The sequence below is a fragment of the Apis mellifera genome, linkage group LG11 (assembly GCF_003254395.2).
Source record: "Apis mellifera strain DH4 linkage group LG11, Amel_HAv3.1, whole genome shotgun sequence".
NCBI lineage: Eukaryota > Metazoa > Arthropoda > Insecta > Hymenoptera > Apidae > Apis > Apis mellifera.
In genome coordinates this window covers 4,900,502-5,143,604 of record NC_037648.1, presented here as the reverse complement: position 1 = coordinate 5,143,604, position 243,103 = coordinate 4,900,502, and the positions used below count along the sequence as shown (strand labels likewise).

General features: G+C 19.3%; 6 protein-coding genes and 1 long non-coding RNA gene across 15 annotated transcripts; 4 read left to right on the top strand and 3 right to left on the bottom strand.

Moving 5' to 3' along the window:
* Positions 1-9,352: 9,352 nt before the first annotated feature.
* Positions 9,353-107,251, bottom strand: LOC726770 (caskin-1-like). Of its 6 annotated transcripts, XM_026443563.1 has the most exons (9): positions 107,136-107,251; positions 106,765-107,007; positions 98,735-98,849; positions 24,983-25,261; positions 23,094-23,417; positions 22,038-22,375; positions 19,531-19,914; positions 18,199-18,648; positions 9,353-9,946 (listed from the first exon to the last, which is right to left on the bottom strand). In XM_026443563.1, the coding sequence occupies exons 4-9, from the start codon at positions 25,251-25,253 to the stop codon at positions 9,689-9,691; spliced, it is 2,025 nt and encodes a 674-aa protein (XP_026299348.1). In that variant the 5' UTR covers positions 25,254-25,261; positions 98,735-98,849; positions 106,765-107,007; positions 107,136-107,251; the 3' UTR covers positions 9,353-9,688. The 6 variants fall into 6 exon arrangements, with proteins under 6 accessions (XP_026299348.1, XP_026299347.1, XP_026299345.1 ...); XM_026443562.1 differs by lacking the exon at positions 98,735-98,849; XM_026443560.1 differs by lacking the exons at positions 98,735-98,849; positions 106,765-107,007; positions 107,136-107,251 and adding an exon at positions 74,316-74,704 and having other exon boundaries at positions 9,353-9,571; positions 9,674-9,946.
* Positions 107,252-111,435: 4,184 nt separating this feature from the next.
* LOC413728 (NAD-dependent protein deacetylase sirtuin-7) lies at positions 111,436-113,685 on the bottom strand. Its single transcript, XM_397168.6, has 4 exons — positions 113,547-113,685; positions 113,307-113,404; positions 112,864-113,079; positions 111,436-112,801 (listed from the first exon to the last, which is right to left on the bottom strand). The coding sequence occupies exons 1-4, from the start codon at positions 113,643-113,645 to the stop codon at positions 111,643-111,645; spliced, it is 1,572 nt and encodes a 523-aa protein (XP_397168.3). The 5' UTR covers positions 113,646-113,685; the 3' UTR covers positions 111,436-111,642.
* A 1,109-nt stretch (positions 113,686-114,794) lies between these two features.
* LOC552348 (methyltransferase-like protein 23) lies at positions 114,795-116,251 on the top strand. The gene is made up of 3 exons (XM_006572209.3): positions 114,795-114,864; positions 114,930-115,157; positions 115,485-116,251. The coding sequence occupies exons 2-3, from the start codon at positions 114,993-114,995 to the stop codon at positions 116,067-116,069; spliced, it is 750 nt and encodes a 249-aa protein (XP_006572272.1). The 5' UTR covers positions 114,795-114,864; positions 114,930-114,992; the 3' UTR covers positions 116,070-116,251.
* Positions 116,252-116,325: 74 nt separating this feature from the next.
* Positions 116,326-117,254, top strand: LOC102656914 (acyl-CoA-binding domain-containing protein 6). Its single transcript, XM_006572208.2, has one exon. It carries the CDS (start codon positions 116,442-116,444, stop codon positions 117,123-117,125), a length of 684 nt encoding a protein of 227 aa, XP_006572271.1. The 5' UTR covers positions 116,326-116,441; the 3' UTR covers positions 117,126-117,254.
* A 2,525-nt stretch (positions 117,255-119,779) lies between these two features.
* Positions 119,780-129,482, bottom strand: LOC411535 (rho GTPase-activating protein 44). 4 transcript variants are annotated; one of them, XM_006572207.3, is made up of 11 exons: positions 128,858-129,482; positions 128,309-128,462; positions 127,831-128,116; positions 127,526-127,750; positions 123,414-123,711; positions 123,037-123,276; positions 120,778-121,568; positions 120,532-120,704; positions 120,397-120,457; positions 120,229-120,276; positions 120,073-120,144 (listed from the first exon to the last, which is right to left on the bottom strand). In XM_006572207.3, the coding sequence occupies exons 1-9, from the start codon at positions 128,908-128,910 to the stop codon at positions 120,398-120,400; spliced, it is 2,280 nt and encodes a 759-aa protein (XP_006572270.1). In that variant the 5' UTR covers positions 128,911-129,482; the 3' UTR covers positions 120,073-120,144; positions 120,229-120,276; position 120,397. The 4 variants fall into 4 exon arrangements, with proteins under 4 accessions (XP_395006.4, XP_006572269.1, XP_006572270.1 ...); XM_395006.7 differs by lacking the exon at positions 120,397-120,457 and having other exon boundaries at positions 119,780-120,144; XM_006572206.3 differs by lacking the exon at positions 120,397-120,457 and having other exon boundaries at positions 119,780-120,276; positions 128,858-129,131; positions 129,217-129,482.
* Positions 129,483-134,083: 4,601 nt separating this feature from the next.
* LOC552407 (UNC93-like protein MFSD11) lies at positions 134,084-159,940 on the top strand. The gene is made up of 2 exons (XM_026443750.1): positions 134,084-134,435; positions 158,654-159,940. Exons 1-2 carry the CDS (start codon positions 134,343-134,345, stop codon positions 159,923-159,925), a joined length of 1,365 nt encoding a protein of 454 aa, XP_026299535.1. The 5' UTR covers positions 134,084-134,342; the 3' UTR covers positions 159,926-159,940.
* A 3,296-nt stretch (positions 159,941-163,236) lies between these two features.
* Positions 163,237-168,451, top strand: LOC100578194. The gene is made up of 5 exons (XR_001706233.2): positions 163,237-163,790; positions 166,053-166,283; positions 166,384-166,495; positions 166,561-166,870; positions 166,994-168,451. It is a non-coding gene; the product is annotated as an uncharacterized LOC100578194 (long non-coding RNA).
* Positions 168,452-243,103: the final 74,652 nt, after the last annotated feature.

Here is a 243,103-nt window from a genome sequence, read left to right as displayed (position 1 = left end):
AAACTTCAATATTATAATTGAACAATATTACAATTGAATTGAAATTATTTTATACAAAAAATGAGATATATAAATATTATATAAAAATTATATAATATTATATATTTTATAAATATAATATAAATATTAAATACTTCATGATACAAAAATTATTTCATTATTTCATTAATTTATATAAATTTTTTTCAGTCTCATTGATTTTTATTTATGGTTTATATAAAAAATTTATTATAAATTTTACTAAAATATATGTAATAAAATAAAAAATTTTTTTTTTATTTTACAATTTATTATAACATTTACATAAATATATATATATATATATTTATATATAAATATATATATATATATTTATATATTTATATATTTATATATAAATCAATTTTAAATAGATATTACATTTAAGTATTAATTATTTTAAATATTAATACAATGTATAAGAATACTTACGAATTTCATATTTAAATCATCAACTGTTGTAAATAATATAATTATCATAATAATTATTATAAATATAAGTAGATATTTTAATTTAAAATTTTTTTTAATATTTATAGGAAATTTTTTTTACTTTTATTTTGATAATAATTTAAAAAAAATTTTTAATAAAAATTATATATAATTAAATTATGATACACTTATTTTATTTACTTATACTATTAGATAGAATTATTGTAGTTTATTATATATTAAATATAATTAAGAAAAAAAGTATAATCACTCTGTTATATAAAATTGATAAAATTAAAATTAAAAATATTACTTTTAATACGATATGTTTAATAAAATAATATATATATATATATATATATATATATATATATATATATATAAGTAATTACTTTAAAAAATAATTTATGAAGTTATGAAATTAATTAATTAAAAAAATATTAATTTAATAAAATATATTATATTATTATTAAAATATTAAAATATTCAAATTATGATATTTAAATATTACAATATTTTAATCATATAAAATTTACACATAATATTTATATTTTTTCTGAATGTTTTAAATTTTACTGACAATTTATTTATATTATTTATATAATTATTATATATATAATTATTATATGATTATTTATTTTTCAAAAAATAAATTACAATGCATAAACTTTCATTAAAATTCAAATTTTCGAAATAAATTAAATAAATTTCTTTATAAAATAATATATGTAAACTTTTGAAGATTATATGCTACATATAAAATGTTTTTGTTGTATAGATATTCATGAATTTTGTTATATATATAATTAATATATTCTTATTAATAAATAATATATCAATATATTAATATATTACCATTCAATCTTTTTATAGAATTTTTTAAATTTTTATTTAAAAAATAAAATATTATTTTACTTATGTTTATTTTTAAAACAATACTATAATAACAATACTATAATAGTAATGAAATCTTTTACAAATTGAAAAATAAATATAATAATATAAATTGATAATTAGTATTATTTAACGATTTTATATTAATGATGCTATAATTTATATAAATATGATTGCTATAATATATAATTGCATTTATATATAATTTACATCTAAATTTTTAATGAAATCTAATATAAATAATATAAAAGTGAAGAAGTTTAATATATTTCATGTACAAATGTTTTATGAATTTCTTTATTCTTTCTTTCTTATAAGTATAATACTTTATATAAATTATTATAATATTACTAAAATCGAATTTTCTATAATAGAAAATATTTAATTTTTCAAAATAATATATTTTTTATCCACTAAAAAATAAGTTAATTTATTTTTTATTCAATAATATAAATATTTTATTTTATTTTCTACATATTCTATTCTTTTTTTTTTTTTTTCCTTATTTTAATGTTTGGAATATATAAGTAACATTTTATTTTATTTATCTTATATTATTTATATATATAAAAATATGAAAATCTGTTTATATAAAGTATTTATAATTAAATAATTAACAACTTATTTTAAATGTTCACTAAAAGACAATAAAATTGAAGACTGTCAATATTTTTATTTAAGTTTTTATCATATTTAATAAACGAAATAATATTTTTAATATGCATATAAACAAATACAGAAATAATATGTAATATAACATAGAAAGTAAAATAGAATCTTAAGAATACATAAAATGCAATTAGGCGGGTATTAAATTCGCTGAACAAAATTGCAACAACGTTTGTACAAAAATTATGACTAATTTAATACAAATATAAATGTAAATATATTTATATATTTATTATCTATATTTATATTTATATTTTTTATTTATATTTATATATTTATAATTATATAATATTTTGTGTATGTGCGCGCGCGCGCGTGTGTGTGTATATGTATACATCAGAAGCAATGTGTTCAGGAATTCTGAATCAGCTGCTTAAAAATCAAGAAAAAGCTTTTTCAATATTATTGTTTCAATAATTTATACAAATAAAACAATAGCATGAATTTAATTTATATTAAAAATACTACAACTGCATTTCGTTTAATATAGCTTTTTTATTCAATTTTATTATTCGAATGTATTATTTTAAGTAAATATCTCACAACATATTTTATGTATTTATGTATTTATATATTTATCTAATTATATTTAATTAAAAGATAAAATAATACTTTAAGTTTTATTTAATATTTGTACATTTGTTTTATTCAAATATTTTTATCGACTTTTTTATTTTATTTCTGTATTCAATTATATAATAACATTATTATAAAAATCTTACTATATATATATGTCATTGTAAAATATTTTTACATTATAGTTTGTTCCATTTTCTTAAGGAACCATAGATTATTATATCTATATTCTATAACGTTTTACTTAAAATAATACAAAATGTTAATAAAATTATTAATACTATCTTTTAAAAATTCATTAATTAAACATTTAAAAATAAATAAATATTAAATAAATCGATAAATTATTCATCGATTAATTATTCATTTTGTATTTTTTATGCACAAATTACTTTATAAAATAGATACAATTATTATTCATTTCTTGATATATTAGTAGTATTATGAAAATTCAAAAAGTCGGCTATATATGTTACTATATTTCTGTTATATTTATTTATTATATTATATATTAATTTTTATTAAAAAAACAATTAATTGATCACATAATAGTATAATTAATATAAATTTTTATAATTAATTTCATTCTCCATTATATTTCCTTATTTTATTTTTTGTCAAATTGTAATATTCGTAAATATCTATCATGATACTATATAAATTTTAATATAATTTTAGATTTTTAATGTTAATTATTATTATATAAATAATAATTTAAAATGATATATTTCAAAGTAATAATTCTTCCAAAATATTTATTACAAATAATATATTTATTACAAATAATAAAACCAACCATTTATGAATTCTTTATGGAAAAGTTTGAAAATTCTTTAAGTACAAGTAACATTGGCTAACTTCCAATTAGATATAAATAAACTAGAAGAATGTAAATAAACAAGATGTTATTCTATATACAATCAAAAGTATTCGTTCACTATATAATAATTTATGTATATATAAAAATATAATTGAAAAAAATATAATTTTTAAATTAAAAATAAATTTTTATTAATATAAAATAATATTCTAATATTCTATATTTATTATAATACTAATAATATTAAAATTAATAATTATTGCAAAAAGGAAAAATTATAATATACAATTTCTATAAAAAATAATACTTTAAAATATAATAATTAAAATATAATTTATAATATAATAATATAATAATTTTTTCAAGAAATATAGTATCAAATTTAAGAAGAATCAAATAATAGGATGAAACAATATTAATCTTTTTAGAAAGTTAAAAGCATCAGTTTTCCAAATATATAAAGAAAATTTTGAAAGAATTGTAATTATAAAAATTATAATAATCGGAATAGCGAAGGAAATAATAAAAGTTCTTTTTATTTGACATTGTAATGAAAAATTAAACAATGTTGCAAATTTATATCAATCAATTTTATATACTGAAAATTCAAAATCGATGTATATAAAAATATCGAACATCGAAAATTGTAAAAATCTATATTTTAAAGATAGTCAAATACTTTCTTCTAGAAATTATATTATAAATTTAATATAATTTAATATCATATCAGAAAATGAAATCTTAAAATATCTATTTTTATAAAATCTATGAATTTTTCATTAAAGAATGCTTCTAATATAAACATAAAATAAGTGAGTTCGAAACATAAAATAAGTGAGTTTTTTAAAAGATTTATTTTCAAATAATTTATCATAAATCATATTAATCAGTTGCAAAAAAAAATTATAGAATATTCATCATAAAAAACTAAAACATTTTATTTGAAAAAAAAAATTATTTAAACAATATAGCATCAATAATAAAAAGATTTTAAAGTACTAGTATATTCTAAAGAAAAAAAAGAACATTATTTTTACAAATGACATAAAAATTTACATTTTTGATGCTCCTAATAAAAAAGTATCGAAAAAACCAAATACTGCATATACAAAAAATAATACAAAAACTCATCATTAATGATATGAGATATTATTATTATCATTGATTAAATTTAATAATTTTCATATTATAAAGATTATCGTAGATTTCTAGATATATTTAAATATTCTAAAACAAGATTTATTACCAAATGTTAAAAAAATTGAATATAGAGAAAAATTTTATGTTTCAATTACAAAAACAATCCGAAACATACCGTGTTCAATTCATCAAAGAATCTTATACAATATTTGGCATTATTTACAAAGACTACATAATTGTCACGTAAACTTTTCAAATATTTATAAATAATATAAAAAGAAATTAAAAGAAAAAATCAAGATATATCTTCTAAGAATCAATAAAAATTAAAAAAAAGAATTTTAAAAAAAGAATAAAAATTAAAAAAAAATAAAAACTATAGAATTAATAAAAAATATCCTTAGACGATAAATCAATGACTAGTTAAATCAATATCTAACAGACTTAATATTAGATCCAAAGAATATTTTATTAAATATTAAATTTATAATTTTAAATAATTAATTTTAACAATATAATTATAAATTATAATATCATATTATTATATTTTAATAATATAATTATAATTAAAGAAATTATATATAAATGAATATTTTTGCGGTCTCATTTATTTGATATATAACATTAAATTTCTGCTTTTGTTAATTATTTTTATTAATAATTTTTTATTAACTTATTTTTTATTAATTTTAATGAGTGTTACATTGTTTTATATTAATAAAGATTTTTTTCTAACTTAAAAATTATATATATTTTTTTTGTAATTCCTTTCACATACATAAAATAGATAGAATTGAATTATCAATATTTTGGAAAACTGTAACTGAAAAGTATAGAATAAAATTTTATTGTTTAAATATTTGTTTTCGAGAAAATTAAATTTGAAAATTTTTTTTTTGTTTTTCCCGAATATATTTAATGTCTTGAAAACGAATATTATTTTATAATAATAAAATTATTATTTAAATAATAAAATTTTATTCTGTACTTTTTAAGTTTACTTTTAGTTTTATATATTATCTATGGAATCCCATCATATATATTTCATATATATTTCATTTCATTCAATCGAAAATTTTACTTGTACTTAAAAAATTTTCAAATTTAATTTTTCAAAAAGGAAGCAATAAATAAAAAAATTATTCTCTATTTTCAATTATTTTTTCATGAAGAATTTATTTATGATTTTATTATTCTGACCGAAACATCTTATATATTTTCATCATTAATTTGTAATTTAACTGTGAAAATCTGTATCAAAAATTTAAATAATTATTTATAATAAATATAAAAATTTAATTGAATTAATTGGGTTTTGATTAATTTTCACAAAACTAAAGATTTTTTTTTGTTCAAATATAGTAAACAAATGTACACAATAATTTAGATTATTATACTTAAAAATAATCATGCAAAAAATCTCTAATAATTAATAATGTTTTAAAATTTAAAAATGTTTTAAATATTTAAAACATTTGAATTAATAATAAACTAAATATTTGCATATAATGCAACACATGTAAATATTAAATTTATATGTATATGAATGATTAGAAGTTTTATTTTTTATTACTCATATATGATTCAAAATCAATTTCTTTACTTATAACAATGTATAATGATAATAATACAATAAAAAATAGAGAATACATAATAATAAATTTAAATTTAAATGTGCAGCACCGCAAAATAGTTTTCCTAAGTACACTGCTTAAACTGATATATGTATATCTACTATATACGTACAGTAGTTAACAAGTTTGCAGACTACAATAATGCAGTCTCAATATTTAGTTGATTAATATAAATTTTAAGTGTATTTCAAAATTTCGTATATATTTTACTATATTTTTTCTTGCAATGACAGAGCATTGGATTTAAATACAATATAATTTTTATATAAATGTATAAAAAATTATATATTAAGATTAAAAATAAAAATTAAAATGACAGCATAATTAAATGTATTGCAATTAATATATGTTTTTTTATGAAACTGATTTGTACAGAGACAGCAATTGTACTTCTTAAAAAAATGTAAAATAAAAATTATATTTAAAAATAATATAAATTTAAAATTTTATATACATTTACATATAATTACATATAATTTTGTTTTACACTTACATATTAGAAAAATTTTATATTTAATTTTTGCAAGAATATTTATTCTTAAGTATATAATGTTATTGATATGTTAACAATGATAAAATACATATTACTTTAAAAAAAATCATACATAAAAAATAAATCATATATAAATTTGATTCATAATTAATCATAATCATAATTAATCTGAAATTATCATATGTAAATGTATATATATTTATACATACAAAATATTAATATATTCGTTAAATATCTTTAAAGATTTTAAACTAAAACAACACAAAATTAATATACAAAAATGTCAATTGAAGTTGTTTTATTAATTTATAAACAATTGAAGTTTATATTAGATAAGCCGAGATGAAAAAAATTTTCTATCTCTTACATTATTTATGTATCTATTTTCGAATTGTTTATAACTTAATAATTAACTCAATCAATACTTTTATGTACCAACTTTTCACTTTATAATGAATTCTTAATATAAATATTATTAATTATTAAAGTATCTTAATAAATATATTATAACGAATGTATTAACATTCTGTATATGCATATATGCGCGCACATGTATATAGGATAAGTTATGCAATTATTCAAATGGTCGAGTTCGATTAAACATAGCAAAAAAGTATTTTTGTATTGAAAAAAATAAATAATATATAAAAAAAATTTGATTATTTTATGATTATTCTTTTTATTTTTCTTTTTCTCTTCTTCTTATGATTATTTTTTTTTTAATTTATTCGATCAGAAATAACAATACATTTTTTAAGAATGTAAAACAAATTGCATTTTTTTCTTTTTGCATATTAATATTTCAAAATATTATTCTGCATAATGAATTTAATATTTAGAAAATCAATATTTTATGAGATATTTCCAATTTATTATAATACTACATAAACACTTATAAGAAATATAAATGTATCAATGTATATCAAATATATCATCTGTGAATTGCTTAAAAATATATTAATCCATAATATTGAAGATAGATACTAATCATTTATGATTATTATTGTTTAAGTTTAAGAAATAATTCCGAAATTTATTAATATACAAGAATGAAAAGTTGACTTTATGCATAATTATATCAGATGCTATTTATCTTAATTAAATATAAAAATAAAAGAATTGTATTTAATCAATTGTAGTCAATAAATCTGTTTTAATTAATAATTAAAATAATCTGCAAATAAATTATATTTTGAAATAATTGAAAAAATACGATTAAAATACGATGAAAGAAATAATATTAAGACAAATTGCAAATATCAAATAACATTTAATATTTGAAGAATTTTATAATTAGTTATTCCTAAAATATATAACAGCTATTCTACAATTATAGCTATATTACATCTTTAACATTTGAATATTTTTTAAGAGCAATAAAATAATTACATTTTTATTATTTTTTATTGTATATTTTATTTTTTATTATTGTATATAATTGAATTTATTTTTTATTAAAAATTAAAAGTTTTTTCTATATCTAATCAAACATAAAATATAATTTGATCTAATTGCGCAACTCACACCATATATGAAAATTCTTGAATGAAATTTTATACATAAGTCTCAGTACATATCAGTATACTTATCAATATATTTAAATTTTGAAAAATCTTGAACACTTTTTATCGACAAAATTTTAATATGAAAATTTTAATATGAGTTTGATTTGATACATGTGGATATTTTGTATTCCACATGTTTTGTGCACCATATAACAATAGTGAATTACACCACTATATTAGTACGGATAATAAATATAAAATATTAATTGGCATATAGTGCATATGATCTGTACTAAATTGTATAATCTTGAATTTTAATTGGCAGTCAAATGTTCATGTTGATTTGTTCTCAGTCTTATGAGAACTTCTTTTCAAGTTCAAATAATGGAAGATGTAAATTTTCTCATACAAACTATCATAAACTCTTATAGAAATTGTACCATAATATAGTCAAAGATATAATTATGTTTTATCATCAAAACAATTCGACTCAATAATATTTTTTTTTTATATTAATGGAAGAATTATTTTACTGTGGAGACAGAAGTTCTTTCTGTGTATCATACTAATCTCAAAATGTCTAACAGTTCCAACAGTTATGAAGGTCCCAATCTAATATGCTATCGTTTTAGCAAAGGACGGAAGTGGAAAAGGAAATATACTAATTGGAATGTACATATATTGACAGTGAAGTTTCCAGAGAAAAAGAATCAGTCTTTATGCTATGTGAATCTAAAATATACAAAGTGAAATGAGAATTATTGTGAATTGGATTACATTGATATCTTTTACAGTCTTCTTATTATAAGGCATAAGTATTTATTATATTTATTTATAATGATTTTTTTTATTAACATACATTTCCTTTTAAAAACTTTTAAATTTATAACTTTTTTTAAAAATATAAGATTAAAAATATATATAATGTAAAATGAATAATAATCTGTGATATTATAGTATATGAATTAAAAGAACACATGAAATAAATATTGAAGAAATTTAAGAATTAAAAATTGCATAATATTCAAATATCTCTGAAAACTTCAAAGAATGCTCATGATATTTTGACAAAAAAATAAGAAATTTTGTTCTATATGAAAAGAATAAAGGAATGAATAAAGAATTAAAATTATAAAGTGGAAAAATACAATCCACTACATTAACCTATACATACAATTATAACAGGAATTATTATTTGTGTAATATATAACTTATATTGTAAACTAATACATTAAAATGTAGTTTAACATTCATTCAATGTCAAACATTTTATCATCTTAAAATGCAAAATTTCAAGCTAATCTGAGTTCATATATGACATTTATTTATTTAATCTTGCGAATTGTATGCACTCATGATCTACAATATTATATGTCATAGCGTGAAAAATCTGTATTTTCATATCGGTTTTTGTTACTAGAAATTGTATTCTTTGTGGTAGCACTCATTAATCAAAACAAAAAACAAAGAAAGAAAAAGAAAGAAAGGATACAAATGAAGATAGTAATTATGAATTCAAGCCTTGACGTTTTTCTTCTTCAAGCATAGCATCAAGTTCATCAGTAAGATTTGCAAGCATATTCCCAATGTCATTCAAAACATCAGCTGGTTCACTGCCATCAGTATGATGACTTATTCCATGATTTTGTAAATTACTGCCAGTATTACCACTTGTATATTCTTGTGCGCGTGCTGCTCTTTGTTTTATCGTTCCAGCATTCTCATTTGCAAATGGTAATGAATCTGATTCTGTACTGGAACTCGACTGAAAAAATATAGATTTGATATTAATATAATTGTATAATATGATGATTGTACAAAAAAATCATAGAAAATTTTTATCATAATTCTAATTTTTATATTACTTATATTAAAATAAAAATATTTCAAAAGATTAAAACAAAAATAAAAAAATATATATATATAAATATATTTAAATTAAAAACTGAATAAAATAAATTTATATAATAATTTTAATAATATAGAAATAATGAACAATATAATGTTAAAAAAAATAATAAAATTGATTTTAAAAATTCCTAAAATTTAACACAATAAATTTAAATTGTTTTTATTTAATAATTAAATAAATTTTAACTAACATTTTCTTTTTGTATATCTTTTGTGTACTTTTTTGTATATCATATATTTTTTTATTTTGGTCTTTAAAATCGATCCAATCAAAATTGTTCTACTAATATATTTATCTTATATCTATAAAAATGTTTTCATTGAATTGATATTACTTTAGATATACTTAGATAATTTTAATTGATATTAGCATTAATTTTAAATATTAATTGTATTTATTAGTGATAATAAAATTTTCATTAAATAAAATTTCATTAAAATTTTCAATAGTTATGAAATAATAATTTTTTGATCATTATATTTTTTATTTCAAGATAACAATTATAAAATAAAATATATTCTCTAAAGCTATTATTTTATACTTTTTATATTTTGTATAAATAAGAATTAATTTTTTATTTTTTCGAAAATAAAAAAAAATTAAACAAAACATTTTATAAAAAAAATTTTATACGAAGATTTTCACTATTTAAAAAATTAACTATTTAAACGCATCGATAAAATCGTTTCATAAAATAGTATATAAAAATATTATATTAGGGTATCCTATAAGTTTCTTTCTTTTTTTCGATACGAAATGAATATTTGTTATTTAAAATTGATTGCGTTATATATGAAGCGTTCTGTTCTATCACCTTCTTCTATCTCTTAGGAAATCTTATTATTCCTTTTCCAAAATTGTTGGGGTTTATTTAATAAAATATTCCTCGAAGTGCATTTTTATGCATTTTTATATTTTATTTTTCAGTTACGAATTGGAACCGTTTATCATGGAAAGAATTTTTTTAATGACAAAAATAAGTAATAGTTGAATAGAGCAAGATCTGGAGAGTATGCAGTAAAATGTCTCGATCAAAATTGTAACAATTTTTTTCTTATAGCCAATGCAATATGTGATTTTGCATTATCTCGTGTGATGACCTCGTCGGTTCGTCAATTTTGGTTTTTCTGCAATAATTAGAAAAGAAATTATATATTTTATATCTGTAACAAATATTTTGAGCTATGGCATCTTTCAATTTATCAAGCTGATTATATTTTGCAAAAATAATGATTTCACATAATTAAAAAAGGAGCTCATAGTAGAATATACCATTCCAATCCCAAATAAACATTTTCTTTAGGTGAAGTCCAGGCTTCGCGATAATTGAAGATCTATTGTTCTTAAATCAAGTATATTTTCAATGCACACTTTGATATAAAATCCAAGTCTCATTTCTAGTAACAAGCCTCTTTAAAAAAAAATCTCTTTCATATCGTTGGAGAAGGAAATCATATCTAGAGATGCGGTTTATAAGACCGGTCTCCGTAAATAGCTGTGGAATCAAACTTTACATTGATTGACATGTCCTATCTTGATCAGGTAATTATGTACTGTTGTCTTAGGAATATTAATTTGATATTTAGTATATCGCGCACACTATATTGCGGATTTTCAGCGAAGCTGGATAAAGTTGCTGCTAGACGGCCGCTACGGTCTTTATTTTTCAAAATTGGCGGCTCTAAATCTCTTAAATCAATTGCGGATGATCATAATAGTTGTAGCATCACTTTCGCAAATGATACAACTATTGATGAAATGAAATCTCGTTTACAATATCATTTACTCTATCATCTTTTTCAAAGCAATGAAGCATAACATGCCGCAAATGCTTCCTTTGGCTATCTATATTGAACAATGTAAAAAAAAGTTTAAAAAAAAAGACTGTCATCAACGAAATATATTTTAAAAGAGCTTTGCGACTCCGTTATGAATAGTTACATGTTCATATAAAAATAGCCAGTTAAAGTTATTTCTAGCGTAGTGTGAAAGAAACTTATGAGACACCCTAATATTATATATAACTTCTAAGCTAAGCTTTGAATAAAAAATATATATGCACTAAACATATATATATATATATATGCACTAAACATATATATATATATATATATATATATATATATATATATATTTAATGTCTTTCTATTTTATTCAGTTTTTCTTATTATAAATAAAATAAAACAACTATATAACAATTATGAATTGTTTATTTATTTATTTTTAATTCTTTAAATGAAACTAATTAAAGGAATATATATTTTTATATTTGATCTCAAAATATTTGTTACAGATATAAAATATATAATTTCTTTTCCAGAACTTTTATAAATTAAAATTTTTTGAATTTTTTACAATAAATTAATTAATCTGCATGAAATATATCATAAAAAAATTTTGTATATTTTTTTTTTTGCATTTTTCTTTGCATCGATTTTAGTTTTCAAATTATTTGCAAAAAATTTTCGATATTATTGAATTCTATTTATAAATATGTGATCATCACTTATTACTACTTATATAAATATCATTGGCAGTCAATAATTAATATGAAGTTTCAATTTTTTGCACTTGCAAAGAACTAAAAACAATGATATTATTAATAAATCTCTTAGTGACAAAATTTTGGATTTACATCATATATATATACACACACGAATATTCATAAAAATGTGGAATACTTTTGAAGAGTGAATTTTAAATATTAAAACGATAAAAGAAGTTCATATATATATGTCTGTTAAGGCTTATTTATATTTGTAATAAGTTATAAGTATTTTAAGTTTATATTAGATAATGTGAGACAGTAAAAGAATCGAAAAACGCTCAAGTGCGTGATAATACTATATTGCAATATCATTTACGTAGCGGAGTTTTTCGATGAAAATAAATACATTGATATTTTTTTATATATAATTGATTATTTCAAACGAATTTCAGTGTAAGACAATATATAATGTACATAAATGTAATATAACATAATGTAATTATGCAATAACATAAATGTAACTATGCAATATTTTTATTGTTTAAAAAAAATTTAATTATACAAATTAAAATTTATGTAACTTATTATTTAAGAAAATTACTTCGAACAAGTATATATATAACAAATTCCACAATATTTAAAACGATAATTATACAATATTTCATTTAAAATCATTATATTTCATTCAACCTGCTGTACTTACCAAAATCCATAGAAATAAATGAAAATACATTTCTAAAAAGATTTCGAATTAGAAAAGTTGAATATGTTTTCTATGCACAATTGCTTTTTTAATTATTTTTATATGTATAAGAAAGTAGTAATGATATTTGAATCAATTTTAGATTCAATCAAATTATTGACAAATCTTTATCTTTATTTCTTTATTTCACTTGCACTCAATATTTCTTATTCTCATGCAAAAAGAAATAATAGTCAATTTGGATATCATTTATCATTTATGAATCAATATTACAATATTAATATCACATATCTATAAAAAAAATGCATATATATTGCTTTTTTATGCTCGATAAAATATCACAATTTATTAATTTTTTTTTTTACATATTTATTTCTGATAGACGAATGTTACGAATGAATTAAGGCCAGAACAAAAGAATTATCTTAGCAACAGGAAAGATTATTGACCTAAACTTTCCTATTATATTTAATATATACGAATATAATATTCGATTTCAAATATTACTATTTCATTTTTTGTTTTTATCAAATCTCTCTTTCTAACACTATTAGCATTCAATTGTTTGCAACGCTATTTTAATAATACATAGTAATACCGCGGAATCACGTTCACAGTTTAGTGAAATAATACATATTTGAATATTTGTTTAAAATGTAGTTTTAATTAAATAATTTCCATATAAAATTAAATTAAATTATATAAAATTAAATTGTATAATAATAATTAATAATCGAAATAATTTTATTCAGAATTTAAGAAATTAAAATGAATAGTGAATAAAACAAAATATCTAATATAGAATAGTAACATAACAAAAAGAAATGCAATGCTTTTATGATTTTTTTAGGATATAAATTTTATAGTGACATTAACATAATATAATTAAAATATAGATATTGAATTTCGATTATTATTATTTTTTGTTTAATCTCATATTTGAATAACATTGAATTCAAGTGAAAGAAATAAAGATTTTTCAACTAATACTTCAATTGATTTATGAATTTCAAATTATGATTTATTATTTATAATTTAAATATTATCAGTGACTTTCTTATACATGGAGAATAAATAAGTTATATATAAAAAAATACATTCAACCTTTCTAATCTGAAATCTTAGAGTAATATGTTTTGATTTGTTATGAATTTCGGTAAGTAAGCAAATTAAATATTATATAACAATTCAGTTATGGATTTATGGATTAAATAATATGTTTGTATCATAAAATAATTTATTTATAGATTTAAATAAAATGATGTATATGTTAATATTTTGGAATTTATTAAAAATTATTCAAGATAAGTTTTTGTTAAATAAAGAGTTATAATACGTACATTATATATTACTATATACTGAAATTAACTCGAAATAATTAATCATGTATAAAAAAATATCAGTGTATTTACTTTCATTGAGGACTTCGTTACACAAGCGATATTGGAATACGGTATTTCTTTTTCATTCGATCTCACTTTATCTAATGTAAACTTGAAATGCTTATTATATATCGTTAATTAAGCCTTGTCAGACATATGTGCATGTGAATTTTTTTCATCATTTTGATGTCTGGAATCCACTCTCCAAAGATATCCCACATTTTTATGAATATCCGTATATATTAATATATTGATATTTTATATATTGAAACAAAAAATATGTTTACAAAAATATATTATTTGAAAATTGTCATTTTTTCAATCATATATAAAAATAACTTTCTAGACAAAAGTAGATAATTCTATATATTTACTAGATTTCTAAACGATAATGAAATAATTTTGAAGATATATTAAAGCAATATTCACTTAAAAATAAAAAATGAGAACACATATCATTCTAAATTATTGATAATTTTATCATTGAACAAAATTCATTAAAAATTCATTAAATTCTTCTTACATTATCATTTTATATATAAAAAGATATAATATGTCATTTAAAAAAATTAATTTGATTTTAAAATTTTTCACATCTTTTCACTAAAATAAAATAATAAAACAATATTTATATCATATTCATAGTATCCCTTTAGGTATCCCTTCATATCAAATAATTTTGCTAAACATTATTTTTTATATTTTTATCTGAAAATATTTATCTATTTTTAAATAAAACAGACACATTGTATATATATATATATATATATATATATATATATATATATATATATAATATATATTTATATGTAAATTAATTATTAATATATTAATATAATAAGAATAAGAAAAAATATAATATTACAGATTATAGATTAGAAAATATAATATTATAGAGATATATACAATTTTTTATTTAATAAACATAATTTTTAAATAAATTCATTTAATTATAATTCATATATAATTTCTAAATAAATGAAACAGAATATTAATACAATGAATATAAAAAGTATTCATAATTGTTAGACAATCCTTAATTTACATTAAAACTTTAAAGAACTTTACTTATTAGAGACTATAATAAAAAAAACTATAATAGACTATTATATATATATTATTAAAAATCTTTAGATCATTAGAAAAATTATTTATTTGTATTTTTTATGAAAATATTAACAAATTTTCAAAAATTGGAGAAAAATATATGCATAATAAATATTTATATATTTTGTAATTTAGAACCAAGAATTATATATTTTAATTTATATATACATTTTAATTTTATTTCATTTTTTAAAATATATTTTTTAAATCTTATTTCGAATAGGATGAATATAAATCTTTTCTTCGATATAACTTCACAAATATATTTATAAAATTATTATTTTATAAATTTATTTATTATTTTATAAATCTGGTGAGATTTTTAATTATGCGACAAGCATTATATTCATTAAGCCATTATCTTACAAAAATATGTAACTGTTTCATAATTTCATTTTTGCAATAATTTGTAAATGATTTTTTAGAATATCATTACAATACTTATGATCTACAATACTATATTCATACAATCCCAAAATATGATTGATCAAACTATGATATTCTCCATGCTGATATTCTCCCTTACAATTGACAAATTTTTTTTTTCTGTACTTAATATTCTTTTCCACTATACTTTGTTCATCCAAATAAATATATTATATTTACTCACATTAGTATAAATATGACATGATTTCAATATTTCATTAATGCAATTATTTTTTCGCAAATTGCAATTATTTTTTTCTATTATCATAAGTTCGTTTATAAAATATTTTTTATAAATTATTTTAATTATTATTTTGCATTTTAATTAGAATATCCCATATTTTGTAAAAAATTATATATTAATTTAAAGTTTTAATCTTTAAGTTCAGTTGTAATATTTACTATATTTATCTATGGTACTTAATTTTTCATAATTATTCATTTATTATAAGTTCATCTTCATTTCTTGAATTATTTTTTAAAGTTTTTTAATCTCAATATTTATGAATGATTCTTTGGATTATAGATATATATTTATTAGTTTATTTCAAAAATTTACATAATAAATATAAAATCTTGAGTTTTATATTGATCTTCTAAATTTATTAACAAATTTTCTTTCTTCTTTTTACAATTTCTTCCTTATTTTTTCGATTATATGGATATAATTATTGAATAATATTCAAATTTAGAAGACTCATTTTAGAAACAATGTCTCTAAATGTACTGATGCTAATTATTAATATGTTACTGATTATCGTATATATAATATTATGATTCAAAGATTATACTTATTAAATTGTGAATTTTTAATTTTAATTTTAATTTCAATGCAAATAGTATATTTTGATATTTTTGATTATTATTTTATATATTGCATATGTTTTGCATATTTTGGTCAAAAAGCATATATGTTTGTATATATGTTAAATATTATTTTCATATCTATTTCATTGTATTCATAATTATAATTATAAATCATAATTATAAATAAAATTTCATATCACATTTAATTAAAATATTATATTTTAATAATAATATTATGAAATTTGAATAGATATAATATTCAAATTTATTATATTTATATTATTAATGATGATTCGCCATTACTGTTATTAATTAGAATTAGATTATTAATATTAAAAAATATTATGAAATTTGAATAGATATAATAGTTGTATTGTATTTATATCATTAATCATGATTCGCCGCTACTATTATTAATTAGATTAAATTATTATTAATTAAATTATTAATTAAAAATTTTGAAACATAAGCAATAATATCCATAGTAATGATAATATTATAAGACTGAAATTATTATATTTTACTTTTTATTTTAAAAATAAATAATTGAATCTTTTAATGAAAATGGAATAGTTACAATTAATATTGCTAAACAACAATTTAACAGTTTCAAGTTTTTCAAAATTTAATATATATTATAATATATTTATAAATATTATCAGCCAATAAAAAAATTAAAATTATTAATTTATTTATATAGTATATATTATTTATTATATAACAGATTATATTTAAACAGTTTTATTTAAATCGACGAATATTTTTTATATTCACTATATATTTATGGAACATCTTTAAAAAATTTATTTTTCAAATTATAAGCAAATAAAATTTGCATTAGAAAAAGCAAGATGAAAATAATATGAGAACATTTTTTTTATCTCTGTCATAATATTGCTCTATTTCATGAAATGCAAATTTAAAATGTTTGTAATTTAATAAACAAGTCATAACGGGTATTTTTGTAAATTTTATCTTTGTTTTGATCTTTACTTAATCTTCCAAAAAATATCCTATAATATATTAATACATGAATTTTTTATAATAACAAAATTTAATTTCTTTGATCTTTAAATTTTTAAATTCATATATCATATAAAATTTAAAAGTAATTCTATTAATAAAGTTCACTATAAAAGTTTAAGTTATTAAAATTATAGAAAAAATTATAGAATAAATTAAATTAAATTACCTTAAAACTGGCATCAGAACCATTACGATGCTGCAATGCAAGAGAAGCTATTAATTCATGTTCTTCATTAACATTGACGCTGACACTACCCCAAGAACGAGACATAGACGAAGATGGTCTATTTATCTGTGGCGGAGTTGATGGCACTGGTGCGGGTGCGGGTGGTGGAGGAGAAGGATGATGAATCAAATGATGATGTTGATGATGATGTATATGATGTTCCTCGCAAGAAGCAGTTGGAACTGGTCCGCTGCAATCTATCACAACATCGCCAACTCCTGATCCTCCAACACCTACACCAGAAGCATTATCTCTGGAACTTTGACGTCTTGGAGGAGATGGAGGACAACGTTTTGGAAGATGTGGACTACTTTCAAGACCATAAGTCAATTGATATTTATTATCAAAATCTCTTGGTAATGATTTAAATTGACCTGGAGTTGCAGTGACCTATAATTAAAGAACAATTGTATAAATAACAGATATTATTTTTAATTAAATTTGATTTAATTAAATAAAATGAATTTTTAAATGAATAAAATGTATAATTTTTCATTATTTTTAAGAATTAGAAATAATTATGAAAAATTTTGAAAATTATAATTATTTAGAATATTTTTGAATAAACATTTTTAATAAATACAATAAAAATATATAAATAAATATATAAGTATATGAATTATTATGTTTAGTATATGAATTATGTACAATTACGATTATGATACTTCATCAAATAAATATTTATATATATTTATAAATGATATCTATATAATATTAATTTATAGGATCTAAAAAAAGATATTTTATTTATTTTATTAAAAAATACAAAATTGCTAAAACTTTTTGTAATATAACATAGCTATGCTTTTTTTTGTATCTAATTATAGATGTAAATTTTTAATAACATGTTTTGAGTTTCTAATTTTTTGAATATATATAATATATATAATATTATATATATAATTATATATAATATTTTTTTAATATATATTATTTGCAAAAATATTTATGTTAATAAAGAAAAGAAACAATATTTATTATGTCATTCAATATCAAAGATTACATATTAAAATTTTTATAAATTTGTAAATTTAAAATTATTTTATAATTTTTTACAAACATTTATTATGAATGATTTTTTTAAATCTTATCTTAAAAATTCAAATAAATTTTTTAGAAATAAATAAATAAAATCTAAAGTTTCATTTCATTTAATAATCTTTAATTGATTCAAAGAGTCATTTTCTTTTCAATTGTATTATGAATTATATTTGTACATATAAAATTAAAATACATATAACATACATATAACATTAAAATGATATTTTATACCTTTGCTACTGGTCGTGGACGAACAAGACAATGTCTTGGTCGTGGAAGAGTTCCTCCACCTGCATCCACTACGGAAGTATCATTTGTAGGAGTTAGATCGCCATCTTCAAAACTACGTGGACGCCATTCAATTGGTTGTGGATGTGCAGAAGGTGCTGGTGATGGAGGATATCCAAGAGGTGCATCCTCTAAACTTTCTAAAGATTTTCCTCGTGAACCAGTTCGACCAACAATATTATAATCTGCTGGTAAAGCTGCATACATACTTCTCCATGTAGTTCCAGATGTATCACTTCCTCCTCTCTGGAAAGACCTCAAAACAGGTGAAGAACAATCTTCATCAGGAGATGGCAAGTCAGGACCTCCTCGTTGAATAACTACATCCTGAAAATAAAATTAAAATGGAGTACTAAGATACTAAGATTAAAAAAATTAATAAAAAAAAAAAAACGATTTGAAAAACATTGAGAAGTATTTTACTAAAATGTTTCTATCTCAAAAGTAATCTATCTTTTTAATCGATTTGAGTATTAAGATTAATATTTTTAGAAATTATGGACCATAATTGTCATTTTATGTGAACATATATTGAATTATAAAATTTATTTAGAAAACATATATAAGTTGTTAGTATATAATATGGAACATAAAAAAAAATTTAATTTTAGAGATTAAAACAAACACAAAAGTTAATATATAAAAATATCGGTTGAAGCTTATTATTAAGTTACAAGCAATTTAATTTACGTTGGATTAGATAAGATAGAGCAAGACATTGATGTGACGAAATGTTTTTTTTTATTATCTTGTAAATTTCAGCTGTTTATAATTCAATAAATAAGCTTTAAATAAAAATTTTGTACATTAACTTTTTGATTTGTAAAATTAAAATCTTTTTTAAAATATTTTTAAAATATATTCAATAATTTTAAAAAATAAAGGATTTCATGTGTAAAAAATTATATATATATTGTATGTGTGTGTGTATGTGTGTGTGTGCATTATAATAGTTATAAATGCAATTTTATTCTATTGGGTTGGCAACTAAGTAATTTCACTCATAGACATTCAGTTTTTAGGTTTGCTGGCGTAGTTCAAATGTAAAACATATTTTGTTATTTGATAGTTGGCAATTCAGCTGTCAATCAGTAAAAAAAGTTTTTTGATCAGTTGCGTAGTTTTCGTTTGGCGTTCGTTGAAAAATGAAAAAATCAAAAGGAACATTATCGTCATATTTTGCTTTTTTATTTTCGCAAAGGGAAAAACGCATCGCAAGCTCACAAAAAGTTATGTGCTATTTATGGCGACGAAGCCTTAAAAGAACGGCAGTGTCAAAATTGGTTTGACAAATTTCGTTCTGATTTTTCACTCAAAGACGAAAAACGCTCTGGTCGTCCAATTGAAGTTGATGACGACCTAATCAAAGCAATAATCGATTCGGATCGTCATAGTACAACTCGTGAGTTTGCAGAGAAGCTTCATGTATCATATACATGCATTGAAAACCACTTAAAACAACTTGGCTATTCAAAAACTCGATATGGGTTCCTCACGAACTGAAAGAAAAGCATTTAACGCAACGCATTAACAGCTGCGATTTGCTAAAGAAACGTAATGAAAATGATCCATTTTTAAAACGACTGATAACTGACGATGAAAAATGGGTTGCTTACAACAATATCAAGCGGAAAAGATCGTGGAGCAGGCCACGTGAACGAGCTCAAACAACATCAAAAGCTGGTATTCATCAAAAGAAGATTTTGTTATCAGTTTGGTGGGATTACAAAGGAATTGTCTATTTTGAACTCTTACCACCCAACCGAACGATCAATTCTGTTGTCTATATTGAACAACTAACGAAATTAAACAATGCAGTTGAAGAAAAGCGGCCCAAATTGACAAATCGAAAAGGTGTTGTATTCCATCATGACAATGCAAGGCTACACACATTTTTGGTCACTCGGCAAAAATTATTGGAGCTTGGTTGGGATGTTTTGCCATATCCACTATATAGTTCTGACCTTGCACTATCTGATTACTTTTTGTTTCGATCTTTATAAAACTCCTTGAATGGTAAAAATTTCAATAATGATGATGATATCAAATCGTACCTGATTCAGTTTTTTGCTAATAAAAATCAGAAGTTTTATGAACGTGGGATTATAATGCTGCCTGAAAGATGGCAAAAGGTCATTGATCAAAATGGGCAACACATTACAGAATAAAGTTATTTAGTTCCATGAAAAAATTCTTTGATTTTCTAAAAAAAAAATCCGCAATTACTTAGTTGCCAACCCAATAATAATTTGAATAAAATTTATATCACAACATATATGATTTATAATATTTAATTTTATTTTTAAGCTATATGCTGACTAAAAAAAAATTTTTATTTAATTTGACGAATACTATGAGTTCTCTCTTTTATTTATTTTCTCAAAGTTCATAATTTTTTTCATATTAATTAAATATTTTAATTATTTTTTTTAATCGTTTTGTTAATTTACCTGTGTTTGTCCAGGATGTGGTGGTAATCGTGCAAGATCAAGGGGTTGTATACGTTTACCAGCGCGAATATCTTTAACTCTTTTAATTGCCAATAATAATTTTTTCTGATGGCCGAGACGCACAATACCAATATCTTCAAGATCTTCCCAAGTGAGAGTTGTTACATCTTCAACTGAACGCATACCCTGTTGATGAAGAGCTCCAAGATATTCTTCGAGTCGTAAAAGTCTAAGCCATTCTTCTAATGAACCAGGAATATGCTCTGGTAAACCATCTCCTATATTTAAATTATCTATTTCCGCTTTCAAGCGTTTTCGATGATTAGGTTTCTTAATTCCTGTAAATATACAAAGTTTTAAATATAAATTTATAATTATATATTTAATTTTTAATTAATAATTTAGTTAGTATTTATGTTACATATGTATAAATTTATGATATATATTTATGATATGATATATATTATTATTATATTATTATATATTATATTATATATATAATATATATTATATTTTAATATTTAATTTAAAAATATAAAATATAAAATTTTTATATAAAAGATATCCATAATTAAAATCAAAAACTTATATTTATCTATCTATATAACAATTCCTAGCAAACAAACAATGAAAATTAGACCAACAGATTAGATTAGATTTATAATAACATATATAACTAAATGAATGAGAAATGAAAATTTGAAAATTTTTTATATAATACAAGATTTCATTCTCTTTATTATTCTTTATAAATGACATATTGCAAATAACTATATAAATTACAATAATATAAATCAAACATAATATATTGTTTTTATTAATGTTTTATTCATTCAATTTTATTATTTTAAAAAACTTTAAAAATAATAATCTTAAAAGAAATAGAAAATTTATGTCCCTTATATTTTTTAATTCATATTTATTATTTAAATACATTTCAACATACATAAAATTCGTTTTACACATACATATCTGTAATTTAAATTATATTATTTGAAAAATATATTTTTTTTAATTCGTTTTATAAATTTAAAAATTGATTAAAAATATACTTGCCTATTGCTGTCAAATCTTCTGGCGTCATACGTGTAATAGTAGCTAAATCATAACCAGCGGAAGCAAATAAAGGAAAGTATTCTTCGAATTGAAGTTCAGTCAACCAAGCATGTACAACATCAAGATCCGCTGGTCTATCGGGATGACTGCCAAGTGAACTTACAGAACATCTGGGAGATGAAGCAAGAGCACCAGGTCCTCTAGGACCTAAATGATATCCAGAAGCTCTTCCAGAATCTAATGAAGCGGTAGAATGCCTAGAACCTGAACCTGATCCTGAACTACCTGGGCTATCTCTTCCAGGACTTTGAGTCATATCGATTCCTAAAAAGAATATATATATATATATATATATATATATATATATATATATATATATATATATATATATATATATAATTACAAATAAAGAATATAAATAATTAATTAATAGAAAAAAATATATACAATTGAACATTAAATTAAAAAAAATTATATTTTGCTAAATATTTTAAATAATATCGGAAGTTCAAAGTCCAATATTATAATTTCATATTAATTTTTTATAATAATAATAATTTATAAATATTAATAATTTAATAATTCTAATATTAATAATTCTTGTTTTAATAAATTTTAATATTAAAAAATTAATAAGTTTAAGTTAAATAAAAGTTTATAAATTAAATAAAAAATGAAATGAAATTATCACTTTATATAATGAACAGAGCATTTATTTCTGATCTTAAAAAAACAAAATAGAAATTATTTTTATATTTCTTAATAATATTTTAATTAAATTATTTCAATTAAATAAAACTATGTAATAATTATTTTTAAATTCAAACAAAGCAATAATTCATGTTTTATATCAGTACTAAATCCTCTGATTGTTAATATTAATAGATATAAAAAAAATTAAAATTTAAAATTATAAAAAATATAAAAATATTAATAATTGTTTGCTTTTTTATTTTAAATTTTATTCAAATTCTATTAAATTCATCTTTATACATTTTAAATTAAAATATATTCATATTAAAATATATTTAATATTTTAATAGTTTTGTTATAATAAAATATTAAACTAAATATTAATATAAAAAAATTAAATAATAAAATAATAAAATAAAATATATAAAATAACTTTATTATAATTTATATATATCATTAAAAATGATTCATATTTTATTTCTTAAAAAAAAAACAAATTTTAATAACAAATATATATATAATAAATATATTTTATATAAAAATATTTGCAAATAATTGCAAATCTTGCAAATAAAATATCGAACAAAAAAATATTTATTTATTAACATATTATTATATATACATATATATAATTGGCAAAGTAATCATTAATAATTAATATATTATATAATAATATATAATATAATAATATAATATATTAATATAATATAATAAAATATATTCTTATTGACAAAAAATTAAGAAATAAACTAATCTTTTTCAAATTTGTTTATATATATTATTTTTTTTACTTTTTATATATAATCGAAAAACGATTTATTATTTATTGATATATGAATTATTATCTTCTTATATACTCTTATTTTTAGTTTCAAACTATTCATTTTAGAAAATGAAAAATATAAATATATTCGCAAATAATTAATTTCTTAACTTTTATTAATAAATATATTTTTTAGAAATAATGATGACTTATATTATAAATAATTGACTTATATTATTATATTATAAATAAAAAAAAATCGAAAAAAAAAATATATGTACTTGAGATAAGACATGAATAAGAATATAGTCTGAGGATGGATAAATGATAATAAATAAATAACAAATTATCACAAACATATACACATTACACATAATTAATGTGTAAGCATATTATCAGTTTTAATAGAACAATAATTCGATAAGCATCACACCTTGATCCTCGGCATGGGCATATTTGCCAACAACTGGTGGAAAGGCAAACCCAGGATGGGTAAAAATAGGCCCCGGACTTTTCCCAGATGGCACACCGTAAGAACTTTCGTCGGTTGTTCCGCCTGGTCCACTTCCGGGCAGGAAACAACTATCTTCACTGCTTGCGTATCCAGCAGAACCGAAGGAAGAGCCAGAATGTCGAAATACATCGGGTACAGCTGGTGGTGCCACTTTCTTCGCTTGGGTCACAGCTTTGGACGGCCGATTCATGCCGCCAACTGCGCACAAATTCATTTCGTTAGTTCATTATTCAATATGATACACCTTGCTGTCATCAACATTATATACAATACTTTTTATAAATTTAATTGCATTTATGAAAATTATATGGTACTTCAAGAAGCAGTTAAAATTTTAACTGTTAAGAGGAACTATAAAATACAATATGAGATATCTTATTCATAGAAGACACATGTAAAAAAGATATGTAAAAAAGAAAACAATAAAGATAAGTTCAAATATAGTATGGATCATGTAACATGAGTATCTTAATTATTGATATTAATTAATCGATTAAAATTTTGTTTATTATAAATGATACAATATTAAAAAACAATATTAACAATATTAACAAAATTAAAATAATTCCAAATTATTTATAGTTCCAAATTCTGAAAATTTATATAAAGACCAAAACAGGATCACTAATTATCTCAGATTTTTTAAAATTTAGCATTCTAAATATAGATACTTAATTTAATAAATATTTTTTTATATTAAATACAAAATATAAATAATGTAACATAAAACAAAAATAAATTATTACTAAATATTCAATTCGAAAAATAAAACTGAAACTAATCCATGTTCTAAAGTTAAGTTTTGAATAATTAAAATCTAATTTAAAAAAAAAAATAAAGTGAATTATTTTCAAATTTCTTAAAATTTGAATAAAATTTTATATAAAGGAATTATATAAAGGAATTCAATATTATCGAATATAATTGAATATAATATAATAAATATAATATAATAAATATAATATAATTGAATATAATATTATTGCTTATGAATTATATATTATTTTTCTATTAATATGTATTTAGTATACAATATGTGCGAGTATACAAAAGCTATATTTTTATTTATCTTGTATTAATTGAACAATATTTTTTTCTTTTCTTTTTAATGTCATTTACTACTAAATAAATTAACATAAAAATTATATTATTATATTATTATTTATTTTATAATTATTATAATTCATACTTAAAAGAAATAAGAAGAAATTCTGAGAAATGTTGAGAAATCCTAAGATGATAATATTTAATTTTTTATATTTTTCATTAACTAATATTAATTTCTTCTTTTTATACAAGAATATTTTTAATTTATTTATATATAACTTTATAATTTTTTACATCTATCAAAAATTCAACAAGATCGAAAATAAAAAAATACTTGTTTTAATTTATAAAAAAGAATTATAAGGTTATATACATAATAAAATAGAATATAATTTCAAAATAAAATTGTGTTTGAAAAAAAATAAAAAAGTCGAATATAAATGTTTTTAAAGTCCTTCGAAATTATATAATTTATGGTATTAATTTAAATTTAAAAAAAATAATGATTAATTCAATAATTCATTAATGGAAAAAAAATAAAAATAATTATGTTAAGTTTTTAAGTTTACTTTATATGTTGCAAATAAATATTTATAAAATTTTGAACATCTTACAAATACTTTAAAAATTAAAAATTAACTTACTAAAAAACTTATTTTAGAGTAAAATTAGAAGAAATAATGTGTATATTATTTAATAATATATTTAATATAATAAAGCATTTTACATAAAAGATATTTTTTAAAATAATTAATTAAAGATTTAATAATTTACATTAATACAATGGATATTAAAAAAATATTACTATTAAATCTTATTAATGTTTTCTGTCCGCAAGTTAAACTCTCAATATGATCGCATTGGATCAAAAATGCATTCGAAAAATCTTGGTTCATTTTTATTAATAATTTATTTGAAATATATTATAATGATAATAAGATTTAAAAAAGCATTTCAGATTGGAATCTATTATATATATATATATATATATATATATATATATATATATGTATATATTATATATAATGTAATATATAAATTATATATATATATATATAATATATTATATAAATATATAATATATTTATATATATATAAATATATTATATATATATATATATATATAGATTATATACAATATATATATATATATATATATATTACATTATATATATATAAAATAGATATAAAAAAATTTCAAATTGAAATATATATATATATATATTTTAATCAAAATTCTTAAAATATAACTTAAAGATCAGATTTTATAATTAATAATTAGATATTTACAATTAATTATTAATTTCCATGTTAATTTTCTTTAAATAATCTAGTTAAAATATATGTAAGAAAAAATTTATATAAAATTAATTATTTTAATTGATGGAATCTTGAAAGAATGTTATAAATTGAATTTCAAATATTTCATTATTTCAATATAATAGAAATTAAAAAATTTTCACATTATAATAGAAGTTAACAAAAAAAAAATTTCAAATTGAAATTTATATGTATTATTTAATTTTGTACACTATATTTGTTAACCAAATAATTTTTTTTTAATATAAGGCAAATATTTTATTAATCAATTTGTAAAAAATAAAACTTATAAATATCTAAGAACAATAATAAAAAAAATAATAATAATACGAATAAAATAAGAATAAGCCAATTTTCGTAATTAAAAAGTTTTAATTTAATAAAATATGAGAAGTTACAAATAATTTTATTATAATAAATATTTTAAATTATTATTTTTTGCATGAGAACAGTATGAGAAAAAAATAATGAGATATAATAAAAATATAAAATAACAGTATATAAAATTAAAATTAAAAAATAAAAATTTTTTTTATATATTTTATTTTATTTTGTTCTTTTAAAATAATTTTTTTAAGAATTTAATATTTCACAATATTAATTTAATACGTTTACAATCTAATTATTCAAAAAAATAGTTTTAAAAAAATAGTTTTAAAAATAATTTTTGAATTATTGTTTTGTTTTCATTTTATAAAATAAACTTAGATTGGAATCATTTACTTTTAAATTTCAATTTTAATTATATTACAAAAATGATTAAAAAAACAAAATCTGTTTAAAAATTAAAACAAAAAAAATAAAAAAAAATTAAATTAAAAAATTAATTTTTTTTACTAAAAATTATTCTTACTTTTTCTTTATTATTCTTTGATAAATTATAAATGCGGCTATTTCATCACAGAAATTTATAGATATTATTTAAATTATTTAAATTATTTATTAAAAAAAAATTTCAATGCAAACAAGATATAATACAAATATAATAATATAATACTAATCTAAATAGAAAAAGTAGAAAAAGAATCAGAATTTATTGAATTATAAAGAATTAGCATCGAATTTATTAAATAACAATCTAATAATTAGAAAACTTAAAAGATTTAACCATTTAAAAAACAATTTGACTAGAATAATTCTGAACAAATATTGAAAATAATTCATTTGAATATTAATTTTATTATCATTTTTCTGTACAAACATTTATTTAAAAACTTGTTATTTTATCTTGTTATTTTTATAAATAACAGATTATAATTTAACAGTGAAATGTTAAAAAAAATTTTTTATTAATTTTTTCATTGAAAATAGTCTTTTAATCTTTTTTTTGCTAATAGTAAGCTGAAAATAAAATTCAAAATAAATATTTGTAAAAAATTACTATCTTCTAATCTGGATAATTTTTTAATATGTTGAGATCATCATAATTAATATCGTAAAGATTTTATTTGATAATCATTTTTATTAAAAAATTATTAATAAAAATGTTCCTTCAAAACAATTTAGATGAAATTAAATTTTAATCTTAATCAGATTTATTGCTACAGAAAATTAATAGCACTTTATACCAATCAGATTAAAAAAGATTTAACAAAATCTCAATTAAAACAAATTAATTTAATTTAATCAAAACAAATGTAAATCAGAAATCAAATAAATTTTTATTTAATATGAATTAATTTATATTTATTAATTTAATTTTGAATTTAATCTCGTCATATCAAAATTAGATAAAAATTTAACTAATTTGATATGATAATAGTTTGTATTTTAGCTAGTTTTCTTAATTTTGTTTTCTTCATCATTGTAAGATAGCCAACTATCAATTGTCTAGCAATAACAATTTAACTGATCTAAATAACTTAACTTAATCTATTCTAATCTGAACTTTTCTAATTCAAAAAAGAATTTTCTTTTTTTATTAATAACTTATTTTATGAATAAAAAATAATTATTAAACGAAAACTTAATAACATTAATTAGAATGATAACTTGAAAAAACTTGAATATGTTAAAAAAAATATCGAAATTAAAGAATAGTACTTTTCTATAAATAATTATCAAATTTGAAAATATCGAAATTAAAAATTTCATAAATTCATTTCAAAATTTAATATCATAAATTGAATATCATTTATAGATTAATGTATATGAAATATTTAAAAAGATGAATATAAAATATAAAAAATATATAATGTTCATAAAAAAAATATAGTATAATATAGTATACGTATATTTATATGCAAAACAGGGGATGGAACAATTTATAATTATTGCAAAAGAAACATATGTAAGATAGTATTTATTAATGAAATATTGATTTTTATAAATATAAATATCAATAAAATTCTATTTTATATATTTATCTATGTTCCGAAGAATAATAACAATTATATAAATACAAATTTTTTTATAGTTGAATATTTTTTTAAAATATAATGTATTTTAATTTTTAGCATATAATTAATATTAGTGAAATTTTCGTCATTTATGATATCCATATTAAAATTGCAAAAGTAATACGATAGTTTTAGATAGTTTTCTTTTGTAGCCTTTGAATCTTGCAGAATTATTAGTCTTAAATTCCATAGATTATCTTTAATAAATATTCGAATTTTTGTTCATTCATTGAGGCGTGAAAATTATATTATATAATATGTAATATTTAAATCAAGTAATATATCTACCAGACGCTAAACCGGAATATAATACTTGAAATATTTAAAAGCATAATAATTTGCAGAATTTGTACAAAAATTTTACGTTTTAAAATTTAATATTTAATATGTTTCTGGAAACACTGATTTATTTTTATATTACATAAATTAAAATAATAAAAAAATAATAAAGAATAATAAAAATAATAAAATAATAAAAAAATTTTCATAATGCACGTGTATTTTATTTTGAAATAATATGTAGAAATAAAAATTCACATTTAATTATATTAATATTTTGAAAAGCAATAATATTCACAATGAATTTATATAAAATTAGATAAATATAATTCTGTTGAAAAATAATGATTTTTCGTCTGCATATCAAGAACGCATTTATTGACATAAAGAGAAAATAAAAATACATATATACAAATATTTTACATATTTTATTATTATATAAACGATATAAATGTTAAATAATTATTTTCTTCTCATATCATTTTTACCTATGTGATATAATTAAATATAAATTAAATATAATTTAAATATATTAAATATAATTAAATATGATTAAACATATTTAATCATATTTTATTTAAAAATTCTGAATAAAATATAATATTAAAAATAATAAATATTTTTAATACTGTATATTGAAAAAGTCTCAATACAATATGAAAATAAACTTAAATGTATTTTATACTTTGATGAATTAATCTTGTGATAAAAACGATCTTTTTCTATTCTGAATATAATGGATTGCAAATTCAGTTATGTGAATTTTAACTGTCATATTTATTCCATAAGTCTAGATCGGCTTAATAATTGTTTTATATAAAAGAAGTTTGTTTTAGTTTTAATAGAAATTTTATTCTAATAAATCAAATGTACTTTTTTTCTTTCGATGCGGATTTGTTTTATTTTGTCATATTTATATGTGAAATTTCCATGTAAGATCTAATTTAGAATTTTATTGTATAAAATATATAAAAAGTAAATATAAAAAATATTACAGCATGATTCTACATCTCTGAATTCATAAAAATCTGTAAATAAAAAACTATGTAAAAATTGACGTTGAAATTCAAAGTTATCACAAAGATAAAAAATTTTAAAAGAATTATAGATTTTTATTATTATAATTTTTTATTATTATAATTTTTTATTATTATAATTCAATATCTTGAAAAAAAAATATTAAATTTTCATTAATTTTCGAATTCATAATTTATTCAATTATTCAATAATTTGCTTAAAACTTTTTTGATCAGAATGCAACAAAAATAGCACTTTTTGTGACATATAGATATTCTAGATTTATTATTATATATTTATTTATAATTATATTATTATATATTCCATTGTAACGCACCAAACGATATGTCAGGCAATATCGGAAAAAGCTTAAAGATTTTATATGACTTATATATGAAAATATCAACAACTTGATAATAATAATTCTTTTCTTTGCTCAAAAATAATGTATGAAAATGTATCGAAAAAAAGAAAAATTAAATATATTCGAAAAGAGATACTTATCACGATTGAAATATCTTATAAATTCATTTCATAGATGTTTTTATTATTTTATTTCTACACTCGATAATACTTTTTAATTATTTTTTAATTATTTTCGATAAAATTTTTTAAAATATTTTTCTTTTTCTTGCTTGCTAAACAACATTGAAATCGAATTTCTAAAAATCTTTATGCATATATTGAAACATATGTATACATTAACTCAAAAGATGAGTTTAAATTAATGGTTCACATAAGATTGAACCACTTCCATATTAATTTTAAATTGTTATATATATATATAACAATTTAAAATTAATGGATTTAACAAGACTGGAAATGGTAAAATAATATACTGATATATATAATAACAAGACTGATATATATACATATACACACAAACATATTTCAATGTGTATAAAAACTTTTAGAAATGTGAATTTAGTGTTTTAAGATAATATAAGATATATACATATATTATAGACATCTATGTATCACAATAAATTTTTGTTATTCTGATCAAAAAATGTAAGCAAATTATGAATAAATTATGAATTCGAAAATTAATGAAAAATTTTTTTTTCTTTTTAAGAAATTGAATTATGATAAAAAATTTTAATCTTTAAAAATTTTTATCTTTTTGATTAGTAAAATTCATTTTTGCACGTATTTTTATTTATAGATAACACTGATTCAAAGATATAAAATCATGCTATAATTCTTTTTAAATATCTTGTTTATACTTATTTATAATACATAAACATTTTATATATTATACATTTTATATATACATTTTGACTTGAAAGGAAATTTGCAATCATCAAAGAGAAAATATTTGTCATTATATCATATATATTTATATCTTCAAAAACATAAAGAATAAAATATATTATAATATTATCTTACGTTCATATTTAGAATTTTATTTCTATATCATATAAAATATGTATAAAATATATATACATACAAACATGTATGTAATCTTTCAATTGAATTGATAAAAATGGATCGTTTTATTTGTTATACACTTTATTATATTTTATGAAGTGAAATTATATAAGAATATTAAATATATATATTGTACTTTTGTAAACTATTAAAATTATAAAAATTATAATGGAGAAATATATATAAATATATATATATTTATTACATAGACTATTAATTAGAAAATTTTTATTTTACAACATTAATAATAATTATAAATTTATAATAAATATAAAAAATAATATGAAAAATAGATATAATCTATATTATTATTATTTGAAAAATTTTATAAATAATATTTAAAGCCTGAAAAAATTCTTATTTCTAATTTGTACATTATATTTATACATTTTGTATATTGTATTTTCTATTTTTCGTTGCTATTTTTAAATTACAATTTTATTTCCATTATTTATTTTAATATTATTATATTGTTGTTTTATAGAATGATCCATTATGGCAATCATTCTGTTGCGATAAAATCTGTGATTTTTTTAAATTTTTCTTATTTTGTGAAATGAACATTATTTAAATATTATAAAAAATTATAACTCAAAAAGAATAGAAAAATATTCTATAACAAAAATTCAAACATGATAAAAAATTAATTATCATTATCGGAAATAAATAATTCTAATATCAATTCTTATTCAATTTTTATTTGAATAAATAAGTTATTTTATAGATTATTTATTATTAATTATTATTTAATTTATAATTCATAAATATAAATAATTATTAATTATTACTTACAAAAAGAATAATTATTAATTAGTAATTATAGAATATAAAAGAATTAATTATTAAATTATTTTATTAAATTATAGATTTTTATTTTATTTAATTTTATTACTTATATATCATTACTTTGTTACTTTATTTGAATATATTTATTTGAATAATCTTTAATATAAATATTTAAATTATTTTAGCATTTATTATTTTATATAATATTTAAATATAATTATTTATTTATTAAATAAATTCAATATAATATGATTTTTTTACGAATATATATGAAATTATATTTTTCTATAGTTTTCCTATGTGAAATTATCATTCTCTAATTATTAATAAAAACTTGTTTTTTTAATTTTTAAATCCAGAAATTTTTTTTCATAATTTTTTTTCGCATTTTTTAATTTTGATTTGATTTTTTTTATAGAACATTTAATTATTTATTTGTTTTTTTATAATAATAAAATATTTGTCAAATAAATCATTTAGAAATAATTTATTTTTAAAATAAAATTTTAGAAACATTTCTGTAATTTATTCGAAGAAATTATTTAATCTTTTTATTTGTTATTTTTAATTTTCATTTCTAGTTCATTTCTCTTCATCCAATTCTGGTTTCCAATAATTTAGTATCCATAAAATGGAAAAAATATAGAAATATAAACATATCGAAATTTGAATAAATTGAACCGAAACATTTTGAATAGAAACGATCGATAATGCGATATTAAACTATCAAATGTATATTATAAGAAACTCAAAGATGTAATAGAATCGACAATAATATAATCATCAAACCAATTATAAAATGAACCTCTCCAGTTTTGTTTGCTAGAAGTGATGATCATCGAAATTAGAAAATTGAACCTATATAACACATATAACACGAATAAAATGAATAAAATAAATATTAATCTTAAAACTTGTAATTATGTAACTTATGTAAAACTTGTACTTATTTAAAATTTCTACTGTATTGAGAATATTCAAAAAATAAATTAAAAATATAATATAAATTATAATATTTTATTTAAATATGAAATATTCATATGTTGAAAACTATATAAATGAAAAAATAAATAAAAAATCAACTATTAAATTATTTATTTTTAAACGGTTATTTATAATGAATTATTTTTAATATAATAAATAATGAAGAAAAATATTCACAGATTAAATAATATATAATTATGAAATTTATATGCTATATTTAATATGTTATATTTTTATTGTATAATTTATTATTCTATTAAATTAATCTGTATGAAATGATTATGTAATTTTTTTATACAAAATGTTAATATATCATGCAAGATATTTTTGGAGAATTGAATTTAAAAATCAAAATGAAATTAAGGTATACAAAAATATTAATTAAGATTTATTTATTAAATTACAAACAATTGTATTAGATAAAATAAAGATAGAATAAAATAGCTCTATTTTCAATTTTTTTATTTTCATTCAATTTTTATATTTTGGTTTCTGGAATTGATAAAAAATTATTTCATTCAAAAATATATCTCAATATATTAATGCTCTGATAAATTTCAACTATATTTAGTTATTAAATTGTCATATAGATATATAAATTATATATAAACTTTTTTTTTACAATATAATATTTTTATTATATCTAACTATATCAAAACTATAAAAAAATAATACAATTAATAAAAAAAATAATACAATTTATAATAAATTAAAGTCAATAAATTAATAAAATAAAATATATTTAAAAGTTTAATAAATTTAACATTTTTTTATAAATCGAAGTAAATAAATTAATAAAATAAATATTTCATAAATTGGTAAAATTAATAAAATAGTAGATTATTAAAATTAGTAAGATAGTTTTGTGATATTAGATCATAAAATCGTTATTATGTTTTTAAACATAATTATAATTATAAATAATTAGAGAAAATATACAAAAACATGTTACTGAAATTCAATTTTGTATTAAATTAGTTTTGAATAAAATTTATAAGAACTTTGAATTATTGATTTCTGATTTTTTATTTTTGTTATTTTAATGCCAAAATGTAATAATTATGAGGAATTGAACATTTATGAAATTTTTTATATAAACTAAAATTTCAAAAATTTATTTACTCTTTATGTACTCTAACTTTATGTACTCGAAATTGTCTTTTTTGATTAATTTAAAGTCATATCAATTATGAATATTAGTGAATTTAAAAAAATTGTCAGGATTAAATGAATTATTTTGTTAAGTAATTTTTTAAGTGGTTTCTTTTTCTATTTAGAAAAAAAAATCATAATTTTTTACTTTTTCTAAATTGTTTTTGATGCAGAATGGTATTTTAGGAGGTATAAATTATTCTTATATATTTGCATTTTTTAATGATAATAATTAACATTTAAAATTTCATAATTAATAAAAATGTTAAAATAACATTGTCTGATATTATTATAAATCATAATTATAATATGATCATATTATCATAAATATTTAACTATTTTCATTTTACTGAAAGATTAATATTATAAAATTTAAAAATACTTATATTGATATAAAGAACATAAATCTTTTAATCAATAATATACTTATTTATAAATATTAGTTTAATATTTCTATATCTAATTTATTATCTATATCTAATTTCTTATATTATATTTCTTATATTCTTCCAAAAATGAAAAAATTAATGTATTAAATATTTGTGAACAATGTTAATAAAAATATATTTCTTACAAAAAATTTTCTTATGGATTGTTATATGTATTATAGTGTATATATTGTATGATAATATCATTATGTAAAATAAATCATAGATTAGAAAAACTAATACTTATTTTATGTAATTCTTGCATTAACAATTTCAGAAACTTACATGAAAATTAATCTAAAATTTAGATTTAAATGTAAATACTCAAAATATTTAAATCTCTATTAAAATTATTTTTTAATATTAAAACGATTTAACATAAAAATAAAATTATTAAAAAATATTTTATTTGTGAGGAATTTAACTTATTTTCTTTAGAATTTTAAAAATTAAGAACAAAATTTTTAATAACAATTAAAAATCTTTTAAACTAGCTTTAGTGAATCAATGTTTTAAATGTTTAAATTATTATTGATAAAAAAAAGAATCGTTATGTTATTTGACTATGTTACTTATTATTGAGAATTATTACTTATGATTATCACATATGATTATAGATTATTCTCTATTATTATTTTGATTAAATTTTATATTTTCTTTTATTATCTTAAATTGATCGAACAATATTTTTCTTTCCTTTTTCTTCTAACATTATATTCTAATAATATAGATAATAAATTAAGAAAAAAAAATAATATTATTCATATAATTTATTACAAAAAATTTTATTACAAGAAATAAGATATTGTTAATAAAAATAAATATATATTAAAGATATTCTAAAACAATTATAAATGTTGAAGTACCATAAATTGCAGCAAGAACTACGTCGAACTACGAATTGCAATATAGATTTTTCTTTGTATATTTATTATCTCAAAAAAACTGGAGATTAATTCTGAAATCAGTTAATTAATATATAGATAATATATAGATACAATACTATAGTTTTATAAAACTTAGTTTATAAAAGAAGAGAAAAATTAAAAAATGAAATACAAAATATATTCGTATAAAAGTAAATAATAAAATTCGTTTCTTAATTAATTAACTATTTTCTTTTAATAATTCAAAATAAAAACTAATAAAAAACAAATATATTATTATCGATTAAAAGAATGAAATAAATTTATTATTAAATATTTTGTATTTATAGTTATATTATCTTACAGAAAAATTTACTTGATCCTAAAATTTTATTTTTAAATGGAAATTTGTATATTTGTAATATGTAGAGCATAATAAATTAGATAATATGGAAATTATATAAAAGATTAATATGTGAGATATATATATATATATATATATAATTGTATAAAAGATAAATGAAATAATTATGTTAGATATATTTTTATAAATTAAATTCAATAAGTAATACTTAAATGTATAAATAAATTAATAATTTATATTATTTATATATATATATTATAAGTATATATTTATATATACTCTATATATATAATATATATATATATATATATATATATATATATATATATATAGAGTAGCTTATAAAATTGTAGTAGCTTATAAATTGTAGTAACTATAATTTGAATATTTTTTTATTTTTTAATGAAATATTAATGAATAATTTTTTATTTTTAATAAAACATTGTAAGTAATGTGTTATATATGTGTTATATATGTGTTATAAGTAGAATAATTTTTTCAGCAAAATATTATTCAAAGTTTTAGTGAATTTTTTGTTTAAACACAACTTTGCAATGATATAATGTAATGATATATAATAAAATAGAATAAAATTGGCAAAAAATTTAAAAATTAATGTTTTATTATCTCACTATAAAAAATATGAAATGAATTATATAAAACATGAAAACATATTGAAATTTTGAGATTTAATTTCATTCCCTTAAAAAGATTTTTCAGAACTAAAAAATTATTCCATTTATCTTTTATTATATATATATATATATATATATATATATATATATATATATATATAACTATTACAGAAATATAAAAATATAACTGTTAATTAATCATTTCTGTACTATTATATTATTTTTAATTTATATAACGATATAACAAAAACAAAATATAATAATTATAATCCAATTATTTTATTAAAAAAAAAATCAAGTTTAAAAGATTATTTATTTGAAAAAAAAAATTATTACCATCAGCATAACAAAAATATCTTCACATAAAAATCTTGAATGAGTATTATTATTGATATAAGATAAAATCAATGATTGTACGTATCATATAAATAATAATAAAAATTATTGTCAATTATCAATGCTAATTTTTTTATATTAAAATTTTAATTTTGTATTTTTATTTTATATTAAAATTTTTTTAATTATATTACTCTTTTCAATGATACAGAAAAAAATATTGAATTCTACTAAATAAATTTTGAAATCAAGAAAAGAATTATTAATAATTATTAATGTATAATAAAATATAATATATAAATTGTTGCAGTGCAATAATATAGAATAAAACAATATTATTTTTCTCTTAATCTTTCAAATTTTTTATAATATACAGCAATTGTTTTCTGCAGATGCGTGCGATGCATGTTTTTTTAAAACTCATGATTTTATTATTATGCAAACTCTTCATTGATCATACGGTTATTGTATTAATCCCAAATCAATTATTACTTGAAAATAATCAGAAAATAGGGATAATCTTCATAATAATCAGTTTTTCTTACTTATATTTTCATTAGCATATTCAATTTCTTTCATCAGCTCTTTAAATCGAAATTTAATATAATTTTATTTTCCATTCTCAGTAGAATTGCTTAACTTTCGATAATTTTTAGTAGAAATTCTGCTATAAATTAGAAGTCAATGACAGCCACTGACAATAAAACAAAAATAAAAACATTAAACCTTATTATAATTAGTACACATGCACGCGCGCGCATATAATTTTTTTGATTTTAGAGATATTTACAAAAAAGCCTTTTCATTTATTAGACAAATGACTTACTGTATAGGAATCAGTAATGAAAATATATCTCGTATTTATTTATCTAATATTTATGGTAATTTTAGTTATTATTTCAATAATTGTTTTATATATTTTTATTCCGTAGATCTGCAAATTTTTTTAATTAAAATAGTTTTTTAATTAAGATAATTAAGATTTGTTAAAATATGTATAATGAATATATATAATGAAAAAAATAATAAAAAGCGGTTGAAATTCTAAAATAATAAGAAATAGTTGAACCAATAACTTTCAAAAAAATAAAATACTGTCTACTATCATTTTATTGATACGTGATGTCCTTATAGATTTTTATCGAGCTCCTATTTAACAAGACTTTCTAAAATTATTTTATGATATGCATATAAAAGAAAAAGTAATAAAAATTAGCCGTCCCCATTATCCTTCGAAAAAATAAAATTTTTTATGATATGTCAAATGCATAAATTAGTTATGCAATATTCTTTTCGGTGGAATATTCAATTTAAAGCTTGTAGATAATGAAATCATTCACAGTATTTATTTGGAAAATGAATATCAAAATATATGAATAATTTTTCTTTTAGAAAATATATATATATATATATATATATATATATATATATATATATATATATATATATATATATATTTGGTATAGAAATATATTAAATAACAAGTATTCATGATTTAATATTATTTTTTAAATTATTGGAAACATTTTATAGTATTTTTAAATATTCTGTTTTTTATAATTTATGTATATATATAATTTTGTTATTTTATTTTTCATATTTATTTCAGATTATATTCATATATAATATATTAATCATGAAAATTTATCGTTTAGTTCATTTTTCATAATGAAAGACAAAAAGAAGATAAGAACAATTTAATATTCTTTTCTTTAAAGGAAAACAAATATACTACATGATTTTTAATATTATTGTTATTAATAATAGCTTGTAACATTTATTATAGAATGGCTTTTACAATTTCGATTTATGGCAATATTATTGACCAAAATTATAATATTATTGATTTTTTGCAAAGAAATATTGATACATTTAATATATTGTAAGCAAGATGGATCGTAAGATTATATCGATTTGAGTACATTTTATTTTCTAACCGGCTACACTGGTGATATGTCATTTTTGACGAAGAGATTGATATAATATATCATTGATATAACTTTATATCGGTCATAGCATTTTTCATACAATTTTTAATAATATAACAATAAATAATAATTAATTAATAGTTATTTATATATTAAATATTAAATATATATATATATTTTATAACTTTTATAAATGGATAATAAATTTATATAAAATGATCAGAAACAAATACAATACAAACAAAAATATTTCTCATTATAAAAAATTTTATTTTATATATTCAAAAGTTCTAATTTTATTAAAAATTTGTATATGTGTAGTTATATATATATATATATATATATATATATATATATATATATAATTGGATACATGTATATTGGATACATGTATATATGTAGTAATTTTTTTTAGCGAAGTATCATAAAACGTTTTAAAATTATTAATGAAAATTGTGAATTATTACGAAATTAAAAATTCAATAAATATGAAAAGTTTTACGAAGAAATTTCATCGTGTATTTTCATCAAATATTACTTATTTCGTTACGATTATATACGATTATATGTCTATGTATATCTACATATATATTTCTTCAAATTATGCATATTACTGTTTTTATATTATAATGTGAAAATCAAATAATATAAATAATATTGTACATATAATACATATATAAACATTATATTATATATATGTTTATATATATAAAATACATCACAATATGCGTATTGTATTATATATAATAATATTATTTCATTTATTTATATGATTTGTTTATCACATTAAATAGTGCTTTTTAAAAATATAATAATAAAAACTATAAAAACATAACTATTAAATATAAATAATACACTAAAGAATGAATAATAAACAATAAATATTTTCTACCAACATGAAATATTTAAAAATAATTTAAAAATAAGTTATTATTCTATCAAAACTGCACATATTATATTTAAGCTTTCCAATATTTATCTCATTCTCAGATATTAGCAAATTAATTTTCTCCTTTTTCTCATTTGAATTATCAGATAAATAATATATTGCATAATTTTATAATATTTATTAAACAAAATTTTATTCATATAATAAATATTTAAATAATAATGAGTATAATATTTTATTCATTAACAAATATACATACAATCAAATAAAAATGTATCCTAATAAGAATATATTATTATTTTGATAATTTAAATTTTTAGTATATTGAATATTTTTACATATTTAAATTTTAATGTATCTTTTTTCTTTCATATAATTTCTCTTATATAATATTTCATGTAATATTCAAATAGCAAAATATAATACATTAAAAAATTTTTTATTTTTACAATAAGTTAATAAATTTTTTCATTTTTGATATTTATATAAAATATTATAATATTGAATATTACATATATATTTTACAATAGATATAAGTTAAACCAAAGAAATATCTATTTTATGTTTATGAAAATATTTAGATAAATAAAATTAAATTATAAAACTAAAATAAACAGTTTTTATAAAAAGATCATTTTTTTAGAATGAATAATTAGAATAAATAGAATTGCTTAAAAAACAAAAAAATAATATTAATACAAACAATTGCACAATATAGATTATTAAAAAAAATAATAATAATTGTTAATATATTAAATATTAAAATGCTATTAGACAAAAGAGATATCAAACCAAACAGTAATTTTTTAACAAAAATTAGTTTTTTTTTCTTTGAAATTGATAAATGTTTAAACAATTTTGTGAAATGAAATTTTTTTTTCTATAAATATGTATGATATCAACAGTTTATTATTATATCTATAATACTTAATATTTTGTTGTTTCATTTATATTTATTTTAAATATTAAACATAGAAATTCAAGTTATAATAATTAAAATTGTATTTTTGCAATCAATTATAGATATTTTTTATATTTTAGAAGAAATATAAATTTCTTCGTTATATAATATAAATATATATAATATAAACTTAACCAATTATAAAAAAATATAAAAAAAATTAATTAAAAAATATAAAAATAAATATAATATATAAAAAAATATAAGAATAAAATAAATGTTATATATATAAAATCATTATATAAATATCAAAAATTTATAAATGTTATGAATGTTAATATCATAAAATTTTATGATTTCTTACAACTTTCTTTTTATATATTAATAACATTGTTAAAAAAAATATTGAAGTTATAAATATATTTATCCATCAAAAATAAATTTTAAATTAATAAAATTTATGTATCAATAAATAACATTTCTATAATTAAAAAATTTTACCATAAAAATTATTTTAATTATTTTATATTCTTTCTCTTTTTTTATTTAATAAATTTTTTATTGAATTATTTATATTATTATATTTATATTATTCAAATTATTTTGCAATCAAATATTATTAAAATATAATTTATTAAATAGATAATGCCTATTATTAATATAAATACGGGTAATTTGAATAAAATATTAGATTAAAAAAAAATATTTTTAATGACTATTATTTATCATCATAATCATTAATCAATATCAATTTTTAATTTCACTTTACAATTAAAAATGTCAAATCTTTGGAAATCATGTTGAAAGTATTTTATTATAATTGAAAATAATTAGATATATTAATCATTTAAAAAGTCTTTAATATATTTATTATATTTATATTTACAAAAATTTAATAATGTTTTATTATGGGGAAAAATTAAATTTTTTTTTATAATTCGTATCAATAATTTATTGTCAAATATATATGTATTTTATGAATATTTAAATAAATTTATTATACAAGTTTTTATAAAAAAAATATTATTTTATATTTTTGATTTTTCATTTAGATTTAATATTTTTAATTAATCTTATTATATAACTCAGCATTGTATATACATTGTTTTAACTAATTAACTAACTAATTAATTATTAGCATTGTTTTAAATAATTAAGTGATAAATATTTGTTTTTGATGAAATTATTATAAAACTATGGTCATTTTAATTTCAACCAAAGATAAAATAAATAGAACGTTTTTCTATTTTAATAATATTTTTAAGAATTCAATTTTAAAAGGAATAAATTTTTTATTAAGTAAAAATTTTATTTCCAATACCAAAAAATTATTATTATTTCAAAAACTAATGAAGATTCGAAGCTAAAATTTTATAAAATTTTAAAATTTTATCAGAATTCTCTTCTTTGTCTTTTTTCAATATTCCAGCTTATTCGGCTATGGAGTATATATTATATTATATTTAATTATATAAAATAAAATAATTTAAATAAATAGTTTAAAAAATAAATAAAAAAATAGTTTAATTAAAAATTTTATATTTTATTTTTTTTTAAATATACCCAATTTAAAGTTAATAAGCTTTTATGCATTTGAATTTATTTAGAAGTAAAGATATAATAAATCAAATATAATAAATCAAATGTATAATAAATCAAATGTTTTGTAAATGAATTGACATGATAATGAATCAAAAATTATTGTCAAATATTAAGAAAAATACTGCAATCTTTCAACATATGCTTCTATAAAAAAATATACTGAAATTATATTAAAACAAACGGAGAAAATAACTAAACATAGATATTATATAATATTTTATAATTAATTAATGTCTTATAAAAGATATCCAAAACTACTCGACAATAAAACAATAAAATAATAAATTAGCACTAATTTTTATTTACTTTTTCTTTTAAACAAAAAAAATTAAATCCGAAATTCGAAATTATTTGATGACTGAATTATTCACAAAATTAAACGTCTAATAATAAAAATAATAAAAATGAATACAAATATATCTAAAAATAAAAACGCAATATGACTAAAATATTTTATCATATTTCAATAAATAATTCATAAAAACATTACTTAAAAAAATTTTTAAGTAAAATATTTATTTATAACTAAAAAAAAATATTTTTAATTAAATAATAATTAATAGTTAATTAAATAAGTTTTTTTATATTTTTAAGTATGTTTAAATAAATAGTTTATTTTATTTAAAATTATTTTATAATTTATTAAAATATAGAAATAAAATTTATATTATGCTTTTATTTTTGAATATGTATATTTGTATTCATTTTCATATTTATTTTCATTATCAAAATTTTGATAACCATTTATTTATATATGTGTGTATTTCTATTTAATTGATTTCTATCTGGAATTCATTCGTAATTTAAACACAAAAACAATTATTACAAAACATCATCAAATTTATTAAAAAAAAAAAGAGTAAAAAATTTGACTATTCAAGATCAGTATTTGATTGCGAATTATTATATCTATAATTTCTACTTTTTACGGTCTTACCACGTGTCTGTCCTTATGTCACGTATACATCATAGATATAATGACACGTCAGACTTTTAACACTGTCATTCACTATAATGCAGTCTACATTCTTTTTCCTATGCATGTTCTCTCTGCCTATTCTTCTGCATTCCTATATTTAGTATCTGATTTTGTACGTGTTTCCGTCTACTTATCACGTATCTCAGCTTCTGCATTTTCTTCTTCTATTATAGTATCGGTTATCTGATATTATTATTAAATGAATTTGATTGATTGATTTCTTCCTCTTAATTTTAATATTTAAGATACTTAATTTTCATATTAATCTTGAAATTATTAAATATTAATTTATGTTATAAAATATAAAAAATATATTATTTTAAACAACTTTCTCCTTCATATATAACACAACTATTTTAATTTTTGAATTATTTGGAAAAAATTTTCGATATTGTATATTGAATTCTGCTTATATGTACATGTTCATAGCAACTTATCTAATAATATGCGATTATTCTGCAATTTCTCAATTGTTTATATATATATAAATAAAAAATATCGGATATAACTTATTCATATTATTTCATATTATTTATTTAATGAACTTGAGCATCATGGATTTAAATAATAAAAATGTAAAAAAATTCTTTGATGATCAAATAATTAAAATTAATTTTCTCATTGAATGTATAAGATGTCAATTCTTAGAAAGCAAAATAAACATAATAAGTATAAAAAATATTGGTTGAAGCTTTGTTAAATGATAAGCAATTAAAATTTGCATCAAAGTGAGATCGAAACAAACTAACAATTCTATTACCATTATACTTTTATTTCATTCTATCTTTCATTTAATGCAAAATAAATTATTTATAATTTGATAAATAAATCTGAATCGACATTTTTGTGTAGCAAAACTATATAACATTATATTTTATATAACTTATATATTTGTTTTAGCTATTAGAATCAAAAGTATTAATATAATATTTATACATATTACAAAAAAAATCTTAAAAAGATTTGATTTTCATTCAAATTTATAAGAAAATAATTATTATATTTCTATTTTTTAATTTCAACTTTTAAATATGTTTTAAATGAAATTTTAAATAATATATATATATAAGAACTGCTTAGCCATAGTTTTCGAAATATTTACAAAAAAAGAAAATGCTTTTATATATATATATCATATTATATATATATCATAAAATTTCGTCTATATATATATATATATATATATATATATGTGTGTGTGTGTGTGTGTGCAGAATGTCTGCGATATTTGATATAGCAATAAATCCTTTGGATTCGTGGAATATGAAAATAAAATATAAAAAAACGATTACATGATTGAAATTACAATAAAAATATCGAAATAATAATTAAAAATACATTCAAAGTAAACCTAAAAATGTTATATAGAATTAACAAATCCAATTCACTATTTTCTATTTCAAATTTCTAAATAGAATTCTCATTAATGTTGTGTTAAATAACTTCCGAAAAGATATCGTTAGTAACGCTCAAGAATTGTTTAATCAGATATCAATAGTTTAATTCACACATAGTGTACACAAATGTACACAAAACAATCGCTAGAATTGTCATTGTGAATCCATGCTATATATTTACAACAAAATGTTTCCCACACAATTAAAAATTTCAAAATTGAAAAATAATTACATATAATAAAATATTACAAACAACGACGATATAAAAATTTCAAGTAAATTTAACTCCATTATTAATAAAAGATACTATAATATTCTACATATATTCGCAAATAGATACATGATTACAAGAAATATTTACAAACAATCTAATAATATGTTCACAGAAATAAAATATGTTAAATATTACTAATATAACTAAATATCTATAAAGTTCTTTTCATATACAAATACAAATTATTATCAGAATTATTAAAACAATAGACAGGCAACAAACTTCAAGTAATTAAAAAATAAATAAAAATATAATAATTAAAATTAAAGTTAGAACTTTATAAAAAAAAAATAGTGAATATTAAAAACAAAAAATGCAAATTTTCATACTTACTAAACTAAACAAACTAAATTATTAAACTAACAAACCATAATTATAAAATAAAATTCATCTAAAAATAAATATAAATAAAATCATTAAAAAATTAAAACAATCACACTTTTATTATTTTTGTTTATCATATAACTCAAATCAAATAAGAATAATAAAATATATACAATATAGAAAAACTACTAAAATTCAGATTGCTCGCAATGATCAAATTTTTAATTATCAAGACCGAATATATATCGTGAAATATCGCAATGTTATCGCTGTTAAACGTATGGCCAATTCGAAAAATTATTACAATAAGCTCTTGTCAGAGCTTGTCAAATATAATAAATAATCATTTAAACCATGATAAAATTGAAAATATAAAATATTTTTCAAAGAAAACTATTCAAAGAAAACATTTAGCAAACTACAAAGATGTATAATTCGTAAACACTTTTAATTTTCCCTACTCTAAAGAAAAATATTGAACAATAGAAATTAATTAATTATTAATTAATTAATTATTCAATATCATTGCAAATAAATTTACTTTAATTCCTCACTAGGTTTATAACAACATATTGTACATAAGTAATAGATTAGATAAGTAATAGATTAACGCACAAGTACAGAGCATAATCAAAATAAACACAAAACGTCAGTCATTTAAATTATTTCAATGAAAATACAAAATTAAAGAAGTCATTAATTCAATCAATCAAAAATATAAAACTTATAACTAATATGCTAACAATATAAACTATATTATTACAGCAAATTATAAACTACACTACTACAAATACAATAATTAATTTTCATGATAAAAGTATTAATAAAAAACTTATTAATAGTAACAAATAATGAATTGTTCAATATAAAAATAATAACATAAAAATAAAACAAAAATAATAAAGACTACAAGAACTTGAAATATTTATCCATATATATAATATCGATAATATGGCAATTTTAGAAACTTATGAAGAGAAAATGCAATAAACTCACTTCAAAATAAAAAATTATATAAAAAATTATATGAAAATTCCATTCTATACCAAATATGACATCAAGCTTCTTCCTTAAGAAGAGCACATAGTGGAATTACTTTCTTTATTATTAAATGAAATACAAATACAATCTAGCAACTACTATAGCAAATATGATTATCTTCAAATAATTCATTGTGTGAATCCATATTATATATTCACAAAAATGTTTCCAATAGGAATAATACGAATAATAGAACAATACAAGAGAAGAAATCTTTTTTAAAAGGAGCAAATAACAATGTCAAATATAAACACTAAAGATCAAAAAGATCATTTAAAAGTAAAACATTATTACATATCATACAATTGTCTTTAATATCAGTATCAAATCTATCTTATTAGGTAACATCAATTGAAAAAACATTTCTAATATTTATATACTTATAATCCTATAAATTTTTCTATCATCAAAAAAATTAAATACATTTGAAACTAATATCAATTTTGGAATTAAGTTCTGATCATTTCTTTATTAAACTAGATATATTTTTTTGTATTAGATAGAATATATTAGATAGAAAATCGATTCCAATCAAAAATATATTCATATTTTATAATAATAATACAGACTGAGACAGATTTATAAATATTATATTAGAAAAGAATATTAATCAACGAAAAACTAACTATAACATCCTAATTATTTAAAGTACATTGAAAATGCAATAAACATAAAAAGCAATTTAGTCATTTTTTGTTATGGAATAAACAATAAATTTGGTTTACTATATCTGAATTATATATTATAAAAATAAAAGAAAAAAGAAAAGCAAAATCGTAATGTAAAATAAAAAAAAAAAACAAAAATGACTGAATGCATTAAGCAAAAAAATTAAGAAAATTTTATATTACAGCAAAGAATTCAATCAATTTTTCAACTTCTTAAATTTAATATCAAACGAAGATATAAATTTTTCATTATGTGGAAGACTACAAAAAGAGTAAAAAAATTAATAATATCGACATCAGCATTAAAAAAAACGAAAAATTCAAACAGACTAGATAATATAAATACAAATCTCAATATTTATTTAGAATATCTACATCAAATTTTTCAATCAAACATCATAACAAATACGAATCCAACAACAAATGATTCTGAAGAATGGTTGAGAACAAAACAGCACAATATGTAATACTACAAAAAAAGAAATAAAACGATTTAACAATAAAGATATAAGAATAATTACTGTAATATTCAACATTTTCAAAAAATTCAATATTTTAGTATGAATTTTCCTAGTATGAAAATTAACCGAAATAATAATGTTACCTAATCAAATAAAAACATACGAGAATCTTATTTAAAATTTCTCTTTTATCAGTATTATCTAAATTATTAGAAAAATTCTTAATTAGAATCAAATAATTAATAGCAATTAATAATGAATCATTAGCTTAGAAAAAAGTACACGATAATCGAATAAATCTAATAACAAAGATAGATTAATCACGATTATTTTAGAAAATATATATATTTATATTTATATATATTTATTTTTAAATATAAAAAAATTTCGATACGATTTAACATGATTTATTATCGAAAATATTTCTCAAATTTATATTTTAAGTTATTAAAATTTTATTCGAACAATAGAACATTTTACATAAAAATAAAAAGTTCATAGTCAGACTTATAAATATACATCATAAGTGCTACAGTATTATAAGATAGTAGAGTATTTTATACTTTATATACGCATGTTCTCCAATAAGCTCAAACAATATAATATTTGCTGATATTTGTATATTGCAGATGACACTGCAATAATTACAATTCATAAAAATCTATATGAAACATTCAAGATTCTGCAAAACTATATATAAATTTACTTAAAAAAATTAATGGAAAATTAGTAAAACATAAAAAAAATGATAATATTTCAAAAATTATTCTATGCAATAATAAAATATTAAACAAAAATAATAAAATACTTATACTTTAATTATAAGACATAATATTTAGACGTAAAATTAACTGCTCTATTATGGAAACAATATAAATAAAAAATTTTAAATTTTAAGAAAAACTTGGTTAATTAGTCATCATTCAAAATTAAATGTAGAAACTAAATTATTAATTTATAAAATTATAATAAAATCTTTTTGATTGTATAATATTCAATTATGGTAGAGCAGTTAGAAATCATCGATTAAACGAAAGCCATGCAATTTATCATAATAACAATTTTAATACAGCACTGTATATAAAAAATGAAGAATTACATAAATTCCAATGTAAAAGAGGAAATATAGAAATATAGCTATAAAGAAAACAATAAATTACCCAAACTAACTAATATTTTATATATTGATACTAATACTATAAAAATATTATAAAAAAAATCTAATGATGTAAAATCAGATATGAATATTCTAAAATAATATTATTCTATTGGAAATAATATTCATATATTTCTTTTGACTATTAAAGCAACTTATCAAGTCCTACAATTGAATTTGGAATAATAAAATAAAATTTCTAAATAATAAAAAATAAAATAAAATTTGCAAAAATGCTTATTTAATTATTTTAATTATATTAATTATATTAATTATATTATATTTTATTATATTTTAAATTATATACACATAATTTTTAAATTTAACATTATTAAAATATCAAGTAACAAAACTTTCATTAAAACTAAATTAAAACAAAAATTTATTAGGAAATTAAAAAATATAATATAATATAATATAATATAATATAAATTAGAGAAAAAAACGAATTTTTATTTCTTTAAAAATGTGGAACGAAAGAAAAAATAAAAAATGATTATATGAATTCTTAAAAAAAAAATATAATGTTTGATAACGAAATTAATGTCATTCCTTAAATCATTTTTAAGAATTTAGTTATATAAAAAAGATATGTATAGATAAATGAAAACTATCTTAATATAGGAAATATAAAGAGCAAAAAAAAAAGAAAATAAAAAAAAGAAAACAAAGTCAAAACCAACTAATTGTGTAAATTTCATTATCCGTATTTAATATAAGGTTGAAATAAAGTGAATGAAAGCATAAGAAAACAAAATCTTTTTCTGATACTTCTTTTTCTTTTTCTTTTTTTGCGAGATAAAAAATACTAACGAATTTTTTTTATAAAAAATTTCAAAAATTTTTGATAATTTTTGATTTAATAATATAAATACACGTTAAATAAAAAAATTGAATTCTATTTATAAAATTAAAAGAAGATTATTTATAAACAAAACTACCATTTTATTGTATAATTTAAAAATATTATAAAAAGATATATTGAAAATAAATAAAAAATATTATAATTAGAGATAAAGATTGAGAGAGAAAGATAATAAAAATTTAGAAAAAAACAAAAATCATATTTTTCAAATAAATAAAAATCAAATGAAGATTTGTTTTTAGTAGAAAAAATAGAATCTTATAGAAAAAACAAATGTGCAATTTTTTTTAATGATTTCAAGATTATAATTTGTCTCTAAAGATATATTTCAATTATATTTAAATGTTTCATTGTTATTACAATTATAATTTGAAAAATTAAATATATAATATCTAAATTTACAATTTTTTGGAATAATATAATGGCAAATCATCTACATTTAAAAAATTATTTTACATAAACATTTATAAAAATATATGCACTTTCAATGTTTGTCGAAAATAAAAATATAAAATAAATATGTGAATTTCAAGATAAGTTTCTTCAAGATCTTTTTGTATGTAACTCAATAACAAATGCTAATTGTGCAAATTCTTCCTGTTACGATTCGTACTTATAATTTATAACCGTAATTTGAATTTAAATGATACTAATGTCAATTCATTCAGTAAATTGATGAACTCAATAATGCAGATTCTATATGGATAGAATCTAGTACAATTATAAAATAAAATATAACTTTTTGTATTGCAACAAATTAATCTTGAAAAAAAGATTTCATAATTATTATAATCTATAATAAATATTATACAACTTTATATTTTATTATTCTATTATATTTATAATAAATTTTAACACTATTTATATAAAATGATTAATATTTTATCAAATATTTAATTGTATGTAAATGTAAAGATAATTAATTAATAATTAATAATAAAATGAAACAAAAATTATTTAATTATCAACAGATAATGTAAATAAAATAATCTTTTGATTATTTTTACTTCTAACGGAGTATATACATTTGAATAAATTTTTCATTTAATTAAAAAATATATAAGCCACGAAAAAAATATTATCAAGATAAATTATTCGACTTTTGAAAAGTCGAATTATTATATTAAATACATACACTTGATATTATATTTTTGAAATTTTTAAAAATTGGAGTTAATTTTTTTAAGTAATATTTGAATAATTCATATATATATATATATATATATATACTAATTCTCATTAGTATTTATTCTGTTATTATATAGATAATATTTAAGAAGTTTTATTATAGATAATATAAAATTGTCTCAAACATATAAACATCTAAATATCTTTTTATTTTTAATGATATGATACAATTGAATATGTGATCATTGTATTATATGTGATTCATGATTTGATATCATTTTATAAAATTATCTTTAATATTTTATAGTGAATATAAAAAAAATATTGGAATATATATATTTAAATCATTCTGATATTTTTTTTAAAAAACTATATATATATAGTTTGTTCAAAATTGTTAATATTTTTATTCAGAATATATATTGCTTTGAATTTCATTATATAGCAATTTAAAAAATTTAGAATATTAATCACGATATTGATTTTTTAATTTTATAAAACATTGAATTATCATTCCAATATTTTTGTGTATATATATATATATGTGTGTGTATAAAGTATAATTTTAAAAATATATAGTAAACTAAAAAAATATCTATTTATTTTTAAAGAATATTTCTATTCTGAGAAATCGAATTATAGCTGACAAAAAAATTATTTGATAATCTCTCGAAATTTCCTGCAAACCAACAAAGTTTAAAGAAAAAAATAAAAATTTTTAGCTTATGGAAATATCTTAATATTTTATATACTATTATTTTATATACTACTATTTTTTTCTTTATTTTTTAAATTAATTATAAATATAATTGTTATAATAAAATATTAACAATTCAGTTAAAATCATATTCAATGTTATTATTTTTAAAAAAATATATTTATTTTGAAAATATTTGCGATTATAATATTTGATTTTTTATAGATTTTATTTAATTAATTATTTAATTATTATAAAATGATATAGTAACAAAAAATTTATCAAACTATTAGAATATGATCTACAATAATTTTTGTATTATTACACATATTACACAATGATATATATAAAAACTTCAATTATTGCTAATTTTGTTTAATAATAATAATATTTAATACGCGATACTTGCATAAAAAAGAAGATACATACATAAAAAAGAAATGTACGATAATTATTTATAAAAACATCTTATTATCTGGATAATTTTCATAATATTATTCGATACAAATGTATTATTATCAACTTCAATATTATGCATTTTTACTTATATTACTATTATTCTTAATTTTAGAAAAATATCCTAAAGGATTGTAAATTCTACAAATATGTATTTAATAATATATGTCTTTTAATGGTTGAATTTTATTTCTATATTTTCCAACAAGAGTATATTCTCGCTATCATATATTTCTATTATATTTATTTGTTGTAGTATTTTGATTTTTGAAGTTATATCGTAAAATAAAACAATAAATCGAAATTTATTGTATAATTTTAGTAAACGTTAATAAATATAATTTTAATAAGCTTATCTTTAACGATAAAATTAATTGGATCAAAAATATTTAGTCATTAGATTAGGATTCATAATAAAGAGCATATGCTATGATATTTTTTCTATTATATTTTATATCTTATATATTTTTGACCATTAAACTAAATGAGTAAAAAATATCTAACTATCAAACTAGAATTAATGAAAAAATATACATTACATTTTTTCATTATGGCATTTCATTTGTCTTCATTATCATTATATGCAGAATATTATGAAAATCTCATAGTGAATATCATTAAAATTCATATTTACTATAATATAATATATACTATTAACTTCATACTTACTAAATAGTAAATATTTATATATTATATTTAATGTTCTAAAAACAACTAAATTATGAATAAACTAATGAAATATAAATAAATAAAATTGAATAAAATTCCGAAAGGCTCTGATATAAAATTTATAAAAATAATGGGTAAAAAGAATTGACTCATAAAATTTTGACTTTGAGTTTTCAAAATTAATTATTGAAATTAATGGAATTTTCATGTATGTTAATTCTGACATGATTAATATAATCTAATTATCTTCACTACAGAAATCATTCAATATCATTGTATATTTATACGGAATTCCATGTGAAATTTCAATTGCTTTTATTAAAAATCATAAATATTGCTAAATGACCTGAAAAATTTTTTTCTATTTTTAAATATAATATCTCATATTTAATATTTTATAAATTAATGATAAACTTAATTTCTTAAGCGATAAAATTTTTAATAAATGGTACATTCTCAAGATCAATATAGTTAAATATCATCGGCTATTTTATATTTAATAAGAATGATCATTATTAAAATTACTATATTAGTAACATCTGCATAGGCATTTAATATATTAATAGCACAATATCTTTCAATGTATGATATTGTAAGTTATTCTTAATATCTCAAAAATTAATAAATATTCGAAGCTAAAAATTTTAATTTATTTCCTCTTTCTTACAATCACAATTTCGGATCGATAGAACAATTTCTTAAAGTGTCATTTGATATATAGTATTTAAACTATGATTTAATTTATTAAATGCTAATATTAATAAAATTGCTGGTGTTATAATTAGAAATAAATTCTGCAAGTTAATAAAGTTAATAAAGCATACAGATAAATTGTAAGACATCTCTGAGGAATTAAATCTATTAAACAGTCACAATGTGGGCGTTTCTATGACTCACATTCCTTTGATGCGTAACATGTTATTCTATTTCATAAAACTCATAATCAAATCGCTGATATTATTTAATTTTTTAATTAATTTCGCTCATCATCATTTTCAATCATTCTCAATAATCAACGATCAAACGAAAACAAATATAGTTGAATGAAAATAGAAATATAGAAAATTTAACTTATGTTAAATTGATTTTTACTGATATTGCGATATTTCATTAAGTGATTCTAAAAAAATTTATCCATTTGAAGCCTTTCATTTGAATAAAAGTTCAATATAGTTACTGTTATTCAATATTATTTGCATAATAAATCATATATAAGAATTTTAAAAAAAATATAAAAACTATTAAAAAAAAATTTGAACAGATAAAAAAATAATTAGTTAACAATATAAAGAATAAATAAAATAATTTTGAAAAGCTATTGTAATGACAAATAAATATTCTAATCTAAATTATATATAATTATTAATATAAATAAAATGTGTACAAAAAAAATATTTCAATAAAAAATTACATTATATTACTTTTATGGCAATTCTAAATTTTTGGCATTGTTACAGATATTTTATTAATATAAAAAATTTCAAAATCATTAATGTTTTTATTTTTATTAGCAAAATTATGTAAATGAATTTTCAAACTAAGATTTCACTTTTGATATATTCAATTTGAACTATTAAAATATATTTTCTAATTTATTTTTATAAATTTTGAAATCAATATTAAGAATATTACATCCAGTTTTTCCAATATTATGAAATAAAATCATAAATGCAAAATGTATTTATATGTATATTTTTAGTTTTAAAAATTCATTAAAAATTCATAAATATAAACTCAAATATTAATAAAAAGATCTTTTTAATAATATTTTAATCCTAATATTTTTTTTTCATTTTATTAATATCAAATTTATAAAAATTTATTCAATTTTCTAATTTTAATGTAATAACACATTAATGTAAAAAACAATTATATTTTTCATTAAAGTAAATATATATTGCTTTTTATATATATATTTGTTTAATATAAAAAATATATATTAAAAAATTATAAATGTTATATCAATGTTTTCCAATTTTCTTTGATTCATAAATCATATATGGTATCTCAAAGAATTTTATTGTAATGTTTTTAACGTAATAATCAAATTATAAAAAATAATTTAAATTATAATATATTCTACTTTGCATAATTAAAATGTCTTATTTATCACTACTTTATAATTTAAGATGTATTATAATATTTGAAATACATCTTTTCAAATTCAGAATTAAATCTTTATTTTTCTTAACAAAAATGACAAAAAAATTATATTTTCAATTTTTTTCAAAATCAGATATTATATCTAATGAAAATATATAACTTTAAGTATTTTAATTACTCCTTAAAATTTACATTGTTCATATATGGTATATGCTGTACAGAAAATACTATACATCATAGATATTTCGATATTTCTGAATTAAATATGAGAAATATGGAATAAAATAAATGGATCATGGTTAAAAGTATACTATTTCTAAAGAAGATGTTTTTACTATAAAGAGAAGTTGCATTCATATGCACATGAAAAGAGATGTCAAAAGCGATTATATGAGCACGTACTAGATAAAAATTAACTGTATTAGCAAGAATATTGCGTCTTTTAAAAGAAGATATTATATCTTATAAAAATAAAACTGTTACAAGGATCATAAAATTTAAAAATAAAAAAACAGAATATATAATATGAAGAAATGTAAAATCTGAGAAAGAGCTAATGATTAGACAACTGAATGATTAAATGAATGATTAATTAAGAAAAATAAAGAAAATATTTTTAAAAATTTGTATAAAATTTGTATAAAAAAAGACAACTTATATACTAATAAAAATATTTAAATATCAATATTCATAAAAATCTTAAATAAACATTTAATTATTTTATTTAAGATTTATTTTATTAATTTATTAATATTTTTTAAATATTGTAAAATCAAAATATATTAAATAATATCATAATTTTAATAGAGTTTATAAGAAAAAGAAACTAAGTGAAAAATTTCAATTCAAAATTCATATGTCTCGCTAAAATTCATTTATAATTAAAAATCAATATATTTACATATTTAAATTCGAAATATATTTCATATGTTCAATTAATTAAATATTCAAAATATATGATAGTGATAATGGAATTATAATAAAAATATTAATTAATATATCTCTTATAAAAAAAATCTTAAAATAAAATCTATATACATCTACCATTAATATTGTTCGCATATTTTGTATTTTTAACTATTTAAATATCATTTTAATAAGAATAATGTCAATTGCATTATAAAGATTATAAAGATTCATAAAGAATGAGTATGATTCATAAGTATAATTTAAATACTATATTTGTTATTTCTGCACAAATAATATCATGAAATAATACTTATTAAAAATAAATTTCAATATTCTACTTATAATGTATATTAATAAGTTAAAATTTAAAGTTATAATATATAAAAAATTAAAATATTATTTTTTAATTCTATTTTAAATTATTAGATATAAAAAAAAGACAGGTTAAATTAGTATTTAAATTAATTAATTAATTATTTATAAAAATCACTTAAAAAAGAAATTTCATATTTTTATTATTTTTCTTTCTAACTCATATTAGTAAATTTTATGATATCATGTAATATTTTGTAATTTCTATATCTTATTTTTTAGAATTGTAGATATCTTGTAAAAATAATTTTAAATAAAAAAAAATATGCGTGTAATCATATAAAAGCAATAGAATTATAATTTAATAATTGAATCAAGATTCACACTTTTTAAATACTTTATAACTGTATAACATTTATATTAATTAAAATATTTCTTACAAGACTGAAATATTATTTATATAATTTTGATATAAAATTTTGAATGAAAAACATGAAAATAAGTGTTAGTAGTTTTAATAATATTTGAAAAGTAAAGTTGATACTATCAATATGTTGTATATAAAAGAATAAAAATAATTATATGTATTTATATTCTTTCCAAATTATAATAATTATAGAAAAGCTGATATATTTTTTAAAAAATGTTAAGGGGAAAAAAGAATAGAATAAAATCGAAATCAATATAAAATATCGTAATAATATTTATGATAATTCTTTATTTATCGGATAACCGATTCTAGATTCATTTATAACTATATATATATATATATATATATATATATATATATATATATATATATATATATATATGCATACACACACACACACATACTTCAAAAAAAAAAGTTAAGAAAGAAAATTTAAAACAATAATTAATTAATTTCTTAATCAACTGTCATATAGTAGTACAACATATAGTACATCAATTTATTACATAATAAAAAAGAACAAAAGAAACATAAAAGGTAAGACGTAAAACGTAAAGAGGTTACATAGCAAGTAAATGAGGACAATGAAGTATAAAAGGGTAAAGAAAATATGAAAGATAGAGGTAGTAAAGCGTAAAAATCTATTTCCAATAATCAGCAAAACGATACGACGTAGAGTATACATACATAACATTTACAACAAGAATTAAGACACGTGACAATATGAGAATTTCAACAGAATAAATTAAATCTGGAGCCACCAATAAGAAACGAGATTATAAGATAAATAAAAATGATTAAATGTGCAAAAAATCTTACAAAATGTGATGAAAATGTTGAATATAATTAAATAATTCTTGATAAGAAAGAAAACGATATATTAAATATGAAATTATATTTAATTCATATTGAATTATATTGAATTCTATTTAATCATAAGTATAATAATTATTTAATATTTTTTAATTTTTTTGAAACATATAAAATAAATATTAAAATTGTTTATTTAATGAATCTTTAAAATGATATAATATTCATATATATTAATATTTTTGATATTTTATAATATTTATGATAATTATATTATATATTATAATTATTTATCATAAAATATAAAATTATATTTTATATTTGTTTTTATATTTATTACATTATTGCATTATTGTATATATTATATTTATTATATTATAAATACTTTTTTCAGAATATTATTTTTATAAATATAATAAATAATTTCAAATAATGTAATATATCATTGAATAGTATTTGAATATTTTAATAAAAATAATATTTTGATAAAATAACTATTAGCTAATTTATAATAATATAAAAAAAAAGTACTTAAAAGTACTTTAGATATAACATAGAGGAATGCAAAAATTCTTTCCTAACCGCATTATATGTGTAAATTAACCGTTAGCATAACATGCCGCATAAGAATAAAATCTCTATTGTATTTACTTATATCATGTGATTAACATGTACGAATTTATATAACGCTACTTCTTTCTATGAATTTTTGTTATTATTTATTGATTCATAGCTAGATATACAAATCTAAATTTGTTTATGATAACATTTTTTATAATATAACAATCTTGATTAACGAAAAAAAATTTCGCAAATTTGAAAAAATTATGAACTTTATTATGTGAAGCATGTGTATATATGTATAGATATTAATAGTCTACAGATATTAAAATATGGAGTATAACTATCGATTTAAACGATGATCTTATTAATGATTATGTATGTTGAATGAACAATTAATTTACATTCATCACATAAATCAATGCTTGCAATACATGTTTCAATGTTTATAAGCTACTTAATATACAGTTTTTTTTTGCTGCTCAAATTTATTTATTAAAATTAATATAATATCTAAAAACAGTTATTTTTTAATTTTATTTTATAACTTATAAATTATAAGAGATAAAAATTTTTCTTAATTAGATCTATCAAATAATGTTTATGTAAATTTATATAAAAATTGAAAAATCACTAAATTATACATAATTATTAAATTGTGGATATTTATATAAATTTAAATTTTTACGAATATAACTATAAAAATAGAACTGAAATATAAATTTATTTCATCTTTTAAATATTATAATATATTACTTTGCTTTGGATATTTTATATTTTTTTTAAATATTTTAATTTATAGAATTTTGTATATTTAATTTTTTTATAAATATATGAACTTCCAAAGAATATAATAATTATCAAATTTTAGATATATAATAAATATCATAATTTTCAATTGTTTTAAATATTTGAAATCAATCATTTCTTGTGCAATTTTATATTATTACTCTTGTAATAATATAATAATAAATTATTTGTAAATAACTTATCAAAAATAACGAATTAGAAAATTAAAATACATTGTGTAAAAACTTTGTGACTCCATATGCATATGCATATATCATTGGAAAAATGATAATATTTTATTACATGTTTGTCAGGTTTCATAATATTTTGTAATAACATAGTATAATATTCTAAGTTTTTATCATTAATTAAAACAATAAATTATGATGAGAATATTTATTTATTCTAGTTTATTAAATTTATTTCCAAAATCATGGCCAAAGAAATATTACTTAAAAATAAACTTAAGGTATAAGATTAATAAAAATAAAAATTTGACAATTGAATATTAAAAATTATAATAATATTATATAACTATAATTAATTAAACTATAAAATAATTGTGTTATATATGTAAAAAGGTACATTTCATCGATTTTGGAAATTTAAATCATATTTATATCATTATATTATAATTTTGGTCGCTCATAGATTATTTTATATTTTATTTTCATATTTCATGAATTCTTCAAATTCGTTATCCACTGGGAATAAAATATTTCAAAACCATATGAGAAATTATATGAAAAAAATTAGAATCCATATGAGAAAATAGATTTTTGTTTAGTTCCATTACATATTTTGGACACTGATCACTACGATATGTTTATAAAACATAATAACGATCTCATTGACATACACATACATATGTATAGATTTAATATAATAATATTTTACAATTTCTTATAAATTATCATGAAGACCAAGATCGAATAATAATCAGAGAAAAAAATTATTCAAAATGTTAGCTTCCATAACATATTTAAATTTAATTAAAAATGAAATACACATTTAAAAAATTTTTTAAATTGTAGATAATTTTCGAAATATTCTTTTTTTATCGCAATTTTATAATCTACGAATCTTGCTATACATGCTAAATTGTATTATAATAATTTATTGAGATATAAAATAATTAAATGAGCATTTAATTTAAAAAAAAATATTATAAAAAACATTTTTTATAATTATATTTTTTATATAATATTTATATAATATTTATATATAATATTTTTTATAATTTAATATTTCTTAAATCATAAAAAAAATAATTTTAAAAAAATTTTAATTTTTACGAAATGTTAACAGAGAATTATTATGAATTTTCATTTTAATAATTCTAATTCATTTTATATAATTCATTTTATATAATATCATTTATATAATAGCTAGCATTTTACATAATTCGTTTACATAATAGCTATTTTTTGCATGTTTAATATTATCAATAATTTCGATAATACAAATCAAAATATATAACGCATTAGTTTTATTTACATTATTTATAAATGACTGTTAGGTTAAAAAATATTAAGATTCAAAACATTAAAAATTTATTATTTTTTATTTTTGAATAAAAAAAAATAAAATTATTAAAAATTTGATTTGAAAATTTAACTTTAATATTTCTTTCACTAATGATAGTAATTTAAGATTAAATTAAATTACGAAAATATTAATATAATATTTTTTCATATTTATTTTTTATTCAATAAATATTTTTAAAAATTCTTATATGTTTTTATTATTTTAATGTTTTTATCATTTTATATCTAAAAAAAAATTAAATTATTATCATACTATAAAATGCATTAAATAAAATTGTATGCATATAATTACTTTCAATATAACAATACAATGAATAAACTTTATATTTGGAAAAAGACCCAAAGTTATTTTTTAAATCTTTATTATTTTTTCCAGAAATAAAAATTTTTTTTATGTTTTCGTAAATATTGCAATTTTATAAACGAAAAAAAATTTTAATTTTAAATATCTCAAAACAACTTTAATAAATAGGCCAATACTTCAAATAATTTCTTAATTACTGCCCAAAAATTTCTAAATTTTGGAACTGATATAATTTCAAGAAAATATATCGTATAATAGTCGATTTTAATTTATATTTAATTTATTTAGAAGTGAGTATTAAATATACATAGATATTCATAGATAGAAGTTTAATATAATAATAGAAGTTTAATAATACAACCTGTTGCTGTTGTCTTGGATTGTTTTAATTCTCAGGAATTCATTTTTCAATTATAATATAATAAAATGGCAATTAAAATTAAAATTTTTTCAAAATTATTTAAAATCTTTATTATTTTTTCCGGAAAAAATTTTTTTATGTTTTCATGAATATTGCACTGGTATGACAATTTTTAAAAATTATTGCAATGAAAAGTTTTCCTCATACAAATATGAAAAATAATTAATAATTAAAATTGTATGGAAAATATAAAACTAAAATTTGTAAAATTATTTAATATTAAACCAATGTATGATTTTTTAATACGTTACAAAAGATAATATTTTAAACAATTTTTGTCTATAGATCAATTAATTCTAGTTTTTAAAATATTTACAAAAAAGTATTACTATTGAATTTCGCATATACATATATATTCATAGTAGCATGTATATGAAATATGAAAGTCATTATACATATATCATCATCATTTATACATAGTCGGTAACTCGAAATATATATTTCATATTTAATATTTATCGTTAATATTTCAATCATTATAATTTCAGACTGTATTCTTTATATTTTATTTTCATCTTCAAGTTTATAAAATGATCAAACTCTTAACTGATAAAAATTAAATATGGTCATTTCCATGCTTCAATAATAATCATTTCTTGCAAATATTTCAAAAGAACAGTTATATATATAGGAAAATGTTGTTAACAATCTTGTTTTTTATAACTGTATATATATTTTAAAAATTATCAAAATCCATGGGATTATACATCGATAGATAGACATTTATCTTATTTGAATATATATAATATTTTAAATCATTTTAATAATAATAATATTAAAAACCATCTTGGTTTTCCATTCTATTTCATAATATAAAAGTATTTTTAGAAAAATTCAATAATATAATGTAAAAATATAAGTATTTAATTACTCGATATAATTATTTAAATAAATTAGATTGATTGTTATATATTATTTGTTTATATCTAGCAATTCAAATGTTTTTTTAAAAATTTAGATTTCTTAATTTTGTGAAAGAATATTTATAAAAAAATACTATGATAGTATAAAATATATTAATAATCATGAAATAATAAAAAATGATTTTATATAAAAGAATAAATCAAAAATATAAAATAAAAATTTTTATTTGATGATTCATTTTAGAAGTAATAAAATAATGTGAATTTTCGATTTGTTATGATAATCAATAATAAATTATTATATGAAAATAAATATTTAAGAACAAGAAAAAATATATACGATACAAGCTATTAAAATTTATTACATCCATTCAAAACATTTTATTTTTTTTTTTTATATTTGCTCCTATATCATTTATATAAAAGACACTGAATTGCTTACTGTTTAATTATATTAAAATTCTTTCAAAAATTAGAATCTACAGAGATCTTTTTTTTTTATTTACATTTAGAATTTGAAATATTTTTGCCAATTTTTCATTAGTATTTAACTGATAGTTACATTCACACGTTAAATAACTAATTCAAAGATTTTAATTTTCTTAAAAATAAAGCTTCATATAAAATAATTTTAGTCGTATATTTTCAATTTATTCTTATACATATAATTATAATATAAATGCATTCTCTTTCTGATATAATTACTAAGATTCACTATACATATATTCCATTAAACACATATACATATATAACATTTATATATATATAAATATATATATATATATATATATATATATATATATATATATATTTAAATAGCATAATAATAATAAAATACATTTATTTTGTACAGGCTGTTAATATATTTGTGGGATACTTCAAAATATCAATTTTGAAAATCAAAAACTCAGGAATATACAGAAATTTTTAATTTGATTTAGATGAGAACTTAGATGAAGATAATATGATAAAGCTGAAATTATTTTATCTCACTTTATCTAATACACTGCAACTTCCATTATCTACAATTTAATATTTTAATAAATAAATTTTAACTAATAGTTTTGTATATCAACTTCCTTTTTGTCTCTAAAATTAATTTTTTAAAATTTTCTCCAATATATATTGTATAAATGTAAATCAAAATGTAATAATTTATACGATATAATAAATATTAATATATAAATTTAAATATTTAATTAATATAAATTGAATTATATTATAATTATATATGAATAATTAAAAATAAATTGAAATATTATATATATTAATGATAATATTTAATCAATAAAGCAATGAATAATTATTCAGAATAGCAAGACCGATTTTTTTTAGATATTTTGTAAAAATCAATACAAATGGAATTCAAATTTTTTCTCTGCAAGTTATTACTTCTCAATTTTCGAAATATTTGTAAAAAAATTGCTCACTACACAAAACTTCTTTTATATATTATTTCTCCATCTATAACTATATGTAATTATCATTTATTCTCTATTAATGTAAAATGGCAGTAATATGCAAAGAAAAAAATTTTAAAATCTTGTCCTCTATAATCTGAAAATTGTCAAAATCGATAAATTATCAATATATATATATATATATATATATATATATATATATATAAATATCGATAAATTATCAATATATATATATATATATATATATATATATATATATATATATAAATATCGATAAATCATCAATATATATATATATATATATATATATATATATATATATTAAATATTTTATTTTGAATAAAATACAAAATAAATATTGCATTTTTAAATAATATATAATGCAATAATTATATAATTACATAATTATGATTAAATTCAAATAAAAAATAAAAATATATAAAATTAAAGTGAAATAAAAAAATGAGAGTAGAAGTTAAAAATAGATTCTTAATCGTTTTAAAATAAACAGCTTTTACATATGTATCATTATAAATATTTTCGATATAAAAAGCATCTGCTTATTTTTAATATATATGATTTTTCATGTTTTTTCTAAGAACGTCCGACTAACCTCAAAGGCTCTACATATGATAATCCAAATATATATGTAAGTATATATACATAAAATAATATAAACACAAAATGCATATACATAAAAAAATGTGGTATGTAATATTAAATGCATAAATGAAATATTAATATTATCGTCATTCCAACGAGATTGGAGATCTTTATATTCAACGGTATCACGATACGATGAAATGATAATTATATGTATCTCGTGCGAACAGAAAAAAATAAAGGCTTCGAACTAATATATAGTTTTATTTCATTTCATATGTAACAAAACTAATGATTTTTCTAATTGTTTAATTAATCATAAATATGTATATTTAGTTTGCATGATACATACATGATATAAAAATGTTATATTATAAAAATTTTATTCGCATAAAAAAAAAATGACAATTGAAAATTATGACATCTTGTAAATTCAACCATTATTCTTGTAAAAATAATATTTGAATTCTTATATAATATATATTATTATATATTATATTATTTATACAAAATATATATTAATTATATTATATTATAATGCAAGATGTATCTGATAATCTTGTTATATAGATATATATTAATCTATCTAGTTATTCTGAAGAAATTGTATCTCTATTATATAAATAAAATTGTTATTTTTTCAACAGATTTATATGCAAATAAATACCTATTATTTATTTTTTAGTTTCTCTTATATTTAGTTTTCAATTATAATTTTGTTCGCAATTATTATTCAAAATATGTTTTAAGACAAAATATTGAAACAATTATAACTAATTAAAACCAATTTGAATGATGCAATTGATGACAAATAAAGCAATATTAATGAAATTGTAATATAAAAACAATTAAAATAAACAAAATATTCAATAGTAATCATTGTCAACAGATCTATGAAACTACATTGAATTAGTCTTTACTTGTGACTTGTAACTAATTAATTATTGAGATTTCGATTTTCACTATTTATGACAGTCATTTTTTGAGATTGTAAACTTTTTAAATTCTGCCAATCAGATTACAAGGATTATATTACTAAGATCATCTTAAAACAAAAAATGTATTGATTACTAGTTTTGAGCGCCAACTATTAACAAAGGTTAACATTATAAAATCAATGAATGTTCTATTAAAAAATATATTTATTAGTTTTTTAAAGATCGTGACTTTCCATGATCTTGCTAAACTGTCACTCATAATTATGCTTCATGTTCTATTTTCAAACTGAATAGAAAGGATATGCGAATTATTTAAGAAACAAATAGCAAATAAAAGTGATTCAGTCAGAGAATCAATAATCATTAATCAGTAAAGAACAATTGAGAAACTAGACATTAGTGATTAAAATTAAAAGGTTTAATCATTGAGATTATTGGAAATACTCTTTGCCCAAATTTTTATTATTATTATTATTGTTTCGCATTTATCACTTCTTTTTGAGAAAATAAGAGTTTTGTATGTAATAAATTCAAGGATGTCAGTGAATAATTCTGTCACAAAGGTATAAGCGAGCAGGAGATACATATGACTTTCTAAATAGTTATATACTGTATAGAAATTTCAATATGTTACGTTAAATTTCTGATAATATATATAAATTTAAATTTTCATTTTAATAAATTGAATATATATCACAATATAGCGCATAATACTAGCGGATAATATTTAAATATATATGCTTATTTATAGATAAATCGAAAATATGAAACAAAACTTTTTGTTTAAAAATTTTATTTTTTATTTGAAATAAAACTTCTTTATCTGAAAATTAGTTTTAGAAAATTAAAAAATATTTATTAAATTTTAAAAAGAACTTTAAATTTTTATCTGGATATAAAAATAATGAAAATAGAAGATGGATAGTAATTAGAAAATTTTTGAAACTTTTAAATATTAAAATAATATCCAAATCATTAACATTAAATTTCATAAATTTAATTTTGTATTTAATAATAAAGGCAATAAATCGACTATTTTTTTTTGTAAATAAATAAATAATTTAATAATATATTTAAAAATTGATATATTATCAATTGATATATTATCAATTGATATATTATCAATGATATACATATTATCATTCGATATTCGTAATCTAAATATTGATTAATTGAAACATCAAGTTATATATTAACATCATATTAAATATTTTACTCAAAGAAATAATAAAATGAAATTATAACGAATTATATTTTATAAATAAAAAAAAATTATATGATGAAATTATATGGAAAAGATAAAAATTGATATTTTTATATTGCATTGCAAAACATGTTATTTCTCTGATTTAATAAAAAAATATTTTTCAGGTAAATTTGTTTTAATAATAATCTATAAAACTAAGCTAATTAATTAGGAATATTATAAAAAAATAGAAAAAAGCTATTATATCCATAAAGAAGAAAAAATTGAAGGAGAAAAAAAGAAGATTCTAAAAATCGAAATGTTTTAATATATTTCATATAATACTTCAAATTTAAATAAAAAAATTTAATTTTATTCCTTAATCAGCTGATATTAAAGAAAGAAAATCCTATTCGAATAAGAAAATCGAAAAAATCGGTTATTAGTTAATACTTTTTAATTCAATATGATCTCCAAATACTTTTGAAATCTCTTATAAATAATAAAATTAAAAATAGATTTTTTTTTAATTAATATAAAAATCATTTATGAAATGATCATATGAAATCTTTTGCAAGAATGTTAAAATTTAATAAAAAGAATGTATAAAAATTTTTTTAATATTTTGTATACTTTGAGATATATAAAAAATATATATTCGAATTCCTTCTCGAAATAATATATAAAGAAAATGTTGAAATTATTATTTCAATTGTTTAAAATAAAATCTCTCATGTCATAGAGAGAAAAAATAAAAGTTTAATTAACATTACAAATAATTTTAAATTCTATAAAATAAAATTCTACAATAACTATCTATATGAATATCTACATTTTGAACATTTCATTCTTTTTTTAATTATTTTCTTGAAAAAATATGAATCAATTTTTTTTATTATTAATGAAAAAATGTCTTCGAAGTTTGATTAGCGAAGTTTATTCTGAATAAATTCAAAATCTTTTCACTGAATGGTTTACTCATTTTAATAAAAAGATCGATTTTAAAAAAAGATTCATCAATTTTGATTTTCGATGAATATTATAATCATATTCGAAATATTGATATAATCAACATATGCAGAATAAATCATATAATATAATAATTTTTTTTTCTTCAATGTACAAGCTTTAGTCTTGAATTTAATAAAAATTTATAGAAAACCTTTAACAAGATGTTAAACTTTTAATAATGAAGAAATAAAAAATATTCAAACATTCAAATTATAAATTCAAATAACTTATATTTAGATCACACTGTTAAAAATGAAGATTTTTTCTTTTATTTAAATATTATTTAAATATATTATTTTAAATATATAATTTGCAATATACATTGTTTTTGTTTATAACTTATTTTAATTTTATATTACAAAATAAATATATTTTTAATATATATTAAAGTTTCATATCTTAAAAATCTATAATTGGACAAATTTAAAAAAAAACTTTGAAATAAACTGTTATAATTAAATTAATATATGAAAAATCTAATTTTGTGATCATTGAATTTAGCATCATTAAAATATCAAAGATATACAAAAAAGAATAAAATGAACATGTTAAGCAACGAGAATAGAAATATGTTTAGATTAGAATAGAAAACCAATTCAACATTTGCTGTAAATTTAATATTACGACTGATACACCGAAATAATTTAATAAATTAACTGTAATAAATAATAAATGTTAAACTAATAAGTTCCAGATCTTTTAATATATATATTTCTTTGTAGAATTTAAAAAATTATTATAAATTATATAATAATTCAGATGAAAAATATAGATTTCTATTTATGAAAAAAATAGATGTAATTGAATTTATGTAATAAAAAAAATAAAATTATTTTGAAATTATGTGTTCCTGATAATATTCACTTTTTTTTATGTATATATCTTATTTTAAAATAGAATTAAATAGCGTAAAATATTATTGTATAATATTGAATAAATATAAAAAGTATAATATAATATACAATAAAATATAATATATATCTTAATAATTAATATTATAATTATTTTTAAAAAATTTATCAATTGTAAGTTAGTGATAAGAGAAGTGATAAATTTTTTGTATGCAACGAAGATATGATACCTAATTAAAAAGAAGCTTATACTCATTTTTTTGATAGAATGATATTTTATTTGCTCTTTATATGAAATTTGTATCAAACTATACATATTGTAGAAACATAACATTTTATAATATCATTGTATTTAATATTTAATAAGACCTTTTTGAGAATGAAATTTTAAAAGAAGATTTTTGAAAATTTAATCTTCTATGATAAATTTCAAACTAATTAATAATATTGATTAATATTGAAAATATAATTTTTATATAATATTTTATTATAATATTAATATTATTATTAAATATATAATATTATATTATATATTTTAATATCTAATATTATAATATTTTATTATAATATTAATATTATTATTAAATATATAATATTATATTATATATTTTAATATTTAATATATTATTTTAATTTATTTAATTTTCTTGCAGATCCTTATCAAATGATTAAGTCTATTCATTACTAATACACACACACACACACACACACACACACACACACACACACGCACGCACGCACGCACGCACGCACGCACGCACACATATTATATATAATTAATAATTAATAATATATATTATTAATAATTTATATATATATATTTTATTATAGCATCCATTTTTTCTAATATACTTGTTCTATATACATTGTTTTTATTATATTTTTTATTTTTAAATGATTTTGTCAAATGAATATGAATATGAAAAAAAAATTTTTTTTTTTTTTGAATCATTTAATGGTAACATAAAGAAATTCAAGTCAAAATCAAACTTTAAATATTGCATTCATATCGGAAGAATTGCTTGTCCATTTTATATATATATATATATAAATACAATATATATAAATACTTTATAATAAAAAATTACAAAATATTATATATAATTAATATAAATTATTAATATATCTATATACAGAATATATTCATAATCAATAAAATTTGTAATTAAATTTAGATCTTTATAAGTTTTATTAAAAATATAAAACATTAAAATTATTCATTAAAAATTATTAATTAAAATTATATTAATTAAAAATTGTGAATAACTTTAATTTTTTAGCTAGAGACTGTACTTTTTTCATTATATATTTATAATAAAAAGAATTTATTTTTTTCGTTTTAATTTTTATTTTTTTCAATATAAAAAAAGATAAATTAAATTAATAAATAAAATTATTACAAATTTTTATTTCGAATTATTTTTCCCGATAATTTTAATTACTTATAATATAATACTTATATATAATATAATATAATACTTATAATATAATTTATAATATATTTGATTTCTTAATTAAATAATTAAAATTTAGTCTTCATTAATTTACATTAAAACTTAGTGACCATAATACAAAAAAAAATATAAATAATTTTGTTAATTATTTACTTTTATGCAGTCGGAAATTAACAAATTCGCATATTAAACCAATAATAAACTTGACAAATTTTTAAATTCGAATTTTTAAATTAATATTTGAAAATAAAAAGACTTTATTTTATATTTTTGATTTATAATATTTATATTTTAATTCTTTTCATCAATTTTTTTTATTGAAAAATATTTATATTGAAAAAAATTTATTTTTGGAACATTTATAAAATATTTATTAAATATTCATAATCCTTACAATCATATTTATATTTTTATTATTCATATTTATATTATAAATCATAAAATACTTGATATATATTTAAAAATATAAAATATAAAATATCATTTATAGAAAATATTTTTATATTAAAATAAATTATTCATAATAACTCTTTTAATAGTAGTTTATGGATTCTATTGTTCTAATCCCATTTATTAGTTCAACTGTTATAGTCATGTGAAGTGGATTTAAAATTTAGCATAACACTATGGGATCCTTATGTCCCTTAAAAGAAATGGTCGTTTTGCGCTTATTTATATTATTTATTATATTGGCTGAATGAGTTTCTCTACATTTAATCAAAATTTAAATCTATTCATCTCAAAAAAAGTGGGGAGTGATCCAGGTGATCTCAAATAATCCAAAATAAATATCAAATGATACAGGTAAATACTAAATATATTTTTATAATCACAATCATTTGATCTAAAGCATATGATATTAGGATTTTTTATTGGAATTTGTATAAATAGAATATTATAATATATACTTTATATTAAAGATATAAAAATGGAAAATAAAAAATTTTTTATTTCTTCTTTATGAAAATATTATATCTACTATCAGTATATATATTTTATTATTTAGTACAATTTATCTTTCATTAATATTATTTATTAATTTAATTGTTTATAATAAGTGTTTACAATATTAAAAATTTTTAATTATTCTAAACTGAAATAAAAAATTGAATAAAAATCTTTTATTTACAAATAATTTATAAGAATGGCATTCAAAAAACAAAATATTATTTTATATTTAATTATTTTTGTCCATTTCGAAATAATATGCAAATATAATATAAATGTAATATAAAAATCTTAAAACATCAAAATATATTAAAATATGTTTTCTTTCATTTTTTAATATTTTTTAATGAACAATGATATTCATTAGCTAAAAAATAAAATATCAAGATATTTAATTTATGATCTATAAAATTTCTTTAATATCTTAATTAAAGCTAATTGTAAAAAAGAAAAAAACTAGTTTTATAACAAATAAAAAATATGAATCTTAATGTTAAAATATAAAAATATAAAAATTTTATGTTTGAATAAAGTATTATCTATATTTATAAAAGAAAAAAATTATATAATAATTTTTATCTAAAAATTTCACGATCTCTCTCTAAGTTACATTGCATTATATATTCAATATATATTCTAGCATAAGAGAAATAATTTATTATTGATTGATAATAACATTTTCAAGCATTGTTTTTCAGTTTATCAAAGATGTCTTATAATAATTATGATTTAATGATATAAAAAAAATTTTATATATAAAAAATAAATATTTTATGTATCAGAAAATCTTTTAATAAAAACGTAAAAATAAAAAGTTTTTAAAAATATCTAACAAATATATGATATATGAATATTTTTGATTAAGAAAATAAAAAATAAATTGTTTTGCTATATATATTCAATTTTTTGTTTTATTTTTATCATATCGTTATTTTAGAGCATTCTATATAAGCATTCGTAGAAAAGCATTCTACATAAATATAAATGAAATGATGAAGTATTTAATATCATTAAAAAATAAAACTATAGAAACTATTTGCAAAGAAATAAAACAGATTTCTGGAATTAATTATAATAGATTATATTTCCGATACAATTAAATACTATTTGTATCTTTTGCATCAATACATATTTACATATAAAATATTATTGTTCTCTAAATTATACTATTTTTACAATTAATAATCTCTTCCAAATATTTATTTTTTAAATAAAATAATAAAAATAGAAGATAATGAAATAAAAATTTAATGAATATATTTATAACATTTTAAATATAAAAACGAAAACATAAACGCACGAGAGAGGGGGAGAGGAGGAGGAGGAGGAGGAGGAGGAGGAGGAGGAGGAGGAGGAGGAGGAGGAGGAGGAGGAGGAGGAGGAGGAGGAGGAGGAGGAGGAGGAGGAGGAGGAGGAGGAGGAGGAGGAGGAGGAGGAGGAGGAGGAGGAGGAGGAGGAGGAGGAGGAGGAGGAGGAGGAGGAGGAGGAGGAGGAGGAGGAGAGAGGGAGAGAGAGAGAGAGAGAGAGAGAGAGAGAAGAGGAAGAAAAAGCTTTTACTATAATATTCAACTCAACCTATATTTTGTTATTTCTTTATATATTGTTTTATGTTATTTTTATATTATTTGTTTTATAATATTATTTATTATTAAAACTAATAATATACTAATAATAATTATTAAAACTAATAATATGTTATTTATAACTTTTAATAAATAATAAATAAAGTTTAAAAAATTTGAAAAGTATAAATAAAATTTGAAATAAAAATACAGTTTGAAATATATATTTCATTATATTTATTTTTATTATATATATTTTCATTAGTTAAAAAATAAAAAATATTTAATCATATATATATATATATATATATATACACATATATATTTATATACATATATTATATATATACACATATATTTATACTTCACAAAAAAAATTAATCTAAAAATTGCTTTTAATTCATTTAAATGATAAATTCATGTTAGATATCATTCTATTCAGCTCAAATAATTCTTATGTAGTCATATAAAAAACTTTATGATTTTAAATTCTATAATTATAATAGAATTGAGTGGAACGAATTGATTTTATACTTTCTATGAATGATGCAATTTCTTACTCATACGATTATGTAAAAGACAACCTATTTTAATTTACGATCAGAAAATATCGAACATATGGATCTTAAAGAAATATAAATAATTAGTATTAAAATTTCATTTAAAAAAAATCAATAGTCAAATATTTTCAAGATGTTGTAAAAATAGTCAACTTTTAAGTAGTAAGTTTAAGTAGTAAACTTAACAAATTTTTGTATTTTTTAATATATATATATATATATATATATATATATATACTAATGCTATGTAAAAATTTATATATATATATATATATATAAATTATATTATATATAATAATATATATAAATATATATATTAATATAAAATTATATATAAATTATATATATATATATATATATATATATATATATATATATATAATTAAATTTATAATAAGTTTTCCCTTCGTAGAATTTTGTATTATAATTCATTTCATTTAATTTCTAATTCAAACAAGAATAATCTATAAGTCTATTTATTAAATTTTTTAAATAAAAATATTTCCATATTTTTTACACGTTTTCAAATAATTAAAAAATTTTAAGTACTATATAAAATAAATTTTAAAAAATTTAAATAATATTTTAAAAATTTAAAATATTAAAATTTTGATAAAAAAAATAATTACATGCAAAATATTAAATTTTGAAGGATTGGCGAATTCAATTTTCCATTTAAAATTTCAAAAATTAAAAATAATAAGTTAAATTAATTATATTTAATAAATTAAATTTAAATATAATTTTATGAAAATTTTATTTCATTTCAGAAATAAAATTCGTAATTATATAATTTTTTTTAAAAAAAATGAAATTGGCAAAAATGAAAAACATATGGGGAGAAAAAAATGTTAGAATATATATATATTCATATATAAAAGTATTAATATATAAAATACATTTTTTTTTAATAAATTGATTAAATCCAAACAATTTAGAAATAACATAAATATAAAAATTTTATTTCTTGTTTGTTAAAATAGAGCAATATCTTTCATATTAAATTTTCATTGATAAATTTCGTTATTATTCTGTTATAATCTGTTATAATTCGAAATATTTGATAAAAAAGATCATTCATAGTAGCAATACTTGATTACATTATAACAATTCGAATCAATTGTCAAATAATTCAATCTATTTTCAAATTATAATTAATCGAACAATCGTTTATAGAAAATTATACTTACGATGCATGAGATTCTTCCAACTGCCATAAATCGCCTGGATGCATTTGTCAAGGGAAGTACTTGATAATATTGCACTCGTTTTGTGAGTATTTAGATTACCTTCAGAACAACTTCTAAATAAAGTCCCATTGCTTATTGTGCAAATCATCGGATTACGTTCCCGCGGATAAAGTTTCGTCTTTGACATTTCGAAAACACTACTTGGAATCCAGGATTCGACCGCTGGATCACGAAAGCTTCTATAAGTCGAAGATAATTTTTTCGAAGATTTTTGAAGAAATCGTTTGCCAGGAGGTAAGGGCGGAGGGCCCAAGCAGCTCGTGACAGCAGTGATCGCCATTTATAATAGAATTGATTTTTATAAATCAATAGTTCATTGACTTTTTATATTGAGTGCAATTTTTATCTGTCCTTCTTGCTTTAATATTATTATGTTTATTAATCAAAAATTTTTTATTACTATTATAATTTTTATGTAGCATAAATAATTATATGATTATATACAAATATAAAAATAATTTAAGAATTTTCATATTTATTAACTTCTTAAGTTTCAAGAGAAATGCAAAAGATATTATAATAATTATACAAACTTGAAAATATAAATATATCATTATGATTATTTCATAATATAATTTTTAATAACTTTTGTAATTTTTGAAAACATTATAATATATTTTACACTAATAAAATATTAAGAAAAGTAATATTTTTCTTTCAAATTAAATAAAATTCGATCGCTTTTTTAAGTTAAACCTATTGATTCTATGATTTACATTATGAATTATAAATATTATATTTTTTTCGAATAAATTAGGTTATTCACTGTTAATCGATAAAAAATCCACGAATTTAATAAATCATCATTAATTTGTGCGAATTTTTAAAATATATATACGCGCTCATGAAATACTGCGAAGTAAACGGTGGAGATAACCGGATAAGACTGTCAGAAACAATCCATGTTAGATACAGGTTTCAGTTAGCGACACCAATGGAATCATTGGTGTGGCGAATGCAAAGAGGCGAGGTCGAAGGTGGGTGAACAAGTTTCCGGAGAACGGCGTAGGTCGCTCTCAGTAATATTACGAAGCATAGGTTTCCAAAAACACAATACGTGAAATAATTTTTAACTTAAAAATATTTCGATTTAAAAGTACTAAATCGAACAAATACAAAATTTAGAATTACGTATAATTTAAAATTTGTTAAAAAAAAAAAATAAAAAAAGATAATCGATATCGACTATTACAGTAATGTGACATGATGATACATAAAATATGTCAGAGAGAGCGAAGTAAGATAATAGTATTAAATTAATTATTAAAATTTGATATATAGTTGTTTACAAAAATATTCATATATTCAATTAATAAATTGGTGTTATCAAAATCAATAATAATTCTGTTAATTCTATATATTTATATATATTGTGTAGATCATAATGAATTATATATGAAACAATTTCTTTATTATTTGTAGATATTTTATATTTTATACGTACTTTATTTTATACATTATTTTATAAAAAGATTGAAAGTTTGAAAAAATTTGATACTTCTCCTTCGATTTAATATTAAATATTCCCCAAAAATAATGTTTATATAGTTTACAGAGACAAAAATAAAATATTAAATAATTACAGCAATTTAGAAAGATTTATATTTATATATAAATTGAATAATGAATAACTATTAAAACATTTCCAAAGTTAAAAAATTACAATTTTTTTTAAAATAGTTTTTTCAATTATAGATTCTGAGAAAAACAGATTTATATTCAACATATAAAATTTATATTATATATTTATAAAAAACGCTTATTGAACTTTCCAAATTCAAAAAAAAAGTTAAAATTTGTCGAATACTGTTATTTATTTGGTTTTTTTACTTTACAATTTACTTGATATCAAATAAAAAAAAATCGATTTTGAAAATTTTTTGGTATTTTACAAGCATATCCAATGAAAATATTGATACTAATGAATATTTTTGATCTATTATTATTGATCTATTCTTTTCCTGTAAGAATCGCACGAATCGCAAATTTTTGGCACAACTAATTCTTCCATCATGAGCAAACTAAACATTACTACATATTTATGATTCGATCAAAATCTAAAAACAAATAAAATGATTTATATATATATGGCAAGCTTAATCGTAGTTAGTGTCAAATAAATATAGATATTTTATGAAAATATCGATTAAATATTAATCAATATTTGTATTAGGTATTAAGTTAAACATATCAATATTCTTGAATCAGATATCAAAAAAAATTATTTTTTGATACTTTTGCCTTTATATCTTTTTTTTTTATCGATATTAGATCAAAATTCATAGGTTAGCGGAATCAGTTATATTTATACATATAATATATACAGAACTATTATTAATTTAAAATCGGAATGTCAATTATATCAGGATTGTATATTATAGATTAATTTTGATACATGTACAATATTAAAAAAAAAACAAAAAAAAAAATTTGAAGACAATTTTCCGATCACATTAAATGAACCAAAATATAACAACGGTTTCAATTTATTTCTTAGCTTCTTACTTTCTTTAACAAAGTCTATTATTTTAATATAAATATCAATTGTTTAGAACTAGACTACGCATGTTTATGAAAAATTTGAAACTTTGAACTTATTAAAATCTACAGAATACATATTATATATAAAAAAAGGTATAAGATTCAAAATATGAATATGATATTTAAAGAATAATTTCTATTTAAGAATTTCTATTTTTTTTATTCGTGTTGATGAAAATTTTATTTTATATTAATATATAGTATATTTATAACTTCATAAATAAATCTAATCTAATTTTTTATACACCTTTGTTACATCAATCTAATTTTTATATTTATTTTGATCTTTAGATTTTTTTCTTTAAAAAAATATCAAATATTAATACATTTTACAATTGTATTAATAGTTTGCATAGATATTAAAAATAAATAAGATTATAACATATAAAATACTTAACCAAAATTATTAATATATAGTTAATTTGGAATTTTCCAGAATTTAAATTAGACTTAATATCTAATAATGATAATAAACATATACTTAATATAGATTTCGATACACTAGATTTTATTTTTCAATTTTTAAGAAAGCATCAAAGATTATTTTTTATATTTCAAACATTATAAGAGAAAAAGCGAAAAAATTATTTTTGTAATTTGTAATAAAAAACTTTATTGGAAAAATTGTTTTAAATGATATTGATTCCAAATCTCTGCAAAACATAAATATGTAATAAATTGATAAAATTTTACGTTGTAATTTATTATATTCTAGTGATGGCAAAATTTAAAAATTAAAATTACGAATAAAGTTATTTGAATAAGTTACTTTAATAATTTATTGTTCAAAACATAATAATAATTGCAAATAATTGTAATCCCAAACAGTCATGATTATATGAAAATCAGATCGATTATAATAGATACTAATAATAGATATTATTTAAGTACTTTAATAAATAATTTATTCGAAATTTTTAACTAGTTATTTTTTCAATTAATGTCCAACTCTAATATATTCATATTAAAAATATAATGATATTTTTTTATTTTAAATTTAACCTATTATTATAGAATTGGTAAAAAAGAAACATTTTCAATTATTAATTAAATGATCTCATATTACAAATTGACTAAATTTCCTCAAATATAAAAGATTACTAACATATTTAAATATATAAAATATTAATAACGTAAAACATAATGTAAAACATTCTAATTAGAATGTGGTCATTAGCGAAATAAATTTTTATTTAAATAATTACTTGAATAAAATTTTTAAAGTTTCTTTATCTATTATTAAAAATAATATTTATTAATATTATTAATTATTATTTAAAATAATATTTTTTTGAATTAATATACATGTTTTAAAATATATTATTTTAATATTTATTATTTTATGTTTAAAAATATACATAGATATTTTATTATTTTTTAACATTATTTCTTATTTTTTTATTATTTATTATCATTTAAAATAAATTATAATTATATAATTTATAGTAATGAAATCATTAATGACAAATCATTTATTTTTTAAATAACGTTTTAGAATTTATTTGCAAACATCTTTATTTTAAATATATTTGAAATTTATAATATATTTATGATCTTTAATTTATTATTTTAAATATATTTGAAATCTCTTTATTTGTTATTTTAATTTCAAAAAATGTCTAATTTTTAATACTCGATTAATATAAATTTTTAATTTTTATAAAACATATTTATAAGCTTCTTTGAAAATCATTGCAATGATAATACCAATTCGATAAGACAAAAAAAAATAAATACATACTTATAATCATTGGAAAATCAATATTTTAGACAAAATTGTCGTAAAAAGAAACGAAGTTTCATGAATACAAGTTCTGTAAAAGAAAGATCTGAACTCCACCATTTTTTTCCAACATTAATGATGAAAAAAATTTCTCGTAACTGCATTATAATTTTTTACAATGAATGCAAATAATGAAATAAAAATCATTTGTGATTCTTTTTTTAAATATTTCAAAAATATTAAATCATAAATATTAAATATAAAAGAATAATATGAATTGATATCAAAATGAAAAATATTCATTAATATATAATTATATATTCATATATAATTACATATTATAATTATATATTATATATTCATTAATATATAAAAAATAAATGCAAATATTAGATATAAAATTCTAAAAAGTAAGAACATTGATAAAAATATTATTTATTATAATTACATTTCATATTTATTATCTATTATTTATGTAGATATAAATAAACGTAAGAGTAAAAAGAAACATGGATATTTATTTAAATCATGTTTTAAATTGTTAAAATATTTAACAAAACTATAAAATAATAGATTTTTATTATATAAATATATAGATAGATATATAGATATAGAAATAATATTATTTATTTATAATATTTATTTATAGTATAAATATATTATTTTTAAAAGTTATAAAAGTTATAAATATAATTAAAATTTTTTATTAATTCCATTAAAGTAATATTTTTTAGATTAGATATAAACATTAGATGTTATTTACATTTATATATACATATATATAGACTAACAAAAATTGTTTTTTTATGCTTTGCATTTTATTTAGAGAAGTAATATAATTCGTTTGTAATTTAATAATTAAAACCCTTAAAATCCTTTGGATAGATATAATAGAGTTTAATAAATTGAAGATTGCTTTCATGTGCATGAATCAAATTTTAACTAAAAATAAATATATAATAAATAATAAATAATAAATAATAAATAAATGAAATAAATAAAATAAAATAAAATAAATATTATTGAAATAAGTATTATTGAAATAAAAGATCTTGGATATTAATTTTTTAAAATTAACGATTTGATATTTAATATCTTTTTGTTTTATTTAATTAAAATTTTATTAAATTAAAAAAATAATCAAACAGAAAGTGCGTTTTAAAAATTATGTAATTAAAAAAGTACAATTTTAAAATTTAAAATTAAATTCTTTTCCACATATATTCTTATTTATTTATAATATTTATTTATAATACAAATACATTATTTTTACAAGATATCCAATTCTGCTTTTATGTATTATAATATATGTATTAAATATATTATGATTGTTTTTTGTATTTTCATATATATATATATATATATATATATATATATATATATGAAAAAACTGACCAATCACGAAGTGCGCAATTTAATTGAGTCGTAATAATAGTGTTGGTATCGACAACTGAATATAAATAAATTTAAGCAACATATATTGAAAAAAATGTATTGAATATTATAGATTTTTTTGTAATATAATTCGATTTTTTATCAATGAAAAAAATATTTATATTCATATTCAACATTTCTACGACATATATTGCTTGAATTTATTCGTGTCGATAACATGCTACTTAATGAATGCTACTGTTAATTCAACTATATGTAGTGTTTTATGATTAACCAATTTTTTGTTAATAACTCATTAAAATCATAATAAAAGCTTTTGCAAAGGAAAATGTTGCTTGAATTTTCATCTTAGAAATTTCTAGTTTACGGATATTCAGATATTTTTTAGACGTCCTATATATACATATATCGTTTTTTTTATAAAGATTTTTTATAATTTATTATTACATATATATAATATTTATTTATTACATATTTATCTCTATAAATTTATTAAATAAAATATATTTAGATTAATATAAATCAAATAAAAACATATTCATAATTTAATTCATAATTTTAATACATTTAATATACTTTTTAATATACTTTACACGAATTTTTCAAAAATAAAATTATATGAATATCTCTAATCTTTAAAAATTTTATATATAAATAAAAACTTCTTTATCTGACAAAAATTTGTTTTCTATTGAATTATTAATTAATAGCAATGTAGTTTACTTTATATAAATTATTGATATTCATTATATATATATATATATGTAATGTATATGTATATGTATTTATTATAATTCAATATATTCAATATATGTATATAAAAATTTAATTAATAATTTTTCTGATATTCATGTACATATACATTTTTTTATTTTTTCTATGTTCTATTCAAATAATTTTAAAAAAGAAAGAAAAAAAAATTATCTAAATAGTACAATGAATATAAGTAAACTGCATGTGTTTTATATGTGATTTTATTGATTATTGTCTCGTTATGGAGATTGAATTGACTTTTATTTTTGTTTTATAATCATATAAATAATATTATATAAAAAGAAATATATATCTTATACACATTTAATATCTACACAATAAAATGAAGCTATATTAATATTTATAAAAAATAAACAGATTTTTATTTTAATGATAAATATCGCATCGTAATTTTATTACATCAAATTATTTATGTATTAAACTTATGAACTATTTGATAATATATTTATGTACAGATATTTATTTGCTACATTGTTTAATAATCATAGACTTCAAAGAATTTTAGAATTTCTAGAATTTTATTAGATAAATAAAATTATTCTTTGCATATATTTTATATTTCTTCATGATATTTCATTTCATCTCAATTAGTTTGATATAAATAAACATAACATAAACTATATATATATAATATTAAAAATCCAAAAATAATCGAAATAATTTTTATTTAAATAATTATTCAAATAACCTTTTTTTTATTTGCTACGTTTTAAATTATATTTAAAAAAAATAAATTATTTTAAATTATTTATTATTTTATTTATTATTTAAATATTTTTTTTTAATTTTATTACATATATAAATATAAAAATATTTCTTTATTATATAAATTTTTTCCGTGAAAATTTTTTAAAATTTTTATATATCTTGTCACTTTTTCACTGTATGTCACTTTTTTGTATTTATATATAATAAGATTTAATATATTTTATTTTATTTTTTGAGTTTGACAATTCTTGATCGAAAATGAAATGTGTTCCTTATATATATATATGAAAAACTTTATTATTTAACTTATATTATTTAACTTTTTAAAAAAAATTTATTATTTATTTTTTTATTTTTAATTATTTTTATTATTAAAATAATAAAAAATGAATTGATAATAAATAAATTCTTTGAAAATTTATAAATTTTTTTTAAATAAGATTTTAGAAAATATTTATAAATTTTAAATAAATTTTTTATTTTATTGGATGTAATTGTTTATTTTTTTCTTTATTTATTTCTTATTAATATATTTATATTTATTAAATATATTATATTAAATTAATATTTATTTAATTAATATATATATATATATTTTTTAATTTCAAATAAAAAATACACAACTTTAATTATTTTTATCTACTTCTGATACTAGTACTAACACTAAGCAAAAATTTATATCTAATATTTAATATTATAATATTATATCTAATATTAGTAAGAATTCCCATTAAGATAATTATTTAGATACTAAAAAAAAATTAAATAATATATAGAATATAATAATTCTATTATATTCTTAACCGAAATTAAAAATTATTTGTTTGATATATTGTCACAGAAAAAAATTGCATGATCAAAAATCTAGCAATCTCGATGACAATAACATTGAACTATCATATCCAAAGCAAAATTAATAACAATGACATATGAAAATTAATAATTCAATAATGAAAGAAAAGAAAAATATGCATAAATAATATATAATGCATAAATAAAAATAAAAAAAAATATTTTTAAAATCTCGATATAAATTATAAAATATAATATAAAATCATATGTAATAAGTATTCCATTTAAAAATTTAAATATTACTTTACTGAACTTTACTGAAGAATTCAAGGTTAATCCAAGATCAAACATTTATTATTATATGTACTTTGAATATTATACAACTTTTGTCTGAAAATTTTGTAGTATTTCTGATACAGAAATAATAGCATGTATAATAGTATATATAATATAGTATGTATACTTAAAACGGATATAATATATATTAAAAATATGAAATTTTTATAAATCATTTAAAAAAATATTTCCTGATGTCTATGAAATGGCAAAAAAAAAGAGCTTATTACAAGCAGTTTAAAATTTTATTTATATTAATATATAATTAAAAATTTTTTAATAATTTTTAAAAATTTTTTAAAATATAAATTACAATATATTATAGAATTTAATACAGAATTTATTATAGAATATATGTATTTAAAGAAAATATATAATAGATTAATTAAAAATGGAAATGTGAAAAAAATGATAAAATTTTTTGTTATATTTTCTGTTAGAATAGGAAAAGAAAAAAAGGAAAAACGTTATATTATAGCACATAAAGATTTTTAGTAAATTTAAAAATATTAATAGAATTTTGAATATAAGAAAAAAAATAAATCATATATTAAATTTTACAATTTTTTTTGAAAATATCTAAATTGTTAACAAAATTCTTAATATTTATATTATTATTATAATATATTAATATTTATATTAAGAATTTTGTTAACAATTTAGATATTTTCAAAAAAAATTGTAAAATTTAATATATGATTTATTTTTAAAAAATGATAATTCAAAAGATTTTATGTAAAAATAAGAATATATGAATTAAGTCATTTAAAAGACAAATCAATGTTAAAACAGCCTAAGGATATTATATAACTAAAAAGTATACGCAGAAGAAGATAAAATCGAATCTCATGGATCGAATAATTTGCATAAGATGAACATATATCTTGTCAAGGACAAAAATAAACGAGTTGAACTGAATAGCAATTACGATTAATAAATTTCTTTTCGTTACATACAAAATATCTATATATTCAAATCACAAACTTTTAAAATGAATAATATAATATAATACGAATAATATATATATAACAAAGTGATAAAAGTATTATTTTTCATCAAAAGATTTCTACATATATTAATTTTGTAATAATTTAATTTATTAATGAAATGTTTAAAAAATATAAATAATATAATTGATTATTTAATAAGAGAAATTTTTTTGCATAATGGAAAGAATCAAATTTGTATACAAAATTAAGTAATTTTAAAATATGTATAAACATTTATTACATAAAAAAATACTAATATTTGTTAAAATAATATTTGTTAAAATAATAATAATATAATTCTGCTTTCTCATTCTATCATTAACGCAAATTTAAAATATTTATAATTTAATAACTAAACTTTATCGATATATATATATATGTATATATGAACTTTTTTCATCATTTTGATGGCTCAAACTTATTTTTAAAAATCTTTTATTTTTATAAATATCTTACAATAAAAACAATATAAAAACATATTACATACATATTATATGTGTATATTATAATAATATATATTATAATTGATTTTATTTTTTAACATATTAAAAATTTTGTAATATAAATTAGTTAATTAATTATTACTAAATTATATTATTTTTGTTAATCCATTCATAGTGACCTCAAAGATATAGCAAGCTGTTAAGAATAATTACGTAAATTTCATATTTTATATATTTTTATGTATGAAATAGTAATATTAAAACTATATTATTTTTTATGTTTAAAATAAAAATTTTCAAAAATTCATATCGAAGATAAAAAGAAAAAAATAATTATTTTCCAAATTGCCTTTTTTTGAATTTCTTATAATTAAATATAAAATATTACAAAATTAAAAAATCAAAAATGGCCAATAAAATATTTAAATTATTAACTAATATTATTTTAAATTAATATTGACATTTTAAATTATATTATATTATAACAATTATTATCTAATAATTTTAAAAAAATATTGAATATTAAATGCAATAAAACATTGAGTTAAAATTTCAAAAAAATAAAATATTAATCAAAAAATAAGATACAAAATAATTCTCAAGTGATTTAATTTTTATAAATTAAAAGAATATAAAATGAAAATAATTTAATTTTATTAGAAAATTTTTTATATAAATTAATAGAAAAGTAAAAAATATAAAAATACTTAATTAATATAAATATAATAACATACACTGATATTTATAAATTTTGATTTACTGATTTTTATAAATTTAATTCATCAAATAAAAGAATATGTAAAAAAAACAGTTGTTAAATATTCATTATGAAAAAACAATTTATTTTACAAAAGTATAATACTACCAAAAATTATAACTAAATAAATAAAAATATGAAATATAATATAAAATGAAAAATAAATAAATTAATTAATATAATATATTTCTGTAATTTTAAAAAAAGAACAATACAATAACAATAATAAAAATTACAGAAATCCAAGCTTTAAAAAATGATTAAATTATTGACGTGCGAATTTGAATATGATAAATGCAGAATAGAATATAAAAATACAAAATTAAAAGAATTATATATAAGAATTATATAAAGAATTATATAATGAATCAAGTTTAAGATTTAAATAAAAAATTTTAAGAAAAAATTTCATCCAAACACACATCTTATTTTATTTAAAATATAAGAACTACCAAATATATATATGTAAGTCAATACATTTATTATATTAAATATAATTATATTTAATTAAATATAATTAATATTATAAATATAATTATATTTATAATAATAAATATAATAATTTTATTAAAAATTAAAAATTTTATTAAAAATTTTAATACTTATTAAGTGCATATATGATCCAAAATAATTTTCATAATTTTTAATAAAAATAATTTAATAAAATATATTATTAAAAATAAAATTAAATAATAGACATTAATTAAATAATTAAATAATTAATTATACAAAATTATTGAAATAGTAAACAAATTTTCTAAATTTTTAAAAAACTTTTAATAAAAATCTTTTTGAAAAATTGTTCAACTATAATTCAAAGTTAAAAACAAAAAATATAAAAAATAAAATTTATTGATCTCTCTCTTTCTCTTTCTCTCTCTCTCTCTCTCTCTCTCTCTCTCTCTCTCTCTCTCTCTCTCTCTCTCTCTCTCTCTCTCTCTCTCTCTCTCTCTCTCTCCCCCCTCCCTCCCTCCCCCTCTCCCTCCCCCTCTCCCTCCCCCTCCCCCTCCCTCTCAAATTTTCTTTTTTATTTTTTTATATAAAACTTTATATAAAATTTTATGTTTTATATGTATATATTTATTTCGTATTTTTGTATTTTTTTTTTTTTAGATTTCAAGTCTTTTTTATTCAGTACATGATATCGAAAAAAATAATATAATTATCACCATAATGAAAATTAGCATTGTAAATAATTTGTAAATTGTATTGTAATGTGAAATGTAATGTGAGTGCATAATTATAGATAACACTAATAATAAAATCGTTCATTACTTATGTTAACATAATAAGTTAACATAAGTTATATTACATATATTAGTTTCTAAAAATGAAAAAATCAGATATGAAAAATAGTTACAAAATTTTTTTAAGTAAAAATAAGTAGAATTAAAGATAATATAACTTGATTAATATGATCATTTCTTGTAAAATTTCAATTAACATTAAATAATTATGATTATTGAATTCATTTCACAAAAAGGAAACAATATTTTCAAAAATTTATTTTACATATTCAGGGATAAAAAGTAATTAATTTTCTTCAGATATAAAGTTTCTAAAAAATTCATTAATCACATAATACTATATATATTTTTTTATGTTAAGATTTAATTAAGATAATATTGTTTAATATTTTTATTATATATAAATATTTATTCAAATAATTTACATTAATATATAATTTGGAATTTTAATGAATCATTTTTAGAAGCCCATACAAAAATTAATATAAAAATGTTAATTAAAACTTACTTATTAAGTTATAAACAATTGAAGTTTGCAATTAGATGAAATAAGACGAAAAAAAATGAGATCGTTTATCTTTATCATATCGCTATCATACTTTGTTTTTCGCTTCATTTAATGCAAATTTAAATTATTTAAAATTTAATAAATAAACTTTAAGCAATATTTTTGTATACCAAACTTTGTCTTTGTTTACATTAAAAATTACATAACAATATGTTGTTACATAACAATATGTTTAATTCTGTTTATCAAACAAATTTATTTATACATAAACTATTTATTCAAAATATATAATAACTATTTGACAAATATAATAATATACATTTTTTATGCATATACATGTGCATACATGCGTGTATATATACAAATAAATGAAAAATCTATAAAAAATTAATTGTGCAAATGTTTTAAATTTTGTTAAATAGAATGAAAAAATCTATAATGCTTGCGATGTTACCATGCTTTATAACAGATTTTCGTAATATTGTATCATGTTGCGAGTAATGTGGTATCATCTCATGTTACTTGATGTTTTGAGCACTTAGAATTTTTAAATTAAAAAATCTATGAAAACAATCATGTCATGAATAATTGCAATCTCTTATTGTCATATTTTATAAACACATATAAATTTATATATATTTATTTGGAATAAAGATTTTAATTGTTTATACATAAACTATTTATTCAAAATATATGTACATAAAAATTGTATTATCCATTAAAATTTTAATATCCATTAAATAATAAAAAAAATTCATAATTTATATTATTTTTTATTAATTGTTACTTAATAATTAATAATCTGTATTCAAATATAATTTTTAAATTCAATAATACAAACAAGAAGATAAAAATTAGACAATTGAATATATTATCGATATTCTAATCAATAATATTTTTTAATTTTTATAAAGATTATAAAATAAATATAATTTTCTTATAAAATTGATAAATTATATAATATTGATTAATTAATTTATGTTATATATATATACACATATATATGTATATATATATATATATATATATATTATACATATATCAATATTATTTTCTTTCTCTTTGAATTCGTTTAAAGTAAAAATTTAGATTTTTACAATTCGTAATTATACATACAAATATATATTTTAATAAATAATATCAATATTTTTTTTAACTATTCTTCTTTTCTATAATAATATAATAAGAACAAGTGATATTTGTTTTAAATGAGGTCAGAAAAGTAAAATATATTGTATGTAAAATATATAAAAAAAATATATAAATATAAAAACAAGTATTGAAAATACAATTTAATCAATTTTTTATTTTCAATTTTCAATTTTAAGGATGATTTTATTCTGTTCTATTGTATAACTTTTTTAATGCAATAGTATATATATATTTTTTTATATTATACTTTATATTATACTTTTATAAGCTTTACGGTATAATAAGCTAATATTATATATATATATATATATATATATATTTTTTATTATATTTATTTCTTATAATTCATTTGATTTTAATATTTATAGAATTATTATAGAAATATTAACATTTATATAATATTAAATATAATATTTATAATAAAATATTAATATTTATTAATGTCATTAATATATTATTAATATTAATATTAATATTAATATTAATATTAAATTATATTTTCCTAATTTTTTTTTAATTCATTGTTTTGTATTAACTTATTTTTTTTAAATTGTTTTAAAAAAATTAACTTTTTTAAAAGTTAGATAATAAAAAAAGTATATATTCATTGATTAAAAAATTAATATAAATATTTACAATATAAATAAATAATTACTTTTATTCATTTTTATTCAATTTTTAATTTACAAATTTATTATTAAGAAACAAAAGAAATATAAATTTAAAAAAAATATATAACACATAATATTCAATATCAATCCAAAGATTTAATTTTTTAGAAAACTTTGATAAAAAAAAATTATATAAAATATAAAGATTTATTTCTGTTTTGAATAATGAATCATAATGAAAAATTTCAGACATCAATTACTCGAAACTTATATTTTAACAGCATATTATCATATGCTCTTCTAAATGTATTTTAAATTTTGAAGAGAAAATAGAAATATATAGATATCTAAATTGGTTTTTTGACTTAAGAAATCTCAGATGTGAATGAAAATATCAAATATGTAATTTTACAAAAATTTTGTATGAAATGTATTATGTTATGCATAAACAAATATTATAAACATTAAGAAACTTGTAAAAAATTCATTTTTTCTAAAATAAGATAAAAATCAGACAAATTAAATAATGATATATAGAAAAATGATATACAGAAAAAGATAAATAGATAAAAGATAAATAGATAAAAAGATAAATATTTGATACATTTGAATATTTTATGTAATTAAAAGCAAAAAATGTATATTTTATATTGGATTTATTCTCTAAAATAAACATATTAAATCATAAATTTTGTATAAAGAAAAAGTTATAGAAAAAAATTTAAACTCATGCTAATTTTAATCAAAATAATTGAATATATTTGATATGTTTTTCATTCTTTTCTTTAAAAAGTCAGCAATGATTTAAAATAAACATATAAATCTTTCAATTAGCTACTATTGGTGCATTTAATTCTAAAATAAATAAAAAATTAATAGAAAAAAAACAATTAAATAAAAATGAAATCGATTGAATTTTATTGTTATGATTAAAAAATTATATTGTTACAAAAATCGAAAAATCATTAGAATTTAATTATTAATATCATTATAATCCTTTAAAGAATTAACAAATTTATGAAAAAAAAAAGAATAACTGGAAAATCTCATATTGGAAAACAGAATTCGATAGACAAACTATTGTTGTTTCTAGTTTTAAAACTAAGAAAAGTCGCTGAAGAAACAGAAATTTCAAAAAATGTAAAAAATATGCATTATATTTTGCAACAGAACAAATTTATTAAATACAAAAAATTATAACAATAATTATAACAAATATAATTATAACAAAATTACAACTTAATGAAAACTTTAAATGAAAAATATTTAAGAAATTCGTTTAAAATTTGCATAGAATCATGTTTTTTAGAAAAAGAAATGGAAAAGTAGTTTTCAGCAATTCAGAAAAAAAATTCAATTTGAATGGTTTTGATGTGAAATTTTATTTCCACAATTTGAGGAAAAAAGAAGAACGTTTGATAAATAAAAAGTGACAGAGTTATATTATATGAATTGATACAGAATATCAAGTAGAAATCACAGTAAAATCAAAATAAATTTTTTATAAGATCATATAAATAACGAAAAATTTAATAAATTAATAAATAAATAAGTAACAAGTAGTATGTAATTCGTATACAAACTGTTTTCTTCATTTTTGACCTTACATTTAAAAATCATAATCATATATATGAATAAATTTTATCTTAATAAAAATATATGCTGTATTGCATTTAAAAAATTGAAGGTTACTTTTGTTTCTCGAAAATTTAAAGAAATATATAAAAAATTAATAATTAAAAATTAATAACATATAAAAAATTACATTATTATATAGTTTATTGAAAACAAAAAACTTTTCACTCCTAATTACCATTTTTTTCATCCGTTTATAAGAAAAATGTTGATTGATAAATCTTTGAACATCTCCTATATGTAGAAAACTAAAAAGAATTGATATATAGAGAAATTTGATATATTTTTATTGATTATATATATACATGTATATATCACATCATATGTTCTGTATGTTCGGTTACGATTATTTTAAACTTATTAATCTAAAACTATTTTATTAAAAAATACATTTTCGTGTTGAAATATATAAATTTTTACTTTATTACGTACAGTTTTTATAACTGTATTGATTTTAAAGGATGAAATATTATTAATTTTATATGAACATGCACTTAATATATTTTTATATAATTCTAATATTACTATAACTCTTATTGCTTTCTTGTTTAAGATTAAATATTGTTAAAAATATTTAAAATTTTATTTGGAAAGATATGAGATTTCAAACGAAATATTTCAACATATTATAAAATAATTTAATTTATATAATTTGTAATCTATAATATTCTTCAATAAATAATTATGATGGAAATTTATATTATTGTATTTTAATAAATGCCATTTAAGTAGAAATCTAAGAATTGTCAAATAAATTCTAAATAATTATGATCTAAATCATCTAAAAATATTCAAAATTCTTAATAAAAATAATCTAAAAATAACGGCTAAAAAATATAAAATTGATAAAAATGATATTATTTAAATATATAATAAATTAAATATATAATAAACGTAAAAATAACAAAGTTTTTTATTCGAATTTCATAACATCATAACTATTTATAAACGAAAAAAAATTATTTGCAATATTTAATTATATTTAATTTCAGCAAATCTTAATTATGGTCTTTATTATATTATATGTATGTATTAATATTATGAATTTTAAGAATGACACAGATATTGAGAAGCGTGGATGAAAATGAAGATGCAGTTTCTATTTATTGCAAATCTTTATATTCACATTCGAAATAAATAAACATTGTATTCGATATTAAATATTTTTCAAATATTATACAGAATATATTATAAGAATTCAAACAAAAATATTTCATTGTAAAATTTGTACATAATAAATGAATTTATTTAATATCTCATAATTGCAACAATAATATATCAATTCTCATACAATAGAAGAAATGAAACATATTCATCATTTACGAAATAATACTTTTAAAAAAATTAATTTAAATTTAAAAAATTTATATTATTAAATATTGTTTTTTTAAATAAAACATTGAATATAAATATAAAACAAAATATAAAATATTATTTATTTTCTTTTATATAATCTTTTTTTTTTAAAATGTCAATTAACTTAAACATTTGAATTTTTTCTTTCATTAAAATTTTTTTGTATTGATTATGCGAAACTATTGATACTGATAACTTTTATTAATTTCATTATTATTTTATTATTCTTTTTTTTCTTAATTGATGACCATCATAATAATTAAACATTTTATTATTTCTTTTATACTTTTATTATAATTATTTATAATCTCAAATAAAATTTATTTTTTTTTGCCAATATAAATATATTTCCCATATAATTTAAAAAAATTGAGAAATCCTATATTTTTGATTAAAATAATTAAAATAAGTGTAAAAAAATAAAAATATAAGATAAAGATACAAATTATATAATTTTTCTATTAATTCTTTTAAGAAATCTTTTTAAGATTTTAGAAAAAATTTATTTTTTCAATTATCGAATAGATTGTTATAAAAATGTTTTTTTGTATTATTTTTTATAAAAAAAAAGTATAATTTACTAAAATTAAAATTTATTGTTATATGAAAAATATGTTTATTATTTAATTTAAAAAATTATGTGATATATAACATCGAATATGAAAATGATTAAAAAATATTTCTATAGAATATTCTATAGAATATTTCTATAAAAAATATTCTATATATTTCTATATATCTTTTTCATTATTAAGAGAGTTATATCTCAATATTAAGAGAGTTTTATTAAAATGTAAATTTATAAAATTTAATATTTCAATTTCCAATGTACCTTATTTAAATCACAAATGATATTAAGGAATAAATCAATCATACAATATATTTTTGCCCAAAAAATAAAGTTTTAGAATTCTATTACTATTTTCATATCAATCGAATTTTTATCAGAATATAAAAATTCGATTGGAACTTATTCTAAAAATCAATATAAATTAATAAAAATTATAATAAATCCCGTAACGAATCGAATAGATAATACATATCTTAAAATAATATATATCTATGAAACAATTTTTTAAGACTATTTTTTTTTATGTAACAATAAATATTAAGGACAAAAGAATTGAAGCAGAATTTGAAACCATAGTTTGAATTTTATTTTCAATAACATTTTCAATAGTTTAAGTTTTAGTAATGTACAAACGGATATAGTTCCCTCATTTTCAATTTAGTTCCCTTATTTTCAATTTTCCATAGTCGAAATTAAGATATAATAGTAATGTCCAGTTCACAAGTTAAAATTTTAATTCAAATTCGTGATGTATTATCATAGAAACAGTTGCAAGAATCCTAACTCCTATGTATTGCGACATTTCAGTCATTCTTGAAAACCGCTCTTCAAATGCGATCTTAGTTCTTTTTAATTTCCTTTTAATTTATATTTTCGCAGAAGATAATGATTTGAAATTTCAATCAAATTAGATATAAATAATTCATAGAATTCAGATCAGATTAGTTAATTGAGATAAAATTTAGATTAGATCATAGCTAGAATTTACAATGTAGATTAGAGCATAATTAAAAATCAGATAAAATTCAGTCAGTCATCAATTAGCAAACAAAATCAAACATTATTTCAAGTTTAATTCAAGGTTCACAATATAAACAAAATTGTAATCTTATTATAATTATTATATATATAATCATCATTATTCAAGAGATAGTATTCACTTTAAACTCCTTCTTTTGTACAATACTTAAAATCATACTCAGATAGATTTTAAGAATAAAAAAATCCAAATTACAAATCATCATCATTTTATGAATACAATTTTTTTAATAATTATTGCTTATACATTAATTAATTTTAATAAATAATAGATATTTTTGACAGAAAAAGAAAATTAACTAATTTTCAAATTAATTATTAATTAATTAAAGAATAATCCTTACCAATTTTGATAAAATTTGAATATGTTGTCAAAATCAAAATCTTGAACAACTTTTTCCTATATATATAATTACTGTTTGGCCTTAAATTAAGTTTATAAGTTGAAATATTTTAATAATTTAAAAAATTATAAATTATAAAAAATTATTATTACATTGAATATATATATATATATATATATATATATATATATTATATATATATATATATGTATTGACAATATATATATGAGTTTTTTTATATTTATTTCCACATTCCGAAAAAGATTTATATAAATAAATATCAAATATCAATAAATATAAATATCAATATCAATAAAAAAAACTGACTCATATAATTTTGATGAAATTTATGGCAGAGATTAGATTTTTCTCAGCTAAATATTTAATACATATTTTTTTTATCGACTAACATCCAGTTTGAAATAAAATCAGCTTTCAAAGTTGAGAATTGAATACTTTTGGAAAAGATTAAAAATATGATCTTAAAAATAAGCTCTTTTGATCTTATTAAACGAAATAATTAATTATATGAAATAATATAATATTTCTATTGAGTGTAGACTCATGAACTATTTTTTATAAAATATAATAATTTTTTCAGCTGATAACAAATCTTTAGTTTTTTAAGATTCCGCAAAATTTCCAAAAAATTATAAAAAAAATTTCTTTAAACATTATAAAACATTTAAATTATTTTATTAATATTATAAAACATATTCTATACTTATAAATTTTAAAGTGTGTGTATAATTAACGCTAAATAAAAACTGCAAAGTTTTAAAGTACTCAAAAAAAAAAAATAAAAGAAAAATATAAAATATAAATAATTAAATGTTAAATAAAAAATTTAAAATAAAAGAATGTGGATTTGATTGACTATTTCTAATTATATATAAATATATATAAATAAAATCATTTTGATCATAAGTGTTAGTATTATAAATAAAGTAATATAACAACATATGACAAAGAAAAATATCATAATAGTCTTCTCGTACCATTTCTCCTTTAGAATATTGCAATATCCTATTTTAAATGCATTATATTAATTAAAAAATTCAATTGGATTTTTTAATTTTGTTCTTTGAATTTTGTCTCAAATAAATAAATAAACTAGTCCAATTAATTGATAGCTTAAATAAATAAATGGAATTTTAATAATTACTTCATTTCATGGTTATCATTTATAAATAAAGAACATAAAATCAATATTTTTCTAGTCAATATACCAATCAAAGTTTGGATTATGAATATTTTAATAAAAAGTTTAGATGATATATCTATTTTTATATTTTGTCTATGATAAATTAAATGATACATATGTTAAATAATAAATATGTACTATTTCATGAAAATATGAAATATTTTAGATTTTTAACATTATAGTACAGAAGTAAAATATAATAAATAAGAAAAAAATAAAGAAAAAAATGTCATATAAATATAGATTCTGTAAAATTTAAATATAATATAATTCTTTATTAAAAAAGCACAATAAAACTATAAAATTTTTCAACCAATATACATAGAAAATATAAATTAATATGATAATAATAATTTCAAATATACTTTATATTATTTGAAATGTGTTATATGAGGAAAATTCTTGTATAGCATGATAACGAGAATTCATAGAACATAAAATATGTATCCCGTAACCGTGTTATATTATAAAACTATATACTATAAACTATATACTATAAAAATCATTAATATAAATGATGATCCATTCAAAATGAAGAAATTTTTTTAATCATCAAAGATTATATACATAGAATGCAAAAATTAATCTTACATCATAATCATATTTTCATTATTTTTAAATCGTGAATGTGAATATATCCGATGTTTTTCAATAAATAAGTTTTACAAAATATTTTTTAAATATTCACATAATTTTTTTAAATAAAAAATAAATCTATGTAAAATTTTTAATAACATATTTCAGAAATAATCTTCTTATATATATTAAATATTATAAATATATAAAATGAAAAATATAAAACATTGTTGTGATATATAATTTCTGAATAACATAAAAAGAAAATTTCTAATAAATTAAGATATAAGCATTAAGCTTTGATTTTATACACACGTGCACGTATTTCTTATTTTATTAATTAAAATGAAATATTTAAGAATTCGAATAAATATAAAAAATTGCAATTTTTTAAATAAATAAAGTTTGTAAATGAAAAATTTTTTGTTTTTTATGTTTATTTTATTTTATTTTTTTTTATAAAAAGATAATTTATAGATATATAATAATTTAAATTCCTTTTTAAAATTTTTACAAATTTTTTTTAATAAGAAAATACAAATATTCATATTTACAGAACTAATCCATAAAAAATAATTTGTTTATAAAATAAGTAGCTACTTCCAAACGTGATTTATATAAACAATTAATAATATGTTTATTGAAATTAAATTTATCAATTAATGAGAATTAATATATATATATATATTATTAAGTTTATCAATTATAATTAAAATAATTATAATGAATTTATAATTATAATTAAGTTTATCAATTAATGAGAATTAACATATATATATATATATATATATATATATATATTTGTAAAAATATTTGAATATTAACAAATCTTTTACATATATTAATCATAACGACATTTATATTTTTATTAATTATAGAAAAAATGAATTCAAACTTTCTTTTGATAGAATATTATTGTATTTTGTTAAATATGATTTATTTAACTAATATAATAAAATAATATTAAAAATTATATAAAATCACAAATATTTTTTCCATTGCAAAAATATTCAAAATACTAAAAATTTATAGTCATAGTAATTTATTATAATATTATTTTTATAAAAATTAAATATTTTAATATCAACTTATAATACAATTTTATAATACACTTTGGTAAAATGTAAAATTATATAAAATATTTTTTATTAATAATTATTATTTTTTATTAATAATTTATCCTATTATTTTATTTTTATTTTAGATCAATTTTTTATTTTTTTTTTTTAGTATATATTATGATTTTTTATCTATTTTATAATTCAATTATGTGAAAATATTCATGTAATTGCATAATATTCATTAATTTAATTAACAATTTAAATTTGTAATATTTATGAAAAACAATAAATACTTTAGAGAAAAATAAAATTTAATTCATTTTTTTTATAATTAATAAAAATATTAATTAAGTAATTAAAATTAAGCTTTGATGATTATATAAAATTATAATATACTATGATAATATTAAATTAATATAAAATATTTTATAATTTATGTTGTTTTATCATATCCATTTTACATTTCTCAATGTTTAACAATATTTTTTTAAAAAATAAAAATTTTTCCAAATTTAACAATAATTTAATATAAAAAGTTTATATTTTGGACTTTATATATAAAAATGATATTTTCTGTTAATATTAAATTACATCATTTTTATTTTGTATTTTTTAAATGATTTATTGGATATTTAATAAAAATTATATATTATAAAAAATTAATTTAATTTATATACATATTAGAAATAATACTTAAACAAAATTTTCAAAAAAATCAATTCAAAAACTTATTTCAAAAATTTAACATAAATTCATTATTAATTTGAAATTATAATTAAAATTTATAAAAATGCAAATAAAATAAAATTATTTTCATTAAATTAAAACTCTTAAAATTATACTATATTTAATTGATTATATTCCATGATATAAATTAATTGAATTTTTATATAAATATTCAAATATAAATCAAATAAGAATTTTTTTATTTATGTAAGCAAAAGTTTAAATACTGAATTTTTTTAATAATTGAAAATTTAAATTTGTAAAGAAGCATTTACAATTATCAATTATTTATCTAAATATTGATTTAAAATGAAAAATCGAACAATAATTTTTGTATTTTATTATTTTTTCTTTATAATATCTCTGCAAATTATTATTATAATATTTTATATTTAATATTTAAATTAATATTTAAATATTAAAATATATATAATATATATATATATATATATATATATATATATATTATATATATTATATAATATTTATATTAATATTTAAATATTTAAATTTAATGTTTAAATATAAGCGACATTTCTGATAATGTCAAATTTAAAAATTATAATCTAAGAAGTATGTGAAATTATAATAAATCCAAATATTAAATTTTAAAATATAAGGGATGCAATAAGTTCTGTATTCCTGTTATTTATATTTCGATATAAGTGCGAAAACATGAATATTATTGATAATTAATTATTAACTCATTCATATTTTGACATTATAGAGTAACTATTCAAAATAAAAACTAATCACTATGCCAATTATTTATTGAGTGATCTAAAAATTTAAATAAATGAATAAACTGAAGTTAACTAACATTTTAGTTAGAAAAAAATATAAAGATTATAAAATTAATAATTTCTATGATTTATAAAAAATATATGTATGTGCTTCATAAAGAAATTTAAATGTTATAATCATTAAATTTAAATTTAATGATTAATAAATAATCTGAAAATTCCTCATTTCTCTATATTTCTTTATATTATGGCTTGCATCTACTATCGCTTTAAAACAGTGCTATCAACATCTCAATTTTAAGAATAGAAAAAATTATACATTTATTTAATTATTACATATGTATACAGAAAAAAAAGTATAAATATAAAATAAAATTTTATATTATAATTATATTACAATATATTCTAATTATATAATTATATGTTTAAAATGAAAATGTAATAAAAAATATTAATAATAGAAATTAAATTTTATTTTAAAATATCTAAAATTTTAAATTATTGTTATATAGATTTATATAGATTTCTTATAAATTTTAATATGTAAAATCAAATAATAACTTGGAATGAATTCATTAAAAACTTACGTGTATATAAATTTTCTTGTTTTAATATTTCTTATGTAACATTATATGAGATTTGTATTCAATTTGATTGAATAAAACATTCGTATATTATTTAAATTATCTTTTGGTTAAACAATTGGTTAAACAATTTGGTTAAATAATCCTAAATTGCAAATTGGGAAATTTTGCCTTAAAAATAGTTTAAATATGCATGTAATTTTTGAATATTTAAATTTAATGTGGACAAATAAAATCAATATTTTTAATAACTCATCAAAATCTTGAAGAAAAAATAAGAAAAAATCCAAAATCTATAATGCTTCGAATTAAAATTCAATTAATATAAAAAATCGAGAAGCTAAACATTATAGTAATTAGATATATTGAATAATTAAATTTATAACAGATTATCATTTATATGAATAGATAAAAATCTTTTGTAAGCAATTATACAAGATTAAAAAAAGATAAAAAAATATCGGTAAGAAGAAAGCACCTACACTGCCTAAAACGCGAAAGATGTGTTGATGCTGATAGCATGCCACACAGCTTCTACAACTTACGTTGTTATGTGGTCACAAGAAGAGCCAGTTACAAAGACAAAACCAGACGTCGTTCTTGATTACAACATTCACAAAGTAGGGATGAACAGATCAGATCAGGTGACTGCTTATTATCCTGAAATAGTGGAAAATATTTTTCTTTCACCTATTTATAATTAGCACTATAAACATTGCATTATATCGAGAAACTAGGGATATCGATGAAAAAAAGAATGGACTCATATAATTAAAGTGGGGAGTGGCTTCGAATAAAGATAAGACCTTAATCCTTTCATTTGAAACGTACATAAACTTTTAGAAAATAAAATAAAATGATTTTTATTCTTATATGTGTATATATTACACACACATACACCGCGCGCGCGCGTATGCACACACACACACCGTTTGATATTAATCCGAACTGTGAAGTGATCCATAATCCAATTGATTAACATTTATTTATGTTTTTTTACTTAATTAATATTATTATCAATCAGTAAATTAATAAAGTCATTTGACAGTTGAAGAAATTATCGAAATACCTATTCATCAAAAGATTTCAAGATTGTACATATCGAAAGACTTAAGAATGTACACAAATCGAAGAATAGATACATTTCGAAGATAACTATCAATTTGAAAAGAATTCAAACCCAACTTTTATAATGAGCATAAACATCAATAAAAGCTCAAAATGAAAGCTATCCTGAGAAATTGACTATTAATGCATTTCTGCAAATCTTTATACTATTTGATTATATACCTATTTGATTGTTTTGAAGAGTCAAATACATAATAACTATATCTGAATAAATTAGAATATATTTTCTTTCAATATGCATAATTTTAAGAAAGATATTTTCTTATATATCTAAATAAATAAAACATTTCTATTTATTTATAATGTTAGAATATCTACTAAGAACGTGAAATATCAGAAAAATATTACGAAAATATAATACATATATATTACTTGATACACTATTATATATTGATGCAATATTAATATTATATTTTATATATATTCTTATATTATATTATATATATAAATTATATATATTAATATTTTTTGAAGCATCAATTCTAGAAGTCACACTAAATATGAAATTTGGTATACAAAAATATTGATCAAGTTTTATTTATTAATTTAAGTTATTATAAATAATTTAAGTTTATATTAAATAAAAGAAGGCGGGAATAATATACAACAGCAATGCAATGAAGACAGAGAAATCTCGATCTTTCCTGTTTCACTTCAATTAATGTAAATTTCAATCTCTTTATACCAAATAACATCAGTTTTGTAACATTACTTTTTTGATAGTTTCAATATCTTAAATATTCGTTGCAAATTAAAGAAAACATTTTTTATATTAATATCTAATATATACACACACACACGCACGTATGCACGCACGCACACGCACACACTATACTATATCTTTCATCCATAAATCAATCTTAAGACATTTATTTGACCTACATAGCATTTATATGATTTACATATTTTCTTGTAATTATATTTTATTATATTTTATTATAATTCTATAATATTATTTAGCTCTATAATAATATATTAGCTCTATAAATATCAGATAAATATAAATAAATATAAATTAATATATGGCTGATATAATAAAAATCACAATATTTGAAAAAGAATTAATAATGCAATAATAAAAATAAAGAAAAGTTTTTTATATGAATATAAAACACAATACATTACAAGTTGGTTCAAATCGAATTTTATAAAAAATATACTATATAATATATAATATAATAATATTATTAATAATTCAAATATTATATTTTTAATAATTCAAATATTATACCAGTTCAAATAACCAGTAAATCTAACATAACAATAAGACAAGGCAGTAAACAAAAATCTAAAATATTTATTTATTGTGGTTGTAACTATTAATTGTCAATCTAATATTATTTTTCGATCTTCAGATACTATTATTTCATGATTCTAATAGCTTTTAAAATTAGCTTTTAAATAACATTTTTAAAATTGAATCAAACGATTTGAATTTTTGATTGTACTTCCAATCGATGAAATTTTAGAGATGGAAAATACAGAAGAGTAGTTTATAAATCTAAAATTTTTATTTCGAATATTTTTTAGTTATATTACTAAAAAAAAAAAAAAAAAAAAAAAAACTGGATATAATTGAATTTTGTCTGCAATTGAATTCAGAATTAAATACAATTACAAAATTAATTACAATTATTAAAACTTAATTATTAATACAATCATTTTCATCACTTAATAAATTGTTATCAATTCATTATTTGGTCACCGATTGAAATTTAAAGAAAGAGAAACTGAGCCCAAGATCTAAAATTTTCAGTTACTTATTAATTTTTTAATTAAATATTAAATAGATGAAATATTGGTAAAAAATTTTTAATATTATACATTGTAAATTAAAAACTGTATATATAGACATTATTAAACTGATTATTGAATACATTATTGAATACTGTTTATCCAGATGTTACTAATACAACATCGTAAAAATCATTATAAGCTAATGTAGATAACGGCTTTAATATCTATGGATATCTTAATCTATCAGTTTTAATTCCGTTTTAATTTCTTTAATATATTATCTGCAATTTACAAAAAATCTTATCACTCGTTCTCAAGAAATTAAATCTCAAGATTTAACTTACAATAACAAATACAATATCAAATACAAGAAGAAATAGAAAAAAATCAATTTAATAAACAAAATAAGAACTGCTGTTATTTTAGAATAGAAACACTCACATAATAGACATTAAAAGCTTCATTATGAGCTTTATTATTTTCTTTATTATTCTAATCAATTAAAATTTTTTCATGAGTCTATCTAAAACATGCAAATATAACTAGCAAATATAATCTTGCAAAAATATAAAATTTTGTTCTATTCATGCATCGATCACGTGCATTTGTTTATGTCTATTTTCTCATCTTGTTGATCAATCATAATTATATAAAAAATATAATAACATAATCATGAAAAAATAAAAGATCTATTTTGTCTTATAATTCTCAATGAAACAAATAATAAACACTTAATCAAAATGCTTAAAAATATTTTAATTCTAAAATTAATTCTATAAAACATTTCTGAATCATTTCTAATGAAAAATTTTATGAAAAACATTTATAGAAGTATATGATAATATTACAAGTTTCTTCGCATATCTATAATTATAAATGTAATAGACAAGTAAAAGAATTTATCTTTGTAGAAGCATTTAAAATCTTTATCTTATTCATTAATAATAGTTATATGATAATGAATACATATAACATAAAGCATGAAATGTAAAAAGAATATTTGAAAATATATAATTGTAAGCATAAAATGCATAAATATAATCTGTCGATATTAATCTTGTGTGTATATATATTTAACATATATAAACATAAAGGTTATATTGAATACTTTTACAAATACAAAACAAATTTTAGTATTTCAAAAATTATTTTAGTTATTTAAACAATCATTTTAATATCTGACAAATTATATACATTTATTTAAAACGTTTTTTTATTTTTTTTTATTTTTTTTGTTATTTTATAAACATAAGGATAATCTTTAAATGCAAACATAAAAGCAAAACATATTTTAATTTTTAATATTTTTTTTCATATATATTTTTTATACAAAACTTAAATAAACATAATTAGAAATTGCACTGTTATATATTATTATATATTATATATATAATTATATATTATAATATTTATTTCTATTTACTTAACTTAGATTAATTTATTTGCACTGAATTTGTGACAGAATCAGCTTTTTTATTTCATTCATTTGTTGTGAATAAATGTTTGATGAAATAATTTATCATGAAAATATATAGTTATAATTATTTTACATTTTAATAAAAACTATTCTAAATAATAGAAGGATTACAATTTAAATTAAAATTCTCAAATAAATATAATATTTCTTTTTAAAAATATATTTATATAAAGAAAAAAATTCGATTATTAAAAATATTTACTTCTAAAGTGAAAACTCTTATATAACTAATACTAATAACTCTTATTAACTTTTACATAAATACATTTAAATAATTACATTTAAATAATTAGATTATCTTTTACATAATTTTTACGATAAATTAATTATCTTTTATTGAAATACTAGATATTTCAAAAAATTCATAAATAATAATAATTATTTTACATATAATTTTTATTGAAATAATTAATTTTAAATTGAAATAATTAATTTGTTTTATTTAAAATATTATTACATTATACATTATCATGTGATGTGTAATGAATTAATATATTAATATAATAATATAATATATTAATATAATGAATTAATAATAAACAAATAATGATTTAAATGATTAAAAAAAATTATTTTAATAAAATATATTATAAATAAAATGTTTTTTTTAATAATTTCATTTTTTTAATTTCTCTATCATATTACACAATTTATTACGATGTTATATTTTCTTCAAAAATATCAAATAAATATAATATATCAAAATATATCAAATATAATTGAAATGTTAGTTTACAACTATGTATAGATTTTTGTTTTAAATATTTCTATCTATTGAGAAATTTTTTCTATATTCAATTGCGATAAAAAAACTAAAAAAAAAAAAAACAAGAAAAATATATGATACCTATAAAAATTCATTTTTATTTTGAATAAAAAAACAAAGTATAAAGACATAATATGTTCTGATTCATATCTTTACAATTAATAAATAATGTAAATAAAAACAATGAAGCAATTGATGCAATGAAAAATTTACATATTATATATATTATAAAAATTTATTATTATAAATATATTATATTATTTATTATTATAAAAATTTACATACAAAAATTTTAATATGTATTTCAAAAATATTTAATCTTTCCAATAATTATTTATAAAAATATGTTTATAAGATATATTTGTAAAAATATATCTTATTATTATGATTTTAAATATTATATACATATTATATTAACATTTTATTATATTTTTCTGTAAATAACACAACGTAAAAGAAAATTAAAATGTGATAAAATATTTTAAAAAATTAACATTCCTAATCATTGATATTGTTCAAAAATCAAATATGATTTTCTTAAAATTTTTTAATAAAAATTTTTAAATATTAAAATATTAAAATTAATTGAAATAACGAAAAAAAAAAGTTAAAAAACCAAAAAATTTTAAACAATTTTTACATAAAATAATCCATTTAATTACCATTAAATTTTTAATAATCTTATCATTAATAATCTTAGCTAGAATTGAATAATTTTATTTATGTTCACACGTTTCTTTTTGACATTCAAAAAATGACGTTCGTTAATATGAATGAAAAAGTAAAATAAACGTCCATATATATATATTTTTTTCTTTGCTTTCTTTTCTTTCATGTACATATGTAAGTATATATTGCATTCATCCTTTCTACTATGTTTTTCTACTCTTTTTTTCCTTAATTTCATTTTTTTAATCATCTTTCATCTTTCTTTCCAATTTCTTAATTTTTTTATCGAATAATAGTTTATAAACTTTTATAAACAATATAAAAAATTTATTATAGATAATATTATAAGCAATACAAATTATATACATAATAAATCAATAAAAATGTTTTACATAATTGCATAATCAAAGAAATTATATGTTTAAGTTATTTTTTTGATACATATTTTTATTAAAAAAGAAAGTAGAAAGAAAATCAAAAAGAAAATATATAAAAAATGATTAATAATTAAACAAACTAACATTCTTATTTTTTCCATTTATTTAAAACTTGAAATTCTATAATAAAGTTCTATAATTTTAAAATAACATCTTGTAATATTTGTCTGAAATAATAAAATATTGCATTACATATATAATATAATTATATATTTAATATATATAATATAATATAATTAATTATTAGATATATAATATAATTGATATAATTAATCTCTAAAAAAAATTATGTATAATTATCTTCTTATTCGTCTCTATTTCTTATTTTGATTTAAAATATAAATATTTTTTTCATTTAATATTAATATAATTATAATAATAAAAAAAAATAGCAGAATAAAATTTAAAGAATATATCAATATGCATGATGCATTGATATATAATGTCTAAATTAAACATTAGTTTAATCATACAAGAAAAGTAAGATAAATATAATATAAAGCAATAAAAAATTATTTGCATGAATTTCATAATAGCAATTAATCATATTTTTTTTTATATATTAAATTCGATATTAAATTTTTACAAAGATTTATTAAAATATTTTTAAAAAAGATCATAAAATTCACTTGAATCTAAAATATTATAAAGTTTGAAACTTTGAAATGTTTATTTTTTTTCTAAGCAATATTCTAAGAATATAATATTATTATAAAAATATATGTTCAAACAAAAGTTTCAAATAAATTTTAAATAGAATTTTTCAAAGTCAATAATTCATGATCATTGCTATTATCATCATTTATCTTTTTGACGTATAAAAAATTAAATTTTTAAATTTTATATATATCTCTATATAAATTATTGCATTAAATTGATTGTATGAATCAATGAATCTAATTTAATTAAATTTATTATTGATTATATAAAAATAAATTTATATTATTATAATATTATTATAGTTAAAAAGTAGAAATTTTTTTAATTTTAAAGATTTTCAATATTACGAATATCTTTATTCTAAAATGTTTTTCTAAAATAAAAATAATACTTTTGTGAGTTTTGTGTATAAAATTAAAATGTATCTATAAAAATATTTAAGAGCATATTAATGTTTAAGTATATGTAATATAAAATAATAATATAAATAAAAAAATTTTTTAAATAATAAAAATGAATAGAATCAACGTAGATTTTAAAAAAATTAAAATGAAATTGTTTTATATCAGATGCAAACTTTTATAAGCTCTTTATTATATTTGTAAATATTATATATTAGATTTTTATATTTATTATATTATAAATATCATATATTAGATTTTATACTATATACTTATTATATTATAAATGATAACAAAATAGTTATATTTTATTATATAAAATAAATTAATAAATTAATCTATATTAATTTTTGTAACCATATAATATAAACATTAGGAAAATTGTAATTTTAGATATCAAATATTAAAGAATTATTTTTATATTTTTCTTGTTCGATTAATTTGATTTATTCCAGAAATTAATCTTCCATTTTAATTAATATTTTTTACTGTAAATAAAAAATTATTCAAGTAGCTTTTTTTCTATTTAACAGAAAAGAAAAAATTCAAACACGTTTGCTAGATACAAGTAATTTAACTTTCTAGCTTTACTATTTTCTATGTCAATTCTGTAATATAAAAATATTACATTTATGTTCAACAATATATATTATTTCATGTATAATATTATTTTATCTATTAAATGTTTATATATATATATATATATATATATATATATATATATATACACAAGTATGATTCAATTCTAATATTATCAAATTAAATCATTAAATAAAAAATTTATAAATTAATTATAAATTTTTTTATTTTTCATATAATATTCTAAGAATGATAAAATCAACGAATAATGAATCGAATAACTGCAAAAAAAACATCAAATATAAACAATTATGTTTATTTTATTTAAATTTAACCAGAAATATAAAATGATTTTTGAAGAAATTAAATACACTTTAACTATTACTTTAAAAAATATAAAAATATATAATAGAATATGTTTTGCAGAAATCAATGTTCGAATATAAAAAATTGTTATTAAATATAATATATAATAAAAATAAACTATTAATACGATTTAAATAATAAATATCAAATAATTCGCAAAAAATTCACAAAATCAGCGCATGCGCAATATTGTAGAAAAGTTGAAAATCACTCTAATAAATATTCTTTCTATTAAAGAATTTTTTATAGAAGCTTTTGATTACAAAATACAATCAATGATCTTTAAAAAAAATATATCTATTTATTGATAAATTGTTAAAAATATTTAAAATGGCTAAGAATACATTTGGCTTACCGCTAATACGCCTCATGGCAGCTCACGACACGGCTCGTATCCAAAAACCGACGAGCTGGTCAATCCAGTAAGATATGTAAATCTTCTCGTTCGCTATAAACACCATACCACATGTACAAACACCGATCATCACCTACGCCATGCACACATCGATTCTGGAACATGAAGTTCCCGCGCCATTGCTCACTGATGAGGCTTTTCTCGAACAAAGAAGATAACCTGGCCTTTCGATACGTCTTTTACCTGTTACGTTAATACGAAAAAGTAAAAAGTTACTTCAAAAGAGAATGACATACTGTTAATTGTGATTACAAAGTTCTTTATCTACTTATACAATAAGTACACTGAGAACGCGATAATTTTAAACGTACTTGAACGAAACGAGGAACGACGACCAAACAGGGTATAAACTACACCATCACGATTTCTCACGTAGCACTGTATTGTAGTATCCAATGCCACCGCTAGAGCGCTCAAGTAACCAGTGATAAATCTCCTCCTTGTATGGATTTAGGTCTTGCAGTTGAAAGCTTTTTAAATTCATTATTCTATTTCTCTACCATTTGGTTTATTTCTATTAAATTTAACATTAAAAATATTAAACTTTAAATCATATTAAAAAATTTTTAAATATAACGAATAAAATATAATATTTATTTTATATATTTGAAATACAAAAACTTTAATTATAATTAAATATTTAATTATAATTAGTTTGTTATTAGTTCTATATATATATATTTATTTAGTTATTTTTTAATTAAATTATATGATATATACTATTTTAAATAAATTTTATATTATTATATTCATTATTTTAAATTATTTTAAATTATTAATTTAACTTAAATAAAATTTAAAATATATCTATTGTTATTATCATCATTGATAATATTAATAAAAATAATTTTAAGAAATGAACAAAATTTTTAAGTTTAAATTAAAATAAAAACAAAGTCTTAGTTGATTAATTAATTTTAAAAAATTTATTTTATTATTAATTGTATATAAAATATATAATGTTAAAACACATAATATATAAAATATATAAATCAAAATAAATGAACCTGAATGCACACTTATATAATTTCAGAAATATTTGATTATAATTTATTTTTCAAATTTTATTTGGAGGATTTATCATTTTTATTATTATTTTTATTTATTCATAAAAATTAATGAAATAAATTAATAAACTTTTAGCATACAAGCATATTTTTAGCATAAACTATAAAAAATAAAAAAATATATAAATTAAATTAAATTATCATTCATCAAGAATTAAAATTATTAAAATTAAAAAATAAACATTAAATATTAAATAGATACTAAAATTTAAAATTAAATTAATAAAAAATTATATACATATTTTTTTAAGTTTAAATTATATATATATATATTTTTTTTTAATTTTTCTATTAGGTAAATTTTTATTTTATTTTAAATAATTTCTTATGTATATTAAAACACATAATTAGATATATATTTAATATAATTAAAATAAAAAAATAACTATTAAATGATTCAAAAACAAAAAAAGAAAAAAATGATAGTATATATATATAATTTATAAATATTTCTTTATTTATTTTTTTAAATATTTCGTAATTATATTTTTAAACATTTAATTTACTTTTTGTTCGTATTTGCAATAATTTCAATAATAAATAATTGTACTCGACATAATTGTCTAAAAATTTTACTTTAAGAAATCAAAATTTAAATGAATTTTTTTATAATTTAAAATTTATTTTTAATAAATTATAAAAGATATTGAATTTATGTTAAACTTTATATTTAATATTTCATAAATAAATATATGTTTTAGCGTTAACAATTATTTTCTTATTATACTATACAGAATATAACAACAATAATATAAATATAATTTGATATATAACAATTGTTATAATATCTTTATACTTTTTCAATTGAAAGTAATTATATTATATTTATTTTTTATTATATTATATTTATATTATATTATATTTAAATTATATATTTATTTAAATTAATATCATAATCTATTTAATATATTTAATATTTTATATTAGATTATATTATAACATTCTTTTCTTTTATTATTTTAATTTTATTTCTTTTATTTCTTTTCTTTTATCAAAATAAATATAAATTTATTTTTATTATATTAATTATATAATAATTTTATTATATTTATATTATATATATATTATATATATTTATTATATTTATTTATATTATTTGTATTATATTAATTATTTCATAAATTATAATAAAATAAACAATATAAAACAATATTAAAAATTTATTGAATCTAAATAGTTTAAAATTAATCATTAAAATATTAATTGTTAATTATTAAAATAATTCATATATTTTTTTTTAATTAGAATTAAAAATTTTAATCATTTAAAATTTTTTTTAATCTCTCCTTATATACTTAAATATATTTGAATAATTTGAATACTTATATTATGATATTTATTTTTTATTTTAAAAAGACGAAATAAATATAAATATATAAGTTTAATATAAGTTTTATATAAAGTAATGAATCGCAAATAAAATTGTTTTAAAACTGTAAATATAAGATTTTTTAAAAACAGGAATTATGAAAAATTATATTATTTATTATATTATCTAAAGTTAAATGACATAAATATTTAACTTTATCATCTTTCATTATATTTTAATATATTATATTCAATATAATAACATATATAAAATAATAAGAAAAAATAAAAAAAAAGATAATAAAAAAAAAGTAATTTAAAATTTTTTAAATTTTAAATTTAAATTATAAGAAATTTGTAATTTTTTTCTTTTCCATATTTGGAATTTTATTTATTAATTTAATATGATAATATATTTTTATATCATTTCTGTAAAAACAATATAAAAAAAAATAGAACTTGTAGATATATTTTATAATCATATCATTGTGCAAAGTCAATAAGTCAATGAGCAATCAATATATATTATGATAACATATAGTATTGGCAAAGTACATAGTAGGCTTTACAATAAGTACTGTCGAAGCTAGTAATAGGTTGACGCTGTACGGGGTTACTATGACAACAAACTATAGGCTTTTTCAATTTCTTCGCTTCTAGTAGCCTTTATATTTTTCTCCTTCTTTATATTCTTTCTTTTGTTCTCGTTTCTGTCTTCTTTCTTTTTTTTCTTTTCTTACCTTGATAGGTTTTATTTTATCTATATATTTACTTTTTCAATATTCATTTATCGCTATATGATTTCCGTTATATAATTTTAATTAAAAGTTTATTCTCATATTTCTATTTATTTTAATATATTTATCATTTAAGAAATTTTTAATTGTATAAGATCTCTATTCACATTTTGATTATTTCATTTTTATTTATTCTTATATATTTGTTTCTTTTTTATTTATTTCAAAAAATTTATGTTTTCAAAATTTAATAAAGTTATGATAACATGAAATTGAGAACATATATAATAAATTTATTTCATTCATAAGAATTATTTAATATAAAAATACAAATGAATCGAGTTTCATGTAAAATAAATAAAATATGAAACATAGAAATATCATTTAGACTTACATTTAAATAAATTTTTGTTTTTTATATTTATTTTTTCTTCTTTCAGTTCTATTTTTTTTCTACAATTAACTTTTAATTTTAATACTAATTAATTTGTTTTTTTTTATAATTATTTTTGCATGTGTTTTTATTCATTGAAAATTAATTATTCATATTCTATTTAATAAGTAAAATATACAATTCATATTTTCTTAATTTGTGTATATGTATAAATATCATGCTATATATAAATCTTTAAAAAAGTAAAAGCAATATTGAAACTATATTATTACATATTAATTTTATCTATAATTGAATAATATCAGTCAATAATAATTTACTTTTTTAATGATATATAGTAACTTCTTTGTATTAATATAAATTCTATTATTTAAAAAAAAATTTATATTAAATATTCTTAAAAAATGTTAGTTTTCATGTATAGTGCATATATGAATATATATATATATATATATATTTATATCATATTATATGAATTATAATATTATATATGATCTTTTCCATTTTAACGTGGTTAATGAAAAAAATAAATAAATATAAATAAATAAAAATTTTTATTTTTATTTATAAAATTTTGTTTTGTTTATTGCATTGTTAATCAATACAAAAAAAAGAGCTAATATAGTTCGATATTTATTACAAATAGTTTTTTAATATCCATAGGATTAATTTGCTATAATATTTAGTTTATAAAACTGGAATGATAAATCAATATGAAAAAGATATAATATAAAAGCTTCACATACATTACTATTATACTATTCATACACATATTTTTTAAAAAATTCTTTTTTTAAAATATTATGATACATTTAACTGTACAAATATAAAATAAGAAATAATAAAAGAAAATTATCACTTTGGTTAATATAAACTTTCAATGATTTGCACATTTAAAAATCTTATAACTAAAAATCACAATATAATTGGCCTGCAAAATAAAAATTTTAATCATATTTTATAATAAGCTATTAATAATCCAATTAATAATATATAATATATATTTAAATATCTATTGATGATTTCAGTCTGTAATTAATATATTAAAATTAAATAATTGCATATCTACTAAACAGGAATAATAAAATGCTTAAAAGTTTAACTGTTTTAATTTTAAATATTTTAATTTAATTGCTAAAATTTTGGATATTGGAATTTAATTGCTACACATTTCTAAATTGTGTATACAGATCTTATTATGATATGGAGGAATCGAACAATTACGTACATTATATGTCATATTTCATATATGTTATACATTCATATTATAAGAAAAAAGAGGAAGATTACATAAGATTAGGGAAAGTAAATGCTACCGTTTCTTTTTCATGCCTTTACGATATCCTTTACCAAACCACCCAGGATTTTTAGCAACTATTGGAGGATCTGCATGAATTACTAATGTTTTTGTATCTTTTATTTGCTTACTTTCTGTTCCTATTAAACTAGAATTGTCTATTTCTCGTTGATAATAAAGACAAGTAAGAGATCCTTCATTTTCCATGCAGAAAGTACATGTAGGTTTAGGTTTTGGCACATCTGAAGTTATATTTGGTACTTGTACAAATGGATAATAAAAAAGTGGTGTTAGTTGAGGACACATATACATTGGTGGAAATGGTAATCCCATAGATAAAAATGGTAATGCAGTAAAAAATGGTGCTGAATATGCAGACATTGATTCAGTTACTTTTTTGGGTGAAATGCATTCTTTTTCTTTTGTTGGAGATGATATATTTTCATGAAAATTATCATTGATTTGATTTAATTCTTTATGATCAATATTAGTTGGCTCTTCCAAACAAGGTTGACTTGTTGTGTATTGTTCATTATTTCTAAGTCGTACAGCATGAAAAAAAATAGGATCCTTGGCACGATTATATTGCGGTATTTCCAATCCAAGATGAGTCATGATCCTTTTCATAACTTCATCGCATTTTCCATTTATTTTTAAAACTGCATTTTCATCCTTTGGAGTCCACTGTAAATTTACAATATACAATGATGGACGTTTATGGATTGGTCTATCCATTTGCCATAACCATGGATATTTCTTCAAAACTTTTAAACTAGAACCTAAGCATAATATAACATCTGCTTGTTTTGCTGCTCTTGTTGCACCATTCCAATTAATTGGCCAAGGAAGATTGCCTCTTTCACCAAAATGAACAATAGAATCTTGTAAAACAGAATTACATCTATGGCATAATCTTCCAGTACCATGAGAATATCGAGCTGTTTTTTCAGTAACATCAAATAATCTCCAATATTCTCTATATGGTTTACATATTCTACAAACTTCTACATACATATTCCCATGAACTTCAGATAAAAGTGTACGAGGTATTCCACTACGCAAATGAAGTCCATCACAATTTTGAGAAACTATATGTTTTAAAACTCTTGCTTTATATAAAGCATAAAGAGCCATATGTGTCAATGTTGGTTCTGCTTGGCTAAGATCATGATTTCTATAAATATATAAATTTTAATCAATTATATTTTAATATTATTCAATCAATTTTGATATTACCCGATATCTTTTCCTTGTTGTAAACGAGTCCAAACACCATTTGTTCCTCTATAATCAGGAATAGAAGCAGCTGTACTAATACCAGCGCCAGTATAAACAGCAAGTGATGTTGCTCTGCTGATTGCTGCAGCCAATCTCATACATTTTTCTTCCAAAAGTTCTGGTGCATCTTCTATTTCTTCTAATCTTGCTTTAACTCTATGTCTTTTTTCTTGTCTAAAAGATTTAATAAATTTTTTGTTATACATATATATATATATATCTTTATATATATATATATATATCTTTATATATATATAAAGACATATATATTTATATACATAACTTAATTCTCAAAATTTGTATTGTATTATAAAATTACTAATAATTAATATTAATATAATTACAAAATAATATTAATATATTCATAAATGTACAATCAATGATTTCCAAAATGGCTATACCTTAAATTAACCTCTTTTACTACATCACTGCAAGATATAAGTATTCCTGTTTCCTCTGCAGTTCTGTCTGTTTCAGATTTTTGTAAAATCGCTGCTACCTAAAAAAGATAAAAATGTAATTAAACTCATAGTTGTTTATGATGCATTAAAGATAATGCCGGGAAATAAATAAAAATTTAAAAAAAAATTACTACTGATTAATTACGATCAAATAAAATATATTAAAAATTATAGATATACCTTTTTAAAAGTTGCAACACGTTCGTCTTTAACTTTGAAAGCTTTAAGAGCAGCAGAACGCCTCCTTGACAGAAACTTTTCATTGCTAGTCTCCTCCATCTTTAATCAAACCGACTAAATAGCAGCAGAGCACTGTATAAAATATACATACTTATCTAAAATAATATTATCTATCAATCTAAAATAAATGTTATATTGATAATTTATAATTATTAATCTATTATAATAATATTAATAAATTGTTCAATGTCAAATTGTTCAAATTCATAATATGAATTGATTTTTTTATTTAAACTGTAATTAAAAACATGTATAAAAGATAAATATATAGATAGATAGATAAAGAGAAAAAGAGAGAAAAAGAGAGAGAGAGAGAAATATATACATATAATTATAAATATTATTTTTTAAATTAAATCTACATAACTATATCTCTAACTATATAAAATTATAAATATCATTTTAAAGTATATCAAGTATATAAATATTAAAATTAAAAAATATGTTCTATATTGAAAACATTTCGATTTTATTAGATAATTTTATTAACATAATATTTAATTTTAATCCTGATAAATAAAATAAAATATAATTTTGATATTTAAAATATATTATTAATAATAAATATATATTATATATTTTGTTAAAAAAAGTTATATGTATAAAAAAAAATGTATTAATATTTTATATAAAAATATATCTATCATTTCATTCTATTATAAATTCATTATTTTAATAGAAAACATTATATAACATATTGTATAATATAAATTTATATAAATAAATAATAATAATCGAATATTGGGAAAATGGAATATTAAAAGTGATATAAAAATAATTAAGAAATATACTTAATACAATTAAAAACAAATATTAAAAGTATTATATAATAAAATATCTTTTTTAATATTCTATTATTTTAAAATTAAAAATTTAATATATATCTTTTACATTTAACATAAATAATTAAAAATGATAAAATAAAATAAAAATCAATTTTTTCATAAAATAAAGTAAAAATCATTATTTTTTTCAAATTTTTAAAAATATATGATATATACGTAATAAATATTATCTGTATATATTATTTATTTTTTTATATATATTATTATATACATTATATATTATAGAAAAAATTAAAATTTCGTACAAAAAGAGATAAATCAAAAATAATAGTAAAAATTTATTTTCATCATAATAAATTATAATTATAATTAATTTTTTTTCCAAATTTGTTCCCGCCATTTCAAAATTTAAATTTATCTATACGTTTATATTTTCTATTATGTACTGTGAATCGACAACTCTGGACAAAATAGTAATTATATTTTTAACTTTGATTTTATTTGCAGACAAAGAAAATTTTAAGTTTATGATTTCTAGTGACAACTTTATAATTACGATCAGAATGAATAGATATTAGTGTAAACGGCTTGATAATTAGTCATGCCAGGTTTAGAAGAAAGTATTCCACGCGATACAAGTCCACCTACGCACAGCCTAATGTCCGATGGAATCGTTTCCGAGCAAATAAAAAAATTTTTGTTTACTTCTCGTAAAACTCAAGATAACGTACAGTGTAACGAAAGTTTAGAGATATATATTCCGGAGGTAATAAAGTTTTTTATTAATTATATTATTTATTATTAATCATTTTTTATTATATATGTATCACATAATTTGGTTATATATTTTTTAAAAATATTTATTTAAAAAATTATATTATATAATAATTCATATTTTTCTATAAAATAATATAAAGTAAATATTTTGTAATTTGATTTATATTTTAATTAATAAAAAAATACTAAAATATTAAAAACTTTCAAATATTACTGAAGTATTATTTTAAATTATATTATAAATAAATAAACTTTAAATAAGTTATTTAAATATATTTTGTTTAATATTTTATCAATAATGTATTTTTTGTTATAGTTACTTCAAGCTAATTATAGTTTTTATACATGGCCTTCAGCACCTGTATTAGCTTGGTTTCTTTGGGAACATAAAGAAGAACTTATTGGGAAAAGAGTGTTGGAACTTGGTTCAGGTACAGCTCTTCCTGGAATTTTAGCTAGTAAATGTGGTGCAATAGTAACTTTAAGTGATTCTGCTAATTTTCCTAGAAGTCTACAACATATAAGAAGAAGTTGTGAATTAAATGGTATTTTATCTCAAGTTCAAATTGTTGGTATTACATGGGGTTTATTTTTGTCTAGTTTATTTTCAATTGGACCATTAGATTTAATTCTTGGTTCTGATTGTTTTTATGAACCAGCATTATTTGAAGATATAGTTGTTACAGTGGCATTTTTATTAGAAAGAAATCCAAATGCAAAATTTTTATGTACTTATCAAGAAAGAAGTGCAGATTGGACAATAGAACATCTATTAAATAAATGGAATCTTACTTGCACTCATATATCATTAGCTGGACTTGGTACAGATTCTGATATAAATATACATGAATTAATGCAAGATCATACAATTCATTTATTAAGTATACAACGTGCAGCTTAAATACTTTTTGCCATGATTAATCGATATTTAATTTTTATACATAATATTCCATGGACAATTTCTCGTTACGAACTTGAAAAATACTTTTCAACATTTGCTAAAATAAAGAATACAAAAATTATATTTGATAAAAATGGCTTAAGTACAGGTCATGGATTTATAGAATTTTATAGTAAATTAGAAATGAATAATATACTTTGTAAAAATCATATTTTAGAGGACGAGTTATTACATATTACAGAAGTAACTAAATATTCATTTGAGAAATATATTAAACAGTTTGAAAATACAAGATAGATAAAATAATAGATAAAACAACATAAGTTATAGCATAAATTTAATTATTAATAGTATATCAAAATATACATCAAAATGAGTCTTGAAAAAACATTCAATAAAGCAACACATTATTTACAGTTATTAGCTTCAGAATTAAATTCTGCAGAACTTTTAAAATTTTATGCTTTATACAAGCAAGCTACAATTGGGCCTTGTAATATTTCAAAACCTAATTGGTATCAAATGCAAGCAAGACAAAAATGGGAAGCATGGAAAGGTCTTAATGACATGAGTTGTGATGATGCTATGAATAATTATATACAAGAATTAACTAAACTTAATCCTAATTGGGAAGAAAATGTACAATCTGAATCTAGTAATTGGGTTGCTATTAGTCGGTTTATAAATATGGAAGATGAAATAAATGATGTGGATAAAACTTTTTTGGATTGGATAAAAGAAGGACAAGTAGAAAAAGTACAAGAATTATTGGATAAAGAACCAAATCTTATAAATATAATGGATTCAGAAGGTTTATTACCCATTCATTGGGCTGCAGATCGAGGACATTTGAAAATTATAGAACAATTAATTAAAAAAGGAGCAAGTATAAATTCACAAGATGAAGATGGACAAACACCATTGCATTATGCAGCATCATGTGGACATCTTGATGTTGTAAAATATTTAATTTCTATTGGAGCTGAATCTATAAAAGATAATAATGGTATGATACCAAAAGATATTGCTGATGAACATTTAAGAAGTATATTATAATTAATATTAATATATCTAATCATGTATATCTAATATAAATTAATATAATTATATCTAATATATCAATTATGTAATAGCTAAATTTATTAATATATATTAATAAATTGAATTAATGATTTTTTCATGGTATTTTATATTACAATTCTATTTTTATCATTATTTTATTTATATACAAACAGATCCTTAAATAACTTTTATTACATTCACAGTCTAAATATTTCTTAGATATAAATAATATAAAATAAATATATGATTTATAACATAACAATTGATTACAGAAATCTTTAATTAAATCTTTAATTAGATATTTTTAAATAAGAGAAAATAAAAAATTTAAGTGTTTATAATAAAAAATATTTAAGATTTCATAATTAAAATTATTATTTTAAATAAAAAAAATATTGTGTTACTTGAATCATTAATTATATACAGTATAATTAATATAACATATATCAGTCATGTAAACATATATTATTAAAAAAAAGAATATAGAAATTAATAAATTTAAATATGTTACATCAAAAAAACTTATGATATTATTAGTTTATTTTTTTATTTGAAAATAAAATTGATTAATTAATGAAATAGAATTATTTAATCAATTTTTTAATAAAATATGTGTATGTAAATACTTAATAACAATTCTATAATATCTTATTAACTTTTCTCACTTTTTATTTTAAAAAATTATGTTTATAAAATATTTAAATATTATATATATATATATATATATATATCTAATACAATAATGAAAATTTTATCTAGCAATTTTTTTATAAAATACTACTTATAAAAATACATTTATAATTATAATTGTACATGTAAAATGCATTCAAAAAATATTAATAATATTAATAATAAATAAAATCATAAAATATTAAATATTTAACTAACTTTATTTTTTATTGCACATTAAAATTCTTTATTTTACATATCTCATCAAATATTTATAATATTTTACAAATATTTTATAAAATATCTTATAAAAATTATGTAATATAATTTCATTATTTTCTTTAAGGAACTATTTAAGTTATACATATACATAACAATTATTTTTTATATAGAGAAAAAAAAATATAAGTTTTTCTTTTTTGTATTTAATCAAAATTTTCATTAAATAAATCAAAAGTTTTACAAAATTGCAAAGTATGTATTATTTTCATAAATATTTTAATTACTTTAATAATTTAATTTATGAAAATTAATAAAACTTAATTTTTTATTAATTTATATAATAAATTATTAATTTAATAATAAACAAAAAAAAATTATAAATCTTATAAATAGTGTGATGAAATTATTTTTTTTTATAAATTAAATATTCTTTAAATAAAAAAAAAATTAAAATATAAAAAGTTTACTACATATCTATTAACATCAAGTTATTTCTTTTATTTCAAAATATAAAGTAAGTTTTTTAAAATTATATATTATATAAATGTTTTTTATTTTTTTTAATCAATTTTATTTAAGAATTTGCTAAATTGCAATTTTAATATATAAGTGATTTCATATAAGAAAAAAAATATGAAATTAAATTTTTTATTATTATATTTAAAAAAAAATTATATATAAAGATGTATTATTATAATATATTATAATATATTTATTAATGCATATATTTATTATTACATTAAAAAATATTCTACGTGTATTTTCATGATATAATTTAATATTAAATATGATATTTTGAAAATGTAATTTATTAATTCAAAATATTGTAAAAAATTTTGAAAATATTCACAATATAAATATTTCATTTACAAATAAATATAAAACAATTTTTTATATTTAATATATTAGAATAATATTTTAATTTTAATTAAAATAAGTTTTTTACAATTAGATAATTGTAGTAAATATTATTTTTATTTAATCTAAATAAATGATGCTAAATAATAAAATTGAACATGTTATAATTTTTGGTATTATAAATTCTATATTGTTTTCTATTAGAAGTTCTATATCACAGTATTGTTATTTTGTAAAACAAATACACGCAAAAGTTATTTATTTATTTACATTGATATTATTTTATTCAAAATTATTATTTTTAATGACTTAAACTAATTTAAAAAATTCATCTTTTCTCTATATTCTTTTATAAGTAATTATAAAAGAATTAATTAATTATTAAATGCATTAGAATTTAATATATTTCATTGATGTAAATAAATAACATAAATATGTTTTAATTTGTTGTGAAATACAAATGTGTTTCATTTTGTATTACATAATAACCATACTGAAACTTATATGTTTAAAAATATATACATTAAAGCCAATTTTTTTATATATTTATAATATATCGTTTTCATAACATTATAAAAATATTATAAAAATTAATAAATTGCAAAAATATTAGAATTAAATATAAAAATTAAATATAATTTCTTGATTTTTAATATAATAAGATTTAAAAATGTTTAATTTAAAATTTTATTTTTTGCTTTTATTATTTACCAATATTTAAAAATATAGAAAAAGATATATTTTATGTTCTGCATAATTTTAAAAAGTTAAAATGAAATTTTATTTTATGTGCTATTATTTTCAATTTTCAAAATCATAATACTAAAATATGAGATATTGTATTATTTTGTTAGAAATTTTTCATAGTTTCATATTATTTTATAAGAAATATACATTCATTTTTTTTAAATATTAATTCTTATAAAGTTCTCTTATAAATGTAATAATCACTTTTTTACAGCTAATCCTAAAGATTAGTACTTTCATGTTCTGATTTAATTCGTATGGTGGGTGGAGGTGGAGGCGGTGGTTGTGGCCGTGGAGGCCTTTGATGAAATCTTGGAGAAGCCGGAACAGGTTGTGGAGGTGAAGTTTTAACAACTACTACCGTCTCAGTCTGAGTTTGCACATCGATAATATTTCCTTCTGATCTTGTTCGCACATGAGCTTTTGTTTGTTCTGGAGCATTTAATTTGGCTGGCTTTTCCGGTCGTTCACCATACAAGGACATAGATGAAGGTCGACTACCTACACTGGGGCTTCTCTGTAAGTTCGAAGCCGCGTTGCCATTGTTGTTGCCCGAGGTGCAGAACACATTGCCATTTCCACGCACTTGTATTATACTGACCTGTTGTTTGTCCACTGAATATACATGAGCTCTTTCCAAAGTTAAAGGCTATAGATTATTAAAAAGGAAAAAGATATTAATAACTATGAAAAATCATTATGCAATTTGACATTTTAAATAAAAGTAATTATTAACACGTTTGGATTCTTCACTTTATTTATAGCTTACGTTATTGTATTTCAAAATGCAATATCCAGGCAGTGATATTTGTTGAGTCCACTGGCAGTAACTACATTTATTTTAAAGAATTATCTTACATACAATACTGAAAATGAATAATACTTGAAAACTCCTAACACTCACCCCTGTTTCAGAATCTAAGTTTTCATTACTGTGACGTGGCTGTTGTTTAATGAGGCTTGAAGGTCTAATTAATCCAGCTGGACGTTCTGGTATTGCTGGTTTACTACTTCTATCAAGTGTACTTGTACAAATAGGATTATTATCTGACTTCTTACGTAATTCAACTATTTCTTCTTTTAAATTAAAATATATATTAAAAATTTCATATTATATATTTTCTTAAAAATTATAAAAATATTTATTTACCTGTATTATGTACTATATTAGTTATACTTCTTGGTGCAGCTATTGGTCTACGTCTTTCTATTGTAGAAGGAAGTGATCTTTCAATTGGTATTATTTTTAATTTATGTGTAGAATTTTCTGAATTTTCAAGTTCCATAATTCCAGATTTATTGCACAATATATTTTCTATAGTATTTCTTTCAAGAGCAATAGGAATTATTTTTTTTTCATATCTTTGAGTTTCTTGATTAATTTTTTCAGTTTCAATATTTGCATTATGTAAATCTTCTTGTATTTCATTAATGCATTCTGAATAGTTAAAGGATGAAGAATCTAGTACATTCGTTTCATTACATTGTTTACCTTCTATTTCTGAACTTCCATCTTGCTTTTCTATATTATTGTCATGTTTAATAATTGATTCAATATTTATTGTTTCATGTTTTTGAATTTTACGATTAAGAGTTGCTGATGTTAAAGGTCTAGGTGGTTTATCAGGTGTAGGTGGTGGTTTATCATCAGATTTTTTATCATGTTTATCTGGAGTGGTATTATTTGGTGGAGTTGGAGCTGGTTTGTTTTTCCTACGAGTTGCAGGTTTAGGACTACCTTGTGGAGGACTTTCACCATGATCGCTAAGACTACTATTAGAGATACAGCGGCGAATATTCGTATTTTGATTTTCTGAACCATTTATAATACCAACTTCTAAATCACGATCAAAATCTATTTCACCAGGAAAAAACCAATCTGCATATGTAATTAACTGATCAACTATAAGACTAGAGTTATTAGCTGTGCTCATGTTCATTCTGAAATAATAAATATTATATTGGTAGAAATTATCGTACATTCTGTTTATTCTTTGAAAAATCGATTAGAGATAGAGATCAAAACAAAATAAAGTTTTTGAAAAATAATTTATTAAGTTATAAACAATTAAAATTTATATTGGATTGAATTGAGATCAAAATAAAATATAACAGTAACATGAGAGAGACTAAACTAAAATTATTTCACTTTGTCTCATTTAATTTAATACAAACTTCAATTATAACTTAATAAATAAATCATAATCAATTTTGTATATTAATTTTTTAATTTGTTTTAATATCTAGAATCAATTCTTCAAAAATATTTCACGAATTTATATAAGAATCGGTACCTAAAAGTACAGTCGTACAAAGAGGTAATTCTATATCAAAAAGTAAGTCGAAAATAATAAAACAAAATTTTTTTATATGATGTTTTGTTTTCGAGAAAATCGATTTTAAATATTTGTCGAATGCATTTGATTATATTCTGATCTAATCTATCTCGTTGTATTCTTTCACTTCAGATTTGTGTTTATTATAATAAATAATTTAGATTTGTGTTTATTATATTAGGTAATTAAAAACACAAAAAAACCAAATATTAATTTATTATATAAATAAATTTTATTATTAGAGAAATCATTGAAAATATTCGTTATTGTTTTCTTTAGAATTTCTTTAGAATAAATAGCTGATATGATTTTCTTAAACCCTAGAATGATTATGATAAAGTTTAATTTTTTCACTATAATTTTTTCATACCATTTGATTTTTATTTATGACTCAAAATCACATTAAATCAATTATTTATTCTATTGCTAGTTTTATTAATTAAAATTAAGAATTAAAATTACTAGTTTTTATTAATTAAAGGAAAAAATTAATTTCATATTTAATCAATTAGAACAACAAAAATGATAGAAATTTAGAGTACATTTATATATTTGACAAAATACAATTATGTATTTGATAAAATAGCAAACATTTCTATTGAATAATAAAATTTATCATAAATTTTTGATTATCCAATACAATAAACACAAATTTGAACTAAAAAACAAGATATATTAACCTACGAGATATGTTAAATCAAAACATAATCAAGTGCATATATAATTAGGACATAATCAAGTTCTGCAGATATTTAAAATCGATTTTCTTAAAAATAAAACATCATATAAAAAAAATTTTATTTTATATTTTCGACTTATTTTTTGATATAAAATCTTTTTTCTGGACCATCAATAGTGATACTAATTGTATATAATTGTAATATTAATTATATATAATATTATATATAATATTATATATATTAATATATATACAATTATATATAATATTAATTATATATAATTGTATATAAATGTAATATTATAATTTGTTTTATTGCTTAGTAATTAATTATAAGATTTATATAAATAAATAATATATTTTTTACTTATTATTCAAAAAAATAGATTCTTACACCATTGTATTTACATCCTCTTGTGGACTCCATATTAAATTAGGTGCAATCACAATTGCAATATTTTGTGGTGACATTTTATTTACATCTTGATTTTTAGTGAGTACAGCTAAAAATTTGATTAGGAACCGTAAATTTTCTAAATTTGCTGATGGTAATTTATGTAACACTTCCCAAAGAGCTCTTAATCTTGTTTCATTCTGTGTTATTTTTGCAGCTGCCATCCATTCAGGATATAATCTTTAATATAAAATAAAAACATAAATATAATATTTTTTTCATTTTAATAATATTTATAATATATTATCATTATAATTATATTTTTGTAATATTAATTTTATATTAAATATAATTAATAAATATATATTTATATTTACTTGTATGTTAGAAGAGGTTCTGGTAATTCTCGAAGATAAGATTTCAATGCACCAGCAATGACATGTGGATCTTTATATTCTAAAGCAGTTGGTAATGTAAGACAACATGCATCTAAACTTAATTTAATTCGTCGTGATTTTGATGCTGCACCAGCTATTCTAAAAAGACCTTCTTCTTCCATACCTAATCTTAATAATGCAGATACACATAATTGAATGGGCAATGCAATTTTTCTGTTAGTGACTCTGAGATGTTCTTCTAAAGGATAACCATAAACTGGTTTCATTTCATTATCATCTGTAATTATAAAATGGGATATAATGAATATTCAAGCGAACATGAAATCCATTATTTTTATATATAATTCAAAACCTATATTTTTTTAAAATTAAATTTTAATGAATTTTATGAATCATATAATTTTCTTTTTATTTTAGAACAATTTTCCACTTAATAAATCATTAACTCTTGAAAAATGATAGAATATTATTTTTATGATATATAATTTTTAGAATTGCATTAAGGAATAAATTTTAAAACTATAAATAAATAAAAATGTTTAATTTTTGTTTTGTGTTCAGTTTTTAGTATATTTTCAATTATTTGTTATATATATTAATGTATATAATAAATGTAATATATAATGTTAATATTTTATAATTATATTTATAATTATGTATTTTTAAAAAGTTACTATAATATTACTGTTATTATAATTTGTTAAACATAAAATATGATAATAAATTCTGAAAATTCTTTTTGTTATAAATTGTTTATTTTAAAGGATAAGAATTTACATTGAAATCTTTAAAATATTCTTTCTGTTAGTATACATTGCTGGAAATTTTTTTATAAATTGATTCTTTAGAAATCAATTCTTCAATCAATACTTTACTTTCAAAATTTTTTCTTGTTTTTATCTCAAAAAAATTTTTTTTCAATACTTGTTTAAAGATGGGAATAGAAAAATAAATTTAGTAAAGATGGCTATAAATATTTTAGCAAATTTCATATTAAAAATTCTTAAAGAACATTTAACACAATTAATAATGCCATAAGTGGCTATATATTTATTATGCAATAGATGGACAAGAAAAAATAATTATCAAATCAAAAAAAGTTTGCTGAAAGCAATTCAGAAATAAATTAGTTTATAATGATATTGGAAAGAAATCTTTTAATAGTATATACTTAAAGAAACAAAACTATTTTGAATAAGATTCTAATACATTTTGAAATATAAAATAAATAAAAATTAAAAATATAATGAATTATAAAATAAACAACATTTATAACAAAAAGCCTCAAATTTTTTTATGATATATTTTTTCTTATATATAATTAAATAATCACACAATTTTAGAAATTTAACATTTTGATTAAATTTAGAAATATTTAAAATAAATTAAAAACAATTTTTTATTTTCTAGTTATTCGTTATGATTTTAAAGATGCTATATTAATTTGTTCTTTATATTAAATAATTAAATTTTTTATATTAAATCTATATTTACCATAAGAATTACATCAATAAAAAAATATAAAAAATAAGTAATCAAATAGTATTAAAAGATAAGTAAAAATTAAATAATTTATATTATTTACTGAAACAAGCAAAATATGTTTAAAAAATATAGATTTTAAAATCAACTTTTCTTTAAAACAAATTATAATTTTATTAAATATAAAAAATTAAATTTAAAAATATATTATAATATAATAATATCATTTATGATAATATCATAAAATGAATATCCAAAAAAGAAAAATATATTAAGATACAAAATCTATTTTTTCATTCATAAAATATATTTTGTTACTATTATTAATCTTTTTTTTATAAATTTTTTTTAATATTTTTTCTTTATAAATCAATATACATAAATTTTTTAATTGTGTTGTATCACAATTTTTCTAATATATCATATATTAAATAATTTTTAATATATTAAATAATTTATTATTTGAATAAATAAATTAAATTAATAAATTATCCCTACAAAAAAATATAAAATTATATTTGACACTAAAAGTATTAATTTTAGAATCTATGTTTTAGAATTCATGATTAAATATTTTTTATTTTTTCTATATAAAATAAATAATAATAAATTAATAATAATAAATACTATAAATATTAAAATTAATAATAAATACTATATCAATAATAATAACTAATTATAAAATGCATAATTCTAAAAACTATCTATATTTTTAATATATTTTTTAATTTATTAAAATAATTATATATGTTAAAAATATATATGTTAATTATATGATATGTCCTATAATTCATGAAACTTTTACAAATTTCAAAATTGAATGTTGATTATATATTCAAAAATAATGAAAAAAAGTTCATATAAACATATATTCTATATTATATTTTATTTGTTTAAAATTATAAGGAATTTTGTAAATAAAATGAAATTTTATTTTTTTCTGCAATTTTTAGTGTCTTTAAAATAAATAAATTGAACATAAAGATTTCTTATTATATAATCATCTTTTTCTAGTTTATTTAAATTCATTGAATTTTTATTTATAAATGTAAAATCTACTATATCTATATACAATGCAATTATAAATGTTTAAATATTATTAGAAAATGTAAAAATATTATAAAATACAAAAAGTATTAGAATTTATTCATTAGAATTTATTCAAAGGATAATCAGATCCATGATAAATTTATAAGCTTGTTAGAAAAAACAAAGTAATCAGTCATTTTGAATATTTTTAATTATGTATATAAGAAAGATAAATACTGCAATAGTTTTTTTAGATATAAAAAAGACATTTGATAAAAGATTATTAAAAAAATTGCAACCAATTCTTACAGCTTCAATATTTGTATAGTTATCTGTTCATTCTTCATATTTTTATGTCAAGATTAATGATACATTTTGTTGTTTATAAAAATTCATGCTAGAATATTATAAGGAAGTATCCTTGAATTTATGTTCTACTCTTTACTGTTGATATACCAATTAAATCAGATATCGAAATATAATACTTTTGCAGATGATACAATTATATACAAAAATATTTCTATATACAAAAATATTGAAAGTGCAATAAGAAAATTAGAAAATTATTTAAAAAAGATTGAAAACTGGTCATAAAACAATAAAATCAAAATAAATTCAACTAAATGTTCACATATCACCTTTATGCTGAATAGGAAATCAACTCCCAAAATCAGCTTTCAAAATTCAGAACTCACCCATGCAGAATCCATTAAATATCTTGATCTCCATTTAGATAGTAAATTAAACTGGAAGAAACATATACAAGAAAAAATCAAGCAAATAAAAATGGCTAGAAAAAGTACTGGCTCATAGCGAAAAAATCCAAATTAGATATAATAACAAACTTCTGATCTATAAAACTATAATAAAATCAATATATGTGGACTGTAAATCTGGAGTATAAATCAAACATCAGAAAAATCTTCAATTTATCATTTCAAGAACTATCTTAAATACATCATAATTTATGAGAAATACAATATCAAGAAAATTTCAAGACTCTGTACAGTAGAGAGAATCAGATAATATTTGAAATATATTATCAAAGAATATAAAACATCAAACATATAAATCCACTAGCTACAAATTGCTATTCGGATCTTCCTAGAAGGCTCAAGAGAAAACATCTGATTTTATCAATTAAATTTGAAAATGATATATAACAATTAATTTTTTAACTAATTATTTAATAACTTCTGGATTATCGATAAATATATTTAAATCTTCAAGATTTTTATTTTTAATTATTTTGATTACTTATTTTTTCTTTTCATTTTTCATTTTTTCATTTCTTATTTTTATTTTCTTAATTAATAATACAATAAATTATTATTTTGTACAAAATAAAAATATTTATAAAGAGAATAAAAAAAAATTTAAATATTTTTTGTAAAGGTAATTCAATAATACAAAATTCGTTATACATCATAAATAAAATTAAAGGCAAATCTTTTTATTGTTTATATGAACTTTTTTCATTATTTGAGATATAATCAATTTTTAAATTAAATATTATAAATTACAAACCATCTTGTATAACAATAGTAACAAGTTTATAAATATAATTAAGTTTAACTTACTAATATAACTTTCTAATCCTGGAATAAGATCTTCAAGACAATGTAGTGCACTTTCATGATAAGCTCTTTGAAGTTTTATATATTGTATAATAGTGTGTGCTAATTCAGTTTCCCGTGACATAAGTTGAAACATTTCTGCTGCTAGTTGATCTCTACATTGTTCAACTTTAGTTTCAGCTTCTTCTAACTCTTCTCTTAAATTATCTACTTTTGTTGCACCTGAACCTTTTATATAATATTAATTTAAAAACTTAAATATAAATATTACAATATAATTTACAAAGCAATTTAAAATTTCTTCTTACTAGCACTATGTTTACTAGCTTGTTGATATCTTGTTCTCACACTATCCATGTCCAAGATTAATCGAGCTAAATTTCTTTTATGCTTTAATATATTTGGTACATCTGTATCTAAAATGTGTTGAAGAGGAATTGCAACATATTGTTCAACTTTTGTTTCATGTTCAATTGCTTCATTTGCTAAATGCATTTGTGCACGGCCACATTCTAATAAAGTAAAACCCATAAGACCATCTTCAGGAGCATTTTCTAACATTGTTTGTCCCAATATATATTCTGGACACTTTTTCTAAAAAATAAATATTTTAAAGAAATAAAAAAATATATAAAGAATATAAATTTTATATAATTATTTTTTTTAAATTTTATATATATTAGCATTAAATATTTTAAATTTTGTTTATAATTTATAAAGAATAATTAAATTATTCCTAATAAAAAAAATTATTATAATTACATATAAAAATTTTATTAATTTTACCAATCGTTTTTCCTTAAGAGCAGAATCTTGTGTCATAGTTTGATTTGGTAAATTACCAAGTCTTTTATTTAATCCAATGAGGGCCAATCGGATTTGATCTACATGTTTGTCTGCAGCTTGTAAATCATCTGTGAGCACTTCTGTTTTGCCAGCTCTATAGGAATAACATTATATTTAATTATTTTATTTAATTATTAATATATTTAAATTAAGATAAAATATATTTTTTAAAATCAATCCATTTTAAGATTGTCTGATTCATAAGCTATTTTGGTATTCATAAATGCCTCTACTATCTTAAAGTATCTTAATAAAATTTTTATTTTTAAAATCATGAAATGATAAAAATGTTTATTTTTTATTATGAAATACAAAGACATTATACTAATTTTATGTTTTGTTTAAAAAAATTTAGCACTTGATACAAGTGAAATATCTAAATGTGTATAATGATATGCAAGAAAATTAATATAAATTAATAATAATTAATAATAATAATAACATATTATAATTTTTTCAGAAATTTAAATGAAATTGTAAAATAATTACCTAGAAAATGTTTGATCAGCGAGCTGTTTAACTCTAAAGAATTGTTTCTTCATGATTGATAAGCACCTAATGCTTATTATGTAAATAAAATTATATTTTAATCTTCTAAATAATCACTTGTCAGTTATTAATCACAATAATGTTCACAAATACACATAATTAATATAATCATACGATATTAAAGAAATGCAGAAAATAAAAAATAAAAAGAATCCATCACATTATTACAAAGACAGCAATTCGTCATAATGTTTGTACAATGATCTCACATCCTCTATGAAAGAATATTGTTCTGATCAGTATATTCTTCTATAATATAGATAAATTTTCACTTTTAAAAAAGTTTTAAGATTAATTACTTGAATCTTAAATTTGTAAACGTGTCAAAATCTCACAAATTTTAATCGCGGCATTTTATATCCTTGTTCATTATTGGTTATTCAATGCACGCAAGAACCAAACAATGATTTTATTATATTCATTCATTAATATGACTTCATTCATTTATTAATTTTGCTGTTTCTTTTAATTAGATTTTTAGATTTTTATCAAAAGATTTGATAACGGAACAACCAACAAGTTTTTACTTTTAGTAGTCAGCCATTCTTGTTTCTTAGTACGATTTCATTTAGAATGAGAAATCGTTTTAAAAGCGGGAAACTTAAAATAATTTTTATGAAATCTATAAATCTTTATGAAAATGTATTTTTATGAAATCTATAATTATCACAATATACATTGCCAAATTTTTGAACATTATTTCTCTATTACGTTACATATCACTCTAATAATAATTATAAGAAAAATAAATATTAATAAAATTAGATGAAAATTTTAATATATTTGTTATTTTTATATTATTATTATCAAATATATAAATAATACATTGAATATTTTTTTCAGAAAAATACATTCAATACATAATATATATAAATATTAAATTTTATAATTATGATTAATACCTAATTTCTTCATTCTTGTTAATTAAATATAATTATTAATTCTTTAATTATATATAACAATAATGCTTATTTCTTTATTCTATTTGAACCAATTATTAGTAATTGATAGATTAATATAGCAATATAAATAACATAAAAATGAACATCAATATTTTGTTTAATTTGAAATTAAAGATTAAAAAATATTAAAAAATATAAAAATATATACACCAAGAAAAAATATTATACATTAAATATTATTATTATTATTATTACATTATTAAATCACACTATATATACAGATTATATTCAATTATTAAGATATAAAATTCGCTTTCAATTATTGCATTATATAAACAATTTCATTTTTCAATTTTAAAATTTTACTCTAGTATTAATTTCATCTTTTTTTTTTTTTTTTTTTTTTTTTAAGTATTTATGATGAATATCATAATTTATTGTAATCTGAAATATGAAAATGTATTTAACAAATTCTAAATTTGACAAATCAAAATGAGTCTTATTTTAATGTTATGATAAATTTATATTATATATTATATTATATATTTATTATAATATAAATATATAAATAAATATATATTATATATTTGTAAAAATATATAAGTATTATTATAATATATGAATATTAAAAATGATAAAATATATATACAAACTTAAAAATTATAAAATACAAATATAATAATATAAATATAAACTTTGATTAAATTTATGATTGTAATTTATATTTCAAATATTTATATTGATTTAAATAAATATTAATATTATAAATTTAAATTATTTTTGTGAAAATTTTTAAAAATAAATAATTAAATGATAATAAGAATTAAAAAAAAAAGATTTCTAATATTAAATAAAAAAAATTTTTAAAAATGATTAATGGCAATAAATTATAAAAAATTAATGAATTAATTATATTAAATTATATTAAAAAATAGTATTATAATTAATTAGAATTATAATTAATAAATGAATTAATTAAATTAATTTATAAAATTTTAATATTAAAAAATCAAATCTTGATGTAGCAATTATTACCATATATGTATGTTTTAAAAAATGATAATTTAAATTAAATATTATTATAATGTATATAAAATGTTATTTTGTAATTTGTATTTTATAATTTTGAAAAATTGAAAAAATAAATATTTACCAAAACTTTTGTCATTGTATATATATAAGAATGAAAAACTTTTTATTATTTTTTCAATAAAAACAGAAAGCTAACTGTTTATTATATAAATAAAATATATATTGTTTAAAATTTTATTTTTAATCTATATTCAATGATTTATAAATATGATAATTTTGAATAAATCTAGAAAGAAAAAAATTCATCTATAATTATGATTATTCATGATGAACAATTTGTTTCTTATATTTACATAAGAAATATATTTATACTTTTAAATAAATATATGAACTTTTACAAATATTTAAAATATAATATAAAAAATTTAAATAAAAAATGTAAAATACGAATTTAAAATCTTTAATACGAATCTTTATTAACGCATTGTCTATTGATAAGATAAAATTATATTTTATTTAGATTGATGTTTTCAGCTAATAAAGATTATGTTTAAGACTTTTTAAATGAGTTTGATTTTAAATACATCTATTAAAATAAAATTTTTGATAAAATTAAAGATTAGTACACCATTTTATATTCTGTTTAATTTTATTAATTTTATTATTATCTTTTTGAAAAATATTCAAAAGAAATGATTAATAAAAAAATGATTTTAAAAATTTATATGGGCTCGGTCCATAAAAGACAAAATCAAATCTATTATTTTGCATATTTTGTAAAATTCTTTCACATATATGTAAATAAATCTTTTATGTTTTTTATATTTCAAAGAAATATTAATTTTTCAATAATATAATAATATAATAATATAATAATAACACATTTTTTTTTTATTTAAAGATAAAACTGTTTGCTTTTCAATGTTTATTTTTTTTATTTTTGGAATAAATCAAGAATTTTCACATTATTTTTAATTTTAAATATATAAATTTTAATGTATTAACAATTTCTATAGTATCATAAAGTCATTTTGTTCAATTCAATAAATTTTATAAATAGTTAATATTCTTTGATAATATGAAATTTTGCTAAATATATATATATATATATTTTAAAATACCAACTGACAACAAGATTATTAATTATTAACAGAAAAAGAAGAAAAATCAAATTAATACAATATAGAAAATGCTCTATAAATATTGCACTATATAATTGTATTGAATAATTTCCTTATATTTTTAATTTATCATAATATATTTTAAAAATAAATGTAATGTAATAAATTTATTTTTAATAAAATCGCAGAAAACATTGAATATCTTAAGTAACTTTTATTAACTGATTATATTAAAAAACAGTCCTAAATACAATAGACCTTTTTTTAAATAAAAATCGATGAGAATAAATTTGGAAATAAATTCAGACTTTAAATCATATATATTTATAGATACATTTATTTTAGATAAATTTTATCTCAATGCAAGATAAAATCATTATGCAATCTCACATAGGCAATAATTATGAAAGTTTTTACTTTTTAAAACAATATAAAAATATTGTAAATATTGTAAATATTTCTAAAATTTAATATAATTTAGTCATTATAATTAAGTTTGAATATATATATTTTATTTTATTTATTTATTTTTATTTATTTATTAACTTTTTTAATTTATTAGTTATTAATATAAAAAAATAATAAAAAAAATATACAAATGTCTAGAAAAAAATTATTTATTTATAATTATTAATTACAAAATAAAATTTTTGATAAGTTTACTTCTGATAGTTATTCAAGATTTGAAAATGAGATAGGATATCATGAAAGACATCTTTAACATAAACACATTTATATTTAATTATATGTTCTATTGGAGAATAAAAGCTTAAATACAAAACTTTTCAATTCAATAGAATATTTTTTTTACAGGAATTAAATTACTTTTATCGTTTTTTGCATTTCTTGCAAAATAATATATTTGCATTATTATCAATAATTAATTGAATATTATTTAAGATATTTAACTTCATTTATATATAACTACTTGTAGTATGTATCTGAAGTAATATTTTGAATTATCTTTTATTCATAAATTATATCATATTTTTTGGATTATTTTTATTTCAATTTGACTTGGAGATTCTTATATACAAGTCATATCTATAAGTATACGTAATATAAGATACAAAACAACATCTCAATATAACCAATTAAATTATTAGAAATTATTAATTTCGAATTCTTGCTATTTTTTATGATTTTATAAAATTTTTGTTTCTAATATATATATTATTATGATATAATAATATATATATATTATTAATAATGTATTATTAATTATAAATATATATAATGTATTATGTATATAATAATATATATAATAACGTAAATATAATATATTTATTTACTTTTTTTGTGTGTATATTACACAGTTAGAGATTATTTTGATAAAAAATTAATAAAATTAAATTAAAATAAAAATATAGATTTCAAAGTATTGTATAATAATTCAATACCATTACTATCACTATTCATATAATATCTTTTTGTTAAAATTTTATAAATTATTAATGATACTGCGCTTATTGTGTTCTTGAAATACTATTTTTAAATCAAATAGTTATTTTTTTTAATCGTTTTAAATTTTTAAAAAATGAAAAAAAAAAGTAATTATTTGACAAAAAATATATACTACAAAATACTATTTCTATTGTTTATATTTTACTGAGTAGTTTAATTGTTTTTTTATATTAAATGTTTTTTGTATGTCCAAATCTTGTAAAAATGTATAATAGTTTCTTTTTTTAATTTACTTAATTCATTTTTATTAATATATATTTGATCATTTATTTTTTTTTAAATTTTAATCATGTAATTTTGTTTATAAAATTATTCAAATTTTCTTTATATTAAAATATTAAATTAACGTAAATATTTTATTTTAAATACAAGCATAGCAACTTCACAAAATTTATGTGATTATTCTTTTATTATTTTTATGTTTATAATATTTATAAATATTATTTTTATTTATAATAATAATATTTACGTATTATTAAAACATAATTAATCAAAAAGATCATGTATTTAGATTAATTTTTTTAAAAAAATACTTTACACTTCATCTTTGACTTTATTGTAATGCAAAGTGTAGTTTTAGAAATGCAATGTTGTCAAATTTAACATCACAGTTCATATTTAATGACTGTGGTTAGGTTAGTATACAAATAGTATAGTGATTATCGATATATCGATATTTGTTCTATCGTAACATATCTGTTTACCATACTTACAATGACTTCAAATCATGGCAACTATGGACAAAGAGAATTATATATTATTGGCATCGTTCGTGATGTGATTTTGTTTCTTATCTACATTGTAACGTAACCATATGTTTATTATTGATATTCGATTTCGAGTGACGAAATCTAAACGTATACATAAAGTACTTTTTTTTCTTTGATATATTTTAACGTGTTCATTATGATAATCGATAGAAGTTTTTTAAATGTGATAATATTGAGTTGTGGTTTTATGCTGGTATTTACAGCATTTCAGACAATGGGAAATATTGAGGTAAGTATGATAGCATCTATTATAATTTTCTTATTTTGATTGAAAATCTTTTATTTATTTTGTATTTTATATTGTTTTTTTAAATATTATATAATTTAATATTTATTATAATAGTATTCATAGTTTTATATTATATAAAAATTTGAAATTTAATTTGTTATACATAATAATTATAAAAATAAATAAGTAAATAAATATATATATATGTATGTATATATAATTGTTAGTTTTACATTAATTAGAATAAATTTAAAAAGATTTAAAATTATTTTTTATTTAAAAGATTTAAAATTAAATAATTATTGATTGAAATATAAAGATTCATAAATTAAATATATTAGATTTGAAAAAATATTAGTTATACATTTGCTATATGTTATCATATAATAATATAAGATAATTAGAAGCAGTTATATATTATAGTATTAAAATTAATTTATATAATTTTTTCACATTGTATTTTATAATTAAATTATATTTTTATTTTTATTTTATTGTATTATAAGTATAGTTTAAACTAAAGATACATTATATTTAAATTGCAAATTATTAAAAATTATGAAAATATTAAAAAAATATTAATTATATATTTTTGAAAATATATATATTAATATTTAACATCTTTTTAAAATCAATAATTAAAATTTCTTATAATAATTGTTGTTATTAATTATTATTATATTTGTTTTTATTATTATATTTGATTTAATGTATATTTATATAATTAATAAATACTAAATAATGAATATATATTATTTTAAAAGAAGTATAGATTATTTTTCTTGTTTTGTACAATATTTTGTACATATATTTAAGAATAAATTTAATCAGAAAATATAAAGTATTAATAATTGAAGAAATTACTAAATAAAAAAGTAATATTTATGTTCAATTATGTAATAACTAATAATTATTCATTAAATAAATAAAGGATGATATTCATATCATCTAAAAATATAATCTAATATCATATAATTAATAATGAATTAATTTTTTAAATATATGATATATATGGATATGATAAATATGTCATGTAAATAAATACATTATGAAAAAAATAAAAACTTTGAAAATGTAAGAATTTCTGTGTAAGGATTATTTTATATTATTTTATGTACTATAAAATATAGGATTATTTAAATATAATAGTTTTTGAATTTTAAATAAGATTATTTAACTATAATAATTGCATTAAATTTTTTTAAATTTCAACTATTATTGCAATATTTTTTATTCTGTATATTTGAATATTATTAAATATATTATATTGTATATATCTATATCTATTATTTATTTATTCATTAAATATTAATTTTAAGCTATAAGATTTTTATTAAAATATTTTATTAAAATAATTATAAGAAAATTTAAATGAATAAGAAATTCCTATAAATTTAATATTTATAATATATAATACCTATAAATATCTATAAGTTTAGTATTTTAAACTAAATTTAAATTTCATATGTGTGCATATTTGTATATAATAAAAATTGAAAGTTTAAAAGGTATTTAATTTATATTAATCAGATTTATTGATTTTACAATTTACAAATTAAATGATTTATTTAATAAATATGCAAGATATTTCCAAATGAATAAAATTTTACAAATTAATTCATATTGTAATTTTAAATAGAAAATATTTAATAAATATATTCTAAAAATTAAATAGAAGTATCTTTAATATTTTGATATGTTAATGAAAGTTATTTTCATTAATTTTTATATATCTTGAAAATTTAAATAAATTATTATATTATAATTAAAAGTATTGTTATATAATTTGAGATATTTATATAATTTTTTTTTAATTCAAAAGGCTATTTGCTATTCTTTATCTTTCTAATTTATTTTTATTTTAAAATAATATATTTTTATTTTTTATAATATTTTTACTTAATTTCACAAATTTATGTATATATATTCAAAATGATTATTTGAAATTTATTTCTATACTTATTCTTGTTCTATCTATCTTCTGTACTTTTCTATAAATACTCTTTTATAGATACCTATTCTGATTTATTAAAAAAATTATTGTGGAATTAAATGTAGAATTATATATTAATATAATCAATAAGAAAAATCATTATTTATTACATAAACTATTTTGAAAAAAATAAAAAAACATATATATATAATTTTATATAATTATAATTAATATAATATAATTAATATAATTCATTTATTAAAATTTATTTCTATTGCCATGTGAAAAATTGTGAGAATTAATAAGTTTTATTTTATTTAATAATATTTATAATATAATTAAATTTCAAAAATATGATATTTTTCATGATATTCATAAAAATATATTTTATAAATTTTTATTCATTATATGTAATATCAGATAATAATTTAATTTAATTCTATGCTTTTTTTATTTTTTGATATATTAATAATTATTTTTAATAAAAACTATGTCAAATTAAACTTTATATGTAAGAGTAATGAATTTAAAAAAAAAAATTAAAAATTAAAATTTTTCAAAATTGAGAAATTATATATACATATATATATATATATATATATATATATATATATATATATATATATATATATATATATATGCAATAATTAGAATTTTTATAATTTTAAAAAATGAGAACTAAAAAATAATTTTTAAAAATATTAAAAAGAATTATTAAAAAAAATGAATAATTATTTGAATTATTAATTGAATGAAGTATCCAAATAGAATAACATATAATAAATAATTATTTAAGAAATTATTTTATTCGATTCCGAAAATAAAATATTTGGAAAAAATATGAAAAATTTTTAAAAATAAAATTATTTAATACATTATTAAATAAATATAATTTCAAATTAAAAGTTTCATTTTTAATAGAAAAATAATATGAAAATGAAAATCATAATGCATAATATCATAATGTATAAATAAAAATCATATATATTTTTGGTATAACTTTGTGATAAATTAGAGAATATTTAATCTTTTTTTTTTTTATAATTCTATTCTTTTTTTTTCAAATGTTCAATTGTTTTTAAAGATATTTATTGCTTTAGTGGGAATAATAGAGAAAATAATTGAAAAAATGATATAAATAATTATGATATAAACAATGATATAAACAATAGAATGCGAGTTAGTTATTTATTATCATAACAAAAAAAAAAAATTAAAATTTCTGAAATTCTTAATAAAAATACACAATTATATAATACATAAAAAGATATAATTGTGTATTCAAATAATTAAAAACAATAATTAAAAACAAAATCATAATGAATTAAATACATAAAATAAGCAATGAATTATTAAAACTATTATAAATAATTTATATATTAATGAAATACCAAATTGATATTTAAAGTTGAAAAATAAAATTTATGTAACAATAAATAATTTTATCATCTAAATATTTAATAATAAATATTAATAAATGTTCTGTTTAAATCAAATTTAATATCAATTGAATTAATATATTGAATTAATTTATATATGAATTAATTAAAATAAAAAGAAATATTTAAGATTATTAAGAAATATTAAGATTTCTATAATGAAATTATATTTATATGAGTTAAAATTTAATATATATGCATTTGATAGAAAAATAATTGTCTGAAGAAAATTCAATGAGAAGATGAATATTAAAAATCTTTAATAAATAATGAACTTTGTTGAAAATCTCAAAATAAAAGCTGCATATTTTTTTTAGTGCTAGGAATTTAGTATTTATTTAGCGAATAAATGTACAAATGATATTTAAATATATAGAAGCAAAATATATATTGAAAAAATAATAGAAATTTTAAATAATTTTAAATTTTATTCAAACAATGATTCTGAAGTACTTTTTACATAGCTAAGAGTTGCTTATTTTATAATTGTTTAAAAAAATTCAAACATTATTGCAATATCAAACTCAAATCAAATATTAATATTTTAATATATATATATAATATATATATATTATATATATATATATATATAAAATGTAATAAGTAAAAAAAATTAATAAAAAATAAGTCTTTAATTATTGTTAAATAAATAAATAAATAAATAAATAAATAAATAAATAAATAAAATCTTATATATTATTTTGTTATATCAATATATTATAAATATGTATGACAAAATATACAAGATATGTATCAAAGAAAAAAATTAGCATTTTCTCTAAATTCATTCATTTCAATTCATTTTCAATAAATTAAAATTACTTTAGAGAGAGAATAAAATGATTTGTTAGAATTTTATAAAAAATTGAAATTAGTTTCATAATGATTATAAAGAGTTGAAAAATTAATTATAGTTTCCTAACAAAATATTAAAATGCAATTTAGATTATTTTATTAACTGTTTTATTAATTATAAAATACTTTCATTCTATCTGATTTTTACTTGTAATCTGTAATTATGTTATTTTCAAATATGTTTAATTTTTCTGCATTTATTCATATTTAATTAAAAGATGTTAATTCACATATTTTCATTTTTTTAAATTCTAAATAATTAAATTTTTAATGAATTATTATTTTAGCTAAAACAATCTATACTTTTCTTTTTTAATGGAGAAATTATTAGATTTTATTTTATAAGAATATATATTTATAATGTGTAGATTTTTTCTGTAAATATTTTTCTGTATATATGAGATTATACATATTTAGAGTTTTAATTTATAACAAATTATATTTATAACAAAATTTATAACAAAATTATATATATAAATTAAAAATAATAAATAAAAATAAATTAGATAAAAATATATAACTCGAATTTTATTAAAATAGAAGAATAATTTAAATAAATATAAATTAAATTGTTGATTTTTTTCTAATATTAAAAATATTTCATAATAAAAATGAAATAATATTTCAAGAATTAATTGTTATATTAAATTGTATTTTTTATTTTAGTAAATACTTTGTATTTTAAATTCTAGTAAATATTAATAATAATAAATATTTTTTTTTATTCTTTACTAAATTATCACCGTAAATTGAGATAGAGATATCAATATCTTTGAAATTCAAAATTATCATTATAAACAATTTTTTTCTACACATTTTATAATTAGATTTTGAAATATTTTTAAAAAACTTTTGTTTTATTTAAGTTAAAAATATAATTCATTTTAGATGTCGTCTAATAGTAATTGCATTTCGATAAAATCTTATATAATCCTACATAATCTAAATAATAAAGAGATAATAAATTAATAGATTAAGTTAGATTAAATTAGATTAGATTTATTATTAGCTTAATATAACTTATTATGATATAAATTATTTCATTTATTGAAACTTAAACTGAGTACAAGACACATTTTATCATAAATTGTTTAATAGCAATTTGTTTAGATTATACATACATTCGTATATAAAAAAAAATATTAATATATTATAGATTATAAATTGTTAGATTATATATAATTATTATTTGATATAATATAATAATATAATATATATAATAATATATAATATAATAATATAATAATAATAATTTAATATTTGATTTATTACAGTTTATATTTAATTTATTTTATTATTATTTTATTTTATTATATTATCTATCGTTATTATTTTATAATTATTTTTTGTTTAATTAAAAACATATTAATATCGTAATTATCATTATATTATTACTCATAAATAACTATAATTTTCTTATGTCCATAATAACTTAGATATTTTCGATATATATACATTTATCAACAATTCATTTCGTAGATTACTAATAAAATATTTAGAAAGAATACGTATTTATCAAATATTACAAACAATAATATATATACTGTAAATTTTATATAATTAGTAAAAATTTTTATGAATCTCAAAAGTTAAATGATAATATTTAACAAAAATTATTCAGAATGATTATGATAATATACTTCAAAATTATTAAAATTGATAAAATCTCAATTAATTACAATTAATTACAGCTTATAATATATTCTATCTGATATTATATTTTATTCTTTTATCTTTTTAATAATAAATTTTTTTTTTATCTTTTTAATAAAAAATTATCAATAAATTTTTATTGGTGTGAATATAAAAAAAATCTATAATTTTTTATATTTTTTTAATAATATTTAAAAATATATTTAATTGCTATAGTTTTTTAATAAAATTTTTATGTATTTGAGTTTTAATAATTTTTAAATAAACGATATCATTTTTTATCATTTTATCATTTTATAGTCTTTCAATAATACTTTTATGTATTTAAAAATATTTTAGTGATATGGTACTTGAAAAATAACCTATTTGATATGATATCAAAAGTATGATATCAAATAAAGAAAAACTTAAATCTTTATTTTTTTGAAAAAAATATGTCAATAAATTAATTATTTAAATTTTTTATAAACTAATAATAAATATATATTTATAAAAATTTTTTTATAAAAAAAGTATGTATATTTTATAAAAATACTTTTAAAAAAAAAGTATTTTTAATTAAAAAATATTTTTTTTATTATATTATCATATATCATTGAATTAAAGTTTTGAAAATTATATTTCAATTTTTAAAAATTATCAAATTTTTTTTGAGTTTTATAATTTTATTTTTATTATTACATAATAGAATTGTTATATTTCCAGTTTCTTATAATTGTAAAAAGTAATTAAATACAAATATTGATTTTCAATATAGGAATACCGATTAAAATTTTTTTGCTATAATATGCACTTAAAAATTGTTAAAAAAATTTTAATGTTATAAATATGTTTCTTTATATCGTTTAGAAACATATTTATAAACATATTGCTTTTTATTTTTTATGATTTATTTTTATATTTATATTATTAATTTCCATTATTTTTTTATCATAAGTGATAAATTTTAGGAAAAAAATAAAAAGTTTCTTTTCACAATTTCATTTTTTTTTGTATGATGACTAAAACTAATTTTTTAAATTTACAAAATTAGTTTTTTTTATAAAATTTATTAAAATAAATTTAATTGATGATAGATGAAATAAAATTTAATGAATAAAAAAAATAATCAGGGATTTAATAAAAAAAAATTCGCGAAACAATTTTTTTATGTTCATCATATTATTAGTTTTATAAAAATTGTTATGATATATTAAACTTGAATTTTTAAAAGTTTGAGAATTTTTATAATTCTGTTCATTATTAAAAATATTATCTTCGTTATTTATCGGTCAACAATTTTTTAATTTTTGTTGCTTTGTTATCGGGTATTTATTAAATTTCACTGTAATAAATTGTATTAAATTCATTTTCATAATATAATCATCATAAAATAAAAAAAAAAAAAATGTAAATGTCAATTTAAAAAAAGACATAATATTGTGATTTCACGATTAGTATTGCAAATTTAAAAAAACTTCTTTTGTATATTATGTAAAAATAACGAAATTTTTGTTTTTTCTAATTTTTTCTAATTATCACTTATGAGAAAAATTATATAAACTAATAGCAAACATTCTGAATACATATTTTATATTGGAAATTTGAATTAAAATATTTATTCGAAGAAAATGTTTTATAGATAAGTTTTATAAATAAATGATCACTCAGAAAAAAAACATTAATTATAATTTAACATATAAATTTATATATACATATATACATATATATATATAAAGAAATACACATACATACGCACGCACGCACGCACGCACACATGTTTATATATTTGTAAAACTTTTATACTATAAATTTAAGTATCATAAATATCTCAATTTATTATTCCTAACTCAAATGATTGATAAATTTTCAGCTTATATCCTTTCTTTTCTGAATTATGAGTTAAATAGTTTTACTATTTGAATTTGCCAAAAATATATTGAAAATATGATGATTTCTTAATAAGAACTCTATACAAGTTTGTTAAATCAGTATGTTAGAAATTTGCACGTTATTATTTCGAATTTTAATTTCGGATATAGTCAAATAAAAATTAATTAATAGTTATAATATAGTTATAATATAATTAATGGCATGACTAATTATAATTTATTAACTTATAATTTAAATTTTATGTATTCATTATTTTTGTCCATTCATTATTAATAAATAGAATAGTTCAATATTTTGTTATTAATAAAATAAATTTTATTAATAAAAAAATTACTATTATTTTTCAATGTTAAATTAAACATTTTTTTTTTTAATGTAAAAAAAAGTTTTATTCATTTTCATCACTGTAAATTACATTCTTTTCATTTTTTTTTCAAAGCATAATCTCAAGCAAAAATATATAGATTTTTTGAAATTTTTCATTTATAGAGAATTTTTTTTTTAATTTTTTTTTTGTTATAAAATTTACATATTTCTTATATAATCTTTTATAACCTTATGTTAGTGAAAATTTTCGTTTCTTTTGTGATTTTTCTTTTAATTACAATAAAAATAATTTATCTACAATAAGAATTCTCTTAAAATAAGAAGTAATACATTGTCTGCAATGCCTTGTTATAACTTGATGTCATTCAGCTTTTTTCTTTTTTTTTATAAAATTATTGATTTTTTACAAGATTGCTAATATAGAATTGATGCAAAAATAATAAAAATTTTTGCTATGTCAATCTAAAAATGTTTAATTTTTTACATACATTACTTACAATGTTTATTAAATTATAATATTAATTGTAGAAATTAATAATTAAAAATATTCACATTTATTGATTTATTTCATTGTTTTTTATATGTTTGTTCTATTGAAGTATGGTAAAGATATTTATTTTTGTGTTCAATAATATTTTATGAATTAAAAAAAGAAATAATTGAAATTGAATATATGAGAAATATATGTTTAGAGATAATTTCTAATTGATATATAGCACATATTATCATCAATATGAAAAATTACATTTTGAAGATTTTGATTTATAAAACGAATCATGAAGACTTGATATTAATGAGAAATGATAACTAACATCAAATTACATGAGAATGTTTTAAAAATGTTATAAATATCTACAATTATTTTATTATAATTTAAAAATATTTGGCATAGTTTCAAAATTATATAAATATTTTATAATGCAAAGAAATTTAATAGATTGATATATAGATTGCTTCATAACTTACTTATTTGCTCGAAATAGAAATTTTTTGAACAGAATCATAAGCGGAAATGAATTATTTATGAATTCTTGAATCAAATGCATAATCATTAATATTATTATCATCAATAAATAGATTAAACGCAGCAATTAAAGAAAAATTTCATTTTTATTTAATTATAAATATTTATATCGTTTTTCATCGAACGACTTCCATATAGCGATGAGTATATAATAAGAGGAAACTTAGATAAGATATTGATAAATATTACATCATATTTATTTATATTTATTATAATATTTAATAATTATTATTTATTTTATATTTTTGTTTTTTATTTTAATATTTTTTATTTTATTATTTATTAATATTTAGTAATTATTATTTATTTTATTCATTGCAATATTCTTATTATTTTCATTCTGCATCTATTAGAATTTTTTAAAATTCGATTGATTTTGTTTTTATCTAATTATCTTCGATTTATTTTTTATTGTTTCATGAACTAAATCCACTAATATCACAAATAAATGTTTATACGTTTTAAATTGTTGAATAATTATTGATATAAAGAGAAAAAATGAAAAATATTCTATTATTTTGTCCAATTATTAAAAATCAATTCATATTTAAATTTTTTAATTTTTTTTTTAAATTTTAAATTTAATATATTTTTTTTAATAAAAATATATTAATATAATAATATATAGATAAAGTATATAAAAATATGTATAAATTTTTTTCATTATATCAAATTTAATCATATCAATATTTAAATATATTAAGTTTTCTATTATTTTATCCAGCATTATATATTTATAATATAATATTATATAATATATAATATAACATTTAATGCTTTTGCAATCTCAATAATATTCATGTTTTAATGATAGAATAACATGAATAATTTATTTTGCTAGAAAACTAAAAACTTATGTAAAGAAGTATATTCAATATATTATATATATATATATATATTATATATATATTATATATATAATATATTATATATATAATATATTATATATATTATATTTATACATATAATATATATAAGAATATAAGAATATATATTAAGTAATATGAAAAAATGAAAAAGAACGAAATAGTATTTAAAATGCAATCGTAAATCTATATTTATATTTTTTATAAATCTTGAATTGATCTGTTAATATTCTAAATAATAATTTATAAATTTAAAATTTTAAATTTTAAATTGATTATTTTAAAATTAATTATTTAAAATATACAAAAATTATATAAAAAAAATAATATATAAAAGTATCTTAATATTTTTTTTAAATAAAAAATAAAAATTTTATTTATTTATAAAACAAATTTATTATTCATTTATTTAATTAAAAAAATAGAATAGAATTTTATTTAAATTATAGATAATAGTTTTTTTATATAATAATTATTAATATATTAATAATTTTTTTATATTTAATTATAGTATTAATGTATTGATAATATATTGTAATGATATTGTATATACTACTATATCTATAAATTATTATTGATTTAGAGAAATTAATTTTAAAGATTAATGATATTTTGTAAAATAAATATGTTTTTTATTATATTTTAATTACAAAATTAAATACTTTTAAAAATTTATTTTGAACATTATTTAAGTTGATTGATATTGATATTAATTGCTAATTTAAAATAAATGATATTTAAAAAAAATATTAAAATTAAAATTATTTATATAATTTCATATTAGAATTTTTTAATTTATATCATTTATAAATGAATAAAGTATAACATTTTAAATTTAGTATAATATTTTTCTCCCAAACGTTAAACAATATCGAGGATTTGATATTTATATTCGTCTTATATAATATTAGATTATATTAACTATTAATACTATTAATAATACTAATACTATTAATAGATTAATAGTAACATTATATAACATTGTATTAATATTAATAGAACTATTAAATTAAATTTTTTTGGAAGAAGATTTAGAAGAATATTTTTATAAGTTGTACTCATAGTAAATTTTTGAAATAAAAAAATATTTCAAGAGATTTCAATTAATAAAATTATAATAATTTTTTCAATTACTTATAAATATTATAATTTATTATTAAATAATTTATTATTAGATTTATTATTATTACATTATTTCAATTAATTAAGTTAATATTTTATAAAGTGAAAATCGAATATCATTTCATTTAAGCAATTGATTTTTTCTCTTAATTACATTAACTATAATAACTTTAATGAAAAATATTTATGAATATCTATTATTTTAATTCCAATTTTTTGTATTCTAATATTGTCTTTTAATATATTATTTTTATTTTAATGTTATTATTTGATATATTAATTTATTATTTTACTATGACATATTATTTTACTATGATAAAAATAAAAATAAGTTTTTTTTATATTTTTTAATTTTTTTCAATTTTAAAATAGATATAAACTGTTATACGATTTTTGAGTGCGATTTTATATAATATAATATATATTATAATAATATATAAATACTCATTATACTACTTTTTAATATATACTAATATTACTCATTTATAAAAAATATAAGTATTATTTGTTAAAAATTATATGAACAAATAATATTCATTTAAAAAAAGTCGAAGAAAAATGAAATTTATATTACGAATGAAGCAATCATAATTAAAATTTTTTATATTTTTTTTTGCGATATTTTATATATTTTATATTTATTTAAAAAAATTATTCATTATATCATAATATATATATATCATATATCATAATATCATAATATCATAATTTTATGAATGGATTTACTACATAAAATTTAATTTTTTAGAATAAATAAGTTTCTCTAAGAAAATTATATAATTTTATTATATTAATTATTATTAATTTGTTTATAATAAGATAAAAACTAATAATACCAAAATTTTATTGCATATAAGAGATTTAGCAATAATTTTAATTATGTATTTTTATTTTTTTATTTTTAAATAAATAATAATATTTTAAATAATAGAAATAGTTATAAAGAATTAAAATATTACTGTAACTAATATAAGTAAAAAGTTCTGCCGATTCAATTTTGTAATAATTTGATAATTGGTTCCTTTTGGTTTTAAAATAGTTTTATATGCATTTTAAAATTATTTGTTTTATAATATAATATACTAACTCAATAATAATATTTCATTGCTAATATTTCATTGCATCGAATTGATGTAAGAACAATTTAACAAATACTTAAAAAACAAAATACTTAACAAACAAATATTTAAATTTTTGTTCATAATATTTTTGAAAATTTTTTTTTCTTTTAATCTTTCTTTCTTTTTGGATTTTGATTAAAATTTTCTTAATTTAAAATGCAATTTCTCAAAAATTAAGACCGAATGACGTTTACATAGATGGGAAAAAATTGTCCAAAATATTAATTTAAATATAACATCGAAATTATCGAAATTGAAAGTGATATATGCTTTCTAACTAGTAATTATTCTTGATTTCATAAGAGAAAATTAATATTATACAATGTAGTTGTTAAAGATATTGAAAAAAATTTATTATAAATATAGCAATAATTTATATTTTCTTTTTTTCATATATTCATATGTCATATCTCTTAAATATAAAACAATTCTTATTTAAATAATCTAAATAGATTTAGATTAAATACATAAGAATATTATTTTTTTTTTTTCGAAGAACAAAAATTTATTGATTTTTATTGTATTTATGTTATCATTTTTTTTATATATAATTTTTATATATATTTATATATATTAATTTATATATAAACAAATCAAATTTGAAAAAAATGAAAAAAAAAAAAGAAAATATGATTGGCTTTATTCTATATTATTATTAAGGTATCTCATAAGTTTTTTTTTTTTGATACGAAATGATATTTGATACACGATATTTATTGTTTAAGGTTGATTTATTATGTTATACATAAATTATTCTGCTCTATCACTTTTTTCCATCTTTGAGAAAGTCTCATTATTCTCTTTCCAAAATTGTTGGGATTTATTTGTAAAATATTTCTCGAGATGCATTTTTATTTCGCGGATTACGGATTGGAATCGTTTATCATGAAAAGAATTTTTTAATAACAGGAACAAACAATAGTAATAGAACAAGATCTGGGGAGTAAGAAAGATACAATAGAACGTCATCAAACTATAATAACTTTTTTTTACAGCCAATGCAACATGCAGTTTTGCATTGTCGCGATGAAAAACGACATCTTGTCGGTTCGTGAATTCTGACTATTCTTCTGGTAAAATAAATTTATCAAACTAATTGCAGAATTATTTCCATAAATATTTTGCAGAATTGATGGTTTTATTTTGAGGAACTCATAGTAGACTACACTTTTCCAGTTCCATCAAATGAACAAAAGAATTTCTTTTGTTCCATGGATAAAATCCGATTGAAGATCTATTGTTCTTAGATCAAGTGCGTTTTGATGTACATTTTGATACAAAATCCAAATCTTGTCCAGTAACAAGCCTTTGTAAAAAAAAATTCTTTCATATCGCTAGAAAAACAAATCGAGGTGCAGTTCATAAGTTCGTCAATAATTATGGAATTCAAACTTCACATTTTGATTGACATATCTAATCCTGATCAGATGATATTTTTATACTGTTAATATTATTATACTGATTAATATTATTATACTGATTAATATTATTATATATCCTGGGAATGTTAGTACTAACATCTATCTCTCACATACTATATCGCGGATTTTCAGTGAATATGGCCTTAATAAGATCTATATCTGTCGCTGCTGAATAGCCACTGCGGTCTTCGTTTTTTCAGTTAAAATTCCAGCTCTAAATCTCTTAAACCAATTGCGAATATAATAGTCGTAGTACTATTCCCGTAAACAATACGTATCTCGTTTTCAGTATCATTTGCATTATTACTTTTTTTAAAATAATGAAGCATAATTTGCTGTAAATATTTTTATATTCAACGATGTAAAAAAAAATTTTAAAAAACTGTGTCATCAACGAAACATACTTTAAAAGAACTTTCGGACGACAAAAATCGATGTCATAAACGGTTAAATAACTCTGCATGTTTATATAAAAATAGCCAATTAAAATCATTTCTAACATGGTGCAAAAAAAATTTATGGAACAGCCTAATATTAACATAAGCATTATTGAACATATATCTATTTTTATTACTATTTCTATTACTAATTTGATTGTCGATTGTTTAAAATTTTCTTTATTTGTTAATATTTAATTTCTATAATATTTAAAAAATTAATTAATAAAAATAATTTTCAGTTATAAAAATTTTTAATATTTCATACTTATTTTATTCAAAATGAAATTATTCAGAACATTTCTTGCAGATTTTGCGTATATTTTCTATAAACATATTTTTTATACTGGTTACAAATATTGTTATCTCTATTTTTGTTGCAATAATCGATTTGCCAAGATTTATTGGAAAATTCATTTTCAGAATTTTCTTCATGATTTTAATTCAATTTTTTTCTTAGATATATTCATTTCATTTGTTCCTCTAATTCAGATTCAGAATAATCTTCATTTTTCCAGTTAAAATTGTCAGCTTTAAATCTTTTTACGATTAACTAATTACGATTAATGTTGGTAATTATTTTTAATAATATAACATTTTACATAGATTTTTTTTAATTTTCCAATTATATTTATTGTGTAACAAAAATAAAATAATTTATAAAATATAATTATATATAATTATAAAATAAATTATAAACATATTCTGTAATGACAATATTTTTAAATTACTGTTATATTTTAGAAATTATTCATATTTCAAAATAATAATTAAGTTAGATATTAAATCAAAGAAATTTACACATTTATATCAATTTTTACTAACATAATATTACCACATTAGTTTTAAAAATAATAAATGCAATTTTTTAAACTGTTATTAAAAAATCGTATCGTCATCATACTATTAATATTTTAAAAATTCTTTGTAGAAAAAAATATTATATATGAAAATTATTTATTTTTTAGTTTTAAAAATGATTTGTTTTTTTTAAAGTAAAATTTGATTATGTAAATTATTTTTATTATTTTATATTGACTCACATCTAATTTTTTGTTGAATATTTTTTTTAAAGTATATTTTGAATATTTTTTTTATTGAGAATATCTTTATAAATAAAACATTTCGTTATATAACAACAGGATTGAATAACCGGTAAATCTCGTTTTCTTCACTATAGTTTATCATCAAATATTTTTCTGAATTTATCTGCCACTTTGATTTTTTTGATATATTAGTTATATAACAGTTACTTTCGAAAATTAAATGCGCAATAAGCTTTTCACTATATCATTTTTTATACGATGTTGAAGGTCCTTCTAAGGTTTTCATAGTTGTCTGATTTTTAACGTAAACAGCTATTATTATCGCCTTAGCTCATAAATATACTTCTTTGCATATAACATAGATTCACTGATTTAACAATTGTTTTATTCTATATTTTAATAAATACATTTTATTGTGCACGTTGTTCATGTTTATTGTTTTTCGAAAGTGAATAATTTTTGGCTGCTCTATTACAAAATTCTTTATCATAATCAATTCTTAGTCTTTTTATTATGTTCGTCTATTTGTATGTCAACATGAAGTTGTTTTGAATTTTTCTCTTTTAAGAAATAAACATAGCAATATGAGTCATTTAATAATAAAAAATAATACAATCCTTCAATAATTGGCTCATCTTATTGCATAGATTGGCATAAAATATTTTTTCTATATTTAATTTTTGCAGATTGTTCTTTCGGAAAAAGTGTTCGATTCTGTTTTATATTCTTCACAAAAGATATCACGATAAAGATATCTTTTCATTATACTATTGACCTTCAAATTTTGCACATTCGAATTTATCATATAGCAATGTTTTAAAATTTATGTTTTAATCTTTCATAATATTTGTTCTGATGTACTCATCAGTATATTTATTTTTATTATCATAAATATGAAATTTAATTTATATAATTTGTTATTAAATTTTTTTTAATTTTCTTTAACAATTAATTTATTGTAAAAATAATTTTTTGTAAAAATATATACTTCATTCATTTAAAATAATTCTCCTTTTTCAGAAGCACATCCAATTGACAATAAATTGTTTACTTACGATATATATAATATGAATGGACGGTCCATTGTGTGACGCGTACCGTCAATATCTATTATTTCATATCAATATCTCCTTTGCTTTTAATGTACAATATATTGTCATTATATGTACGCGAATTGTGTATGTATCTATGTACATTTTCATATTTTTGAATCATTCTTTTCTAAAAGATATATGTTCCATCACATCGAATTTTAAACTATATATTTTTATCTTTCATTTGTGGAATATTTTCTATGTTGAATAGTTTAGTTGAACCTTTAACGTTTAATATTTTTGTTTTTTTTTTTTTAATTTTTTTTAATTACTATTGTTTTTTTCAATATATTTTTACATGCTTTTTTCAATGTACAATTACGAATCAATGTACAAATTTTTTGTAGAAATGATATGTATTATTTCTTTTTATGTTTATCTCAGAGCTACAAGAATCACATGATGATTCTCAAATGATTCTTTTGATATTTTTTCTCAGTAGACTTCTTCCGTTTCTTCACAGAATATTTTTATATTTCGCATTTTCAATAGTATTTCTTTATTTATTAAGTGATCTGTCAATTGCTCAATCGTGTGTTCCGTGGTACAATATATCAGACTGTACGAACATTATCATATTTTGTTATTAAATAAAGCTTTCGTTGTTAAATAAAAATTTCACCTTCAGATCTTGAACTATTAATATACATTTTCAGTTTATTTTCTATCATATAAATTTGTCATTTCCATAGTTAATAGTTTTGTTTATTGAAATGATGAAAGTGATATAATTTTGCTTCTCTATTTTTATTTTATTTTTATTTAATTATTTTTAATTTTAGTTTAAGAGGTATAATATTTTTATTCTTACAATATTGAATCACTCATTATAATAAAAAATACTGAGTGCATAATCTGTAAATTATGAAATGATTTGATTATATGTTCTACAAGCGGAACAGAAAATAAAAAATATACAGCAAAAAAGAATATATTTAAGAAAATAGGAATACTATATTATATATGGGTCGTGCTAATGTCTTTGTTCTACTATTCTGAATTCACTATGTTGCATCGTACGAGGCGATGGTTCAAAGAAGGACAAAACAATCGAAACAGATTGTCAATTCAATGACAACAATTCACACAAATATACAAATATACAAATATGAATCGCATCTTTATATATATAAATTCAACACTAATAATTAATTATAATTAAATAATATTATTCAATAGTATTATTAATCATGACTAATTAATCAAAAAATTTTTATATGAAAAAGATCGATATCGATTTTTAATTATTTTTTTATTCAATAAACAATAATCCATTCAGAATCTTGGAATCTTCGTTTTTTCTTTTTATTAATATTAGTGGATTAATATATTTGCAGAGAGAAAGTTGGATAATTCTGTCACACAACTATTCGTGAATTTAAGAACTAACTGATACATCCCTACGCGGTAAAATATTATTATAATTTAATTATTATAGTCATTTCTATTTTTGTTTTATATATTTTTTCGAGCTTAATAATTAATAATCATTTCAACTAAAATATCTATACTGAATATTTTAATGTATATTTACTTAACATTTTAAATATATGCAATGTTTATTATATTTATGTTCAAAAGATTCAAAGATTGGAATATCGTTTATTTTCTGAATATTAATTGAACAACTTGATTCTGCTTCTTTAAATCTATCTTTAAAAAATTTTTATTTGTGAGATTGATGTATTACAGATATCTATTCATTTTTGTTTTAAATTTATCAATTTATTCAAATTTATTTTGAAGAATTCAACAAAATCTTTTAATCGATATTGAGCTGATTGTATATAAATTATTATATAAATTATTTTATTGATCAATGCCAATATTTTGATTGCAAAAAAATGTTTTTCTAAAATATCTTTTATATTAATTCTCTATAATCAGATTTTGTATAATCAAATTCTTTTTGCTTGCAGGAATATTTATTTTATCTAATAATTCGCCTTACAATAACTAAACTTTTTGCATTTTATGTCCTTATTCTGTAATAAATAATAAAAGAAAAGATGGTTATAGTCATTATAATTGTAATTGTATAATTGTAATGTAAATATTATAATCTTCATGAATTGTGTATTCCTTATCAATAATCCTATCTCCGAGAATCACAATATTCCCAATGTCTCAATAATTGTATGTTATTTGATTACCATTTTACTTCATATTCACATATCTCATTTACATCTCTTCATTTGCTCATTGCATCCTTGTTTCATTCCGTGAATATTAGTTGAATATTAGTTGAATTCATAATTATTCACATCAAATTATGTTTTCTTATGTAGAATTGTAACTTAAAAACTTTTAATAACGATTGGAAATATTGTAAATAATTCTAAAGATTATAATTCAGTATGTCAATTGATTAAATATTTTATGAACTTGTCTTTATTTGCAAAAAATCGTTTTACGATAGAAATATTCGGAATATTTCTCTTTTCTTCAGATTCTTCTTTTAAATGCCGTACATACATAAACCTAAGTAATGTTAAATATATCGCAAATACTAGAGATAGATAGAATGATTTCATTTTTTTGGGAATTCTGTCACTCTTATTGTATTTTCTGATTATATTTATTTATGGGAATAATACAATTACTATTATTAGACATATAAATTTTCTGAACAGTTATGTAAAATTCATTTAAATTTTTATTGTTGTAAATTTCTCTATTTTGTATTAATATTTTTTTATAAAATATTATTTTAAATCAGAAATTATAAATCTTTTCATTTATTATAATTAAAGTTCTTTAATTTTATTAAAAATTGTATTTTATAAGAAGAAAAGATATTTGATGAATTGTAAAGAACTCTAGTTTAAAACTGACTAAATAAATAATATAAAAGAAGGAAAAATAAACATTTAAAAAATAATATATTGCTAAGAGAAATGGGAAATCTGTTTTTCAATTAGTTATTCAATGATTTGTTTCAAATTAGGAAGATTTTTCTATATACTTTATATATATATATATATATATATACTTATAATATATTAATGAAAATAATCTCAATATACTATTTGTTACAAGGTATCTTAAAAATAGAAATGAGAACATTCATTAATTGGAGATTCTTGAAGCGATTCTTAAAATTCCTCTTTGAATTCCAAACAACATTTTTCTTTGCAAAAACTTTTGTTATGACTTTATTATTGAGTTATTAACAAAAAATACTGGCCAATCACAGAATACATAACTTAATTGAATATATGATGATAATATATATATACTAAATCCAAGCAATCCATATGTTAAAAAAAGTTGAATATAATAAATATTTTTTTTATAAAAAAATTATATCGAATTATATCACGAATAATGAATAAAACAATCATATTTAATACTTTTGTTGTGTTAATAACTTATTAATAAAACTGTAACAAAAATTTTTAACAAAAAAATATTGCTTGAAATTATCTATATTTATCAGAAATCTGTAGCTAACGGATATTTTCACATTTTTGGAATATTCTACATAATTTATCTAATCTACCAATTATTCTTTGATAAAATCAAATTTGATTATTATTGTAAGATTTTTTTATTGAAATATATTATTTTCCATTTTCAATTTAATATTTAGAAGAATAAATATATTACATATTTATGATTCTTTAAATATTAAAAAAAAATAAAATAAATTTTATTTATGTGTGCTAAAAATGAAATAATTTTAAAGAAACATATTTCGGTAAAAAAAAAAAAAAGAAGAAAAAATTATAAATCAAATTTGACTAATTTCTTTTTTCATTTTATTTTTCAAATCTTTTTTTTAACTTTTTCAGTTATTTTTTCTCTATTGCTTTATATTATTTATTCTCTATCATTTTTCTATCATGTATGTTTCTCGCTTTTATTTATTATCTTTTCTCTTTCCAGCTTTTTTCTTCATTTCCTCCCGATATACTTTTGCTTCTTTATTTTTACTTTTTTTCCTTCTTTAGTTCCAAAACTTTTATTTTTATTTTCTCTTTTGTTCTCTCTTTTTAATTTTTTTTGTATTATATATTGTATATTTTGATTGATATATTCCATTTCTTTCGTACATTTTATATTTTTTGTAAAATTTTTCTATTTTCAGTTTTTCTTTTCATCATATTCCATTTTTTAAATCTTTATTTCATAAATAAAAAAAAAACTTATCAAAAGCAACACATTTATTTTTTCTTTGTTTCATATTTGTTGATAGATTCTATTCTTTTTAATTTTGTTTTTTTTGTTTTTTTTTTTTTTTTAACTTTTTTAATTTCATTCATGTTCTTTTTTTTTTTTATTTTATTCTCATTTCTCCCCTTTTTAATATCCCTATGAAATAATTCCATCATATTCTTCGTTTATATTCTTTTTCAAATGTTCTCTTTTTATTCTATTCATATTAGCTAACTTGCATATCTTTATTTTTTTCATTTTTTTTTTTCATTTTTTATATTTTCGTATTTTATATTTTCTCTTCTTTCACATAGTTTCACTACTGGAAAAAAGTTAATTAGAGGAGAAATGTTAATTACTTCGAATAATTATAGTATGGATACATATATTAATTCGATTGTTTGATAGAAAAATTCGAATTGATGAAATATCTCTATTCACAATTTTAAATATTCAAAGAAAATTTTTTATTATACATGATGTTAGGAGATTAAATGTGATTTTATTTTTTTTCATTTTAACATTATTAAAAATGAAAATAGACGATTTTAGAAAGAAATTTCTTTTCTATCATTCCATAAGATTTTTTTCTAACATAAACAATATTTTTTTTATAATTTTTGACTTTTCCTAATTTTTTATTGTCTTATTCTTAAAATTTATTTATTTGTTTCATTTTTAAAATTTCAGTCTGTATCATAACTTTTAGTATCTTTTTATTCTTTTCTTTTTTTTCTTTTTCTCTTTTCCACTGTTTCGTATAGAATTTTTAAAAATTTTTTTTCTTTATTATTTGAGTATTATTTTTATTTTTTATTATTCCTTTTTTTTGTTTTTATATTCATTTCTATTTTTATCGTTCCTCTTGTTTTAATTATTAACAGAAAATAATTTAAATTTCTTCAATCTTCTCTTATCTGGTATTTTTATTTCTTGATTTCTATTTCTTTATATTTTTTTTATAATTTGGTATTTATTTTTGTTTTTTTATTTTTATTTTTTTCTTTCATCTTTGTCTTTTATTTTCTTTTTATTATTTTATCTTTTTTTGTTTTTTCAATTATATCATTCTCCGATCTTACTTTATTAATTTGAAACTGAGTCCATATTTCTTTTTTTCTATTGTTTTTTTTTTCTTATCAATATTTTTAATAATTTTTTAAATCTTTTCTTTTTTCATTTTTTTTCTTTTTTGTACATTCTTTTCTGTTTTTTATTATTTTACGTCTTTTATAGTTATTTTTTATTGTTTGTTTCCTTTTTTAAATTTTTGCTCTTATTTGCTTTTTTTTACATCCGATTTATTTCATAAATATTATTAATTTTCTGTATCGAATACTTGTATAATATTATTTTTTATTAATGAACTACATTAAACATTTTTTGTTAATAATTTTTTAATAAATAATATATAACAATTATAATCTTCGGAAGATTTAATTAATATGATGATTTCTATAACATATGTCAAGATTATTGAAATTGTTTCTTTTCAAAACTATATAATTATCTAATAACTATATCTATAAGAAATTAAAAATATTTTTGTTGATATTTTGGAATTAAAATTAGTAAAAACAATAAATATATGTAGATAAAAGAAAAAATGTTTAAAATATTGAAGTTTGGTAACATATTTCAAAATTATCTAAAATGATAAGAAACTTCCTTTTTTTAATTATTAATTTATCGACAAAACAAAATTTATAGATAAAAAAAATGATTAATTTATATATATATATATATATATATATATATATATATATATATATATATATATAAATTATTAATCTGAATAATATAAATTATTAATCTGAATCTTTAAGATAAAAATTAATAGTTAGTTTAAGTTTTAATTCAAAAACTGAAGAAAATTATGATTGATTTTGATTCTTTTTACTTTTTATTTCTACAACAGTTATGAGAAAAAAAGATTTCAACTTATATTGGATTTATATTGGATTTAATTAATTACTTTATAGATTTTATGATTTTAACTCCATAAATATATGTATATTGTATATATAATAATTAATATATACAAAATGAAGCATTTAAAAGTGCCCATTATTTTGGCTGTTATTATAATATTAAAAATAAATAATTTTTTATATGATATGATAATTTTTTATGATTTTTTATGATAGATGGTTATAAAATTCATGCCTGAGATTTTCATTTTTTTAAATAGAATAATATATTTTTTTTTATGTATCATATAAAAATCTGTTTTAAAATATGTTAAAATATAATCAAATGTTTAATCAAATGGATCATTATTCATTATTAGAAATGATGAAAGATAATTAAGGTAACTATGAGGAAAAATAATTTATTGAATTTTATTATATGAATAATTGAATATTTTATGTAATAGCGATTAATATACTAATACATTATTTAAATGTTTTTTATAAATAAATTCTTTATAAATAATCTTTATAAATAAATCTACACAAAAAAAAATTGTCTATAGCTTATAATGATTTATTTATTAACTTGTTTGATATAAAAGAATTACATATATAATAATATAATAACATAAAACAAAATAGTCTTATTTATTTTTTAACGATCTATAGTATTTAATGTATTAAAAGAAATTATATTTAAAAAATTAAAAATAAAAAATAAATAATAATAAATAACTTATAACTTATGTTTTATTGTTATTTTTAATTTATGAATTTTTTAATATTGAATTGTAAGAGAATTTTCAAAACTAGAAAAAGTAAGATCAGAATTCGTCATAAATAAATTAAAAAATAGGAAAATAATGTTATGATGAAAAAAATAAAACTATATAAAGTTATGTGCTTAAAATTGTGCTTTATATATTGTTAATAAATAAAAATATATATTATATTGATTTTTACAATTGTTTTTAATTAATTAATAATTTCAATTAATTGCAATTAATTTTTCGACATAAAATAATCTTAATAAAAAAGAATATTTGGTCTAGAATTATTTGCTAAATATATCAAAATAAAACATGTTGAATAATTTACATATTTGAAAGGCAAATATAATATCGTTTAAGTTTAATGTAATGAAAATATAGTTTAAGATACTGAAGATGAAAAAAGCTGATTTTTGATATAAAAATGAATTGGAAATATATTTAAATAGAATAAAATAATAGAAATAAAATTTTTTCATATAGAGTTTTGTTTTTGAGAAAATCAAATTTAATTTCTATTTATATTTAAATAATTAATATATTATATAATATAATAATATGTATATATTATTTGCTGTTGCATTAATATTAGATAATATTAATAATATTAGATAATTCTAAAGAATCAAAGTCATAAATTAATATAATGAATTAATATCATTGATAATATGAATAATATCATATATTTAATTAAATGAAATATTAAATACATTATTATTAAATTATGATTATATAATTCGATGAAAGACATTTCTATTAATTTATGAACTAAAATAATTAAATTATTAAGATTTACTTCTTATTATTTTTTAAAAGTAATATTAATATTATTTAAAGACAAACATTTATAGTTAATCAATATAATATTCATCAGATATAAGATAGAATTCATCAGATATTAGATATAATATTAGATTTAATCAGATGATATAATATTCATCAGATCATACTTAATAAATTATATACATATTCAATTTTTTTAATTTTCTCGAAAATGGAATTCAATGAAAATGTGAAAAAAATTTTAATCTATATTTTTAATATATTTTTATATTAAAAATCATATTTTTTTCATTTATTTAATTATTATCAATTTCATTTATTATCATTTTCATATATTTAAATATGTTAATACTTTTTGTTATATTAAGTTTATTTTCTGTGCAGAAAACCGTGCTGCAAAGTATTAGAGAAGATAATCCAAATTTCACCGGCGAGGCCTACACTAGTTTAGCAATAATCTATGCTGTCTTTGCCACTTGCAACTGGTTAGCACCATCATACATCTCCATAACAGGGCCAAGGGTTGCTATATTGACAGGGGCTTGCTGCTACGTCTTATTCATAGGATCTTTCCTCTGGCCGCAAGATGCTGTACTCTATGGCGCATCGTGTATCCTAGGTTTCGGAGCTGCATTGATTTGGACTGGACATGGCCAATATTTAACCGAAAATAGTGATTCGGAAACGATGTCCAGAAATGCTGGAATATTTTGGGCGATTTTTCAGTGTTCGATGTTCGCTGGTAACCTATTTGTATATATTATGTTTACTCATCCTAAGATTGATGCATCGATCAGAATACTCGTATTCAGTGTACTCACTGGATTGGCGACCCTTGGTATGTGTTTATTGATTACATTGAGAAAAGTTTCGAACAGTCTAGTTTTGGGCGAAGCTGAAGGTGTTTCAAGTGCGGATAAAGAACTTCGAATACCAGAACCTGCAAGAAATAAGCCATTGTTAACTGCCTGGAATGCTTTAATCGATGCATTCACTCTCTTCATTACGCCTAGAATGCTTTTGTTATCTTTGACTTTTATATATACTGGATTAGTATTGACTTTTTATTCAGGAATCTATTCATCGTGTATTGGATTTACTGAAGCGATTGGTGATTCGCGTAAAAGTTTAATCGGTCTTTCTGGAATTTTTATTGGAATCGGAGAAGTAATTGGTGGAGCTCTTTTCGGTATTTTTAGTTCGAAAGTATCTCGTATTTGTGGCGTTTGGTCAGTGGTTATTATTGGATTTTGCGTACATATGTTTGCTTTTATTACAATTTTTATTAATTTACCAAATGATTCACCGTTTAAAGATACTGACAATATAGGATATATTAATCCTTCACCGATTTTAGCAATGGCCGGAAGTCTCGCTTTAGGTTTCGGTGATGCTTGCTTTAATACTCAAGTTTATTCGTTGTTGGGATTACTTTTTGTGCAACAAAGTGCACCTGCTTTTGCACTTTTTAAGTTTTGCCAATCGGTCGCTGCTGCAATAAGTTTCGCTTACAGCAGTGTTGTTTATCTTCATGTACAGCTTCTTATTTTAATAGTTACAATCATTATTGGTACTATTACGTTTTGTTTTGTGGAATACATTACAAGAAGAGAAAGAGAAAATACACAATCGGAGAGCGATTTGACAAGTGAATAAAAACTTAAAAAAAAACTTAACTCAAGAAAAAATAAAAGAACAAACAAAAACAAATAATGCTCAAGAAAAAAAATTTATTTTATTCCATATGTAAAAAAAAAAAATATAGAAAAATAATATAAATAATTCAAAGATTTTATTCTGATGTATTTATATAACAAGTAAAAAAAAGCAATGAAATTATATGTTGTCAAATCATTTATAATGATATAATTCTAGTGTTTAATATTATTTCATAAAAGACGTGTATTTTTATGCATTATTACAATAATTATTAAATAAGGCAAGTTTTATATATATAATGAAATACTTCCATTGCAATTGTTGAATAATAATTATATTAGATTTGTAAAATAAAAATAAAAGATTTATAATTTCTTTAGAACTTGGAAGGAACTAGAGAAAGTTCGTGGCATTTTTATAAAAGTATCATTTATTAAATTTAAACCTATTATTAATAATAATATAAATATTATTGCCTTGGTGTATATATATATTACTATTAAAAATTTGATGTATATATTACTATTAAAATCATGATTTAATTTAAAATTTTATTATAAATGTAATATAAACTTTATAAAAAAATTTGTTTTTTTCTTGTTTATTTGAATACATTTATTTTGTATTTGTAATTAATATTGGAACATAAAACAATTCATTATTGATGTAATGCATTTTTAAAATATTATTTGCGTATAATAATAATAAATAATTTATATTTTTATATAAATATTACACAATTAAAATTATGAATTATGAGAATTTCTATTAGAAAAATTTTATTTTCATATTTTATTTAAATAACACGAACTTCTAATTACAAAAATTGCATAATTACAATGAATTTAAAAAAAAACTATGATATAAAATTAAATTAAATTTGCTATATATATATATAAAATTGAAGTATTAAATAATTTTTTATAATTAACATTTTAAGAACTTTAAAAAAATAATATTTTATATTTTGTATATTTATTAATAATTTGAAAAATATTAACGTATATTATTAATTAATTTTCTATATTATATTAAATTATATATATAATCATATATCGAATTGTAATTATATATTTAAATTATACAAATTCATATACAAAAATATAAATTTTGAAATTATTTTTATGGAGTTGAAGAAATTAGTTTATTATATTTTATATGAAATATTTTGTATATCAGAATAATAATCTATTCAAAATTTCAAACTATAGACAAACTTTGAAATTTATTTAAGATATAGTTTTATAAATATGTAAGTTCATATGCTATAGTATTATAGCATTACATTTATAGAATTAAAATTTTTACTTAAATATTCAATAAATTAATCCAGATGTGAAAAATACAATAATATTTATATACGTATATTTTGATCATATTTATAAATATATATATTTGAATTATAATATATAATGTAGAAAAATATAACTGTTTTTATAATAATAATTATTATTATTAAAATGATATAATTATAAATTCTTGTCATTCAAAAGTAATGAATATTGGGTTAATTTAATTTATTGGATATAAAAATATTTTCAATCCATAAATTATTAGAAAAGACGATGTTAATGTGATAAATATATTAAACTCTTATTGTTTCTGATATTTATTACTTTCATTTTTTGAATTATGATTTTAAACTTGTTTTTTAAAATTTTGTTATAATAAATATTGATATTGAAAAATGTAATTCATAAGTTTTTTTATTATTATACGTATAATAATTTTATATATTTAGGAAAGAAAAATTCTGGTATAAAGAAATTTTGATAATAAGAAATATTTAAAATTTAAAAAAATCATGCATTTGTTAGTTTTTAAATATTAATTATTAACAAAGTGATTAAAGGAAGTATTTGTATTAGTAGGAGTAAAAAGCATAAATTTGCATATAAATAAAATATAATAAAATGTAATAAAAGTCATTTGATTGCATAATGGAATAATTTCCGACTATGATTTTTTTTATAGAAAAGATTATTAATAATTAAAAATTTTATCTTTTTTTACTTTTAAATTAATTAGTATATGAATTAGAAATGTATTCTTTATTCTGGAATTTTAGCATTTCATTTTTTCATATTCCTTATTCCATATTATGTATTGAAACTATTTTTCACCACATTTTTTAAAATGCTTTACAATAAGTAAGTTTATTACTTTTTTCAAAAAATATTTTAATTAGGAATTATAATTGTTATATCCAAAAAGAAAAAAGTCATGGATAATAAGTATTTCTTGTATTTGACTAAAATCATATTGATTACAAATAAGAATTATAATGATAAATTATAAGAAAAAATTTTTTCTTTTATTGATAAATGTTATTGTTGAGAGAAATTCATTTCGATCACTTATAACAGTTATTGATGAGAGAAATTCATTTCAATCGCTCATAACATTTATTGATGAAGGAAATTTTTAATAATACAACTTTCAAATAATCGATAATAGACAATCGATTTTAGTAAATTTTTTGTTCATAAAATTAATTGTTATAATTAAAATTTAATGTGATAAACATGAGTTTTTCTCCTGACCAATTACACTAAATTTTCTCCTAACAAATTATACTGCAAGTCATTTAGCGTTAAGTTTAGAGCATAAAAAGTTCATACAACGTTAATCTAAGTTGCGGACATAACATGAATTATATAGTTTTAATACTATATTTTTGATTTTCCTAGTGATTTATTGGATATTCCATAAGTTTATTTCGCATCATGCTAGGAGTGACTTTAATTGGTTATTTTTATATGAAGACTTATCTATTAGCCGTTTATGATATTTTCAGTTATCCCAGAGCTCTTCTAAAGTACGTTTCGTTGGTGACATAATCTCTTTTAAAATTTTTTTCTACACAATTCAATATGGATAGCCAAAAGAAGCATTTCCAACATGTTATGTTTCATTGCTTTAAAAAAATGATAATGCTAATAATACTGCAGACGAGATTTGTACTATTTACGGGAATAGTGCTACAATTATTACGATCATCTACAATTGGTTTAAGAGATTTAGAAGTGACAATTTTGACTTAAAAGATGAAAATCGCAGCATCCAGCAACGACGAATAGGGACTTTATGAAGGCCATGCTTGCTGAAAATCCACGATATAGTGTGCAAAAGATAGTGAATGTCATTAACATTTCCAGGAAAGATAGATAATCACCTGATCAAGATGGAATATGTCAATCGATATGAAGTTTCCACAGCTTGACGGAGATCGATTTTATGAACCGCGTCTCTACGTGTCATTTCCTTTTCCAGCAATATAAAAGAGATCCTTTTTTAAAGAGACTTGAAACTGGAGATGAGACTTAGATTTACTTTTATATCAAAGTATTATATGTATATATGTATTGAAAACGCACTTGATTTAAGGATAATAGATCTTCAATTGTCGCGAAGACAATAAAGTGGATTTCCTGAAGAAAATTCTTTTGTCCATTTGGGATTGGAAAGATATATTCTATCATTATCGATAGAAGCCTTTTTCAAAATGAAATCATCAATTCTGTAAAATATTGAAATCAGCTTGATAAATTGAAAGATGCATATAGCAGAAAAACGGCCAAAATTGGCGAACCGATAAGGCCATCACGACAATGCAAAATCGCATATTACATTAATTATAAGAGAAAAGTTGTTACAATTTGATACCACATTTTTTGTATTATATTATATTCAGATTTTGCTCTATCCGATTTGTTTTTGTCATTAAAAAATTCTTTCCATGATAAACGGTTCCAATCCGTAAACAAAAAAAATGCATCCCAAGTTTATTTTGCAAATAAACCTCAGAAAAAGGAAATAATGAGACTTCCTAAGAAAGGAAGAAGAAGATAATAGATGAACAGTTAGTATATAATACAATAAATCTTAAACAACAAATATCATGTATTCATTTCGTATTGAAAAAAAGAAAAAAATTTATGGGATAATCTAATATAATATTTTTGTCTATATGTTTATATGTCGATATATTTTTTTTTTCCTAGCAATTTCTAACATTGACAGAAAGTCATACAAATTATGTTGTACATGTTACAACAGTGACAATGATTTTTACATAACTATAGTTCACAAAATCAATTATATTTTATTTTTATAATATTTTTTTTATATAGTTTTTAATAACAATGCTTCAATTTAGAGTTTCATCATTGATCATTTAGAGAACAAAATCTGGATAGTGATTTTTTTCGATTTTTTTTTTATTAAATTGATATATATATATGTTGGTAATAAATTTAATACATAATTATAATACATTATTAAATTAAATATACTAGTCATTTTTTTGTTTTGAACATATATTAGATATTTGTCCAACATCAGTATTTTGGATCAGTTTGATTCATATTGTAAAATTCAACTATTTCTGGTTTGTTAATGTTATAATTTAAAAACGATTGATAATAAAAAAAATTAGAAATATCATTTGTTTATTTTAATATTTGTAAAAAATCAAAATTTTTTGGATTTATATTTTTTTATCGAAATAGAAAAGATATATTTTAATTTTTTATTTTTGAATTTTATAAAAAGATTAACGTTTATTTTTTTTTAGAATATAAAACATTGTATAATATACGGATCAATTAGATGAAATTATATATATAGAATGTAAAAAATATATATATTAGGTCTACCGGAAAGTTCTGTCCATTTTTGGAATAAAACAAAATACAAATTTTTTCTTACCGCCAATTAACTTTATTGAATAATATAATTGCCATTATTATTAATGATCTCTTGCCAGCGTGAGGGCAATTTGTATATCCCATTTTTGAAAAATGTTTCATCTTTTGATGCGAAAAATTGAACCAGTGCTTGTTTGACATCTTCTTCATTTTTGAATTTTTTGCCCGTCAAAAAATTTTGTAAGGATAAAAACAAGTGATAATCAGAGGGTGCTATATCCGGGGAATATGGTGGGTGCGACAGAATTTTCCAGCCTACTTCTGCAATTTTTTGACGAGTCCCTAAAACAGCGTGTCTGGCGTTATCGTGGTGCAGTATGATGTCCTTCCTATTGAACATTACCGGCCTCTTTTTTTGGACCGCTGTCTTTAAATTATCCAGTTGTTGACAATACTTCTCAATTGAGCTTTTCGTTCGGTTTTAAAAGCTCATAATGTATTTGTCCTCGAATGTCCCACCATATACACAACATTCTCTTATTCAAAATTAAATTTGGTTTAGAGGTGGAAGGGCTAGGTTTTTCGGGTTCACAATATGCCCTTTTCCTTACAATGTTGTTGTATGTAACCCACTTTTCATCCCCAGTTATCATCCGGTTCAAAAAGAACTCGATTTTGTTCCGAGCAAGCAGAGATGTGCATATGACAACTCGATCATCCAAATTTTTCTGATTTAATTCATGTGGTACTCATCTTGAATACTTCCACACCAATCCTATCTTCGGAATATGGTCAGAAATGGTTTGTTGAGCTGAATTAAACTTTTCTGCGATCTCCGATGTTGTTGGAAAAGGATCTTGCTCCAACATTGCCTTAACAACATCGTCGTCGATCAAAGATGGTTGCCCAGAACGTGGCTTATCAGAAAAGTCGAAATCACCTGTTTCAAATTTTTCGTACCATCTTCTGCATGTCCTATCAGAAACTGTACCTTCACCAAACACTTTCAATAAATTTCTACATGCTTCTGTAGCATTTCTTCCTTGTTGAAATTCGTATAAAATACAGTGGCGTAAATGAACTTTATCAGTCGCCATGGGTATACTATCGTTTCACACTTAAGACTAATGTGAATCAACTTTATTATAGTTTATTTGCTACGTCAGTATGTATACATTAAGCGATAAAAATATGGAACCGAACATGCAATAAATAAACATGTGCTTACGTGGCGAAAATGATGTCATAGATTCGGACAGAACTTTCCGGTAGACTTAATATATAGAATATATAGAAATTATATATATATAAAAGACTAATACTTTCCGTTTCGCAGTTTCATTGTTCTCAATAATATAGTTGCAGAAAGATCACAGTTCCTATTTCTTTTTTTGTTAATATAGTTTTGATTAATTGATAAGAAGAATTTCGATCTAATTCACTTATAGAATTACGGTATATTTTCTTTTATTTAGTGAACAATTCCCAAGAGTATGCTATATCATATTCCATGAAACAACAACAACAAACAAAAGTCAAAACAACTGTGTTCGAAATATTTGCATCATTCAGAAGAACATATTATGGCCTCAGTCTATCTATTTATATAGAATTAGAAAGATTGCAATCTTTGTAATTTATAATTTTCTCTAACTTGCTGACGACGAATTTAGCATCTCATATTTTGGATTGTAAGGTAATCGTTGGTAAGTTCTGGCAGAAATATTTTCGCAGATATACATATAAGTAAACATAATCTTCCACTAGTATATGGAATAACAATAATCAGTCAGCACTATTATTTAGGAGGAGATTTTACAACATTTCTAGCTATTAAATCACTTGCTCATATTAGGACTTTATACATAGAGCTATGTTCCGCACGACTTCTATATAGACGCGGCAAATTTTTTCATTGGTAAGCAAATTTGTTTTTTCCAATTGAAGTGATTTTTTTCAATTAATTCGAAATGGATTTTGAAGCGCTGGAAATTGGTTAAAAGAAAATCGAAATATCTTATTATGTTTCTGAATGCATTCTTGGTATATATAATCAACATGGACATGCTCATCCAATAAAATCAGCCTTGGTCTTATATGGAATCATTTTCAACGGATAATGAGGATCATGGAGAACATATCCAAGGTGAACAATTCTTTATTTTTTCCTATTTTTGGCTGATCACCAGTGTACTATCGATAGAAGAAACTCTGATGTGTTTGATCATAGAGAGATTCTCTTGTATTGACTCTCAATCAAATCGGAATCTTACTGGAACAGGCAATTAAAAAGGTAAAAAGAAATTTCATTCGTTTAAGAAATTTCTCCATTTCGAATAACAAGCAAATAAATTATTAAAAAAAGTAGTCATTTTTTTTGTTTCTTAGAAAAATCATCCGCTCTTTTCTTTTACAGATTCAAGATTCCTTGTGTTTAAAATATGTATCGAATAATTGATGCAATCTGAGAAAATTTCAGTATCTTGACTGGTTGAACCAATACCCAGTGATAGAATGAAATACCATCAGTGATGGAACTTTATTGCTGAGTGTAAAGCGTTTAAGAACTCGAATGAATTATTTTTCATTATATTGGCAGACCAGATGATTGGTTTTCGAGCAAACATCTCTTTATTAACTTTAAGAGAAGAGTGTGGATTTATCAAGATTTTTTGTGATTGATCATAGCCTTAAGACTTTTAATTTTAAATGTAAAGATAGAAAAGGATTTTAATTTCTTCCTCATTTTTCATCCTGAAGAGTGATTGCTCACTAGAAATTAATAATGGATTCTTCTAAAATCATGTATATATGATAGTGAAATCCAGTTCAATAGCCAGTTCAAAAGATGTAAACCCTCTACTTAACCATAAATGAAATTTTTCATGGAGATTCATAAACTTGCTATTGAAATTTTCCAGGATTATATTGAAGGGAATATTAAATCATATCTCATAACCTAGATATTCCTGGCATAATATTTTAATTTGAAAATATTTCGACTATAACGAAATATCTATTCTATCCATTTTATGCTTAAGAAATAAACATAGTATGGTGAGCCGCTTTGACATATATATATGATAACAATCTCTAAATCTCCCCATCTCCAAATTAGCTAAAACTATTAAAATTTCATTAATTTTCTGATCAGAATTCTCATTAAACAAAAAGAATTCTCACTTTAAACAAAAAAAATGTTGTAGTTTCCCATATATAAAGTCGTATTTGTAAAATGCAATATTTTATTTATTCATGCACTATTCCGAATTCTAGCTAATGATAGTATTAAAAGAATCAGAATTTTGATTCTAAAATCGAGATCTTCCATATTATCCATAACTTCTTTGCTGTCAACAATTAGGAAGTAATTCATTCAAAAACGGGATTTCAATTTTAATCTTTTCTTTTGATACTTTTACGGTAAAATACTGTGGTAATATCTCGCGCAAAAAACGAATGTCATCAAGATTTAGAAATAATTTTCTTATTTTGATTGAATGCGCAATTCATTTAATTCCTTCCTAAAAGCGGCCAAAATTAGCCTTAGCTATTCTTTGAGTCTTGGAATTTCTAGAATCAGTATTCGTGATTTTTTTTTCAAATAAATTTTTTTAATACTGATCAAAATTGTTCTTGGAACGAATCAGAAATGTTTGAACACTTCGGCATATATTGTTTTCATTTTTAAAGCGAGAGTACAGTAGCTCAATTAGTCGAGTTAGCTGTCAAAAATCCATTTTAAAAATTTTACTTAAATTAAAATTTCTATTAAGATAATTAAATATACTAGAAATAATATTTTGTTATTATTTTTAATCATTTATGTACTCGTGAAGTATCATGCTTCAAATACATAGAAATTATTATGGTATATATTAGAATTTTAAAATTCATTGAAATAATTTTCATGTTTTAAAAAAGTTATGTACATTTTTTTTCATTATGAAATGTTTTCTGGTAAGTATATTCTATATTTTAAAAACTCTTTATCTTTATATTATGTACTTTTACAATTATTAATATTTAAAAGCGATTAATATATCAATAATATTTTTTATTATTGTAACATTTTATGAAGAATTTTGTTATGGTTTAATTTAAGAATTATAATTAGGAATCATTAAATTAAGAATCATAATTTTGATTTTATTCAAAAGATTTTGTTTGAAAAAATTCTTGCCGAAACTTATGTATATTTTTTTTCTCTTTTTTTTTCTTCAAATGATTTATATGATAATATATCTTCTCTGACGCCGAAGTGTGAAGAATAGTATTCCTATTATCTTCTTATTTTATTATGAAAAGTGAGTAGTCACATGTAACTTTTGCATATGGATTCCATAAATTTTTAAAAATAAAGTTTTCATCTATCTGACACTGTCTAGTATCCGGAAATTTTTTATTGATTTATTTTAAAATTTTTCAAGGATTTTTTCTTCACTAGGAAAATATTTAAATCTTGGGAAGATATCTTTCGATCTTTTTTAACAATTGTTTTTCTGTTCCTTTAGGAAATTGTAAGGAATATAATTTTAAAAATTGTATTTTTTCTTAGACTAATACATAATTATATCATTAATAGGCTACTTTCTATTTCGTCATCGTGAAAAATATTGCAGATATCTATGATACATTTCCTTGCCATTGTTAATGAAAATAAAAGTGCATGTTAATGATATAGATAATTTGTAATGTTATTTTTGCCTTAATATATGAGTTTTTTTAAAAAAATCAGAGCGTTTCAATTTTATCAGGATGTCGTTCTCACAATTAACCAAACTTGGCCTTGTTATTATCTCATAGTTTCTTCTTATTCTACCTATCATTTAGAATTATAAAAAGAAATGGAATTTATTCGTATAATTTTTATAATATATCATATATCAATTTTGTGATAGAGCTGCTATGTCTGAACAAATCTGGAAGAACAACTTGCCTTGGATTGCTCGCTATATTCATCAATCTATTCTTCAGTATTATCATCTCGTCAAAGAATATCTTCTTCGCTGTGCGCCATAGAATTATGTTTTTTTTAGAAGATAAAAGTTATCATCTTCGTAATTCGGCCAGTTAAAACAAAACTTTATTCCTGCGAAACATAACCACAAGTTTATGGTATTCAAGACCTCGAATTCGCTAAATCTGTTTATGAGATTTAAGTACTTTGAATTCGCTAATCGAAATCTATATTACAATGGTTATAATTTTTTAGAGGAGAACTTAATTTAACTTAATCTAACTAATTGAAGCTAATTAATAATTAAAATCTAATCAAAGCTTTTTTTTATGTTTGTTAAATATATATTTGTTAAATTTCGGTAATATATATTTGTTAAATATATGCGGGAAGAATAGTTCTTTCTAAACATTTCTTTCAAACTATTTTTTACAATTTTTTACAAATTTCCTCTAAAATTTCTTTAAAATTTATTATTTAATTATTTTATTATTTTCATAAATTTATTTTTTTGTCACATTCTAAATAAAATATGAATGAATACATAAAATAAATCTAGGATAGTTTCAGCTTCGTTAAAGATAGAGAAAAAAATTGAATAGTAAAATCTATTTCTAAATATTTATTTTTTTTTAAATTGAATCATGTTTTTTCTTATAAGCTGACTCTTTTTGTACATCTTGCACATCTTAAATAGTATTAAAATAAGATGCCTATAAAGTTTAGAGTTAATAAGATAATTGATGTTTAGTCATAAGATACATGATTTATTCAAAGATCTATTCAAATTATATATAATATTTCTTATTCATTTTTGATATATTTAAGGTATGGTTACTTGTTATATTGAAATAAGTCATTTCAATTCATTAAAAGATTAAAAGATTCATAGAAAGCTCAAATAAAGTGGACATAATTTGGAATTATTAATTTCAAATCATTTATTGCTAAAGATTTTATTGCATACATTATGTATTGGCATACTATAATTGGGAACAATTGAAATTTATTTTTTATTATTAATTATATCATTGATTATAATTTAAATTTTAAAAATCGTTAATATTTTTCTGTATTTAAAATTTTATTTTCAAAAAAGTACAACTAATTATAGTATCCAAAAACTGTCCCATATTAAATTTAATATTAAATCTTATTTGATTATATATTTTTTTTTTAAAATAGGAGTTTTATGTCATCCTGTTCTAAGTTTATTTTGTCTGTTGAATTATCATTATTTTTAAAAATACATTCATAAAATTTTTATTATGTTTCATATCAAAGAATAAATTGGCAAAATAACATAGGTTTTTTTTTTTGCTCCCTACATGTAAGTATGTCTAATGAAAAAATAATATGTATTAAATTTTTCTTCTATCAAATTTCAATAGAACTACGATTATTTTTTACTCCAACTTAATTTTTCGAATTGAAACTTGCAAATTATTTTATCTTCAAAATATATTAATACATGATTATGATTATCATTGTTATTCACAATTGGTTTCTGTACATCAAGATCTAAAAAAAGTTCTTATTGTCATTTATTATTGAAAGTATCTGTGTGTCTTACAATACAGTTGTAGTTACAAATAATCATAAATTGCATAATATATATTTGCGGCATTTATTGAATTTTTGTTTTACATGTATAAACACAATAAATATTTATTTTTTTTTTATTTGAATATGGAAAAACTATTTCGAATATGTAAATAATCCGTTATGATTTTCTATTGATTAGTATATAACATTATATATTTAAATATTGACAATTTTTATCTATATATAATAATATATTATTCAATATTTATTATGATAGCAAAATACTTTGAATATATTTCATAATAAAACTTTAAAGTTTTTTTAATTAAATTCAATTTTTAAACTTTGACATTACGGACATTTTATTAATAATATTTTTTAATAAGATGATTTTTATGGAATATTTGTTATAAGAATTAATATTTTAAACAATTTTTTTTCTATATATATAACTGTTTGGCTTTTCGAAATATTTATAAAAAAAAAAGATTTTTATTATCACATAAAATTTCGCCTATATACAATATATATATATAGGCGAATATATACATATATACAATATATGTCCAGCTATATATGCATTCTCTATTAATATAAATATAATATAAAATTATATAATATAGTAATATAAAATATATAATATAATATTAAATATAATAATATGTATACCAGGTAAATTCTATACCGGATCAAAAATCTATTTTCTTATGGATTATGTCAGATTTAAAATATCGAATATAAATCTAATGTCAAGTTTAAATTAAAATGGAAAAATAAAATACAAAATAATTTTTTGACAATCGAAAATCTATATAATTTTTTAAAACATACATACATATACCTGGAATAACTTAATAAAAATGAATATCGTCAATACATTGACTTAGAATTGGAGACTTTTTAATTTAGTTGTTTTAAATTATTGTTATAATAAATACTATATAATATATACAATAATAATTATAAAATTTATAACTACCAAATTTATTTGTTATGTTTATAGTTTATTTCAAAATTAATAATATATAATTGAAAATATTTTCGCCATTATAAAAAATGCAATAATTTGTCAAAATTATATGTACAACGAAATAAAAATTCTATTATTAACGAATATTGTTTTTCGGTTCTGTAATGAAAAACATTACTTTATATTTTTTTCAAATAGTAGTTATATATTCTACGTATGAATATCACTCCGAATCAATGATTTATTTTATAATTCAAATTATATGTTTATCTTCTTTTTTATTTAAATATTAAAAATTTTTAAATTTGTAATAATCACATATGATTATTCGATTTTATTATTATCCATTATTATTATCCTTATTATTATCCTTAATAACAACAAATAAAACATTGAAACTTTAATCGAGAATTGGTACAATAAATACTTATTGGATTATTGATTTTAAAAATCTATTGCTTTAAATATCTAATTTTTAGTCAGAAGACGTTATTAAATTTTATCTTTCCCATTTTTATTTTATCAATTTTAACTATTTCATTATCATTTACTTTCTACAGATAATATTTTTCTATAAATACAAAAATTCGTTTAATTGATATGATTTCTAAGGATAATTCATTCATTATAAATTCTTATGAATTTTTCCGAAGTTGCAATATTATATGATATGCAACAAAGAGACAAATAACTTTTACTGGAAGATATATTACGGAATTATATTATATTATATATTTCATTTTAAATATAAACTTTTAAAGATATTATAAAATCATAAGAAAAAAAAATTATTTTAATATTTTGTAAGTCTTTTTTTTTTACAAGTTTACAAATCTTTTAAATATTGATTTATATTGTGTGCAATTTTATTCTTTTCTAAATGTAAAGAAATCAATATTTTTTACACGTCTATTATATTTCCATATTTTTAAATTTGATAACAATTAATATTGTCATTTCCTGTGCCGTGATTCATATTAGTCATGATGTTCCACATTGTAGCTATTATGCTTGTAACATTATCTTCAAAAAAAAAAGACAAGAATCTTAACTTCGTTCTGTTTACTATTAGATATTTCTATTTGAAAAAGAGATTTATAAATTTATCTGTATGATCTTTTTCAGTCAGTGAATGCTTTGATTTTATTTTTCGTTTTAAGAAAAAATCAAAAGTGTTAGTATTTAAATATTACATTCTTTTTTTTTTTATATTCATTAAATTTACATTTTCATCCTCCACTTGCATCTTCTCTCTTGAGTCCTTCTTCTTTGAACTGTTCTTGGGTTCCAAATTTCAGCGAATAAATTTCCTCTCTAAATATTCTTTCTAATTCATCATTCATTTCTGATTTTATCATACATCTTTATCATGATCCACTATATATTTTAAATTCTGCCGCGAAAATTTTTTTGATTCTAAGGCAAAAAACGTGGCTTATCGAACTTCATTGGTCAAAAATAAACTATTACTGATAAGAAAATTAACAAATGAAAAATAAATCGTTAAATTATTTTAAAAAACAATAGAGATGAGAAATAAAACACTATTTCATATCTAATAAAATACTTCTTTGCAATATTTTATATTTTATTGTTAGATAAAATATTTTTTAAATTATTGATTTTTCAATATTAATATTTAATAGAAGTTCTTCATAAATAATAAATTGATTAATAATAAAATTAATATGATTCCATTTAAGAAATCTAATTTGATCTTTAAATATTTTCAATATATTTATCTTCAAAAATGCTAATTACATGGAATAATGATCAATTCTCTTTGAAATCATTTATTCGAAATTTGTTCATGTAACAAATAGCATCAAAAATATTAGAGTGTCCTATAAATTTCTTTCTTTTTTCAATACGAAATGAATACATGATATTTGTTGTTTAAGGTTAATTTTTATATTATATACGAACTGTTCTGTTCTATCATCTTCTTCCATTTCTTAGGAAGTCTCATTATTTCCTTTTTCCGGAGTTTATTTGCAAAATAAACTCGAGATGTGTTTTTATTTCGTTTACGGATTAAAACCGTTTATTATAAAAAAATTTTTTAATGACAAGTCGGATAGAGCAAAATCTGGTTATAATACAGAAAATGTGATATCAAACTGTAATAACTTTTCTCTTATAATTAATGTAATATGTGATTGTTGTGATGGCCTTGTCGGTTCGCCAATTTTGGCCGTTTTTCTGCTATATGTATCTTTCAATTTATCAAGCTGATTTCAATATTTTACAGAATTGATGATTTCATTTTGAAAAAGGCTTCTATCGATAATGATAGAATATATCTTTTCAATCCCAAAAGAATTTTCTTCAGGAAATCCACTCTATTGTCTTCGCGACAATTGAAGATCTATTATCCTTAAATCAAGTGCGTTTTCAATACATATATACATATAATACTTTGATATAAAAGTAAATCTAAGTCTCATCTCCAGTTTCAAGTCTCTTTAAAAAAGGATCTCTTTTATATTGCTGGAAAAGGAAATAACATGTAGAAACGCGATTCATAAAATCGATCTCCGTTAAGCTATGAAAACTTCATATCGATTGACATACCTCATCTTGGTCAGGTGATTATTTTTCCTGGAAATATTAATATATATATAGAATATAAATAGTGATATTCACTATCTCTTGCACACTATATCGTGGATTTTCAGCAAGCATGGCCTTCATTCGTTGTTGCTAGATGCTGCGATTTTCATCTTTTAAGTTAAAATTGTCTAAATCTCTAAATCTCTTAAACCAATTGTAAATCGTAATAATTGTAGCACTACTCCCGTAAATAGTACAAATCTCGTCTGCAGTATTATTAACATTATCATTTTTTTAAAGCAATGAAACATAACATGTTGGAAATGCTTCTTTTGGCTATCCATATTGAATTGTGTAGAAAAAAATTTTAAAAGAAACTATGTTACCAATGAAACGTTTAGAAGAGCTCTGGGATGACTGAAACCAATGCCATAAACGGCTAATAGATAAGTCTGTATGTTCATATAAAAATAACCAATTAAAATCATTCCTAGTATGGTGCGAAAAGAACTTATGCGATATCTTAATATTTAATAAAATTATTAAATGACATTCAAAACAATTTTTGAATTATTCATCCTCAATTTTTTTTAAAAGAAATGTCTACAATAAATTTGTTTTATATCAATTATCAATTATATCAATTATGTATAAATTAATATGTTATAAGATATTAAAAATTCATAGAAAGACATACAGAAAATATGCTTCTTGATTTGACTTAATTAATTAGGTTAAAAACACTTGAAATAAAACATGTATTTTTTTCTCTTATTAATTATTTTATTTTCTTAAATCGTTTGTAATACAGAAATGAAAGATTAGTTAGACAAAGAAATGAAAACCTCATTTATTTCTAATAAATTTTCAAATAAAATATTACGTTACATATCTAGGATTAATGAAAAATATATACATTTTTCTTATCTCTATGACCTTCTGTTATATTTTTATTTTTATATGATATGACATGATAATTTTTATAATTATATTTTATAGTTTTATATGACATAATATGTTAAAATCATTCTTATATTTTATTTTTTTAATCTATATTTAAGAATTATGCAAAATTTTCTACTTATTCATAATATGTATACTTTGTTATTTAAATAAATTTCAAAATTAAAATTATAATTTAAAATTTGAAAATATTAATTTCTTCGAATTGAAGGTGGATTATTAACAAATATCAAATGATGGATATTATAAAAATCGATTGAGCTCAACAATTACATGGTTAACATCTACCATATTTGTAATAATTTATAGAATATATAAAATAACACATTTTATGGTTCGATTGGCAAAAGCGACAACAAATTTTCAACAGTTTGGCAAAAAATATTGCAGAGAATTCAAAATGTAGTGAACAGAAGATAAGAATCTATATGATTTTTTTTAAATATAATTTTAGATATTTTTTAATAATTTAATTTAATTATTTACTTAAAGTAATGACTATTCTAACAGATTACAAATAGTTATTCTAAGATTATATATTCATATATTTCATTATTAAAATATCTTATAGTTTTAATATCAAATTAACAAGAAATATATATTGAAGTTATAATTTTTATAATAATTTTATTGAAAGCCATTTTTTATAATTTTCTATGTAGAATATTTCAATGTAAGAAAAAGAAATTTATGTTAGCAAAATAAAAAATATTAAAATTAAAATTCAAAAAAATAAAAAGACTACAATTGAGATTGTAATTGGAGAAAATTTGTCTGAAATGGAATTAAATGCAAAAAGACAATAAGAGTTCCAACAAAAAATGCTAAAATATATAAACTCTGTCATATCTATGGATTTATGACATAATAATATATACTTCATATTAAATTTTTTAAAATTTTTTGAAATCTTGATTAATTTATTTAATATATAATAGCATTATTATTTATTGCATGTAATTTTTTTTTAGAAAAGAGAAATAGAAATTAACAGTTGTGAATTTTATTCAGAATTGCAGAATTTACAGTTGCATAATTTAAAATTGGTATTAAAAATATTTATCGTGAAGTCTTGAAAATGAAAATATCATTAGCATGGAAAAAAGATGCAATAAAAACTAGTCATAAACACATCAAACAAATTCTTATAAAATTAAAATAGAGAAGTAATTTTTTTATATATATTTAACAAATTATTTAAATTTTTAGAAAAAAATAAGATTGGAAATAAATTTGCTCCATTATTCAGTGTAAAAAATTTAATTCCTGTTATAGAATCATTATTAATAAAAATGGTTGAAATAAGAATAAAGATTAGTAGATATTTTGAAATGATATAAAAAATATTATTAATATTTTGTAATTATATTTCAGATAAATTGGTTTATGTCTTTTTAATTCGATAGAAGTTCTATTTGAAATATTACAAATGCTAAGCAAAAGTTGGATGATCGTAGTATTGCAATACATAGCTTCAAGTATGATGTAAGTACAAAGATATATTTTTAATAACTTTATTATAACTTTTTATCTTTATTACTATTATCATTATTATTTTTTATCTTCTAATAATAATTTTTTTATGCATGTTTTGATATAGTTTCATAAAATTATAAATATCTCAATTATCTCAATACTGTAGCAAATCTATAGGAAAATATAGAATTTCATAACATGTGATTATTTTTATCAATATCTGAATATAAAATTGATTGAAATGTGCATTGTGCAAAAGAAACATGATTTCTATAATCTACCAATCAGATACAATTATACAAGAAGCTGTTAATATTGATAATAATTTATATTGATAAAATATATTTCATATAAAACATTTGAACATTAATAATAAGGTTCTTAAAATGAATGAAATAAACTGATTTTTATCACATAAATTATTTAGATAATGTTGCTTCATATTTTGCTAAATATTTTTTAATTTATAAATATCTAAAAAATATAAAAACAAACAATAAAATTACGGTCAATGATAACAACTGTAAACTATTAAATATAATTAATCATTGTAAAAATAGTATATATACTTTGCATAATTCAACAATAAGTACTAATATTATTATAACTATTATTAATTTGAATTAATTTCGAAGTAAAATGAAAATAAATTTTTAATTAAATACAGTCAACAGATCCATTGCGAACACCAAACATAATACATAAGCATTATACATATGTTTCTATTATATATATCATATTTTATATATTACATATATATATATATATATATATATATATATATATATACTATATATATATGTGTAATATAATTATTAATAAAAATTATTTTGTAATACTTCAACTCAAGCTTTTATTAGAATGCAAGAAAATATTAATCCATTAATTCGTATTGATTTTTTACTGATCGATAAGAAATATTTATTTCTAAAAATTAGCTTTAAATATATTTCAAAATATTGAAAAAAAAATAATTAAGTAGAAAAATAATTTTAATTTAATTTTTTAAGAATTTAATTTATATAGTTTCATTAATTGTAATTATTTTTTTTTATATTTTATATTTTTGACTATAAAGAAAAGAGTATATAAAATTATAATTTTTATTTCACATTTTATTTTTCATTATAGAAAGAAGAAGCTTAAATTAAAAAAGAAAAAAAAATTATAGATATCAAACTATCTTTGGTTCTTAAAAGATAAAAATTTATCAAATATCAATTTATTATATAAAGAATATTTAAATATTATTAAATATTATATATAGTATTATTAATATTATTATGTAGAAAATATTTAAGTATTATTAAAAATGTAAATGAAATAATTTTTTATTTTTTCATACAAAATATTGAAAATAATAAGCAACGACAATTTTTATATATTTGAATTTTTTTTAAATAACAAATTTTTATGTAGATTTTAAAATATATTTTTATGGATAAGACTTACATAATTTATTCTTAATTTATTATTATGTATATAATAATAATTATTTTTATAATTAATATTTTTTTCTTTTCTCTTTTCTTATTTTTTTTATTATATTTTTTTATTATTATATGTATAAATAATAAAATTTATTTTATCTGTTTATAAATTGAAGTTTCAAGTTTCATTATTCTGTCATAATTCTTATTTTATACATTTGATATTGAAAAATTTGAAATATATAAATAATTTTTATCATTAATGATTTTATTTAAAATAAGATAAAGCGTATTGAATTATATTCATTTAATTACACGTTAATTTATTTTTAATATTCTGAAAAATAAAAAGTGAAAGATAGCATTATTTTTAATATAAGATATATACGAGATTTAAAAAGGTAGACTTCATTAAATTTTAATTTAGAAATCATAATTTTGCTCCTATTTGAATTTTCTTTTTATATATATTGTTTTGTTTTGATAATATACGAATTCTAAGCTTTTAATAAGTTTTTAATAAATAAAAATCAATATTAGTTAAAGAAATAAATAAAAAATTGCTTTAAGTTATAAATTTTAAATAATTTTAAATTAGATTTTATTTAAATATTGAAAATTTCTACAAATGATATACTAATAATAAATATATATGTATCTACTAACATATGATTCATATTTTTTAAATTATTATTGAATGTCATAAAATCAAATATCTAACATATCTTTAAATATTTAATTTTTCAATATTATATAAAAACTATGAAATTTTAAATATTAATAAATATTAAATTTATTATTAATTTGTTATTAATATTAATTTATCATATGAAAATAAAATGTTAATAATATCCATTTTTTAAAATATGAATTTTATAAATACTTCTCAATAGAATTCTTGTACATTATATGTATATACAGAGTGTTCAAAAATATATTCGTAAAATATTTTTGGGTTATTTAAGAATTAAATAAGAATAAATAAGAATTAAGTCACGCACTTTGTGATTAATCAGTGTTTTTAATAATTAAAAATAGTTAATAAAATTGTAACAAAAATTTTTTCAAAAGAAAAAGTTAAAATTACTTCAAAAATCTCCAATTATGGATGTCTTCACATTTTTGAATTTGAATATGTTTCATATCATTGACATCTTATACATTTAAAACTTTAAAAATCTGATTTTATTTCAAAATTTTATACATTATAAATATGAAATTGCTATATTGCTAAAGTAATAAAATTGTTAATTGTTAAGTTATTTCATTTATATCAATATAATATATCAGATAGATTTTATATATACTTATGTTATTAATATCTTATATTAGATATGCACATTACATATATTATAAGAAACTCAGAAGTTTGAATCCGAAACGATAAGAGGATTTTTATATTAAAATCGCTATTTTTTATACTTTTGACAATATTTAAATTTATTTGTTCATATCTATTTATCCTATTCAATTATCAACTAATCCATTCTCTTTCTTTTATACAATTGATTAGATATGACTTTTATTGATAATAAAAAATAAATAACAATGTAATATAAAATCATTTCAAGCAGTCCAGTAATGGTCAGCTATTTCATTAGCTAGATCCGCATTTCTTCTAGCAGCAAAAAATCTCCTGAGCTTTGCAAAATATCAATCTCACATTATATATAAAAAAAAATACGAAAATAAGATATTTCTCTTATTCGTAGTTTGATTCGAAAAACTTTTTGAATTATATCATCATATGTTCTTGTTTGCATTTTGAAAAAATATATTATTATGATACGTGAAAAAATGCAAAAATACATCAATCTTTGACCACTTTGACCAAAACAATTCAAAATATTAACAAAATAAATAAAAAAAAAATAATTCTGAAAAACTAAAAATAATAATTATGTTTAAAGGTAATTATTTAGGAATGAATTCAATATATCTCTACAAAAGTATTTTAGACTATATCACAACAATTTAAAACGCATTTAAAGAAAAATTTATAGTAAAAACAATTTTTGAAGTTAAAAACAACAAACTTGATTGAAATCAATATTTTAAAGCAGAATTCGATGTAATTTGAGATTATGCTAGAAAACGTCATTCTGTTCTTGAAATAGAATTTGGTGGTAACTGTCAATTTCATTACAAAAAACTACAATTATAATCAAAATCGATTTTTCAGAATTCGACATAACTCGATGAATTTGTGCTAAAAAAACTTCATTTTGGTCATTTTCAAAACAGCGTTTGACCATTCATACAATTTTTTTTATCGAATGTGACAATTTTGATCAAAATAGATTTTTCAGATCAGAATTAAATGAAATTTGAGTTTATGTTAATAAACGTCATACTGATCGTTTTCGAAACAGAGTTGCGATTTTCGTTACCGAAAGTGATAATTTTATCCAAAATTGATTTTTCAAGTCAAAATTAAAGATAACTCGATTTCATGGTAATAAATGTCACACTAATCATTTTCGAAACAGAATTTCATACAGTGATTTTCATGTTTATATGAAATGTTATAAGTCATATATGAAGTCTTTTTTTTATTATTGTATATCATTTCAAAGGAAATTTTTGAAATTTTAAATTATTTTTGTTTCTTTAGATTATTTCATAATTTCATTTCATAATAATTCAAGATAATTTTAAATTATGAAATATTTAATATTCTATTATCGGAGATTGTAAAAAATATTTCCAAAAAAAATTGTATATGAAATATGAAAAAATGATAGTTAATTTCACATACTCAAAGAAATTTTTCGTCGAAAAATAAATTATTCTATATATAATTTTTAAATGTTTTGCTTTATTACAATTTTTCATTAAATTTATTTTTTTTATAATAATTCATAAATTTAATTTTTCATAATATTGAATTTCTTTATTAGATTATGTATAAAAATTCTTGCGATTGATTATATATTAAATTGAGATCAAGATCTCGATTAATCAAATTAATAATAGTAATATCAATGGTCTATATATGTAATATAATTTTAGATAATCGAATAATTTAAATTATTACGTTCCATTTAAAATATGACAGTTTTAATATATATTAGTCATTATTATATAATTTAATTTGTTAATTTGTTATTTTTATTATGAATGCTTCTAAATGCATAGGAATACTCATCGGGTATATTTTTATTTTCGCTCATAAATTTATTTTTAATTTTTATTCTATGATTTATTTATTCAATTATCATTTATCATATTATTTTTAAATTTTTATAATATATTTTTATAATACCAATCTGTATAGCCTATCGTTGAAATATATTATATTATATTATATTATATTATATTATATTATATTATATTATATTATATTTATATTATATTATATTTATATTATATTATATATTAATAATATATTATATAATATATTTAATATAATATATTAAAATATATTAGATAAATATCTTCTAATTCAAATAAGGTATGACATTTCACTTTAATTAATATTTATTAATTAATATTTTTAATGATATTGTGGTTTTATGGTAGTAGAAAATTATAGTTGTAAACTCTAAATTCATTGAATCCAAATCTAATCTATTTTCATCTGAACTTTTAATTGTTAAAGTATTACTTTATTAGAAAGATGTGTATCCGTAGTTAGACTATTAAGATTTAAAATTTTATTGTAAAATGAATATTTCATAAAAAATTAATATAAATTTTTTTACTTCTTATGCCTTTTATTTTATCTTGTGAGTCATTATGTAATGCTGTTATTAATGCTGTTGTTATTTTAATATGCTTAAATCATTTTGATTCTTCTAACAATTTTGTATTACTGGCAAATGCACAAATACAAGTATAAATATGTACACAATGTTTTTTTTAAAAAACGTTGTGCTATATCTGGTTTGTATTCTATATTTTAATTTTTTTTCTATTCTAAATTAATTTTTGATGTTATAAATAATATCTTCAATTATAAATAAATTTTATTTTTTTTGTTAACGTTTACTTTAAATTTAGAACAAAAATAATAATGTTCGATTCTGTCTTTTAATTTTGTAACAAAAAGAGAAAAATCTCTAACTAATAACAAATTTCTTATTTTGTTTCATTATTTACATTTAAAAATGATAGAATAAAATTCCTGGAAGTTAACAACTATGCTTCTACATAACATTTTAAGATCTTAAGACATCTTAAAACTGCCTATATATATTGATATGCAATGACAATTATAAATATCTTGTGAATGCTCGACGTTGGAATTGTCAACATTTTTGAGAAATCTATGCGAAAATATCCGCCTAAAGTCATTGAAATCAATGCTAAAACTGAAATGATAAGCCTCGGTTTAGGCAATTACGCAAGTGTGAAATTGATTTTGGAATAATATGAGCTTTCGAACTTGTTTTGTTGATTCGACATCCATTTTGTTATATTGTCTTTGTACTTAAAGTGTAATTTTATATATTATGTATAAATATTTTTTTATATTTTTTTTTGGTGATTAGATATAAGCATTATAACATATTATTTGAAAACATTAAGTAATTGAAAGAAATTTTTCATTCAAATTGATTGTTATCAATCAATTGTAATTAGTATTAATTGTTATATGAATATGATGAAAATAAATAGAATTAACTATGGGATTTAAATATCGTAATGAACATTTTTTCCTGGAATGTTTCGATACTTGGAGGTTTCGAGTTTTCTTAATTTAAAACTTATATAATATTATATAATATCAAATGATCTCAATAATAATAGAATGGATTCGCAATTTTATTAATTCTCTAATTAAGTCACAGGCCATTATTAACTCATGTTTTTTATGGCATAAATATTCAAATATAAATATTTCAAACTTAAATATAGATCAAAAGTGATGCTTTAAGTCAGCTCATTTTATTTCAGATTCAATAAATTAATTCTTTATTTGTGAAAGTGATTGACAACTTGAAACTTAATAAATAAATTAATTTTTCTTTCCTATTTATAAAAGTGATCGATTTGACTTAATAAGGGTCAAAAGTTATCCTGAATCGGCGATAAAATTAATAAATATATTAATTTTTAATTCCAGATTGTAAAAATGATTGATCTGAGTTTTTTGATGGACATAAATTCTCGACATATATATAATACATCGATTATGTAGTACGGCAATTTGTACGTGTATATTTTTGATGCCGGTACAGATACTATCATCATATAACGTCATCAATAGATATCGTGTGGTACTTTCTGCAGCTGTAGTAGAATATATGGATAAATCTGATGTCCTCTATGTAGTACTAATCAAAAGAAAAAACTGCGGTCCAATCCTCTATTTTATTTTTCTCGGATATAACAGAATATTCGCGATCATAGATAAGGTGATAAATCTCAATCCAAAAAACATGAATATAATAGATATCAATGAAAGAAAAAATAAAATCGTTTTTCTGGGCACCGGCCACTATTTTTTTCAGGATCAAAGATAAAGAAATTTTAAAAATTATACGAAATATAATTGTAATCATAATTTAATCATTTCTTTTTTTTATATTATCTTCGATTAATTATAGTTTTGTGAACAAATAGTTTAAATTAGGAGTACAATACTTGATTGATTATATAAATAATATATAATATATAAATAATTTTGAATTATGTGTAAAGTGTATATTGTATATTGGTTTTTATTATATTGATGCGCATTTATTAAATTTTATGTTAAAAGATTAAGATTTATATAATAATTTCAATAGTTAAAAATGTGTAATAGTAAAATTTATATATACTTATATATTTATTTTCATTTAAATGAAAATCTAATTATTTTATAATATTATAAAATTTTAATCATATGTTTTTAGTAAAATTTATATTTATATTTGATTTATATTTCGATTAATCAGATAATTACACGTATTTAATTATTTTTATTCTAGTCACCTGTCTATAATATGTTTAGATAATTATTATAAATATATATTACTTAATTATTATAAATATATATCTACTGTCAAAACAAGCGAGATATTAGAATATACATTTTTGTTCCTTTCAGATCATTAGAATTATTTATATATGGAATATCGATACATCTTTCATAACAGATAACTTTTTATTAGTCTAAAAATCTGGAAATTGTTGCTTGCCAATGGAAGATATTCCTGGCTACAAGGATTTGATGTGAATAATCGAGAGCAACTTTCAAGATTATATAAATAACAGTACTAGATATTCCGAGATATTCCGATAGTTGCATCAATAGCATCCATTAATGAATTCTAGCAAATAATACTAAAAAATCAGAACTAACACCATTCCACGTTATATATTTCTTCTTCATTAATTGCTTATTAGCTTTTTAAGTGTTGTAGAATATTAAAAATCAATGTTTTAATATTCTATTCAGAAATTGTAAATAATAAATGATATTAATATAATTAATATATATCAATATATATCAATATAATCATTATAATTAATAATAATTGATTAAAATCTCAGACAATAAAAAATTATTGTATAGATTATAGTTTCTTGAATGATTAATCTATAATCATAAAAGAATCTCCTTTATAAGTAGTATAATTGAATTGCTCTTTGAAAGAAATTGCAGTTGGACAAATATCATCAATGTTGAATAGAAAACTATTTTCTTAATTAAAACAAAGTGAATTTTACTTTGAAGGAATAATGACGTTTATACAAAAGAATAAAAAATAAATATGTCTTTTTTTAAATACGAATGTACTTTACAAACAAATTTCTATAGTATTTCTCCTCTGAAAGTCTAAATTTTTTATTTAAATTATATTATAAATATTTTAAATATCATTAAAATCGAAAAAAGAAAAAAAAAATATTTATCATAAAAATACAGTAGCTTCAAAGAGTGTTTGTTATAACATTTATATGCTAATTAATTAAGTCTAAAAAATGACAAATTTTAAAATAAAGTATAAAATTTAATAAAAAAAACATTTCGTTAAAAATAAAGATATTGTACTTTTAAAGATAAATATTTCTAATTTAATAAATAATACTTTTTTTTACATTGCGATATCCTATAAATATTAAGAAGAATTTAATATTACATAATAAAATGAAACTTGAAATTTAATAAAAAGAATGTAATAAATAAAAACCATTTTATTCATTTTATAGATAACTTCTTTTAATTCAGACATTCTTATACATATATAAATAATTATTATCTTTTAATGTGTAACTTCAACGATCAGTTTAATTTAATAAAGGATTAATTTTATAAATAATTGACGTTAATCTTATAATATCAATGCTTTAGTGAAAATTTTAACACAAATATCTATTTTGATCAAACTTACACAATCACGAACAAAAAATGCATTGTTATAATTATTTGATATATTAATCATTAAATATGAATTCATTATTTTATATTATATATAATTATATATTTTAATTCTTTTTTTTTTTGCGTTAGGAATAACTTTTAATTTTTATGTATTAATGTATTGATTGGTTTAATTGACTTTGCGGTAACGTATGTTTTTTGTTTTCATTTACATTTGCTTTCATTTTTAAAACATTATATCTTATTTATAATTTCAATTTTGATTATTATGATTGTTATAATTTTATTTTATACTGAATCGATGTTAAGAGTGATATTAAAGTGATAATTAAAGTTTAAGTATAGTCTTATACATGCTTTAGATTTTAGAGAATTTGGAATATAAAAATATTTGTTTTATTATCATTTTAGTGCCATTTTTAATGTTATTAATTGAGCACAGGATATGATTACAATTATAGAAGAGAAAAAAAGTAGACATATCATATAGTATTTTATATTACAAGTATCAAAGTCACATGTTCTGTAATATCGACTTTAATAAAAGACTTCAATTAGAATATTTTTTTCTGTCTTCTAGCATGTTATAAATTATAATAAAAATATATATTAAATATATTTTTTCGAGTTTCCCTTATTGAATTTTTTTCAAAATAAAATAAAGCTTTAAAAAAATAGAATTAAATAATAAAAATTGAGAAAAGTATGTCTTAAATTGTAGAATAATATGAGAATATTTTATTTTTATAAATCTCTTATTTATATGAAAAGGTAATCATATTATTTGAATATATTATAAAATTTATAATTATATTACAAATATTAGCTACAATATTGGCTATTATATATTAATATTAGCTATATATAATTATTATGAATTATATTAAATAATAATGATTTATTCACCTTTTTTACGTTTAAATTTAATAAATTCTCTTTTTAGTAATATATCTGAAAAATGTTTAAAGTATTGATTATTGTACAAAATAAAAATAAAAAGAAATAAGATAAACATAAAACACTATGCTACTTTGTAGACATTAATTGTTTACTTTTTATATAAATTATTTTAAATATTTAATTAAATCAATTAATAAAATCAAATATATTAAAATAAAATAATAATTAATAAATTTCATTTTAAAAAATCAAAATATAAAATATTCATAATTATATAATATAGAAATAATCGTATAATAATAAAATATAGAAAAAAGAAAAAAAAATTTATTTAATCATTAAAGGAATTTCTAATTATGATTAGAAACACATATTATGAACATATATTAATATATGAATAATAAAAGACAATTATAAAAAAAGTATTACACAGCAGATAAATCACAAAGAAGTTCTATTTTTGCAGAAACATAAGGTATCGAAATATTATTGATGTAACAATGACATTTCGATCGCTTTTAATTATCATAATATAAGAATTTGACAACAAATCCAAACATTGTCGAGCGTAGCATGAACGAATCCTAATTTTTAAAAAAAAATAATATAATAAAAAATGTTTTATTTTAGATATGATATAGACAAAAGAAAAAAATACATATATTAATACAAATTAATGAATCTATATATATATATATATATATATATATAATAATTAGATTCATTTGAAAATTGAAAATATGTTACAAAAATAATTTAATAAAATAAAATTTATTACGATAAACTATATATTTATTTTTATGAAAGAAATAAAGTGTGATTACTTAATATAGAAAAAAATTATCACGTATAAATCATCATGCTATATGCTATAAATTATTTCTTCAATTTCCAAAATTAAATAATAAACTATACAGGTAAAAATCAAAATTAAAAATAAATATATATCATTAAAATCATATTAAAATAAACAATAACAATGGAATCTTGACTGAAAAAATATATAATATATACAATATGAATAATATTAGTAATCTCTGCAATAAAATTGTCAATAGAAAGAAAAAGGATAAAAACTTCAGATAAAAAATCAATTAATTAATTTTATTGTCACAATATAAAATTTACAAATTCTATAATAAAATGGGAATAGATAGAATTAAATAGATATCGTGTAATTGAGAGATCATATGTACTGGAAATATATTCTGTTGCAATAATTTTCTATAAAAAAGAAATGATGCCATACGTTATATATATATATTTTCTTACTTAGGACTCTTTGATTAAATGAAACGATACAAATATATTTATTTAACCAAGCGAAAATTGAAATATTATATAATATAATATTAATTATAGTTTCCTGTACATTGAAATCCTATAAAAATATCTATAAAATTATGAAAATTATGAAAAAATATAATAAGAATTAATCATAAAAATTACCAATAAAAATTAATCAAATCTGAAAAAATGAAAAACGCAATGAAATAATTAAAGATAAAAATTAAGTAAATATTTTCCAAAAAAAAAAATTAAATAAAAATTATTGAATTTTTCTAAAAAAATATTTTTTTTACTCCTTTAAAAGAAAATATTGAAAAGAAAAATTTGGAAAAATGATGACAATTACCAGATCTCGCCACGAGAAGATGACTATGCATCGAGATCCATCTAAAACTAAAAATTAAAAGCTAAAAAATAACAAATAAAAAATTAAAGAAATTAAGTACATATGAATGAAGAAACATTAAAATTATAATATTTAATATAAATGAATTATGAAAAATGTAAAATATAAATAATTAATAATTAAAATAAATTGTAAATAATATAATTAATATTAATAATTATGAAAAAAACGGAAGAAGAAAAAACCAAGAAATAAGAATAAATTTGAAAAATTTAAAACGAAAAAATTAATTCGAAATGAAATGAATATTTTATTTAAATTGTGTACAATTGTTTTAATAATAGTCTTTTATAATAAATAATCTATTTCACATCGCGTTGTCTAACAACAAAACTTAAGTTTACTTTAATTTAAACTATCTATCCATCCAGTATAATGGACAGTAACTCGAATCAGATTTGGAGAATAATTAACAAAAAAAAAAAAAGTAAATAATTAACAAAGAATAATTAACAAAAAAGTAAAACTAACTAACTAGCTATGTAAAATCGATAAATTAAGAAATATAGAGAATTTTATATTTCGCTTGAAGTTATATAAGAGTATATTTTTGTATGAAATGCGCTCGCCAATATAAACTTAATTTATATATCTTAAAATATATCTTAAGATATAATTTAACTTAAAAGGAGTAGGACGCATGCATCCCACAATAATCCAATGCCCTCGATGGAGGTTTAATAAAATGATACCTGCAATCCAGTCCAGACCAAAATAAAGGGAAATTGATACAATTTTCTAGATTGAGGTTACAGATACTGCGTAGTTCTTAGCTTAGCATCGATTTTTAAAAAATTTATTTTTGGAAAATTTTCGAAAGAAATTTTTCAAAGAGTAATCTATGAAAATCTATGAATTACCAGGTCTCACCACGAGGAGGTGACTATTGACGCATCGAGAGCCATTTAATGCTAAAAAATTAAATGGTACAAAAGTTAAATATATTAAGAACACATAAATAAAGTACGAAAAATTAATAATAATTAATGAATTAATATCAAGAAAAATGTAAAATATAAATAATTGATAATTGAAATGAATTATAATTAATAATATTAAATGTTAAATAAATTAAGAAGAAGAAGAGAAGAAAAAAAATAAGAAAAGAAAAAGTAAGAAATAAAAATTAAGTAAATCTGAAAAGAAAAATTCGGAATGAAATGAATATTTTATTTAAATTAGTGGTACAATTGTTTTACAATGATCTTTTATAATAATTATTAATCTATCCCAACGTCGCGTCGTCTAACAACGAGGTTTATTAGGTCATCAAAAATTAAGAATATTAATTAAAATTAATATTTATTAATTTAGGATTATTATGATTTTATTAATATTTGTATATTTATTTATATTATTTATTAAAAATATAAATAATTTAAATGTAATTATAATCATATTATTAATAAATTTATTTAATTTTAATTGAATTGAATGAATTTTTATTTTTTGTAATTTTAGTTTCAATAATTTTTCTTATGATTTAATAATATTAACTTTATGAGTTTTTGGATTAATTTTTTTATCATTAAATAATAATAGAATAAATTGTTTGTTTATAAATTTATTCCATTATTAATAATTCCATTATTATTAGTTTTTATATCAATAAATTTATTGGTATTTTATTTATTTTAAGATTTTTAGTTTTATTATTGATTTTTTATTTAATTGTCAAATGAGAGTATTTGAGTGAAAATCGTTGATTATCAGGACTTTATTTAATATTTTCTATAATAATTTTTTCATTATCTATATTATATATTATTTATTATATTTATTGAAATGATTGTAGATTAAATTTAATATTATTTATATATTTATTGATATCATTTTTAATTAAAATTCCAATTTATTTATTTCATGGTTGATTATTAATGCTAATGATTGATATAAATGCTCATGTTAAAGCACTTTATTATGCATCAATAACTTTAGCTTCAATTATATTGAAATTAGGAGGATATGGAATATTACGATTAATAATAATTTCTAAGAATAAATTTATTTTTATGCAAAATATTTTAATCGTAATTAATTCATTTGGAATTTTAATTTTAAGATTAAGATATGTTTATCTCAGTATGATATAAAATCTACCATTGCAATTTCATCAGTTGTACATATAGGATTAATAATTATAAGAATATCAACTTTTTTTTAAAGAATAATTTTTTTTTTAAGAATAAATGATTATTTATAGTGATTATTTAATAATAATTTCTCTCATGGTCTTAGATCTTCAGGATTATTTTTTTTTAATAAATATAATTTATAAACAAATTAATAAACATCATTAATATTTGTTAATAAAGGTATAATTAATTTTATACCTACAATATCTTTATTTTGATTTATAATATGTTGTATATATTTATAATATGTATAATATGTCTAATATAGGATCACCTGTTTCATTAAATTTAGTAAGTAAAATTATGTTAATAATTGGTTTAGTATCATGATTAAAATTTATAATAATTATTTTAATAATATATTGTTTATTTAGATTTATTTATTCAATTTATTTATTTATATTTATTAATTATAAGATTTATATAAGATTTAAAATTAATAATGATTTATTGATCGAATATTTTATTTTAATAATAAATTGAATTCCATTAAATTTAATGTTTTTAAAATTATATTTTATTTAATATTTATTTAAATAATTTAATAAAAATATTGATTTGTGAAATCAATGATATAAATATAAATTTATTTTAAATTATCATAAAAATATTAATTTATAAAATTTTGTTATTTAAATTTAGATTATTTATTATATCATTAAGATTGTATTTTTTATACTTAAATAAAATTGTTATTTTTGAATGAAATATTTATACATTTAATTCTATAAAATTTAATTTTTTAATAATAATTGATTATAAATCATTCATATTTATTTTCTTAGTAAGGATAATTTTTTTTATAATTATTATAATATAATTATTATAATTATTTACAGAATTAGATATATAGATTTAAGAGAATTAAAAATAAATCGATTTTTATATTTAATAATTTTATTTTTAATTTCTATATATAATATTTTTGTATTTATATTTAATTTTTAATTTTTATAATTTTAAGACCAAATATATTATCAATTATTTTGAGGTTGAGATGGGTTAGGATTAATTTCTTATTGTTTAGAAGTTTATTATATAAAAATAAAATTATTTACTTCAGATGTAGTTACTATTATTTTAAATCGTTTAGGTGATATTGAATTATTATTATTATATATTTAATAACTTATTATGGAAGATGAAATTTATCTTTTTATAATAAATAAATAAATTTATAATAATTTTTTTATTATTAATAGCTTTTATTAAAAAAGCTCAAATTCCTTTTTCAACTTGATTACCAATGATAGCTTCAATACCTGTTTCATCTTTAGTTCATTCTTCAACATTGATAATAGCTGGAATTTATTTATTAATTCATGTAGATCTTTATGTAGATTTATCACAATGTAAATATAAAAATATTATTTTATTAATTTCAAGATTAATAATATTTATTCGATTAAGAACAAATTTTAAATTAAATTTAAAAAAAATTGTTGCTTATTCAATATTAAGACAATTAATTAAGACAATCTTTATAATAAGAATATTATCTATAGAATTTACTGAATTAGTATTTTTATTTATTCATGCAATATTTAATATTTTCATTAATATTTATATGTATTGGAAGATACATACATTTTATAAATAGAAATCAAGATATTCGATTATATTATGGAATATATTATGTTTATCCATTAAAAAGGATAATTATTATTTTTTCAATTTTAAGATTATGTGGATTTTTATTTTGTTATTATTCTAAAGATTTAATTATTGAATGTTTTTTTTTTAGAAAAATAAATCATTTTTCAATAATAAATTTAATTATTGAAACAATTTTAACTATTTTATATTATATTATTCATTTCGAATAATTTTAGTTTCTTTTCGAATAATAAATAAATATTTAATAATTAATGTTGTATTTAAAAAAGAAAATAAAATTATGGAAATTTCTATATTAATAATAATTAATAATAATTTTAAGATTAATTTATAGAAAATTAATTTTTAATACAATAAATTTTAATTTATGTATTATTTATTAATTAATAGTATTAATTTATAAATTAATAGTATTTAAAATAATAATTATAGAAATAATTATAGGATATAATTTTTAAAAATTTTTATAAATTTATTTCATTAAGTAATAATATTGGTTTTATTAATTAATTAATTAAATTATTTATTTAATAAATAGCTTAAATAGCTTATATTTAGAGCATAATATTGAAAATATTAATGAAAATTTTTTAATTTTTTAAATAGATAATAATATATAATTTAGTTTGAATAATATAATATCCAAATAATTTATTAACAATATATATATAATTAATTAAAATTTAATTTTTAAATTTAAATCAATAAATAAATATATAAAAATATATAAAAATAATCAAATTACATCAACAAAATATCAATATCAAATGGCTAATTCAAAATTTACATTATGTTTATTTGAAAAATGAATTTTTAATATTCAATATAGAGGTACTGAAAGAAAAATTGATCCAATTAATATATGTAAAATCTTTGAAATCATGAAATCCAGTAGTTATACAAAAAATTGAACCATAAATTCTATCATTAAAGCAAAAGAAGGAATTTAAATATTCAATTGTTTATAAAATAGTAAAATAAATCTCTAACAAAAAAGTTAAATAAAATTTTATAAATTTTAAATTATTAATAATTAAATAATAATGACTTAATTCTGAAAATTGTAAATTCTAAAGAAATTAAACTAAATTATTGGATTGGCAACTAAGTAATTGCGGATTTTTTTTAGAAAATCAAAGACAATTTTTTCATGGAACTAAATAACTTTATTCTGTAATGTGTTGCCCATTTTGATCAATGACTTCTTTCAGGCAGCATCATAATCCCACGTTCATAAAACTCCTGTTTTTTATTAGCAAAAAACTGAATCAGGTATGATTTGATATCATCATCATTATTGAAATTTTTACCATTCAAGGAGTTTTGTAAAGATCGAAACAAAAAGTAATCAGATGGTGCAAGGTCAGGACTATATGGTGGATGTGGCAAAACATTCCAACCAAGCTCCAATAATTTTTGCCGAGTGACCAAAGATGTGTGTGGCCTTGCATTGTCATGATGGAATACAACACCTTTTCGATTTGTCAATTCGGGCCGCTTTTCTTCAACTGCATTGTTTAATTTCGTTAGTTGTTCAATGTAGACAACAGAATTAATCGTTCGGTTGGGTGGTAAGAGTTCAAAATAGACAATTCCTTCGTAATCCCACCAAACTGATAACAAAACCTTCTTTCGATAAATACCAGCTTTTGATGTTGTTTGAGCTGGTTCACGTGGCCTGCTCCACGATCTTTTCCGCTTGATATTATTGTAAACAACTCATTTTTCATCGCCAGTTATCAGTCGTTTTAAAAATGGATCATTTTCATTACGTTTCTTTAGCAAATCGCAGCTGTTAATGCGTTGCGTTAAATGCTTTTCTTTCAGTTCGTGAGGAACCCATATATCGAGTTTTTGAACATAGCCAAGTTGTTTTAAGTGGTTTTCAATGCATATATGTGATACATGAAGCTTCTCTGCAATCTCACGAGTTGTACTGTGATCCGAATCGATTATTGCTTTGATTAGGTCGTCATCAACTTCAATTGGACGACCAGAGCGTTTTTCGTCTTTGAGTGAAAAATCACCAGAACGAAATTTGTCAAATCAATTTTGACACTGCCGTTTTTTTAAGGCTTCGTCGCCATAAACAGCACATAACTTTTTGTGAGCTTGCGATGCGTTTTTCCCTTTGCGAAAATAAAAAAGCAAAATATGACGATAATGTTCCTTTTGATTTTCCATTTTTCAACGAACGCCAAACGAAAAGTATGCAACCGATCAAAAAACTTTTTTTACTGATTGACAACTGAATTGTCAACTATCAAATAACAAAATGTGTTTTACATTTGGACTACGTCAGCAAATCTAAAAATTCAACTGAAGCCATCTATGAGTGAAATCCGCAATTATTTAGTTGCCAACCCAATAATTTAATAATGGAATTTCTATTGGATTAAAAAATTTAGTATTTTTTAATGGTCATAATATCAATTTCAATATTTGGAGAAATTGATGAATGAAAGAAAGTCTAAAAAAAAAGATACAAAAAATATTAATTCTGAAATAATAGATAAAATTATTTTAAATTTTAAAAAATTAATAATAAAAAATGTAATTCTTAAAATGTTCTTTCTCGAATAATATTACGAAATCAAAATATAATTAAAGTGTAAGTATTAATTATATTTAAAATTATAAGTAAAGAAATTGTTCTATAAATTCAAATAGCTGTTCTAAATAAAGAATTTAATAATCTAAAAGATAAAATAATTAGTCATGGACTCTTCGTAACTATATGAAATGGAAAGTTTTTTTCATTATTTATTAATAAAAATTAATTTGATTCTGAAAAATATAAAATTAAAAGAATTGAAAATACATATCTTTGAATAATTGATATAAAAATTTCTAAAGTTAATAATATATTTTAAGTTAATAAATTAATTGGAATTATTGTAATAAAATTTCTAATAAAAATATCTAATAATGTTAAAATTAAATGTCCTGAAAATAAATTTGCTGATTGATAATCGAATTGATAAAATTCATTGATAAAGTCATTGATTGATAAAGTTCAATAATTAATCTAATTATTTTAATAATAATTATAAAATTTATTAAAAATATTGGAGAGTTTTTATTGGAAACCATTTTTTTCTTTATTATGGAACATCAAAACAGTGAAATCAATTTTTCAAGTTTCAATATTATTTTTCTTTCTTTACATAATTTCATTTCATAATAATTCAAAATGTAACAAAATTTTAAATTATAAAATATTTAATTATATCTCCATTATCGGAGATAGAAAGAAATATTTCCAGAAGAAATTATATGCAAAACATGAAAAAATGAGTTGATTTCACATACTCAAACAAATTTTTTCTCCAAAAATAAATTATTCTATACATAACATTTTCCTTCTTGCAATGAGTTCAGAAAATCGTATGTATCTCTTTTAATTTCGGAGATACAGCAGTTTCAATACAACTTATTCTAAAGGTTTTAAAATTTCCTCTTCTTTATGCGATCATAGCGTATAAACTGTTTGTCGTAGAGTAAGCCAAAATTACATTTGTACGGTTAAAAGTGGCGGTGATAAGAAATATTCAAACGGAAAGACAGAAACGATATATATATATAAGTCGTTCAGTTTAGATTTTAACATATATATGTATTATAATATAATTAATAGGAGAGTATATTTCGGAAATTAATAAATAATCAGTTAAAATTTTATATTTGAAATTTTACCTTAATCCATCTTTCAGAATTTGAATTCAATATACATAATAATTAAATCATATAAATCATATCAGAATTATAGTCATACAACATGAACAAACAAAATTATAATAATCATATTTATAACGGTAGCAATATTAACATTGTTCTTAAAATATATTTTAAAGTTTTAATAAGATTATTTATTGCAATTTTTCTTAAAGATTATTCTATATTCATTTCCGTATAATTCGCGAAATATCTCTTTATGAATAAATACTAAGAGTATTAATATATTATATATTATTAGTTTATATAATTTATATAATTTATATAGTTATAATATTAGTTTATCCATTATATATTTTGTGTGTCAATAATTTTTGTGTGTTTGTATGTATAATTGAAAAAGAATAATTCCATGTTCAAGCATTTCATCATGGACATATATGTAGAGACGAAATTCTATATTCATTTTTATTCCATAATTTTATTTCGTAAAAAAAAGATACTATATAAATAAATATTGTTTAAATGAACTACATTTAAATGAGTACAAAATATTAACATTTTTTTTCAAGAGATCAATGAAATATTTGAAATCCAAAGTTTCTTTGAGACTATTATTCTGTGTAATGAATACATTACAATGCAATACAAAAATAATCTAAAAATCACTTTTAAATTCTATTTTATAGTCATTTTTTTCAATTTTCATTTTTTTCAAACAAATTTCCACCGATCCAAAAATATATAGAATTATCTTTCAAAGCCAATGCTAATTCAATGATTTTCATATTCTATATAGAATTCAATGATATGATATTTAAAGTTTTTTGAAAATAACTAAAAAATTAAAACCTCATTATGTGATTATGTGTAAAGAAATGATGATTATTGAAATATATTATTTCAAAATCATGAAAATTAATAAGAAGAAAAATATAGTAGGTATATAAAAATATAATAAAGAAATAATTTTTAGCAAAAGTAAATTTTAATTTAACTGTTATATTAATAGATCTAACCTTATTTCTAATGGAATTATATAAGTAGTAAATATTTATTTCTTAAAGCAAATGTGTTGTTATTTCTACCTATAAAATTTATGCATTATATTTTAATTCATATGTTATAGTAAAAAAAAAATATATATAATCTTACTTCATGGTAAAATTTAGTGCAATTACAAAAATTATGTATAAAAATAATTTTTGTAGAATATACAAGAACCCATATTAAAGATCTTATAGTTTCTTTATCTAATAATATTTCTAAGTTTAATAACATTGAAGAAAAATATGTGTTATAAAGTGCACATAATACTGAAAATTCTCCTATTAAATCTAATAAAATTTAATAAGAATATGCTTGATTAAGTATGCGTGAAAGTTTGAAAATTTCAAAATGAATATATCTTTAATAGATAAGAAAGGAAAAAAAATAAATTAATAACAAACAAAATAATAATAATTTTATTTTTGATTTATGTTCAATTCAAATGTAATATTATCATTAATAAGAAGAAAAGGTAGTTTTGGATTAATAAAGGTAGTTTTGGATTAATAACTTAAATAGAACAAAAAAAAAAGATATTAAGAGATTAAGATTTCTTTTTCAGAAAATAAACATTTCATTGAAAAGAAAATTGATTATAATATCTAATTTGCTTGGTATGCATATTGCAATTAATTTATAATTGTTTATAAGTACAAATAGACAAAATATTACTTATATCTATTGTTTGAGATTACCCGTCCTTTCCCTATATTAAATAATATTATAAAATTACACATTAATTATTGAGGAATTATCAAACTTAGTTTGAAAAAGATGTTGAATAAAATATTTTCTTAATAATTCATTATAATTATAATTATAAATTTATAATTATAAATTATAATTATAATTATAAATTTATAATTATAAATTATAATTATAATTATAAATTTACGTGCAATATGTAATTGCATTTTGTCTTACACTAGTATCTTTTATATTTGATAACTGATGTACCTCTTCTATAATTTCATTTATCTTATGCAACTTGTCTTGTGTAATATTTAAAAAAAATTCAAATAATATGATTTTGAAAGAACTATAATGTTATGAGTAAAATTATAAATTTATCTATATGTTTATAATTTTCAAAAGAATAAAACAAGGATTAAAAGGATTTTATATATTTCTTTAATATAATATGTAAGAAATATAATAACGAGATGAAATTTTTTTTCGTAAATCTAAAAAAAAACTCATAAAATTATATTTTAGTTATTTTAGTTTAAAAATATAAACTCAATGTGTAACATTAATATTTTTATATTTAATTTTTATTTTGATAATTTTAATTTTATTTTTGATTATTTACGATCAAGTGATAGCAAACTTGTTATTCAATAAATAAATAAATATTCAATAATTTGTGTTCAATTATTAATTCGTTCTTGTTTGATCATGTCTTTTTAATTCATTAATAAATTTTATACATTAATGATAAATACGATAAAATTTAATGTAATAAATTAATGTTTTTTTGCAGTTATAATCTTGTTTAAAAAATTTTTCTTTCATAATTGCTGTCTCTATACAATGACAATTATGAATTATACAAATCTTTGTTGACTTGTATTAATCCAACGATTAATTTTCATTTCATTGAAAAATAAAACATTAAAATTTTAATTAATTTTTCATTGAATATATATGATATATCGATGTAAAAATTAAAAAAAAATTTAATATATTATTATATAGTAATATATATATCTCAATCTATTTATATATGTCCAAATTTATTCTTATATATCCAAATTTATTATTATATATAAATTATTTTCAAAAATCATTATTTGAGTACGATTGAATTGAAGTGTTGCTCACAAAGATTTTTCTATAATCTTTGTTTAAATAAATTCTGTAATTTTTTATCATTATTAATTTTATAATATAAACTTTTTTGTTAAAATAAAATAGAATACATTACAAATATTCGATATGATTGGGATCAAAATTTAATTTAGAAAATTAGCTAAAATATTATTTTTAATATTGAAATAATTAAAATTGAAATAATTTATAGAAATGGATTTCAAACTTTTTTTGATATTAAATCGATAGAAATATTATCTCACTAAAAATTAGTTCATTTTGTCAATTTTTATCAATTTTATTAATTTTTTTTATATAATAAACAGTTGTATAATTATTGATTTAATGTGAGACAATGATGAAATGTGAGACAATATTTTATTCTGAAAATTTTGAATATCAAATATTTTTATAAAATAATATTATAAACACATTATATGAAAGAAAAATTAAAAATATATAAATAGAAAAATATCTTTAAAAAAAACAAGCATTAAAAAATATTTTATAGTTATGAAAAGAAATTTAAATAGATCTAATGGTTGGAATTATTATTATAGTAATCTAAAAAAATAAAAAACAAATCATATTATAAAAATTACTAATTTATTAATTTAATTTAATTTAATTTTCTAGATTTAATTTTTCTACAAATTTATTTATTTTTCTATAAGTTTTCTATACTATTTATCTGAGATCACATTTAAAATTAAATTAATTTAAAAATTATTATAAAAATATTTAATTTCATTTATTATGTCATTGACAAAAGTTGAAGAAACTATTTTTTAGGGATATCTCTTATCAATGCTATCAATGTTCATCAAAAAACTTTAAGGAATTTGAAATTAATTTATTATTATGTATTAAACTTTTTTAGATTATTTTGGATTGAAAACCTAATGTATTCTGGAAAGAAAATTTATAATTAAGAAAAGTTAGAAGAAATATATTTAAAAAGTTAAAAAATATATAAAATTCACTTGAATGAAGATAACTCAAGAAAATCAATAAATAATTTAATTATTAGTGTTTGTATTTTAGTGATTGTAACACAAATAATCAAAAATAAAAAAGAAAGGCTAAATAGTAAATATAAGAATATTAAATACATATTGAGATGACAATTTATAATACAATTGCAATTTATAATGTAATTTTTTTTTCAAACTTATAAAAAAAATTTTTATCTCTATTTCTTTTCCTTATATTTCTTACACATCACATTTTAAAAATAGATGAGAATTTTTTAATTAATCTTTGTTTCATTTTTGTAAAAAATATAAAAATATAGATGAGTTTATAATTATTTATACTATTGTACAGGATGTATAAAAAAATATGTAAAAAGTGTGATTTTACTTCTGTAAATCTGAAGATCTATAAATAAAAATATATGTAAAAATGACTTTGACTTCAAATTGGAAATCAAATTCTTTTTTTATTATATGATATTTATCATAGAAATAAAAAATTTCAAAAGAATTATGGATCTCAATGCAATTGTTTTTTCTAAAAAAAAAGATATTAAATTTTTATTTCGAATTCATTTAATTTATAATTTGCTATATTATTCGTTCAAATGTAAAAAAAAAAGAAGTAACATCTAGTTATTATTATATTCTATATTGTAAGATATCAAATAAAATTGCCAATAAAAATCCTATGTGATAATATATCAACATACCGGTATTCCTTCTTCTGTCCGCTCATAATGAAATAAAAATGCGCCGAAAAAAAAAAATTAGACACTTTCGAAAAGAAACATAGTCATCATTATGAGTGAAATATTTTTAAGAAATTTATTTCATTAGACTATAGATTTATAATTTTATTTCCGCGCTCGATAATTTTTTTTATTTATATTTCCGACAACTCCTTGCAATAACTTTCTTTTTGTTACTTTTTCTTTAAATAACAATGAATTCGCATTTTTAAAAGTTTTTATATATGTTGAAATATATACATGCATCAATTTAAATAAAAAATTTTAATTAATGACTTACACCAAGCTAAAGTTCATTATCTCTATTTATATATATATATATATATATATATATATATATATATATATATATATATATATATATATATTTATATAATAAAAATGTGACTCATATCTTGTATATTTATGTGTAAATTAGGGATCATTGAACACAATATTTGTTATTTCGATTCTATTTTATCCTTTTCCTTTTTGAATCGCTACACGACGCGACATAATGAAATAGAATATTAAGGAGACAATCTATATATAACATAGTTTATTCTTATTTCTCTCATTAAATATATTTTTTCTTATTGTTTATTTTAATAAAATCATTTCACAATCTATTTCCTAATAATTTTTCATTTTATGTGTTTTTACTTGAATCTAATTCAATTACAGAAAGTACATATAGCAATTACATGTACTATATATATAGAAATTTATTTCAATATATATAAAGATTTTTAGAAACATGAGTCTTATATTATTTAAAGCAAAAAAATACAAGACAAAAAAAAGATATCAAATTATTTAATGATAAATTTGGGGTATCTACACATATGTCACAATAAATATAATTTTTCTTTCAATTAACTGAAGAATAATGAAAATATGAAATAAAATGAATTCAAAAACTAATAGAAATTTAATTTTTTTTTCCAAGAGAATGGTTAAATTATAATATGATTCTTTCGAGACTTTTTATTCTTGTTTTTTACTGTTAGTAGAATATGCAATAAGAAAGTTTGACTTTTTGAATTTTAAATCATTTTTTCTCATATTTTTAATGATCTGATATAATAATCGTTAAATTCAAAAATGTAGAAATATGCTATTTTTCTTAACATTTCCTTTCTATATACACATAAATAAAAGAAAAAGTAGAAATGAATACTTATTAATATTAATTTATAATATTTATATTAGTAAAGTTGTTTATGAAAATCCATATTTTTAAATTTATAAATTATGTAATCTAGCATTAATTGTTAGTAATATTATTACTAGAAATTCAGAAGCATATCAATAGTTAAATATTTAAAAAAAAAACATAATCTTAAGTTTAGAAATATAATATCTATTTTTTTATTCAATTAATTTTATGTTTATGAGCATTTCTTTTCTTATAATTTTCTATAATTTATCTTATAAATATGGTAAAAATAAGAGTTCCCAAACACGTAGTTTTTATTGATATATATAAGAGAATATTTAAATCGTATTCTTGTTCATTGGAAATAATGTAATTATGTAGCGAAATGATGGTTAATATTATTACGCTGGTTATAATTAATGTTTTTAAAACTTCGAGATAAGTTTTTCGATAATTTTTCTCAATTCCAAATGATTCTATTATCTATTTGTTCATATCTTCTAATAATTTTTCTTGAACACTGTAATGAAAAAAAAATGTAAGAAATATAATAAAATAATATTAGAAAAATTGTTTATCAGCAATAACTGTTTACGATAAATTTAATTAAAATATATTTATTCAGAAAAATTTTTCATATAAAAACTTTTTCTCATTATTGATCATCTTTTACTAAATATAAACAAAGAAATCAAAATAATGTTGTCCAATGAGCACATTGCCATTTTTAAAGAGATTTTTCATTTATATATTTTTGAAATACCTCAGCCTCATTGAAGTGAATATGATTTTAAATCCAAGAGTGACATATTCCATATACGATTGAATCAATGACAATCAATTTTATACTTTTAGGGATACAAATTTATAAGTATACGCTGACTACCAGTTTAGTTTAATTTTTTAAGAATTTTTCTTTAACTTGAGAATAAATTAAAGTAATGACAAAGATTTTATTGGTTATTATCATGTCATTAAGAAACCGCGATCTTCCAAATTAAACTGTGGAAGAGATTTTTGAAGCCACGAATCCACAACAAAAAAATAAAAAAAAATTTAATATTTTGTAGCGAGCACATTTTCTAATATCTGAATACAATCAATAGTCAGTTTTCTTTCTAATTCATGTTTTGATTTTAATCTATCGTGATATTGTGAGAGATTTAAATTTCGTATAGTTTTACACATTGCATTTGTAATTTAATTCTATTCTTTGTTGAGACAATACATCACTGATTATAAGTATCAGAATTCAAACATGCCGAGAATTCTATCTAGCATCAATATTATCACAGATATGAACAAAAAAAATTTGTAATACAAATTGTTAAAGTTTAAAACTGAATGATTTTGAATATTACACAAATATAATGATAATATTATTCGAAGGACCTACTATCATAGAACTGTACAATCATTTAAATTATGAGCTTTGAGTGAACAATTGGTGGTTTAATTTAATTGTTTGCAGTTGATTAACGACTGTAATGATTCTAACTCTAATTTGATGTGAACTGTATCATTGCTAAATTCTATCTGATTTAAATTCTATTTTATTTTAATTGATCTGATCTAAAAGACTGTCGTAGGCCTTTTTTCTTTAATTATTATTTTCCATGAAAATATAAACAAAGAGACTAAAAGAATCAATAGTCGCGATGGAAGGCATTTTCAAAAGATGGGTTCTCGCAGGGTTGCATTGCAACGTGTGGAGGTTAAGACTTTTACGCTCGCTTCCATTATAGTGGTGCGAGATACTACGTATAAACGTGAGTTATGAAGTGACTATTGCTGTTATATTTCTATTTAACTGTTATATTTCTATTTTTTGAGAATGTAGAAAACGTTAAGGAACTATACTCGTTCATAAATTATTATTAGACTGAATTGAAGATACTCGAGCAGTTAAAAAATAAAATCCAGGCTGTCTGACTGCTTGATAGATTTTGATTTTGTTTTTAATATGCCGTCCACCATGAAATCACTGATGAGTTCAATATACTATAATATATTTATTTAGTATCACTAACATTAACATCAATTCGAATATAAAATATTTCTATGATATTTGTCATCCAAATAAGCCAAGATATGTTAATTTGCTTTTTGATCATTCTTTGGATCCAATAATAATCCGCTATCTTCGTATATGATGCACACTTTTGCTGTTGGTAGCTAGCTGCTGGCAATTTTTAGAATAGCCATATGCGAAGTACAATGTATTTCCAAATTGTATCATTCTTGCATTATTGTAAAGAGGGAAGATTTTTTTCTTGTATTATTATTATGTTATTGCAGTATCTACTGACCTGTACTACTTATTTTTCTGATGTGACTGCTGTAAATATTCTTTACTCTAATGTTGCCAAAAATGCTGAAACATTCATTGAATTAGTTAATCAGCCGAGGCGAATCATTTTGACCTCTCACAAATTGTTCTCTGATATTTCTAACAGTCAATACATCATTGATCAAAAATGGCCCGAAGTAAAAGAATTCAGATCATCGGGATTGAATGACAAAAGAATGAAAATAAAACAGAACTGTATTTATACTAACAAAGTGCTCTTTAGAACATTAATTTCTCTTCACCAACGATTCAACGCAAATGATTTTGATAAATTTTATCGCAGTTTTCTCTCAAAATGCGTGCAAAGAATTCAGGCGTTATTCTATTTTATTGTATTTTTCTAATGCATCTGATATCCTTATATCGTGTTCTTTTTCTTTAAGAGCATATTCATTATTCATGGAATTTATTTCACGTGTTTATAAAATTTGTTCTGTTATTTGAAAATATTGTCCTACATAATGCGAGCTATGAATTCAAGGCAAAAGCGCTTTTTCTTCTGAATAAGATGTTCTAATGTTTTACAAAGTTACAAGTCAAATTAGTCAAATTACTAAATTCTTTCTGGTTTTTCCAATCTCATTCTTCATTTTTATGCGCGAATTTCTACTAAATTTAATATTGTTTAATATTGTCGATTTATTTGTTGAAATTGGTCAAGACCATCCATTAGCACTTGCTTTTAATCAAGTGGATCCTGACCACAGGAAACTAATTTGTAAAAATAGAGAATTCGCGGGATATAAGATCGACGGGATTATCACATGAAGTTAAATGACACTATGTTTGATGATCGCATGCGCTTTCCACGATCTTAGCCACAAAGATTTTTCATTTGCTGAGTAAATCGAATTTTAATCCACATAAACACGAATCTAATAAGTAATATTCACAATGTATGTGTCATAATATCAACAATGTCTAAAATAACGCGGCTTTAATCTTTGATATTAATTGCGTGAATAAGAGTACATAGTTCTATCCTGGAAGAAAAATTGATTTGAATGGAGTTATTTTGAATTTAGCATAGAATAATTGTGCTTCCCATCTGCTTCTATCGGTAACCGTAGTTTTTGTTGCACAGGATTCCTATTTCTTGCAATAGGCGTGTAGATAGAAATGATGCAAACGCGATAATGTAAGTGATTATATCTAATTCGTATGTCTTCACTCCGATTTGATCACAAAAATACGTTGGAATTTGCGATTCTCAATTCTAATTAATACTTTGAGATACATTTTTTCTATATCTGTTGACTTATACTTGATGAAAGTAAAATAAGAAATAAATTGTCTTACCAATCCATTAAATACAACATGAATTTTCGTCATCATGCTGCTAATCTTGGAGATCTAGTGCGGCATGGCGTGATAATATAAATAACTTTTTTTATCTAGAGAAACAATTAAGTCGAGTCATGTGTCCTAATCTTTCATACTTTGCTATGAAATCTTGATATTGTATTTATTGAGGTTCCCTGGTTAATTTTCTCTTAAGCAAATATAATCACTTTTCTTCCTGTTCACATGAACCATTTAATTCAAGTACGTTATCTTGAAATGATATATTAACTATATAACGTTCGTTATGTTATTTATTACATGTTTTTCGAGAAATGAATTTCACAATAATTTTTTTTTTTTATTTAAATTCATAAATATTTCCTCTATCTCTTAAAATTTGACAAAATTTGTTTGTCCAAATCACTATTTCTAGCTATATGATATCTAACGTGTAATGGATTCTTTTGGTTACATCACGTGAAAGTACCGCGGAGCATTTATTCGAATTGAATTTTCTACTATAGTAAGCGAGATATTATCTACACATAACAATATTCAAAATGCCTGTTCCAATGAACATATCTATTTTTTTTACATTTGAATTGAGATTCGGTTAATACATAATTAATGTATAGCTGTATTTTTTTTATTTTAATTTTTCTTTTGCTAATGAAAGGTGCTAATGAAATTCAGCAAATTTATGGTAATTTTATCTATATCCCGACATGAGATGTTGGCGCTAAATTTATTATTTCCGAGCGAAATATTAATAAATGTTTCCTCTGATAATGGAATTAACTGAACTTTCGAACCCGGAATATTCCATTTCATTCACCTATACTTTATTTGTTATATAATTACAATATAATATTTTTGGATAATAAAATTATATTAAAAATTTCAGTCTAATAAAAGAGGCATTTCTATTTGTTTCCTTAGTTATTCTTCACATAAACACGATTAACAATATGACATATTTGTTCGATAAGGAATAGGTTGTAACATTTGTAATGCGGGATAAGGCTAATGATGGGATATCCTTTACTAAACTATTCATTTTTGATTCAAGATCAATAACAGATGGAGCTTACATCATATGTTTTATGAAAATCGATACGTGCATGTATTCATGTGATATAAATAAATTGTAAATAATTAAACCAAAATTTCTTCTTATTGTACGATTTTTTTTTTCATTTAAACTTAACTTTTTAAATTTTTGCATTATGGCAAATATTGATTATCCGAACTGGATACGCGGAGAAAACATAACATAAAAAAATTCGATCTTCGCTATTCGATGGGCGTTATCGCTATTCATTTATTAAAAAAATTAATACTTGCCTTCGCCATTTACTTAATGTTAATTTTCACATCTTAATTTTTTGAAAGATTTAAGATAGTATTTCATTTGTACGGATTCATTTAATTTTTCTAACAAGAAGGTAATTTTTTGTGGCATCAATGAATTCTTTTAACACGAAAATCTATTTTTGATCAATGGAAGATTTAAAAGTGTATCCACATGATAACTAGAAAGATTTGCGGTTTTCTTATATCGCGTTCGTAACTCTCCCAAGCCAGTCTTTAATTTATTTCAAATAAATCCAAGGACTGGATATGCAAGCAATGGATGTGCAAGTCCTTTAATAATGTCCGAAAGCAAAATCTTTGCAAGTTCGAAAAAATTCATTATTTTGAATCAATGAAACAAACGTATCTCTGAAATTAATAGAATCATACAGTTTCGTCAAAAATTGGTAATTTTATTTGAGACAAAATTACCGAATACTACTCCTGGATAGCAGCACGGGACACAATCGATTCTAATGAATTCTGATTTTCTCTTGGCATGTATGTCTGCATGCGTCTTTTATAAAATTTTCTATCACAGCTATTATATTGAAAAACGCATTTTCAAATTCCTCGCGATAAACTGCGTGTGATGATTTTGATTTGGTGCTTACGATAATTTGTTCTGTGTTTTTGCATATGTATCTCTTATATAAATTATATATTTCACATTGTTCTTTTGAATATCATAAATGTTATTGCTGAATTCTTAAACCTTATCTGTGGAGACTTGATCGCTCGTTGACTAATGCTTTTAATTGAACTTCTATCTCTGCTAACATAAGAACAAGAGTTTGCTTATCGAAATTAGATGGAAGAATAGATCGATGATGCTAAAATTTATTATAGTTAGAATTGCACTGGATCTCTAATACTGAAACGATGAAAAACCTTTTCTTAATGAAAAGGATTTTTCATTATTGTTTATTACTGTTCACTGAATAGTGAACTAAATTCACATTTTGAATATTCACTGTATCCAGTTCGAAGGCTTAAATATTAAACTCTAAAACTAAATAATTTTGAATATTGCATAAATATGGTACCTGAATTATATTATTGGACTACTTATTTTGTAAGATTTGTTGTGAATTGTATCGTTGCTGAATTTTATCTGATTTAAATTCTATTTTATTCTAACTGATCTACTCTAGGAAATTCACGGGCTTTGGTTTTTCTTCTAATCATTATTTTCTGTAAAAATTTCAAACTAAGAAATTAGAGAAATCAATAATGACAAAGAAGGGCGGTTTCGAAGGATGGGCCTCGGCGGGATTCCATCAACAACACGTAGGAATCAAGACGGTCGTGCTTGCTTCTATGGTCCATTGAAAGGCATTAGGTGCGCAAATGTGAATTGTGAAGTAACCATTGTTATATCTTTATTTAGATTGAGAATCTGGAAAGCGTTAAGTAATTTATACTCATTCATAAATATATTTTTCGATGGAAAAATGGATTTTTGCCAAGATATTTATTAAAAATTTCAACGGCCAGTCATTTTTGTCTTCTAAAAGTACGAGAAAAATAATATTCGATAAGCATCGATATGTGTCTAAAAAATGACATGATTGATGAGAAATGAACGTCAAAAACAATTTAAGTGACTAAATAAAAATAAAATTTATTATGTAGGATACCATATTTTTTTATGTCAAGAAAATATCAGAGAAATATATTGATTACAAATTATAAAGAAAAATTATTATGTGAATTATATAAATTTGTAATAAAATGTAGAAACGATTTTATGTCGCAATTGCATTATACTGAATATTTCTTGGAAAAAATTTTTCGAAAATAAACAAATTACGAATGATTACGAATGATGAAACAAATTGAAAAACGAATTTAAAAAAATAGAAACAACTATAATTTAAATTCTTCTTTTGAATCTTTTTATTTTTTTTTTTTTTTTTTTATATTTTTCGTATCTTCGAAAAGTCTTAATACATAAAAAATATATCAATTCAACTCAAAACGTACGAATTGCCAAATTATTATATTCAAAAAGAATTTGATATTATCCTTTTTATGTTATTGTTCGCCTAAACATTAAAATTCTATGCGTTATAGTTTCAATAGAATTTAAATAGAAAAAACGAAGAATGAAAGTAAGAAACAAAAGCGAATCATATTCTTTGTTTGAAATTTCATAAACGAACATAGATAGAAGGAATTCAAAAATATTATATACTTTATTCTTCTATTGTTGCGTGTCAATTGATTCGATTTAATTATGTGATGAAAGGATAGAAACAAAAATTTGTAATAATATGTAATGTATGTCTACGTATTCTTAAAATAATTGGCCGTAAATTTAACATTTTACCGATCAATCTAACCGGATATATTAAAACTTGAAATATCGCAATTAAACGCAATGACATTCGGAAATAACAGACAACCTATATACTTTTTAATATTATAAAATCTGTTGGCTAATCGTTTAACACAAACCCTTTAATATTTTTTCATCACACAATCAAAGAATAATCGAAATTATTTTTTCGTTATAAAATGTTTTTTTTAAATCATAAATATATATAATCATAAATAATCATAATGCCATATCTTATAAATAAATAAAAATAAATGAATTTATAAATAAAAGGATATATTTAATTATGAGGTTAAAAAAATATTAAAAATTAACAATTCAAAACGAAAATTATTTTATTAAAAATATTTTAAAAGATATAAAAAATAAATTTGAAGATGAGAATAATTGAGAACTCTACGATCGTATTTTGTCATGAAAATAAAAAAAAATAAATACGGTAAAATTTTTAGCAATATTTTTATTTTTACCAAACGACAAAATTTGGGCTACCTACTTCTTCCATTTCGAATTTATTCCAGAATATTGTGATTTATTGGAGACTCAAACGAGACGATGTGCATCGAATGGATTAACATTTCGGATCTTATAGCTCATTCTATCCGGTCTCAGCCTATATGGTATAACAATGCGAGTTTTGCGTGGAAACGAGGTTAAAGAAAGGTGGAATGCAAATCGAATACCAAAGGAAACATTGTCGTGTGCAATCTTCCATCACGTTTAATTAGAAGTAGGTATTTTACTAGTAGCGTAATGAAAGATTGGAAAATCAAATTTCAACGTAACATCATCCTTTGCAAAAACTTTCATTAAAATTTCCTTAATGAAATATTAACACTGTTCTTGCAAAGAAAAACATTGCTTGAAATTACTTTAAAAATCTTCTAAATTACCTTTTAATCAGTGTTCTCGGATTTCTGGATAATTTATACAAAAAGAATATATAAACTGCAAAATTTAAAAATCTAATTTATATTTAAAACGTATATATTTTATATTATAAAATATACATTCTGCTTCAACGATATATGAAAAAAAATTTTTATTCATGTAAAGTATGCATATTTTCTGTGACTGAATATATATATATATATATATATATATATATATATATATATATTTAAAGCATATAAAAATTGAATCGAATTTTGTCGAAATTTTTAAAAAATAAATTAAATAATGGAGGTAAAATTTGAAATTCATTCTTGGTAAAAATTTTGCAAAGTACATAATACATAGGATGAGGATCACGTATAATAAGAAAAAAACAAAGATAAGATAAGAATTAAGGAATGAATTTCTAGATTGAAACGAAAGAATTTAAATACTTACGCAGAACAAATAGTGAAAGGATATAATAGAGAATATGAATGGACTACTAACGCCATCTCTAAACCTCTATATGTATTCTTTGAAAGAGTGAACATAATTGATAAACGAGAAGTACAATAAATGTGAACAGATCGGTATTTCAGAATATAAGGTTTTGTTCATGTCATATCTTCTGAAATACCGACTTTAGATTATTTATTGTATTACCTAATAAGTTATAATCTAAGTACCCATACAAAATTAAATATCTTCAAAAATATGAGACAAATTTATATTTATACTTCATAATTTTAAAGATTAAAACGAGAACGTTATTCGTTATTTCATTAAATTTTTTATCTATGAAAATATCGAGCTCGCAATTGAATCACATTCTTCATACAATATATAATTATATTATTCGTATTTAATATAACTACATATTGTATATTCCAACTTACACTGATGAAGATTGGTTAATTAATAATCTATCTATTTTCCTCCTAACCAGCACTTTCATCTTCTTTTAACATGAAAATTTATATTCAAATAAATTCCTTTTTGAGTATACAGTTTGCAAAACGTTCAAACCACTATTGATCATTTATACAAGATAAATACAAGAAATTATAAGAAAAGCGAATATGAAATATTAATTTCTATCAATATTTTACATATTCAACATTAAGAAAAATAATTATAAATAATTATATAAAAGCATAAAAAAAGAAAGTAGAATAAATAAACAATATATTACATCATTTTTCATTTACTTACATTATATTCTTCTATATAATTAATTAGCACACGCAATTACTAACGCACACTACCACACACAATTAATTATCCATGCATTAAATTATATATACATTTCGTTTCATCAATATTAAATGTCATCCCTGTAGCATCTTAAAATTATGTTGCATAATTTTTATTCCCAGTCAAATATCCTGAAAGATTCTTAAACTTAATATCGTTCCAGAAAACTTAACATTTGTACATAAAAAGTTCAATAATTTCTTCAAATATATTATCTATTAAAAATCAAAATAAAATTACGCATTTTCTTCATTGTATTCCGTTGAAAGCTGAAAAGTTCTTGAAATAAATTATACAAACAAATTAGAAAAATTCAATAACACGTAATTAAGTAATAATTTACTTTCCCATATTTCTTGTTTATCTTCATTCATAAGTATCTATAACAATTCTTAAAATAATATACCTGAAGAAAAACATTCTAATCTGGAAAAAAGTTATTAATATATTATTAAGTAATCCACAACTTTCTTTCAAGCAGAATTATAAGATCAGGATTATAACATTAAAAGACTTAAATTTTGAATTATAACTAAAATTTTTTTATAATAATAATTTCAAAAGAAAAATTTATATTGAAATTTGAATTGACTTAAACATTTCATCGTAAAAATAATTTTGTATAACATCATAACAATTAAAACAAATTCAATAATGACGAAAGAATGTATATTTCAACTACATTTTCTATAACAAATGCTTTGTTAATACAGGAGCTGAAAAAAAGACAAAAAAATAACCAGAAGGACGACCTACGTCGTCCACTCAATGCGAACAAATCGTGAGTGGAATACTTTATTTCGCAATACTAATATAACAAATTTTCAAAACAAAACGCGAAGAGTTTATGCCTTAATGTATAAGCGATAATTAATATATATATATATATATATATATATATAATTAATAAGAAAAGCAAATAAAAAACGAAGAAAAAAAAGAAGGAAAGAAAAGACAATTCGCGAAAATACATCCCAATTAAATTATAAACTTATGCACTCATACTTTAATATACGCAATACTAAATGCGAAAAATTATAGCCATATCAATGTTATATTATCTTTGTGCAATTCGTTGAGTTGCAATAGGTGATTCACAAAAGGAAATATTTCTACAGTTTAGGTGGAAAAAAGTGGGGAATTATAATATGCAACGCTATGTTATCACGTAAAATTAATTCTTAAATTTGAATTTAAACCAAAATATTATTATTATTTTATAAATTAAAAATGATTTCCAAATCTCGATATCATAAATTGTAACTTTATATGATACATACCAAAATAAAAAAGTAATCTACTTCATATTCAAATTAATAAAAACATCGCGATATTTCTTATAACGCAACACTAAACAAACCGACCATCATTTTATCGCAACGCTAATTCAAAACGCGAGATTTGTAAACTACACTGCAACACTAATCAACAAAATTGCGAATTTTCCACATAACGGATCAAGACGACGGTCAGCATGCAAATAGTCGAACAATACAACAACAATTACTATGGAAAGGAGCACAGTGATATAATAGTAAGAATGATTCCCATTCTTTGGACCCCAAAAAAAATCCAAAAAATGAGAACCATTCGTTGCAGCTCTCTTCGCAACAGTTTTCGGGCCTCTTCGGTCTTCTTTCTTGAGCACAATGTCGCTGAAACTTACAACTAGCTCGAGATTTCCTAATGCACAAAAAAAAAAAAAGTAAAGAAAAAAAACTACATTGCGAAAGTTGAGTGCATATGGACGACCATCGCAGTGATTGTATCCATACGTGTGCAAAATCTTTAGCTTGACGTTCGTTTCGAAATTTAATTTGCAACCATGATCGCGGAATTCGAAAAATCGAAAGCAAAGTCAGAAACACCATTGATAACTCCACTCGTCTCAACCTCATACTCGATCTTTCAAATTTGATTTCCCGAAACAAGTTCTCACGCGAAAACGCGCCTACCCGATAAAAAATTATGACAACCTGCCCGGCTCTATCTGCTTATAATTATAACAGGAAACTCAGAAATATACTATCTATCCTACCTAGCCCTATATATATTTAAAAAATTGCAAAACAGGCATACTAACACATTCATTTCACGATTCTCACGCATAATACTCGGATTCAAAAGTCTATTCTAGGGAAAACGCCGGACATTTCTGGTACCCGAGCTTGGCACACTATTTTCACACTAACTCTACGTACAATTTTCCTCAAATCGACTAACGATGACTAATTAAGATCATTGCGTAAATCTCATATAAATAAATATACGTTGATTTTATATAATATGCTAATATAATGATTAAGAAAATGTCATTTCAAGAAAAATAATTCTGCTAAAAAATAAATGGCATACTATTTCATACCATTAGAGAGAATTTTATAATAAAAATTATAAAATTACTTAAAATTTATTATTGTTTCGCATTATATAGAAACAAATATAAAAAATTGTAAATAATAATTCAATTCATTAAAAGGAAAAACGACGCAATTCCACACGCCTAATCACACACGCATAATATGGAAAATACATCATGCATGATATATTAACTCATCGTCAATCTCGAAAAAATCTTTACTAGCTTATCAACTATGATCATCATACCCATCACCTCTTTTTCATTCAAATAGTATCTGAGCATGTGAGTAAAATCCTGGTAATAGATTTGGAAATGATTAAATCTGAAAAATCTTGAGCTAAAAAGAATATTAATTTTTGTTCTTAACTAACGGATTAATATTTCTTAACTTAAAATTTATTTACATATTTTATTTATTTCATTTTAAATAAATTTACTTTATAAATTTAATAAACTATTAAATATTAATTTAATACTAAAATATAGAAAAATTTCAACAATGTGTGAACAGTAAATTTATTTACTATTTATATTGAAATTTATTTACTATTTGAAAAATATATACAAATAATTGACTCTATATATCAATCAAAATAACCTCAAGTGATTTTTTCATCAAAACATATTATCGAAAATATAAATACAATTTTTAAAAGTTTCGCTTTGATTAAAAAATCTACCTGTCTTCTTGCACATAAAATTCATTATTTTATATTTTATTTAAAAAAAGAATAAAAATTTTTAAACATATTATCATCACTATCACTGTATGATAATTGTAATTTCTATTTAAATATAATATATTATTAAAATTGGAGAACATCCGATTTCTTCACTAAAAAATACTTATTTCAATATTTTTATTAATTTTCTTCCTAATATTAATTCTTATTTATAAATATAATTAATAATATTGTAATAAAATTTTATCAATATAAATTCAATTATAATTTATTTATTTTATTAAAAACGCGTTGTGCAAGAAAATCTATCCTGATATAATAGATAAAATATTAAAAAAAAAATGTTATTATTCACGGATATTATACATATCTATGGTCACTGTGCTCGTGCAAAATTCTACGTATACAACCACTTACCCAGTGTCAGTTCGAATCTTTCATCCTGCGACATGATTAAGTAACCAGAGGAACAAAAATGCGATTCATCATTAGATGCGACGAATCTGCGTTGCCATCAATTGTTATGACCTATGGGAAGTTGTTCTTCGAGAAATATCTATAATAAAACACAATAACTTACAAATATGATAAAAAGATTGAAATTTAAAAAAAATGCAATAATAATGAAAATATTTAAATAATTAGAAATTGAAATGGCTCTATTTTTTAAAAGAAGTAAAATTTTAAACAAGTATAAAAATTTAAATAAAAAAAACAAAGATAATTACCCCATCGCATGATGAATAATCGCCTTATTATCTTGAGAGAAACATTGACTCTACTGAAAATGAATATTTTGAATAAAAATATAAAAATAAGTTACTATTATATTCGTTAATATACTATATTATGTTATCGGTAAACAAACACTTACTCTAATTTCGCATATAACTACTATATATGTTATATTATATAAATTAAATTGACTTTGAGTTTATACTTTAAAAGATAAAAAATATTATTACAAAGCAAGCACTGAATATACTAATCGCATTGCGCGCGATTAATTTAAATTTTCTGAAAGAAAAGTTGTAATAGCAAAAGAATTGGATAAAAAAAATATAATATTTTATCTCTTTGTTATAGAAAATATTATTATTTTTCTAAAATTGTTAATTAAAAATGATAAAGAAATAATGAAATCATTTAAAATAAAAAATATAATCTAACATATGGAAATAAAAATGCAATTTGTTTACTATTCCTTTATATTAATATTCATAAATATTAATATCTTGATATGTTATGAATTACTTAATAAATAAACAATAAAAGCAAATCATTCACAAAAAAGGAAAATAAAAATATATATATTTTTAATATAAAAACAAATATTACCATCTGTAGAATCAAAAGAACTATTGATGAGGAATTATATCATACCGTTATTGTGGTATCCATATTGAAATACATTTTCCCGTCTTGAGGTTTCGTAACAACTGCCTATTAATATATACAAAAAGTAATTAAATTTTTATAGAATAATATGTAATAAATATTTATAAAATGTATGAAATAACATACATGAATGATCGTATGAATGATCGTATTAAAAGAAATAAATAATCCAACCTAAAACTTTTTTTTATAAGTACAATTTGCGATTTATCGTAATTTTAACGAAAATAATTTTGACGAAAAGATTAATAAAAAAAATTTATTCCCCAAAAATTATCAATTTGAAATATCAATTTAACATAAGCATCAATTGAAATGCGCATTAATTTGGTAATAATATGTATGTAAAGATAAAAAAGTAACTATTAAAGTAAATTTTATGTAAGAAATAGTTACGTAAAAATAATAAAACGTACCTGTTGTAAAAAGAAGCTTCTAATTGTCGCAATTTGTAACGATAAAATGGCAGACTGCGATATAATTTCGATTACCGAAATTAATAATGGCGATGGGGGAGGGAAAGGGGGGCGATGTTCGGTAAGTGATCAACAAAAGCCAAGCATTCACGAATACGAATCTCTAATTTAGTAACGATTATCGAATCTCTAGTAAAGATTATCGTAAAAACTATACGTTATGTCAGCACTCAAACAAAACAAAAATATAACATATACAAACTCATAGACATAGACTTAGAATTGGTATATTTGAAACTATTCTAAATATATCTATCTCTGTCACATTAAATGCATTATCAGATGTTCATGCTTGTAACCAGACCGGCTATCACTTGTTAAGTTATAATCGAGTATAATCTGTACAAATGAAAATCAAAATCGTAGAATAAATATAGATTCAAGTAATATCGAAACAAAACAATATTTGAGAGGAAATTCTCGTTCAAATGTTTATGGTAACTGTCGGTATAATATTTATGGTAACAACCGGTAACTGTCATATAAACGTGCAACGTAGATATGATAAAAAAAATGTAAAAAACTATTTAATTTTGGAATATTACTTTATATATTTTATATAAATGTATGATTATATAAATGTGTAATAACTAAATAGACTATTGATATTTAATAAATTATACCGCAATATCGATAAAACTTACACAAAATTACGTACCTATATCGATAATAAATGTTCTACGTCCAGGAATTTCGATGGTAAACAGGCGTGATGCATACTAAGATGCGCATTGTTTTATCTCGTTATTGCGCTGTTGCAACTTTCTGATTGGCTGAATCATATGTTAAGATTTCTTATAATAAATCGCGCGAAAATTTAAATATTATATATTGTAATTTTGTTGAAAATTTCTATGAAATTCGATAAATTGATAAAAATTAATAAAGAATATAATAAAAATAAAGAATTAAAATTAATTTAATAAAAAAATTAACCAAAATAGAATTATAATAAAGCAATTTAAAATAAAAATTAACTAAATTTCGAATAACAATGATACAAAATTTAAAATCATGATAAAGTGTAACTAACAATAAAAAACAGAAAAGAGAAAATTTAAGTGCATTTCGTTTTAAAAAATTTTTTCTTCTATATTTGTATTATATAAAAATGAGAAAGAAAAACTAAACTAAATAAATGAATAGATAAATAGATAAAAAATATAAAATTTATCAAATATATTAAATTAAAATAAACAAATTTTTTTTTATTCGAAAATATAGACGAATAAAAAAGTAAGAATAAATTAATTAAATAAAAATTAATTATTTTGAAAAATTCATTTATAATATAGTGCATAACATAACGAAAAAGAAAAAAATATTAATAATAAGATATATATATATATATTGAAATAATTTGATGAAATAAAATTTATTACAATTAATTTATTCTATATTTATTTTGATAAAGAAATTTATTCTAACTTCTATTCTTATTCTTAGGAAATGAAATAAGATATTATTACCTAAGTTGTTGGAAAATTGTCAGCTAGAAATCGTCGTGCTATGTACATATTATTCAACATGTTTGTTCTTTCAATTTCCCACATTTGAACTATAATTTGAACAAATAAAAATCAAAATCAAATGTAAAACAAATATATATGATAAAATTATAGCTTGGTAAAACAAACTTCTAAATCTCCAAAGAAAATTATTAATGAAATATTTTAACCAAAATTACTGAATCTTTTAAGTAAAACATTTTTACGTATACTTTTTACAAGCAATAATTTTGAAAAACAAAATTTTGGAAAGTGATGCCAATTACCAGGTTTCACTAACACAGAAATGATTACGCATTGAAATCTAAAATATTAAAATTAATATTTAAAGTAAAATAAAACAAATTAAAACTTGATTAATCGATCAAATTATTATAAAAAAATATACTTCTAAAGAAGAAGAAAAAAAGAAGTGCAAAAGAAAAAATTAAAAAAAAAACAAACCCTTTCTAAATCGCCAAACAAATGATACTTATTAATGAATTAAAGCGACAGCGGCCTAACAAGAACTATTTGTTTCAATGGCATAAAAAGAAACATAAGAATCTTCCACGAAAGTTTAATAAAATAGTACCTCCATCTCAATTTAGACCAAAATATCCAAAAAGAATGTAATAATTTAAATTGAGGCATTAATTGCAGGCACTGCGTAGTTCTTAGCTTGGTATCGTTTTTTAAAGAATAATCTTTGGAAAATTTTCAATGGAAAATTTTCAAAGATTAATCTAATACAAAAATCGATACCAATTACGAGATCTCACAAACGAGGGGATGACTATGCATCGAGACCCATCTAAAACTAAAAAAAAAAATAAAAATTAACGATTAACATTAATAAATTAGAAAAATATAAAATATATAAAATGAATTAATGACAAGAGTTAAATAAATTATAAATAAATATATAAAAATTAAATAAATCTGAAATATTAATTATGAAAACATAAAATGAAATAATTATTTGAATTATTATACAATGATATTTGACAATGATCTTTATAGCATTTTTTAAATATTTTTTTACAATAATTTATCCCACGATATCCAACGATGAAACTAAATCTATCTTAATTTAGATGTAATAATAATACTAAACCAAAGATTCATGCATCCTATTGATATTAGATAAAGATAATCACGTTTTACTTCAAACGAAAAAAAGTTATTGGCATAATAAAAAAATAATATAAGAAAAAAAAAAGAAATTAAGAAAATCTAAATTCTATAATAATAGTCGATTTACAAAAGTCACCAAACAAATGATAAATATGTTGATCAGCAGAGAATTGCGACAAGTCTAGTAATTGAATGTATAGTGTCCACAAGGACAACGAGAAGGAATTAGAAATCATTTCAGGATCACCGAAGCCGAATTACCAAGACATAGTCCTAACAACTCACAGGAAGAAACTAAAAATCATTCTAATACCACTGAAGTCGAATTACCGAAGACGACATTCAACATATAGAACTTACCTCTGATCAAATATCCAAAAATATCAATCGATCAGAGCACGGACCTTCGACTGACCATGAAGAGCATCAGAGCATCAATCTAATGAACTCTTGTAATCTTTTCATAACGATTCATGACGAAAAAAGTCACGAAAATAATGAATTATAAAAATGAGAATAATGACATAAAAATAAAATTATGAAAGAAATTAGAAAACGATTCAATAAGATAAATCAAAAAGAAGTCATTTCTTAATAAATTCATAAGTATATATTTAATAATTCATAAGTTGAAACTATAATATTTTACCTAATTTCTTATAATGAAAAATTTTTAATTATTTATTCTTATAAAATTTAATTAAAATAAATATTTAATATTCCACATATTAATGATATAAATTATATAGTATTTATTGATTTTATTTTTTAATTAATATGATTATAATTACTTACATCTTGTTTATTGCTTCATTATTTATATATGTATATATATATTGTGAATAATATTAGTTTTATATAATTTATTAAATCTTCATTTTTTTATTCTTCTAATTTACTTTTACTTTTAACATTTAATTATACTTTTTTTTATTCAACTTAATTTTTAATTGTTTTAGATTTTATTCAATATTATAATATATAACAGTTAAATTATTTTTCTATTTATATTCTTAAAATATCTTATATTCTTAAAAATTATACTTTTAACATGAAAGAATTTACTATTTCTCGAATCGAAGTCAAATTTAAAAAATTTATTTATTTATTATAATTTACCATTAATAAATATTGATTAGAAAATAATCTTAGAACTAAAGAAAATAATCTTAGAATAAAGAAGCAGAATTAAAGAGGCAGAAGAATCATTTTCATATTATTATCGTTGAATCGTATCATATATTTTACGTTAGTAAGAGATTTTCTTTTGATACAAATGATTTTTAAATAAAATATATTATAATTTTTAAATATATAAATATAATAACTAAACCAAAATTATAAACTATGAAAAAAATACAAAATAAATTTTATACACTTAATCATATAATATTAATTATAAATTAATATATTATAAATTTAAAATTATATTGTTATATAAAAATTATTAAAATTATTAATTTATTTATATAAAATATTATAACATTTATATAATATTTCGAAATAAATATAAATGTTACTAATTATTAGTAATATTAAATTTAATATAATTTGAATATAAGTATTCTGTAAATTATATAAAAATTTAATGTAAATATGAATATAAATATAAAAATTATTTTTCACTTGCAAAAATTATATATATCTTAAATTTAATCATGTATTAAATTTTTATTATTTTAAAATACGGTTATTGCATATATAAATTAAAAATAAAAATCTAAAGTTCTTTACATAAAAATGGTATTTAAAATATTTTCATATAGATATATGTCGAAAAGTAATATCGTAAAATAGCAAAATAAACTTTAATTTTAAAAAGATATATGTTAATTGTTACATATATTATTGTAATGAATTATAAAATCCATAAATCAACAATAAAAAAATTAAAAATTAATAAATTATTGACTATTATATTAAGAAAATTGATTTTGATACGTTCAGCAAATATCGTATATGTTCGCCAGGCTTTGTGACACTCGGCGCTCCTTTTCACTGCACTCAACAAAATCGTGCGAAGAAATTATTATCGATCATTTATTATCGAATCTTCGTAATAGATAGATCGAAACTAGTACACTTTAGTTAAATTTTAATATCTTCAAAATTTTTAAATACAATATAATTTAACTTTTAATTTTAAATTTTGATTTTTTAATCATTTTTATTTTTATTTAATTTATTTTTATTTTAAATTTTTACTTTTATATAATTTATTCTAAATTAACATTTAATATATTTTATATATTGCTCATTCATTTTGTTTATTAATATTAATATTTTCTTATTGCTTTATTTATTTATACATTTATTTATCGAATTATTCATTAATTTACATTTTATTTAAATAATTAATTTACATTAATTTAATATATTTACATTTTAATTATTTTTTAATTTACTTTTAATTCTAAATTTTAATTTTATTCAATTTTTAATTTCTTTAATTTACTTTTATTTAAACTTTACTTTAATTTTTCATTTTTAATTTGCTTTAACTTTTAACTTTTATTTTAATTTAATTTTTATTTTTAACTTAACGTTACAACTTCACTTTTAATTTTTAAGTTTTGATTTTTTAATTTTTTTAATTTATTTTTACTTTAAACTTTTACTTTAATTTTTCAGTTTTAATTTGCTTTAAGTTTTAATTTAATTTAATTAAATTTATTTTTTCAATCAAATTAATTTTTAATTTATTCTATCCTTTATTGACATTTATAATGTTATTAATATAATAATTATTTGCTTATTTATTTAAACATTTGTTTCTTGATTTTTTTTCATTTATTTATTCATTTCATACATTTATTTATTTATTTAAGTTTATACTTTATTATTGTTATATGGGTCTCGATGCGTAGTGACCTCCTCGTAGGTGAGACCTGGTAATTGGCATTGCTTTTCATTTTTCCTATTTAAAATTGTTAAAATTTCGAAATTTTTTCGAAATTTAGAATTGCAATATATATTTTATTAAAATTTTTCGAAAAGCAATGGCAAGCTAAGAACTACGCACACTTGCAATCCAATCCAAATTTTTTTTAATTATTTCAATTAATTAAATAAACTGCGAGTATTAATAATTAAGTTATATTAATTAGATAAGTTTATTATAAGCTATGCATATCAAAAGTATTCCTTAATTTAAAACGAAATACAAAATTCTCATTTTTTACTCCCTTTTTTTCGTTTTCATTATGTTAATTTTAATTTTCTATTCTTATGATTCGATCAATTCTTTTTTTACTTTCTTCCTCAATTTATCCTTATAGTTCCGCTTTCTTGTTCTTTCGTCGTATATTTCAAGTCATTATCGATCACAAATCACGCAACAGTTGCAGGAATAGCTGGGCTGATGCTCTACTCCAGTGACCAGTCGAGAGCCCGCGCTCTGAACGATTGATACTCTCAAGTATTCGATCAGAATTAAGTTTCGTGGTCGAACGTTGTCTTTGTAATCCGACTCAAGGCGATCAAGGATTTGTCTCTTGTTTCTTCCTGTGTCGTTGGGTCATAAGACTATTAGGCCGCTATGACCTTCGATTGGTCACGATGAGTATCATCCGTCCATCGATTTTCGTAGTCCATTGATGTAAGTCGTGACACGAGAACGATAGAGAGTTGATTTTTTTTCTCCTTACGTATCTTACGTTCTTTTTTAATGCTTTTATTTTTTTGATGCATTTAGTTTTTCAATTTTTTTGAGTTCTCTCTTTTTATTGAATTTTATTATTATAGTATTAGTAATGATTTTAATTTTCTTTTTTCGCTTTAAGTTAGAGAGTTTCTTGATACGGATAATATTAATAGAAGTGTTATGTATTGTAATTATAGATTTAAGTACGGAATAACTTAGTACTAAGCTATCATCGTTGGACAACGTAGGACGACAATGGACGACGTGGGACTTAATCTTTAATTTTATTATATATTTCCTGTAATTAATAAAATTTTATATGTGATATACGTATATTACATACCAAAATGTAAAAATTTTTGTAAAATTTACTGCGTGTTCATTAAGTTATATAATTAATTTTTATTTTATGTTTCAGATTTTTTAATTTTTATATGATATTTTGTTTGTGTATTTCTTATTTTTATTCAATTATTTTGTTCAATTTAATCATTAATTTTTAATGCTTTTTTTTTATTTGTCAGGTTTAGATGGGTCTCGATGCGTAGTCACCTCCTCGTGGGTGAGACCCGATAATTGGCATCGCTTTCCAAAATCGTATATCACAAAATTTATTTCGTTAATTGTTTTAGGAAATACTTTAATTTTAAAAATATCAAATATATCTCATCAATGATAGTGGATCTGTGGAAAGCGATGGCAAGCCAAGAACTAAGCACATTTGCAATCCAGGGTAAATTTTGTATAATTCATTTAATTATATTGACTTTTAATTTTTAATTAATTAAACTGAATTGCAGATATTACTTATAAGTTTATGTATTATATAAATTAGATTAAGTTTAATGTAATAAGTGCGTTACCCGTATCAAGATATTCTCCTTAATTTATAAAAGCGAAAAATAAAATTTTTTAATTCACTTCCACCCCTTTTACAATCTTTTCTTTTTCATTATTTTTCATTTCGAGTTTTTATTCTTATCATTATTCGAATCATTTTTCACTTTCTTTCTCAATTTATACTTTTGGTTATTTTATATTTTTTTCTTCTCTTTCGTCGCTTATTGCAAGTCATGCAACGATGGCAGGAGTCATTGGATCGGTGCTCTACTTACGGTGGCCAGTTAAAGGTCCGCGCTCTGATGGATTGGTATCTTCTAATATTCGAGCAGAGTTTGGCCTCATTGTCAAACGTTGTCTTTGTAATCCGGCTCCGGTGGTCAGGGATTTATGCCTTGCTCCTTCCTGTGTCGTTGGGACATAAGACGTTCTACTATTAGGCCATTGTCGTAACTCGATTGGCCACGATTGGAAAGTATCATCTGGACTGGTGCTCTACTTCCGGTGGCCAGTTAAGGGTGCGCGTCTGATCGATTGGTACTCTCAAGTATGGATCAGAGTTAGGTCTCGTGGTTGACGTTGTCTTCTTACGGCTCCGGTGGTCAGGGATTTATGTCTTGCTCCTTCCTGTGTCGTTGGGACATAAGACGTTCTACTATTAGGCCATTGTCGTAACCTTCGATTGGTCACGACTGGTAAGTATCGTCTGTCCATTGATTTTCGTAAGTCCATTGATGTAAATCGTGATATGAGAGCGACAGAAAGAGTTGATTTTTCATCGATCTTAAGTTCTTTTTTTAATACTTATTATTTATTTGGCCTGTATTTAGTTGCTTTTTGAACATTTTGACTTCTCTTTTTTTTTATTGAAGTTTTATTTATTATAAATGATTTAGTATAAATAATTTTTAATTTTTCTTTTATTCGCTTTAAGTTAGACGAGAGTATTCTTGATACGGGTAATATTAATGAAAATGTTATGTATTTTAAATTATAGATTTATGATTTTAAGTTATAAATTAAGTTAATATTAAGCTGTCATCGTTGGACAACGTGGGACGACAATGGACGACTTAATCTTTAATTTTATTATATATTTCCTATAATTAATAGAAATTTTATATGTGATATACGTATATTACATACCGAAAAATGTAACAAATTTTTGTAAAAATTTATTGTGTGTTCATTAAATAATTAATTTTTATTTTAGATTTCGGATTTGTTTAATTTTTATATAATTTTTTTTATGTATATTTTTTATTTGTTAGCTTTAGATTTCGATGCGTAATCATCTCTTCGGTGGTTTAACATCGCCTTCTAAACTTTATTCTTCGAAATTCTTTATTATAAATTTTATCTCGTTAGAAAATTTTCGAAATATTCTAAATTTAAAAATATCGAATATATTTTATCAATAATAGTCTTCGAAGAACAAGTCAAGAATTCCTTCCGTGATCAGTTTAAACTTTCCATAATCCGTTTAATTATTTTGGTCAATTTTTTAGGCAAACTAGACTACAGACATTAATAAAAATTAATAAATCGAATTTCTCATTTCTATTAGAAATGGATTAGAATCGTTTTCTAATTTCTTTCTTAATTTTATTTTTATGTTATTCTCATCTTTCATAATTCATTATTTTCGTGACTTTTTTCGTCATGAATCGTCATGAAAAGATTGCAAGAGTTCATTAGACTGGTGCTCTATTTCCGGTAGTCAGTCGAAGGTCCGCGCTCTGATCGATTGATATCTTTGGATATTTGATCAGAGCAGAGATAAGTTCTATATGTTGAGTGTCGTCTTCGGTAATTTGACTTCAGTCTTTCTATTAGAATGATTTTTAGTTCCCTCCTGTACATCGTTAGGACTATGCCTCGGTAATTCGGCTTCGGTGGTCCTGAAAGAATTTCTAGTTCTTTCTTGTGGTCCTTGTGGACACTATGCATTCAACTACTAGGTCGCTGTCGCAACTCTCTGCTGATCAACATGTTTATCATTTGTTTGATGATTCTTGTAAATCGACTATTATAGAATTTAGATTTTCTTAATTTCTTTTTTTTCTTACACTATTTTTTTATTAATAATAACTTTTAATAACTTTTTTCCGTTTGAAGTAAAACGTGGTTATCTTTAATATCAGTGGTATGATCAATAGGGTGCATGAATCTTTCATTTAGTATTATTATTAGGTCTAAATCGAGGTAGATTTTGATCTTATCGTTGGACATCATGGGATTGGACATCAAAGTATTGTAAAATATATTTAAAAAATGCTAATGTAAAGATCATTGTCAAATATCATTGTATAATAATTCAAATAATTGTTTCATTTTATGTATTCATAATTAATATTTCTTTCATATTTCAGATTTATTTAATTTATATATGATATATTTAATTTATTTATAATTTATTTAACTCTTGTCATTAATTCATTTTATATATTTTATATTTTTCTAATTTGTTAATGTTAATCGTTAATTTTTTTTTTTTTTTAGTTTTAGGTGGGTCTCGATGCGTAGTCACCTCCTCGTTGGTGAGACCTGGTAATTGGTATCGATTTTTATATTAGATTAATCTTTGAAAATTTTTCTTTGAAAATTTTCCAAAGATTATTCTTTAAAAAACGATACGAAGCTAAGAACTACGCAGTACCTGCAACTCAATTTAAATTATTAAATTCTTTTTGGATTTTTTCTAAATTGAGATGCAGGTACTATTTTATTAAACTTCCGTGAAAGATTCTTATGTTTCTTTTTATGCCATTGAAACAAATAGTTCTTGTTTGTCCGCTATCGCTTTAATTCAATAATCGTTTGTCTGGCGATTTGGAAAGTGTTTGTTTTTTTCTCTCCATTTTTTCTTTTACGCTTCTTTTCTTTCTTCTTCTTTAGAATTATATTCTTTTTAAAATAATAATTCGATTGATTAATCAAGTTTTAATTTGTTTTATTTTACTTTAAATATTAATTTTAATATTTTACATTTCAATGCGTAGTCACATCTCTGTTAGTGAAATCTCGTAATTGGCATCACATTTCAAAATTTTGCTTTTCAAATTATTGCTTATAAAAGAATATCTAAATATGTTTTATTTAAAAGGTTCAATAATTTTGGTATATAAAATATTTCATTAATAATTTTCTTTGGAAATTCAGAAGTTTGTTTTACCAAGCTGTAATTTTATCATATATATTTGTTTTACATTTGATTTTGATTTTTATTTATACAAATTATAGTTCAAATGTGTATAGTGAAATTGAAAGAACAAACGTAATGGATAATATGTACATAGCATGACGATTTCTATCTGATAATTTTCCAACAAATTAGATAATAATATTTTATTTCATTTCCTAACAATAAGAATAGAAGTTAGAATGAATTTCTTTGTCGAAATGAATATAGAATAATTAATTCTAATAAATTTTATTTCATCAAATTATTTCAATATAAATATATATATCTTATTATTAATATTTTTTCTTTTTCGTTATATTACGCAGTTGAAAATTAATATTAGAATATTACAATTTTAAAAATGAATTTTAAATGAATTTTTCAAAACTATTAATTCTTATTTAATTAATAAATTTTTTCTTTTTTGTTCTTCTATATTTTCGAATGAAATTTTCTTATTTTAGTTTAATATATTTGGTAAATTTTATATATTTTATTTATTTATCCATCCATTTGTTCACTTTAGTTCTTCTTTTTCATTTTTATATGTTACGAATATAAGAAGAAATTTTTTAAAATGAAATGCGCTTAATTTTTCTCTTTTATGTTTAATTTTTTTTTATTTTTATTTATATTTGTCATAATTTTTCTTTTGTATCATCGTTATTCGAAATTTAGTTAATTTTTATCTAAAATTATTTCATTATAATGCTATTTTTGGTTAATTTTTTATTAAATTAATTTTAATTTTTCATTTTTATTATATTCTTTATCAATTTTTATGAATTTATGGAATTTTATATGAATTTTCAACAAATTATAATATATAATATTTAAATTTTCGCGCGATTTAATATAAGAAATTTTAACATAAGATTCAGCCAATCAAAAAGTTGCAACAGCGGAATAACGAGATGAAGCAGTGCGCGTTTTAATATGCATGACACCTGTTTACCAACGAAATTCATGGACAAAGGAGGTATAGTACCGATATAGGTGCGTAACTTTGTGTAATTTTTATCGATATTGCCATGTAATTTATTACATACTAATACCCTATTTAGTTATTACACATTTATATAATCGTGTATAAAGTAATATTCCAAAATTAAATAGTTTTTTACATCTTTTTATCGTTTCTACGTTGCATCTTCATATGACAGTTACCGGTTGTTTGTACCATAAATTTGAACGAGAATTTCCTTTCAAATATTGTTTTGTTTCAGTATTACTTGAATCTACATTTATTCTACGATTTTGATTTCCAATTGTACAGATTATACTCGATTATAGCGTAACAAGTGATAGCCGATGTGGTTAGGGATATGAACATTTGGTAATGTATCTAGTGTGACAGAGATAGATATATTTAAAATAGTTTCAAATATTCCATTTCTAAATCTACATCTATAAGTTTCTGTATGTTATGTTTTTGTTTTGCTCGGAGTGCTAACATAACGTATAGTTTTTACTATAATTTGTACCAGAAATTCGATAATCTTTACTAAATTGGAGATTCGTATTCGTGAATGCTTGGCTTTTGTTGATCACCTACCGAACATCGCTGCCCTTCCCTCTCATCGCCATTACTAATTTCGGTAATCGAAATTATATCGCAGTCCACCATTTTGTCGTTGAAAATCGCGACAATTAGTAGTCCCTTCCTTTCGCAACAGGTACGCAATTGTTTCTTACTTATATAATTTACTTTAATAGTTACTTTCTTATCTTTATATACGTATTATTATTACGAAATTAATGCGTATTTCAATTGATGATTATTTTAACCTGATATTTCAAATCGATAATTTTTGAGGGAATAAATTTCTTTTATTAATCTTTTTCGTCATTAAAATTACGATAAATCGCAAATTGTTGTACTTATACAAAAGAATTTTAGGTTGGATTATTTCTTTCTTTTAATGCGGTACTTGTTATTTCATACATTTTATGAATATTTATTATGTATATTTATTATGTATATTATTCTATAAAAATTTGATTACTTTTTATATACATTAATAGACAGTTGTTGAGAAACCTCAAGACGGGAAAATGTATTTCAATATGGATATCACAGTAACGGTTTGATATAATTCCTCATCAATAGTTCTTTTACGGAGAATGGTAATGTTTGTTTTATATTAAAAATAAATATATTTTTATTTTCCTTTTTTTTGTATGAATTTCTTTTATTGTTTATTGTTAAGTAATTCATAACACATCAAGATATCAATATTTATGAATATTGATATAAAAGGATATTAAACAAATTGCATTTTTATTTCCATATGTTAGATTATATTTTTTATTTTAAATGATTTCATTATTCCTTGATCATTTTTAATTAACAGTTTTAGAAAATAATAATATTTCCATAACAAAGAGGTACAATATTATATTTTTTTTTATCCAATTCTCTTTGCTATTACAACTTTTCTTTCAGAAAATTGTAATCGCGCTCAATGCGATTAGTAAGATTCATGCTTGGTTCGTAGTAATATTATTTATCTTTAAAGTGTGACTCAATTTAATTTATATAATATACATATATAATAGTTACACGTGAAATTAAAGTAAGTGTTTGTATGCCGATAACACAGTATATTATATTAACGAATATTAATAGTAATTATTTTTATATTTTATTCAAATATTTATTTTCGGTAGAATCAATGTTTCTCTCAAGATAATAAGGTGATTATTCGATATATCGATGCGATGAGATATTATCTTTGTTTTTATTTAAATTTTATACTTGTTTAAAATTTCCTACTTCTTTAAAAATAGAGTCATTTCAATTTCTAGTTATTTTCATTGCTATTGCATTTTTTTTAAATTTCAATATTTTATCATATTTGTAAGTTATTGTGTTTTATATAGGTATTTCTCAAGACGACTTCCCATGGATCACGACGATTGATGTCAACACAGATTTTCGCATCTATGACGAATTCGCATGCATTTTGTTCCTCTGGTTATTAATCATGTTGCAGAATGAAAGATCCGAACTGATCGGATATATACTACATAACTTATCGAAATCAATTTCTCGTTGCAGAATTTGAGTAACACAGGGCGAGTTTCTGGATTGGATAACGTCTCTCTGAGAACGTTTTCGATGCAGAATTCGCCGTAGAGCATTTTTCGTGACGAAAATCAACAATTTTGTACAAATTGAGTTCGGATCTTTCATTCTGCAACATGATTAAATAACCAGAGGAACAAAAATGCATGCGATTCGTCATTAGATGCGAAGAATCTGTGTTGACATCAATCGTCGTGATCCATGGGAAGTCGTTCTTTGAGAAATACCTATAATAAAACACAATAACTTACAAATATGATAAAAATATTGAAATTTAAAAAAAAATGCAATAGCAATGAAAATAACTAGAAATTGAAATGACTCTATTTTTTAAAAGAAGTAGGAAATTTTAAACAAGTATAAAAATTTAAATAAAAACAAAGATAATTATCTCATCGCATCGATATATCGAATAATCACCTTATTATCTTGAGAGAAACATTGATTCTACCGAAAATAAATATTTTGAATAAAAATATAAAAGTAAATTACTATTAATATTCGTTAATATAATATACTGTGTTATCGGCATACAAACACTTACTTTAATTTCACGTGTAACTATTATATATGTTATATTATATAAATTAAATTGAGTCACACTTTAAAAGATAAATAATATTACTACGAACCAAGCATGAATCTTACTAATCGCATTGAGCGCGATTACAATTTTCTGAAAGAAAAGTTGTAATAGCAAAGAGAATTGGATAAAAAAAAATATAATATTGTACCTCTTTGTTATGGAAAATATTATTATTTTTCTAAAACTGTTAATTAAAAATGATCAAGGAATAATGAAATCATTTAAAATAAAAAATATAATCTAACATATGGAAATAAAAATGCAATTTGTTTAATATCCTTTTATATCAATATTCATAAATATTGATATCTTGATGTGTTATGAATTACTTAACAAATAAACAATAAAAGAAATTCATACAAAAAAAAAGGAAAATAAAAATATATTTATTTTTAATATAAAAACAAACATTACCATTTCTCCGTAAAAGAACTATTGATGAGGAATTATATCAAACCGTTACTGTGATATCCATATTGAAATACATTTTCCCGTCTTGAGGTTTCTCAACAACTGTCTATTAATGTATATAAAAAGTAATCAAATTTTTATAGAATAATATACATAATAAATATACATAATAAATATTCATAAAATGTATGAAATAACAAGTACCGCATTAAAAGAAAGAAATAATCCAACCTAAAATTCTTTTGTATAAGTACAACAATTTGCGATTTATCGTAATTTTAATGACGAAAAAGATTAATAAAAAGAAATTTATTCCCTCAAAAATTATCGATTTGAAATATCAGGTTAAAATAATCATCAATTGAAATACGCATTAATTTCGTAATAATAATACGTATATAAAGATAAGAAAGTAACTATTAAAGTAAATTATATAAGTAAGAAACAATTGCGTACCTGTTGCGAAAGGAAGGGACTACTAATTGTCGCGATTTTCAACGACAAAATGGTGGACTGCGATATAATTTCGATTACCGAAATTAGTAATGGCGATGAGAGGGAAAGGGCAGCGATGTTCGGTAGGTGATCAACAAAAGCCAAGCATTCACGAATACGAATCTCCAATTTAGTAAAGATTATCGAATTTCTGGTACAAATTATAGTAAAAACTATACGTTATGTTAGCACTCCGAGCAAAACAAAAACATAACATACAGAAACTTATAGATGTAGATTTAGAAATGGAATATTTGAAACTATTTTAAATATATCTATCTCTGTCACACTAGATACATTACCAAATGTTCATATCCCTAACCACATCGGCTATCACTTGTTACGCTATAATCGAGTATAATCTGTACAATTGGAAATCAAAATCGTAGAATAAATGTAGATTCAAGTAATACTGAAACAAAACAATATTTGAAAGGAAATTCTCGTTCAAATTTACAAACAACCGGTAACTGTCATACGAAGATGCAACGTAGAAACGATAAAAAGATGTAAAAAACTATTTAATTTTGGAATATTACTTTATACACGATTATATAAATGTGTAATAACTAAATAGGGTATTAGTATGTAATAAATTACATGGCAATATCGATAAAAATTACACAAAGTTACGCACCTATATCGGTACTATACCTCCTTTGTCCATGAATTTCGTTGGTAAACAGGTGTCATGCATATTAAAACGCGCACTGCTTCATCTCGTTATTCCGCTGTTGCAACTTTTTGATTGGCTGAATCTTATGTTAAAATTTCTTATATTAAATCGCGCGAAAATTTAAATATTATATATTATAATTTTGTTGAAAATTCATATAAAATTCCATAAATTCATAAAAATTGATAAAGAATATAATAAAAATGAAAAATTAAAATTAATTTAATAAAAAAATTAACCAAAAATAGCATTATAATGAAATAATTTTAGATAAAAATTAACTAAATTTCGAATAACGATGATACAAAAGAAAAATTATGACAAAATATAAATAAAAATAAAAAAAAATTAAACATAAAAGAGAAAAATTAAGCGCATTTCATTTTAAAAAATTTCTTCTTATATTCGTAACATATAAAAATGAAAAAGAAGAACTAAAGTGAACAAATGGATGGATAAATAAATAAAATATATAAAATTTACCAAATATATTAAACTAAAATAAGAAAATTTCATTCGAAAATATAGAAGAACAAAAAAGAAAAAATTTATTAATTAAATAAGAATTAATAGTTTTGAAAAATTCATTTAAAATTCATTTTTAAAATTGTAATATTCTAATATTAATTTTCAACTGCGTAATATAACGAAAAAGAAAAAATATTAATAATAAGATATATATATTTATATTGAAATAATTTGATGAAATAAAATTTATTAGAATTAATTATTCTATATTCATTTCGACAAAGAAATTCATTCTAACTTCTATTCTTATTGTTAGGAAATGAAATAAAATATTATTATCTAATTTGTTGGAAAATTATCAGATAGAAATCGTCATGCTATGTACATATTATCCATTACGTTTGTTCTTTCAATTTCACTATACACATTTGAACTATAATTTGTATAAATAAAAATCAAAATCAAATGTAAAACAAATATATATGATAAAATTACAGCTTGGTAAAACAAACTTCTGAATTTCCAAAGAAAATTATTAATGAAATATTTTATATACCAAAATTATTGAACCTTTTAAATAAAACATATTTAGATATTCTTTTTATAAGCAATAATTTTGAAAAGCAAAATTTTGAAATGTGATGCCAATTACGAGATTTCACTAACAGAGATGTGACTACGCATTGAAATGTAAAATATTAAAATTAATATTTAAAGTAAAATAAAACAAATTAAAACTTGATTAATCAATCGAATTATTATTTTAAAAAGAATATAATTCTAAAGAAGAAGAAAGAAAAGAAGCGTAAAAGAAAAAATGGAGAGAAAAAAACAAACACTTTCCAAATCGCCAGACAAACGATTATTGAATTAAAGCGATAGCGGACAAACAAGAACTATTTGTTTCAATGGCATAAAAAGAAACATAAGAATCTTTCACGGAAGTTTAATAAAATAGTACCTGCATCTCAATTTAGAAAAAATCCAAAAAGAATTTAATAATTTAAATTGAGTTGCAGGTACTGCGTAGTTCTTAGCTTCGTATCGTTTTTTAAAGAATAATCTTTGGAAAATTTTCAAAGAAAAATTTTCAAAGATTAATCTAATATAAAAATCGATACCAATTACCAGGTCTCACCAACGAGGAGGTGAATACGCATCGAGACCCACCTAAAACTAAAAAAAAAAAAAATTAACGATTAACATTAACAAATTAGAAAAATATAAAATATATAAAATGAATTAATGACAAGAGTTAAATAAATTATAAATAAATTAAATATATCATATATAAATTAAATAAATCTGAAATATGAAAGAAATATTAATTATGAATACATAAAATGAAACAATTATTTGAATTATTATACAATGATATTTGACAATGATCTTTACATTAGCATTTTTTAAATATATTTTACAATACTTTGATGTCCAATCCCATGATGTCCAACGATAAGATCAAAATCTACCTCGATTTAGACCTAATAATAATACTAAATGAAAGATTCATGCACCCTATTGATCATACCACTGATATTAAAGATAACCACGTTTTACTTCAAACGGAAAAAAGTTATTAAAAGTTATTATTAATAAAAAAATAGTGTAAGAAAAAAAGAAATTAAGAAAATCTAAATTCTATAATAGTCGATTTACAAGAATCATCAAACAAATGATAAACATGTTGATCAGCAGAGAGTTGCGACAGCGACCTAGTAGTTGAATGCATAGTGTCCACAAGGACCACAAGAAAGAACTAGAAATTCTTTCAGGACCACCGAAGCCGAATTACCGAGGCATAGTCCTAACGATGTACAGGAGGGAACTAAAAATCATTCTAATAGAAAAGCTGAAGTCAAATTACCGAAGACGACACTCAACATATAGAACTTATCTCTGCTCTGATCAAATATCCAAAGATATCAATCGATCAGAGCGCGGACCTTCGACTGACTACCGGAAATAGAGCACCAGTCTAATGAACTCTTGCAATCTTTTCATGACGATTCATGACGAAAAAAGTCACGAAAATAATGAATTATGAAAGATGAGAATAACATAAAAATAAAATTAAGAAAGAAATTAGAAAACGATTCTAATCCATTTCTAATAGAAATGAGAAATTCGATTTATTAATTTTTATTAATGTCTGTAGTCTAGTTTGCCTAAAAAATTGACCAAAATAATTAAACGGAATTATGGAAAGTTTAAACTGATCACGGAAGGAATTCTTGACTTGTTCTTCGAAGACTATTATTGATAAAATATATTCGATATTTTTAAATTTAGAATATTTCGAAAATTTTCTAACGAGATAAAATTTATAATAAAGAATTTCGAAGAATAAAGTTTAGAAGGCGATGTTAAACCACCGAAGAGATGATTACGCATCGAAATCTAAAGCTAACAAATAAAAAATATACATAAAAAAAAATTATATAAAAATTAAACAAATCCGAAATCTAAAATAAAAATTAATTATTTAATGAACACACAATAAATTTTTACAAAAATTTGTTACATTTTTCGGTATGTAATATACGTATATCACATATAAAATTTCTATTAATTATAGGAAATATATAATAAAATTAAAGATTAAGTCGTCCATTGTCGTCCCACGTTGTCCAACGATGACAGCTTAATATTAACTTAATTTATAACTTAAAATCATAAATCTATAATTTAAAATACATAACATTTTCATTAATATTACCCGTATCAAGAATACTCTCGTCTAACTTAAAGCGAATAAAAGAAAAATTAAAAATTATTTATACTAAATCATTTATAATAAATAAAACTTCAATAAAAAAAAAGAGAAGTCAAAATGTTCAAAAAGCAACTAAATACAGGCCAAATAAATAATAAGTATTAAAAAAAGAACTTAAGATCGATGAAAAATCAACTCTTTCTGTCGCTCTCATATCACGATTTACATCAATGGACTTACGAAAATCAATGGACAGACGATACTTACCAGTCGTGACCAATCGAAGGTTACGACAATGGCCTAATAGTAGAACGTCTTATGTCCCAACGACACAGGAAGGAGCAAGACATAAATCCCTGACCACCGGAGCCGGATTACAAAGACAACGTTCAACCACGAGACCTAACTCTGATCCAGTACTTGAGAGTACCACTCGATCAGAACGCGGATCCTTAACTGGCCACCGAAAGTAGAGCACCACTCCAGATGATACTTTCCAGTCGTGGCCAATCGAGGGTTACGACAATGGCCTAATAGTTGAACGTCTTATGTCCCAACGACACAGGAAGGAGCAAGGCATAAATCCCTGACCACCGGAGCCGGATTACAAAGACAACGTTCAACCACGAGACCTAACTCTGATCCAATACTTGAGAGTACCAATCGATCAGAGCGCGCACCCTTAACTGGCCACCGGAAGTAGAGCACCAGTCCAGATGATACTTTCCAATCGTGGCCAATCGAGTTACGACAATGGCCTAATAGTAGAACGTCTTATGTCCCAACGACACAGGAAGGAGCAAGGCATAAATCCCTGACCACCGGAGCCGGATTACAAAGACAACGTTTGACAATGAGGCCAAACTCTGCTCGAATATTAGAAGATACCAATCCATCAGAGCGCGGACCTTTAACTGGCCACCGTAAGTAGAGCACCGATCCAATGACTCCTGCCATCGTTGCATGACTTGCAATAAGCGACGAAAGAGAAGAAAAAAATATAAAATAACCAAAAGTATAAATTGAGAAAGAAAGTGAAAAATGATTCGAATAATGATAAGAATAAAAACTCGAAATGAAAAATAATGAAAAAGAAAAGATTGTAAAAGGGGTGGAAGTGAATTAAAAAATTTTATTTTTCGCTTTTATAAATTAAGGAGAATATCTTGATACGGGTAACGCACTTATTACATTAAACTTAATCTAATTTATATAATACATAAACTTATAAGTAATATCTGCAATTCAGTTTAATTAATTAAAAATTAAAAGTCAATATAATTAAATGAATTATACAAAATTTACCCTGGATTGCAAATGTGCTTAGTTCTTGGCTTGCCATCGCTTTCCACAGATCCACTATCATTGATGAGATATATTTGATATTTTTAAAATTAAAGTATTTCCTAAAACAAATTAACGAAATAAATTTTGTGATATACGATTTTGGAAAGCGATGCCAATTATCGGGTCTCACCCACGAGGAGGTGACTACGCATCGAGACCCATCTAAACCTGACAAATAAAAAAAAAGCATTAAAAATTAATGATTAAATTGAACAAAATAATTGAATAAAAATAAGAAATACACAAACAAAATATCATATAAAAATTAAAAAATCTGAAACATAAAATAAAAATTAATTATATAACTTAATGAACACGCAGTAAATTTTTACAAAAATTTTTTACATTTTTTGGTATGTAATATACGTATATCACATATAAAATTTTTATTAATTACAGGAAATATATAATAAAATTAAAGATTAAGTCCCACGTCGTCCATTGTCGTCCTACGTTGTCCAACGATGATAGCTTAGTACTAAGTTATTCCGTACCTTAAATCTATAATTTACAATACATAACACTTCTATTAATATTATCCGTATCAAGAATACTCTCTTCTAACTTAAAGCGAAAAAAAGAAATATTTAAAATCATTTATACTAAATCACTTATAATAAATAAAACTTCAATAAAAAAAAGAGAGAACTCAAAAAAATTCAAAAACTAAATGCACACCAATAAAATAACAAGCATTAAAAAAAGAACTTAAGATACGTAATCGATGAAAAATCAACCCTCTCTATCGTTCTCATATCACGACTTACATCAATGGACTTACGAAAATCGATGGACGGATGATACTTGCCAGTCGTGACCAATCGAGGGTTACGACAATGGTCTAATAGTTGAACGTTTTATGTCTCAACGACACAGGAAGGAGCAAGGCATAAATCCCTGACCACCGGAGCCGGATTACAAAGACAACGTTCAACCACGAGACCTAACTCTGATCGAGTACTTGAGAGTACCAATCGATCAGAGCGCGAACCCTTAACTGGTCACCGGAAGCAGAGCATCGGCCCAACGACTTCTACCACTGTTGCATGATTTGAGATAAAGAGAAGAAGAAAATATAAAATAATCAAAAGGATAAATTGAGGAAGAAAGTAAAGAAACGATTGAAATAATGATAAGAATAAAAACTTGATATGAAAAATAATGAAAATGAAAAGCGAGAATATAAAAAAGAGTAAAAAAATTGAAAATTTTTAGTTTTCGCTTTAAATTATGGAGTATATCTTGATACGGATGGAAACGCACTTATTATAGTAAATTTAATATAATTTATATAATACATTAATACTTATAACTAATATCTGCAATCCAGTTTAATCAATTAAAAATTAAAAGTTAAAATAATTAAATGATTAAATTTGTAATATAATTAATTTATATTACAAATTATAATATAATATAATATAATATAATTTATAATATAATTAAAAGAATTATGCAAAGTTTATACTGGATTGCAGATGTGCGTAGTTCTTGGCTTGCCATCGCTTTCCGTACACTATCATTGATGAAATATATTTGATATTTTTAAATTTAAAATATTTCGAAAACTTTAATGAAAAATAATAAATTTTGTGATATACGATTTTGGAAAGCGATGCCAATTACCGGGTCTCACCGACGAGGAGGTGACTACGCATCGAGACCCACCTAAAACTAAAAAAAAAAAAAAAATTAACGATTAACATTAACAAATTAGAAAAATATAAAATATATAAAATGAATTAATGACAAGAGTTAAATAAATTATAAATAAATTAAATATATCATATATAAATTAAATAAATCTGAAATATGAAAGAAATATTAATTATGAATACATAAAATGAAACAATTATTTGAATTATTATACAATGATATTTGACAATGATCTTTACAGCATTTTTTAAATATATTTTACAATACTTTGATGTCCAATCCCACGTTGTCCAACGATGACAGCTTAAACGCTAATATTAACTTAATTTATAACTTAAAATCATAAATCTATAATTTAAAATACATAACATTTTCATTAATATTACCCGTATCAAGAATACTCTCGTCTAACTTAAAGCGAATAAAAGAAAAATTAAAAATTATTTATACTAAATCATTTATAATAAATAAAACTTCAATAAAAAAAAGAGAAGTCAAAATGTTCAAAAAGCAACTAAATACAGGCCAAATAAATAATAAGTATTAAAAAAAGAACTTAAGATCGATGAAAAATCAACTCTTTCTGTCGCTCTCATATCACGATTTACATCAATGGACTTACGAAAATCAATGGACAGACGATACTTACCAGTCGTGACCAATCGAAGGTTACGACAATGGCCTAATAGTAGAACGTCTTATGTCCCAACGACACAGGAAGGAGCAAGACATAAATCCCTGACCACCGGAGCCGGATTACAAAGACAACGTTCAACCACGAGACCTAACTCTGATCCAGTACTTGAGAGTACCACTCGATCAGAACGCGGATCCTTAACTGGCCACCGAAAGTAGAGCACCACTCCAGATGATACTTTCCAGTCGTGGCCAATCGAGGGTTACGACAATGGCCTAATAGTTGAACGTCTTATGTCCCAACGACACAGGAAGGAGCAAGGCATAAATCCCTGACCACCGGAGCCGGATTACAAAGACAACGTTCAACCACGAGACCTAACTCTGATCCAATACTTGAGAGTACCAATCGATCAGAGCGCGCACCCTTAACTGGCCACCGGAAGTAGAGCACCAGTCCAGATGATACTTTCCAATCGTGGCCAATCGAGTTACGACAATGGCCTAATAGTAGAACGTCTTATGTCCCAACGACACAGGAAGGAGCAAGGCATAAATCCCTGACCACCGGAGCCGGATTACAAAGACAACGTTTGACAATGAGGCCAAACTCTGCTCGAATATTAGAAGATACCAATCCATCAGAGCGCGGACCTTTAACTGGCCACCGTAAGTAGAGCACCGATCCAATGACTCCTGCCATCGTTGCATGACTTGCAATAAGCGACGAAAGAGAAGAAAAAAATATAAAATAACCAAAAGTATAAATTGAGAAAGAAAGTGAAAAATGATTCGAATAATGATAAGAATAAAAACTCGAAATGAAAAATAATGAAAAAGAAAAGATTGTAAAAGGGGTGGAAGTGAATTAAAAAATTTTATTTTTCGCTTTTATAAATTAAGGAGAATATCTTGATACGGGTAACGCACTTATTACATTAAACTTAATCTAATTTATATAATACATAAACTTATAAGTAATATCTGCAATTCAGTTTAATTAATTAAAAATTAAAAGTCAATATAATTAAATGAATTATACAAAATTTACCCTGGATTGCAAATGTGCTTAGTTCTTGGCTTGCCATCGCTTTCCACAGATCCACTATCATTGATGAGATATATTTGATATTTTTAAAATTAAAGTATTTCCTAAAACAAATTAACGAAATAAATTTTGTGATATACGATTTTGGAAAGCGATGCCAATTATCGGGTCTCACCCACGAGGAGGTGACTACGCATCGAGACCCATCTAAACCTGACAAATAAAAAAAAAGCATTAAAAATTAATGATTAAATTGAACAAAATAATTGAATAAAAATAAGAAATACACAAACAAAATATCATATAAAATTAAAAAATCTGAAACATAAAATAAAAATTAATTATATAACTTAATGAACACGCAGTAAATTTTTACAAAAATTTTTTACATTTTTTGGTATGTAATATACGTATATCACATATAAAATTTTTATTAATTACAGGAAATATATAATAAAATTAAAGATTAAGTCCCACGTCGTCCATTGTCGTCCTACGTTGTCCAACGATGATAGCTTAGTACTAAGTTATTCCGTACCTTAAATCTATAATTTACAATACATAACACTTCTATTAATATTATCCGTATCAAGAATACTCTCTTCTAACTTAAAGCGAAAAAAAGAAATATTTAAAATCATTTATACTAAATCACTTATAATAAATAAAACTTCAATAAAAAAAAGAGAGATATTCAAATTATTTTTCATATCAAGTTTTATTCTTATCATTATTTCAATCGTTTCTTTACTTTCTTCCTCAATTTATCCTTTTGATTATTTTATATTTTCTTCTTCTCTTTATCTCAAATCATGCAACAGTGGTAGAAGTCGTTGGGCCGATGCTCTGCTTCCGGTGACCAGTTAAGGGTTCGCGCTCTGATCGATTGGTACTCTCAAGTACTCGATCAGAGTTAGGTCTCGTGGTTGAACGTTGTCTTTGTAATCCGGCTCCGGTGGTCAGGGATTTATGCCTTGCTCCTTCCTGTGTCGTTGAGACATAAAACGTTCAACTATTAGACCATTGTCGTAACCCTCGATTGGTCACGACTGGCAAGTATCATCCGTCCATCGATTTTCGTAAGTCCATTGATGTAAGTCGTGATATGAGAACGATAGAGAGGGTTGATTTTTCATCGATTACGTATCTTAAGTTCTTTTTTTAATGCTTGTTATTTTATTGGTGTGCATTTAGTTTTTGAATTTTTTTGAGTTCTCTCTTTTTTTTATTGAAGTTTTATTTATTATAAGTGATTTAGTATAAATGATTTTAAATATTTCTTTTTTTCGCTTTAAGTTAGAAGAGAGTATTCTTGATACGGATAATATTAATAGAAGTGTTATGTATTGTAAATTATAGATTTAAGGTACGGAATAACTTAGTACTAAGCTATCATCGTTGGACAACGTAGGACGACAATGGACGACGTGGGACTTAATCTTTAATTTTATTATATATTTCCTGTAATTAATAAAAATTTTATATGTGATATACGTATATTACATACCAAAAAATGTAAAAAATTTTTGTAAAAATTTACTGCGTGTTCATTAAGTTATATAATTAATTTTTATTTTATGTTTCAGATTTTTTAATTTTTATATGATATTTTGTTTGTGTATTTCTTATTTTTATTCAATTATTTTGTTCAATTTAATCATTAATTTTTAATGCTTTTTTTTTATTTGTCAGGTTTAGATGGGTCTCGATGCGTAGTCACCTCCTCGTGGGTGAGACCCGATAATTGGCATCGCTTTCCAAAATCGTATATCACAAAATTTATTTCGTTAATTTGTTTTAGGAAATACTTTAATTTTAAAAATATCAAATATATCTCATCAATGATAGTGGATCTGTGGAAAGCGATGGCAAGCCAAGAACTAAGCACATTTGCAATCCAGGGTAAATTTTGTATAATTCATTTAATTATATTGACTTTTAATTTTTAATTAATTAAACTGAATTGCAGATATTACTTATAAGTTTATGTATTATATAAATTAGATTAAGTTTAATGTAATAAGTGCGTTACCCGTATCAAGATATTCTCCTTAATTTATAAAAGCGAAAAATAAAATTTTTTAATTCACTTCCACCCCTTTTACAATCTTTTCTTTTTCATTATTTTTCATTTCGAGTTTTTATTCTTATCATTATTCGAATCATTTTTCACTTTCTTTCTCAATTTATACTTTTGGTTATTTTATATTTTTTTCTTCTCTTTCGTCGCTTATTGCAAGTCATGCAACGATGGCAGGAGTCATTGGATCGGTGCTCTACTTACGGTGGCCAGTTAAAGGTCCGCGCTCTGATGGATTGGTATCTTCTAATATTCGAGCAGAGTTTGGCCTCATTGTCAAACGTTGTCTTTGTAATCCGGCTCCGGTGGTCAGGGATTTATGCCTTGCTCCTTCCTGTGTCGTTGGGACATAAGACGTTCTACTATTAGGCCATTGTCGTAACTCGATTGGCCACGATTGGAAAGTATCATCTGGACTGGTGCTCTACTTCCGGTGGCCAGTTAAGGGTGCGCGCTCTGATCGATTGGTACTCTCAAGTATTGGATCAGAGTTAGGTCTCGTGGTTGAACGTTGTCTTTGTAATCCGGCTCCGGTGGTCAGGGATTTATGCCTTGCTCCTTCCTGTGTCGTTGGGACATAAGACGTTCAACTATTAGGCCATTGTCGTAACCCTCGATTGGCCACGACTGGAAAGTATCATCTGGAGTGGTGCTCTACTTTCGGTGGCCAGTTAAGGATCCGCGTTCTGATCGAGTGGTACTCTCAAGTACTGGATCAGAGTTAGGTCTCGTGGTTGAACGTTGTCTTTGTAATCCGGCTCCGGTGGTCAGGGATTTATGTCTTGCTCCTTCCTGTGTCGTTGGGACATAAGACGTTCTACTATTAGGCCATTGTCGTAACCTTCGATTGGTCACGACTGGTAAGTATCGTCTGTCCATTGATTTTCGTAAGTCCATTGATGTAAATCGTGATATGAGAGCGACAGAAAGAGTTGATTTTTCATCGATCTTAAGTTCTTTTTTTAATACTTATTATTTATTTGGCCTGTATTTAGTTGCTTTTTGAACATTTTGACTTCTCTTTTTTTTTATTGAAGTTTTATTTATTATAAATGATTTAGTATAAATAATTTTTAATTTTTCTTTTATTCGCTTTAAGTTAGACGAGAGTATTCTTGATACGGGTAATATTAATGAAAATGTTATGTATTTTAAATTATAGATTTATGATTTTAAGTTATAAATTAAGTTAATATTAGCGTTTAAGCTGTCATCGTTGGACAACGTGGGATTGGACATCAAAGTATTGTAAAATATATTTAAAAAATGCTGTAAAGATCATTGTCAAATATCATTGTATAATAATTCAAATAATTGTTTCATTTTATGTATTCATAATTAATATTTCTTTCATATTTCAGATTTATTTAATTTATATATGATATATTTAATTTATTTATAATTTATTTAACTCTTGTCATTAATTCATTTTATATATTTTATATTTTTCTAATTTGTTAATGTTAATCGTTAATTTTTTTTTTTTTTTTAGTTTTAGGTGGGTCTCGATGCGTAGTCACCTCCTCGTCGGTGAGACCCGGTAATTGGCATCGCTTTCCAAAATCGTATATCACAAAATTTATTATTTTTCATTAAAGTTTTCGAAATATTTTAAATTTAAAAATATCAAATATATTTCATCAATGATAGTGTACGGAAAGCGATGGCAAGCCAAGAACTACGCACATCT

Excerpts from the sequence above, each read along its gene's own strand:
- LOC552407 (XM_026443750.1), top strand. The coding sequence starts at position 134,343 with ATGATAATCGATAGAAGTTTTTTAAATGTGATAATATTGAGTTGTGGT. Across the intron at positions 134,436-158,653 it reads AGACAATGGGAAATATTGAG|AAAACCGTGCTGCAAAGTAT; the intron begins GTAAGTATGATA and ends TTTTCTGTGCAG.
- LOC102656914 (XM_006572208.2), top strand. The coding sequence starts at position 116,442 with ATGAGTCTTGAAAAAACATTCAATAAAGCAACACATTATTTACAGTTA.
- LOC552348 (XM_006572209.3), top strand. The coding sequence starts at position 114,993 with ATGCCAGGTTTAGAAGAAAGTATTCCACGCGATACAAGTCCACCTACG. Across the intron at positions 115,158-115,484 it reads TAGAGATATATATTCCGGAG|TTACTTCAAGCTAATTATAG; the intron begins GTAATAAAGTTT and ends TTTTTGTTATAG.
- LOC413728 (XM_397168.6), bottom strand. The coding sequence starts at position 113,645 with ATGGAGGAGACTAGCAATGAAAAGTTTCTGTCAAGGAGGCGTTCTGCT. Across the intron at positions 113,405-113,546 it reads GTGTTGCAACTTTTAAAAAG|GTAGCAGCGATTTTACAAAA; the intron begins GTATATCTATAA and ends TATCTTTTTTAG. Across the intron at positions 113,080-113,306 it reads GTAAAAGAGGTTAATTTAAG|ACAAGAAAAAAGACATAGAG; the intron begins GTATAGCCATTT and ends TAAATCTTTTAG.
- LOC726770 (XM_026443559.1), bottom strand. The coding sequence starts at position 74,655 with ATGGCGATCACTGCTGTCACGAGCTGCTTGGGCCCTCCGCCCTTACCT. Across the intron at positions 23,418-24,982 it reads TGCCCATGCCGAGGATCAAG|GAATCGATATGACTCAAAGT; the intron begins GTGTGATGCTTA and ends TATTCTTTTTAG. Across the intron at positions 9,947-18,198 it reads GTTCTGATGCCAGTTTTAAG|TCGAGTTCCAGTACAGAATC; the intron begins GTAATTTAATTT and ends ATATTTTTTCAG.
- LOC411535 (XM_006572206.3), bottom strand. The coding sequence starts at position 128,910 with ATGAAGAAACAATTCTTTAGAGTTAAACAGCTCGCTGATCAAACATTT. Across the intron at positions 128,463-128,857 it reads GCTGATCAAACATTTTCTAG|AGCTGGCAAAACAGAAGTGC; the intron begins GTAATTATTTTA and ends TTATTCCTATAG. Across the intron at positions 121,569-123,036 it reads GAGGATGTAAATACAATGGT|AATGAACATGAGCACAGCTA; the intron begins GTAAGAATCTAT and ends TTATTATTTCAG.